Here is a 288358-nt window from a genome sequence, read left to right as displayed (position 1 = left end):
TTTTTTATAAACTGTTACTGTTATTGTTAGAAATATGACTTAAAATTCGTTAGTTTCTTTAGTGTTTAGGAGTGTGTGTGTGTGTGTGTGTGTTTGTGAGAGACGCACACGTCGAGGAATGTTCTTTTAGTTTTTAAGTTTTCTTTTCACAATGGAAAATAAGTGTGTTTGTTTTGTAACAAGATTCATTATAATAAATAATATAAACAGTATTTTAACATGGTAGCAGAGGTCCGTGGTTTGTTCGTTAACAGTAAAGAAAAGAAATTTAGTTGTGAAAGGAAGATAACCTAAGTTTGAAGCATGGCAAGTGAAAAAAAGGACGATTTCATGTTACAAATATTTTATGGAACTGGAAATTCAGGCTAAATTTATTTTTAGAAATGAAAGACTGTAACGAGGTTATTCTACATGATGAAAGACCGGCTGAAATAAGAGTCGAAGATTGGAATAAAAAAGGAAATTAAAGCAAAAAGTTACATCGTAAACAGTATTTCAAACACTCAGTTAGAATTAATAATATCAGAAACGACTGCGAAAAATATGATTGCAAAGCTTGACGAAATTTATCTAGTTAAAAACAGTGCAGTAAAGCTATTGTGTAAAAGAAGATTGTTAGAATTAAAAATGAAAGAAGGTGAAAATCCAAGTGACTTCTTTAACGAATTTGAAACGCATATAAATAGGCTCAAAAATACTGGTGAGACTGTGAATGAAGAGGATAAATTGAATTATCTGTTATTAACGTTAACTTCTCACGTATTGTTGATATTATTGATGCACTGCCAACGAAGGAGAAAACAGTTGAGTATGTAAAATCTAAATTACTGTTAGAGTATCAAAAGAGAAACGGTAAAAGTTACTACTTTGAGTACAGCAGAAATTACACTCGCACGTTTAGTTCAAATTTAACTAAAAATCCTAGAGGTCATAGGTTTCGACACGTACAACGCAATCAGAACAAGTATCTCAATTCAAAGGATAATCAGCATAGCAGTGCAACGACTACTGAAGCGGTACGTTACAAGTGTAATAAGTCAGGGCACATCCAACGTTACTGCCCAGAAAACTTTAATAATTATTACAAAAGGCAACCTTTTCAAACATATACAAAATAGACACGATACAAAAGTGGCTGGAAATTCGAGTCTAGATGACAGTAGAAATTACAATTCATTCAAGGTTGAAGTAATGAAAAGTAGCAAAATAGAAGAAGTAGAAATATTAAATGGCTACTAGATAGTGGTTGCTCAGATCACATAATAAACACAGATGAGTACTTTTATGAATCCAAAAATCTACAAAACCCGGTTGATATTAAAGTTGGTGATGGTTTTAAACTAATATCTGGAAAGATTGGTAATGTAATGATTAACATTAAATCGTTGCTATGTTCATTTTAAAAATTATAAATAATTTATCTAATTGGATCTATTCTACATTGTCAAATGGGAATTTGTAGAAGAATTTGTATGATGCATAAAAATCATTTTTTTAGGCATAGAACTTCCACGAGTCGGTCAGGTGGACAGTATTAAAACCAGGTATGTAGACAGTACATGCAGCAACAGTAAAAAATGTCTCCCCGCCGCTGACAGTGTTTACAATATATAGTAAATTACTATTGCACGCAGTACGTTGGTTTAACTTGTTTTTATTATTAAATTTCATTATCATCTAAGTCTGGTGTATTTTGATTTTTTACAGAATCAATCATCATCGAATGAAATTTCTGAAATTTCTTTTAAGAACTGATTAAATAAATCATCCTTTCCTTGCTTGGAAGGTTTATAAAACACGTAATGGCTTAAGTACCCAATGAAATTATCTTTTTTGCTGAAAATAGAAAATATAATATTTATTATTTTGTATTATATGTTAGAAAAACATATTAAAAAACGTGTGGAACTGCAAATACTAACCGACAATATTCAGGCAAAAAGTGTTTACTATGCTTCCACGTAGTTTCTGTTTTATTCGTACGAGCGCCTGTTTCTGGATCTTTAAAATGTAAACTATTTACGGTTTACGGTGAGATGTTTATACCCTTAGTTTTTAAAAGCCATTGCATTATATAAAGATATTTGAAAAGCAAAGAACGTGGTTTTCTAAAAACAAACTCAGTTACAGATATTGTTTTAAAATTACCATATATGCTAACATATAATTATGAGCAATGTCGTGATACATTATATAACTAACATTAAATAAAAATACTGCGCAGCAATTGTGGAAGGGTAGAGTAGATAGAGACTGATGAATCAACATTTTGTTGTAGAAATAATGGCACAGAGGCCATTTGAAAATTAATCACAGCGTCAATTTTCAAGATCTCATTACTGATGCTTACATGAATTAAATTGAAGACACCACTTTTTTCTAACATATAATACTATCAATATTTTATATTTCCAATAAGAGTAACTTCATCGGATACCTGAGCCATTATGTATTTAGTAAATGTATATATAATAGAAAGATGGTGATTTATTCAATGAGATATTTGCAGAAATAGCAGAAATTTCATTCAACAAATGTTATTGTTAACAAATTAGCATTTTACTAGCTGGCATTTTGAACACAGGTAACGACAGTCACTTGTTTCCACCTGTGAACCTATCAGAATATATTTAAAATACTTAGTTACTTTGTAAAAATACCGAATTTCCGCAGATAATGAAATGCATATACTAATGAAATAATATACTGAATTAGACGAATCGAATTACGTATAACTCATCCCGATCGTTGAACGGGTCGTTTGCTAGGAATATACCAAAAAACGTTCTTGACAAGTCTATAAAATACTTCAGTTCACTTTCATTATTAGATGCGTTGACTTTAATTCTATAAATTATAATGATAAGTTCAAGATTTTACAGAAAGAGTTTATTTGTAATATTAAAGATTTCCTATATAAGGACAAGAAGTATACTTTTACCAATATCTATCCATCTATCTTAACATTCTTCCCACTTGGCCCACTTACTTTAACGAGTCTGAGTAAATCATCAGTACTATCTCTATTTTTATTAATAAAATGAAAATTAACAAAATTCAGATTATTCAAGTTACTTCTATCACTCATCAAATTTTTTATGAAATTCTATGCTAATTCATGCTCTTTAAAATATTTATAATCTACTGGGACTTCATTAACTTTATGTTTTAATAAATCAATAATCAAAGTATCTATAATTAATATTAAAATCAAATAACAGTGTCAAAATAGTATTAATATTATCTTTTATTAATACTATCAATATCTGGTATTTAAATTTTATTAAATATTTCAAATCTGTTATCACCTTGTTTAAATAATTTATTACTAGTTTTGATAATATATTTTGGGATGGATTTTTTTAGAATGATAGCAATTCAGTTGTGAATTTTTATGAGGAACAAAGGGTTATTATTATACAATTAACATGTATATAATTCATTAACTTGCCCATTTAGGGGTAACATGTTATGCATAAATAGAGATTTACATACTTGTATAAATACCCACACTAAAATCATGTAAATATCTAAATCATTTTTAAATCTATGATTTGGAAAATTTTAGGGACTTGGAACTTAATTCATCCGTTATCTTACAGTTTTATCGCCAACACGTGGCCAACACGTATGCGAAGAAGGCGAAATCATGAGCCAGATGCGGGCATAACCCAGACCTAACCCAGACCTAACCGGTGTTATCCTCTAAAATACTGTCCGAATCCAGGTTTAATGGACTGTTTCTGTGTGTTACCACAGTACTACGTGATTCAAACACGAAAAAAACCCAGGATCTGGCCAACAAGTATGCGAAGAAGGCGAAAGTATAAGCCAGATGCGCGCATATCCCAGACCTAACCCAGACCTAACCGGTGTTATCCTCTAAAATATTGATCGAAACCAGGTTTAATTGACTGCTTCAGTGTGTTACCACATTACTACGTGATTCAAACACGAAAAAAACCCAGGATCTGGCCAACAAGTATGCGAAGAAGGCAAAAGCATGAGCCAGATGCGGGCATAACCCAGACCTAATCCAGACCTAACCGGTGTTATCCTCTAAAATATTGATCGAAACCAGATTTAATTGACTGCTTCAGTGTGTTACCACATTACTACGTGATTCAAACACGAAAAAAACCCAGGATCTGTCCAACAAGTTTGCGAAAAAGGCGAGAGTATAAGCCAGATGCGCGCATATCCCAGACCTAACCCAGACCTAACCGGTGTTATCCTCTAAAATATTGATCGAAACCAGGTTTAATTGACTGCTTCAGTGTGTTACCACATTACTACGTGATCCAAACCCGAAAAAAACCCAGGATCTGGCCAACAAGTATGCGAAGAAGGCAAAAGCATGAGCCAGATGCGGGCATAACCCAGACCTAATCCAGACCTAACCGGTGTTATCCTCTAAAATATTGATCGAAACCAGGTTTAATTGACTGCTTCAGTGTGTTACCACATTACTACGTGATTCAAACACGAAAAAAGCCCAGGATCTGGCCAACAAGTATGCGAAGAAGGCAAAATCATGAGCCAGATGCGGGCATATCCCGGACCTAACCCAGACCTAACCGGTGTTATCCTCTGAAATATTGATCGAAACCAGGTTTAATTGACTGCTTCAGTGTGTTACCACATTACTACGTGTTTCAAACACGGAAAAAACCCAGGATCTGGCCAACAAGTTTGCGAAAAAGGCGAAAGTATAAGCCAGATGCGCGCATTTCCCAGACCTAACCCAGACCTAACCGGTGTTATCCTCTAAAATATTGATCGAAACCAGGTTTAATTGACCGCTTCAGTGTGTTACCACATTACTACGTGTTTCAAACACGGAAAAAACCCAGGATCTGGCCAACAAGTTTGCGAAAAAGGCGAAAGTATAAGCCAGATGCGCGCATTTCCCAGACCTAACCAAGACCTAACCGGTGCTATCCTCTAAAATATTGATCGAAACCAGATTTAATTGACTGCTTCAGTGTGTTACCACATTACTACGTGATTCAAACACGAAAAAAGCCCAGGATCTGGCCAACAAGTATGCGAAGAAGGCAAAATCATGAGCCAGATGCGGGCATAACCCAGACCTAACCCAGACCTAACCGGTGTTATCCTCTAAAATACTGTCCGAATCCAGGTTTAATGGACTGTTTCTGTGTGTTACCACAGTACTACGTGATTCAAACACGAAAAAAACCCAGGATCTGGCCAACAAGTATGCGAGGAAGGCGAAAATATAAGCCAGATGCGCGCATATCCCAGACCTAACCCAGACCTAACCGGTGTTATCCTCTAAAATACTGTCCGAATCCAGGTTTAATGGACTGTTTCTGTGTGATACCACATTACTACGTGATTCAAACCCGAAAAACACCCAGGATCTAGCCAACAAGTTTGCGAAAAAGGCAAAATCATGAGCCAGATGCGGGCATAACCCAGACCTAACCCAGACCTAACCGGTGTTATCCTCTAAAATACTGTCCGAATCCAGGTTTAATGGACTGTTTCTGTGTGATACCACATTACTACGTGATTCAAACCCGAAAAACACCCAGGATCTAGCCAACAAGTTTGCGAAAAAGGCGAAAGTATAAGGCAGATGCGCGCATATCCCAGACCTAACCCAGACCTAACCGGTGTTATCCTCTAAAATATTGATCGAAACCAGGTTTAATTGACTGCTTCAGTGTGTTACCACATTACTACGTGATTCAAACACGAAAAAAGCCCAGGATCTGGCCAACAAGTATGCGAAGAAGGCAAAATCATGAGCCAGATGCGGGCATATCCCGGACCTAACCCAGACCTAACCGGTGTTATCCTCTGAAATATTGATCGAAACCAGGTTTAATTGACTGCTTCAGTGTGTTACCACATTACTACGTGTTTCAAACACGGAAAATACCCAGGATCTGGCCAACAAGTTTGCGAAAAAGGCGAAAGTATAAGCCATATGCGCGCAAATCCCAGACCTAACCCAGACCTAACCGATGTTATCCTCTGAAATATTGACCGAAACCAGGTTTAATTGACTGCTTCAGTGTGTTACCACATTACTACGTGATTCAAACACGAAAAAAACCCAGGATCTGGCCAACAAGTTTGCGAACAAGGCGAAAGCATAAGCCATATGCGCGCATTTCCCAGACCTAACCCAGACCTAACCGGTGTTATCCTCTGAAATATTGATCGAAACCAGGTTTAATTGACTGCTTCAGTGTGTTACCACATTACTACGTGATTCAAACACGAAAAAAACCCAGGATCTGGCCAACAAGTTTGCGAAAAAGGCGAAAGTATAAGCCATATGCGCGCAAATCCCAGACCTAACCCAGACCTAACTGGATTTATCCTCTAAAATATTGATCGAAACCAGGTTTTATTGACTGCTTCAGTTTGTTACCACATTACTACGTGATTCAAACACGAAAAAACCCCAGGATCTGGCCAACAAGTATGCGAAGAAGGCAAAATCATGAGCCAGATGCGGCCATAACCCAGACCTAACCCAGACCTAACCGGTGTTATCCTCTAAAATATTGATCGAAACCAGGTTTAATTGACTGCTTCAGTGTGTTACCACATTACTACGTGATTCAAACACGAAAAAAACCCAGGATCTGGGCAACAAGTATGCGAAGAAGGCAAAATCATGAGCCAGATGCGGGCACAACCCAGACCTAACCCAGGCCTAACCGGTGTTATCCTCTAAAATATTGATCGAAACCAGGTTTAATTGACAGCTTCAGTGTGTTACCACATTATTACGTGATTCAAACACGAAAAAAACCCAGGATCTGGCCAACAAGTATGCGAAGAAGGCAAAATCATGAGCCAGATGCGGGCATATCCCGGACCTAACCCAGACCTAACCGGTGTTATCCTCTAAAATATTGATCGAAACCAGGTTTAATTGACTGCTTCAGTGTGTTACCACATTCCTACGTGATTCAAACACGGAAAATACCCAGGATCTGGCCAACAAGTTTGCGAAAAAGGCGAAAGTATAAGCCATATGCGCGCAAATCCCAGACCTAACCCAGACCTAACCGGATTTATCCTCTAAAATATTGATCGAAACCAGGTTTTATTGACTGCTTCAGTGTGTTACCACATTACTACGTGATTCAAACACGAAAAAAACCCAGGATCTGGCCAACAAGTTTGCGAAAAAGGCGATAGTATAAGCCAGATGCGCGCATATCCCAGACCTAACCCAGACCTAACCGGTGTTATCCTCTAAAATACTGTCCGAATCCAGGTTTAATTGACTGCTTCAGTGTGGTACCACATTACTACGTGATTCAAACACGAAAAAAACCCAGGATCTGGCCAACAAGTATGCGAAGAAGGCAAAATCATGAGCCAGATGCGGGCACAACCCAGACCTAACCCAGGCCTAACCGGTGTTATCCTCTAAAATATTGATCGAAACCAGGTTTAATTGACTGCTTCAGTGTGTTACCACATTACTACGTGATTCAAACACGAAAAAAACCCAGGATCTGGGCAACAAGTATGCGAAGAAGGCAAAATCATGAGCCAGATGCGGGCACAACCCAGACCTAACCCAGGCCTAACCGGTGTTATCCTCTGAAATATTGATCGAACCAGGTTTAATTGACTGCTTCAGTGTGGTACCACATTACTGCGTTATTCAAACCCGAAAAAAGCCCAGCACCTAGCCAACAAGTTTGCGAAAAAGGCGAAAGTATAAGCCAGATGCGCGCATATCCCAGACCTAACCCAGACCTAACCGGTGTTATCCTCTGAGATATTGATCGAAACCAGGTTTAATTGACTGCTTCAGTGTGTTTCCACATTACTACGTGATTCAAACACGGAAAAAACCCAGGATCTGGCCAACAAGTATGCGAAGAAGGCAAAATCATGAGCCAGATGCGGGCATAACCCAGACCTAACCCAGACCTAACCGGTGTTATCCTCTAAAATATTGATCGAAACCAGGTTTAATTGACTGCTTCAGTGTGTTACCACATTACTACGTGATTCAAACACGAAAAAAACCCAGGATCTGGCCAACAAGTTTGCGAAAAAGGCGATAGTATAAGCCAGATGCGCGCATATCCCAGACCTAACCCAGACCTAACCGGTGTTATCCTCTAAAATACTGTCCGAATCCAGGTTTAATTGACTGCTTCAGTGTGGTACCACATTACTACGTGATTCAAACACGAAAAAAACCCAGGATCTGGCCAACAAGTATGCGAAGAAGGCGAAAGTATAAGCCAGATGCGCGCATATCCCTGACCTAACCCAGACCTAACCGGTGTTATCCTCTAAAATACTGTCCGAATCCAGGTTTAATGGACTGTTTCTGTGTGATACCAGATTACTACGTGATTCAAACACGAAAAAAACCCAGGATCTGGCCAACAAGTATGCGAAGAAGGCAAAATCATGAGCCAGATGCGGGCATAAGCCAGACCTAACCCAGACCTAACCGGTGTTATCCTATAAAATATTGATCGAAACCAGGTTTAATTGACTGCTTCAGTGTGTTACCACATTACTACGTGATTCAAACACGAAAAAACCCCAGGATCTGGCCAACAAGTATGCGAAGAAGGCAAAATCATGAGCCAGATGCGGGCATAACCCAGACCTAACCCAGACCTAACCGGTGTTATCCTCTAAAATATTGATCGAAACCAGGTTTAATTGACTGCTTCAGTGTGTTACCACATTACTACGTGTTTCAAACACGGAAAATACCCAGGATCTGGCCAACAAGTTTGCGAAAAAGGCGAAGGTATAAGCCATATGCGCGCAAATCCCAGACCTAACCCAGACCTAACCGGATTTATCCTCTAAAATATAGATCGAAACCAGGTTTTATTGACTGCTTCAGTTTGTTACCACATTACTACGTGATTCAAACACGAAAAAACCCCAGGATCTGGCCAACAAGTATGCGAAGAAGGCAAAATCATGAGCCAGATGCGGGCATAACCCAGACCTAACCCAGACCTAACCGGTGTTATCCTCTAAAATATTGATCGAAACCAGGTTTTATTGACTGCTTCAGTTTGTTACCACATTACTACGTGATTCAAACACGAAAAAAGCCCAGGATCTGGCCAACAAGTATGCGAAGAAGGCAAAATCATGAGCCAGATGCGGGCATATCCCGGACCTAACGCAGACCTAACCGGTGTTATCCTCTGAAATATTGATCGAAACCAGGTTTAATTGACTGCTTCAGTGTGTTACCACATTACTACGTGTTTCAAACACGGAAAATACCCAGGATCTGGCCAACAAGTTTGCGAAAGAGGCGAAAGTATAAGCCATATGCGCGCAAATCCCAGACCTAACCCAGACCTAACCGGTGTTATCCTCTGAAATATTGATCGAAACCAGGTTTAATTGACTGCTTCAGTGTGTTACCACATTACTACGTGATTCAAACACGAAAAAAACCCAGGATCTGGCCAACAAGTTTGCGAACAAGGCGACAGCATAAGCCATATGCGCGCATTTCCCAGACCTAACCCAGACCTAACCGGTGTTATCCTCTGAAATATTGATCGAAACCAGGTTTAATTGACTGCTTCAGTGTGTTACCACATTACTACGTGTTTCAAACACGGAAAATACCCAGGATCTGGCCAACAAGTTTGCGAAAAAGGCGAAAGTATAAGCCATATGCGCGCAAATCCCAGACCTAACCCAGACCTAACCGGATTTATCCTCTAAAATATTGATCGAAACCAGGTTTAATTGACTGCTTCAGTGTGTTACCACATTACTACGTGTTTCAAACACGGAAAATACCCAGGATCTGGCCAACAAGTTTGCGAAAAAGGCGAAAGTATAAGCCATATGCGCGCAAATCCCAGACCTAACCCAGACCTAACCGGATTTATCCTCTAAAATATTGATCGAAACCAGGTTTTATTGACTGCTTCAGTTTGTTACCACATTACTACGTGATTCAAACACGAAAAAACCCCAGGATCTGGCCAACAAGTATGCGAAGAAGGCAAAATCATGAGCCAGATGCGGGCATAACCCGGACCTAACCCTGACCTAACCGGTGTTATCCTCTGAAATATTGATCGAAACCAGGTTTAATTGACTGCTTCAGTGTGTTACCACATTACTACGTGTTTCAAACACGGAAAATACCCAGGATCTGGCCAACAAGTATGCGAAGAAGGCAAAATCATGAGCCAGATGCGGGCATAACCCAGACCTAACCCAGACCTAACCGGTGTTATCCTCTAAAATATTGATCGAAACCAGGTTTTATTGACTGCTTCAGTTTGTTACCACATTACTACGTGATTCAAACACGAAAAAAGCCCAGGATCTGGCCAACAAGTATGCGAAGAAGGCAAAATCATGAGCCAGATGCGGGCATATCCCGGACCTAACCCAGACCTAACCGGTGTTATCCTCTGAAATATTGATCGAAACCAGGTTTAATTGACTGCTTCAGTGTGTTACCACATTACTACGTGTTTCAAACACGGAAAATACCCAGGATCTGGCCAACAAGTTTGCGAAAAAGGCGAAAGTATAAGCCATATGCGCGCAAATCCCAGACCTAACCCAGACCTAACCGGTGTTATCCTCTGAAATATTGATCGCAACCAGGTTTAATTGACTGCTTCAGTGTGTTACCACAGTACTACGTGATTCAAACACGAAAAAAACCCAGGATCTGGCCAACAAGTTTGCGAACAAGGCGACAGCATAAGCCATATGCGCGCATTTCCCAGACCTAACCCAGACCTAACCGGTGTTATCCTCTGAAATATTGATCGAAACCTGGTTTAATTGACTGCTTCAGTGTGTTACCACATTACTACGTGTTTCAAACACGGAAAATACCCAGGATCTGGCCAACAAGTTTGCGAAGAAGGCGAAAGTATAAGCCATATGCGCGCAAATCCCAGACCTAACCCAGACCTAACCGGATTTATCCTCTAAAATATTGATCGAAACCAGGTTTTATTGACTGCTTCAGTTTGTTACCACATTACTACGTGATTCAAACACGAAAAAACCCCAGGATCTGGCCAACAAGTATGCGAAGAAGGCAAAATCATGAGCCAGATGCGCGCATATCCCAGATCTAACCCAGACCTAACCGGTGTTATCCTCTAAAATACTGTCCGAATCCAGGTTTTATGGACTGTTTCTGTGTGTTACCACAGTACTACGTGATTCAAACACGAAAAAAACCCAGGATCTGGCCAACAAGTATGCGAAGAAGGCGAAAGTATAAGCCAGATGCGCGCATATCCCAGACCTAACCCAGACCTAACCGGTGTTATCCTCTAAAATACTGTCCGAATCCAGGTTTTATGGACTGTTTCTGTGTGATACCACATTACTACGTGATTCAAACCCGAAATACACCCAGGATCTAGCCAACAAGTTTGCGAAAAAGGCGAAAGTATAAGGCAGATGCGCGCATATCCCAGACCTAACCCAGACCTAACCGGTGTTATCCTCTAAAATATTGATCGAAACCAGGTTTAATTGACTGCTTCAGTGTGTTACCACATTACTACGTGATTCAAACTCGAAAAAAATCCAGGATCTGGCCAACAAGTTTGCGAAAAAGGCGAAAGTATAAGCCATATGCGCGCAAATCCCAGACCTAACCCAGACCTAACCGGATTTATCCTCTAAAATATTGATCGAAACCAGGTTTTATTGACTGCTTCAGTTTGTTACCACATTACTACGTGATTCAAACACGAAAAAACCCCAGGATCTGGCCAACAAGTATGCGAAGAAGGCAAAATCATGAGCCAGATGCGGGCATAACCCAGACCTAACCCAGATCTAACCGGTGTTATCCTCTAAAATATTGATCGAAACCAGGTTTTATTGACTGCTTCAGTTTGTTACCACATTACAACGTGATTCAAACACGAAAAAAGCCCAGGATCTGGCTAACAAGTATGCGAAGAAGGCAAAATCATGAGCCAGATGCGGGCATATCCCGGACCTAACCCAGACCTAACCGGTGTTATCCTCTGAAATATTGATCGAAACCAGGTTTAATTGACTGCTTCAGTGTGTTACCACATTACTACGTGTTTCAAACACGGAAAAAACCCAGGATCTGGCCAACAAGTTTGCGAAAAAGGCGAAAGTATAAGCCAGATGCGCGCATTTCCCAGACCTAACCCAGACCTAACCGGTGTTATCCTCTAAAATATTGATCGAAACCAGGTTTTATTGACTGCTTCAGTTTGTTACCACATTACTACGTGATTCAAACACGAAAAAAGCCCAGGATCTGGCTAACAAGTATGCGAAGAAGGCAAAATCATGAGCCAAATGCGGGCATATCCCGGACCTAACCCAGACCTAACCGGTGTTATCCTCTGAAATATTGATCGAACCAGGTTTAATTGACTGCTTCAGTGTGGTACCACATTACTGCGTTATTCAAACCCGAAAAAAACCCAGCACCTAGCCAACAAGTTTGCGAAAAAGGCGAAAGTATAAGCCAGATGCGCGCATATCCCAGACCTAACCCAGACCTAACCGGTGTTATCCTCTGAGATATTGATCGAAACCAGGTTTAATTGACTGCTTCAGTGTGTTTCCACATTACTACGTGATTCAAACACGGAAAAAACCCAGGATCTGGCCAACAAGTATGCGAAGAAGGCAAAATCATGAGCCAGATGCGGGCATAACCCAGACCTAACCCAGACCTAACCGGTGTTATCCTCTAAAATATTGATTGAAACCAGGTTTAATTGACTGCTTCAGTGTGTTACCACATTACTACGTGATTCAAACACGAAAAAAACCCAGGATCTGGCCAACAAGTTTGCGAAAAAGGCGATAGTATAAGCCAGATGCGCGCATATCCCAGACCTAACCCAGACCTAACCGGTGTTATCCTCTAAAATACTGTCCGAATCCAGGTTTAATTGACTGCTTCAGTGTGGTACCACATTACTACGTGATTCAAACACGAAAAAAACCCAGGATCTGGCCAACAAGTTTGCGAAAAAGGCGAAAGTATAAGGCAGATGCGCGCATATCCCAGACCTAACCCAGACCTAACCGGTGTTATCCTCTAAAATACTGTCCGAATCCAGGTTTTATGGACTGTTTCTGTGTGTTACCAGAGTACTACGTGATTCAAACACGAAAAAAACCCAGGATCTGGCCAACAAGTATGCGAAGAAGGCGAAAGTATAAGCCAGATGCGCGCATATCCCAGACCTAACCCAGACCTAACCGGTGTTATCCTATAAAATATTGATCGAAACCAGGTTTAATTGACTGCTTCAGTGTGTTACCACATTACTACGTGATTCAAACACGAAAAAACCCCAGGATCTGGCCAACAAGTATGCGAAGAAGGCAAAATCATGAGCCAGATGCGGGCATAACCCAGACCTAACCCAGACCTAACCGGTGTTATCCTCTAAAATATTGATCGAAACCAGGTTTAATTGACTGCTTCAGTGTGTTACCACATTACTACGTGTTTCAAACACGGAAAATACCCAGGATCTGGCCAACAAGTTTGCGAAAAAGGCGAAAGTATAAGGCAGATGCGCGCATATCCCAGACCTAACCCAGACCTAACCGGTGTTATCCTCTAAAATACTGTCCGAATCCAGGTTTAATTGACTGCTTCAGTGTGGTACCACATTACTACGTGATTCAAACACGAAAAAAACCCAGGATCTGGCCAACAAGTTTGCGAAAAAGGCGAAAGTATAAGGCAGATGCGCGCATATCCCAGACCTAACCCAGACCTAACCGGTGTTATCCTCTAAAATACTGTCCGAATCCAGGTTTTATGGACTGTTTCTGTGTGATACCAGATTACTACGTGATTCAAACACGAAAAAAACCCAGGATCTGGCCAACAAGTATGCGAAGAAGGCAAAATCATGAGCCAGATGCGGGCATAAGCCAGACCTAACCCAGACCTAACCGGTGTTATCCTATAAAATATTGATCGAAACCAGGTTTAATTGACTGCTTCAGTTTGTTACCACATTACTACGTGATTCAAACACGAAAAAAGCCCAGGATCTGGCCAACAAGTATGCGAAGAAGGCAAAATCATGAGCCAGATGCGGGCATATCCCGGACCTAACCCAGACCAAACCGGTGTTATCCTCTGAAATATTGATCGAAACCAGGTTTAATTGACTGCTTCAGTGTGTTACCATATTACTACGTGTTTCAAACACGGAAAATACCCAGGATCTGGCCAACAAGTTTGCGAAAAAGGCGAAAGTATAAGCCATATGCGCGCAAATCCCAGACCTAACCCAGACCTAACCGGTGTTATCCTCTGAAATATTGATCGAAACCAGGTTTAATTGACTGCTTCAGTGTGTTACCACATTACTACGTGATTCAAACACGAAAAAAACCCAGGATCTGGCCAACAAGTTTGCGAACAAGGCGACAGCATAAGCCATATGCGCGCATTTCCCAGACCTAACCCAGACCTAACCGGTGTTATCCTCTGAAATATTGATCGAAACCAGGTTTAATTGACTGCTTCAGTGTGTTACCACATTACTACGTGTTTCAAACACGGAAAATACCCAGGATCTGGCCAACAAGTTTGCGAAAAAGGCGAAAGTATAAGCCATATGCGCGCAAATCCCAGACCTAACCCAGACCTAACCGGATTTATCCTCTAAAATATTGATCGAAACCAGGTTTAATTGACTGCTTCAGTGTGTTACCACATTACTACGTGTTTCAAACACGGAAAATACCCAGGATCTGGCCAACAAGTTTGCGAAAAAGGCGAAAGTATAAGCCATATGCGCGCAAATCCCAGACCTAACCCAGACCTAACCGGATTTATCCTCTAAAATATTGATCGAAACCAGGTTTTATTGACTGCTTCAGTTTGTTACCACATTACTACGTGATTCAAACACGAAAAAACCCCAGGATCTGGCCAACAACTATGCGAAGAAGGCAAAATCATGAGCCAGATGCGGGCATAACCCGGACCTAACCCTGACCTAACCGGTGTTATCCTCTGAAATATTGATCGAAACCAGGTTTAATTGACTGCTTCAGTGTGTTACCACATTACTACGTGTTTCAAACACGGAAAATACCCAGGATCTGGCCAACAAGTATGCGAAGAAGGCAAAATCATGAGCCAGATGCGGGCATAACCCAGACCTAACCCAGACCTAACCGGTGTTATCCTCTAAAATATTGATCGAAACCAGGTTTTATTGACTGCTTCAGTTTGTTACCACATTACTACGTGATTCAAACACGAAAAAAGCCCAGGATCTGGCCAACAAGTATGCGAAGAAGGCAAAATCATGAGCCAGATGCGGGCATATCCCGGACCTAACCCAGACCTAACCGGTGTTATCCTCTGAAATATTGATCGAAACCAGGTTTAATTGACTGCTTCAGTGTGTTACCACATTACTACGTGTTTCAAACACGGAAAATACCCAGGATCTGGCCAACAAGTTTGCGAAAAAGGCGAAAGTATAAGCCATATGCGCGCAAATCCCAGACCTAACCCAGACCTAACCGGTGTTATCCTCTGAAATATTGATCGAAACCAGGTTTAATTGACTGCTTCAGTGTGTTACCACAGTACTACGTGATTCAAACACGAAAAAAACCCAGGATCTGGCCAACAAGTTTGCGAACAAGGCGACAGCATAAGCCATATGCGCGCATTTCCCAGACCTAACCCAGACCTAACCGGTGTTATCCTCTGAAATATTGATCGAAACCAGGTTTAATTGACTGCTTCAGTGTGTTACCACATTACTACGTGTTTCAAACACGGAAAATACCCAGGATCTGGCCAACAAGTTTGCGAAGAAGGCGAAAGTATAAGCCATATGCGCGCAAATCCCAGACCTAACCCAGACCTAACCGGATTTATCCTCTAAAATATTGATCGAAACCAGGTTTTATTGACTGCTTCAGTTTGTTACCACATTACTACGTGATTCAAACACGAAAAAACCCCAGGATCTGGCCAACAAGTATGCGAAGAAGGCAAAATCATGAGCCAGATGCGGGCATAACCCAGACCTAACCCAGACCTAACCGGTGTTATCCTCTAAAATATTGATCGAAACCAGGTTTAATTGACTGCTTCAGTGTGTTACCACATTACTACGTGATACAAACACGAAAAAAACCCAGGATCTGGGCAACAAGTTTGCGAAGAAGGCAAAATCATGAGCCAGAAGCGGGCATAACCCAGACCTAACCCAGACCTAACCGGTGTTATCCTCTAAAATATTGATCGAAACCAGGTTTAATTGACTGCTTCAGTGTGTTACCACATTACTACGAGTTTCAAACACGGAAAATACCCAGGATCTGGCCAACAAGTTTGCGAAAAAGGCGAAAGTATCGGCCATATGCGCGCAAATCCGAGACCTAACCCAGACCTAACCGGATTTATCCTCTAAAATATTGATCGAAACCAGGTTTTATTGACTGCTTCAGTTTGTTACCACATTACTACGTGATTCAAACACGAAAAAACCCCAGGATCTGGCCAACAAGTATGCGAAGAAGGCAAAATCATGAGCCAGATGCGGGCATAACCCAGACCTAACCCAGACCTAACCGGTGTTATCCTCTAAAATATTGATCGAAACCAGGTTTTATTGACTGCTTCAGTTTGTTACCACATTACTACGTGATTCAAACACGAAAAACACCCAGGATCTGGCCAACAAGTTTGCGAAAAAGGCGAAAGTATAAGGCAGATGCGCGCATATCCCAGACCTAACCCAGACCTAACCGGTGTTATCCTCTAAAATACTGTCCGAATCCAGGTTTAATTGACTGCTTCAGTGTGTTACCACATTACTACGTGATTCAAACACGAAAAAAACCCAGGATCTAGACAACAAGTTTGCGAAATAGGCGATAGTATAAGCCAGATGCGCGCATATCCCAGACCTGACCCAGACCTAACCGGTGTTATCCTCTAAAATACTGTCCGAATCGAGGTTTTATGGACTGTTTCTGTGTGTTACCACAGTACTACGTGATTCAAACACGAAAAAAACCCAGGATCTGACCAACAAGTATGCGAAGAAGGCGAAAGTATAAGCCAGATGCGCGCATATCTCAGACCTGACCCAGACCTAACCGGTGTTATCCTCTAAAATATTGACCGAATCCAGGTTTAATTGACTGTTACTGTGTGGTACCACATTGCTACGTGATCTAAACCCGAAAAAAACCCAGGATCTTGCCAACAAGTTTGCGAAAAAGGCGAAAGTATAAGGCAGATGCGCGCATATCCCAGACCTAACCCAGACCTAACCTGATTTATCCTCTAAAATATTGATCGAAACCAGGTTTAATTGACTGCTTCAGTGTGTTACCACATTACTACGTGATTCAAACACGAAAAAACCCCAGGATCTGGCCAACAAGTTTGCGAAAAAGGCGAAAGTATAAGCCATATGCGCGCAAATCCCAGACCTAACCCAGACCTAACCGGATTTATCCTCTAAAATATTGATCGAAACCAGGTTTAATTGACTGCTTCAGTGTGTTACCACATTACTACGAGTTTCAAACACGGAAAATACCCAGGATCTGGCCAACAAGTTTGCGAAAAAGGCGAAAGTATCGGCCATATGCGCGCAAATCCGAGACCTAACCCAGACCTAACCGGATTTATCCTCTAAAATATTGATCGAAACCAGGTTTAATTGACTGCTTCAGTGTGTTACCACATTACTACGTGATTCAAACACGAAAAAACCCCAGGATCTGGCCAACAAGTATGCGAAGAAGGCAAAATCATGAGCCAGATGCGGGCATAACCCAGACCTAACCCAGACCTAACCGGTGTTATCCTCTAAAATATTGATCGAAACCAGGTTTTATTGACTGCTTCAGTGTGTTACCACATTACTACGTGATTCAAACACGAAAAAAACCCAGGATCTGGCCAACAAGTTTGCGTAAAAGGCGAAAGTATAAGCCAGATGCGCGCATTTCCCAGACCTAACCCAGACCTAACCGGCGTTATCCTCTAAAATATTGATCGAAACCGGGTTTAATTGACAGCTTCAGTCTGGTACCACATTACTACGTGATTCAAACACGAAAAAAACCCAGGATCTGGCCAACAAGTTTGCGAAAAAGGCGAAAGTATAAGCCAGATGCGCGCATTTCCCAGACCTAACCCAGACCTAACCGGTGTTATCCTCTAAAATATTGATCGAAACCAGGTTTTATTGACTGCTTCAGTTTGTTACCACATTACTACGTGATTCAAACACGAAAAAAGCCCAGGATCTGGCTAACAAGTATGCGAAGAAGGCAAAATCATGAGCCAGATGCGGGCATATCCCGGACCTAACCCAGACCTAACCGGTGTTATCCTCTGAAATATTGATCGAAACCAGGTTTAATTGACTGCTTCAGTGTGGTACCACATTACTGCGTTATTCAAACCAGAAAAAAACCCAGCACCTAGCCAACAAGTTTGCGAAAAAGGCGAAAGTATAAGCCAGATGCGCGCATATCCCAGACCTAACCCAGACCTAACCGGTGTTATCCTCTGAGATATTGATCGAAACCAGGTTTAATTGACTGCTTCAGTGTGTTTCCACATTACTACGTGATTCAAACACGGAAAAAACCCAGGATCTGGCCAACAAGTATGCGAAGAAGGCAAAATCATGAGCCAGATGCGGGCATAACCCAGACCTAACCCAGACCTAACCGGCGTTATCCTCTAAAATATTGATCGAAACCAGGTTTAATTGACAGCTTCAGTCTGGTACCACATTACTACGTGATTCAAACACGAAAAAAACCCAGGATCTGGCCAACAAGTTTGCGAAAAAGGCGAAAGTATAAGCCATATGCGCGCAAATCCCAGACCTAACCCAGACCTAACCGGATTTATCCTCTAAAATATTGATCGAAACCAGGTTTCATTGACTGCTTCAGTTTGTTACCACATTACTACGTGATTCAAACACGAAAAAACCCCAGGATCTGGCCAACAAGTATGCGAAGAAGGCAAAATCATGAGCCAGATGCGGGCATAACCCAGACCTAACCCAGACCTAACCGGTGTTATCCTCTAAAATATTCATCGAAACCAGGTTTTATTGACTGCTTCAGTGTGTTACCATATTACTACGTGATTCAAACACGAAAAAAACCCATTATCGGGCCAACAAGTTTGCGAAAAAGGCGAAAGTATAAGCCAGATGCGCGCATTTCCCAGACGTAACCCAGACCTAACCGGTGTTATCCTCTGAAATATTGATCGAAACCAGGTTTAATTGACTGCTTCAGTGTGTTACCACATTACTACGTGATTCAAACACGAAAAAAACCCAGGATCTGGCCAACAAGTATGCGAAGAAGGCGAAATCATGAGCCAGATGCGGGCATAACCCAGACCTAACTCAGACCTAACCGGTGTTATCCTCTAAAATATTGATCGAAACCAGGTTTAATTGACTGCTTCAGTGTGTTACCACATTACTACGTGATTCAAACACGGAAAAAACCCAGGATCTGGCCAACAAGTTTGCGAAAAAGGCGAAAGTATAAGCCAGATGCGCGCATTTCCCAGACCTAACCCAGACCTAACCGGTGTTATCCTCTAAAATATTGATCGAAACCAGGTTTTATTGACTGCTTCAGTTTGTTACCACATTACTACGTGATTCAAACACGAAAAAAGCCCAGGATCTGGCTAACAAGTATGCGAAGAAGGCAAAATCATGAGCCAGATGCGGGCATATCCCGGACCTAACCCAGACCTAACCGGTGTTATCCTCTGAAATATTGATCGAAACCAGGTTTAATTGACTGCTTCAGTGTGGTACCACATTACTGCGTTATTCAAACCCGAAAAAAACCCAGCACCTAGCCAACAAGTTTGCGAAAAAGGCGAAAGTATAAGCCAGATGCGCGCATATCCCAGACCTAACCCAGACCTAACCGGTGTTATCCTCTGAGATATTGATCGAAACCAGGTTTAATTGACTGCTTGAGTGTGTTTCCACATTACTACGTGATTCAAACACGGAAAAAACCCAGGATCTGGCCAACAAGTATGCGAAGAAGGCAAAATCATGAGCCAGATGCGGGCATAACCCAGACCTAACCCAGACCTAACCGGCGTTATCCTCTAAAATATTGATCGAAACCAGGTTTAATTGACAGCTTCAGTCTGGTACCACATTACTACGTGATTCAAACACGAAAAAAACCCAGGATCTGGCCAACAAGTTTGCGAAAAAGGCGAAAGTATAAGCCATATGCGCGCAAATCCCAGACCTAACCCAGACCTAACCGGATTTATCCTCTAAAATATTGATCGAAAGCAGGTTTCATTGACTGCTTCAGTTTGTTACCACATTACTACGTGATTCAAACACGAAAAAACCCCAGGATCTGGCCAACAAGTATGCGAAGAAGGCAAAATCATGAGCCAGATGCGGGCATAACCCAGACCTAACCCAGACCTAACCGGTGTTATCCTCTAAAATATTGATCGAAACCAGGTTTTATTGACTGCTTCAGTGTGTTACCACATTACTACGTGATTCAAACTCGAAAAAAACCCATTATCTGGCCAACAAGTTTGCGAAAAAGGCGAAAGTATAAGCCAGATGCGCGCATTTCCCAGACGTAACCCAGACCTAACCAGTGTTATCCTCTGAAATATTGATCGAAACCAGGTTTAATTGACTGCTTCAGTGTGTTACCACATTACTACGTGATTCAAACACGAAAAAAACCCAGGATCTGGCCAACAAGTATGCGAAGAAGGCAAAATCATGAGCCAGATGCGGGCATAACCCAGACCTAACCCAGACCTAACCGGTGTTATCCTCTAAAATATTGATCGAAACCAGGTTTAATTGACTGCTTCAGTGTGTTACCACATTACTACGTGATTCAAACACGGAAAAAACCCAGGATCTGGCCAACAAGTTTGCGAAAAAGGCGAAAGTATAAGCCAGATGCGCGCATTTCCCAGACCTAACCCAGACCTAACCGGTGTTATCCTCTAAAATATTGATCGAAACCAGGTTTTATTGACTGCTTCAGTTTGTTACCACATTACTACGTGATTCAAACACGAAAAAAGCCCAGGATCTGGCTAACAAGTATGCGAAGAAGGCAAAATCATGAGCCAGATGCGGGCATATCCCGGACCTAACCCAGACCTAACCGGTGTTATCCTCTGAAATATTGATCGAAACCAGGTTTAATTGACTGCTTCAGTGTGGTACCACATTACTGCGTTATTCAAACCCGAAAAAAACCCAGCACCTAGCCAACAAGTTTGCGAAAAAGGCGAAAGTATAAGCCAGATGCGCGCATATCCCAGACCTAACCCAGACCTAATCGGTGTTATCCTCTGAGATATTGATCGAAACCAGGTTTAATTGACTGCTTCAGTGTGTTTCCACATTACTACGTGATTCAAACACGGAAAAAACCCAGGATCTGGCCAACAAGTATGCGAAGAAGGCAAAATCATGAGTCAGATGCGGGCATAACCCAGACCTAACCCAGACCTAAACGGTGTTATCCTCTAAAATATTGATCGAAACCAGGTTTAATTGACTGCTTCAGTGTGTTACCACATTACTACGTGATTCAAACACGAAAAAAACCCAGGATCTGGCCAACAAGTTTGCGAAAAAGCCGATAGTATAAGCCAGATGCGCGCATATCCCAGACGTAACCCAGACCTAACCGGTGTTATCCTCTAAAATACTGTCCGAATCCAGGTTTAATTGACTGCTTCAGTGTGTTACCACAGTACTACGTGATTCAAACACGAAAATAACCCAGGATCTGGCCAACAAGTATGCGAAGAAGGCGAAAGTATAAGCCAGATGCGCGCATATCCCAGACCTAACCCAGACCTAACCGGTGTTATCCTCTAAAATACTGTCCGAATCCAGGTTTTATGGACTGTTTCTGTGTGTTACCACAGTACTACGTGATTCAAACACGAAAAAAACCCAGGATCTGGGCAACAAGTTTGCGCAGAAGGCAAAATCATGAGCCAGAAGCGGGCATAAACCAGACCTAACCCAGACCTAACCGGTGTTATCCTCTAAAATATTGATCGAAACCAGGTTTAATTGACTGCTCCAGTGTGTTACCACATTACTACGAGTTTCAAACACGGAAAATACCCAGGATCTGGCCAACAAGTTTGCGAAAAAGGCGAAAGTATAGGCCATATGCGCGCAAATCCCAGACCTAACCCAGACCTAACCGGATTTATCCTCTAAAATATTGATCGAAACCAGGTTTTATTGACTGCTTCAGTTTGTTACCACATTACTACGTGATTCAAACACGAAAAAACCCCAGGATCTGGCCAACAAGTATGCGAAGAAGGCAAAATCATGAGCCAGATGCGGGCATAACCCAGACCTAACCCAGACCTAACCGGTGTTATCCTCTAAAATATTGATCGAAACCAGGTTTTATTGACTGCTTCAGTGTGTTACCACATTACTACGTGATTCAAACACGAAAAAAACCCAGGATCTGGCCAACAAGTTTGCGAAAAAGCCGATAGTATAAGCCAGATGCGCGCATATCCCAGACCTAACCCAGACCTAACCGGTGTTATCCTCTAAAATACTGTCCGAATCCAGGTTTAATTGACTGCTTCAGTGTGGTACCACATTACTACGTGATTCAAACACGAAAAAAACCCAGGATCTGGCCAACAAGTTTGCGAAAAAGGCGAAAGTATAAGGCAGATGCGCGCATATCCCAGACCTAACCCAGACCTAACCGGTGTTATCCTCTAAAATACTGTCCGAATCCAGGTTTAATTGACTGCTTCAGTGTGTTACCACATTACTACGTGATTCAAACACGAAAAAAACCCAGGATCTAGCCAACAAGTTTGCGAAATAGGCGATAGTATAAGCCAGATGCGCGCATATCCCAGACCTGACCCAGACCTAACCGGTGTTATCCTCTAAAATACTGTCCGAATCCAGGTTTTATGGACTGTTTCTGTGTGTTACCACAGTACTACGTGATTCAAACACGAAAAAAACCCAGGATCTGACCAACAAGTATGCGAAGAAGGCGAAAGTATAAGCCAGATGCGCGCATATCTCAGACCTGACCCAGACCTAACCGGTGTTATCCTCTAAAATATTGACCGAATCCAGGTTTAATTGACTGTTACTGTGTGGTACCACATTGCTACGTGATCCAAACCCGAAAAAAACCCAGGATCTTGCCAAGTTTGCGAAAAAGGCGAAAGTATAAGGCAGATGCGCGCATATCCCGGACCTAACCCAGACCTAACCGGTGTTATCCTCTAAAATATTGATCGAAACCAGGTTTAATTGACTGCTTCAGTGTGTTACCACATTACTACGTGTTTCAAACACGGAAAATACCCAGGATCTGGCCAACAAGTTTGCGAAAAAGGCGAAAGTATAAGCCATATGCGCGCAAATCCCAGACCTAACCCAGACCTAACCGGATTTATCCTCTAAAATATTGATCGAAACCAGGTTTAATTGACTGCTTCAGTGTGTTACCACATTACTACGTGATTCAAACACGAAAAAACCCCAGGATCTGGCCAACAAGTATGCGAAGAAGGCAAAATCATGAGCCAGATGCGGGCATAACCCAGACCTAACCCAGACCTAACCGGTGTTATCCTCTAAAATATTGATCGAAACCAGGTTTTATTGACTGCTTCAGTGTGTTACCACATTACTACGTGATTCAAACACGAAAAAAACCCAGGATCTGGCCAACAAGTTTGCGTAAAAGGCGAAAGTATAAGCCAGATGCGCGCATTTCCCAGACCTAACCCAGACCTAACCGGCGTTATCCTCTAAAATATTGATCGAAACCAGGTTTAATTGACAGCTTCAGTCTGGTACCACATTACTACGTGATTCAAACACGAAAAAACCCCAGGATCTGGCCAACAAGTATGCGAAGAAGGCAAAATCATGAGCCAGATGCGGGCATAACCCAGACCTAACCCAGACCTAAACGGTGTTATCCTCTAAAATATTGATCGAAACCAGGTTTTATTGACTGCTTCAGTTTGTTACCACATTACTACGTGATTCAAACACGAAAAAAGCCCAGGATCTGGCCAACAAGTATGCGAAGAAGGCAAAATCATGAGCCAGATGCGGGCATATCCCGGACCTAACCCAGACCTAACCGGTGTTATCCTCTGAAATATTGATCGAAACCAGGTTTAATTGACTGCTTCAGTGTGTTACCACATTACTACGTGTTTCAAACACGGAAAAAACCCAGGATCTGGCCAACAAGTTTGCGAAAAAGGCGAAAGTATAAGCCATATGCGCGCAAATCCCAGACCTAACCCAGACCTAACCGGATTTATCCTCTAAAATATTGATCGAAACCAGGTTTTATTGACTGCTTCAGTTTGTTACCACATTACTACGTGATTCAAACACGAAAAAACCCCAGGATCTGGCCAACAAGTATGCGAAGAAGGCAAAATCATGAGCCAGATGCGGGCATAACCCAGACCTAACCCAGACCTAACCGGTGTTATCCTCTAAAATATTGATCGAAACCAGGTTTAATTGACTGCTTCAGTGTGTTACCACATTACTACGTGATTCAAACACGAAAAAACCCCAGGATCTGGCCAACAAGTATGCGAAGAAGGCAAAATCATGAGCCAGATGCGGGCATAACCCAGACCTAACCCAGACCTAACCGGTGTTATCCTCTAAAATATTGATCGAAACCAGGTTTTATTGACTGCTTCAGTTTGTTACCACATTACTACGTGATTCAAACACGAAAAAACCCCAGGATCTGGCCAACAACTATGCGAAGAAGGCAAAATCATGAGCCAGATGCGGGCATAACCCGGACCTAACCCTGACCTAACCGGTGTTATCCTCTGAAATATTGATCGAAACCAGGTTTAATTGACTGCTTCAGTGTGTTACCACATTACTACGTGTTTCAAACACGGAAAATACCCAGGATCTGGCCAACAAGTATGCGAAGAAGGCAAAATCATGAGCCAGATGCGGGCATAACCCAGACCTAACCCAGACCTAACCGGTGTTATCCTCTAAAATATTGATCGAAACCAGGTTTTATTGACTGCTTCAGTTTGTTACCACATTACTACGTGATTCAAACACGAAAAAAGCCCAGGATCTGGCCAACAAGTATGCGAAGAAGGCAAAATCATGAGCCAGATGCGGGCATATCCCGGATCTAACCCAGACCTAACCGGTGTTATCCTCTGAAATATTGATCGAAACCAGGTTTAATTGACTGCTTCAGTGTGTTACCACATTACTACGTGTTTCAAACACGGAAAATACCCAGGATCTGGCCAACAAGTTTGCGAAAAAGGCGAAAGTATAAGCCATATGCGCGCAAATCCCAGACCTAACCCAGACCTAACCGGTGTTATCCTCTGAAATATTGATCGAAACCAGGTTTAATTGACTGCTTCAGTGTGTTACCACAGTACTACGTGATTCAAACACGAAAAAAACCCAGGATCTGGCCAACAAGTTTGCGAACAAGGCGACAGCATAAGCCATATGCGCGCATTTCCCAGACCTAACCCAGACCTAACCGGTGTTATCCTCTGAAATATTGATCGAAACCAGGTTTAATTGACTGCTTCAGTGTGTTACCACATTACTACGTGTTTCAAACACGGAAAATACCCAGGATCTGGCCAACAAGTTTGCGAAGAAGGCGAAAGTATAAGCCATATGCGCGCAAATCCCAGACCTAACCCAGACCTAACCGGATTTATCCTCTAAAATATTGATCGAAACCAGGTTTTATTGACTGCTTCAGTTTGTTACCACATTACTACGTGATTCAAACACGAAAAAACCCCAGGATCTGGCCAACAAGTATGCGAAGAAGGCAAAATCATGAGCCAGATGCGGGCATAACCCAGACCTAACCCAGACCTAACCGGTGTTATCCTCTGAGATATTGATCGAAACCAGGTTTAATTGACTGCTTCAGTGTGTTACCACATTACTACGTGATACAAACACGAAAAAAACCCAGGATCTGGGCAACAAGTTTGCGAAGAAGGCAAAATCATGAGCCAGAAGCGGGCATAACCCAGACCTAACCCAGACCTAACCGGTGTTATCCTCTAAAATATTGATCGAAACCAGGTTTAATTGACTGCTTCAGTGTGTTACCACATTACTACGAGTTTCAAACACGGAAAATACCCAGGATCTGGCCAACAAGTTTGCGAAAAAGGCGAAAGTATCGGCCATATGCGCGCAAATCCGAGACCTAACCCAGACCTAACCGGATTTATCCTCTAAAATATTGATCGAAACCAGGTTTTATTGACTGCTTCAGTTTGTTACCACATTACTACGTGATTCAAACACGAAAAAACCCCAGGATCTGGCCAACAAGTATGCGAAGAAGGCAAAATCATGAGCCAGATGCGGGCATAACCCAGACCTAACCCAGACCTAACCGGTGTTATCCTCTAAAATATTGATCGAAACCAGGTTTTATTGACTGCTTCAGTTTGTTACCACATTACTACGTGATTCAAACACGAAAAACACCCAGGATCTGGCCAACAAGTTTGCGAAAAAGGCGAAAGCATAAGGCAGATGCGCGCATATCCCAGACCTAACCCAGACCTAACCGGTGTTATCCTCTAAAATACTGTCCGAATCCAGGTTTAATTGACTGCTTCAGTGTGTTACCACATTACTACGTGATTCAAACACGAAAAAAACCCAGGATCTAGACAACAAGTTTGCGAAATAGGCGATAGTATAAGCCAGATGCGCGCATATCCCAGACCTGACCCAGACCTAACCGGTGTTATCCTCTAAAATACTGTCCGAATCGAGGTTTTATGGACTGTTTCTGTGTGTTACCACAGTACTACGTGATTCAAACACGAAAAAAACCCAGGATCTGACCAACAAGTATGCGAAGAAGGCGAAAGTATAAGCCAGATGCGCGCATATCTCAGACCTGACCCAGACCTAACCGGTGTTATCCTCTAAAATATTGACCGAATCCAGGTTTAATTGACTGTTACTGTGTGGTACCACATTGCTACGTGATCTAAACCCGAAAAAAACCCAGGATCTTGCCAACAAGTTTGCGAAAAAGGCGAAAGTATAAGGCAGATGCGCGCATATCCCAGACCTAACCCAGACCTAACCGGATTTATCCTCTAAAATATTGATCGAAACCAGGTTTAATTGACTGCTTCAGTGTGTTACCACATTACTACGTGATTCAAACACGAAAAAACCCCAGGATCTGGCCAACAAGTTTGCGAAAAAGGCGAAAGTATAAGCCATATGCGCGCAAATCCCAGACCTAACCCAGACCTAACCGGATTTATCCTCTAAAATATTGATCGAAACCAGGTTTAATTGACTGCTTCAGTGTGTTACCACATTACTACGAGTTTCAAACACGGAAAATACCCAGGATCTGGCCAACAAGTTTGCGAAAAAGGCGAAAGTATCGGCCATATGCGCGCAAATCCGAGACCTAACCCAGACCTAACCGGATTTATCCTCTAAAATATTGATCGAAACCAGGTTTAATTGACTGCTTCAGTGTGTTACCACATTACTACGTGATTCAAACACGAAAAAACCCCAGGATCTGGCCAACAAGTATGCGAAGAAGGCAAAATCATGAGCCAGATGCGGGCATAACCCAGACCTAACCCAGACCTAACCGGTGTTATCCTCTAAAATATTGATCGAAACCAGGTTTTATTGACTGCTTCAGTGTGTTACCACATTACTACGTGATTCAAACACGAAAAAAACCCAGGATCTGGCCAACAAGTTTGCGTAAAAGGCGAAAGTATAAGCCAGATGCGCGCATTTCCCAGACCTAACCCAGACCTAACCGGCGTTATCCTCTAAAATATTGATCGAAACCGGGTTTAATTGACAGCTTCAGTCTGGTACCACATTACTACGTGATTCAAACACGAAAAAAACCCAGGATCTGGCCAACAAGTTTGCGAAAAAGGCGAAAGTATAAGCCAGATGCGCGCATTTCCCAGACCTAACCCAGACCTAACCGGTGTTATCCTCTAAAATATTGATCGAAACCAGGTTTTATTGACTGCTTCAGTTTGTTACCACATTACTACGTGATTCAAACACGAAAAAAGCCCAGGATCTGGCTAACAAGTATGCGAAGAAGGCAAAATCATGAGCCAGATGCGGGCATATCCCGGACCTAACCCAGACCTAACCGGTGTTATCCTCTGAAATATTGATCGAAACCAGGTTTAATTGACTGCTTCAGTGTGGTACCACATTACTGCGTTATTCAATCCCGAAAAAAACCCAGCACCTAGCCAACAAGTTTGCGAAAAAGGCGAAAGTATAAGCCAGATGCGCGCATATCCCAGACCTAACCCAGACCTAACCGGTGTTATCCTCTGAGATATTGATCGAAACCAGGTTTAATTGACTGCTTCAGTGTGTTTCCACATTACTACGTGATTCAAACACGGAAAAAACCCAGGATCTGGCCAACAAGTATGCGAAGAAGGCAAAATCATGAGCCAGATGCGGGCATAACCCAGACCTAACCCAGACCTAACCGGCGTTATCCTCTAAAATATTGATCGAAACCAGGTTTAATTGACAGCTTCAGTCTGGTACCACATTACTACGTGATTCAAACACGAAAAAAACCCAGGATCTGGCCAACAAGTTTGCGAAAAAGGCGAAAGTATAAGCCATATGCGCGCAAATCCCAGACCTAACCCAGACCTAACCGGATTTATCCTCTAAAATATTGATCGAAACCAGGTTTCATTGACTGCTTCAGTTTGTTACCACATTACTACGTGATTCAAACACGAAAAAACCCCAGGATCTGGCCAACAAGTATGCGAAGAAGGCAAAATCATGAGCCAGATGCGGGCATAACCCAGACCTAACCCAGACCTAACCGGTGTTATCCTCTAAAATATTCATCGAAACCAGGTTTTATTGACTGCTTCAGTGTGTTACCATATTACTACGTGATTCAAACACGAAAAAAACCCATTATCGGGCCAACAAGTTTGCGAAAAAGGCGAAAGTATAAGCCAGATGCGCGCATTTCCCAGACGTAACGCAGACCTAACCGGTGTTATCCTCTGAAATATTGATCGAAACCAGGTTTAATTGACTGCTTCAGTGTGTTACCACATTACTACGTGATTCAAACACGAAAAAAACCCAGGATCTGGCCAACAAGTATGCGAAGAAGGCGAAATCATGAGCCAGATGCGGGCATAACCCAGACCTAACTCAGACCTAACCGGTGTTATCCTCTAAAATATTGATCGAAACCAGGTTTAATTGACTGCTTCAGTGTGTTACCACATTACTACGTGATTCAAACACGGAAAAAACCCAGGATCTGGCCAACAAGTTTGCGAAAAAGGCGAAAGTATAAGCCAGATGCGCGCATTTCCCAGACCTAACCCAGACCTAACCGGTGTTATCCTCTAAAATATTGATCGAAACCAGGTTTTATTGACTGCTTCAGTTTGTTACCACATTACTACGTGATTCAAACACGAAAAAAGCCCAGGATCTGGCTAACAAGTATGCGAAGAAGGCAAAATCATGAGCCAGATGCGGGCATATCCCGGACCTAACCCAGACCTAACCGGTGTTATCCTCTGAAATATTGATCGAAACCAGGTTTAATTGACTGCTTCAGTGTGGTACCACATTACTGCGTTATTCAAACCCGAAAAAAACCCAGCACCTAGCCAACAAGTTTGCGAAAAAGGCGAAAGTATAAGCCAGATGCGCGCATATCCCAGACCTAACCCAGACCTAACCGGTGTTATCCTCTGAGATATTGATCGAAACCAGGTTTAATTGACTGCTTGAGTGTGTTTCCACATTACTACGTGATTCAAACACGGAAAAAACCCAGGATCTGGCCAACAAGTATGCGAAGAAGGCAAAATCATGAGCCAGATGCGGGCATAACCCAGACCTAACCCAGACCTAACCGGCGTTATCCTCTAAAATATTGATCGAAACCAGGTTTAATTGACAGCTTCAGTCTGGTACCACATTACTACGTGATTCAAACACGAAAAAAACCCAGGATCTGGCCAACAAGTTTGCGAAAAAGGCGAAAGTATAAGCCATATGCGCGCAAATCCCAGACCTAACCCAGACCTAACCGGATTTATCCTCTAAAATATTGATCGAAACCAGGTTTCATTGACTGCTTCAGTTTGTTACCACATTACTACGTGATTCAAACACGAAAAAACCCCAGGATCTGGCCAACAAGTATGCGAAGAAGGCAAAATCATGAGCCAGATGCGGGCATAACCCAGACCTAACCCAGACCTAACCGGTGTTATCCTCTAAAATATTGATCGAAACCAGGTTTTATTGACTGCTTCAGTGTGTTACCACATTACTACGTGATTCAAACACGAAAAAAACCCATTATCTGGCCAACAAGTTTGCGAAAAAGGCGAAAGTATAAGCCAGATGCGCGCATTTCCCAGACGTAACCCAGACCTAACCAGTGTTATCCTCTGAAATATTGATCGAAACCAGGTTTAATTGACTGCTTCAGTGTGTTACCACATTACTACGTGATTCAAACACGAAAAAAACCCAGGATCTGGCCAACAAGTATGCGAAGAAGGCAAAATCATGAGCCAGATGCGGGCATAACCCAGACCTAACCCAGACCTAACCGGTGTTATCCTCTAAAATATTGATCGAAACCAGGTTTAATTGACTGCTTCAGTGTGTTACCACATTACTACGTGATTCAAACACGGAAAAAACCCAGGATCTGGCCAACAAGTTTGCGAAAAAGGCGAAAGTATAAGCCAGATGCGCGCATTTCCCAGACCTAACCCAGACCTAACCGGTGTTATCCTCTAAAATATTGATCGAAACCAGGTTTTATTGACTGCTTCAGTTTGTTACCACATTACTACGTGATTCAAACACGAAAAAAGCCCAGGATCTGGCTAACAAGTATGCGAAGAAGGCAAAATCATGAGCCAGATGCGGGCATATCCCGGACCTAACCCAGACCTAACCGGTGTTATCCTCTGAAATATTGATCGAAACCAGGTTTAATTGACTGCTTCAGTGTGGTACCACATTACTGCGTTATTCAAACCCGAAAAAAACCCAGCACCTAGCCAACAAGTTTGCGAAAAAGGCGAAAGTATAAGCCAGATGCGCGCATATCCCAGACCTAACCCAGACATAACCGGTGTTATCCTCTGAGATATTGATCGAAACCAGGTTTAATTGACTGCTTCAGTGTGTTTCCACATTACTACGTGATTCAAACACGGAAAAAACCCAGGATCTGGCCAACAAGTATGCGAAGAAGGCAAAATCATGAGTCAGATGCGGGCATAACCCAGACCTAACCCAGACCTAACCGGTGTTATCCTCTAAAATATTGATCGAAACCAGGTTTAATTGACTGCTTCAGTGTGTTACCACATTACTACGTGATTCAAACACGAAAAAAACCCAGGATCTGGCCAACAAGTTTGCGAAAAAGCCGATAGTATAAGCCAGATGCGCGCATATCCCAGACGTAACCCAGACCTAACCGGTGTTATCCTCTAAAATACTGTCCGAATCCAGGTTTAATTGACTGCTTCAGTGTGTTACCACAGTACTACGTGATTCAAACACGAAAATAACCCAGGATCTGGCCAACAAGTATGCGAAGAAGGCGAAAGTATAAGCCAGATGCGCGCATATCCCAGACCTAACCCAGACCTAACCGGTGTTATCCTCTAAAATACTGTCCGAATCCAGGTTTTATGGACTGTTTCTGTGTGTTACCACAGTACTACGTGATTCAAACACGAAAAAAACCCAGGATCTGGGCAACAAGTTTGCGCAGAAGGCAAAATCATGAGCCAGAAGCGGGCATAAACCAGACCTAACCCAGACCTAACCGGTGTTATCCTCTAAAATATTGATCGAAACCAGGTTTAATTGACTGCTTCAGTGTGTTACCACATTACTACGAGTTTCAAACACGGAAAATACCCAGGATCTGGCCAACAAGTTTGCGAAAAAGGCGAAAGTATAGGCCATATGCGCGCAAATCCCAGACCTAACCCAGACCTAACCGGATTTATCCTCTAAAATATTGATCGAAACCAGGTTTTATTGACTGCTTCAGTTTGTTACCACATTACTACGTGATTCAAACACGAAAAAACCCCAGGATCTGGCCAACAAGTATGCGAAGAAGGCAAAATCATGAGCCAGATGCGGGCATAACCCAGACCTAACCCAGACCTAACCGGTGTTATCCTCTAAAATATTGATCGAAACCAGGTTTTATTGACTGCTTCAGTGTGTTACCACATTACTACGTGATTCAAACACGAAAAAAACCCAGGATCTGGCCAACAAGTTTGCGAAAAAGCCGATAGTATAAGCCAGATGCGCGCATATCCCAGACCTAACCCAGACCTAACCGGTGTTATCCTCTAAAATACTGTCCGAATCCAGGTTTAATTGACTGCTTCAGTGTGGTACCACATTACTACGTGATTCAAACACGAAAAAAACCCAGGATCTGGCCAACAAGTTTGCGAAAAAGGCGAAAGTATAAGGCAGATGCGCGCATATCCCAGACCTAACCCAGACCTAACCGGTGTTATCCTCTAAAATACTGTCCGAATCCAGGTTTAATTGACTGCTTCAGTGTGTTACCACATTACTACGTGATTCAAACACGAAAAAAACCCAGGATCTAGCCAACAAGTTTGCGAAATAGGCGATAGTATAAGCCAGATGCGCGCATATCCCAGACCTGACCCAGACCTAACCGGTGTTATCCTCTAAAATACTGTCCGAATCCAGGTTTTATGGACTGTTTCTGTGTGTTACCACAGTACTACGTGATTCAAACACGAAAAAAACCCAGGATCTAGCCAACAAGTTTGCGAAATAGGCGATAGTATAAGCCAGATGCGCGCATATCTCAGACCTGACCCAGACCTAACCGGTGTTATCCTCTAAAATATTGACCGAATCCAGGTTTAATTGACTGTTACTGTGTGGTACCACATTGCTACGTGATCCAAACCCGAAAAAAACCCAGGATCTTGCCAAGTTTGCGAAAAAGGCGAAAGTATAAGGCAGATGCGCGCATATCCCGGACCTAACCCAGACCTAACCGGTGTTATCCTCTAAAATATTGATCGAAACCAGGTTTAATTGACTGCTTCAGTGTGTTACCACATTACTACGTGTTTCAAACACGGAAAATACCCAGGATCTGGCCAACAAGTTTGCGAAAAAGGCGAAAGTATAAGCCATATGCGCGCAAATCCCAGACCTAACCCAGACCTAACCGGATTTATCCTCTAAAATATTGATCGAAACCAGGTTTAATTGACTGCTTCAGTGTGCTACCACATTACTACGTGATTCAAACACGAAAAAACCCCAGGATCTGGCCAACAAGTATGCGAAGAAGGCAAAATCATGAGCCAGATGCGGGCATAACCCAGACCTAACCCAGACCTAACCGGTGTTATCCTCTAAAATATTGATCGAAACCAGGTTTTATTGACTGCTTCAGTGTGTTACCACATTACTACGTGATTCAAACACGAAAAAAACCCAGGATCTGGCCAACAAGTTTGCGTAAAAGGCGAAAGTATAAGCCAGATGCGCGCATTTCCCAGACCTAACCCAGACCTAACCGGCGTTATCCTCTAAAATATTGATCGAAACCAGGTTTAATTGACAGCTTCAGTCTGGTACCACATTACTACGTGATTCAAACACGAAAAAACCCCAGGATCTGGCCAACAAGTATGCGAAGAAGGCAAAATCATGAGCCAGATGCGGGCATAACCCAGACCTAACCCAGACCTAACCGGTGTTATCCTCTAAAATATTGATCGAAACCAGGTTTTATTGACTGCTTCAGTTTGTTACCACATTACTACGTGATTCAAACACGAAAAAAGCCCAGGATCTGGCCAACAAGTATGCGAAGAAGGCAAAATCATGAGCCAGATGCGGGCATATCCCGGACCTAACCCAGACCTAACCGGTGTTATCCTCTGAAATATTGATCGAAACCAGGTTTAATTGACTGCTTCAGTGTGTTACCACATTACTACGTGTTTCAAACACGGAAAAAACCCAGGATCTGGCCAACAAGTTTGCGAAAAAGGCGAAAGTATAAGCCATATGCGCGCAAATCCCAGACCTAACCCAGACCTAACCGGATTTATCCTCTAAAATATTGATCGAAACCAGGTTTTATTGACTGCTTCAGTTTGTTACCACATTACTACGTGATTCAAACACGAAAAAACCCCAGGATCTGGCCAACAAGTATGCGAAGAAGGCAAAATCATGAGCCAGATGCGGGCATAACCCAGACCTAACCCAGACCTAACCGGTGTTATCCTCTAAAATATTGATCGAAACCAGGTTTAATTGACTGCTTCAGTGTGTTACCACGTTACTACGTGTTTCAAACACGGAAAATACCCAGGATCTGGCCAACAAGTTTGCGAAAAAGGCGAAAGTATAAGTCATATGCGCGCAAATCCCAGACCTAACCCAGACCTAACCGGATTTATCCTCTAAAATATTGATCGAAACCAGGTTTAATTGACTGCTTCAGTGTGTTACCACATTACTACGTGATTCAAACACGAAAAAACCCCAGGATCTGGCCAACAAGTATGCGAAGAAGGCAAAATCATGAGCCAGATGCGGGCATAACCCAGACCTAACCCAGTCCTAACCGGCGTTATCCTCTAAAATATTGATCGAAACCAGGTTTAATTGACAGCTTCAGTCTGGTACCACATTACTACGTGATTCAAACACGAAAAAACCCCAGGATCTGGCCAACAAGTATGCGAAGAAGGCAAAATCATGAGCCAGATGCGGGCATAACCCAGACCTAACCCAGACCTAACCGGCGTTATCCTCTAAAATATTGATCGAAACCAGGTTTAATTGACAGCTTCAGTCTGGTACCACATTACTACGTGTTTCAAACACGGAAAATACCCAGGATCTGGCCAACAAGTTTGCGAAAAAGGCGAAAGTATAAGCCATATGCGCGCAAATCCCAGACCTAACCCAGACCTAACCGGATTTATCCTCTAAAATATTGATCGAAACCAGGTTTAATTGACTGCTTCAGTGCGTTACCACATTACTACGTGATTCAAACACGAAAAAAACCCAGGATCTGGCCAACAAGTTTGCGTAAAAGGCGAAAGTATAAGCCAGATGCGCGCATTTCCCAGACCTAACCCAGACCTAACTGGCGTTATCCTCTAAAATATTGATCGAAACCAGGTTTAATTGACAGCTTCAGTCTGGTACCACATTACTACGTGGTTCAAACACGAAAAAAACCCAGGATCTGGCCAACAAGTTTGCGAAAAAGGCGAAAGTATAAGCCATGTGCGCGCAAATCCCAGACCTAACCCAGACCTAACCGGATTTATCCTCTAAAATATTGATCGAAACCTGGTTTCATTGACTGCTTCAGTTTGTTACCACATTACTACGTGATTCAAACACGAAAAAACCCCAGGATCTGGCCAACAAGTATGCGAAGAAGGCAAAATCATGAGCCAGATGCGGGCATAACCCAGACCTAACCCAGACCTAACCGGTGTTATCCTCTAAAATATTGATCGAAACCAGGTTTTATTGACTGCTTCAGTGTGTTACCACATTACTACGTGATTCAAACACGAAAAAAACCCATTATCTGGCCAACAAGTTTGCGAAAAAGGCGAAAGTATAAGCCAGATGCGCGCATTTCCCAGACGTAACCCAGACCTAACCGGTGTTATCCTCTGAAATATTGATCGAAACCAGGTTTAATTGACTGCTTCAGTGTGTTACCACATTACTACGTGATTCAAACACGAAAAAAACCCAGGATCTGGCCAACAAGTATGCGAAGAAGGCAAAATCATGAGCCAGATGCGGGCATAACCCAGACCTAACCCAGACCTAACCGGTGTTATCCTCTAAAATATTGATCGAAACCAGGTTTTATTGACTGCTTCAGTTTGTTACCACATTACTACGTGATTCAAACACGAAAAAAGCCCAGGATCTGGCCAACAAGTATGCGAAGAAGGCAAAATCATGAGCCAGATGCGGGCATATCCCGGACCTAACCCAGACCTAACCGGTGTTATCCTCTGAAATATTGATCGAAACCAGGTTTAATTGACTGCTTCAGTGTGTTACCACATTACTACGTGTTTCAAACACGGAAAAAACCCAGGATCTGGCCAACAAGTTTGCGAAAAAGGCGAAAGTATAAGCCATATGCGCGCAAATCCCAGACCTAACCCAGACCTAACCGGATATATCCTCTAAAATATTGATCGAAACCAGGTTTCATTGACTGCTTCAGTTTGTTACCACATTACTACGTGATTCAAACACGAAAAAAACGCAGGATCTGGCCAACAAGTTTGCGAAAAAGGCGAAAGTATAAGCCATATGCGCGCAAATCCCAGACCTAACCCAGACCTAACCGGATTTATCCTCTAAAATATTGATCGAAACCAGGTTTTATTGACTGCTTCAGTTTGTTACCACATTACTACGTGATTCAAACACGAAAAAACCCCAGGATCTGGCCAACAAGTATGCGAAGAAGGCAAAATCATGAGCCAGATGCGGGCATAACCCAGACCTAACCCAGACCTAACCGGTGTTATCCTCTAAAATATTGATCGAAACCAGGTTTTATTGACTGCTTCAGTTTGTTACCACATTACTACGTGATTCAAACACGAAAAAAGCCCAGGATCTGGCCAACAAGTATGCGAAGAAGGCAAAATCATGAGCCAGATGCGGGCATATCCCGGACCTAACCCAGACCTAACCGGTGTTATCCTCTGAAATATTGATCGAAACCAGGTTTAATTGACTGCTTCAGTGTGTTACCACATTACTACGTGTTTCAAACACGGAAAAAACCCAGGATCTGGCCAACAAGTTTGCGAAAAAGGCGAAAGTATACGCCAGATGCGCGCATTTCCCAGACCTAACCCAGACCTAACCGGTGTTATCCTCTAAAATACTGTCCGAATCCAGGTTTTATGGACTGTTTCTGTGTGTTACCACAGTACTACGTGATTCAAACACGAAAAAAACCCAGGATCTGACCAACAAGTATGCGAAGAAGGCGAAAGTATAAGCCAGATGCGCGCATATCTCAGACCTGACCCAGACCTAACCGGTGTTATCCTCTAAAATATTGACCGAATCCAGGTTTAATTGACTGTTACTGTGTGGTACCACATTGCTACGTGATCCAAACCCGAAAAAAACCCAGGATCTTGCCAACAAGTTTGCGAAAAAGGCGAAAGTATAAGGCAGATGCGCGCATATCCCGGACCTAACCCAGACCTAACCGGTGTTATCCTCTAAAATATTGATCGAAACCAGGTTTAATTGACTGCTTCAGTGTGTTACCACGTTACTACGTGTTTCAAACACGGAAAATACCCAGGATCTGGCCAACAAGTTTGCGAAAAAGGCGAAAGTATAAGTCATATGCGCGCAAATCCCAGACCTAACCCAGACCTAACCGGATTTATCCTCTAAAATATTGATCGAAACCAGGTTTAATTGACTGCTTCAGTGTGTTACCACATTACTACGTGATTCAAACACGAAAAAACCCCAGGATCTGGCCAACAAGTATGCGAAGAAGGCAAAATCATGAGCCAGATGCGGGCATAACCCAGACCTAACCCAGTCCTAACCGGCGTTATCCTCTAAAATATTGATCGAAACCAGGTTTAATTGACAGCTTCAGTCTGGTACCACATTACTACGTGATTCAAACACGAAAAAACCCCAGGATCTGGCCAACAAGTATGCGAAGAAGGCAAAATCATGAGCCAGATGCGGGCATAACCCAGACCTAACCCAGACCTAACCGGCGTTATCCTCTAAAATATTGATCGAAACCAGGTTTAATTGACAGCTTCAGTCTGGTACCACATTACTACGTGTTTCAAACACGGAAAATACCCAGGATCTGGCCAACAAGTTTGCGAAAAAGGCGAAAGTATAAGCCATATGCGCGCAAATCCCAGACCTAACCCAGACCTAACCGGATTTATCCTCTAAAATATTGATCGAAACCAGGTTTAATTGACTGCTTCAGTGCGTTACCACATTACTACGTGATTCAAACACGAAAAAAACCCAGGATCTGGCCAACAAGTTTGCGTAAAAGGCGAAAGTATAAGCCAGATGCGCGCATTTCCCAGACCTAACCCAGACCTAACTGGCGTTATCCTCTAAAATATTGATCGAAACCAGGTTTAATTGACAGCTTCAGTCTGGTACCACATTACTACGTGATTCAAACACGAAAAAAACCCAGGATCTGGCCAACAAGTTTGCGAAAAAGGCGAAAGTATAAGCCATGTGCGCGCAAATCCCAGACCTAACCCAGACCTAACCGGATTTATCCTCTAAAATATTGATCGAAACCTGGTTTCATTGACTGCTTCAGTTTGTTACCACATTACTACGTGATTCAAACACGAAAAAACCCCAGGATCTGGCCAACAAGTATGCGAAGAAGGCAAAATCATGAGCCAGATGCGGGCATAACCCAGACCTAACCCAGACCTAACCGGTGTTATCCTCTAAAATATTGATCGAAACCAGGTTTTATTGACTGCTTCAGTGTGTTACCACATTACTACGTGATTCAAACACGAAAAAAACCCATTATCTGGCCAACAAGTTTGCGAAAAAGGCGAAAGTATAAGCCAGATGCGCGCATTTCCCAGACGTAACCCAGACCTAACCGGTGTTATCCTCTGAAATATTGATCGAAACCAGGTTTAATTGACTGCTTCAGTGTGTTACCACATTACTACGTGATTCAAACACGAAAAAAACACAGGATCTGGCCAACAAGTATGCGAAGAAGGCAAAATCATGAGCCAGATGCGGGCATAACCCAGACCTAACCCAGACCTAACCGGTGTTATCCTCTAAAATATTGATCGAAACCAGGTTTTATTGACTGCTTCAGTTTGTTACCACATTACTACGTGATTCAAACACGAAAAAAGCCCAGGATCTGGCCAACAAGTATGCGAAGAAGGCAAAATCATGAGCCAGATGCGGGCATATCCCGGACCTAACCCAGACCTAACCGGTGTTATCCTCTGAAATATTGATCGAAACCAGGTTTAATTGACTGCTTCAGTGTGTTACCACATTACTACGTGTTTCAAACACGGAAAAAACCCAGGATCTGGCCAACAAGTTTGCGAAAAAGGCGAAAGTATAAGCCATATGCGCGCAAATCCCAGACCTAACCCAGACCTAACCGGATATATCCTCTAAAATATTGATCGAAACCAGGTTTCATTGACTGCTTCAGTTTGTTACCACATTACTACGTGATTCAAACACGAAAAAAACGCAGGATCTGGCCAACAAGTATGCGAAGAAGGCAAAATCATGAGCCAGATGCGGGCATATCCCGGACCTAACCCAGACCTAACCGGTGTTATTCTCTGAAATATTGATCGAAACCAGGTTTAACTGACTGCTTCAGTGTGTTACCACATTACTACGTGTTTCAAACACGGAAAAAACCCAGGATCTGGCCAACAAGATTGCGAAAAAGGCGAAAGTATAAGTCATATGCGCGCAAATCCCAGACCTAACCCAGACCTAACCGGATTTATCCTCTAAAATATTGATCGAAACCAGGTTTAATTGACTGCTTCAGTGTGTTACCACATTACTACGTGATTCAAACACGAAAAAACCCCAGGATCTGGCCAACAAGTATGCGAAGAAGGCAAAATCATGAGCCAGATGCGGGCATAACCCAGACCTAACCCAGTCCTAACCGGCGTTATCCTCTAAAATATTGATCGAAACCAGGTTTAATTGACAGCTTCAGTCTGGTACCACATTACTACGTGATTCAAACACGAAAAAACCCCAGGATCTGGCCAACAAGTATGCGAAGAAGGCAAAATCATGAGCCAGATGCGGGCATAACCCAGACCTAACCCAGACCTAACCGGCGTTATCCTCTAAAATATTGATCGAAACCAGGTTTAATTGACAGCTTCAGTCTGGTACCACATTACTACGTGTTTCAAACACGGAAAATACCCAGGATCTGGCCAACAAGTTTGCGAAAAAGGCGAAAGTATAAGCCATATGCGCGCAAATCCCAGACCTAACCCAGACCTAACCGGATTTATCCTCTAAAATATTGATCGAAACCAGGTTTAATTGACTGCTTCAGTGCGTTACCACATTACTACGTGATTCAAACACGAAAAAAACCCAGGATCTGGCCAACAATTTTGCGTAAAAGGCGAAAGTATAAGCCAGATGCGCGCATTTCCCAGACCTAACCCAGACCTAACTGGCGTTATCCTCTAAAATATTGATCGAAACCAGGTTTAATTGACAGCTTCAGTCTGGTACCACATTACTACGTGATTCAAACACGAAAAAAACGCAGGATCTGGCCAACAAGTATGCGAAGAAGGCAAAATCATGAGCCAGATGCGGGCATATCCCGGACCTAACCCAGACCTAACCGGTGTTATTCTCTGAAATATTGATCGAAACCAGGTTTAACTGACTGCTTCAGTGTGTTACCACATTACTACGTGTTTCAAACACGGAAAAAACCCAGGATCTGGCCAACAAGTTTGCGAAAAAGGCGAAAGTATAAGCCATATGCGCGCAAATCCCAGACCTAACCCAGACCTAACCGGATATATCCTCTAAAATATTGATCGAAACCAGGTTTCATTGACTGCTTCAGTTTGTTACCACATTACTACGTGATTCAAACACGAAAAAAACGCAGGATCTGGCCAACAAGTATGCGAAGAAGGCAAAATCATGAGCCAGATGCGGGCATATCCCGGACCTAACCCAGACCTAACCGGTGTTATTCTCTGAAATATTGATCGAAACCAGGTTTAACTGACTGCTTCAGTGTGTTACCACATTACTACGTGTTTCAAACACGGAAAAAACCCAGGATCTGGCCAACAAGATTGCGAAAAAGGCGAAAGTATAAGCCAGATGCGCGCATTTCCCAGACCTAACCCAGACCTAACCGGTGTTATCCTCTAAAATACTGTCCGAATCCAGGTTTAATTGACTGCTTCAGTGTGTTACCACATTACTACGTGATTCAAACACGAAAGAAACCCAGGATCTAGCCAACAAGTTTGCGAAATAGGCGATAGTATAAGCCAGATGCTCGCATATCCCAGACCTGACCCAGACCTAACCGGTGTTATCCTCTAAAATACTGTCCGAATCCAGGTTTTATGGACTGTTTCTGTGTGTTACCACAGTACTACGTGATTCAAACACGAAAAAAACCCAGGATCTGACCAACAAGTATGCGAAGAAGGCGAAAGTATAAGCCAGATGCGCGCATATCTCAGACCTGACCCAGCCCTAACCGGTGTTATCCTCTAAAATATTGACCGAATCCAGGTTTAATTGACTGTTATTGTGTGGTGCCACATTGCTACGTGATCCAAACCCGAAAAAAACCCAGGATCTTGCCAACAAGTTTGCGAAAAAGGCGAAAGTATAAGGCAGATGCGCGCATATCCCAGACCTAACCCAGACCTAACCGGTGTTATCCTCTAAAATATTGATCGAAACCAGGTTTAATTGACTGCTTCAGTGTGTTACCACATTACTACGTGTTTCAAACACGGAAAATACCCAGGATCTGGCCAACAAGTTTGCGAAAAAGGCGATAGTATAAGCCAGATGCGCGCATATCCCAGACCTAACCCAGACCTAACCGGTGTTATCCTCTGAGATATTGATCGAAACCAGGTTTAATTGACTGCTTCAGTGTGTTTCCACATTACTACGTGATTCAAACACGGAAAAAACCCAGGATCTGGCCAACAAGTATGCGAAGAAGGCAAAATCATGAGCCAGATGCGGGCATAACCCAGACCTAACCCAGACCTAACCGGTGTTATCCTCTAAAATATTGATCGAAACCAGGTTTAATTGACTGCTTCAGTGTGTTACCACATTACTACGTGATTCAAACACGAAAAAAACCCAGGATCTGGCCAACAAGTTTGCGAAAAAGGCGATAGTATAAGCCAGATGCGCGCATATCCCAGACCTAACCCAGACCTAACCGGTGTTATCCTCTAAAATACTGTCCGAATCCAGGTTTAATTGACTGCTTCAGTGTGGTACCACATTACTACGTGATTCAAACACGAAAAAAACCCAGGATCTGGCCAACAAGTTTGCGAAAAAGGCGAAAGTATAAGGCAGATGCGCGCATATCCCAGACCTAACCCAGACCTAACCGGTGTTATCCTCTAAAATACTGTCCGAATCCAGGTTTTATGGACTGTTTCTGTGTGTTACCACAGTACTACGTGATTCAAACACGAAAAAAACCCAGGATCTGGCCAACAAGTATGCGAAGAAGGCGAAAGTATAAGCCAGATGCGCGCATATCCCAGACCTAACCCAGACCTAACCAGTGTTATCCTCTAAAATACTGTCCGAATCCAGGTTTTATGGACTGTTTCTGTGTGTTACCACAGTACTACGTGATTCAAACACGAAAAAAACCCAGGATCTGGCCAACAAGTATGCGAAGAAGGCGAAAGTATAAGCCAGATGCGCGCATATCCCAGACCTAACCCAGACCTAACCGGTGTTATCCTCTAAAATACTGTCCGAATCCAGGTTTAATGGACTGTTTCTGTGTGATACCAGATTACTACGTGATTCAAACACGAAAAAAACCCAGGATCTGGCCAACAAGTATGCGAAGAAGGCAAAATCATGAGCCAGATGCGGGCATAAGCCAGACCTAACCCAGACCTAACCGGTGTTATCCTATAAAATATTGATCGAAACCAGGTTTAATTGACTGCTTCAGTGTGTTACCACATTACTACGTGATTCAAACACGAAAAAACCCCAGGATCTGGCCAACAAGTATGCGAAGAAGGCAAAATCATGAGCCAGATGCGGGCATAACCCAGACCTAACCCAGACCTAACCGGTGTTATCCTCTAAAATATTGATCGAAACCAGGTTTAATTGACTGCTTCAGTGTGTTACCACATTACTACGTGTTTCAAACACGGAAAATACCCAGGATCTGGCCAACAAGTTTGCGAAAAAGGCGAAGGTATAAGCCATATGCGCGCAAATCCCAGACCTAACCCAGACCTAACCGGATTTATCCTCTAAAATATTGATCGAAACCAGGTTTTATTGACTGCTTCAGTTTGTTACCACATTACTACGTGATTCAAACACGAAAAAACCCCAGGATCTGGCCAACAAGTATGCGAAGAAGGCAAAATCATGAGCCAGATGCGGGCATAACCCAGACCTAACCCAGACCTAACCGGTGTTATCCTCTGAAATATTGATCGAAACCAGGTTTAATTGACTGCTTCAGTGTGTTACCACATTACTACGTGTTTCAAACACGGAAAATACCCAGGATCTGGCCAACAAGTTTGCGAAAAAGGCGAAAGTATAAGCCATATGCGCGCAAATCCCAGACCTAACCCAGACCTAACCGGTGTTATCCTCTGAAATATTGACCGAAACCAGGTTTAATTGACTGCTTCAGTGTGTTACCACATTACTACGTGATTCAAACACGAAAAAAACCCAGGATCTGGCCAACAAGTTTGCGAACAAGGCGACAGCATAAGCCATATGCGCGCATTTCCCAGACCTAACCCAGACCTAACCGGTGTTATCCTCTGAAATATTGATCGAAACCAGGTTTAATTGACTGCTTCAGTGTGTTACCACATTACTACGTGTTTCAAACACGGAAAATAACCAGGATCTGGCCAACAAGTTTGCGAAAAAGGCGAAAGTATAAGCCATATGCGCGCAAATCCCAGACCTAACCCAGACCTAACCGGATTTATCCTCTAAAATATTGATCGAAACCAGGTTTAATTGACTGCTTCAGTGTGTTACCACATTACTACGTGTTTCAAACACGGAAAATACCCAGGATCTGGCCAACAAGTTTGCGAAAAAGGCGAAAGTATAAGCCATATGCGCGCAAATCCCAGACCTAACCCAGACCTAACCGGATTTATCCTCTAAAATATTGATCGAAACCAGGTTTTATTGACTGCTTCAGTTTGTTACCACATTACTACGTGATTCAAACACGAAAAAACCCCAGGATCTGGCCAACAAGTATGCGAAGAAGGCAAAATCATGAGCCAGATGCGGGCATATACCGGACCTAACCCAGACCTAACCGGTGTTATCCTCTGAAATATTGATCGAAACCAGGTTTAATTGACTGCTTCAGTGTGTTACCACATTACTACGTGTTTCAAACACGGAAAATACCCAGGATCTGGCCAACAAGTTTGCGAAAAAGGCGAAAGTATAAGCCATATGCGCGCAAATCCCAGACCTAACCCAGACCTAACCGGATTTATCCTCTAAAATATTGATCGAAACCAGGTTTAATTGACTGCTTCAGTGTGTTACCACATTACTACGTGATTCAAACACGAAAAAACCCCAGGATCTGGCCAACAAGTATGCGAAGAAGGCAAAATCATGAGCCAGATGCGGGCATATCCCGGACCTAACCCAGACCTAACCGGTGTTATCCTCTGAAATATTGATCGAAACCAGGTTTAATTGACTGCTTCAGTGTGGTACCACATTACTGCGTTATTCAAACCCGAAAAAAACCCAGCACCTAGCCAACAAGTTTGCGAAAAAGGCGAAAGTATAAGCCAGATGCGCGCATATCCCAGACCTAACCCAGACCTAACCGGTGTTATCCTCTGAGATATTGATCGAAACCAGGTTTAATTGACTGCTTCAGTGTGTTTCCACATTACTACGTGATTCAAACACGGAAAAAACCCAGGATCTGGCCAACAAGTATGCGAAGAAGGCAAAATCATGAGCCAGATGCGGGCATAACCCAGACCTAACCCAGACCTAACCGGTGTTATCCTCTAAAATATTGATCGAAACCAGGTTTAATTGACAGCTTCAGTCTGGTACCACATTACTACGTGATTCAAACACGAAAAAAACCCAGGATCTGGCCAACAAGATTGCGAAAAAGGCGAAAGTATAAGCCATATGCGCGCAAATCCCAGACCTAACCCAGACCTAACCGGATTTATCCTCTAAAATATTGATCGAAACCAGGTTTCATTGACTGCTTCAGTTTGTTACCACATTACTACGTGATTCAAACACGAAAAAACCCCAGGATCTGGCCAACAACTATGCGAAGAAGGCGAAAGTATAAGCCAGATGCGCGCATATCCCAGACCTAACCCAGACCTAACCGGTGTTATCCTCTAAAATACTGTCCGAATCCAGGTTTTATGGACTGTTTCTGTGTGTTACCACAGTACTACGTGATTCAAACACGAAAAAAACCCAGGATCTGGGCAACAAGTTTGCGAAGAAGGCAAAATCATGAGCCAGAAGCGGGCGTAACCCAGACCTAACCCAGACCTAACCGGTGTTATCCTCTAAAATATTGATCGAAACCAGGTTTAATTGACTGCTTCAGTGTGTTACCACATTACTACGAGTTTCAAACACGGAAAATACCCAGGATCTGGCCAACAAGTTTGCGAAAAAGGCGAAAGTATAGGCCATATGCGCGCAAATCCCAGACCTAACCCAGACCTAACCGGATTTATCCTCTAAAATATTGATCGAAACCAGGTTTTATTGACTGCTTCAGTTTGTTACCACATTACTACGTGATTCAAACACGAAAAAACCCCAGGATCTGGCCAACAAGTATGCGAAGAAGGCAAAATCATGAGCCAGATGCGGGCATAACCCAGACCTAACCCAGACCTAACCGGTGTTATCCTCTAAAATATTGATCGAAACCAGGTTTTATTGACTGCTTCAGTTTGTTACCACATTACTACGTGATTCAAACACGAAAAACACCCAGGATCTGGCCAACAAGTTTGCGAAAAAGGCGAAAGTATAAGGCAGATGCGCGCATATCCCAGACCTAACCCAGACCTAACCGGTGTTATCCTCTAAAATACTGTCCGAATCCAGGTTTAATTGACTGCTTCAGTGTGTTACCACATTACTACGTGATTCAAACACGAAAAAAACCCAGGATCTAGCCAACAAGTTTGCGAAATAGGCGATAGTATAAGCCAGATGCGCGCATATCCCAGACCTGACCCAGACCTAACCGGTGTTATCCTCTAAAATACTGTCCGAATCCAGGTTTTATGGACTGTTTCTGTGTGTTACCACAGTACTACGTGATTCAAACACGAAAAAAACCCAGGATCTGACCAACAAGTATGCGAAGAAGGCGAAAGTATAAGCCAGATGCGCGCATATCTCAGACCTGACCCAGACCTAACCGGTGTTATCCTCTAAAATATTGACCGAATCCAGGTTTAATTGACTGTTACTGTGTGGTACCACATTGCTACGTGATCCAAACCCGAAAAAAACCCAGGATCTTGCCAACAAGTTTGCGAAAAATGCGAAAGTATAAGGCAGATGCGCGCATATCCCGGACCTAACCCAGACCTAACCGGTGTTATCCTCTAAAATATTGATCGAAACCAGGTTTAATTGACTGCTTCAGTGTGTTACCACATTACTACGTGTTTCAAACACGGAAAATACCCAGGATCTGGCCAACAAGTTTGCGAAAAAGGCGAAAGTATAAGCCATATGCGCGCAAATCCCAGACCTAACCCAGACCTAACCGGATTTATCCTCTAAAATATTGATCGAAACCAGGTTTAATTGACTGCTTCAGTGTGTTACCACATTACTACGTGATTCAAACACGAAAAAACCCCAGGATCTGGCCAACAAGTATGCGAAGAAGGCAAAATCATGAGCCAGATGCGGGCATAACCCAGACCTAACCCAGACCTAACCGGTGTTATCCTCTAAAATATTGATCGAAACCAGGTTTTATTGACTGCTTCAGTGTGTTACCACATTACTACGTGATTCAAACACGAAAAAAACCCAGGATCTGGCCAACAAGTTTGCGTAAACGGCGAAAGTATAAGCCAGATGCGCGCATTTCCCAGACCTAACCCAGACCTAACCGGTGTTATCCTCTAAAATATTGATCGAAACCAGGTTTAATTGACAGCTTCAGTCTGGTACCACATTACTACGTGATTCAAACACGAAAAAACCCCAGGATCTGGCCAACAAGTATGCGAAGAAGGCAAAATCATGAGCCAGATGCGGGCATAACCCAGACCTAACCCAGACCTAACCGGTGTTATCCTCTAAAATATTGATCGAAACCAGGTTTTATTGACTGCTTCAGTGTGTTACCACATTACTACGTGATTCAAACACGAAAAAAACCCATTATCTGGCCAACAAGTTTGCGAAAAAGGCGAAAGTATAAGCCAGATGCGCGCATTTCCCAGACGTAACCCAGACCTAACCGGTGTTATCCTCTGAAATATTGATCGAAACCAGGTTTAATTGACTGCTTCCGTGTGTTACCACATTACTACGTGATTCAAACACGAAAAAAACCCAGGATCTGGCCAACAAGTATGCGAAGAAGGCAAAATCATGAGCCAGATGCGGGCATATCCCGGACCTAACCCAGACCTAACCGGTGTTATCCTCAAAAATATTGATCGAAACCAGGTTTTATTGACTGCTTCAGTTTGTTACCACATTACTACGTGATTCAAACACGAAAAAAGCCCAGGATCTGGCCAACAAGTATGCGAAGAAGGCAAAATCATGAGCCAGATGCGGGCATATCCCGGACCTAACCCAGACCTAACCGGTGTTATCCTCTGAAATATTGATCGAAACCAGGTTTAATTGACTGCTTCAGTGTGTTACCACATTACTACGTGTTTCAAACACGGAAAAAACCCAGGATCTGGCCAACAAGTTTGCGAAAAAGGCGAAAGTATAAGCCATATGCGCGCAAATCCCAGACCTAACCCAGACCTAACCGGATTTATCCTCTAAAATATTGATCGAAACCAGGTTTTATTGACTGCTTCAGTTTGTTACCACATTTTTACGTGATTCAAACACGAAAAAACCCCAGGATCTGGCCAACAAGTATGCGAAGAAGGCAAAATCATGAGCCAGATGCGGGCATAACCCAGACCTAACGCAGACCTAACCGGTGTTATCCTCTAAAATATTGATCGAAACCAGGTTTTATTGACTGCTTCAGTTTGTTACCACATTACTACGTGATTCAAACACGAAAAAAGCCCAGGATCTGGCCAACAAGTATGCGAAGAAGGCAAAATCATGAGCCAGATGCGGGCATATCCCGGACCTAACCCAGACCTAACCGGTGTTATCCTCTGAAATATTGATCGAAACCAGGTTTAATTGACTGCTTCAGTGTGTTACCACATTACTACGTGTTTCAAACACGGAAAAAACCCAGGATCTGGCCAACAAGTATGCGAAGAAGGCAAAATCATGAGCCAGATGCGGGCATATCCCAGACCTGACCCAGACCTAACCGGTGTTATCCTCTAAAATACTGTCCGAATCCAGGTTTTATGGACTGTTTCTGTGTGTTACCACAGTACTACGTGATTCAAACACGAAAAAAACCCAGGATCTGACCAACAAGTATGCGAAGAAGGCGAAAGTATAAGCCAGATGCGCGCATATCTCAGACCTGACCCAGACCTAACCGGTGTTATCCTCTAAAATATTGACCGAATCCAGGTTTAATTGACTGTTACTGTGTGGTACCACATTGCTACGTGATCCAAACCCGAAAAAAACCCAGGATCTTGCCAACAAGTTTGCGAAAAATGCGAAAGTATAAGGCAGATGCGCGCATATCCCGGACCTAACCCAGACCTAACCGGTGTTATCCTCTAAAATATTGATCGAAACCAGGTTTAATTGACTGCTTCAGTGTGTTACCACATTACTACGTGTTTCAAACACGGAAAATACCCAGGATCTGGCCAACAAGTTTGCGAAAAAGGCGAAAGTATAAGCCATATGCGCGCAAATCCCAGACCTAACCCAGACCTAACCGGATTTATCCTCTAAAATATTGATCGAAACCAGGTTTAATTGACTGCTTCAGTGTGTTACCACATTACTACGTGATTTAAACACGAAAAAACCCCAGGATCTGGCCAACAAGTATGCGAAGAAGGCAAAATCATGAGCCAGATGCGGGCATAACCCAGACCTAACCCAGACCTAACCGGCGTTATCCTCTAAAATATTGATCGAAACCAGGTTTAATTGACAGCTTCAGTCTGGTACCACATTACTACGTGATTCAAACACGAAAAAACCCCAGGATCTGGCCAACAAGTATGCGAAGAAGGCAAAATCATGAGCCAGATGCGGGCATAACCCAGACCTAACCCAGACCTAACCGGCGTTATCCTCTAAAATATTGATCGAAACCAGGTTTAATTGACAGCTTCAGTCTGGTACCACATTACTACGTGTTTCAAACACGGAAAATACCCAGGATCTGGCCTACAAGTTTGCGAAAAAGGCGAAAGTATAAGCCATATGCGCGCAAATCCCAGACCTAACCCAGACCTAACCGGATTTATCCTCTAAAATATTGATCGAAACCAGGTTTAATTGACTGCTTCAGTGTGTTACCACATTACTACGTGATTCAAACACGAAAAAAACCCAGGATCTGGCCAACAAGTTTGCGTAAAAGGCGAAAGTATAAGCCAGATGCGCGCATTTCCCAGACCTAACCCAGACCTAACCGGCGTTATCCTCTAAAATATTGATCGAAACCAGGTTTAATTGACAGCTTCAGTCTGGTACCACATTACTACGTGATTCAAACACGAAAAAAACCCAGGATCTGGCCAACAAGTTTGCGAAAAAGGCGAAAGTATAAGCCATGTGCGCGCAAATCCCAGACCTAACCCAGACCTAACCGGATTTATCCTCTAAAATATTGATCGAAACCTGGTTTCATTCACTGCTTCAGTTTGTTACCACATTACTACGTGATTCAAACACGAAAAAACCCCAGGATCTGGCCAACAAGTATGCGAAGAAGGCAAAATCATGAGCCAGATGCGGGCATAACCCAGACCTAACCCAGACCTATCCGGTGTTATCCTCTAAAATATTGATCGAAACCAGGTTTTATTGACTGCTTCAGTGTGTTACCACATTACTACGTGATTCGAACACGAAAAAAACCCATTATCTGGCCAACAAGTTTGCGAAAAAGGCGAGAGTATAAGCCAGATGCGCGCATTTCCCAGACGTAACCCAGACCTAACCGGTGTTATCCTCTGAAATATTGATCGAAACCAGGTTTAATTGACTGCTTCAGTGTGTTACCACATTACTACGTGATTCAAACACGAAAAAAACCCAGGATCTGGCCAACAAGTTTGCGAAAAAGGCGAAAGTATAAGCCAGATGCGGGCATAACCCAGACCTAACCCAGACCTAACCGGTGTTATCCTCTAAAATATTGATCGAAACCTGGTTTCATTCACTGCTTCAGTTTGTTACCACATTACTACGTGATTCAAACACGAAAAAACCCCAGGATCTGGCCAACAAGTATGCGAAGAAGGCAAAATCATGAGCCAGATGCGGGCATAACCCAGACCTAACCCAGACCTAACCGGCGTTATCCTCTAAAATATTGATCGAAACCAGGTTTAATTGACAGCTTCAGTCTGGTACCACATTACTACGTGATTCAAACACGAAAAAACCCCAGGATCTGGCCAACAAGTATGCGAAGAAGGCAAAATCATGAGCCAGATGCGGGCATAACCCAGACCTAACCCAGACCTAACCGGCGTTATCCTCTAAAATATTGATCGAAACCAGGTTTAATTGACAGCTTCAGTCTGGTACCACATTACTACGTGTTTCAAACACGGAAAATACCCAGGATCTGGCCTACAAGTTTGCGAAAAAGGCGAAAGTATAAGCCATATGCGCGCAAATCCCAGACCTAACCCAGACCTAACCGGATTTATCCTCTAAAATATTGATCGAAACCAGGTTTAATTGACTGCTTCAGTGTGTTACCACATTACTACGTGATTCAAACACGAAAAAAACCCAGGATCTGGCCAACAAGTTTGCGTAAAAGGCGAAAGTATAAGCCAGATGCGCGCATTTCCCAGACCTAACCCAGACCTAACCGGCGTTATCCTCTAAAATATTGATCGAAACCAGGTTTAATTGACAGCTTCAGTCTGGTACCACATTACTACGTGATTCAAACACGAAAAAAACCCAGGATCTGGCCAACAAGTTTGCGAAAAAGGCGAAAGTATAAGCCATGTGCGCGCAAATCCCAGACCTAACCCAGACCTAACCGGATTTATCCTCTAAAATATTGATCGAAACCTGGTTTCATTCACTGCTTCAGTTTGTTACCACATTACTACGTGATTCAAACACGAAAAAACCCCAGGATCTGGCCAACAAGTATGCGAAGAAGGCAAAATCATGAGCCAGATGCGGGCATAACCCAGACCTAACCCAGACCTATCCGGTGTTATCCTCTAAAATATTGATCGAAACCAGGTTTTATTGACTGCTTCAGTGTGTTACCACATTACTACGTGATTCGAACACGAAAAAAACCCATTATCTGGCCAACAAGTTTGCGAAAAAGGCGAGAGTATAAGCCAGATGCGCGCATTTCCCAGACGTAACCCAGACCTAACCGGTGTTATCCTCTGAAATATTGATCGAAACCAGGTTTAATTGACTGCTTCAGTGTGTTACCACATTACTACGTGATTCAAACACGAAAAAAACCCAGGATCTGGCCAACAAGTATGCGAAGAAGGCAAAATCATGAGCCAGATGCGGGCATAACCCAGACCTAACCCAGACCTAACCGGTGTTATCCTCTAAAATATTGATCGAAACCTGGTTTTATTGACTGCTTAAGTTTGTTACCACATTACTATGTGATTCAAACAAGAAAAAAGCCCAGGATCTGGCCAACAAGTATGCGAAGAAGGCAAAATCATGAGCCAGATGCGGGCATATCCCGGACCTAACCCAGACCTAACCGGTGTTATCCTCTGAAATATTGATCGAAACCAGGTTTAATTGACTGCTTCAGTGTGTTACCACATTACTACGTGTTTCAAACCCGGAAAAAACCCAGGATCTGGCCAACAAGTTTGCGAAAAAGGCGAAAGTATAAGCCATATGCGCGCAAATCCCAGACCTAACCCAGACCTAACCGGATATATCCTCTAAAATATTGATCGAAACCAGGTTTCATTGACTGCTTCAGTTTGTTACCACATTACTACGTGATTCAAACACGAAAAAAACGCAGGATCTGGCCAACAAGTTTGCGAAAAAGGCGAAAGTATAAGCCAAATGCGCGCAAATCCCAGACCTAACCCAGACCTAACCGGATTTATCCTCTAAAATATTGATCGAAACCAGGTTTTATTGACTGCTTCAGTTTGTTACCACATTACTACGTGATTCAAAAACGAAAAAACCCCAGGATCTGGCCAACAAGTATGCGAAGAAGGCAAAATCATGAGCCAGATGCGGGCATAACCCAGACCTAACCCAGACCTAACCGGTGTTATCCTCTAAAATATTGATCGAAACCAGGTTTTATTGACTGCTTCAGTTTGTTACCACATTACTACGTGATTCAAACACGAAAAAAGCCCAGGATCTGGCCAACAAGTATGCGAAGAAGGCAAAATCATGAGCCAGATGCGGGCATATCCCGGACCTAACCCAGACCTAACGGGTGTTATCCTCTGAAATATTGATCGAAACCAGGTTTAATTGACTGCTTCAGTGTGTTACCACATTACTACGTGTTTCAAACACGGAAAAAACCCAGGATCTGGCCAACAAGTTTGCGAAAAAGGCGAAAGTATAAGCCAGATGCGCGCATTTCCCAGACCTAACCCAGACCTAACCGGCGTTATCCTCTAAAATATTGATCGAAACCAGGTTTAATTGACTGCTTCAGTGTGGTACCACATTACTGCGTTATTCAAACCCGAAAAAAACCCAGCATCTAGCCAACAAGTTTGCGAAAAAGGCGAAAGTATAAGCCAGATGCGCGCATATCCCAGACCTAACCCAGACCTAACCGGTGTTATCCTCTGAAATATTGATCGAAACCAGGTTTAATTGACTGCTTCAGTGTGTTTCCACATTACTACGTGATTCAAACACGGAAAAAACCCAGGATCTGGCCAACAAGTATGCGAAGAAGGCAAAATCATGAGCCAGATGCGGGCATAACCCAGACCTAACCCAGACCTAACCGGTGTTATCCTCTAAAATATTGATCGAAACCAGGTTTAATTGACTGCTTCAGTGTGTTACCACATTACTACGTGATTCAAACACGAAAAAAACCCAGGATCTGGCCAACAAGTTTGCGAAAAAGGCGAAAGTATAAGGCAGATGCGCGCATATCCCAGACCTAACCCAGACCTAACCGGTGTTATCCTCTAAAATACTGTCCGAATCCAGGTTTAATTGACTGCTTCAGTGTGTTACCACATTACTACGTGATTCAAACACGAAAAAAACCCAGGATCTAGCCAACAAGTTTGCGAAATAGGCGATAGTATAAGCCAGATGCGCGCATATCCCAGACCTGACCCAGACCTAACCGGTGTTATCCTCTAAAATACTGTCCGAATCCAGGTTTTATGGACTGTTTCTGTGTGTTACCACAGTACTACGTGATTCAAACACGAAAAAAACCCAGGATCTGACCAACAAGTATGCGAAGAAGGCGAAAGTATAAGCCAGATGCGCGCATATCTCAGACCTGACCCAGACCTAACCGGTGTTATCCTCTAAAATATTGACCGAATCCAGGTTTAATTGACTGTTACTGTGTGGTACCACATTGCTACGTGATCCAAACCCGAAAAAAACCCAGGATCTTGCCAACAAGTTTGCGAAAAAGGCGAAAGTATAAGGCAGATGCGCGCATATCCCAGACCTAACCCAGACCTAACCGGTGTTATCCTCTAAAATATTGATCGAAACCAGGTTTAATTGACTGCTTCAGTGTGTTACCACATTACTACGTGTTTCAAACACGGAAAATACCCAGGATCTGGCCAACAAGTTTGCGAAAAAGGCGAAAGTATAAGCCATATGCGCGCGAATCCCAGACCTAACCCAGACCTAACCGGATTTATCCTCTAAAATATTGATCGAAACCAGGTTTAATTGACTGCTTCAGTGTGTTACCACATTACTACGTGATTCAAACACGAAAAAACCCCAGGATCTGGCCAACAAGTATGCGAAGAAGGCAAAATCATGAGCCAGATGCGGGCATAACCCAGACCTAACCCAGACCTAACAGGTGTTATCCTCTAAAATATTGATCGAAACCAGGTTTAATTGACAGCTTCAGTCTGGTACCACATTACTACGTGATTCAAACACGAAAAAAACCCAGGATCTGGCCAACAAGTTTGCGAAAAAGGCGAAAGTATAAGCCAGATGCGCGCATTTCCCAGACCTAACCCAGACCTAACCGGCGTTATCCTCTAAAATATTGATCGAAACCAGGTTTAATTGACAGCTTCAGTCTGGTACCACATTACTACGTGATTCAAACACGAAAAAAACCCAGGATCTGGCCAACAAGTTTGCGAAAAAGGCGAAAGTATAAGCCATATGCGCGCAAATCCCAGACCTAACCCAGACCTAACCGGATTTATCCTCTAAAATATTGATCGAAACCAGGTTTCATTGACTGCTTCAGTTTGTTACCACATTACTACGTGATTCAAACACGAAAAAACCCCAGGATCTGGCCAACAAGTATGCGAAGAAGGCAAAATCATGAGCCAGATGCGGGCATAACCCAGACCTAACCCAGACCTAACCGGTGTTATCCTCTAAAATATTGATCGAAACCAGGTTTTATTGACTGCTTCAGTGTGTTACCACATTACTACGTGATTCAAACACGAAAAAAACCCATTATCTGGCCAACAAGTTTGCGAAAAAGGCGAAAGTATAAGCCAGATGCGCGCATTTCCCAGACGTAACCCAGACCTAACCGGTGTTATCCTCTGAAATATTGATCGAAACCAGGTTTAATTGACTGCTTCAGTGTGTTACCACATTACTACGTGATTCAAACACGAAAAAAACCCAGGATCTGGCCAACAAGTATGCGAAGAAGGCAAAATCATGAGCCAGATGCGGGCATAACCTAGACCTAACCCAGACCTAACCGGTGTTATCCTCTAAAATATTGATCGAAACCAGGTTTTATTGACTGCTTCAGTTTGTTACCACATTACTACGTGATTCAAACACGAAAAAAGCCCAGGATCTGACCAACAAGTATGCGAAGAAGGCAAAATCATGAGCCAGATGCGGGCATATCCCGGACCTAACCCAGACCTAACCGGTGTTATCCTCTGAAATATTGATCGAAACCAGGTTTAATTGACTGCTTCAGTGTGTTACCACATTACTACGTGTTTCAAACACGGAAAAAACCCAGGATCTGGCCAACAAGTTTGCGAAAAAGGCGAAAGTATAAGCCATATGCGCGCAAATCCCAGACCTAACCCAGACCTAACCGGATTTATCCTCTAAAATATCGATCGAAACCAGGTTTTATTGACTGCTTCAGTGTGTTACCACATTACTACGTGATTCAAACACGGAAAGAACCCAGGATCTGGCCAACAAGTTTGCGAAAAAGGCGAAAGTATAAGCCAGATGCGCGCATTTCCCAGACCTAACCCAGACCTAACCGGCGTTATCCTCTAAAATATTGATCGAAACCAGGTTTAATTGACAGCTTCAGTCTGGTACCACATTACTACGTGATTCAAACACGAAAAATCCCCAGGATCTGGCCAACAAGTATGCGAAGAAGGCAAAATCATGAGCCAGATGCGGGCATAACCCAGACCTAACCCAGACCTAACCGGTGTTATCCTCTAAAATATTGATCGAAACCAGGTTTTATTGACTGCTTCAGTGTGTTACCACATTACTACGTGATTCAAACACGAAAAAAACCCATTATCTGGCCAACAAGTTTGCGAAAAAGGCGAAAGTATAAGCCAGATGCGCGCATTTCCCAGACGTAACCCAGACCTAACCGGTGTTATCCTCTGAAATATTGATCGAAAACAGGTTTAATTGACTGCTTCAGTGTGTTACCACATTACTACGTGATTCAAACACGAAAAAAACCCAGGATCTGGCCAACAAGTATGCGAAGAAGGCAAAATCATGAGCCAGATGCGGGCATAACCCAGACCTAACCCAGACCTAACCGGTGTTATCCTCTAAAATATTGATCGAAACCAGGTTTTATTGACTGCTTCAGTTTGTTACCACATTACTACGTGATTCAAACACGAAAAAAGCCCAGGATCTGGCCAACAAGTATGCGAAGAAGGCAAAATCATGAGCCAGATGCGGGCATATCCCGGACCTAACCCAGACCTAACCGGTGTTATCCTCTGAAATATTGATCGAAACCAGGTTTAATTGACTGCTTCAGTGTGTTACCACATTACTACGTGTTTCAAACACGGAAAAAACCCAGGATCTGGCCAACAAGTTTGCGAAAAAGGCGAAAGTATAAGCCATATGCGCGCAAATCCCAGACCTAACCCAGACCTAACCGGATTTATCCTCTAAAATATTGATCGAAACCAGGTTTTATTGACTGCTTCAGTGTGTTACCACATTACTACGTGATTCAAACACGGAAAAAACCCAGGATCTGGCCAACAAGTTTGCGAAAAAGGCGAAAGTATAAGCCAGATGCGCGCATTTCCCAGACCTAACCCAGACCTAACCGGTGTTATCCTCTAAAATATTGATCGAAACCAGGTTTTATTGACTGCTTCAGTTTGTTACCACATTACTACGTGATTCAAACACGAAAAAAGCCCACGATCTGGCTAACAAGTATGCGAAGAAGGCAAAATCATGAGCCAGATGCGGGCATATCCCGGACCTAACCCAGACCTAACCGGTGTTATCCTCTAAAATATTGATCGAAACCAGGTTTAATTGACTGCTTCAGTGTGTTACCACATTACTACGTGTTTCAAACACGGAAAATACCCAGGATCTGGCCAACAAGTTTGCGAAAAAGGCGAAAGTATAAGCCATATGCGCGCAAATCCCAGACCTAACCCAGACCTAACCGGATTTATCCTCTAAAATATTGATCGAAACCAGGTTTAATTGACTGCTTCAGTGTGTTACCACATTACTACGTGATTCAAACACGAAAAAACCCCAGGATCTGGCCAACAAGTATGCGAAGAAGGCAAAATCATGAGCCAGATGCGGGCATAACCCAGACCTAACCCAGACCTAACCGGTGTTATCCTCTAAAATATTGATCGAAACCAGGTTTTATTGACTGCTTCAGTGTGTTACCACATTACTACGTGATTCAAACACGAAAAAAACCCATTATCTGGCCAACAAGTTTGCGAAAAAGGCGAAAGTATAAGCCAGATGCGCGCATTTCCCAGACGTAACCCAGACCTAACCGGTGTTATCCTCTGAAATATTGATCGAAACCAGGTTTAATTGACTGCTTCAGTGTGTTACCACATTACTACGTGATTCAAACACGAAAAAACCCCAGGATCTGGCCAACAAGTATGCGAAGAAGGCAAAATCATGAGCCAGATGCGGGCATATCCCGGACCTAACCGAGACCTAACCGGTGTTATCCTCTAAAATATTGATCGAAACCAGGTTTAATTGACTGCTTCAGTGTGTTACCACATTACTACGTGTTTCAAACACGGAAAAAACCCAGGATCTGGCCAACAAGTTTGCGAAAAAGGCGAAAGTATAAGCCATATGCGCGCAAATCCCAGACCTAACCCAGACCTAACCGGATTTATCCTCTAAAATATTGATCGAAACCAGGTTTAATTGACTGCTTCAGTGTGTTACCACATTACTACGTGATTCAAACACGAAAAAACCCCAGGATCTGGCCAACAAGTATGCGAAGAAGGCAAAATCATGAGCCAGATGCGGGCATAACCCAGACCTAACCCAGACCTAACCGGTGTTATCCTCTAAAATATTGATCGAAACCAGGTTTTATTGACTGCTTCAGTGTGTTACCACATTACTACGTGATTCAAACACGAAAAAAACCCATTATCTGGCCAACAAGTTTGCGAAAAAGGCGAAAGTATAAGCCAGATGCGCGCATTTCCCAGACGTAACCCAGACCTAACCGGTGTTATCCTCTGAAATATTGATCGAAACCAGGTTTAATTGACTGCTTCAGTGTGTTACCACATTACTACGTGATTCAAACACGAAAAAAACCCAGGATCTGGCCAACAAGTATGCGAAGAAGGCAAAATCATGAGCCAGATGCGGGCATAACCCAGACCTAACCCAGACCTAACCGGTGTTATCCTCTAAAATATTGATCGAAACCAGGTTTTATTGACTGCTTCAGTTTGTTACCACATTACTACGTGATTCAAACACGAAAAAAGCCCAGGATCTGGCCAACAAGTATGCGAAGAAGGCAAAATCATGAGCCAGATGCGGGCATATCCCGGACCTAACCCAGACCTAACCGGTGTTATCCTCTGAAATATTGATCGAAACCAGGTTTAATTGACTGCTTCAGTGTGTTACCACATTACTACGTGTTTCAAACACGGAAAAAACCCAGGATCTGGCCAACAAGTTTGCGAAAAAGGCGAAAGTATAAGCCATATGCGCGCAAATCCCAGACCTAACCCAGACCTAACCGGATTTATCCTCTAAAATATTGATCGAAACCAGGTTTTATTGACTGCTTCAGTGTGTTACCACATTACTACGTGATTCAAACACGGAAAAAACCCAGGATCTGGCCAACAAGTTTGCGAAAAAGGCGAAAGTATAAGCCAGATGCGCGCATTTCCCAGACCTAACCCAGACCTAACCGGCGTTATCCTCTAAAATATTGATCGAAACCAGGTTTAATTGACAGCTTCAGTCTGGTACCACATTACTACGTGATTCAAACACGAAAAAACCCCAGGATCTGGCCAACAAGTATGCGAAGAAGGCAAAATCATGAGCCAGATGCGGGCATAACCCAGACCTAACCCAGACCTAACCGGTGTTATCCTCTAAAATATTGATCGAAACCAGGTTTTATTGACTGCTTCAGTGTGTTACCACATTACTACGTGATTCAAACACGAAAAAAACCCATTATCTGGCCAACAAGTTTGCGAAAAAGGCGAAAGTATAAGCCAGATGCGCGCATTTCCCAGACGTAACCCAGACCTAACCGGTGTTATCCTCTAAAATATTGATCGAAACCAGGTTTAATTGACTGCTTCAGTGTGTTACCACATTACTACGTGATTCAAACACGAAAAAAACCCAGGATCTGGCCAACAAGTATGCGAAGAAGGCAAAATCATGAGCCAGATGCGGGCATAACCCAGACCTAACCCAGACCTAACCGGTGTTATCCTCTAAAATATTGATCGAAACCAGGTTTTATTGACTGCTTCAGTTTGTTACCACATTACTACGTGTTTCAAACACGGAAAATACCCAGGATCTGGCCAACAAGTTTGCGAAAAAGGCGAAAGTATAAGCCATATGCGCCCAAATCCCAGACCTAACCCGGACCTAACCGGATTTATCCTCTAAAATATTGATCGAAACCAGGTTTAATTGACTGCTTCAGTGTGTTACCACATTACTACGTAATTCAAACACGAAAAAACCCCAGGATCTGGCCAACAAGTATGCGAAGAAGGCAAAATCATGAGCCAGATGCGGGCATAACCCAGACCTAACCCAGACCTAACCGGTGTTATCCTCTAAAATATTGATCGAAACCAGGTTTTATTGACTGCTTCAGTGTGTTACCACATTACTACGTGATTCAAACACGAAAAAAACCCAGGATCTGGCCAACAAGTTTGCGTAAAAGGCGAAAGTATAAGCCAGATGCGCGCATTTCCCAGACCTAACCCAGACCTAACCGGCGTTATCCTCTAAAATATTGATCGAAACCAGGTTTAATTGACAGCTTCAGTCTGGTACCACATTACTACGTGATTCAAACACGAAAAAACCCCAGGATCTGGCCAACAAGTATGCGAAGAAGGCAAAATCATGAGCCAGATGCGGGCATAACCCAGACCTAACCCAGACCTAACCGGTGTTATCCTCTAAAATATTGATCGAAACCAGGTTTTATTGACTGCTTCAGTGTGTTACCACATTACTACGTGATTCAAACACGAAAAAAACCCATTATCTGGCCAACAAGTTTGCGAAAAAGGCGAAAGTATAAGCCAGATGCGCGCATTTCCCAGACGTAACCCAGACCTAACCGGTGTTATCCTCTGAAATATTGATCGAAACCAGGTTTAATTGACTGCTTCAGTGTGTTACCACATTACTACGTGATTCAAACACGAAAAAAACCCAGGATCTGGCCAACAAGTATGCGAAGAAGGCAAAATCATGAGCCAGATGCGGGCATAACCCAGACCTAACCCAGACCTAACCGGTGTTATCCTCTAAAATATTGATCGAAACCAGGTTTTATTGACTGCTTCAGTTTGTTACCACATTACTACGTGATTCAAACACGAAAAAAGCCCAGGATCTGGCCAACAAGTATGCTAAGAAGGCAAAATTATGAGCCAGATGCGGGCATATCCCGGACCTAACCCAGACCTAACCGGTGTTATCCTCTGAAATATTGATCGAAACCAGGTTTAATTGACTGCTTCAGTGTGTTACCACATTACTACGTGTTTCAAACACGGAAAAAACCCAGGATCTGGCCAACAAGTTTGCGAAAAAGGCGAAAGTATAAGCCATATGCGCGCAAATCCCAGACCTAACCCAGACCTAACCGGATTTATCCTCTAAAATATTGATCGAAACCAGGTTTTATTGACTGCTTCAGTGTGTTACCACATTACTACGTGATTCAAACACGGAAAAAACCCAGGATCTGGCCAACAAGTTTGCGAAAAAGGCGAAAGTATAAGCCAGATGCGCGCATTTCCCAGACCTAACCCAGACCTAACCGGTGTTATCCTCTAAAATATTGATCGAAACCAGGTTTTATTGACTGCTTCAGTTTGTTACCACATTACTACGTGATTCAAACACGAAAAAAGCCCAGGATCTGGCTAACAAGTATGCGAAGAAGGCAAAATCATGAGCCAGATGCGGGCATATCCCGGACCTAACCCAGACCTAACCGGTGTTATCCTCTAAAATATTGATCGAAACCAGGTTTAATTGACTGCTTCAGTGTGTTACCACATTACTACGTGTTTCAAACACGGAAAATACCCAGGATCTGGCCAACAAGTTTGCGAAAAAGGCGAAAGTATAAGCCATATGCGCGCAAATCCCAGACCTAACCCAGACCTAACCGGATTTATCCTCTAAAATATTGATCGAAACCAGGTTTTATTGACTGCTTCAGTGTGTTACCACATTACTACGTGATTCAAACACGAAAAAACCCCAGGATCTGGCCAACAAGTATGCGAAGAAGGCAAAATCATGAGCCAGATGCGGGCATAACCCAGACCTAACCCAGACCTAACCGGTGTTATCCTCTAAAATATTGATCGAAACCAGGTTTTATTGACTGCTTCAGTGTGTTACCACATTACTACGTGATTCAAACACGAAAAAAACCCAGGATCTGGCCAACAAGTTTGCGTAAAAGGCGAAAGTATAAGCCAGATGCGCGCATTTCCCAGACCTAACCCAGACCTAACCGGCGTTATCCTCTAAAATATTGATCGAAACCAGGTTTAATTGACAGCTTCAGTCTGGTACCACATTACTACGTGATTCAAACACGAAAAAACCCCAGGATCTGGCCAACAAGTATGCGAAGAAGGCAAAATCATGAGCCAGATGCGGGCATAACCCAGACCTAACCCAGACCTAACCGGTGTTATCCTCTAAAATATTGATCGAAACCAGGTTTTATTGACTGCTTCAGTGTGTTACCACATTACTACGTGATTCAAACACGAAAAAAACCCATTATCTGGCCAACAAGTTTGCGAAAAAGGCGAAAGTATAAGCCAGATGCGCGCATTTCCCAGACGTAACCCAGACCTAACCGGTGTTATCCACTGAAATATTGATCGAAACCAGGTTTAATTGACTGCTTCAGTGTGTTACCACATTACTACGTGTTTCAAACACGGAAAAAACCCAGGATCTGGCCAACATGTTTGCGAAAAAGGCGAAAGTATAAGCCAGATGCGCGCATTTCCCAGACCTAACCCAGACCTAACCGGATTTATCCTCTAAAATATTGATCGAAACCAGGTTTTATTGACTGCTTCAGTTTGTTACCACATTACTACGTGACTCAAACAAGAAAAAACACCAGGATCTGGCCAACAAGTATGCGAAGAAGGCAAAATCATGAGCCAGATGCGGGCATAACCCAGACCTAACCCAGACCTAACCGGTGTTATCCTCTAAAATATTGATCGAAACCAGGTTTTATTGACTGCTTCAGTTTGTTACCACATTACTACGTGATTCAAACACGAAAAAAGCCCAGGATCTGGCCAACAAGTATGCGAAGAAGGCAAAATCATGAGCCAGATGCGGGCATATCCCGGACCTAACCCAGACCTAACCGGTGTTATCCTCTGAAATATTGATCGAAACCAGGTTTAATTGACTGCTTCAGTGTGTTACCACATTACTACGTGTTTCAAACACGGAAAGAACCCAGGATCTGGCCAACAAGTTTGCGAAAAAGGCGAAAGTATAAGCCAGATGCGCGCATTTCCCAGACCTAACCCAGACCTAACCGGTGTTATCCTCTAAAATACTGTCCGTATCCAGGTTTTATGGACTGTTTCTGTGTGTTACCACAGTACTACGTGATTCAAACACGAAAAAAACCCAGGATCTGACCAACAAGAATGTGAAGAAGGCGAAAGTATAAGCCAGATGCGCGCATATCTCAGACCTGACCCAGACCTAACCGGTGTTATCCTCTAAAATATTGACCGAATCCAGGTTTAATTGACTGTTACTGTGTGGTACCACATTGCTACGTGATCCAAACCCGAAAAAAACCCAGGATCTTGCCAACAAGTTTGCGAAAAAGGCGAAAGTATAAGGCAGATGCGCGCATATCCCGGACCTAACCCAGACCTAACCGGTGTTATCCTCTAAAATATTGATCGAAACCAGGTTTAATTGACTGCTTCAGTGTGTTACCACATTACTACGTGTTTCAAACACGGAAAATACCCAGGATCTGGCCAACAAGTTTGCGAAAAAGGCGAAAGTATAAGCCATATGCGCGCAAATCCCAGACCTAACCCAGACCTAACCGGATTTATCCTCTAAAATATTGATCGAAACCAGGTTTAATTGACTGCTTCAGTGTGTTACCACATTACTACGTGATTCAAACACGAAAAAACCCCAGGATCTGGCCAACAAGTATGCGAAGAAGGCAAAATCATGAGCCAGATGCGGGCATAACCCAGACCTAACCCAGACCTAACCGGCGTTATCCTCTAAAATATTGATCGAAACCAGGTTTAATTGACAGCTTCAGTCTGGTACCACATTACTACGTGATTCAAACACGAAAAAACCCCAGGATCTGGCCAACAAGTATGCGAAGAAGGCAAAATCATGAGCCAGATGCGGGCATAACCCAGACCTAACCCAGACCTAACCGGCGTTATCCTCTAAAATATTGATCGAAACCAGGTTTAATTGACAGCTTCAGTCTGGTACCACATTACTACGTGTTTCAAACACGGAAAATACCCAGGATCTGGCCAACAAGTTTGCGAAAAAGGCGAAAGTATAAGCCATATGCGCGCAAATCCCAGACCTAACCCAGACCTAACCGGATTTATCCTCTAAAATATTGATCGAAACCAGGTTTAATTGACTGCTTCAGTGTGTTACCACATTACTACGTGATTCAAACACGAAAAAAACCCAGGATCTGGCCAACAAGTTTGCGTAAAAGGCGAAAGTATAAGCCAGATGCGCGCATTTCCCAGACCTAACCCAGACCTAACCGGCGTTATCCTCTAAAATATTGATCGAAACCAGGTTTAATTGACAGCTTCAGTCTGGTACAACATTACTACGTGATTCAAACACGAAAAAAACCCAGGATCTGGCCAACAAGTTTGCGAAAAAGGCGAAAGTATAAGCCATGTGCGCGCAAATCCCAGACCTAACCCAGACCTAACCGGATTTATCCTCTAAAATATTGATCGAAACCTGGTTTCATTGACTGCTTCAGTTTGTTACCACATTACTACGTGATTCAAACACGAAAAAACCCCAGGATCTGGCCAACAAGTATGCGAAGAAGGCAAAATCATGAGCCAGATGCGGGCATAACCCAGACCTAACCCAGACCTAACCGGTGTTATCCTCTAAAATATTGATCGAAACCAGGTTTTATTGACTGCTTCAGTGTGTTACCACATTACTACGTGATTCAAACACGAAAAAAACCCATTATCTGGCCAACAAGTTTGCGAAAAAGGCGAAAGTATAAGCCAGATGCGCGCATTTCCCAGACGTAATCCAGACCTAACCGGTGTTATCCTCTGAAATATTGATCGAAACCAGGTTTAATTGACTGCTTCAGTGTGTTACCACATTACTACGTGATTCAAACACGAAAAAAACCCAGGATCTGGCCAACAAGTATGCGAAGAAGGCAAAATCATGAGCCAGATGCGGGCATAACCCAGACCTAACCCAGACCTAACCGGTGTTATCCTCTAAAATATTGATCGAAACCAGGTTTTATTGACTGCTTAAGTTTGTTACCACATTACTATGTGATTCAAACAAGAAAAAAGCCCAGGATCTGGCCAACAAGTATGCGAAGAAGGCAAAATCATGAGCCAGATGCGGGCATATCCCGGACCTAACCCAGACCTAACCGGTGTTATCCTCTGAAATATTGATCGAAACCAGGTTTAATTGACTGCTTCAGTGTGTTACCACATTACTACGTGTTTCAAACACGGAAAAAACCCAGGATCTGGCCAACAAGTTTGCGAAAAAGGCGAAAGTATAAGCCATATGCGCGCAAATCCCAGACCTAACCCAGACCTAACCGGATATATCCTCTAAAATATTGATCGAAACCAGGTTTCATTGACTGCTTCAGTTTGTTACCATATTACTACGTGATTCAAACACGAAAAAAACGCAGGATCTGGCCAACAAGTTTGCGAAAAAGGCGAAAGTATAAGCCAAATGCGCGCAAATCCCAGACCTAACCCAGACCTAACCGGATTTATCCTCTAAAATATTGATCGAAACCAGGTTTTATTGACTGCTTCAGTTTGTTACCACATTACTACGTGATTCAAACACGAAAAAACCCCAGGATCTGGCCAACAAGTATGCGAAGAAGGCAAAATCATGAGCCAGATGCGGGCATAACCCAGACCTAACCCAGACCTAACCGGTGTTATCCTCTAAAATATTGATCGAAACCAGGTTTTATTGACTGCTTCAGTTTGTTACCACATTACTACGTGATTCAAACACGAAAAAAGCCCAGGATCTGGCCAACAAGTATGCGAAGAAGGCAAAATCATGAGCCAGATGCGGGCATATTCCGGACCTAACCCAGACCTAACCGGTGTTATCCTCTGAAATATTGATCGAAACCAGGTTTAATTGACTGCTTCAGTGTGTTACCACATTACTACGTGTTTCAAACACGGAAAAAACCCAGGATCTGGCCAACAAGTTTGCGAAAAAGGCGAAAGTATAAGCCAGATGCGCGCATTTCCCAGACCTAACCCAGACCTAACCGGCGTTATCCTCTAAAATATTGATCGAAACCAGGTTTAATTGACTGCTTCAGTGTGGTACCACATTACTGCGTTATTCAAACCCGAAAAAAACCCAGCATCTAGCCAACAAGTTTGCGAAAAAGGCGAAAGTATAAGCCAGATGCGCGCATATCCCAGACCTAACCCAGACCTAACCGGTGTTATCCTCTGAAATATTGATCGAAACCAGGTTTAATTGACTGCTTCAGTGTGTTTCCACATTACTACGTGATTCAAACACGGAAAAAACCCAGGATCTGGCCAACAAGTATGCGAAGAAGGCAAAATCATGAGCCAGATGCGGGCATAACCCAGACCTAACCCAGACCTAACCGGTGTTATCCTCTAAAATATTGATCGAAACCAGGTTTAATTGACTGCTTCAGTGTGTTACCACATTACTACGTGATTCAAACACGAAAAAAACTCAGGATCTGGCCAACAAGTTTGCGAAAAAGGCGAAAGTATAAGGCAGATGCGCGCATATCCCAGACCTAACCCAGACCTAACCGGTGTTATCCTCTAAAATACTGTCCGAATCCAGGTTTAATTGACTGCTTCAGTGTGTTACCACATTACTACGTGATTCAAACCCGAAAAAAACCCAGGATCTAGCCAACAAGTTTGCGAAATAGGCGATAGTATAAGCCAGATGCGCGCATATCCCAGACCTGACCCAGACCTAACCGGTGTTATCCTCTAAAATACTGTCCGAATCCAGGTTTTATGGACTGTTTCTGTGTGTTACCACAGTACTACGTGATTCAAACACGAAAAAAACCCAGGATCTGACCAACAAGTATGCGAAGAAGGCGAAAGTATAAGCCAGATGCGCGCATATCTCAGACCTGACCCAGACCTAACCGGTGTTATCCTCTAAAATATTGACCGAATCCAGGTTTAATTGACTGTTACTGTGTGGTACCACATTGCTACGTGATCCAAACCCGAAAAAAACCCAGGATCTTGCCAACAAGTTTGCGAAAAAGGCGAAAGTATAAGCCATATGCGCGCAAATCCCAGACCTAACCCAGACCTAACCGGATTTATCCTCTAAAATATTGATCGAGACCAGGTTTCATTGACTGCTTCAGTTTGTTACCACATTACTACATGATTCAAACACGAAAAAACCCCAGGATCTGGCCAACAAGTATGCGAAGAAGGCAAAATCATGAGCCAGATGCGGGCATAACCCAGACCTAACCCAGACCTAACCGGTGTTATCCTCTAAAATATTGATCGAAACCAGGTTTTATTGACTGCTTCAGTGTGTTACCACATTACTACGTGATTCAAACACGAAAAAAACCCATTATCTGGCCAACAAGTTTGCGAAAAAGGCGAAAGTATAAGCCAGATGCGCGCATTTCCCAGACGTAACCCAGACCTAACCGGTGTTATCCTCTGAAATATTGATCGAAACCAGGTTAAATTGACTGCTTCAGTGTGTTACCACATTACTACGTGATTCAAACACGCAAAAAACCCAGGATCTGGCCAACAAGTATGCGAAGAAGGCAAAATCATGAGCCAGATGCGGGCATAACCCAGACCTAACCCAGACCTAACCGGTGTTATCCTCTAAAATATTGATCGAAACCAGGTTTAATTGACTGCTTCAGTGTGTTACCACATTACTACGTGATTCAAACACGGAAAAAACCCAGGATCTGGCCAACAAGTTTGCGAAAAAGGCGAAAGTATAAGCCAGATGCGCGCATTTCCCAGACCTAACCCAGACCTAACCGGTGTTATCCTCTAAAATATTGATCGAAACCAGGTTTTATTGACTGCTTCAGTTTGTTACCACATTACTACGTGATTCAAACACGAAAAAAGCCCAGGATCTGGCTAACAAGTATGCGAAGAAGGCAAAATCATGAGCCAGATGCGGGCATATCCCGGACCTAACCCAGACCTAACCGGTGTTATCCTCTGAAATATTGATCGAAACCAGGTTTAATTGACTGCTTCAGTGTGGTACCACATTACTGCGTTATTCAAACCCGAAAAAAACCCAGCACCTAGCCAACAAGTTTGCGAAAAAGGCGAAAGTATAAGCCAGATGCGCGCATATCCCAGACCTAACCCAGACCTAACCGGTGTTATCCTCTGAGATATTGATCGAAACCAGGTTTAATTGACTGCTTCAGTGTGTTTCCACATTACTACGTGATTCAAACACGGAAAAAACCCAGGATCTGGCCAACAAGTATGCGAAGAAGGCAAAATCATGAGCCAGATGCGGGCATAACCCAGACCTAACCCAGACCTAACCGGCGTTATCCTCTAAAATATTGATCGAAACCAGGTTTAATTGACAGCTTCAGTCTGGTACCACATTACTACGTGATTCAAACACGAAAAAAACCCAGGATCTGGCCAACAAGTTTGCGAAAAAGGCGAAAGTATAAGCCATATGCGCGCAAATCCCAGACCTAACCCAGACCTAACCGGATTTATCCTCTAAAATATTGATCGAAACCAGGTTTCATTGACTGCTTCAGTTTGTTACCACATTACTACGTGATTCAAACACGAAAAAACCCCAGGATCTGGCCAACAAGTATGCGAAGAAGGCAAAATCATGAGCCAGATGCGGGCATAACCCAGACCTAACCCAGACCTAACCGGTGTTATCCTCTAAAATATTGATCGAAACCAGGTTTAATTGACTGCTTCAGTGTGTTACCACATTACTACGTGATTCAAACACGGAAAAAACCCAGGATCTGGCCAACAAGTTTGCGAAAAAGGCGAAAGTATTAGCCAGATGCGCGCATTTCCCAGACCTAACCCAGACCTAACCGGTGTTATCCTCTAAAATATTGATCGAAACCAGGTTTTATTGACTGCTTCAGTTTGTTACCACATTACTACGTGATTCAAACACGAAAAAAGCCCAGGATCTGGCTAACAAGTATGCGAAGAAGGCAAAATCATGAGCCAGATGCGGGCATATCCCGGAACTAACCCAGACCTAACCGGTGTTATCCTCTGAAATATTGATCGAAACCAGGTTTAATTGACTGCTTCAGTGTGGTACCACATTACTGCGTTATTCAAACCCGAAAAAAACCCAGGATCTGGCCAACAAGTATGCGAAGAAGGCAAAATCATGAGCCAGATGCGGGCATAACCCAGACCTAACCCAGACCTAACCGGTGTTATCCTCTAAAATATTGATCGAAACCAGGTTTTATTGACTGCTTCAGTTTGTTACCACATTACTACGTGATTCAAACACGAAAAAAGCCCAGGATCTGGCCAACAAGTATGCGAAGAAGGCAAAATCATGAGCCAGATGCGGGCATATCCCGGACCTAACCCAGACCTAACCGGTGTTATCCTCTGAAATATTGATCGAAACCAGGTTTAATTGACTGCTTCAGTGTGTTACCACATTACTACGTGTTTCAAACACGGAAAAAACCCAGGATCTGGCCAACAAGTTTGCGAAAAAGGCGAAAGTATAAGCCAGATGCGCGCATTTCCCAGACCTAACCCAGACCTAACCGGCGTTATCCTCTAAAATATTGATCGAAACCAGGTTTAATTGGCTGCTTCAGTGTGGTACCACATTACTGCGTTATTCAAACCCGAAAAAAGCCCAGGATCTGGCTAACAAGTATGCGAAGAAGGCAAAATCATGAGCCGGATGCGCGCATATCCCAGACCTAACCCAGACCTAACCGGTGTTATCCTCTGAAATATTGATCGAAACCAGGTTTAATTGACTGCTTCAGTGTGTTTCCACATTACTACGTGATTCAAACACGGAAAAAACCCAGGATCTGGCCAACAAGTATGCGAAGAAGGCAAAATCATGAGCCAGATGCGGGCATAACCCAGACCTAACCCAGACCTAACCGGTGTTATCCTCTAAAATATTGATCGAAACCAGGTTTAATTGACTGCTTCAGTGTGTTACCACATTACTACGTGATTCAAACACGAAAAAAACTCAGGATCTGGCCAACAAGTTTGCGAAAAAGGCGAAAGTATAAGGCAGATGCGCGCATATCCCAGACCTAACCCAGACCTAACCGGTGTTATCCTCTAAAATACTGTCCGAATCCAGATTTAATTGACTGCTTCAGTGTGTTACCACATTACTACGTGATTCAAACACGAAAAAAACCCAGGATCTAGCCAACAAGTTTGCGAAATAGGCGATAGTATAAGCCAGATGCGCGCATATCCCAGACCTGACCCAGACCTAACCGGTGTTATCCTCTAAAATACTGTCCGAATCCAGGTTTTATGGACTGTTTCTGTGTGTTACCACAGTACTACGTGATTCAAACACGAAAAAAACCCAGGATCTGACCAACAAGTATGCGAAGAAGGCGAAAGTATAAGCCAGATGCGCGCATATCTCAGACCTGACCCAGACCTAACCGGTGTTATCCTCTAAAATATTGACCGAATCCAGGTTTAATTGACTGTTACTGTGTGGTACCACATTGCTACGTGATCCAAACCCGAAAAAAACCCAGGATCTTGCCAACAAGTTTGCGAAAAAGGCGAAAGTATAAGGCAGATGCGCGCATATCCCAGACCTAACCCAGACCTAACCGGTGTTATCCTCTAAAATATTGATCGAAACCAGGTTTAATTGACTGCTTCAGTGTGTTACCACATTACTACGTGATTCAAACACGAAAAAACCCCAGGATCTGGCCAACAAGTATGCGAAGAAGGCAAAATCATGAGCCAGATGCGGGCATAACCCAGACCTAACCCAGACCTAACCGGTGTTATCCTCTAAAATATTGATCGAAACCAGGTTTTATTGACTGCTTCAGTGTGTTACCACATTACTACGTGATTCAAACACGAAAAAAACCCAGGATCTGGCCAACAAGTTTGCGTAAAAGGCGAAAGTATAAGCCAGATGCGCGCATTTCCCAGACCTAACCCAGACCTAACCGGCGTTATCCTCTAAAATATTGATCGAAACCAGGTTTAATTGACAGCTTCAGTCTGGTACCACATTACTACGTGATTCAAACACGAAAAAAACCCAGGATCTGGCCAACAAGTTTGCGAAAAAGGCGAAAGTATAAGCCAGATGCGCGCATTTCCCAGACCTAACCCAGACCTAACCGGCGTTATCCTCTAAAATATTGATCGAAACCAGGTTTAATTGACAGCTTCAGTCTGGTACCACATTACTACGTGATTCAAACACGAAAAAAACCCAGGATCTGGCCAACAAGTTTGCGAAAAAGGCGAAAGTATAAGCCATATGCGCGCAAATCCCAGACCTAACCCAGACCTAACCGGATTTATCCTCTAAAATATTGATCGAAACCAGGTTTCATTGACTGCTTCAGTTTGTTACCACATTACTACGTGATTCAAACACGAAAAAACCCCAGGATCTGGCCAACAAGTATGCGAAGAAGGCAAAATCATGAGCCAGATGCGGGCATAACCCAGACCTAACCCAGACCTAACCGGTGTTATCCTCTAAAATATTGATCGAAACCAGGTTTTATTGACTGCTTCAGTGTGTTACCACATTACTACGTGATTCAAACACGAAAAAAACCCAGGATCTGGCCAACAAGTTTGCGTAAAAGGCGAAAGTATAAGCCAGATGCGCGCATTTCCCAGACCTATCCCAGACCTAACCGGCGTTATCCTCTAAAATATTGATCGAAACCAGGTTTAATTGACAGCTTCAGTCTGGCACCACATTACTACGTGATTCAAACACGAAAAAAACCCAGGATCTGGCCAACAAGTTTGCGAAAAAGGCGAAAGTATAAGCCATATGCGCGCAAATCCCAGACCTAACCCAGACCTAACCGGATTTATCCTCTAAAATATTGATCGATACCAGGTTTCATTGACTGCTTCAGTTTGTTACCACATTACTACATGATTCAAACACGAAAAAACCCCAGGATCTGGCCAACAAGTATGCGAAGAAGGCAAAATCATGAGCCAGATGCGGGCATAACCCAGACCTAACCCAGACCTAACCGGTGTTATCCTCTAAAATATTGATCGAAACCAGGTTTTATTGACTGCTTCAGTGTGTTACCACATTACTACGTGATTCAAACACGAAAAAAACCCATTATCTGGCCAACAAGTTTGCGAAAAAGGCGAAAGTATAAGCCAGATGCGCGCATTTCCCAGACCTAACCCAGACCTAACCGGTGTTATCCTCTGAAATATTGATCGAAACCAGGTTTAATTGACTGCTTCAGTCTGGTACCACATTACTACGTGATTCAAACACGAAAAAAACCCAGCACCTAGCCAACAAGTTTGCGAAAAAGGCGAAAGTATAAGCCAGATGCGCGCATATCCCAGACCTCACCCAGACCTAACCGGATTTATCCTCTAAAATATTGATCGAAACCAGGTTTCATTGACTGCTTCAGTTTGTTACCACATTACTACGTGATTCAAACACGAAAAAACCCCAGGATCTGGCCAACAAGTATGCGAAGAAGGCAAAATCATGAGCCAGATGCGGGCATAACCCAGACCTAACCCAGACCTAACCGGTGTTATCCTCTAAAATATTGATCGAAACCAGGTTTAATTGACTGCTTCAGTGTGTTACCACATTACTACGTGATTCAAACACGGAAAAAACCCAGGATCTGGCCAACAAGTTTGCGAAAAAGGCGAAAGTATTAGCCAGATGCGCGCATTTCCCAGACCTAACCCACACCTAACCGGTGTTATCCTCTAAAATATTGATCGAAACCAGGTTTTATTGACTGCTTCAGTTTGTTACCACATTACTACGTGATTCAAACACGAAAAAAGCCCAGGATCTGGCTAACAAGTATGCGAAGAAGGCAAAATCATGAGCCAGATGCGGGCATATCCCGGACCTAACCCAGACCTAACCGGTGTTATCCTCTGAAATATTGATCGAAACCAGGTTTAATTGACTGCTTCAGTGTGGTACCACATTACTGCGTTATTCAAACCCGAAAAAAACCCAGCACCTAGCCAACAAGTTTGCGAAAAAGGCGAAAGTATAAGCCAGATGCGCGCATATCCCAGACCTAACCCAGACCTAACCGGTGTTATCCTCTGAGATATTGATCGAAACCAGGTTTAATTGACTGCTTCAGTATGTTTCCACATTACTACGTGATTCAAACACGGAAAAAACCCAGGATCTGGCCAACAAGTATGCGAAGAAGGCAAAATCATGAGCCAGATGCGGGCATAACCCAGACCTAACCCAGACCTAACCGGTGTTATCCTCTAAAATATTGATCGAAACCAGGTTTAATTGACTGCTTCAGTGTGTTACCACATTACTACGTGATTCAAACACGAAAAAAACCCAGGATCTGGCCAACAAGTTTGCGAAAAAGGCGATAGTATAAGCCAGATGCGCGCATATCCCAGACCTAACCCAGACCTAACCGGTGTTATCCTCTAAAATACTGTGCGAATCCAGGTTTAATTGACTGCTTCAGTGTGGTACCACATTACTACGTGATTCAAACACGAAAAAAACCCAGGATCTGGCCAACAAGTTTGCGAAAAAGGCGAAAGTATAAGGCAGATGCGCGCATATCCCAGACCTAACCCAGACCTAACCGGTGTTATCCTCTAAAATACTGTCCGAATCCAGGTTTTATGGACTGTTTCTGTGTGTTACCACAGTACTACGTGATTCAAACACGAAAAAAACCCAGGATCTGGCCAACAAGTATGCGAAGAAGGCGAAAGTATAAGCCAGATGCGCGCATATCCCAGACCTAACCCAGACCTAACCGGTGTTATCCTCTAAAATATTGATCGAAACCAGGTTTCATTGACTGCTTCAGTTTGTTACCACATTACTACGTGATTCAAACACGAAAAAACCCCAGGATCTGGCCAACAAGTATGCGAAGAAGGCAAAATCATGAGTCAGATGCGGGCATAACCCAGACCTAACCCAGACCTAACCGGTGTTATCCTCTAAAATATTGATCGAAACCAGGTTTTATTGACTGCTTCAGTGTGTTACCACATTACTACGTGATTCAAACACGAAAAAAACCCATTATCTGGCCAACAAGTTTGCGAAAAAGGCGAAAGTATAAGCCAGATGCGCGCATTTCCCAGACGTAACCCAGACCTAACCGGTGTTATCCTCTGAAATATTGATCGAAACCAGGTTTAATTGACTGCTTCAGTGTGTTACCACATTACTACGTGATTCAAACACGAAAAAAACCCAGGATCTGGCCAACAAGTATGCGAAGAAGGCAAAATCATGAGCCAGATGCGGGCATAACCCAGACCTAACCCAGACCTAACCGGTGTTATCCTCTAAAATATTGATCGAAACCAGGTTTTATTGACTGCTTCAGTTTGTTACCACATTACTACGTGATTCAAACACGAAAAAAGCCCAGGATCTGGCCAACAAGTATGCGAAGAAGGCAAAATCATGAGCCAGATGCGGGCATATCCCGGACCTAACCCAGACCTAACCGGTGTTATCCTCTGAAATATTGATCGAAACCAGGTTTAATTGACTGCTTCAGTGTGTTACCACATTACTACGTGTTTCAAACACGGAAAAAACCCAGGATCTGGCCAACAAGTTTGCGAAAAAGGCGAAAGTATAAGCCATATGCGCGCAAATCCCAGACCTAACCCAGACCTAACCGGATATATCCTCTAAAATATTGATCGAAACCAGGTTTCATTGACTGCTTCAGTTTGTTACCACATTACTACGTGATTCAAACACGAAAAAAACGCAGGATCTGGCCAACAAGTTTGCGAAAAAGGCGAAAGTATAAGCCATATGCGCGCAAATCCCAGACCTAACCCAGACCTAACCGGATTCATCCTCTAAAATATTGATCGAAACCAGGTTTTATTGACTGCTTCAGTTTGTTACCACATTACTACGTGATTCAAACACGAAAAAACCCCAGGATCTGGCCAACAAGTATGCGAAGAAGGCAAAATCATGAGCCAGATGCGGGCATAACCCAGACCTAACCCAGACCTAACCGGTGTTATCCTCTAAAATATTGATCGAAACCAGGTTTTATTGACTGCTTCAGTTTGTTACCACATTACTACGTGATTCAAACACGAAAAAAGCCCAGGATCTGGCCAACAAGTATGCGAAGAAGGCAAAATAATGAGCCAGATGCGGGCATATCCCGGACCTAACCCAGACCTAACCGGTGTTATCCTCTGAAATATTGATCGAAACCAGGTTTAATTGACTGCTTCAGTGTGTTACCACATTACTACGTGTTTCAAACACGGAAAAAACCCAGGATCTGGCCAACAAGTTTGCGAAAAAGGCGAAAGTATAAGCCAGATGCGCGCATTTCCCAGACCTAACCCAGACCTCACCGGTGTTATCCTCTAAAATATTGATCGAAACCAGGTTTTATTGACTGCTTCAGTTTGTTACCACATTACTACGTGATTCAAACACGAAAAAACCCCAGGATCTGGCCAACAAGTATGCGAAGAAGGCAAAATCATGAGCCAGATGCGGGCATAACCCAGACCTAACCCAGACCTAACTGGTGTTATCCTCTAAAATATTGATCGAAACCAGGTTTAATTGACTGCTTCAGTGTGTTACCACATTACTACGTGATTCAAACACGAAAAAAACCCAGGATCTGGCCAACAAGTTTGCGAAAAAGGCGAAAGTATAAGCCAGATGCGCGCATTTCCCAGACCTAACCCAGACCTAACCGGCGTTATCCTCTAAAATATTGATCGAAACCAGGTTTAATTGACTGCTTCAGTGTGGTACCACATTACTGCGTTATTCAAACCCGAAAAAAACCCAGCATCTAGCCAACAAGTTTGCGAAAAAGGCGAAAGTATAAGCCAGATGCGCGCATATCCCAGACCTAACCCAGACCTAACCGGTGTTATCCTCTGAAATATTGATCGAAACCAGGTTTAATTGACTGCTTCAGTGTGTTACCACATTACTACGTGATTCAAACACGAAAAAAACCCAGGATCTGGCCAACAAGTTTGCGAAAAAGGCGAAAGTATAAGGCAGATGCGCGCATATCCCAGACCTAACCCAGACCTAACCGGTGTTATCCTCTAAAATACTGTCCGAATCCAGGTTTAATTGACTGCTTCAGTGTGTTACCACATTACTACGTGATTCAAACACGAAAAAAACCCAGGATCTAGCCAACAAGTTTGCGAAATAGGCGATAGTATAAGCCAGATGCGCGCATATCCCAGACCTGACCCAGACCTAACCGGTGTTATCCTCTAAAATACTGTCCGAATCCAGGTTTTATGGACTGTTTCTGTGTGTTACCACAGTACTACGTGATTCAAACACGAAAAAAACCCAGGATCTGACCAACAAGTATGCGAAGAAGGCGAAAGTATAAGCCAGATGCGCGCATATCTCAGACCTGACCCAGACCTAACCGGTGTTATCCTCTAAAATATTGACCGAATCCAGGTTTAATTGACTGTTACTGTGTGGTACCACATTGCTACGTGATCCAAACCCGAAAAAAACCCAGGATCTTGCCAACAAGTTTGCGAAAAAGGCGAAAGTATAAGGCAGATGCGCGCATATCCCAGACCTAACCCAGACCTAACCGGTGTTATCCTCTAAAATATTGATCGAAACCAGGTTTAATTGACTGCTTCAGTGTGTTACCACATTACTACGTGTTTCAAACACGGAAAATACCCAGGATCTGGCCAACAAGTTTGCGAAAAAGGCGAAAGTATAAGCCATATGCGCGCAAATCCCAGACCTAACCCAAACCTAACCGGATTTATCCTCTAAAATATTGATCGAAACCAGGTTTAATTGACTGCTTCAGTCTGTTACCACATTACTACGTGATTCAAACACGAAAAAACCCCAGGATCTGGCCAACAAGTATGCGAAGAAGGCAAAATCATGAGCCAGATGCGGGCATAACCCAGACCTAACCCAGACCTAACCGGTGTTATCCTCTAAAATATTGATCGAAACCAGGTTTTATTGACTGCTTCAGTGTGTTACCACATTACTACGTGATTCAAACACGAAAAAAACCCAGGATCTGGCCAACAAGTTTGCGAAGAAGGCAAAATCATGAGCCAGATGCGGGCATAACCCAGACCTAACCCATACCTAACCGGTGTTATCCTCTAAAATATTGATCGAAACCAGGTTTAATTGACTGCTTCAGTGTGTTACCACATTACTGCGAGTTTCAAACACGGAAAGTACCCAGGATCTGGCCAACAAGTTTGCGAAAAAGGCGAAAGTATAGGCCATATGCGCGCAAATCCCAGACCTAACCCAGACCTAACCGGATTTATCCTGTAAAATATTGATCGAAACCAGGTTTTATTGACTGCTTCAGTTTGTTACCACATTACTACGTGATTCAAACACGAAAAAACCCCAGGATCTGGCCAACAAGTATGCGAAGAAGGCAAAATCATGAGCCAGATGCGGGCATAACCCAGACCTAACCCAGACCTAACCGGTGTTATCCTCTAAAATATTGATCGATACCAGGTTTTATTGACTGCTTCAGTTTGTTACCACATTACTACGTGATTCAAACACGAAAAACACCCAGGATCTGGCCAACAAGTTTGCGAAAAAGGCGAAAGTATAAGGCAGATGCGCGCATATCCCAGACCTAACCCAGACCTAACCGGTGTTATCCTCTAAAATACTGTCCGAATCCAGGTTTTATGGACTGTTTCTGTGTGTTACCACAGTACTACGTGATTCAAACACGAAAAAAACCCAGGATCTGACCAACAAGTATGCGAAGAAGGCGAAAGTATAAGCCAGATGCGCGCATATCTCAGACCTGACGCAGACCTAACCGGTGTTATCCTCTAAAATATTGACCGAATCCAGGTTTAATTGACTGTTACTGTGTGGTACCACATTGCTACGTTATCCAAACCCGAAAAAAACCCAGGATTTTGCCAACAAGTTTGCGAAAAAGGCGAAAGTATAAGGCAGATGCGCGCATATCCCAGACCTAACCCAGACCTAACCGGTGTTATCCTCTAAAATATTGATCGAAACCAGGTTTAATTGACTGCTTCAGTGTGTTACCACATTACTACGTGTTTCAAACACGGAAAATACCCAGGATCTGGCCAACAAGTTTGCGAAAAAGGCGAAAGTATAAGCCATATGCGCGCAAATCCCAGACCTAACCCAGACCTAACCGGATTTATCCTCTAAAATATTGATCGAAACCAGGTTTAATTGACTGCTTCAGTGTGGTACCACATTACTACGTGATTCAAACACGAAAAAAACCCAGGATCTGGCCAACAAGTTTGCGTAAAAGGCGAAAGTATAAGCCAGATGCGCGCATTTCCCAGACCTAACCCAGACCTAACCGGCGTTATCCTCTAAAATATTGATCGAAACCAGGTTTTATTGACTGCTTCAGTGTGTTACCACATTACCACGTGATTCAAACACGAAAAAAACCCAGGATCTGGCCAACAAGTATGCGAAGAAGGCAAAATCATGAGCCAGATGCGGGCATAACCCAGACCTAACCCAGACCTAACCGGATTTATCCTCTAAAATATTGATCGAAACCAGGTTTCATTGACTGCTTCAGTTTGTTACCACATTACTACGTGATTCAAACACGAAAAAACCCCAGGATCTGGCCAACAAGTATGCGAAGAAGGCAAAATCATGAGCCAGATGCGGGCATAACCCAGACCTAACCCAGACCTAACCGGTGTTATCCTCTAAAATATTGATCGAAACCAGGTTTTATTGACTGCTTCAGTTTGTTACCACATTACTACGTGATTCAAACACGAAAAAAGCCCAGGATCTGGCCAACAAGTATGCGAAGAAGGCAAAATCATGAGCCAGATGCGGGCATATCCCGGACCTAACCCAGACCTAACCGGTGTTATCCTCTGAAATATTGATCGAAACCATGTTTAATTGACTGCTTCAGTGTGTTACCACATTACTACGTGTTTCAAACACGGAAAATACCCAGGATCTGGCCAACAAGTTTGCGAAAAAGGCGAAAGTATAAGCCATATGCGCGCAAATCCCAGACCTAACCCAGACCTAACCGGTGTTATCCTCTGAAATATTGATCGAAACCAGGTTTAATTGACTGCTTCAGTGTGTTACCACATTACTACGTGATTCAAACACGAAAAAAACCCTTGGATCTGGCCAGCAAGTTTGCGAAAAAGGCGAAAGTATAAGCGATATGCGCGCAAATCCCAGACCTAACCCAGACCTAACCGGATTTATCCTCTAAAATATTGATCGAAACCAGGTTTTATTGACTGCTTCAGTTTGTTACCACATTACTACGTGATTCAAACACGAAAAAACCCCAGGATCTGGCCAACAAGTATGCGAAGAAGGCAAAATCATGAGCCAGATGCGGGCACAACCCAGACCTAACCCAGACCTAACCGGTGTTATCCTCTAAAATATTGATCGAAACCAGGTTTAATTGACTGCTTCAGTGTGTTACCACATTACTACGTGATACAAACACGAAAAAAACCCAGGATCTGGGCAACAAGTTTGCGAAGAAGGCAAAATCATGAGCCAGATGCGGGCATAACCCAGACCTAACCCATACCTAACCGGTGTTATCCTCTAAAATATTGATCGAAACCAGGTTTAATTGACTGCTTCAGTGTGTTACCACATTACTGCGAGTTTCAAACACGGAAAGTACCCAGGATCTGGCCAACAAGTTTGCGAAAAAGGCGAAAGTATAGGCCATATGCGCGCAAATCCCAGACCTAACCCAGACCTAACCGGATTTATCCTGTAAAATATTGATCGAAACCAGGTTTTATTGACTGCTTCAGTTTGTTACCACATTACTACGTGATTCAAACACGAAAAAACCCCAGGATCTGGCCAACAAGTATGCGAAGAAGGCAAAATCATGAGCCAGATGCGGGCATAACCCAGACCTAACCCAGACCTAACCGGTGTTATCCTCTAAAATATTGATCGATACCAGGTTTTATTGACTGCTTCAGTTTGTTACCACATTACTACGTGATTCAAACACGAAAAACACCCAGGATCTGGCCAACAAGTTTGCGAAAAAGGCGAAAGTATAAGGCAGATGCGCGCATATCCCAGACCTAACCCAGACCTAACCGGTGTTATCCTCTAAAATACTGTCCGAATCCAGGTTTAATTGACTGCTTCAGTGTGTTACCACATTACTACATAATTCAAACATGAAAAAAACCCAGGATCTAGCCAACAAGTTTGCGAAATAGGCGATAGTATAAGCCAGATGCGCGCATATCCCAGACCTGACCCAGACCTAACCGGTGTTATCCTCTAAAATACTGTCCGAATCCAGGTTTTATGGACTGTTTCTGTGTGTTACCACAGTACTACGTGATTCAAACACGAAAAAAACCCAGGATCTGACCAACAAGTATGCGAAGAAGGCGAAAGTATAAGCCAGATGCGCGCATATCTCAGACCTGACGCAGACCTAACCGGTGTTATCCTCTAAAATATTGACCGAATCCAGGTTTAATTGACTGTTACTGTGTGGTACCACATTGCTACGTGATCCAAACCCGAAAAAAACCCAGGATTTTGCCAACAAGTTTGCGAAAAAGGCGAAAGTATAAGGCAGATGCGCGCACATCCCAGACCTAACCCAGACCTAACCGGTGTTATCCTCTAAAATATTGATCGAAACCAGGTTTAATTGACTGCTTCAGTGTGTTACCACATTACTACGTGTTTCAAACACGGAAAATACCCAGGATCTGGCCAACAAGTTTGCGAAAAAGGCGAAAGTATAAGCCATATGCGCGCAAATCCCAGACCTAACCCAGACCTAACCGGATTTATCCTCTAAAATATTGATCGAAACCAGGTTTAATTGACTGCTTCAGTGTGGTACCACATTACTACGTGATTCAAACACGAAAAAACCCCAGGATCTGGCCAACAAGTATGCGAAGAAGGCAAAATCATGAGCCAGATGCGAGCATAACCCAGACCTAACCCAGACCTAACCGGTGTTATCCTCTAAAATATTGATCGAAACCAGGTTTTATTGACTGCTTCAGTGTGTTACCACATTACTACGTGATTCAAACACGAAAAAAACCCAGGATCTGGCCAACAAGTTTGCGTAAAAGGCGAAAGTATAAGCCAGATGCGCGCATTTCCCAGACCTAACCCAGACCTAACCGGCGTTATCCTCTAAAATATTGATCGAAACCAGGTTTTATTGACTGCTTCAGTGTGTTACCACATTACTACGTGATTCAAACACGAAAAAAACCCAGGATCTGGCCAACAAGTATGCGAAGAAGGCAAAATCATGAGCCAGATGCGGGCATAACCCAGACCTAACCCAGACCTAACCGGATTTATCCTCTAAAATATTGATCGAAACCAGGTTTCATTGACTGCTTCAGTTTGTTACCACATTACTACGTGATTCAAACACGAAAAAACCCCAGGATCTGGCCAACAAGTATGCGAAGAAGGCAAAATCATGAGCCAGATGCGGGCATAACCCAGACCTAACCCAGACCTAACCGGTGTTATCCTCTAAAATATTGATCGAAACCAGGTTTTATTGACTGCTTCAGGGTGTTACCACATTACTACGTGATTCAAACACGAAAAAAACCCATTATCTGGCCAACAAGTTTGCGAAAAAGGCGAAAGTATAAGCCAGATGCGCGCATTTCCCAGACGTAACCCAGACCTAACCGGTGTTATCCTCTAAAATATTGATCGAAACCAGGTTTAATTGACTGCTTCAGTGTGTTACCACATTACTACGTGATTCAAACACGAAAAAACCCCAGGATCTGGCCAACAAGTATGCGAAGAAGGCAAAATCATGAGCCAGATGCGGGCATAACCCAGACCTAACCCAGACCTAGCCGGTGTTATCCTCTAAAATATTGATCGAAACCAGGTTTTATTGACTGCTTCAGTTTGTTACCACATTACTACGTGATTCAAACACGAAAAAAGCCCAGGATCTGGCCAACAAGTATGCGAAGAAGGCAAAATCATGAGCCAGATGCGGGCATATCCCGGACCTAACCCAGACCTAACCGGTGTTATCCTCTGAAATATTGATTGAAACCAGGTTTAATTGACTGCTTCAGTGTGTTACCACATTACTACGTGTTTCAAACACGGAAAATACCCAGGATCTGGCCAACAAGTTTGCGAAAAAGGCGAAAGTATAAGCCATATGCGCGCAAATCCCAGACCTAACCCAGACCTAACCGGTGTTATCCTCTGAAATATTGATCGAAACCAGGTTTAATTGACTGCTTCAGTGTGTTACCACATTACTACGTGATTCAAACACGAAAAAAACCCAGGATCTGGCCAACAAGTTTGCGAACAAGGCGACAGCATAAGCCATATGCGCGCATTTCCCAGACCTAACCCAGACCTAACCGGTGTTATCCTCTGAAATATTGATCGAAACCAGGTTTAATTGACTGCTTCAGTGTGTTACCACATTACTACGTGATTCAAACACGAAAAAAACCCAGGATCTGGCCAACAAGTTTGCGAAAAAGGCGAAAGTATAAGCCATATGCGCGCAAATCCCAGACCTAACCCAGACCTAACCGGATTTATCCTCTAAAATATTGATCGAAACCAGGTTTAATTGACTGCTTCAGTGTGTTACCACATTACTACGTGATACAAACACGAAAAAAACCCAGGATCTGGGCAACAAGTTTGCGAAGAAGGCAAAATCATGAGCCAGATGCGGGCATAACCCAGACCTAACCCAGACCTAACCGGTGTTATCCTCTAAAATATTGATCGAAACCAGGTTTAACTGACTGCTTCAGTGTGTTACCACATTACTACGTGATACAAACACGAAAAAAACCCAGGATCTGGGCAACAAGTTTGCGAAGAAGGCAAAATCATGAGCCAGATGCGGGCATAACCCAGACCTAACCCAGACCTAACCGGTGTTATCCTCTAAAATATTGATCGAAACCAGGTTTAATTGACTGCTTCAGTGTGTTACCACATTACTGCGAGTTTCAAACACGAAAAGTACCCAGGATCTGGCCAACAAGTTTGCGAAAAAGGCGAAAGTATAAGCCAGATGCGCGCATTTCCCAGACGTAACCCAGACCTAACCGGTGTTATACTAAACAATATTGATCGAAACCAGGTTTAATTGACTACTTCAGTGTGTTACCACATTACTACGTGATTCAAACACGAAAAAAACCCAGGATCTGGGCAACATGTATGCGAAGAAGGCAAAATCATGAGCCAGATGCGGGCATAAGCCAGACCTAACCCAGACCTAACCGGTGTTATCCTATAAAATATTGATCGAAACCAGGTTTAATTGACTGCTTCAGTGTGTTACCACATTACTACGTGATTCAAACACGAAAAAACCCCAGGATCTGGCCAACAAGTATGCGAAGAAGGCAAAATCATGAGCCAGATGCGGGCATAACCCAGACCTAACCCAGACCTAACCGGTGTTATCCTCTAAAATATTGATCGAAACCAGGTTTAATTGACTGCTTCAGTGTGCTACCACATTACTACGTGTTTCAAACACGGAAAATACCCAGGATCTGGCCAACAAGTTTGCGAAAAAGGCGAAGGTATAAGCCATATGCGCGCAAATCCCAGACCTAACCCAGACCTAACCGGATTTATCCTCTAAAATATTGATCGAAACCAGGTTTTATTGACTGCTTCAGTGTGTTACCACATTACTACGTGATTCAAACACGAAAAAACCCCAGGATCTGGCCAACAAGTATGCGAAGAAGGCAAAATCATGAGCCAGATGCGGGCATAACCCAGACCTAACCCAGACCTAACCGGTGTTATCCTCTAAAATATTGATCGAAACCAGGTTTTATTGACTGCTTCAGTGTGTTACCACATTACTACGTGATTCAAACACGAAAAAAGCCCAGGATCTGGCCAACAAGTATGCGAAGAAGGCAAAATCATGAGCCAGATGCGGGCATATCCCGGACCTAACCCAGACCTAACCGGTGTTATCCTCTGAAATATTGATCGAAACCATGTTTAATTGACTGCTTCAGTGTGTTACCACATTACTACGTGTTTCAAACACGGAAAATACCCAGGATCTGGCCAACAAGTTTGCGAAAAAGGCGAAAGTATAAGCCATATGCGCGCAAATCCCAGACCTAACCCAGACCTAACCGGTGTTATCCTCTGAAATATTGATCGAAACCAGGTTTAATTGACTGCTTCAGTGTGTTACCACATTACTACGTGATTCAAACACGAAAAAAACCCAGGATCTGGTCAACAAGTTTGCGAACAAGGCGACAGCATAAGCCATATGCGCGCATTTCCCAGACCTAACCCAGACCTAACCGGTGTTATCCTCTGAAATATTGATCGAAACCAGGTTTAATTGACTGCTTCAGTGTGTTACCACATTACTACGTGATTCAAACACGAAAAAAACCCAGGATCTGGCCAACAAGTTTGCGAAAAAGGCGAAAGTATAAGCCATATGCGCGCAAATCCCAGACCTAACCCAGACCTAACCGGATTTATCCTCTAAAATATTGATCGAAACCAGGTTTTATTGACTGCTTCAGTTTGTTACCACATTACTACGTGATTCAAACACGAAAAAACCCCAGGATCTGGCCAACAAGTATGCGAAGAAGGCAAAATCATGAGCCAGATGCGGGCATAACCCAGACCTAACCCAGACCTAACCGGTGTTATCCTCTAAAATATTGATCGAAACCAGGTTTAATTGACTGCTTCAGTGTGTTACCACATTACTACGTGATACAAACACGAAAAAAACCCAGGATCTGGGCAACAAGTTTGCGAAGAAGGCAAAATCATGAGCCAGATGCGGGCATAACCCAGACCTAACCCAGACCTAACCGGTGTTATCCTCTAAAATATTGATCGAAACCAGGTTTAATTGACTGCTTCAGTGTGTTACCACATTACTGCGAGTTTCAAACACGGAAAGTACCCAGGATCTGGCCAACAAGTTTGCGAAAAAGGCGAAAGTATAGGCCATATGCGCGCAAATCCCAGACCTAACCCAGACCTAACCGGATTTATCCTGTAAAATATTGATCGAAACCAGGTTTTATTGACTGCTTCAGTTTGTTACCACATTACTACGTGATTCAAACACGAAAAAACCCCAGGATCTGGCCAACAAGTATGCGAAGAAGGCAAAATCATGAGCCAGATGCGGGCATAACCCAGACCTAACCCAGACCTAACCGGTGTTATCCTCTAAAATATTGATCGATACCAGGTTTTATTGACTGCTTCAGTTTGTTACCACATTACTACGTGATTCAAACACGAAAAACACCCAGGATCTGGCCAACAAGTTTGCGAAAAAGGCGAAAGTATAAGGCAGATGCGCGCATATCCCAGACCTAACCCAGACCTAACCGGTGTTATCCTCTAAAATACTGTCCGAATCCAGGTTTAATTGACTGCTTCAGTGTGTTACCACATTACTACATAATTCAAACACGAAAAGAACCCAGGATCTAGCCAACAAGTTTGCGAAATAGGCGATAGTATAAGCCAGATGCGCGCATATCCCAGACCTGACCCAGACCTAACCGGTGTTATCCTCTAAAATACTGTCCGAATCCAGGTTTTATGGACTGTTTCTGTGTGTTACCACAGTACTACGTGATTCAAACACGAAAAAAACCCAGGATCTGACCAACAAGTATGCGAAGAAGGCGAAAGTATAAGCCAGATGCGCGCATATCTCAGACCTGACCCAGACCTAACCGGTGTTATCCTCTAAAATATTGACCGAATCCAGGTTTAATTGACTGTTACTGTGTGGTACCACATTGCTACGTGATCCAAACCCGAAAAAAACCCAGGATCTTGCCAACAAGTTTGCGAAAAAGGCGAAAGTATAAGGCAGATGCGCGCATATCCCAGACCTAACCCAGACCTAACCGGTGTTATCCTCTAAAATATTGATCGAAACCAGGTTTAATTGACTGCTTCAGTGTGTTACCACATTACTACGTGTTTCAAACGCGGAAAATACCCAGGATCTGGCCAACAAGTTTGCGAAAAAGGCGAAAGTATAAGCCATATGCGCGCAAATCCCAGACCTAACCCAGACCTAACCGTATTTATCCTCTAAAATATTGATCGAAACCAGGTTTAATTGACTGCTTCAGTGTGGTACCACATTACTACGTGATTCAAACACGAAAAAACCCCAGGATCTGGCCAACAAGTATGCGAAGAAGGCAAAATCATGAGCCAGATGCGGGCATAACCCAGACCTAACCCAGACCTAACCGGTGTTATCCTCTAAAATATTGATCGAAACCAGGTTTTATTGACTGCTTCAGTGTGTTACCACATTACTACGTGATTCAAACACGAAAAAAACCCAGGATCTGGCCAACAAGTTTGCGTAAAAGGCGAAAGTATAAGCCAGATGCGCGCATTTCCCAGACCTAACCCAGACCTAACCGGCGTTATCCTCTAAAATATTGATCGAAACCAGGTTTTATTGACTGCTTCAGTGTGTTACCACATTACTACGTGATTCAAACACGAAAAAAACCCATTATCTGGCCAACAAGTTTGCGAAAAAGGCGAAAGTATAAGCCAGAGGCGCGCATTTCCCAGACGTAACCCAGACCTAACCGGTGTTATCCTCTAAAATATTGATCGAAACCAGGTTTAATTGACTCCTTCAGTGTGTTACCACATTACTACGTGATTCAAACACGAAAAAAACCCAGGATCTGGCCAACAAGTATGCGAAGAAGGCAAAATCATGAGCCAGATGCGGGCATAACCCAGACCTAACCCAGACCTAACCGGTGTTATCCTCTAAAATATTGATCGGAACCAGGTTTTATTGACTGCTTCAGTTTGTTACCACATTACTACGTGATTCAAACACGAAAAAAGCCCAGGATCTGGCCAACAAGTATGCGAAGAAGGCAAAATCATGAGCCAGATGCGGGCATATCCCGGACCTAACCCAGACCTAACCGGTGTTATCCTCTGAAATATTGATCGAAACCAGGTTTAATTGACTGCTTCAGTGTGTTACCACATTGCTACGTGTTTCAAACACGGAAAAAACCCAGGATCTGGCCAACAAGTTTGCAAAAAAGGCGAAAGTATAAGCCATATGCGCGCAAATCCCAGACCTAACCCAGACCTAACCGGATATATCCTCTAAAATATTGAACGAAACCAGGTTTCATTGACTGCTTCAGTTTGTTACCACATTACTACGTGATTCAAACACGAAAAAAACGCAGGATCTGGCCAACAAGTTTGCGAAAAAGGCGAAAGTATAAGCCATATGCGCGCAAATCCCAGACCTAACCCAGACCTAACCGGATTTATCCTCTAAAATATTGATCGAAACCAGGTTTTATTGACTGCTTCAGTTTGTTACCACATTACTACGTGATTCAAACACGAAAAAACTCCAGGATCTGACCAACAAGTATGCGAAGAAGGCAAAATCATGAGCCAGATGCGGGCATAACCCAGACCTAACCCAGACCTAACCGGTGTTATCCTCTAAAATATTGATCGAAACCAGGTTTTATTGACTGCTTCAGTTTGTTACCACATTACTACGTGATTCAAACACGAAAAAAGCCCAGGATCTGGCCAACAAGTATGCGAAGAAGGCAAAATCATGAGCCAGATGCGGGCATATCCCGGATCTAACCTAGACCTAACCGGTGTTATCCTCTAAAATATTGATCGAAACCAGGTTTAATTGACTGCTTCAGTGTGTTACCACATTACTACGTGTTTCAAACACGGAAAATACCCAGGATCTGGCCAACAAGTTTGCGAAACAGGCGAAAGTATAAGCCAGATGCGCGCATTTCCCAGACCTAACCCAGACCTAACCGGTGTTATCCTCTAAAATATTGATCGAAACCAGGTTTTATTGACTGCTTCAGTTGGTTACCACATTACTACGTGATTCAAACACGAAAAAAGACCAGGATCTGGCAAACAAGTATGCGAAGAAGGCAAAATCATGAGCCAGATGCGGGCATATCCCGGACCTAACCTAGACCTAACCGGTGTTATCCTCTGAAATATTGATCGAAACCAGGTTTAATTGACTGCTTCAGTGTGTTACCACATTACTACGTGTTTCAAACACGGAAGAAACCCAGGATCTGGCCAACAAGTTTGCGAAAAAGGCGAAAGTATAAGCCAGATGCGCGCATTTCCCAGACCTAACCCAGACCTAACCGGTGTTATCCGCTAAAATATTGATCGAAACCAGGTTTTATTGACTGCTTCAGTTTGTTACCACATTACTACGTGATTCAAACACGAAAAAACCCCAGGATCTGGCCAACAAGTATGCGAGGAAGGCAAAATCATGAGGCAGATGCGGGCATAACCCAGACCTAACCCAGACCTAACTGGTGTTATCCTCTAAAATATTGATCGAAACCAGGTTTAATTGACTGCTTCAGTGTGTTACCACATTACTACGTGATTCAAACACGAAAAAAACCCAGGATCTGGCCAACAAGTTTGCGAAAAAGGCGAAAGTATAAGCCAGATGCGCGCATTTCCCAGACCTAACCCAGACCTAACCGGTGTTATCCTCTGAAATATTGATCGAAACCAGGTTTAATTGACTGCTTCAGTGTGTTTCCACATTACTACGTGATTCAAACACGGAAAAAACCCAGGATCTGGCCAACAAGTATGCGAAGCAGGCAAAATCATGAGCCAGATGCGGGCATAACCCAGACCTAACCCAGACCTAACCGGTGTTATCCTCTAAAATATTGATCGAAACCAGGTTTAATTGATTGCTTCAGTGTGTTACCACATTACTACGTGATTCAAACACGAAAAAAACCCAGGATCTGGCCAACAAGTTTGCGAAAAAGGCGAAAGTATAAGGCAGATGCGCGCATATCCCAGACCTAACCCAGACCTAACCGGTGTTATCCTCTAAAATACTGTCCGAATCCAGGTTTAATTGACTGCTTCAGTGTGTTACCACATTACTACGTGATTCAAGCACGAAAAAAACCCAGGATCTAGCCAACAAGTTTGCGAAATAGGCGATAGTATAAGCCAGATGTGCGCATATCCCAGACCTGACCCAGACCTAACCGGTGTTATCCTCTAAAATATTGATCGAAACCAGGTTTTATTGACTGCTTCAGTTTGTTACCACATTACTACGTGATTCAAACACGAAAAAAGCCCAGGATCTGGCCAACAAGTATGCGAAGAAGGCAAAATCATGAGCCAGATGCGGGCATATCCCGGACCTAACCCAGACCTAACCGGTGTTATCCTCTGAAATATTGATCGAAACCAGGTTTAATTGACTGCTTCAGTGTGTTACCACATTACTACGTGTCTCAAACACGGAAAAAACCCAGGATCTGGCCAACAAGTTTGCGAAAAAGGCGAAAGTATAAGCCATATGCGCGCAAATCCCAGACCTAACCCAGACCTAACCGGATATATCCTCTAAAATATTGATCGAAACCAGGTTTCATTGACTGCTTCAGTTTGTTACCACATTACTACGTGATTCAAACACGAAAAAAACGCAGGATCTGGCCAACAAGTTTGCGAAAAAGGCGAAAGTATAAGCCATATGCGCGCAAATCCCAGACCTAACCCAGACCTAACCGGATTTATCCTCTAAAATATTGATCGAAACCAGGTTTTATTGACTGCTTCAGTTTGTTACCACATTACTACGTGATTCAAACACGAAAAAAGCCCAGGATCTGGCCAACAAGTATGCGAAGAAGGCAAAATCATGAGCCAGATGCGGGCATATCCCGGACCTAACCCAGACCTAACCGGTGTTATCCTCTGAAATATTGATCGAAACCAGGTTTAATTGACTGCTTCAGTGTGTTACCACATTACTACGTGTTTCAAACACGGAAAAAACCCAGGATCTGGCCAACAAGTTTGCGAAAAAGGCGAAAGTATAAGCCAGATGCCCGCATTTCCCAGACCTAACCCAGACCTAACCGGTGTTATCCTCTAAAATATTGATCGAAACCAGGTTTTATTGACTGCTTCAGTTTGTTACCACATTACTACGTGATTCAAACACGAAAAAACCCCAGGATCTGGCCAACAAGTATGCGAAGTAGGCAAAATCATGAGCCAGATGCCGGCATATCCCGGACCTATCCCAGACCTAACCGGTGTTATCCTCTAAAATATTGATCGAAACCAGGTTTAATTGACTGCTTCAGTGTGATACCACATTACTACGTGATTCAAACACGGAAAAAACCCAGGATCTGGCCAACAAGTATGCGAAGAAGGCAAAATCATGAGGCAGATGCGGGCATAACCCAGACCTTACCCAGACCTAACCGGTGTTATCCTCTAAAATATTGATCGAAACCAGGTTTAATTGACTGCTTCAGTGTGTTACCACATTACTACGTGATTCAAACACGAAAAAACCCAGGATCTGGCCAACAAGTTTGCGAAAAAGGCAAAATCATGAGCCAGATGCGGGCATAACCCAGACCTAACCCAGACCTAACCGGTGTTAGCCTCTAAAATATTGATCGAAGCCAGGTTTAATTGACTGCTTCAGTGTGTTACCACATTACTACGTGTTTCAAACACGGAAAATACCCAGGATCTGGCCAACAAGTTTGCGAAAAAGGCGAAAGTATAAGCCATATGCGCGCAAATCCCAGACCTAACCCAGACCTAACCGGATTTATCCTCTAAAATATTGATCGAAACCAGGTTTTATTGACTGCTTCAGTTTGTTACCACATTACTACGTGATTCAAACACGAAAAAAGCCCAGGATCTGGCCAACAAGTATGCGAAGAAGGCAAAATCATGAGCCAGATGCGGGCATATCCCGGACCTAACCCAGACCTAACCGGTGTTATCCTCTGAAATATTGATCGAAACCAGGTTTAATTGACTGCTTCAGTGTGTTACCACATTACTACGTGTTTCAAACACGGAAAATACCCAGGATCTGGCCAACAAGTTTGCGAAAAAGGCGAATGTTTAAGCCATATGCGCGCAAATCCCAGACCTAACCCAGACCTAACCGGTGTTATCCTCTGAAATATTGATCGAAACCAGGTTTAATTGACTGCTTCAGTGTGTTACCACATTACTACGTGATTCAAACACGAAAAAAACCCAGGATCTGGCCAACAAGTTTGCGAACAAGGCGAAAGCATAAGCCATATGCGCGCATTTCCCAGACCTAACCCAGACCTAACCGGTGTTATCCTCTGAAATATTGATCGAAACCAGGTTTAATTGACTGCTTCAGTGTGTTACCACATTACTACGTGATTCAAACACGAAAAAAACCCAGGATCTGGCCAACAAGTTTGCGAAAAAGGCGAAAGTATAAGCCATATGCGCGCAAATCCCAGACCTAACCCAGACCTAACCGGATTTATCCTCTAAGATATTGATCGAAACCAGGTTTTATTGACTGCTTCAGTTTGTTACCACATTACTACGTGATTCAAACACGAAAAAACCCCAGGATCCGGCCAACAAGTATGCGAAGAAGGCAAAATCATGAGCCAGATGCGCGCATATCCCGGACCTAACCCAGACCTAACCGGTGTTATCCTCTAAAATATTGATCGAAACCAGGTTTTATTGACTGCTTCAGTTTGTTACCACATTACTACGTGATTCAAACACGAAAAAACCCCAGGATCTGGCCAACAAGTATGCGAAGAAGGCAAAATGATGAGCCAGATGCGGGCATAACCCAGACCTAACCCAGACCTAACCGGTGTTATCCTCTAAAATATTGATCGAAGCCAGGTTTAATTGACTGCTTCAGTGTGATACCACATTACTACGTGATTCAAACACGGAAAAAACCCAGGATCTGGCCAACAAGTATGCGAAGAAGGCAAAATCATGAGGCAGATGCGGGCATAACCCAGACCTAACCCAGACCTAACCGGTGTTATCCTCTAAAGTATTGATCGAAACCAGGTTTAATTGACTGCTTCAGTGTGTTACCACATTACTACGTGATTCAAACACGAAAAAAACCCAGGATCTGGCCAACAAGTTTGCGTAAAAGGCGAAAGTATAAGCCAGATGCGCGCATTTCCCAGACCTAACCCAGACCTAACCGGCGTTATCCCCTAAAATATTGATCGAAACCAGGTTTAATTGACAGCCTCAGTCTGGTACCACATTACTGCGTTATTCAAACCCGAAAAAAACCGAGGATCTAGCCAACAAGTTTGCGAAAAAGGCGAAAGTATAAGCCAGATGCGCGCATATCCCAGACCTAACCCAGACCCAACCGGTGTTATCCTCTGAAATATTGATCGAAACCAGGTTTAATTGACTGCTTCAGTGTGTTACCACATTACTACGTGATTCAAACACGAAAAAAACCCAGGATCTGGCCAACAAGTTTGCGAACAAGGCGAAAGCATAAGCCAGATGCGCGCATTCCCCAGACCTAACCCAGACCTAACCGGCGTTATCCTCTGAAATATTGATCGAAACCAGGTTTAATTGACTGCTTCAGTGTGGTACCACATTACTGCGTTATTCAAACCCGAAAAAAACCCAGGATCTAGCCAACAAGTTTGCGAAAAAGGCGAAAGTATAAGCCAGATGCGCGAATTTCCCAGACCTAACCCAGACCTAACCGGCGTTATCCTCTAAAATATTGATCGAAACCAGGTTTCATTGACTGCTTCAGTTTGTTACCACATTACTACGTGATTCAAACACGAAAAAAACGCAGGATCTGGCCAACAAGTTTGCGAAAAAGGCGAAAGTATAAGCCATATGCGCGCAAATCCCAGACCTAACCCAGACCTAACCGGATTTATCCTCTAAAATATTGATCGAAACCAGGTTTCATTGACTGCTTCAGTTTGTTACCACATTACTACGTGATTCAAACACGAAAAAACCCCAGGATCTGGCCAACAAGTATGCGAAGAAGGCAAAATCATGAGCCAGATGCGGGCATAACCCAGACCTAACCCAGACCTAACCGGTGTTATCCTCTAAAATATTGATCGAAACCAGGTTTTATTGACTGCTTCAGTGTGTTACCACATTACTACGTGATTCAAACACGAAAAAAACACATTATCTGGCCAACAAGTTTGCGAAAAAGGCGAAAGTATAAGCCAGATGCGCGCATTTCCCAGACGTCACCCAGACCTAACCGGTGTTATCCTCTGAAATATTGATCGAAACCAGGTTTAATTGACTGCTTCAGTGTGTTACCACATTACTACGTGATTCAAACACGAAAAAAAACCAGGATCTGGCCAACAAGTATGCGATGAAGGCAAAATCATGAGCCAGATGCGGGCATAACCCAGACCTAACCCAGACCTAACCGGTGTTATCCTCTAAAATATTGATCGAAACCAGGTTTTATTGACTGCTTCAGTTTGTTACCACATTACTACGTGATTCAAACACGAAAAAAGCCCAGGATCTGGCCAACAAGTTTGCGAAAAAGGCGAAAGTATAAGCCATATGCGCGCAAATCCCAGACCTAACCCAGACCTAACCGGATATATCCTCTAAAATATTGATCGAAACCAGGTTTCATTGACTGCTTCAGTTTGTTACCACATTACTACGTGATTCAAACACGAAAAAAACGCAGGATCTGGCCAACAAGTTTGCGAAAAAGGCGAAAGTATAAGCCATATGCGCGCAAATCCCAGACCTAACCCAGACCTAACCGGATTTATCCTCTAAAATATTGATCGAAACCAGGTTTTATTGACTGCCTCAGTTTGTTACCACATTACTACGTGATTCAAACACGAAAAAACCCCAGGATCTGGCCAACAAGTATGCGAAGAAGGCAAAATCATGAGCCAGATGCGGGCATAACCCAGACCTAACCCAGACCTAACCGGTGTTATCCTCTAAAATATTGATCGAAACCAGGTTTTATTGACTGCTTCAGTTCGTTACCACATTACTACGTGATTCAAACACGAAAAAAGCCCAGGATCTGGCCAACAAGTATGCGAAGAAGGCAAAATCATGAGCCAGATGCGGGCATATCCCGGACCTAACCCAGACCTAACCGGTGTTATCCTCTGAAATATTGATCGAAACCAGGTTTAATTGACTGCTTCAGTGTGTTACCACATTACTACGTGTTTCAAACACGGAAAAAACCCAGGATCTGGCCAACAAGTTTGCGAAAAACGCGAAAGTATAAGCCAGATGCGCGCATTTCCCAGACCTAACCCAGACCTAACCGGTGTTATCCTCTAAAATATTGATCGAAACCAGGTTTTATTGACTGCTTCAGTTTGTTACCACATTACTACGTGATTCAAACACGAAAAAACCCCAGGATCTGGCCAACAAGTATGCGAAGAAGGCAAAATCATGAGCCAGATGCCGGCATATCCCGGACCTTTCCCAGACCTAACCGGTGTTATCCTCTAAAATATTGATCGAAGCCAGGTTTAATTGACTGCTTCAGTGTGATACCACATTACTACGTGATTCAAACACGGAAAAAACCCAGGATCTGGCCAACAAGTATGCGAAGAAGGCAAAATCATGAGGCAGATGCGGGCATAACCCAGACCTAACCCAGACCCAACCGGTGTTATCCTCTGAAATATTGATCGAAACCAGGTTTAATTGACTGCTTCAGTGTGTTACCACATTACTACGTGATTCAAACACGAAAAAAACCCAGGATCTGGCCAACAAGTTTGCGAACAAGGCGAAAGCATAAACCAGATGCGCGCATTCCCCAGACCTAACCCAGACCTAACCGGCGTTATCCTCTGAAATATTGATCGAAACCAGGTTTAATTGACTGCTTCAGTGTGGTACCACATTACTGCGTTATTCAAACCCGAAAAAAACCCAGGATCTAGCCAACAAGTTTGCGAAAAAGGCGAAAGTATAAGCCAGATGCGCGAATTTCCCAGACCTAACCCAGACCTAACCGGCGTTATCCTCTAAAATATTGATCGAAACCAGGTTTCATTGACTGCTTCAGTTTGTTACCACATTACTACGTGATTCAAACACGAAAAAAACGCAGGATCTGGCCAACAAGTTTGCGAAAAAGGCGAAAGTATAAGCCATATGCGCGCAAATCCCAGACCTAACCCAGACCTAACCGGATTTATCCTCTAAAATATTGATCGAAACCAGGTTTCATTGACTGCTTCAGTTTGTTACCACATTACTACGTGATTCAAACACGAAAAAACCCCAGGATCTGGCCAACAAGTATGCGAAGAAGGCAAAATCATGAGCCAGATGCGGGCATAACCCAGACCTAACCCAGACCTAACCGGTGTTATCCTCTAAAATATTGATCGAAACCAGGTTTTATTGACTGCTTCAGTGTGTTACCACATTACTACGTGATTCAAACACGAAAAAAACACATTATCTGGCCAACAAGTTTGCGAAAAAGGCGAAAGTATAAGCCAGATGCGCGCATTTCCCAGACGTCACCCAGACCTAACCGGTGTTATCCTCTGAAATATTGATCGAAACCAGGTTTAATTGACTGCTTCAGTGTGTTACCACATTACTACGTGATTCAAACACGAAAAAAAACCAGGATCTGGCCAACAAGTATGCGATGAAGGCAAAATCATGAGCCAGATGCGGGCATAACCCAGACCTAACCCAGACCTAACCGGTGTTATCCTCTAAAATATTGATCGAAACCAGGTTTTATTGACTGCTTCAGTTTGTTACCACATTACTACGTGATTCAAACACGAAAAAAGCCCAGGATCTGGCCAACAAGTTTGCGAAAAAGGCGAAAGTATAAGCCATATGCGCGCAAATCCCAGACCTAACCCAGACCTAACCGGATATATCCTCTAAAATATTGATCGAAACCAGGTTTCATTGACTGCTTCAGTTTGTTACCACATTACTACGTGATTCAAACACGAAAAAAACGCAGGATCTGGCCAACAAGTTTGCGAAAAAGGCGAAAGTATAAGCCATATGCGCGCAAATCCCAGACCTAACCCAGACCTAACCGGATTTATCCTCTAAAATATTGATCGAAACCAGGTTTTATTGACTGCCTCAGTTTGTTACCACATTACTACGTGATTCAAACACGAAAAAACCCCAGGATCTGGCCAACAAGTATGCGAAGAAGGCAAAATCATGAGCCAGATGCGGGCATAACCCAGACCTAACCCAGACCTAACCGGTGTTATCCTCTAAAATATTGATCGAAACCAGGTTTTATTGACTGCTTCAGTTCGTTACCACATTACTACGTGATTCAAACACGAAAAAAGCCCAGGATCTGGCCAACAAGTATGCGAAGAAGGCAAAATCATGAGCCAGATGCGGGCATATCCCGGACCTAACCCAGACCTAACCGGTGTTATCCTCTGAAATATTGATCGAAACCAGGTTTAATTGACTGCTTCAGTGTGTTACCACATTACTACGTGTTTCAAACACGGAAAAAACCCAGGATCTGGCCAACAAGTTTGCGAAAAAGGCGAAAGTATAAGCCAGATGCGCGCATTTCCCAGACCTAACCCAGACCTAACCGGTGTTATCCTCTAAAATATTGATCGAAACCAGGTTTTATTGACTGCTTCAGTTTGTTACCACATTACTACGTGATTCAAACACGAAAAAACCCCAGGATCTGGCCAACAAGTATGCGAAGAAGGCAAAATCATGAGCCAGATGCCGGCATATCCCGGGCCTTTCCCAGACCTAACCGGTGTTATCCTCTAAAATATTGATCGAAGCCAGGTTTAATTGACTGCATCAGTGTGATACCACATTACTACGTGATTCAAACACGGAAAAAACCCAGGATCTGGCCAACAAGTATGCGAAGAAGGCAAAATCATGAGGCAGATGCGGGCATAACCCAGACCTAACCCAGACCTAACCGGTGTTATCCTCTAAAATATTGATCGAAACCAGGTTTAATTGGCTGCTTCAGTGTGTTACCACATTACTACGTGATTCAAACACGAAAAAAACCCAGGATCTGGCCAACAAGTTTGCGTAAAAGGCGAAAGTATAAGCCAGATGCGCGCATTTCCCAGACCTATCCCAGACCTAACCGGCGTTATCCCCTAAAATATTGATCGAAACCAGGTTTAATTGACAGCTTCAGTCTGGTACCACATTACTGCGTTATTCAAACCCGAAAAAAACCGAGGATCTAGCCAACAAGTTTGCGAAAAAGGCGAAAGTATAAGCCAGATGCGCGCATTCCCCAGACCTAACCCAGACCTAACCGGCGTTATCCTCTGAAATATTGATCGAAACCAGGTTTAATTGACTGCTTCAGTGTGGTACCACATTACTGCGTTATTCAAACCCGAAAAAAACCCAGGATCTAGCCAACAAGTTTGCGAAAAAGGCGAAAGTATAAGCCAGATGCGCGAATTTCCCAGACCTAACCCAGACCTAACCGGCGTTATCCTCTAAAATATTGATCGAAACCAGGTTTCATTGACTGCTTCAGTTTGTTACCACATTACTACGTGATTCAAACACGAAAAAAACGCAGGATCTGGCCAACAAGTTTGCGAAAAAGGCGAAAGTATAAGCCATATGCGCGCAAATCCCAGACCTAACCCAGACCTAACCGGATTTATCCTCTAAAATATTGATCGAAACCAGGTTTCATTGACTGCTTCAGTTTGTTACCACATTACTACGTGATTCAAACACGAAAAAACCCCAGGATCTGGCCAACAAGTATGCGAAGAAGGCAAAATCATGAGCCAGATGCGGGCATAACCCAGACCTAACCCAGACCTAACCGGTGTTATCCTCTAAAATATTGATCGAAACCAGGTTTTATTGACTGCTTCAGTGTGTTACCACATTACTACGTGATTCAAACACGAAAAAAACACATTATCTGGCCAACAAGTTTGCGAAAAAGGCGAAAGTATAAGCCAGATGCGCGCATTTCCCAGACGTCACCCAGACCTAACCGGTGTTATCCTCTGAAATATTGATCGAAACCAGGTTTAATTGACTGCTTCAGTGTGTTACCACATTACTACGTGATTCAAACACGAAAAAAAACCAGGATCTGGCCAACAAGTATGCGATGAAGGCAAAATCATGAGCCAGATGCGGGCATAACCCAGACCTAACCCAGACCTAACCGGTGTTATCATCTAAAATATTGATCGAAACCAGGTTTTATTGACTGCTTCAGTTTGTTACCACATTACTACGTGATTCAAACACGAAAAAAGCCCAGGATCTGGCCAACAAGTTTGCGAAAAAGGCGAAAGTATAAACCATATGCGCGCAAATCCCAGACCTAACCCAGACCTAAACGGATATATCCTCTAAAATATTGATCGAAACCAGGTTTCATTGACTGCTTCAGTTTGTTACCACATTACTACGTGATTCAAACACGAAAAAAACGCAGGATCTGGCCAACAAGTTTGCGAAAAAGGCGAAAGTATAAGCCATATGCGCGCAAATCCCAGACCTAACCCAGACCTAACCGGATTTATCCTCTAAAATATTGATCGAAACTAGGTTTTATTGACTGCTTCAGTTTGTTACCACATTACTACGTGATTCAAACACGAAAAAACCCCAGGATCTGGCCAACAAGTATGCGAAGAAGGCAAAATCATGAGCCAGATGCGGGCATAACCCAGACCTAACCCAGACCTAACCGGTGTTATCCTCTAAAATATTGATCGAAACCAGGTTTTATTGACTGCTTCAGTTCGTTACCACATTACTACGTGATTCAAACACGAAAAAAGCCCAGGATCTGGCCAACAAGTATGCGAAGAAGGCAAAATCATGAGCCAGATGCGGGCATATCCCGGACCTAACCCAGACCTAACCGGTGTTATCCTCTGAAATATTGATCGAAACCAGGTTTAATTGACTGCTTCAGTGTGTTACCACATTACTACGTGTTTCAAACACGGAAAAAACCCAGGATCTGGCCAACAAGTTTGCGAAAAAGGCGAAAGTATAAGCCAGATGCGCGCATTTCCCAGACCTAACCCAGACCTAACCGGTGTTATCCTCTAAAATATTGATCGAAACCAGGTTTTATTGACTGCTTCAGTTTGTTACCACATTACTACGTGATTCAAACACGAAAAAACCCAGGATCTGGCCAACAAGTATGCGAAGAAGGCAAAATCATGAGCCAGATGCCGGCATATCCCGGACCTATCCCAGACCTAACCGGTGTTATCCTCTAAAATATTGATCGAAACCAGGTTTAATTGACTGCTTCAGTGTGATACCACATTACTACGTGATTCAAACACGGAAAAAACCCAGGATCTGGCCAACAAGTTTGCGAAAAAGGCGAATGTTTAAGCCATATGCTCGCAAATCCCAGACCTAACCCAGACCTAACCGGTGTTATCCTCTGAAATATTGATCGAAACCAGGTTTACTTGACTGCTTCAGTGTGTTACCACATTACTACGTGATTCAAACACGAAAAAAACCCAGGATCTGGCCAACAAGTTTGCGAAAAAGGCGAAAGTATAAGCCATATGCGCGCAAATCCCAGACCTAACCCAGACCTAACCGGATTTATCCTCTAAAATATTGATCGAAACCAGGTTTTATTGACTGCTTCAGTTTGTTACCACATTACTACGTGATTCAAACACGAAAAAACCCCAGGATCCGGCCAACAAGTATGCGAAGAAGGCAAAATCATGAGCCAGATGCGCGCATATCCCGGACCTAACCCAGACCTAACCGGTGTTATCCTCTAAAATATTGATCGATACCAGGTTTTATTGACTGCTTCAGTTTGTTACCACATTACTACGTGATTCAAACACGAAAAAACCCCAGGATCTGGCCAACAAGTATGCGAAGAAGGCAAAATGATGAGCCAGATGCGAGCATAACCCAGACCTAACCCAGACCTAACCGATGTTATCCTCTAAAATATTGATCGAAACCAGGTTTTATTGACTGCTTCAGTTTGTTACCACATTACTACGTGATTCAAACACGAAAAAACCCCAGGATCTGGCCAACAAGTATGCGAAGAAGGCAAAATCATGAGCCAGATGCGGGCATATCCCGGACCTAACCCAGACCTAACCGGTGTTATCCTCTAAAATATTGATCGAAACCAGGTTTTATTGACTGCTTCAGTTTGTTACCACATTACTACGTGATTCAAACACGAAAAAACCCCAGGATCTGGCCAACAAGTATGCGAAGAAGGCAAAATGATGAGCCAGATGCGGGCATAACCCAGACCTAACCCAGACCTAACCGATGTTATCCTCTAAAATATTGATCGAAACCAGGTTTTATTGACTGCTTCAGTTTGTTACCACATTACTACGTGATTGAAACACGAAAAAAGCCCAGGATCTGGCCAACAAGTATGCGAAGAAGGCAAAATCATGAGCCAGATGCGGGCATATCCGGGACCTAACCCAGACCTAACCGGTGTTATCCTCTGAAATATTAATCGAAACCAGGTTTAATTGACTGCTTCAGTGTGTTACCGCATTACTACGTGTTTCAAACAAGGAAAATACCCAGGATCTGGCCAACAAGTTTGCGAAAAAGGCGAAAGTATAAGCCATATGCGCGCAAATCCCAGACCTAACCCAGACCTAACAGGTGTTATCCTCTAAAATATTGATCGAAACCAGGTTTAATTGACTGCTTCAGTGTGTTACCACATTACTACGTGATTCAAACACGAAAAAAGCCCAGGATCTGGCCAACAAGTATGCGAAGAAGGCAAAATCATGAGCCAGATGCGGGCATAACCCAGACCTAACCCAGACCTAACCGGTGTTATCCTCTAAAATATTGATCGAAACCAGGTTTAATTGACTGCTTCAGTGTGGTACCACATTACTGCGTTATTCAAACCCGAAAGAAACCCAGGATCTAGCCAACTAGTTTGCGAAAAAGGCGAAAGTATATGCCAGATGCGCGCATATCCCAGACCTAACCCAGACCTAACCGGTGTTATCCTCCAAAATATTGATCGAAACCAGGTTTAATTGACAGCTTCAGTGTGTTACCACATTACTACGTGATTCAAACACGAAAAAACCCCAGGATCTGGCCAACAAGTATGCGAAGAAGGCAAAATCATGAGCCAGATGCGGGCATATCCCGGACCTATCCCAGACCTAACCGGTGTTATCCTCTAAAATATTGATCGAAACCAGGTTTAATTGACTGCTTCAGTGTATTACCACATTACTACGTGATTCAAACACGAAAAAAGCCCAGGATCTGGCCAACAAGTATGCGAAGAAGGCAAAATCATGAGCCAGATGCGGGCATAACCCAGACCTAACCCAGACCTAACCGGTGTTATCCTCTGAAATATTGATCGAAACCAGGTTTAATTGACTGCTTCAGTGTGTTACCACATTACTACGTGATCAAACACGGAAAAAACCCAGGATCTGGCCAACAAGTATGCGAAGAAGGCAATATCATGAGCCAGATGCAGGCAAAACCCAGACCTAACCCTGACCTAACCGGTGTTATCCTCTAAAATATTGATCGAAACCAGGTTTAATTGACAGCTTCAGTGTGTTACCACATTACTACGTGATTCAAACACGAAAAAACCCAGGATCTGGCCAACAAGTATGCGAAGAAGGCAAAATCATGAGCCAGATGCGGGCATATCCCGGACCTAACCCAGACCTAACCGGTGTTATCCTCTAAAATATTGATCGAAACCAGGTTTAATTGACTGCTTCAGTGTGTTACCACATTCCTACGTGATTCAAACACGAAAAAAACCCAGGATCTGGCCAACAAGTATGCGAAAAAGGTGAAAGTATAAGCCAGATGCGCGCATATCCCAGACCTAACCCAGACCTAACCGGTGTTATCCTCTGAAATATTCATCGAAACCAGGTTTAATTGACTGCTTCAGTGTGGTACCACATTCCTACGTGATTCAAACACGAAAAAAACCCAGGATCTGGCCAACAAGTATGCGAAGAAGACAAAAGAATAAGCCAGATGCGCGCATTTCCCAGACCTAACCCAGACCTAACCGGTGTTATCCTCTAAAATATTGATCGAAACCAGGTTTAATTGACTGCTTCAGTGTGTTACCACATTACTACGTGATTCAAACACGAAAAAAACCCAAGATCTGGCCAACAAGTATGCGAAGAAGGCAAAATCATGAGCCAGATTCGGGCATAACCCAGACCTAACCCAGATCTAACCGGTGTTATCCTCTAAAATATTGATCGAAACCAGGTTTAATTGACTGCTTCAGTGTGTTACCACATTCCTACGTGATTCAAACACGAAAAAAACCAAGGATCTGGCCAACAAGTATGCGAGGAAGGCGAAAGAATAAGCCTGATGCGCGCATTTCCCAGACCTAACCCAGACCTAACCGGTGTTATCCTCTGAAATATTGATCGAAACCAGGTTTAATTGACAGCTTCAGTGTGTTACCACATTACTACGTGATTCAAACACGAAAAAAACCCAGGATCTGGCCAACAAGTATGCGAAGAAGGCAAAATCATGAGCCAGATGCGAGCATATCCTAGACCTAACCGGTGTTATCCTCTAAAATATTGATCGAAACCAGGTTTAATTGACTGCTTCAGTGTGTTACCACATTACTACGTGTTTCAAACACGGAAAATACCCAGGATCTGGCCAACAAGTTTGTGAAAAAGGCGAAAGTATAAGCCATATGCGCGCAAATCCCAGACCTAACCCAGACCTAACCGGATTTATCCTCTAAAATATTGATCGAAACCAGGTTTTATTGACTGCTTCAGTTTGTTACCACATTACTACGTGATTCAAACACGAAAAAAGCCCAGGATCTGGCCAACAAGTATGCGAAGAAGGCAAAATCATGAGCCAGATGCGGGCATATCCCGGACCTAACCCAGACCTAACCGGTGTTATCCTCTGAAATATTGATCGAAACCAGGTTTAATTGACTGCTTCAGTGTGTTACCGCTTTACTACGTGTTTCAAACACGGAAAATACCCAGGATCTGGCCAACAAGTTTGCGAAAAGGGCGAAAGTATAAGCCATATGCGCGCAAATCCCAGACCTAACCCAGACCTAACCGGTGTTATCCTCTAAAATATTGATCGAAACCAGGTTTAATTAACAGCTTCAGTGTGTTACCACATTACTACGTGATTCAAACACGAAAAAAGCCCAGGATCTGGCCAACAAGTATGCGAAGAAGGCAAAATCATGAGCCAGATGCGGGCATATCCCGGACCTAACCCAGACCTAACCGGTGTTATCCTCTAAAATATTGATCGAAACCAGGTTTAATTGACTGCTTCAGTGTGTTACCACATTACTACGTGATTCAAACACGGAAAATACCCAGGATCTGGCCAACAAGTTTGCGAAAAAGGCGAAAGTATAAGCCAGATGCGCGCATATCCCAGACCTAACACAGACCTAACCAGTGTTATCCTCTAAAATATTGATCGAAACCAGGTTTTATTGACTGCTTCAGTGTGTTACCACATTACTACGTGATCAAACACGGAAAAAACCCAGGATCTGGCCAACAAGTTTGCGAAAAAGGCAAAATCATGAGCCAGATGCGGGCATATCCCAGACCTAACCGGTGTTATCCTCTAAAATATTGATCGAAACCAGGTTTAATTGACAGCTTCAGTGTGTTACCACATTACTACGTGATTCAAACACGAAAAAAACCCAGGATCTGGCCAACAAGTATGCGAAGAAGGCAAAATCATGAGCCAGATGCGGGCATATCCCGGACCTAACCCAGACCTAACCGGTGTTATCCTCTAAAATATTGATCGAAACCAGGTTTTATTGACTGCTTCAGTTTGTTACCACATTACTACGTGATTCAAACACGAAAAAACCCAGGATCTCGCCAACAAGTATGCGAAGAAGGCAAAATCATGACCCAGATGCGGGCATAACCCAGACCTAACCCAGACCTAACCGGTGTTATCCTCTAAAATATTGATCGAAACCAGGTTTAATTGACTGCTTCAGTGTGTTACCACATTCCTACGTGATTCAAACACGAAAAAAACCAAGGATCTGGCCAACAAGTATGCGAGGAAGGCGAAAGAATAAGCCTGATGCGCGCATTTCCCAGACCTAACCCAGACCTAACCGGTGTTATCCTCTGAAATATTGATCGAAACCAGGTTTAATTGACTGCTTCAGTGTGTTACCGCTTTACTACGTGTTTCAAACACGGAAAATACCCAGGATCTGGCCAACAAGTTTGCGAAAAAGGCGAAAGTATAAGCCAGTTGCGCGCATATCCCAGACCTAACACAGACCTAACCAGTGTTATCCTCTAAAATATTGATCGAAACCAGGTTTTATTGACTGCTTCAGTGTGTTACCACATTACTACGTGATCAAACACGGAAAAAACCCAGGATCTGGCCAACAAATTTGCGAAAAAGGCAAAATCATGAGCCAGATGCGGGCATATCCCAGACCTAACCGGTGTTATCCTCTAAAATATTGATCGAAACCAGGTTTAATTGACAGCTTCAGTGTGTTACCACATTACTACGTGATTCAAACACGAAAAAAACCCAGGATCTGGCCAACAAGTATGCGAAGAAGGCAAAATCATGAGCCAGATGCGGGCATATCCCGGACCTAACCCAGACCTAACCGGTGTTATCCTCTAAAATATTGATCGAAACCAGGTTTTATTGACTGCTTCAGTTTGTTACCACATTACTACGTGATTCAAACACGAAAAAACCCAGGATCTCGCCAACAAGTATGCGAAGAAGGCAAAATCATGAGCCAGATGCGGGCATAACCCAGACCTAACCCAGACCTAACCGGTGTTATCCTCTAAAATATTGATCGAAACCAGGTTTAATAGACTGCTTCAGTGTGGTACCACATTACTGCGTTATTCAAACCCGAAAGAAACCCAGGATCTAGCCAACTAGTTTGCGAAAAAGGCGAAAGTATATGCCAGATGCGCGCATATCCCAGACCTAACCCAGACCTAACCGGTGTTATCCTCTAAAATATTGATCGAAACCAGGTTTTATTGACTGCTTCAGTGTACTACCACATTACTACGTGATTCAAACACGAAAAAAGCCCAGGATCTGGCCAACAAGTATGCGAAGAAGGCAAAATCATGAGCCAGATGCGGGCATAACCCAGACCTAACCCAGACCTAACCGGTGTTATCCTCCAAAATATTGATCGAAACCAGGTTTAATTGACAGCTTCAGTGTGTTACCACATTACTACGTGATTCAAACACGAAAAAACCCCAGGATCTGGCCAACAAGTATGCGAAGAAGGCAAAATCATGAGCCAGATGCGGGCATATCCCGGACCTAACCCAGACCTAACCGGTGTTATCCTCTAAAATATTGATCGAAACCAGGTTTTATTGACTGCTTCAGTTTGTTACCACATTTCTACGTGATTGAAACACGAAAAAAGCCCAGGATCTGGCCAACAAGTATGCGAAGAAGGCAAAATCATGAGCCAGATGCGGGCATAACCCAGACATAACCCAGACCTAACCGGTGTTATCCTCCAAAATATTGATCGAAACCAGGTTTAATTGACAGCTTCAGTGTGTTACCACATTACTACGTGATTCAAACACGAAAAAACCCCAGGATCTGGCCAACAAGTATGCGAAGAAGGCAAAATCATGAGCCAGATGCGGGCATATCCCGGACCTAACCCAGACCTAACCGGTGTTATCCTCTAAAATATTGATCGAAACCAGGTTTTATTGACTGCTTCAGTTTGTTACCACATTTCTACGTGATTGAAACACGAAAAAAGCCCAGGATCTGGCCAACAAGTATGCGAAGAAGGCAAAATCATGAGCCAGATGCGGGCATAACCCAGACATAACCCAGACCTAACCGGTGTTATCCTCTAAAATATTGATCGAAACCAGGTTTTATTGACTGCTTCAGTGTACTACCACATTACTACGTGATTCAAACACGGAAAAAACCCAGGATCTCGCCAACAAGTATGCGAAGAAGGCAAAATCATGAGCCGGATGCGGGCATAACCCAGACCTAACCCAGACCTAAACGGTGTTATCCTCTAAAATATTGATCGAAACCAGGTTTAATTGACAGCTTCAGTGTGTTACCACATTACTACGTGATTCAAACGCGAAAAAAACCCAGGATCTGGCCAACAAGTATGCGAAGAAGGCAAAATCATGAGCCAGATGCGGGCATAACCCAGACATAACCCAGACCTAACCGGTGTTATCCTCTAAAATATTGATCGAAACCAGGTTTAATTGACAGCTATAGTGTGTTACCACATTACTACGTGATTCAAACACGAAAAAAACCCAGGATCTGGCCAACAAGTATGCGAAGAAGGCAAAATCATGAGCCAGATGCGGGCATATCCCGGACCTAACCCAGTCCTAACCGGTGTTATCCTCTAAAATATTGATCGAAACCAGGTTTTATTGACTGCTTCAGTTTGTTACCACATTACTACGTGATTCAAACACGAAAAAACCCCAGGATCTGGCCAACAAGTATGCGAAGAAGGCAAAATCATGAGCCAGATGCGGGCATAACCCAGACCTAACCCAGACCTAACCGGTGTTATCCTCTAAAATATTGATCGAAACCAGGTTTAATTGACTGCTTCAGTGTGGTACCACATTACTGCGTTATTCAAACCCGAAAGAAACCCACGATCTAGCCAACTAGTTTGCGAAAAAGGCGAAAGTATATGCCAGATGCGCGCATATCCCAGACCTAACCCAGACCTAACCGGTGTTATCCTCTAAAATATTGATCGAAACCAGGTTTTATTGACTGCTTCAGTGTACTACCACATTACTACGTGATTCAAACACGAAAAAAGCCCAGGATCTGGCCAACAAGTATGCGAAGAAGGCAAAATCATGAGCCAGATGCGGGCATAACCCAGACCTAACCCAGACCTAACCGGTGTTATCCTCCTAAATATTGATCGAAACCAGGTTTAATTGACAGCTTCAGTGTGTTACCACATTACTACGTGATTCAAACACGAAAAAACCCCAGGATCTGGCCAACAAGTATGCGAAGAAGGCAAAATCATGAGCCAGATGCGGGTATATCCCGGACCTAACCCAGACCTAACCGGTGTTATCCTCTAAAATATTGATCGAAACCAGGTTTAATTGACTGCTTCAGTGTATTACCACATTACTACGTGATTCAAACACGAAAAAAGCCCAGGATCTGGCCAACAAGTATGCGAAGAAGGCAAAATCATGAGCCAGATGCGGGCATAACCCAGACCTAACCCAGACCTAACCGGTGTTATCCTCTGAAATATTGATCGAAACCAGGTTTAATTGACTGCTTCAGTGTGTTACCACATTACTACGTGATCAAACACGGAAAAAACCCAGGATCTGGCCAACAAGTATGCGAAGAAGGCAATATCATGAGCCAGATGCAGGCAAAACCCAGACCTAACCCTGACCTAACCGGTGTTATCCTCTAAAATATTGATCGAAACCAGGTTTAATTGACAGCTTCAGTGTGTTACCACATTACTACGTGATTCAAACACGAAAAAACCCAGGATCTGGCCAACAAGTATGCGAAGAAGGCAAAATCATGAGCCAGATGCGGGCATATCCCGGACCTAACCCAGACCTAACCGGTGTTATCCTCTAAAATATTGATCGAAACCAGGTTTAATTGACTGCTTCAGTGTGTTACCACATTCCTACGTGATTCAAACACGAAAAAAACCCAGGATCTGGCCAACAAGTATGCGAAAAAGGTGAAAGTATAAGCCAGATGCGCGCATATCCCAGACCTAACCCAGACCTAACCGGTGTTATCCTCTGAAATATTGATCGAAACCAGGTTTAATTGACTGCTTCAGTGTGGTACCACATTCCTACGTGATTCAAACACGAAAAAAACCCAGGATCTGGCCAACAAGTATGGGAAGAAGACGAAAGAATAAGCCAGATGCGCGCATTTCCCAGACCTAACCCAGACCTAACCGGTGTTATCCTCTAAAATATTGATCGAAACCAGGTTTAATTGACTGCTTCAGTGTGTTACCACATTACTACGTGATTCAAACACGAAAAAAACCCAAGATCTGGCCAACAAGTATGCGAAGAAGGCAAAATCATGAGCCAGATTCGGGCATAACCCAGACCTAACCCAGATCTAGCCGGTGTTATCCTCTAAAATATTGATCGAAACCAGGTTTAATTGACTGCTTCAGTGTGTTACCACATTCCTACGTGATTCAAACACGAAAAAAACCAAGGATCTGGCCAACAAGTATGCGAGGAAGGCGAAAGAATAAGCCTGATGCGCGCATTTCCCAGACCTAACCCAGACCTAACCGGTGTTATCCTCTGAAATATTGATCGAAACCAGGTTTAATTGACTGCTTCAGTGTGTTACCACATTACTACGTGATTCAAACACGAAAAAAACCCAGGATCTGGCCAACAAGTTTGCGAACAAGGCGAAAGCATAAGCCATATGCGCGCATTTCCCAGACCTAACCCAGACCTAACCGGTGTTATCCTCTGAAATATTGATCGAAACCAGGTTTAATTGACAGCTTCAGTGTGTTACCACATTACTACGTGATTCAAACACGAAAAAAACCCAGGATCTGGCCAACAAGTATGCGAAGAAGGCAAAATCATGAGCCAGATGCGAGCATATCCTAGACCTAACCGGTGTTATCCTCTAAAATATTGATCGAAACCAGGTTTAATTGACTGCTTCAGTGTGTTACCACATTACTACGTGTTTCAAACACGGAAAATACCCAGGATCTGGCCAACAAGTTTGTGAAAAAGGCGAAAGTATAAGCCATATGCGCGCAAATCCCAGACCTAACCCAGACCTAACCGGATTTATCCTCTAAAATATTGATCGAAACCAGGTTTTATTGACTGCTTCAGTTTGTTACCACATTACTACGTGATTCAAACACGAAAAAAGCCCAGGATCTGGCCAACAAGTATGCGAAGAAGGCAAAATCATGAGCCAGATGCGGGCATATCCCGGACCTAACCCAGACCTAACCGGTGTTATCCTCTGAAATATTGATCGAAACCAGGTTTAATTGACTGCTTCAGTGTGTTACCGCTTTACTACGTGTTTCAAACACGGAAAATACCCAGGATCTGGCCAACAAGTTTGCGAAAAGGGCGAAAGTATAAGCCATATGCGCGCAAATCCCAGACCTAACCCAGACCTAACCGGTGTTATCCTCTAAAATATTGATCGAAACCAGGTTTAATTGACAGCTTCAGTGTGTTACCACATTACTACGTGATTCAAACACGAAAAAAAACCAGGATCTGGCCAACAAGTATGCGAAGAAGGCAAAATCATGAGCCAAATGCGGGCATATCCCGGACCTAACCCAGACCTAACCGGTGTTATCCTCTAAAATATTGATCGAAACCAGGTTTAATTGACTGCTTCAGTGTGTTACCACATTACTACGTGATTCAAACACGGAAAATACCCAGGATCTGGCCAACAAGTTTGCGAAAAAGGCGAAAGTATAAGCCAGATGCGCGCATATCCCAGACCTAACACAGACCTAACCAGTGTTATCCTCTAAAATATTGATCGAAACCAGGTTTTATTGACTGCTTCAGTGTGTTACCACATTACTACGTGATCAAACACGGAAAAAACCCAGGATCTGGCCAACAAGTTTGCGAAAAAGGCAAAATCATGAGCCAGATGCGGGCATATCCCAGACCTAACCGGTGTTATCCTCTAAAATATTGATCGAAACCAGGTTTAATTGACAGCTTCAGTGTGTTACCACATTACTACGTGATTCAAACACGAAAAAAACCCAGGATCTGGCCAACAAGTATGCGAAGAAGGCAAAATCATGAGCCAGATGCGGGCATATCCCGGACCTAACCCAGACCTAACCGGTGTTATCCTCTAAAATATTGATCGAAACCAGGTTTTATTGACTGCTTCAGTTTGTTACCACATTACTACGTGATTCAAACACGAAAAAACCCAGGATCTCGCCAACAAGTATGCGAAGAAGGCAAAATCATGAGCCAGATGCGGGCATAACCCAGACCTAACCCAGACCTAACCGGTGTTATCCTCTAAAATATTGATCGAAACCAGGTTTAATTGACTGCTTCAGTGTGTTACCACATTCCTACGTGATTCAAACACGAAAAAAACCAAGGATCTGGCCAACAAGTATGCGAGGAAGGCGAAAGAATAAGCCTGATGCGCGCATTTCCCAGACCTAACCCAGACCTAACCGGTGTTATCCTCTGAAATATTGATCGAAACCAGGTTTAATTGACTGCTTCAGTGTGTTACCACATTACTACGTGATTCAAACACGAAAAAAACCCAGGATCTGGCCAACAAGTTTGCGAACAAGGCGAAAGCATAAGCCATATGCGCGCAAATCCCAGACCTAACCCAGACCTAACCGGTGTTATCCTCTAAAATATTGATCGAAACCAGGTTTAATTGACTGCTTCAGTGTGTTACCACATTACTACGTGTTTCAAACACGGAAAATACCCAGGATCTGGCCAACAAGTTTGTGAAAAAGGCGAAAGTATAAGCCATATGCGCGCAAATCCCAGACCTAACCCAGACCTAACCGGATTTATCCTCTAAAATATTGATCGAAACCAGGTTTTATTGACTGCTTCAGTTTGTTACCACATTACTACGTGATTCAAACACGCAAAAAGCCCAGGATCTGGCCAACAAGTATGCGAAGAAGGCAAAATCATGAGCCAGATGCGGGCATATCCCGGACCTAACCCAGACCTAACCGGTGTTATCCTCTGAAATATTGATCGAAACCAGGTTTAATTGACTGCTTCAGTGTGTTACCGCTTTACTACGTGTTTCAAACACGGAAAATACCCAGGATCTGGCCAACAAGTTTGCGAAAAGGGCGAAAGTATAAGCCATATGCGCGCAAATCCCAAACCTAACCCAGACCTAACCGGTGTTATCCTCTAAAATATTGATCGAAACCAGGTTTAATTGACAGCTTCAGTGTGTTACCACATTACTACGTGATTCAAACACGAAAAAAAACCAGGATCTGGCCAACAAGTATGCGAAGAAGGCAAAATCATGAGCCAAATGCGGGCATATCCCGGACCTAACCCAGACCTAACCGGTGTTATCCTCTAAAATATTGATCGAAACCAGGTTTTATTGACTGCCTCAGTGTGTTACCACATTACTACGTGATCAAACACGGAAAAAACCCAGGATCTGGCCAACAAGTTTGCGAAAAAGGCAAAATCATGAGCCAGATGCGGGCATATCCCAGACCTAACCGGTGTTATCCTCTAAAATATTGATCGAAACCAGGTTTAATTGACAGCTTCAGTGTGTTACCACATTACTACGTGATTCAAACACGAAAAAAACCCAGGATCTGGCCAACAAGTATGCGAAGAAGGCAAAATCATGATCCAGATGCGGGCATATCCCGGACCTAACCCAGACCTAACCGGTGTTATCCTCTAAAATATTGATCGAAACCAGGTTTTATTGACTGCTTCAGTTTGTTACCACATTACTACGTGATTCAAACACGAAAAAACCCAGGATCTCGCCAACAAGTATGCGAAGAAGGCAAAATCATGAGCCAGATGCGGGCATAACCCAGACCTAACCCAGACCTAACCGGTGTTATCCTCTAAAATATTGATCGAAACCAGGTTTAATTGACTGCTTCAGTGTGTTACCACATTACTACGTGTTTCAAACACGGAAAATACCCAGGATCTGGCCAACAAGTTTGTGAAAAAGGCGAAAGTATAAGCCATATGCGCGCAAATCCCAGACCTAACCCAGACCTAACCGGATTTATCCTCTAAAATATTGATCGAAACCAGGTTTTATTGACTGCTTCAGTTTGTTACCACATTACTACGTGATTCAAACACGCAAAAAGCCCAGGATCTGGCCAACAAGTATGCGAAGAAGGCAAAATCATGAGCCAGATGCGGGCATATCCCGGACCTAACCCAGACCTAACCGGTGTTATCCTCTGAAATATTGATCGAAACCAGGTTTAATTGACTGCTTCAGTGTGTTACCGCTTTACTACGTGTTTCAAACACGGAAAATACCCAGGATCTGGCCAACAAGTTTGCGAAAAGGGCGAAAGTATAAGCCATATGCGCGCAAATCCCAGACCTAACCCAGACCTAACCGGTGTTATCCTCTAAAATATTGATCGAAACCAGGTTTAATTGACAGCTTCAGTGTGTTACCACATTACTACGTGATTCAAACACGAAAAAAAACCAGGATCTGGCCAACAAGTATGCGAAGAAGGCAAAATCATGAGCCAAATGCGGGCATATCCCGGACCTAACCCAGACCTAACCGGTGTTATCCTCTAAAATATTGATCGAAACCAGGTTTAATTGACTGCTTCAGTGTGTTACCACATTACTACGTGATTCAAACACGGAAAATACCCAGGATCTGGCCAACAAGTTTGCGAAAAAGGCGAAAGTATAAGCCAGATGCGCGCATATCCCAGACCTAACACAGACCTAACCAGTGTTATCCTCTAAAATATTGATCGAAACCAGGTTTTATTGACTGCTTCAGTGTGTTACCACATTACTACGTGATCAAACACGGAAAAAACCCAGGATCTGGCCAACAAATTTGCGAAAAAGGCAAAATCATGAGCCAGATGCGGGCATATCCCAGACCTAACCGGTGTTATCCTCTAAAATATTGATCGAAACCAGGTTTAATTGACAGCTTCAGTGTGTTACCACATTACTACGTGATTCAAACACGAAAAAAACCCAGGATCTGGCCAACAAGTATGCGAAGAAGGCAAAATCATGAGCCAGATGCGGGCATATCCCGGACCTAACCCAGACCTAACCGGTGTTATCCTCTAAAATATTGATCGAAACCAGGTTTTATTGACTGCTTCAGTTTGTTACCACATTACTACGTGATTCAAACACGAAAAAACCCAGGATCTCGCCAACAAGTATGCGAAGAAGGCAAAATCATGAGCCAGATGCGGGCATAACCCAGACCTAACCCAGACCTAACCGGTGTTATCCTCTAAAATAATGATCGAAACCAGGTTTAATAGACTGCTTCAGTGTGGTACCACATTACTGCGTTATTCAAACCCGAAAGAAACCCAGGATCTAGCCAACTAGTTTGCGAAAAAGGCGAAAGTATATGCCAGATGCGCGCATATCCCAGACCTAACCCAGACCTAACCGGTGTTATCCTCTAAAATATTGATCGAAACCAGGTTTTATTGACTGCTTCAGTGTACTACCACATTACTACGTGATTCAAACACGAAAAAAGCCCAGGATCTGGCCAACAAGTATGCGAAGAAGGCAAAATCATGAGCCAGATGCGGGCATAACCCAGACCTAACCCAGACCTAACCGGTGTTATCCTCCAAAATATTGATCGAAACCAGGTTTAATTGACAGCTTCAGTGTGTTACCACATTACTACGTGATTCAAACACGAAAAAACCCCAGGATCTGGCCAACAAGTATGCGAAGAAGGCAAAATCATGAGCCAGATGCGGGCATATCCCGGACCTAACCCAGACCTAACCGGTGTTATCCTCTAAAATATTGATCGAAACCAGGTTTTATTGACTGCTTCAGTTTGTTACCACATTTCTACGTGATTGAAACACGAAAAAAGCCCAGGATCTGGCCAACAAGTATGCGAAGAAGGCAAAATCATGAGCCAGATGCGGGCATAACCCAGACATAACCCAGACCTAACCGGTGTTATCCTCCAAAATATTGATCGAAACCAGGTTTAATTGACAGCTTCAGTGTGTTACCACATTACTACGTGATTCAAACACGAAAAAACCCCAGGATCTGGCCAACAAGTATGCGAAGAAGGCAAAATCATGAGCCAGATGCGGGCATATCCCGGACCTAACCCAGACCTAACCGGTGTTATCCTCTAAAATATTGATCGAAACCAGGTTTTATTGACTGCTTCAGTTTGTTACCACATTTCTACGTGATTGAAACACGAAAAAAGCCCAGGATCTGGCCAACAAGTATGCGAAGAAGGCAAAATCATGAGCCAGATGCGGGCATAACCCAGACATAACCCAGACCTAACCGGTGTTATCCTCTAAAATATTGATCGAAACCAGGTTTTATTGACTGCTTCAGTGTACTACCACATTACTACGTGATTCAAACACGGAAAAAACCCAGGATCTCGCCAACAAGTATGCGAAGAAGGCAAAATCATGAGCCGGATGCGGGCATAACCCAGACCTAACCCAGACCTAAACGGTGTTATCCTCTAAAATATTGATCGAAACCAGGTTTAATTGACAGCTTCAGTGTGTTACCACATTACTACGTGATTCAAACACGAAAAAAACCCAGGATCTGGCCAACAAGTATGCGAAGAAGGCAAAATCATGAGCCAGATGCGGGCATAACCCAGACATAACCCAGACCTAACCGGTGTTATCCTCTAAAATATTGATCGAAACCAGGTTTAATTGACAGCTATAGTGTGTTACCACATTACTACGTGATTCAAACACGAAAAAAACCCAGGATCTGGCCAACAAGTATGCGAAGAAGGCAAAATCATGAGCCAGATGCGGGCATATCCCGGACCTAACCCAGTCCTAACCGGTGTTATCCTCTAAAATATTGATCGAAACCAGGTTTTATTGACTGCTTCAGTTTGTTACCACATTACTACGTGATTCAAACACGAAAAAACCCCAGGATCTGGCCAACAAGTATGCGAAGAAGGCAAAATCATGAGCCAGATGCGGGCATAACCCAGACCTAACCCAGACCTAACCGGTGTTATCCTCTAAAATATTGATCGAAACCAGGTTTAATTGACTGCTTCAGTGTGGTACCACATTACTGCGTTATTCAAACCCGAAAGAAACCCAGGATCTAGCCAACTAGTTTGCGAAAAAGGCGAAAGTATATGCCAGATGCGCGCATATCCCAGACCTAACCCAGACCTAACCGGTGTTATCCTCTAAAATATTGATCGAAACCAGGTTTTATTGACTGCTTCAGTGTACTACCACATTACTACGTGATTCAAACACGAAAAAAGCCCAGGATCTGGCCAACAAGTATGCGAAGAAGGCAAAATCATGAGCCAGATGCGGGCATAACCCAGACCTAACCCAGACCTAACCGGTGTTATCCTCCTAAATATTGATCGAAACCAGGTTTAATTGACAGCTTCAGTGTGTTACCACATTACTACGTGATTCAAACACGAAAAAACCCCAGGATCTGGCCAACAAGTATGCGAAGAAGGCAAAATCATGAGCCAGATGCGGGTATATCCCGGACCTAACCCAGACCTAACCGGTGTTATCCTCTAAAATATTGATCGAAACCAGGTTTTATTGACTGCTTCAGTTTGTTACCACATTACTACGTGATTCAAACACGAAAAAACCCCAGGATCTGGCCAACAAGTATGCGAAGAAGGCAAAATCATGAGCCAGATGCGGGCATATCCCAGACCTAACCGGTGGTATCCTCTAAAATATTGATCGAAACCAGGTTTAATTGACAGCTTCAGTGTGTTACCACATTACTACGTGATTCAAACACGAAGAAAACCCAGGATCTGGCCAACAAGTTTGCGAAAAAGGCGAAAGTATAAGCCATATGCGCGCAAATCCCAGACCTAACCCAGACCTAACCGGCGTTATCCTCTGAAATATTGATCGAAACCAGGTTTAATTGACTGCTTCAGTGTGTTACCACATTACTACGTGATTCAAACACGAAAAAACCCCAGGATCTGGCCAACAAGTATGCGAAGAAGGCAAAATCATGAGCCAGATGCGGGCATAACCCAGACCTAACCCAGACCTAACCGGTGTTGTCCTCTAAAATATTGATCGAAACCAGGTTTAATTGACTGCTTCAGTGTGTTACCACATTACTACGTGATTCAAACACGAAAAAAACCCAGGATCTGGGCAACAAGTATGCGAAGAAGGCAAAATCATGAGCCAGATGCGGGCATATCCCAGACCTAACTGGTGGTATCCTCTAAAATATTGATCGAAACCAGGTTTAATTGACAGCTTCAGTGTGTTACCACATTACTACGTGATTCAAACACGAAGAAAACCCAGGATCTGGCCAACAAGTTTGCGAAAAAGGCGAAAGTATAAGCCATATGCGCGCAAATCCCAGACCTAACCCAGACCTAACCGGTGTTATCCTCTGAAATATTGATCGAAACCAGGTTTAATTGACTGCTTCAGTGTGTTACCACATTACTACGTGATTCAAACACGAAAAAACCCCAGGATCTGGCCAACAAGTATGCGAAGAAGGCAAAATCATGAGCCAGATGCGGGCATAACCCAGACCTAACCCAGACCTAACCGGTGTTATCCTCTAAAATATTGATCGAAACCAGGTTTAATTGACTGCTTCAGTGTGTTACCACATTACTACGTGATTCAAACACGAAAAAAACCCAGGATCTGGGCAACAAGTATGCGAAGAAGGCAAAATCATGAGCCAGATGCGGGCATAACCCAGACCTAACCCAGACCTAACCGGTGTTATCCTCTAAAATATTGATCGAAACCAGGTTTAATTGACTGCTTCAGTGTGTTACCACATTACTACGTGTTTCAAACACGGAAAATACCCAGGATCTGGCCAACAAGTTTGCGAAAAAGGCGAAAGTATAAGCCATATGCGCGCCAATCCCAGACCTAACCCAGACCTAACCGGATTTATCCTCTAAAATATTGATCGAAACCAGGTTTTATTGACTGCTTCAGTTTGTTACCACATTACTACGTGATTCAAACACGAAAAAACCCCAGGATCTGGCCAACAAGTATGCGAAGAAGGCAAAATCATGAGCCAGATGCGGGCATAACCCAGACCCAACCCAGACCTAACCGTTGTTATCCTCTAAGATATTGATCGAAACCAGGTTCCATTGACTGCTTCAGTTTGTTACCACATTACTACGTGATTCAAACACGAAAAAAGCCCAGGATCTGGCCAACAAGTATGCGAAGAAGGCAAAATCATGAGCCAGATGCGGGCATATCCCGGACCTAACCCAGACCTAACCGGTGTTATCCTCTAAAATATTGATCGAAACCAGGTTTAGTTGACTGCTTCAGTGTGTTACCACATTACTACGTGATTCAAACACGGAAAATTCCCAGGATCTGGCCAACAAGTTTGCGAAAAAGGCGAAAGTATAAGCCGGATGCGCACATATCCCAGACCTAACACAGACCTAACCGGTGTTATCCTCTAAAATATTGATCGAAACCAGGTTTTATTGACTGCTTCAGTGTGTTGCCACATTACTACGTGATCAAACACGGAAAAAACCCAGGATCTGGCCAACAAGTTTGCGAAAAAGGTGAAAGTATAAGCCAGATGCGCGCATATCCCAGACCTAACCCAGACCTAACCGGTGTTATCCTCTAAAATATTGATCGAAACCAGGTTTAATTGACAGCTTCAGTGTGTTACCACATTACTACGTGATTCAAACACGAAAAAAACCCAGGATCTGGCCATCAAGTATGCGAAGAAGGCGAAATCATGAGCCAGATGCGGGCATATCCCAGACCTAACCGGTGGTATCCTCTAAAATATTGATCGAAACCAGGTTTAATTGACAGCTTCAGTGTGTTACCACATTACTACGTGATTCAAACACGAAAAAAACCCAGGATCTGGCCAACAAGTATGCGAAGAAGGCAAAATCATGAGCCAGATGCGGGGATATCCCGGACCTAACCCAGACCTAACCGGTGTTATCCTATAAAATATTGATCGAAACCAGGTTTTATTGACTGCTTCAGTGTGTTACCACATTACTACGTGATCAAACACGGAAAAAACCCAGGATCTCGCCAACAAGTATGCGAAGAAGGCAAAATCATGAGCCAGATGCGGGCATAACCCAGACCTAACCCAGACCTAACCGGTGTTATCCTCTAAAATATTGATCGAAACCAGGTTTAATTGACAGCTTCAGTGTGTTACCACATTACTACGTGATTCAAAAACGAAAAAAACCCAGGATCTGGCCAACAAGTATGCGAAGAAGGCAAAATCATGAGCCAGATGCGGGCATAACCCAGACCTAACCCAGACCTAACCGGTGTTATCCTCTAAAATATTGATCGAACCCAGGTTTAATTGACAGCTTCAGTGTGCTACCACATTACTACGTGATTCAAACACGAAAAAAACCCAGGATCTGGCCAACAAGTATGCGAAGAAGGCAAAATCATGAGCCAGATGCGGGCATATCCCGGACCTAACCCAGACCTAACCGGTGTTATCCTCTAAAATATTGATCGAAACCAGGTTTAATTGACAGCTTCAGTGTGTTACCACATTACTACGTGATTCAAACACGAAAAAAACCCAGGATCTGGCCAACAAGTATGCGAAGAAGGCAAAATCATGAGCCAGATGCGGGCATATCCCGGACCTAACCCAGACCTAACCGGTGTTATCCTCTAAAATATTGATCGAAACCAGGTTTTATTGACTGCTTCAGTTTGTTACCACATTACTACGTGATTCAAACACGAAAAAACCCCAGGATCTGGCCAACAAGTATGCGAAGAAGGCAAAATCATGAGCCAGATGCGGGCATAACCCAGACCTAACCCAGACCTAACCGGTGTTATCCTCTAAAATATTGATCGAAACCAGGTTTTATTGACTGCTTCAGTTTGTTACCACATTTCTACGTGATTGAAACACGAAAAAAGCCCAGGATCTGGCCAACAAGTATGCGAAGAAGGCAAAATCATGAGCCAGATGCGGGCATATCCCGGACCTAACCCAGACCTAACCGGTGTTATCCTCTGAAATATTGATCGAAACCAGGTTTAATTGACTGCTTCAGTGTGTTACCGCATTACTACGTGTTTCAAACACGGAAAATACCCAGGATCTGGCCAACAAGTTTGCGAAAAAGGCGAAAGTATAAGCCAGATGCGCGCATATCCCAGACCTAACCCAGACCTAACCGGTGTTATCCCCTGAAATATTGATCGAAACCAGGTTTAATTGACTGCTTCAGTGTGTTACCACATTCCTACGTGATTCAAACACGAAAAAAACCCAGGATCTGGCCAACAAGTATGCGAAGAAGGCGAAAGAATAAGCCAGATGCGCGCATTTCCCAGACCTAACCCAGACCTAACCGGTGTTATCCTCTGAAATATTGATCGAAACCAGGTTTAATTGACTGCTTCAGTGTGTTACCACATTACTACGTGATTCAAACACGGAAAAAACCCAGGATCTGGCCAACAAGTATGCGATGAAGGCAAAATCATGAGCCAGATGCGGGCATAACCCAGACCTAACCCAGACCTAACCGGTGTTATCCTCTAAAATATTGATCGAAACCAGGTTTAATTGACTGCTTCAGTGTGTTACCACATTACTACGTGATTCAAACACGAAAAAAACCCAAGATATGGCCAACAAGTATGCGAAGAAGGCAAAATCATGAGCCAGATGCGGGCATAACCCAGACCTAACCCAGACCTAACCGGTGTTATCCTCTAAAATATTGATCGAAACCAGGTTTAATTGACTGCTTCAGTGTGTTACCACATTCCTACGTGATTCAAACACGAAAAAAACCCAGGATCTGGCCAACAAGTATGCGAGGAAGGCGAAAGAATAAGCCTAATGCGCGCATTTCCCAGACCTAACCCAGACCTAACCGGTGTTATCCTCTGAAATATTGATCGAAACCAGGTTTAATTGACTGCTTCAGTGTGTTACCACATTACTACGTGATTCAAACACGGAAAAAACCCAGGATCTGGCCAACAAGTATGCGAAGAAGGCAAAATCATGAGCCAGATGCGGGCATATCCCGGACCTAACCCAGACCTAACCGGTGTTATCCTCTGAAATATTCATCGAAACCAGGTTTAATTGACTGCTTCAGTGTGTTAATACATTACTACGTGATTCAAACACGAAAAAAACCCAGGATCTGGCCAACAAGTTTGCGAACAAGGCGAAAGCCTAAGCCAGATGCGCGCATTCCCCAGACCTAACCCAGACCTAACCGGCGTTATCCTCTAAAATATTGATCGAAACCAGGTTTAATTGACTGCTTCAGTGTGGTACCACATTACTGCGTTATTCAAACCCGAAAAAAACCCAGGATCTAGCCAACAAGTTTGCGAAAAAGGCGAAAGTATAAGCCAGATGCGCGCATTTCCCAGACCTAACCCAGACCTAGCCGGCGTTATCCTCTAAAATATTGATCGAAACCAGGTTTTATTGACTGCTTCAGTGTATTACCCCATTACTACGTGATTCAAACACGAAAAAACCCCAGGATCTGGCCAACAAGTATGCGAAGAAGGCAAAATCATGAGCCAGATGCGGGCATAACCCAGACCTAACCCAGACCTAACCGGTGTTATCCTCTAAAATATTGATCGAAACCAGGTTTTATTGACTGCTTCAGTTTGTTACCACATTACTACGTGATTCAAACACGAAAAAACCCCAGGATCTGGCCAACAAGTATGCGAAGAAGGCAAAATCATGAGCCAGATGCGGGCATATCCCGGACCTAACCCAGACCTAACCGGTGTTATCCTCTGAAATATTGATCGAAACCAGGTTTAATTGACTGCTTCAGTGTGTTACCACATTACTACGTGTTTCAAACACGGAAAATACCCAGGATCTGGCCAACAAGTTTGCGAAAAAGGCGAAAGTATAAGCCATATGCGCGCAAATCCCAGACCTAACCCAGACCTAACCGGTGTTATCCTCTGAAATATTGATCGAAACCAGGTTTAATTGACTGCTTCAGTGTGTTACCACAATACTACGTGATTCAAACACGAAAAAACCCCAGGATCTGGCCAACAAGTATGCGAAGAAGGCAAAATCATGAGCCAGATGCGGGCATAACCCAGACCTAACCCAGACCTAACCGGTGTTATCCTCTAAAATATTGATCGAAACCAGGTTTAATTGACTGCTTCAGTGTGTTACCACATTACTACGTGATTCAAACACGAAAAAAACCCAGGATCTGGGCAACAAGTATGCGAAGAAGGCAAAATCATGAGCCAGATGCGGGCATAACCCAGACCTAACCCAGACCTAACCGGTGTTATCCTCTAAAATATTGATCGAAACCAGGTTTTATTGACTGCTTCAGTTTGTTACCACATTACTACGTGATTCAAACACGAAAAAAGCCCAGGATCTGGCCAACAAGTATGCGAAGAAGGCAAAATCATGAGCCAGATGCGGGCATATCCCGGACCTAACCCAGACCTAACCGGTGTTATCCTCTAAAATATTGATCGAAACCAGGTTTAATTGACTGCTTCAGTGTGTTACCACATTACTACGTGATTCAAACACGGAAAATTCCCAGGATCTGGCCAACAAGTTTGCGAAAAAGGCGAAAGTATAAGCCAGATGCGCGCATATCCCAGACCTAACACAGACCTAACCGGTGTTATCCTCTAAAATATTGATCGAAACCAGGTTTTATTGACTGCTTCAGTGTGTTACCACATTACTACGTGATCAAACACGGAAAAAACCCAGGATCTGGCCATCAAGTATGCGAAGAAGGCAAAATCATGAGCCAGATGCGGGCATATCCCAGACCTAACCGGTGGTATCCTCTAAAATATTGATCGAAACCAGGTTTAATTGACAGCTTCAGTGTGTTACCACATTACTACGTGATTCAAACACGAAAAAAACCCAGGATCTGGCCAACAAGTATGCGAAGAAGGCAAAATCATGAGCCAGATGCGGGGATATCCCGGACCTAACCCAGACCTAACCGGTGTTATCCTCTAAAATATTGATCGAAACCAGGTTTAATTGACAGCTTCAGTGTGTTACCACATTACTACGTGATTCAAACACGGAAAAAACCCAGGATCTGGCCAACAAGTTTGCGAACAAGGCGAAAGCCTAAGCCAGATGCGCGCATTCCCCAGACCTAACCCAGACCTAACCGGCGTTATCCTCTAAAATATTGATCGAAACCAGGTTTAATTGACTGCTTCAGTGTGGTACCACATTACTGCGTTATTCAAACCCGAAAAAAACCCAGGATCTAGCCAACAAGTTTGCGAAAAAGGCGAAAGTATAAGCCAGATGCGCGCATTTCCCAGACCTAACCCAGACCTAACCGGCGTTATCCTCTAAAATATTGATCGAAACCAGGTTTTATTGACTGCTTCAGTGTATTACCCCATTACTACGTGATTCAAACACGAAAAAACCCCAGGATCTGGCCAACAAGTATGCGAAGAAGGCAAAATCATGAGCCAGATGCGGGCATAACCCTGACCTAACCCAGACCTAACCGGTGTTATCCTCTAAAATATTGATCGAAACCAGGTTTTATTGACTGCTTCAGTTTGTTACCACATTACTACGTGATTCAAACACGAAAAAACCCCAGGATCTGGCCAACAAGTATGCGAAGAAGGCAAAATCATGACCCAGATGCGAGCATATCCCGGACCTAACCCAGACCTAACCGGTGTTATCCTCTGAAATATTGATCGAAACCAGGTTTAATTGACTGCTTCAGTGTGTTACCACATTACTACGTGTTTCAAACACGGAAAATACCCAGGATCTGGCCAACAAGTTTGCGAAAAAGGCGAAAGTATAAGCCATATGCGCGCAAATCCCAGACCTAACCCAGACCTAACCGGTGTTATCCTCTGAAATATTGATCGAAACCAGGTTTAATTGACTGCTTCAGTGTGTTACCACATTACTACGTGATTCAAACACGAAAAAACCCCAGGATCTGGCCAACAAGTATGCGAAGAAGGCAAAATCATGAGCCAGATGCGGGCATAACCCAGACCTAACCGGTGTTATCCTCTAAAATATTGATCGAAACCAGGTTTAATTGACTGCTTCAGTGTGTTACCACATTACTACGTGATTCAAACACGAAAAAAACCCAGGATCTGGGCAACAAGTATGCGAAGAAGGCAAAATCATGAGCCAGATGCGGGCATAACCCAGACCTAACCCAGACCTAACCGGTGTTATCCTCTAAAATATTGATCGAAACCAGGTTTAATTGACTGCTTCAGTGTGTTACCACATTACTACGTGTTTCAAACACGGAAAATACCCAGGATCTGGCCAACAGGTTTGCGAAAAAGGCGAAAGTATAAGCCATATGCGCGCAAATCCCAGACCTAACCCAGACCTAACCGGATTTATCCTCTAAAATATTGATCGAAACCAGGTTTTATTGACTGCTTCAGTTTGTTACCACATTACTACGTGATTCAAACACGAAAAAAGCCCAGGATCTGGCCAACAAGTATGCGAAGAAGGCAAAATCATGAGCCAGATGCGGGCATAACCCAGACCTAACCCAGACCTAACCGGTGTTATCCTCTAAAATATTGATCGAAACCAGGTTTTATTGACTGCTTCAGTTTGTTACCACATTACTACGTGATTCAAACACGAAAAAAGCCCAGGATCTGGCCAACAAGTATGCGAAGAAGGCAAAATCATGAGCCAGATGCGGGCATAACCCAGACCTAACCCAGACCTAACCGGTGTTATCCTCTAAAATATTGATCGAAACCAGGTTTAATTGACAGCTTCAGTGTGTTACCACATTACTACGTGATTCAAACACGAAAAAAACCCAGGATCTGGCCATCAAGTATGCGAAGAAGGCAAAATCATGAGCCAGATGCGGGCATATCCCAGACCTAACCGGTGGTATCCCCTAAAATATTGATCGAAACCAGGTTTAATTGACAGCTTCAGTGTGTTACCACATTACTACGTGATTCAACCACGAAAAAAACCCAGGATCTGGCCAACAAGTATGCGAAGAAGGCAAAATCATGAGCCAGATGCGGGGATATCCCGGACCTAACCCAGACCTAACCGGTGTTATCCTATAAAATATTGATCGAAACCAGGTTTTATTGACTGCTTCAGTGTGTTACCACATTACTACGTGATCAAACACGGAAAAGCCCAGGATCTCGCCAACAAGTATGCGAAGAAGGCAAAATCATGAGCCAGATGCGGGCATAACCCAGACCTAACCCAGACCTAACCGGTGTTATCCTCTAAAATATTGATCGAAACCAGGTTTAATTGACAGCTTCAGTGTGATACCACATTACTACGTGATTCAAACACGAAAAAAACCCAGGATCTGGCCAACAAGTATGCGAAGAAGGCAAAATCATGAGCCAGATGCGGGCATATCCCGGACCTAACCCAGACCTAACCGGTGTTATCCTCTAAAATATTGATCGAAACCAGGTTTTATTGACTGCTTCAGTTTGTTACCACATTACTACGTGATTCAAACACGAAAAAACCCCAGGATCTGGCCAACAAGTATGCGAAGAAGGCAAAATCATGAGCCAGATGCGGGCATAACCCAGACCTAACCCAGACCTAACCGGTGTTATCCTCTAAAATATTGATCGAAACCAGGTTTAATTGACTGCTTCAGTGTGGTACCACATTACTGCGTTATTCAAACCCGAAAGAAACCCAGGATCTAGCCAACTAGTTTGCGAAAAAGGCGAAAGTATATGCCAGATGCGCGCATATCCCAGACCTAACCCAGACCTAACCGGTGTTATCCTCTAAAATATTGATCGAAACCAGGTTTTATTGACTGCTTCAGTGTACTGCCACATTACTACGTGATTCAAACACGAAAAAAGCCCAGGATCTGGCCAACAAGTATGCGAAGAAGGCAAAATCATGAGCCAGATGCGGGCATAACCCAGACCTAACCCAGACCTAACCGGTGTTATCCTCCAAAATATTGATCGAAACCAGGTTTAATTGACAGCTTCAGTGTGTTACCACATTACTACGTGATTCAAACACGGAAAATACCCAGGATCTGGCCAACAAGTTTGCGAAAAAGGCGAAAGTATAAGCCATATGCGCGCAAATCCCAGACCTAACCCAGACCTAACCGGTGTTATCCTCTAAAATATTGATCGAAACCAGGTTTTATTGACTGCTTCAGTGTACTACCACATTACTACGTGATTCAAACACGAAGAAAGCCCAGGATCTGGCCAACAAGTATGCGAAGAAGGCAAAATCATGAGCCAGATGCGGGCATAACCCAGACCTAACCCAGACCTAACCGGTGTTATCCTCTAAAATATTGATCGAAACCAGGTTTAATTGACAGCTTCAGTGTGTTACCACAGTACTACGTGATTCAAACACGAAAAAACCCCAGGATCTGGCCAACAAGTATGCGAAGAAGGCAAAATCATGAGCCAGATGCGGGCATATCCCGGACCTAACCCAGACCTAACCGGTGTTATCCTCTAAAATATTGATCGAAACCAGGTTTTATTGACTGCTTCAGTTTGTTACCACATTTCTACGTGATTGAAACACGAAAAAAGCCCAGGATCTGGCCAACAAGTATGCGAAGAAGGCAAAATCATGAGCCAGATGCGGGCATATCCCGGACCTAACCCAGACCTAACCGGTGTTATCCTCTGAAATATTGATCGAAACCAGGTTTAATTGACTGCTTCAGTGTGTTACCGCATTACTACGTGTTTCAAACACGGAAAATACCCAGGATCTGGCCAACAAGTTTGCGAAAAAGGCGAAAGTATAAGCCAGATGCGCGCATATCCCAGACCTAACCCAGACCTAACCGGTGTTATCCTCTGAAATATTGATCGAAACCAGGTTTAATTGACTGCTTCAGTGTGTTACCACATTCCTACGTGATGCAAACACGAAAAAAACCCAGGATCTGGCCAACAAGTATGCGAAGAAGGCGAAAGAATAAGCCAGATGCGCGCATTTCCCAGACCTAACCCAGACCTAACCGGTGTTATCCTCTGAAATATTGATCGAAACCAGGTTTAATTGACTGCTTCAGTGTGTTACCACATTACTACGTGATTCAAACACGGAAAAAACCCAGGATCTGGCCAACAAGTATGCGATGAAGGCAAAATCATGAGCCAGATGCGGGCATAACCCAGACCTAACCCAGACCTAACCGGTGTTATCCTCTAAAATATTGATCGAAACCAGGTTTAATTGACTGCTTCAGTGTGTTACCACATTACTACGTGATTCAAACACGAAAAAAACCCAAGATATGGCCAACAAGTATGCGAAGAAGGCAAAATCATGAGCCAGATGCGGGCATAACCCAGACCTAACCCAGACCTAACCGGTGTTATCCTCTAAAATATTGATCGAAACCAGGTTTAATTGACTGCTTCAGTGTGTTACCACATTCCTACGTGATTCAAACACGAAAAAAACCCAGGCTCTGGCCAACAAGTATGCGAGGAAGGCGAAAGAATAAGCCTGATGCGCGCATTTCCCAGACCTAACCCAGACCTAACCGGTGTTATCCTCTGAAATATTCATCGAAACCAGGTTTAATTGACTGCTTCAGTGTGTTAATACATTACTACGTGATTCAAACACGAAAAAAACCCAGGATCTGGCCAACAAGTATGCGAAGAAGGCAAAATCATGAGCCAGATGCGGGCATATCCCGGACCTAACCCAGACCTAACCGGTGTTATCCTCTGAAATATTCATCGAAACCAGGTTTAATTGACTGCTTCAGTGTGTTAATACATTACTACGTGATTCAAACACGAAAAAAACCCAGGATCTGGCCAACAAGTTTGCGAACAAGGCGAAAGCCTAAGCCAGATGCGCGCATTCCCCAGACCTAACCCAGACCTAACCGGCGTTATCCTCTAAAATATTGATCGAAACCAGGTTTAATTGACTGCTTCAGTGTGGTACCACATTACTGCGTTATTCAAACCCGAAAAAAACCCAGGATCTAGCCAACAAGTTTGCGAAAAAGGCGAAAGTATAAGCCAGATGCGCGCATTTCCCAGACCTAACCCAGACCTAGCCGGCGTTATCCTCTAAAATATTGATCGAAACCAGGTTTTATTGACTGCTTCAGTGTATTACCCCATTACTACGTGATTCAAACACGAAAAAACCCCAGGATCTGGCCAACAAGTATGCGAAGAAGGCAAAATCATGAGCCAGATGCGGGCATAACCCAGACCTAACCCAGACCTAACCGGTGTTATCCTCTAAAATATTGATCGAAACCAGGTTTTATTGACTGCTTCAGTTTGTTACCACATTACTACGTGATTCAAACACGAAAAAACCCCAGGATCTGGCCAACAAGTATGCGAAGAAGGCAAAATCATGAGCCAGATGCGGGCATATCCCGGACCTAACCCAGACCTAACCGGTGTTATCCTCTGAAATATTGATCGAAACCAGGTTTAATTGACTGCTTCAGTGTGTTACCACATTACTACGTGTTTCAAACACGGAAAATACCCAGGATCTGGCCAACAAGTTTGCGAAAAAGGCGAAAGTATAAGCCATATGCGCGCAAATCCCAGACCTAACCCAGACCTAACCGGTGTTATCCTCTGAAATATTGATCGAAACCAGGTTTAATTGACTGCTTCAGTGTGTTACCACAATACTACGTGATTCAAACACGAAAAAACCCCAGGATCTGGCCAACAAGTATGCGAAGAAGGCAAAATCATGAGCCAGATGCGGGCATAACCCAGACCTAACCCAGACCTAACCGGTGTTATCCTCTAAAATATTGATCGAAACCAGGTTTAATTGACTGCTTCAGTGTGTTACCACATTACTACGTGATTCAAACACGAAAAAAACCCAGGATCTGGGCAACAAGTATGCGAAGAAGGCAAAATCATGAGCCAGATGCGGGCATAACCCAGACCTAACCCAGACCTAACCGGTGTTATCCTCTAAAATATTGATCGAAACCAGGTTTAATTGACTGCTTCAGTGTGTTACCACATTACTACGTGTTTCAAACACGGAAAATACCCAGGATCTGGCCAACAGGTTTGCGAAAAAGGCGAAAGTATAAGCCATATGCGCGCAAATCCCAGACCTAACCCAGACCTAACCGGATTTATCCTCTAAAATATTGATCGAAACCAGGTTTTATTGACTGCTTCAGTTTGTTACCACATTACTACGTGATTCAAACACGAAAAAACCCCAGGATCTGGCCAACAAGTATGCGAAGAAGGCAAAATCATGAGCCAGATGCGGGCATAACCCAGACCTAACCCAGACCTAACCGGTGTTATCCTCTAAAATATTGATCGAAACCAGGTTTTATTGACTGCTTCAGTTTGTTACCACATTACTACGTGATTCAAACACGAAAAAAGCCCAGGATCTGGCCAACAAGTATGCGAAGAAGGCAAAATCATGAGCCAGATGCGGGCATATCCCGGACCTAACCCAGACCTAACCGGTGTTATCCTCTAAAATATTGATCGAAACCAGGTTTAATTGACTGCTTCAGTGTGTTACCACATTACTACGTGATTCAAACACGGAAAATTCCCAGGATCTGGCCAACAAGTTTGCGAAAAAGGCGAAAGTATAAGCCAGATGCGCGCATATCCCAGACCTAACACAGACCTAACCGGTGTTATCCTCTAAAATATTGATCGAAACCAGGTTTTATTGACTGCTTCAGTGTGTTACCACATTACTACGTGATCAAACACGGAAAAAACCCAGGATCTGGCCATCAAGTATGCGAAGAAGGCAAAATCATGAGCCAGATGCGGGCATATCCCAGACCTAACCGGTGGTATCCTCTAAAATATTGATCGAAACCAGGTTTAATTGACAGCTTCAGTGTGTTACCACATTACTACGTGATTCAAACACGAAAAAAACCCAGGATCTGGCCAACAAGTATGCGAAGAAGGCAAAATCATGAGCCAGATGCGGGGATATCCCGGACCTAACCCAGACCTAACCGGTGTTATCCTCTAAAATATTGATCGAAACCAGGTTTAATTGACAGCTTCAGTGTGTTACCACATTACTACGTGATTCAAACACGGAAAAAACCCAGGATCTGGCCAACAAGTTTGCGAACAAGGCGAAAGCCTAAGCCAGATGCGCGCATTCCCCAGACCTAACCCAGACCTAACCGGCGTTATCCTCTAAAATATTGATCGAAACCAGGTTTAATTGACTGCTTCAGTGTGGTACCACATTACTGCGTTATTCAAACCCGAAAAAAACCCAGGATCTAGCCAACAAGTTTGCGAAAAAGGCGAAAGTATAAGCCAGATGCGCGCATTTCCCAGACCTAACCCAGACCTAACCGGCGTTATCCTCTAAAATATTGATCGAAACCAGGTTTTATTGACTGCTTCAGTGTATTACCCCATTACTACGTGATTCAAACACGAAAAAACCCCAGGATCTGGCCAACAAGTATGCGAAGCAGGCAAAATCATGAGCCAGATGCGGGCATAACCCTGACCTAACCCAGACCTAACCGGTGTTATCCTCTAAAATATTGATCGAAACCAGGTTTTATTGACTGCTTCAGTTTGTTACCACATTACTACGTGATTCAAACACGAAAAAACCCCAGGATCTGGCCAACAAGTATGCGAAGAAGGCAAAATCATGACCCAGATGCGAGCATATCCCGGACCTAACCCAGACCTAACCGGTGTTATCCTCTGAAATATTGATCGAAACCAGGTTTAATTGACTGCTTCAGTGTGTTACCACATTACTACGTGTTTCAAACACGGAAAATACCCAGGATCTGGCCAACAAGTTTGCGAAAAAGGCGAAAGTATAAGCCATATGCGCGCAAATCCCAGACCTAACCCAGACCTAACCGGTGTTATCCTCTGAAATATTGATCGAAACCAGGTTTAATTGACTGCTTCAGTGTGTTACCACATTACTACGTGATTCAAACACGAAAAAACCCCAGGATCTGGCCAACAAGTATGCGAAGAAGGCAAAATCATGAGCCAGATGCGGGCATAACCCAGACCTAACCGGTGTTATCCTCTAAAATATTGATCGAAACCAGGTTTAATTGACTGCTTCAGTGTGTTACCACATTACTACGTGATTCAAACACGAAAAAAACCCAGGATCTGGGCAACAAGTATGCGAAGAAGGCAAAATCATGAGCCAGATGCGGGCATAACCCAGACCTAACCCAGACCTAACCGGTGTTATCCTCTAAAATATTGATCGAAACCAGGTTTAATTGACTGCTTCAGTGTGTTACCACATTACTACGTGTTTCAAACACGGAAAATACCCAGGATCTGGCCAACAGGTTTGCGAAAAAGGCGAAAGTATAAGCCATATGCGCGCAAATCCCAGACCTAACCCAGACCTAACCGGATTTATCCTCTAAAATATTGATCGAAACCAGGTTTTATTGACTGCTTCAGTTTGTTACCACATTACTACGTGATTCAAACACGAAAAAACCCCAGGATCTGGCCAACAAGTATGCGAAGAAGGCAAAATCATGAGCCAGATGCGGGCATAACCCAGACCTAACCCAGACCTAACCGGTGTTATCCTCTAAAATATTGATCGAAACCAGGTTTTATTGACTGCTTCAGTTTGTTACCACATTACTACGTGATTCAAACACGAAAAAAGCCCAGGATCTGGCCAACAAGTATGCGAAGAAGGCAAAATCATGAGCCAGATGCGGGCATAACCCAGACCTAACCCAGACCTAACCGGTGTTATCCTCTAAAATATTGATCGAAACCAGGTTTAATTGACAGCTTCAGTGTGTTACCACATTACTACGTGATTCAAACACGAAAAAAACCCAGGATCTGGCCATCAAGTATGCGAAGAAGGCAAAATCATGAGCCAGATGCGGGCATATCCCAGACCTAACCGGTGGTATCCCCTAAAATATTGATCGAAACCAGGTTTAATTGACAGCTTCAGTGTGTTACCACATTACTACGTGATTCAACCACGAAAAAAACCCAGGATCTGGCCAACAAGTATGCGAAGAAGGCAAAATCATGAGCCAGATGCGGGGATATCCCGGACCTAACCCAGACCTAACCGGTGTTATCCTATAAAATATTGATCGAAACCAGGTTTTATTGACTGCTTCAGTGTGTTACCACATTACTACGTGATCAAACACGGAAAAGCCCAGGATCTCGCCAACAAGTATGCGAAGAAGGCAAAATCATGAGCCAGATGCGGGCATAACCCAGACCTAACCCAGACCTAACCGGTGTTATCCTCTAAAATATTGATCGAAACCAGGTTTAATTGACAGCTTCAGTGTGATACCACATTACTACGTGATTCAAACACGAAAAAAACCCAGGATCTGGCCAACAAGTATGCGAAGAAGGCAAAATCATGAGCCAGATGCGGGCATATCCCGGACCTAACCCAGACCTAACCGGTGTTATCCTCTAAAATATTGATCGAAACCAGGTTTTATTGACTGCTTCAGTTTGTTACCACATTACTACGTGATTCAAACACGAAAAAACCCCAGGATCTGGCCAACAAGTATGCGAAGAAGGCAAAATCATGAGCCAGATGCGGGCATAACCCAGACCTAACCCAGACCTAACCGGTGTTATCCTCTAAAATATTGATCGAAACCAGGTTTAATTGACTGCTTCAGTGTGGTACCACATTACTGCGTTATTCAAACCCGAAAGAAACCCAGGATCTAGCCAACTAGTTTGCGAAAAAGGCGAAAGTATATGCCAGATGCGCGCATATCCCAGACCTAACCCAGACCTAACCGGTGTTATCCTCTAAAATATTGATCGAAACCAGGTTTTATTGACTGCTTCAGTGTACTGCCACATTACTACGTGATTCAAACACGAAAAAAGCCCAGGATCTGGCCAACAAGTATGCGAAGAAGGCAAAATCATGAGCCAGATGCGGGCATAACCCAGACCTAACCCAGACCTAACCGGTGTTATCCTCCAAAATATTGATCGAAACCAGGTTTAATTGACAGCTTCAGTGTGTTACCACATTACTACGTGATTCAAACACGGAAAATACCCAGGATCTGGCCAACAAGTTTGCGAAAAAGGCGAAAGTATAAGCCATATGCGCGCAAATCCCAGACCTAACCCAGACCTAACCGGTGTTATCCTCTAAAATATTGATCGAAACCAGGTTTTATTGACTGCTTCAGTGTACTACCACATTACTACGTGATTCAAACACGAAGAAAGCCCAGGATCTGGCCAACAAGTATGCGAAGAAGGCAAAATCATGAGCCAGATGCGGGCATAACCCAGACCTAACCCAGACCTAACCGGTGTTATCCTCTAAAATATTGATCGAAACCAGGTTTAATTGACAGCTTCAGTGTGTTACCACAGTACTACGTGATTCAAACACGAAAAAACCCCAGGATCTGGCCAACAAGTATGCGAAGAAGGCAAAATCATGAGCCAGATGCGGGCATATCCCGGACCTAACCCAGACCTAACCGGTGTTATCCTCTAAAATATTGATCGAAACCAGGTTTTATTGACTGCTTCAGTTTGTTACCACATTTCTACGTGATTGAAACACGAAAAAAGCCCAGGATCTGGCCAACAAGTATGCGAAGAAGGCAAAATCATGAGCCAGATGCGGGCATATCCCGGACCTAACCCAGACCTAACCGGTGTTATCCTCTGAAATATTGATCGAAACCAGGTTTAATTGACTGCTTCAGTGTGTTACCGCATTACTACGTGTTTCAAACACGGAAAATACCCAGGATCTGGCCAACAAGTTTGCGAAAAAGGCGAAAGTATAAGCCAGATGCGCGCATATCCCAGACCTAACCCAGACCTAACCGGTGTTATCCTCTGAAATATTGATCGAAACCAGGTTTAATTGACTGCTTCAGTGTGTTACCACATTCCTACGTGATGCAAACACGAAAAAAACCCAGGATCTGGCCAACAAGTATGCGAAGAAGGCGAAAGAATAAGCCAGATGCGCGCATTTCCCAGACCTAACCCAGACCTAACCGGTGTTATCCTCTGAAATATTGATCGAAACCAGGTTTAATTGACTGCTTCAGTGTGTTACCACATTACTACGTGATTCAAACACGGAAAAAACCCAGGATCTGGCCAACAAGTATGCGATGAAGGCAAAATCATGAGCCAGATGCGGGCATAACCCAGACCTAACCCAGACCTAACCGGTGTTATCCTCTAAAATATTGATCGAAACCAGGTTTAATTGACTGCTTCAGTGTGTTACCACATTACTACGTGATTCAAACACGAAAAAAACCCAAGATATGGCCAACAAGTATGCGAAGAAGGCAAAATCATGAGCCAGATGCGGGCATAACCCAGACCTAACCCAGACCTAACCGGTGTTATCCTCTAAAATATTGATCGAAACCAGGTTTAATTGACTGCTTCAGTGTGTTACCACATTCCTACGTGATTCAAACACGAAAAAAACCCAGGCTCTGGCCAACAAGTATGCGAGGAAGGCGAAAGAATAAGCCTGATGCGCGCATTTCCCAGACCTAACCCAGACCTAACCGGTGTTATCCTCTGAAATATTCATCGAAACCAGGTTTAATTGACTGCTTCAGTGTGTTAATACATTACTACGTGATTCAAACACGAAAAAAACCCAGGATCTGGCCAACAAGTTTGCGAACAAGGCGAAAGCCTAAGCCAGATGCGCGCATTCCCCAGACCTAACCCAGACCTAACCGGCGTTATCCTCTAAAATATTGATCGAAACCAGGTTTAATTGACTGCTTCAGTGTGGTACCACATTACTGCGTTATTCAAACCCGAAAAAAACCCAGGATCTAGCCAACAAGTTTGCGAAAAAGGCGAAAGTATAAGCCAGATGCGCGCATTTCCCAGACCTAACCCAGACCTAACCGGCGTCATCCTCTAAAATATTGATCGAAACCAGGTTTTATTGACTGCTTCAGTGTATTACCCCATTACTACGTGATTCAAACACGAAAAAACCCCAGGATCTGGCCAACAAGTATGCGAAGAAGGCAAAATCATGAGCCAGATGCGGGCATAACCCAGACCTAACCCAGACCTAACCGGTGTTATCCTCTAAAATATTGATCGAAACCAGGTTTTATTGACTGCTTCAGTTTGTTACCACATTACTACGTGATTCAAACACGAAAAAACCCCAGGATCTGGCCAACAAGTATGCGAAGAAGGCAAAATCATGAGCCAGATGCGGGCATATCCCGGACCTAACCCAGACCTAACCGGTGTTATCCTCTGAAATATTGATCGAAACCAGGTTTAATTGACTGCTTCAGTGTGTTACCACATTACTACGTGTTTCAAACACGGAAAATACCCAGGATCTGGCCAACAAGTTTGCGAAAAAGGCGAAAGTATAAGCCATATGCGCGCAAATCCCAGACCTAACCCAGACCTAACCGGTGTTATCCTCTGAAATATTGATCGAAACCAGGTTTAATTGACTGCTTCAGTGTGTTACCACATTACTACGTGATTCAAACACGAAAAAACCCCAGGATCTGGCCAACAAGTATGCGAAGAAGGCAAAATCATGAGCCAGATGCGGGCATAACCCAGACCTAACCCAGACCTAACCGGTGTTATCCTCTAAAATATTGATCGAATCCAGGTTTAATTGACTGCTTCAGTGTGTTACCACATTACTACGTGATTCAAACACGAAAAAAACCCAGGATCTGGGCAACAAGTATGCGAAGAAGGCAAAATCATGAGCCAGATGCGGGCATAACCCAGACCTAACCCAGACCTAACCGGTGTTATCCTCTAAAATATTGATCGAAACCAGGTTTAATTGACTGCTTCAGTGTGTTACCACATTACTACGTGTTTCAAACACGGAAAATACCCAGGATCTGGCCAACAAGTTTGCGAAAAAGGCGAAAGTATAAGCCATATGCGCGCAAATCCCAGACCTAACCCAGACCTAACCGGTGTTATCCTCTAATATATTGATCGAAACCAGGTTTAATTGACTGCTTCAGTGTGTTGCCACATTACTACGTGATTCAAACACGAAAAAAACCCAGGATCTGGGCAACAAGTATGCGAAGAAGGCAAAATCATGAGCCAGATGCGGGCATAACCCAGACCTAACCCAGACCTAACCGGTGTTATCCTCTAAAATATTGATCGAAACCAGGTTTAATTGACAGCTTCAGTGTGTTACCACATTACTACGTGATTCATACACGAAAAAAACCCAGGATCTGGCCAACAAGTATGCGAAGAAGGCAAAATCATGAGCCAGATGCGGGCATATCCCGGACCTAACCCAGACCTAACCGGTGTTATCCTCTAAAATATTGATCGAAACCAGGTTTAATTGACTGCTTCAGTGTGTTACCACATTACTACGAGATTCAAACACGGAAAGTACCCAGGATCTGGCCAACAAGTTTGCGAAAAAGGCGAAAGTATAAGCCAGATGCGCGCAAATCCCAGACCTAAACCAGACCTAACCGGTGTTATCCTCTAAAATATTGATCGAAACCAGGTTTAATTGACTGCTTCAGTGTGTTACCACATTACTACGTGATTCAAACACGGAAAAAACCCAGGATCTGGCCAACAAGTATGCGATGAAGGCAAAATCATGCGCCAGATGCGGGCATAACCCAGACCTAACCCAGACCTAACCGGCGTTATCCTCTAAAATATTGATCGAAACCAGGTTTAATTGACTGCTTCAGTGTGTTACCACATTACTACGTGTTTCAAACACGAAAAAAACCCAAGATCTGGCCAACAAGTATGCGAAGAAGGCAAAATCATGAGCCAGATGCGGGCATATCCCAGACCTAACCGGTGGTATCCTCTAAAATATTGATCGAAACCAGGTTTAATTGACAGCTTCAGTGTGTTACCACATTACTACGTGATTCAAACACGAAAAAAACCCAGGATCTGGCCAACAAGTATGCGAAGAAGGCAAAATCATGAGCCAGATGCGGGGATATCCCGGACCTAACCCAGACCTAACCGGTGTTATCCTATAAAATATTGATCGAAACCAGGTTTTATTGACTGCTTCAGTGTGTTACCACATTACTACGTGATCAAACACGGAAAAAACCCAGGATCTCGCCAACAAGTATGCGAAGAAGGCAAAATCATGAGCCAGATGCGGGCATAACCCAGACCTAACCCAGACCTAACCGGTGTTATCCTCTAAAATATTGATCGAAACCAGGTTTTATTGACTGCTTCAGTTTGTTACCACATTACTACGTGATTCAAACACGAAAAAAGCCCAGGATCTGGCCAACAAGTATGCGAAGAAGGCAAAATCATGAGCCAGATGCGGGCATATCCCGGACCTAACCCAGACCTAACCGGTGTTATCCTCTAAAATATTGATCGAAACCAGGTTTAATTGACTGCTTCAGTGTGTTACCACATTACTACGTGATTCAAACTCGGAAAATTCCCAGGATCTGGCCAACAAGTTTGCGAAAAAGGCGAAAGTATAAGCCAGATGCGCGCATATCCCAGACCTAACACAGACCTAACCGGTGTTATCCTCTAAAATATTGATCGAAACCATGTTTTATTGACTGCTTCAGTGTGTTACCACGTTACTACGTGATCAAACACGGAAAAAACCCAGGATCTGGCCAACAAGTTTGCGAAAAAGGTGAAAGTATAAGCCAGATGCGCGCATATCCCAGACCTAACCCAGACCTAACCGGTGTTATCCTGTAAAATATTGATCGAAACCAGGTTTAATTGACAGCTTCAGTGTGTTACCACATTACTACGTGATTCAAACACGAAAAAAACCCAGGATCTGGCCATCAAGTATGCGAAGAAGGCAAAATCATGAGCCAGATGCGGGCATATCCCAGACCTAACCGGTGGTATCCTCTAAAATATTGATCGAAACCAGGTTTAATTGACAGCTTCAGTGTGTTACCACATTACTACGTGATTCAAACACGAAAAAAACCCAGGATCTGGCCAACAAGTATGCGAAGAAGGCAAAATCATGAGCCAGATGCGGGGATATCCCGGACCTAACCCAGACCTAACCGGTGTTATCCTATAAAATATTGATCGAAACCAGGTTTTATTGACTGCTTCAGTGTGTTACCACATTACTACGTGATCAAACACGGAAAAAACCCAGGATCTCGCCAACAAGTATGCGAAGAAGGCAAAATCATGAGCCAGATGCGGGCATAACCCAGACCTAACCCAGACCTAACCGGTGTTATCCTCTAAAATATTGATCGAAACCAGGTTTTATTGACTGCTTCAGTGTGTTACCACATTACTACGTGATCAAACACGGAAAAAACCCAGGATCTCGCCAACAAGTATGCGAAGAAGGCAAAATCATGAGCCAGATGCGGGCATAACCCAGACCTAACCCAGACCTAACCGGTGTTATCCTCTAAAATATTGATCGAAACCAGGTTTAATTGACAGCTTCAGTGTGTTACCACATTACTACGTGATTCAAACACGAAAAAAACCCAGGATCTGGCCAACAAGTATGCGAAGAAGGCAAAATCATGAGCCAGATGCGGGCATAACCCAGACCTAACCCAGACCTAACCGGTGTTATCCTCTAAAATATTGATCGAAACCAGGTTTAATTGACAGCTTCAGTGTGCTACCACATTACTACGTGATTCAAACACGAAAAAAACCCAGGATCTGGCCAACAAGTATGCGAAGAAGGCAAAATCATGAGCCAGATGCGGGCATATCCCGGACCTAACCCAGACCTAACCGGTGTTATCCTCTAAAATATTGATCGAAACCAGGTTTTATTGACTGCTTCAGTTTGTTACCACATTACTACGTGATTCAAACACGAAAAAACCCCAGGATCTGGCCAACAAGTATGCGAAGAAGGCAAAATCATGAGCCAGATGCGGGCATAACCCAGACCTAACCCAGACCTAACCGGTGTTATCCTCTAAAATATTGATCGAAACCAGGTTTTATTGACTGCTTCAGTTTGTTACCACATTACTACGTGATTCAAACACGAAAAAAGCCCAGGATCTGGCTAACAAGTATGCGAAGAAGGCAAAATCATGAGCCAGATGCGGGCATATCCCGGACCTTACCCAGATCTAACCGGTGTTATCCTCTGAAATATTGATCGAAACCAGGTTTAATTGACTGCTTCAGTGTGTTACCACATTACTACGTGTTTCAAACACGGAAAATACCCAGGATCTGGCAAACAAGTTTGCGAAAAGGGCGAAAGTATAAGCCATATGCGCGCAAATCCCAGACCAAACCCAGACCTAACCGGTGTTATCCTCTGAAATATTGATCGAAACCAGGTTTAATTGACTGCTTCAGTGTGTTACCACATTACTACGTGATTCAAACACGAAATACCCAGGATCTGGCCAACAAGTTTGCGAGCAAGGCGAAAGCATAAGCCATATGCGCGCATTTCCCAGACCTAACCCAGACCTAACCGGTGTTATCCTCTGAAATATTGATCGAAAGCAGGTTTAATTGACTGCTTCAGTGTGGTACCACATTACTGCGTTATTCAAACCCGAAAGAAACCCAGGATCTAGCCAACTAGTTTGCGAAAAAGGCGAAAGTATATGCCAGATTCGCGCATATCCCAGACCTAACCCAGACCTAACCGGTGTTATCCTCTAAAATATTGATCGAAACCAGGTTTTATTGACTGCTTCAGTGTATTACCACATTACTACGTGATTCAAACACGAAAAAACCCCAGGATCTGGCCAACAAGTTTGCGAAGAAGGCAAAATCATGAGCCAGATGCGGGCATAACCCAGACCTAACCCAGACCTAACCGGTGTTATCCTCTAAAATATTGATCGAAACCAGGTTTAATTGACTGCTTCAGTGTGTTACCACATTCCTACGTGATTCAAACACGACAAAAACCCAGGATCTGGCCAACAAGTATGCGAGGAAGGCGAAAGAATAAGCCTGATGCGCGCATTTCCCAGACCTAACCCAGACCTAACCGGTGTTATCCTCTGAAATATTGATCGAAACCGGGTTTAATTGACTGCTTCAGTGTGTTACCATATCACTACGTGATTCAAACACGGAAAAAACCCAGGATCTGGCCAACAAGTATGCGAAGAGGGCGAAAGAATAAGCCAGATGCGCGCATTACCCAGACCTAACCCAGACCTAACCGGTGTTATCCTCTGAAATATTGATCGAAACCAGGTTTAATTGACTGCTTCAGTGTGTTAATACATTACTACGTGATTCAAACACGAAAAAAACCCAGGATCTGGCCAACAAGTTTGCGAACAAGGCGAAAGCCTAAGCCAGATGCGCGCATTCCCCAGACCTAACCCAGACCTAACCGGCGTTATCCTCTAAAATATTGATCGAAACCAGGTTTAATTGACTGCTTCAGTGTGGTACCACATTACTGCGTTATTCAAACCCGAAAAAAACCCAGGATCTAGCCAACAAGTTTGCGAAAAAGGCGAAAGTATAAGCCAGATGCGCGCATTTCCCAGACCTAACCCAGACCTAACCGGCGTTATCCTCTAAAATATTCATCGAAACCAGGTTTTATTGACTGCTTCAGTGTATTACCCCATTACTACGTGATTCAAACACGAAAAAACCCCAGGATCTGGCCAACAAGTATGCGAAGAAGGCAAAATCATGAGCCAGATGCGGGCATAACCCAGACCTAACCCAGACCTAACCGGTGTTATCCTCTAAAATATTGATCGAAACCAGGTTTTATTGACTGCTTCAGTTTGTTACCACATTACTACGTGATTCAAACACGAAAAAACCCCAGGATCTGGCCAACAAGTATGCGAAGAAGGCAAAATCATGAGCCAGATGCGGGCATATCCCGGACCTAACCCAGACCTAACCGGTGTTATCCTCTGAAATATTGATCGAAACCAGGTTTAATTGACTGCCTCAGTGTGTTACCACATTCCTACGTGATTCAAACACGAAAAAAACCCAGGATCTGGCCAACAAGTATGCGAAGAAGGCGAAAGTATAAGCCAGATGCGCGCATTTCCCAGACCTAAGCCAGACCTAACCGGTGTTATCCTCTGAAATCTTGATCGAAACCAGGTTTAATTGACTGCTGCAGTGTGTTACCACATTACTACGTGATTCAAACACGGAAAAAACCCAGGATCTGGCCAACAAGTATGCGATGAAGGCAAAATCATGAGCCAGATGCGGGCATAACCCAGACCTAACCCAGACCTAACCGGTGTTATCCTCCAAAATATTGATCGAAACCAGGTTTAATTGACAGCTTCAGTGTGTTACCACATTACTACGTGATTCAAACACGAAAAAAACCCAGGATCTGGCCAACAAGTATGCGAAGAAGGCAAAATCATGAGCCAGATGCGGGCATAACCCAGACCTAACCCAGACCTAACCGGTGTTATCCTCTAAAATATTGATCGAAACCAGGTTTAATTGACAGCTTCAGTGTGTTACCACATTACTACGTGATTCAAACACGAAAAAAACCCAGGATCTGGCCAACAAGTATGCGAAGAAGGCAAAATGATGAGCCAGATGTGGGCATATCCCGGACCTAACCCAGACCTAACCGGTGTTATCCTCTAAAATATTGATCGAAACCAGGTTTAATTAACTGCTTCAGTGTGTTACCACATTCCTACGTGATTCAAACACGAAAAAAACCCAGGATCTGGCCAACAAGTATGTGAAGAAGGCGAAAGTATAAGCCAGATGCGCGCATTTCCCAGACCTAAGCCAGACCTAACCGGTGTTATCCTCTGAAATCTTGATCGAAACCAGGTTTAATTGACTGCTGCAGTGTGTTACCACATTACTACGTGATTCAAACACGGAAAAAACCCAGGATCTGGCCAACAAGTATGCGATGAAGGCAAAATCATGAGCCAGATGCGGGCATAACCCAGACCTAACCCAGACCTAACCGGTGTTATCCTCCAAAATATTGATCGAAACCAGGTTTAATTGACAGCTTCAGTGTGTTACCACATTACTACGTGATTCAAACACGAAAAAAACCCAGGATCTGGCCAACAAGTATGCGAAGAAGGCAAAATCATGAGCCAGATGCGGGCATAACCCAGACCTAACCCAGACCTAACCGGTGTTATCCTCTAAAATATTGATCGAAACCAGGTTTAATTGACAGCTTCAGTGTGTTACCACATTACTACGTGATTCAAACACGAAAAAAACCCAGGATCTGGCCAACAAGTTTGCGAAAAAGGCGAAAGTATAAGCCATATGCGCGCAAATCCCAGACCTAACCCAGACCTAACCGGATTTATCCTCTAAAATATTGATCGAAACCAGGTTTTATTGACTGCTTCAGTGTGTTACCGCATTACTACGTGTTTCAAACACGGAAAATACCCAGGATCTGGCCAACAAGTTTGCGAAAAAGGCGAAAGTATAAGCCATATGCGCGCAAATCCCAGACCTAACCCAGACCTAACCGGTGTTATCCTCTAAAATATTGATCGAAACCAGGTTTAATTGACTGCTTCAGTGTGTTACCACATTACTACGTGATTCAAACACGAAAAAAGCCCAGGATCTGGCCAACAAGTATGCGAAGAAGGCAAAATCATGAGCCAGATGCGGGCATAACCCAGACCTAACCCAGACCTAACCGGTGTTATCCTCTAAAATATTGATCGAAAGCAGGTTTAATTGACTGCTTCAGTGTGGTACCACATTACTGCGTTATTCAAACCCGAAAGAAACCCAGGATCTAGCCAACTAGTTTGCGAAAAAGGCGAAAGTATATGCCAGATTCGCGCATATCCCAGACCTAACCCTGACCTAACCGGTGTTATCCTCTAAAATATTGATCGAAACCAGGTTTAATTGACTGCTGCAGTGTGTTACCACATTACTACGTGATTCAAACACGGAAAAAACCCAGGATCTGGCCAACAAGTATGCGATGAAGGCAAAATCATGAGCCAGATGCGGGCATAACCCAGACCTAACCCAGACCTAACCGGTGTTATCCTCCAAAATATTGATCGAAACCAGGTTTAATTGACAGCTTCAGTGTGTTACCACATTACTACGTGATTCAAACACGAAAAAAACCCAGGATCTGGCCAACAAGTATGCGAAGAAGGCAAAATCATGAGCCAGATGCGGGCATAACCCAGACCTAACCCAGACCTAACCGGTGTTATCCTCTAAAATATTGATCGAAACCAGGTTTAATTGACAGCTTCAGTGTGTTACCACATTACTACGTGATTCATACACGAAAAAAACCCAGGATCTGGCCAACAAGTATGCGAAGAAGGCAAAATCATGAGCCAGATGCGGGCATATCCCGGACCTAACCCAGACCTAACCGGTGTTATCCTCGAAAATATTGATCGAAACCAGGTTTAATTGACTGCTTCAGTATGTTACCACATTACTACGAGATTCAAACACGGAAAGTACCCAGGATCTGGCCAACAAGTTTGCGAAAAAGGCGAAAGTATAAGCCAGATGCGCGCAAATCCCAGACCTAAACCAGACCTAACCGGTGTTATCCTCTAAAATATTGATCGAAACCAGGTTTAATTGACTGCTTCAGTGTGTTACCACATTACTACGTGATTCAAACACGGAAAAAACCCAGGATCTGGCCAACAAGTATGCGATGAAGGCAAAATCATGCGCCAGATGCGGGCATAACCCAGACCTAACCCAGACCTAACCGGCGTTATCCTCTAAAATATTGATCGAAACCAGGTTTAATTGACTGCTTCAGTGTGGTACCACATTACTACGTGTTTCAAACACGAAAAAAACCCAAGATCTGGCCAACAAGTATGCGAAGAAGGCAAAATCATGAGCCAGATGCGGGCATAACCCAGACCTAACCCAGACCTAACCGGTGTTATCCTCTAAAATATTGATCGAAACCAGGTTTAATTGACAGCTTCAGTGTGTTACCACATTACTACCTGATTCAAACACGAAAAAAACCCAGGATCTGGCCAACAAGTATGCGAAGAAGGCAAAATCATGAGCCAGATGCGGGCATAACCCAGACCTAACCCAGACCTAACCGGTGTTATCCTCTAAAATATTGATCGAAACCAGGTTTAATTGACTGCTTCAGTGTGTTACCACATTCCTACGTGATTCAAACACGAAAAAAACCCAGGATCTGGCCAACAAGTATGCGAGGAAGGCAAAAGAATAAGCCTGATGCGCGCATTTCCCAGACCTAACCCAGACCTAACCGGTTTTATCCTCTGAAATATTGATCGAAACCAGGTTTAATTGACTGCTTCAGTGTGTTACCATATCACTACGTGATTCAAAGACGGATAAAACCCAGGATCTGGCCAACAAGTATGCGAAGAAGGCAAAATCATGAGCCAGATGCGGGCATAACCCAGACCTAACCCAGACCTAACCGGTGTTGTCCTCTAAAATATTGATCGTAACCAGGTTTAATTGTCTGCTTCAGTGTGTTACCACATTCCTACGTGATTCAAACACGAAAAAAACCCAGGATCTGGCCAACAATTATGCGAAAAAGGCGAAAGTATAAGCCAGATGCGCGCATATCCCAGACCTAACCCAGACCTAACCGGTGTTATCCTCTGAAATATTGATCGAAACCAGGTTTAATTGACTGCCTCAGTGTGGTACCACATTACTACGTGATTCAAACACGAAAAAAACCCAGGATCTGGCGAACAAGTATGCGAAGAAGGCGAAAGAATAAGCCAGATGCGCGCATTTCCCAGACCTAACCCAGACCTAACCGGTGTTATCCTCTGAAATATTGATCGAAACCAGGTTTAATTGACTGCTTCAGTGTATTACCACATTACTACGTGATTCAAACACGGAAAATACCCAGGATCTGGCCAACAAGTATGCGAAAAAGGCGAAAGTATAAGCCAGGTGCGCGCAAATCCCAGACCTAACCCAGACCTAACCGGTGTTATCCTCTAAAATATTGATCGAAACCAGGTTTTATTGACTGCTTCAGTGTGCTACCACATTACTACGTGATCAAACACGGAAAAAACACAGGATCTGGCCAACAAGTAACCGAAGAAGGCAAAATCATGAGCCAGATGCGGGCAAAACCCAGACCTAACCCAGACCTAACCGGTGTTATCCTCTGAAATATTGATCCAAACCAGGTTTAATTGACTGCTTCAGTGTGTTACCACATTACTACGTGATTCAAACACGGAAAATACCCAGGATCTGGCCAACAAGTATGCGAAGAAGGCTAAATCATGAGCCAGATGCGGGCATAACCCAGACCTTTTTTTTTTTTTTTTTTAACGTGGTGAAATCCTCATGGACACCCCGGCTCCCTGGGGGGGAGGCCGGGGTAGTGCCGGACTCTTACCGGCTAAAACACCACGGTGACCGCCTGCGCCCTTTATCTGGGGAGAGTCACGGGAACCAAACTAGCGATACTACCGTGACTCTCCCCGTTGGCGCAACACCCTACTACGGGCCCTTCCCGGGGGAGGAGAAGCGATCCTCCTCCCCCAATGGGGGGCAAACTAAACTGATTGCCCCCCGGCGACGCCGCGCGGTCACACGCGACGTCGCCCCCACTCGCGCCGTTGCTACTAGCCGCGACCGGGCCCCCACCCGATCGCGACCACGGCTGCGGGGCCGGCTAACACTGCCGCCCCCGCTAGACGGGGCCCCTACCACGGGCCCCCGGTCCGGTGATAGGCTGGGTGCGAGGGGGAATGAGGGGATAAAGTCCCTCACCTCGCACCACAAACACCATCACCGACCCCTTCGCGCTCCCCCTGCCACGGGGAGCAGTGGAGGGTCTTACGGTCGGCGTCGCCGCCTGCCCCCCACCTCCTCTTACGCCCTTTCGGCGTCCTCCTTCGCGGCCATGACCTCTTCACAAAACAAGGCCATGGCCGCCCACGCCTCCTTACTGCCGACCATCGCACGAATGACGGCCGGCAGCGAGAGGTCCGCTCCAATCGCTCTAATAAGGACACCGCGCTGCGCTGCCCACGCCGGGCAAAACTGCAGCGTGTGCTGCGCGGTGTCCTCCCTTCCCCTGCAATGATGGCACGCAGCCGTCGCCTCCCGCCCTATCCGATGCAGGTACCGACCGAAGCAACCGTGTCCGGTCAGTACCTGTGTCAGGCGGTAGGTGGGCGTACCCCAGCTACGGCCCACCCAGGCATAAAACTCTGGGCGGACCGCCGCGGCGACGCGATCATCCCGCTGGTCTGGCTTGGATAACCAGACCAGCCACCGACTATAGACGCGTCGCCGCGCCTGGCTTCGGGCCCTGGCGGCCTCCTCGCCGTGCGGGTCCACACCCCGCAGGCGAAGGTCGCAGAGGTTTTGATAGACCTCTGCGTCCATTTTCGCCAGCAGGTGAAACGGTGCGGAACCCGCCAGTAAGGTGGCGGCTGTGTAGGAGATCGTGCGATAACCCCGCACGACTCTGATGGCGACCAACCTCTGTAACCGACGGAGTACAAATGCACCCCGCCGATTGGCCATCAGACCGCCGGCCCATATAGGCGCGCCATAAAGCGCCATGGACCGGACGACTCCCAAATACAGCCGCCGTGCCGCCATGTTGGGTCCCCCGAGATTGGGCATTATGCGACCTAACGCGGCCGCTGCCCTTTCAATACGGGGACCCAACCCTTCCAAATGATGCCCGAACCGCCAGTAGCTGTCGAGGGTGAGGCCCAGGTACTTCATCCGGCGCCCCACCCCGACTTGGGCTCCACCCACCCGTAGAGACGCCTGGCGCGGCACCCCTCGACCACTGACGTTACACAGCCAGATGGCCTCGGTCTTTTGGGGTGCCACGCGCAACCCCAGACGCTCTACCTCGGCGACGACTCGTGCCGTCCCTTCCTCCGCGAGGGCCACGGCCCTCCACCACGTATCCCCGCCGGCTATCACCAGGGTGTCGTCGGCATAACAAACCAACGACACGCCGACGGGGAGGTCAGCCCGCAGCACCGCGTCATACGCCAAGTTCCACAGGAGCGGCCCGAGGACCGACCCCTGTGGAACGCCGCGGTGCACCGCTCTCTGCTCCATCCCGTTCCGACACGGATATTGGACTACCCTGCCCCGCAGATAGTCCCCGATCAGTCGACACAGATAGGAGGGCACCCGGTGGTACTGGAGTGCCCGACCTATCGCCCCCCAGGAGACGGTGTTATAGGCGTTGGCTATGTGCAACGAGACTGCCAACGCCACACCCCCCCGGGAGATTGCCGATTCCGCCAGGGTCCGCACGGTCGCTATGGCGTCGACAGAGGAGCGGCCCCGGCGAAAGCCGAACTGTCGGTCGGCCAGATCAGGGCCGACGCGGGACAGATGCCCCTCGAGACGGGATACAATGACCCGCTCGAGGAGTTTCCCAGCCTCGTCCAACAGACAAATGGGTCGGAACGCGGATGGAGAATCCGCGGGCTTCCCTGGGCATAACCCAGACCTAACCCAGACATAACCGGTGTTATCCTCTGAAATATTGATCGAAACCAGGTTTAATTGACTGCCTCAGTGTGTTACCACATTCCTACGTGATTCAAACACGAAAAAAACCCAGGATCTGGCCAACAAGTATGCGAAGAAGGCGAAAGTATAAGCCAGATGCGCGCATTTCCCAGACCTAAGCCAGACCTAACCGGTGTTATCCTCTGAAATCTTGATCGAAACCAGGTTTAATTGACTGCTGCAGTGTGTTACCACATTACTACGTGATTCAAACACGGAAAAAACCCAGGATCTGGCCAACAAGTATGCGATGAAGGCAAAATCATGAGCCAGATGCGGGCATAACCCAGACCTAACCCAGACCTAACCGGTGTTATCCTCCAAAATATTGATCGAAACCAGGTTTAATTGACAGCTTCAGTGTGTTACCACATTACTACGTGATTCAAACACGAAAAAAACCCAGGATCTGGCCAACAAGTATGCGAAGAAGGCAAAATCATGAGCCAGATGCGGGCATAACCCAGACCTAACCCAGACCTAACCGGTGTTATCCTCTAAAATATTGATCGAAACCAGGTTTAATTGACAGCTTCAGTGTGTTACCACATTACTACGTGATTCAAACACGAAAAAAACCCAGGATCTGGCCAACAAGTATGTGAAGAAGGCGAAAGTATAAGCCAGATGCGCGCATTTCCCAGACCTAAGCCAGACCTAACCGGTGTTATCCTCTGAAATATTGATCGAAACCAGGTTTAATTGACTGCTTCAGTTTGTTACCACATTACTACGTGATTGAAACACGGAAAATACCCAGGATCTGGCCAACAAGTTTGCGAAAAAGGCGAAAGTATAAGCCAGATGCGCGCAAATCCCAGACCTAACCCAGACCTAACCGGTGTTATCCTCTAAAATATTGATCGAAACCAGGTTTTATTGACTGCTTCAGTGTGTTACCACATTACTACGTGATCAAACACGAAAAAAACCCAGGATCTGGCCAACAAGTATGCGAAGAAGGCAAAATGATGAGCCAGATGTGGGCATATCCCGGACCTAACCCAGACCTAACCGGTGTTATCCTCTAAAATATTGATCGAAACCAGGTTTAATTAACTGCTTCAGTGTGTTACCACATTCCTTCGTGATTCAAACACGAAAAAAACCCAGGATCTGGCCAACAAGTATGTGAAGAAGGCGAAAGTATAAGCCAGATGCGCGCATTTCCCAGACCTAAGCCAGACCTAACCGGTGTTATCCTCTGAAATCTTGATCGAAACCAGGTTTAATTGACTGCTGCAGTGTGTTACCACATTACTACGTGATTCAAACACGGAAAAAACCCAGGATCTGGCCAACAAGTATGCGAAGAAGGCGAAAGAATAAGCCAGATGCGCGCATTACCCAGACCTAACCCAGACCTAACCGGTGTTATCCTCTGAAATATTGATCGAAACCAGGTTTAATTGACTGCTTCAGTGTATTACCACATTACTACGTGATTCAAACACGGAAAATACCCAGGATCTGGCCAACAAGAATGCGAAAAAGGCGAAAGTACAAGCCATATGCGCGCAAATCCCAGACCTAACCCAGACCTAACCGGATTTATCCTCTAAAATATTGATCGAAACCAGGTTTTATTAACTGCTTCAGTGTATTACCACATTACTACGTGATTCAAACACGAAAAAACCTCAGGATCTGGCCAACAACTATGCGAAGAAGGCAAAATCATGAGCCAGATGCGGGCATAACCCAGACCTAACCCAGACCTAACCGGTGTTATCCTCTAATATATTGATCGAAACCAGGTTTAATTGACTGCTTCAGTGTGTTACCACATTCCTACGTGATTCAAACACGAAAAAAACCCAGGATCTGGCCAACAAGTATGCGAAGAAGGCGAAAGAATAAGACAGATGCGCGCATTTCCCAGGCCTAACCCAGACCTAACCGGTGTTATCCTCTGAAGTATTGATCGAAACCAGGTTTAATTGACTGCTTCAGTGTGTTACCACATAACTACGTGATTCAAACACGGAAAAAACCCAGGATCTGGCCAACAAGTATGCGATGAAGGCAAAATCATGAGCCAGATGCGGGCATAACCCAGACCTAACCCAGACCTAACCGGTGTTATCCTCTAAAATATTGATCGAAACCAGGTTTAATTGACTGCTTCAGTGTGTTACCACATTACTACGTGATTCAAACACGGAAAAAACCCAGGATCTGGCCAACAAGTATGCGATGAAGGCAAAATCATGAGCCAGATGCGGGCATAACCCAGACCTAACCCAGACCTAACCGGTGTTATCCTCCAAAATATTGATCGAAACCAGGTTTAATTGACAGCTTCAGTGTGTTACCACATTACTACGTGATTCAAACACGAAAAAAACCCAGGATCTGGCCAACAAGTATGCGAAGAAGGCAAAATCATGAGCCAGATGCGGGCATAACCCAGACCTAACCCAGACCTAACCGGTGTTATCCTCTAAAATATTGATCGAAACCAGGTTTAATTGACAGCTTCAGTGTGTTACCACATTACTACGTGATTCAAACACGAAAAAAACCCAGGATCTGGCCATCAAGTATGCGAAGAAGGCAAAATCATGAGCCAGATGCGGGCATATCCCAGACCTAACCGGTGGTATCCTCTAAAATATTGATCGAAACCAGGTTTAATTGACAGCTTCAGTGTGTTACCACATTACTACGTGATTCAAACACGAAAAAAACCCAGGATCTGGCCAACAAGTATGCGAAGAAGGCAAAATCATGAGCCAGATGCGGACATAACCCAGACCTAACCCAGACCTAACCGGTGTTATCCTCTAAAATATTGATCGAAACCAGGTTTAATTGACAGCTTCAGTGTGTTACCACATTACTACGTGATTCAAACACGAAAAAAACCCAGGATCTGGCCAACAAGTATGCGAAGAAGGCAAAATCATGAGCCAGATGCGGGCATATCCCAGACCTAACCGGTGGTATCCTCTAAAATATTGATCGAAACCAGGTTTAATTGACAGCTTCAGTGTGTTACCACATTACTACGTGATTCAAACACGAAAAAAACCCAGGATCTGGCCAACAAGTATGCGAAGAAGGCAAAATCATGAGCCAGATGCGGGGATATCCCGGACCTAACCCAGACCTAACCGGTGTTATCCTATAAAATATTGATCGAAACCAGGTTTTATTGACTGCTTCAGTGTGTTACCACATTACTACGTGATCAAACACGGAAAAAACCCAGGATCTCGCCAACAAGTATGCGAAGAAGGCAAAATCATGAGCCAGATGCGGGCATAACCCAGACCTAACCCAGACCTAACCGGTGTTATCCTCTAAAATATTGATCGAAACCAGGTTTAATTGACAGCTTCAGTGTGTTACCACATTACTACGTGATTCAAACACGAAAAAAACCCAGGATCTGGCCAACAAGTATGCGAAGAAGGCAAAATCATGAGCCAGATGCGGGCATAACCCAGACCTAACCCAGACCTAACCGGTGTTATCCTCTAAAATATTGATCGAAACCAGGTTTAATTGACAGCTTCAGTGTGCTACCACATTACTACGTGATTCAAACACGAAAAAAACCCAGGATCTGGCCAACAAGTATGCGAAGAAGGCAAAATCATGAGCCAGATGCGGGCATATCCCGGACCTAACCCAGACCTAACCGGTGTTATCCTCTAAAATATTGATCGAAACCAGGTTTTATTGACTGCTTCAGTTTGTTACCACATTACTACGTGATTCAAACACGAAAAAACCCCAGGAACTGGCCAACAAGTATGCGAAGAAGGCAAAATCATGAGCCAGATGCGGGCATAACCCAGACCTAACCCAGACCTAACCGGTGTTATCCTCTAAAATATTGATCGAAACCAGGTTTTATTGACTGCTTCAGTTTGTTACCACATTACTACGTGATTCAAACACGAAAAAAGCCCAGGATCTGGCTAACAAGTATGCGAAGAAGGCAAAATCATGAGCCAGATGCGGGCATATCCCGGACCTAACCCAGATCTAACCGGTGTTATCCTCTGAAATATTGATCGAAACCAGGTTTAATTGACTGCTTCAGTGTGTTACCACATTACTACGTGTTTCAAACACGGAAAATACCCAGGATCTGGCCAACAAGTTTGCGAAAAGGGCGAAAGTATAAGCCATATGCGCGCAAATCCCAGACCAAACCCAGACCTAACCCGTGTTATCCTCTGAAATATTGATCGAAACCAGGTTTAATTGACTGCTTCAGTGTGTTACCACATTACTACGTGATTCAAACACGAAATACCCAGGATCTGGCCAACAAGTTTGCGAGCAAGGCGAAAGCATAAGCCATATGCGCGCATTTCCCAGACCTAACCCAGACCTAACCGGTGTTATCCTCTGGAATATTGATCGAAAGCAGGTTTAATTGACTGCTTCAGTGTGGTACCACATTGCTGCGTTATTCAAACCCGAAAGAAACCCAGGATCTAGCCAACTAGTTTGCGAAAAAGGCGAAAGTATATGCCAGATTCGCGCATATCCCAGACCTAACCCAGACCTAACCGGTGTTATCCTCTAAAATATTGATCGAAACCAGGTTTTATTGACTGCTTCAGTTTGTTACCACATTACTACGTGATTCAAACACGAAAAAACCCCAGGAACTGGCCAACAAGTATGCGAAGAAGGCAAAATCATGAGCCAGATGCGGGCATAACCCAGACCTAACCCAGACCTAACCGGTGTTATCCTCTAAAATATTGATCGAAACCAGGTTTAATTGACTGCTTCAGTGTGTTACCACATTCCTACGTGATTCAAACACGACAAAAACCCAGGATCTGGCCAACAAGTATGCGAGGAAGGCGAAAGAATAAGCCTGATGCGCGCATTTCCCAGACCTAACCCAGACCTAACCGGTGTTATCCTCTGAAATATTGATCGAAACCGGGTTTAATTGACTGCTTCAGTGTGTTACCATATCACTACGTGATTCAAACACGGAAAAAACCCAGGATCTGGCCAACAAGTATGCGAAGAAGGCGAAAGAATAAGCCAGATGCGCGCATTACCCAGACCTAACCCAGACCTAACCGGTGTTATCCTCTGAAATATTGATCGAAACCAGGTTTAATTGACTGCTTCAGTGTATTACCACATTACTACGTGATTCAAACACGGAAAATACCCAGGATCTGGCCAACAAGAATGCGAAAAAGGCGAAAGTACAAGCCATATGCGCGCAAATCCCAGACCTAACCCAGACCTAACCGGATTTATCCTCTAAAATATTGATCGAAACCAGGTTTTATTAACTGCTTCAGTGTATTACCACATTACTACGTGATTCAAACACGAAAAAACCTCAGGATCTGGCCAACAACTATGCGAAGAAGGCAAAATCATGAGCCAGATGCGGGCATAACCCAGACCTAACCCAGACCTAACCGGTGTTATCCTCTAATATATTGATCGAAACCAGGTTTAATTGACTGCTTCAGTGTGTTGCCACATTACTACGTGATTCAAACACGAAAAAAACCCAGGATCTTGGCAACAAGTATGCGAAGAAGGCAAAATCATGAGCCAGATGCGGGCATAACCCAGACCTAACCCAGACCTAACCGGTGTTATCCTCTAAAATATTGATCGAAACCAGGTTTAATTGACTGCTTCAGTGTGTTACCACATTACTACGTGTTTCAAACACGGAAAATACCCAGGATCTGGCCAACAAGTTTGCGAAAAAGGCGAAAGTATAAGCCACATGCGCGCAAATCCCAGACCAAACCCAGACCTAACCGGATTTATCCTCTAAAATATTGATCGAAACCAGGTTTTATTGACTGCTTCAGTTTGTTACCACATTACTACGTGATTCAAACACGAAAAATCCCCAGGATCTGGCCAACAAGTATGCGAAGAAGGCAAAATCATGAGCCAGATGCGGGCATAACCCAGACCTAACCCAGACCTAACCGGTGTTATCCTCTAAAATATTGATCGAAACCAGGTTTTATTGACTGCTTCAGTGTGTTACCACATTACTACGTGTTTCAAACACGGAAAATACCCAGGATCTGGCCAACAAGTTTGCGAAAAAGGCGAAAGTATGAGCCACATGCGCGCAAATCCCAGACCTAACCCAGACCTAACCGGATTTATCCTCTAAAATATTGATCGAAACCAGGGTTTATTGACTGCTTCAGTTTGTTACCACATTACTACGTGATTCAAACACGAAAAATCCCCAGGATCTGGCCAACAAGTATGCGAAGAAGGCAAAATCATGAGCCAGATGCGGGCATAACCCAGACCTAACCCAGACCTAACCGGTGTTATCCTCTAAAATATTGATCGAAACCAGGTTTTATTGACTGCTTCAGTTTGTTACCACATTACTACGTGATTCAAACACGAAAAAAGCCAAGGATCTGGCCAACAAGTATGCGAAGAAGGCAAAATCATGAGCCAGATGCGGGCATATCCCGGACCTAACCCAGACCTAACCGGTGTTATCCTCTGAAATATTGATCGAAACCAGGTTTAATTGACTGCTTCAGTGTGTTACCACATTATTACGTGTTTCAAACGCGGAAAATACCCAGGATCCGGCCAACAAGTTTGCGAAAAAGGCAAAATCATGAGCCAGATGCGGGCATAACCCAGACCTAACCCAGACCTAACCGGTGTTATCCTCTAAAATATTGATCGAAACCAGGTTTTATTGACTGCTTCAGTTTGTTACCACATTACTACGTGATTCAAGCACGAAAAAAGCCTAGGATATGGCCAACAAGTATGCGAAGCAGGCAAAATCATGAGCCAGATGCGGGCATATCCCGGACCTAACCCAGACCTAACCGGTGTTATCCTCTGAAATATTGATCGAAACCAGGTTTAATTGACTGCATCAGTGTGTTACCACATTACTACGTGTTTCAAACACGGAAAATACCCAGGATCTGGCCAACAAGTTTGCGAAAAAGGCGAAAGTATAAGCCATATGCGCGCAAATCCCACACCTAACCCAGACCTAACCGGATTTATCCTCTAAAATATTGATCGAAACCAGGTTTTATTGACTGCTTCAGTGTGTTACCGCATTACTACGTGTTTCAAACACGGAAAATACCCAGGATCTGGCCAACAAGTTTGCGAAAAAGGCGAAAGTATAAGCCATATGCGCGCAAATCCCAGACCTAACCCAGACCTAACCGGTGTTATCCTCTAAAATATTGATCGAAACCAGGTTTAATTGACTGCTTCAGTGTGTTACCACATTACTACGTGATTCAAACACGAAAAAAGCCCAGGATCTGGCCAACAAGTATGCGAAGAAGGCAAAATCATGAGCCAGATGCGGGCATAACCCAGACCTAACCCAGACCTAACCGGTGTTATCCTCTAAAATATTGATCGAAAGCAGGTTTAATTGACTGCTTCAGTGTGGTACCACATTACTGCGTTATTCAAACCCGAAAGAAACCCAGGATCTAGCCAACTAGTTTGCGAAAAAGGCGAAAGTATATGCCAGATTCGCGCATATCCCAGACCTAACCCTGACCTAACCGGTGTTATCCTCTAAAATATTGATCGAAACCAGGTTTTATTGACTGCTTCAGTGTATTACCACATTACTACGTGATTCAAACACGAAAAAAGCCCAGGATCTGGCCAACTAGTATGCGAAGAAGGCAAAATCATGAGCCAGATGCGGGCATAACCCAGACCTAACCCAGACCTAACCGGTGTTATCCTCTAAAATATTGATCGAAACCAGGTTTAATTGACAGCTTCAGTGTGTTACCACATTACTACGTGATTCATACACGAAAAAAACCCAGGATCTGGCCAACAAGTATGCGAAGAAGGCAAAATCATGAGCCAGATGCGGGCATATCCCGGACCTAACCCAGACCTAACCGGTGTTATCCTCTAAAATATTGATCGAAACCAGGTTTAATTGACTGCTTCAGTGTGTTACCACATTACTACGAGATTCAAACACGGAAAGTACCCAGGATCTGGCCAACAAGTTTGCGAAAAAGGCGAAAGTATAAGCCAGATGCGCGCAAATCCCAGACCTAAACCAGACCTAACCGGTGTTATCCTCTAAAATATTGATCGAAACCAGGTTTAATTGACTGCTTCAGTGTGTTACCACATTACTACGTGATTCAAACACGGAAAAAACCCAGGATCTGGCCAACAAGTATGCGATGAAGGCAAAATCATGCGCCAGATGCGGGCATAACCCAGACCTAACCCAGACCTAACCGGCGTTATCCTCTAAAATATTGATCGAAACCAGGTTTAATTGACTGCTTCAGTGTGTTACCACATTACTACGTGTTTCAAACACGAAAAAAACCCAAGATCTGGCCAACAAGTATGCGAAGAAGGCAAAATCATGAGCCAGATGCGGGCATAACCCAGACCTAACCCAGACCTAACCGGTGTTATCCTCTAAAATATTGATCGAAACCAGGTTTAATTGACAGCTTCAGTGTGTTACCACATTACTACCTGATTCAAACACGAAAAAAACCCAGGATCTGGCCAACAAGTATGCGAAGAAGGCAAAATCATGAGCCAGATGCGGGCATAACCCAGACCTAACCCAGACCTAACCGGTGTTATCCTCTAAAATATTGATCGAAACCAGGTTTAATTCACTGCTTCAGTGTGTTACCACATTCCTACGTGATTCAAACACGAAAAAAACCCAGGATCTGGCCAACAAGTATGCGAGGAAGGCGAAAGAATAAGCCTGATGCGCGCATTTCCCAGACCTAACCCAGACCTAACCGGTGTTATCCTCTGAAATATTGATCGAAACCAGGTTTAATTGACTGCTTCAGTGTGTTACCATATCTCTACGTGATTCAAAGACGGATAAAACCCAGGATCTGGCCAACAAGTATGCGAAGAAGGCAAAATCATGAGCCAGATGCGGGCATAACCCAGACCTAACCCAGACCTAACCGGTGTTGTCCTCTAAAATATTGATCGTAACCAGGTTTAATTGACTGCTTCAGTGTGTTACCACATTCCTACGTGATTCAAACACGAAAAAAACCCAGGATCTGGCCAACAAGTATGCGAAAAAGGCGAAAGTATAAGCCAGATGCGCGCATATCCCAGACCTAACCCAGACCTAACCGGTGTTATCCTCTGAAATATTGATCGAAACCAGGTTTAATTGACTGCCTCAGTGTGGTACCACATTACTACGTGATTCAAACACGAAAAAAACCCAGGATCTGGCCAACAAGTATGCGAAGAAGGCGAAAGAATAAGCCAGATGCGCGCATTTCCCAGACCTAACCCAGACCTAACCGGTGTTATCCTCTGAAATATTGATCGAAACCAGGTTTAATTGACTGCTTCAGTGTATTACCACATTACTACGTGATTCAAACACGGAAAATACCCAGGATCTGGCCAACAAGTATGCGAAAAAGGCGAAAGTATAAGCCAGGTGCGCGCAAATCCCAGACCTAACCCAGACCTAACCGGTGTTATCCTCTAAAATATTGATCGAAACCAGGTTTTATTGACTGCTTCAGTGTGCTACCACATTACTACGTGATCAAACACGGAAAAAACACAGGATCTGGCCAACAAGTAACCGAAGAAGGCAAAATCATGAGCCAGATGCGGGCAAAACCCAGACCTAACCCAGACCTAACCGGTGTTATCCTCTGAAATATTGATCCAAACCAGGTTTAATTGACTGCTTCAGTGTGTTACCACATTACTACGTGATTCAAACACGGAAAATACCCAGGATCTGGCCAACAAGTATGCGAAGAAGGCTAAATCATGAGCCAGATGCGGGCATAACCCAGACCTTTTTTTTTTTTTTTTTTAACGTGGTGAAATCCTCATGGACACCCCGGCTCCCTGGGGGGGAGGCCGGGGTAGTGCCGGACTCTTACCGGCTAAAACACCACGGTGACCGCCTGCGCCCTTTATCTGGGGAGAGTCACGGGAACCAAACTAGCGATACTACCGTGACTCTCCCCGTTGGCGCAACACCCTACTACGGGCCCTTCCCGGGGGAGGAGAAGCGATCCTCCTCCCCCAATGGGGGGCAAACTAAACTGATTGCCCCCCGGCGACGCCGCGCGGTCACACGCGACGTCGCCCCCACTCGCGCCGTTGCTACTAGCCGCGACCGGGCCCCCACCCGATCGCGACCACGGCTGCGGGGCCGGCTAACACTGCCGCCCCCGCTAGACGGGGCCCCTACCACGGGCCCCCGGTCCGGTGATAGGCTGGGTGCGAGGGGGAATGAGGGGATAAAGTCCCTCACCTCGCACCACAAACACCATCACCGACCCCTTCGCGCTCCCCCTGCCACGGGGAGCAGTGGAGGGTCTTACGGTCGGCGTCGCCGCCTGCCCCCCACCTCCTCTTGCGCCCTTTCGGCGTCCTCCTTCGCGGCCATGACCTCTTCACAAAACAAGGCCATGGCCGCCCACGCCTCCTTACTGCCGACCATCGCACGAATGACGGCCGGCAGCGAGAGGTCCGCTCCAATCGCTCTAATAAGGACACCGCGCTGCGCTGCCCACGCCGGGCAAAACTGCAGCGTGTGCTGCGCGGTGTCCTCCCTTCCCCTGCAATGATGGCACGCAGCCGTCGCCTCCCGCCCTATCCGATGCAGGTACCGACCGAAGCAACCGTGTCCGGTCAGTACCTGTGTCAGGCGGTAGGTGGGCGTACCCCAGCTACGGCCCACCCAGGCATAAAACTCTGGGCGGACCGCCGCGGCGACGCGATCATCCCGCTGGTCTGGCTTGGATAACCAGACCAGCCACCGACTATAGACGCGTCGCCGCGCCTGGCTTCGGGCCCTGGCGGCCTCCTCGCCGTGCGGGTCCACACCCCGCTGGCGAAGGTCGCAGAGGTTTTGATAGACCTCTGCGTCCATTTTCGCCAGCAGGTGAAACGGTGCGGAACCCGCCAGTAAGGTGGCGGCTGTGTAGGAGATCGTGCGATAACCCCGCACGACTCTGATGGCGACCAACCTCTGTAACCGACGGAGTACAAATGCACCCCGCCGATTGGCCATCAGACCGCCGGCCCATATAGGCGCGCCATAAAGCGCCATGGACCGGACGACTCCCAAATACAGCCGCCGTGCCGCCATGTTGGGTCCCCCGAGATTGGGCATTATGCGACCTAACGCGGCCGCTGCCCTTTCAATACGGGGACCCAACCCTTCCAAATGATGCCCGAACCGCCAGTAGCTGTCGAGGGTGAGGCCCAGGTACTTCATCCGGCGCCCCACCCCGACTTGGGCTCCACCCACCCGTAGAGACGCCTGGCGCGGCACCCCTCGACCACTGACGTTACACAGCCAGATGGCCTCGGTCTTTTGGGGTGCCACGCGCAACCCCAGACGCTCTACCTCGGCGACGACTCGTGCCGTCCCTTCCTCCGCGAGGGCCACGGCCCTCCACCACGTATCCCCGCCGGCTATCACCAGGGTGTCGTCGGCATAACAAACCAACGACACGCCGACGGGGAGGTCAGCCCGCAGCACCGCGTCATACGCCAAGTTCCACAGGAGCGGCCCGAGGACCGACCCCTGTGGAACGCCGCGGTGCACCGCTCTCTGCTCCATCCCGTTCCGACACGGATATTGGACTACCCTGCCCCGCAGATAGTCCCCGATCAGTCGACACAGATAGGAGGGCACCCGGTGGTACTGGAGTGCCCGACCTATCGCCCCCCAGGAGACGGTGTTATAGGCGTTGGCTATGTGCAACGAGACTGCCAACGCCACACCCCCCCGGGAGATTGCCGATTCCGCCAGGGTCCGCACGGTCGCTATGGCGTCGACAGAGGAGCGGCCCCGGCGAAAGCCGAACTGTCGGTCGGCCAGATCAGGGCCGACGCGGGACAGATGCCCCTCGAGACGGGATACAATGACCCGCTCGAGGAGTTTCCCAGCCTCGTCCAACAGACAAATGGGTCGGAACGCGGATGGAGAATCCGCGGGCTTCCCTGGGCATAACCCAGACCTAACCCAGACATAACCGGTGTTATCCTCTGAAATATTGATCGAAACCAGGTTTAATTGACTGCCTCAGTGTGTTACCACATTCCTACGTGATTCAAACACGAAAAAAACCCAGGATCTGGCCAACAAGTATGCGAAGAAGGCGAAAGTATAAGCCAGATGCGCGCATTTCCCAGACCTAAGCCAGACCTAACCGGTGTTATCCTCTGAAATCTTGATCGAAACCAGGTTTAATTGACTGCTGCAGTGTGTTACCACATTACTACGTGATTCAAACACGGAAAAAACCCAGGATCTGGCCAACAAGTATGCGATGAAGGCAAAATCATGAGCCAGATGCGGGCATAACCCAGACCTAACCCAGACCTAACCGGTGTTATCCTCCAAAATATTGATCGAAACCAGGTTTAATTGACAGCTTCAGTGTGTTACCACATTACTACGTGATTCAAACACGAAAAAAACCCAGGATCTGGCCAACAAGTATGCGAAGAAGGCAAAATCATGAGCCAGATGCGGGCATAACCCAGACCTAACCCAGTCCTAACCGGTGTTATCCTCTAAAATATTGATCGAAACCAGGTTTAATTGACAGCTTCAGTGTGTTACCACATTACTACGTGATTCAAACACGAAAAAAACCCAGGATCTGGCCAACAAGTATGCGAAGAATGCAAAATCATGAGCCAGATGCGGGCATATCCCGGACCTAACCCAGACCTAACCGGTGTTATCCTCTAAAATATTGATCGAAACCAGGTTTAATTGACTGCTTCAGTGTGTTACCACATTCCTACGTGATTCAAACACGAAAAAAACCCAGGATCTGGCCAACAAGTATGCGAAGAAGGCGAAAGAATAAGACAGATGCGCGCATTTCCCAGGCCTAACCCAGACCTAACCGGTGTTATCCTCTGAAGTATTGATCGAAACCAGGTTTAATTGACTGTTCCAGTGTGTTACCACATAACTACGTGATTCAAACACGGAAAAAACCCAGGATCTGGCCAACAAGTTTGCGATGAAGGCAAAATCATGAGCCAGATGCGGGCATAACCCAGACCTAACCCAGACCTAACCGGTGTTATCCTCTAAAATATTGATCGAAACCAGGTTTAATTGACTGCTTCAGTGTGTTACCACATTACTACGTGATTCAAACACGGAAAAAACCCAGGATCTGGCCAACAAGTATGCGATGAAGGCAAAATCATGAGCCAGATGCGGGCATAACCCAGACCTAACCCAGACCTAACCGGTGTTATCCTCCAAAATATTGATCGAAACCAGGTTTAATTGACAGCTTCAGTGTGTTACCACATTACTACGTGATTCAAACACGAAAAAAACCCAGGATCTGGCCAACAAGTATGCGAAGAAGGCAAAATCATGAGCCAGATGCGGGCATAACCCAGACCTAACCCAGACCTAACCGGTGTTATCCTCTAAAATATTGATCGAAACCAGGTTTAATTGACAGCTTCTGTGTGTTACCACATTACTACGTGATTCAAACACGAAAAAAACCCAGGATCTGGCCATCAAGTATGCGAAGAAGGCAAAATCATGAGCCAGATGCGGGCATATCCCAGACCTAACCGGTGGTATCCTCTAAAATATTGATCGAAACCAGGTTTAATTGACAGCTTCAGTGTGTTACCACATTACTACGTGATTCAAACACGAAAAAAACCCAGGATCTGGCCAACAAGTATGCGAAGAAGGCAAAATCATGAGCCAGATGCGGGCATAACCCAGACCTAACCCAGACCTAACCGGTGTTATCCTCTAAAATATTGATCGAAACCAGGTTTAATTGACAGCTTCAGTGGGTTACCACATTACTACGTGATTCAAACACGAAAAAAACCCAGGATCTGGCCAACAAGTATGCGAAGAAGGCAAAATCATGAGCCAGATGCGGGCATATCCCAGACCTAACCGGTGGTATCCTCTAAAATATTGATCGAAACCAGGTTTAATTGACTGCTTCAGTGTGTTACCACATTACTACGTGATCAAACACGGAAAAAACCCAGGATCTCGCCAACAAGTATGCGAAGAAGGCAAAATCATGAGCCAGATGCGGGCATAACCCAGACCTAACCCAGACCTAACCGGTGTTATCCTCTAAAATATTGATCGAAACCAGGTTTAATTGACAGCTTCAGTGTGTTACCACATTACTACGTGATTCAAACACGAAAAAAACCCAGGATCTGGCCAACAAGTATGCGAAGAAGGCAAAATCATGAGCCAGATGCGGGCATAACCCAGACCTAACCCAGACCTAACCGGTGTTATCCTCTAAAATATTGATCGAAACCAGGTTTTATTGACTGCTTCAGTTTGTTACCACATTACTACGCGATTCAAACACGAAAAAAGCCCAGGATCTGGCTAACAAGTATGCGAAGAAGGCAAAATCATGAGCCAGATGCGGGCATATTCCAGACCTAACCGGTGGTATCCTCTAAAATATTGATCGAAACCAGGTTTAATTGACAGCTTCAGTGTGTTACCACATTACTACGTGATTCAAACACGAAAAAAACCCAGGATCTGGCCAACAAGTATGCGAAGAAGGCAAAATCATGAGCCAGATGCGGGGATATCCCGGACCTAACCCAGACCTAACCGGTGTTATCCTATAAAATATTGATCGAAACCAGGTTTTATTGACTGCTTCAGTGTGTTACCACATTACTACGTGATCAAACACGGAAAAAACCCAGGATCTCGCCAACAAGTATGCGAAGAAGGCAAAATCATGAGCCAGATGCGGGCATAACCCAGACCTAACCCAGACCTAACCGGTGTTATCCTCTAAAATATTGATCGAAACCAGGTTTAATTGACAGCTTCAGTGTGTTACCACATTACTACGTGATTCAAACACGAAAAAAACCCAGGATCTGGCCAACAAGTATGCGAAGAAGGCAAAATCATGAGCCAGATGCGGGCATAACCCAGACCTAACCCAGACCTAACCGGTGTTATCCTCTAAAATATTGATCGAAACCAGGTTTAATTGACAGCTTCAGTGTGCTACCACATTACTACGTGATTCAAACACGAAAAAAACCCAGGATCTGGCCAACAAGTATGCGAAGAAGGCAAAATCATGAGCCAGATGCGGGCATATCCCGGACCTAACCCAGACCTAACCGGTGTTATCCTCTAAAATATTGATCGAAACCAGGTTTTATTGACTGCTTCAGTTTGTTACCACATTACTACGTGATTCAAACACGAAAAAACCCCAGGATCTGGCCAACAAGTATGCGAAGAAGGCAAAATCATGAGCCAGATGCGGGCATAACCCAGACCTAACCCAGACCTAACCGGTGTTATCCTCTAAAATATTGATCGAAACCAGGTTTTATTGACTGCTTCAGTTTGTTACCACATTACTACGTGATTCAAACACGAAAAAAGCCCAGGATCTGGCTAACAAGTATGCGAAGAAGGCAAAATCATGAGCCAGATGCGGGCATATCCCGGACCTAACCCAGATCTAACCGGTGTTATCCTCTGAAATATTGATCGAAACCAGGTTTAATTGACTGCTTCAGTGTGTTACCACATTACTACGTGTTTCAAACACGGAAAATACCCAGGATCTGGCCAACAAGTTTGCGAAAAGGGCGAAAGTATAAGCCATATGCGCGCAAATCCCAGACCAAACCCAGACCTAACCGGTGTTATCCTCTGAAATATTGATCGAAACCAGGTTTAATTGACTGCTTCAGTGTGTTACCACATTACTACGTGATTCAAACACGAAATACCCAGGATCTGGCCAACAAGTTTGCGAGCAAGGCGAAAGCATAAGCCATATGCGCGCATTTCCCAGACCTAACCCAGACCTAACCGGTGTTATCCTCTGAAATATTGATCGAAAGCAGGTTTAATTGACTGCTTCAGTGTGGTACCACATTGCTGCGTTATTCAAACCCGAAAGAAACCCAGGATCTAGCCAACTAGTTTGCGAAAAAGGCGAAAGTATATGCCAGATTCGCGCATATCCCAGACCTAACCCAGACCTAACCGGTGTTATCCTCTAAAATATTGATCGAAACCAGGTTTTATTGACTGCTTCAGTGTATTACCACATTACTACGTGATTCAAACACGAAAAAACCCCAGGATCTGGCCAACAAGTTTGCGAAGAAGGCAAAATCATGAGCCAGATGCGGGCATAACCCAGACCTAACCCAGACCTAACCGGTGTTATCCTCTAAAATATTGATCGAAACCAGGTTTAATTGACTGCTTCAGTGTGTTACCACATTCCTACGTGATTCAAACACGACAAAAACCCAGGATCTGGCCAACAAGTATGCGAGGAAGGCGAAAGAATAAGCCTGATGCGCGCATTTCCCAGACCTAACCCAGACCTAACCGGTGTTATCCTCTGAAATATTGATCGAAACCGGGTTTAATTGACTGCTTCAGTGTGTTACCATATCACTACGTGATTCAAACACGGAAAAAACCCAGGATCTGGCCAACAAGTATGCGAAGAAGGCGAAAGAATAAGCCAGATGCGCGCATTACCCAGACCTAACCCAGACCTAACCGGATTTATCCTCTAAAATATTGATCGAAACCAGGTTTTATTGACTGCTTCAGATTGTTACCACATTACTACGTGATTCAAACACGAAAAAAGCCCAGGATATGGCCAACAAGTATGCGAAGCAGGCAAAATCATGAGCCAGATGCGGGCATATCCCGGACCTAACCCAGACCTAACCGGTGTTATCCTCTGAAATATTGATCGAAACCAGGTTTAATTGACTGCATCAGTGTGTTACCACATTACTACGTGTTTCAAACACGGAAAATACCCAGGATCTGGCCAACAAGTTTGCGAAAAAGGCGAAAGTATAAGCCATAAGCGCGCAAATCCCAGACCTAACCCAGACCTAACCGGATTTATCCTCTAAAATATTGATCGAAACCAGGTTTTATTGACTGCTTCAGTGTGTTACCGCATTACTACGTGTTTCAAACACGGAAAATACCCAGGATCTGGCCAACAAGTTTGCGAAAAAGGCGAAAGTATAAGCCATATGCGCGCAAATCCCAGACCTAACCCAGACCTAACCGGTGTTATCCTCTAAAATATTGATCGAAACCAGGTTTAATTGACTGCTTCAGTGTGTTACCACATTACTACGTGATTCAAACACGAAAAAAGCCCAGGATTTGGCCAACAAGTATGCGAAGAAGGCAAAATCATGAGCCAGATGCGGGCATAACCCAGACCTAACCCAGACCTAACAGGTGTTATCCTCTAAAATATTGATCGAAAGCAGGTTTAATTGACTGCTTCAGTGTGGTACCACATTACTGCGTTATTCAAACCCGAAAGAAACCCAGGATCTAGCCAACTAGTTTGCGAAAAAGGCGAAAGTATATGCCAGATTCGCGCATATCCCAGACCTAACCCTGACCTAACCGGTGTTATCCTCTAAAATATTGATCGAAACCAGGTTTTATTGACTGCTTCAGTGTATTACCACATTACTACGTGATTCAAACAGGAAAAAAGCCCAGGATCTGGCCAACTAGTATGCGAAGAAGGCAAAATCATGAGCCAGATGCGGGCATAACCCAGACCTAACCCAGACCTAACCGGTGTTATCCTCTAAAATATTGATCGAAACCAGGTTTAATTGACAGCTTCAGTGTGTTACCACATTACTACGTGATTCATACACGAAAAAAACCCAGGATCTGGCCAACAAGTATGCGAAGAAGGCAAAATCATGAGCCAGATGCGGGCATATCCCGGACCTAACCCAGACCTAACCGGTGTTATCCTCTAAAATATTGATCGAAACCAGGTTTAATTGACTGCTTCAGTGTGTTACCACATTACTACGAGATTCAAACACGGAAAGTATCCAGGATCTGGCCAACAAGTTTGCGAAAAAGGCGAAAGTATAAGCCAGATGCGCGCAAATCCCAGACCTAAACCAGACCTAACCGGTGTTATCCTCTAAAATATTGATCGAAACCAGGTTTAATTGACTGCTTCAGTGTGTTACCACATTACTACGTGATTCAAACACGGAAAAAACCCAGGATCTGGCCAACAAGTATGCGATGAAGGCAAAATCATGCGCCAGATGCGGGCATAACCCAGACCTAACCCAGACCTAACCGGCGTTATCCTCTAAAATATTGATCGAAACCAGGTTTAATTGACTGCTTCAGTGTGTTACCACATTACTACGTGTTTCAAACACGAAAAAAACCCAAGATCTGGCCAACAAGTATGCGAAGTAGGCAAAATCATGAGCCAGATGCGGGCATAACCCAGACCTAACCCAGACCTAACCGGTGTTATCCTCTAAAATATTGATCGAAACCAGGTTTAATTGACAGCTTCAGTGTGTTACCACATTACTACCTGATTCAAACACGAAAAAAACCCAGGATCTGGCCAACAAGTATGCGAAGAAGGCAAAATCATGAGCCAGATGCGGGCATAACCCAGACCTAACCCAGACCTAACCGGTGTTATCCTCTAAAATATTGATCGAAACCAGGTTTAATTGACTGCTTCAGTGTGTTACCACATTCCTACGTGATTCAAACACGAAAAAAACCCAGGATCTGGCCAACAAGTATGCGAGGAAGGCGAAAGAATAAGCCTGATGCGCGCATTTCCCAGACCTAACCCAGACCTAACCGGTGTTATCCTCTGAAATATTGATCGAAACCAGGTTTAATTGACTGCTTCAGTGTGTTACCATATCACTACGTGATTCAAAGACGGATAAAACCCAGGATCTGGCCAACAAGTATGCGAAGAAGGCAAAATCATGAGCCAGATGCGGGCATAACCCAGACCTAACCCAGACCTAACCGGTGTTGTCCTCTAAAATATTGATCGTAACCAGGTTTAATTGACTGCTTCAGTGTGTTACCACATTCCTACGTGATTCAAACACGAAAAAAACCCAGGATCTGGCCAACAAGTATGCGAAAAAGGCGAAAGTATAAGCCAGATGCGCGCATATCCCAGACCTAACCCAGACCTAACCGGTGTTATCCTCTGAAATATTGATCGAAACCAGGTTTAATTGACTGCCTCAGTGTGGTACCACATTACTACGTGATTCAAACACGAAAAAAACCCAGGATCTGGCCAACAAGTATGCGAAGAAGGCGAAAGAATAAGCCAGATGCGCGCATTTCCCAGACCTAACCCAGACCTAACCGGTGTTATCCTCTGAAATATTGATCGAAACCAGGTTTAATTGACTGCTTCAGTGTATTACCACATTACTACGTGATTCAAACACGGAAAATACCCAGGATCTGGCCAACAAGTATGCGAAAAAGGCGAAAGTATAAGCCAGGTGCGCGCAAATCCCAGACCTAACCCAGACCTAACCGGTGTTATCCTCTAAAATATTGATCGAAACCAGGTTTTATTGACTGCTTCAGTGTGCTACCACATTACTACGTGATCAAACACGGAAAAAACACAGGATCTGGCCAACAAGTAACCGAAGAAGGCAAAATCATGAGCCAGATGCGGGCAAAACCCAGACCTAACCCAGACCTAACCGGTGTTATCCTCTGAAATATTGATCCAAACCAGGTTTAATTGACTGGTTCAGTGTGTTACCACATAACTACGTGATTCAAACACGGAAAAAACCCAGGATCTGGCCAACAAGTATGCGATGAAGGCAAAATCATGAGCCAGATGCGGGCATAACCCAGACCTAACCCAGACCTAACCGGTGTTATCCTCTAAAATATTGATCGAAACCAGGTTTAATTGACTGCTTCAGTGTGTTACCACATTACTACGTGATTCAAACACGGAAAAAACCCAGGATCTGGCCAACAAGTATGCGATGAAGGCAAAATCATGAGCCAGATGCGGGCATAACCCAGACCTAACCCAGACCTAACCGGTGTTATCCTCCAAAATATTGATCGAAACCAGGTTTAATTGACAGCTTCATTGTGTTACCACATTACTACGTGATTCAAACACGAAAAAAACCCAGGATCTGGCCAACAAGTATGCGAAGAAGGCAAAATCATGAGCCAGATGCGGGCATAACCCAGACCTAACCCAGACCTAACCGGTGTTATCCTCTAAAATATTGATCGAAACCAGGTTTAATTGACAGCTTCAGTGTGTTACCACATAACTACGTGATTCAAACACGGAAAAAACCCAGGATCTGGCCAACAAGTATGCGAAGAAGGCAAAATCATGAGCCAGATGCGGGCATAACCCAGACCTAACCCAGACCTAACCGGTGTTATTCTCTAAAGTATTGATCGTAACCATGTTTAATTGACTGCTTCAGTGTGTTACCACATTCCTACGTGATTCAAACACGAAAAAAACCCAGGATCTGGCCAACAAGTATGCGAAAAAGGCGAAAGTATAAGCCAGATGCGCGCATATCCCAGACCTAACCCAGACCTAACCGGCGTTATCCTCTGAAATATTGATCGAAACCAGGTTTAATTGACTGCCTCAGTGTGGTACCACATTACCACGTGATTCAAACACAAAAAAAACCCAGGATCTGGCCAACAAGTATGCGAAGAAGGCGAAAGAATAAGCCAGATGCGCGCATTTCCCAGACCTAACCCAGACCTAACCGGTGTTATCCTCTGAAATATTGATCGAAACCAGGTTTAATTGACTGCTTCAGTGTATTACCACATTACTACGTGATTCAAACACGGAAAATACCCAGGATCTGGCCAACTAGTATGCGAAAAAGGCGAAAGTATAAGCCAGGTGCGCGCAAATCCCAGACCTAACCCAGACCTAAACGGTGTTATCCTCTAAAATATTGATCGAAACCAGGTTTTATTGACTTCTTCAGTGTGCTACCACATTACTACGTGATCAAACACGGAAAAAACACAGGATCTGGCCAACAAGTATGCGAAGAAGACAAAATCATGAGCCAGATGCGGGCAAAACCCAGACCTAACCCAGACCTAACCGGTGTTATCCTCTGAAATATTGATCGAAACCAGGTTTAATTGACTGCTTCAGTGTATTACCACATTACTACGTGATTCAAACACGGAAAATACCCAGGATCTGTCCAACTAGTATGCGAAAAAGGCGAAAGTATAAGCCAGGTGCGCGCAAATCCCAGACCTAACCCAGACCTAAACGGTGTTATCCTCTAAAATATTGATCGAAACCAGGTTTTATTGACTGCTTCAGTGTGCTACCACATTACTACGTGATCAAACACGGAAAAAACACAGGATCTGGCCAACAAGTATGCGAAGAAGACAAAATCATGAGCCAGATGCGGGCAAAACCCAGACCTAACCCAGACCTAACCGGTGTTATCCTCTGAAATATTGATCGAAACCAGGGGTAATTGACTGCTGCAGTGTGTTACCACATTACTACGTGATTCAAACACGGAAAATACCCAGGATCTGGCCAACAAGTATGCGAAGAAGGCAAAATCATGAGCCAGATGCGGGCATATCCCGGCCCTAACCCAGACCTAACCGGTGTTATCCTCTAAAATATTGATCGAAACCAGGTTTAATTGACTGCTTCAGTGTGTTACCACATTCCTACGTGATTCAAACACGAAAAAAACCCAGGATCTGGCCAACAAGTATGCGAAGAAGGTGAAAGTATAAGATGCGGGCATAACCCAGACCTAACCCAGACCTAACCGGTGTTATCCTCTAAAATATTGATCGAAACCAGGTTTAATTGACAGCTTCAGTGTGTTACCACATTACTACGTGTTTCAAACACTAGAAAATACCCAGGATCTGGCCAACAAGATTGCGAAAAAGGCGAAAGTATAAGCCATATGCGCGCAAATCCCAGACCTAACCCAGACCTAACCGGATTTATCCTCTAAAATATTGATCGAAACCAGGTTTTATTGACTGCTTCAGTTTGTTACCACATTACTACGTGACTCAAACACGAAAAAACCCCAGGATCTGGCCAACAAGTATGCGAAGAAGGCAAAATCATGAGCCAGATGCGGGCATAACCCAGACCTAACCCAGACCTAACCGGTGTTATCCTCTAAAATATTGATCGAAACCAGGTTTTATTGACTGCTTCAGTTTGTTACCACATTACTACGTGATTCAAACACGAAAAAAGCCCAGGATCTGGCCAACAAGTATGCGAAGAAGGCAAAATCATGAGCCAGATGCGGGCATATCCCGGACCTAACCCAGACCTAACCGGTGTTATCCTCTGAAATATTGATCGAAACCAGGTTTAATTGACTGCTTCAGTGTGTTACCACATTACTACGTGTTTCAAACACGGAAAATACCCAGGATCTGGCCAACAAATTTGCGAAAAAGGCAAAATAATGAGCCTGATGCGGGCATAACCCAGACCTAACCCAGACCTAACCGGTGTTATCCTCTAAAATATTGATCGAAACCAGGTTTTATTGACTGCTTCAGTTTGTTACCACATTACTACGTGATTCAAACACGAAAAAAGCCCAGGATCTGGCCAACAAGTATGCGAAGCAGGCAAAATCATGAGCCAGATGCGGGCATTTCCCGGACCTAACCCAGACCTAACCGGTGTTATCCTCTGAAATATTGATCGAAACCAGGTTTAATTGACTGCATCAGTGTGTTACCACATTACTACGTGTTTCAAACATGGAAAATACCCAGGATCTGGCCAACAAGTTTGCGAAAAAGGCGAAAGTATAAGCCATATGCGCGCAAATCCCAGACCTAACCCAGACCTAACCGGTGTTATCCTCTAAAATATTGATCGAAAGCAGGTTTAATTGACTGCTTCAGTGTGGTACCACATTACTGCGTTATTCAAACCCGAAAGAAACCCAGGATCTAGCCAACTAGTTTGCGAAAAAGGCGAAAGTATATGCCAGATTCGCGCATATCCCAGACCTAGCCCTGACCTAACCGGTGTTATCCTCTAAAATATTGATCGAAACCAGGTTTTATTGACTGCTTCAGTGTATTACCACATTACTATGTGATTCAAACACGAAAAAAGCCCAGGATCTGGCCAACAAGTATGCGAAGAAGGCAAAATCATGAGCCAGATGCGGGCATAACCCAGACCTAACCCAGACCTAACCGGTGTTATCCTCTAAAATATTGATCGAAACCAGGTTTAATTGACAGCTTCAGTGTGTTACCACATTACTACGTGATTCAAACACGAAAAAAACCCAGGATCTGGCCAACAAGTATGCGAAGAAGGCAAAATCATTAGCCAGATGCGGGCATATCCCGGACCTAACCCAGACCTAACCGGTGTTATCCTCTAAAATATTGATCGAAACCAGGTTTAATTGACTGCTTCAGTGTGTTACCACATTACTACGAGATTCAAACACGGAAAATACCCAGGATCTGGCCAACAAGTTTGCGAAAAAGGCGAAAGTATAAGCCAGATGCGGGCATAACCCAGACCTAACCCCGACCTAACCGGTGTTATCCTCTAAAATATTGATCGAAACCAGGTTTAATTGACTGCTTCAGTGTGTTACCACATTACTACGTGATTCAAACACGGAAAAAACCCGGGATCTGGCCAACAAGTATGCGAAGAAGGCAAAATCATGAGCCAGATGCGGCCATAACCCAGACCTAACCCAGACCTAACCGGTGTAATCCTCTAAAATATTGATCGAAACCAGGATTAATTGACAGCTTCAGTGTGTTACCACATTACTACCTGATTCAAACACGAAAAAAACCCGGGATCTGGCCAACAAGTATGCGAAGAAGGCAAAATCATGAGCCAGATGCGGGCATAACCCAGACCTAACCCAGACCTAACCGGTGTTATCCTCTAAAATATTGATCGAAACCAGGTTTAATTGACTGCTTCAGTGTGTTACCACATTCCTACGTGATTCAAACACGAAAAAAACCCAGGATCTGGCCAACAAGTATGCGAGGAAGGCGAAAGAATAAGCCTGATGCGCGCATTTCCCAGACCTAACCCAGACCTAACCGGTGTTATCCTCTGAAATATTGATCGAAACCAGGTTTAATTGAATGCTTCAGTGTGTTACCATATCACTACGTGATTCAAAGACGGAAAAAACCCAGGATCTGGCCAACAAGTATGCGAAGAAGGCAAAATCATGAGCCAGATGCGGGCATAACCCAGACCTAACCCAGACCTAACCGGTGTTATCCTCTGAAATATTGATCGAAACCAGGTTTAATTGACTGCTTCAGTGTATTACCACATTACTACGTGATTCAAACACGGAAAATACCCAGGATCTGGCCAACAAGTATGCGAAAAAGGCGAAAGTATAAGCCAGGTGCGCGCAAATCCCAGACCTAACCCAGACCTAACCGGTGTTATCCTCTAAAATATTGATCGAAACCAGGTTTTATTGACTGCTTCAGTGTGCTACCACATTACTACGTGATTCAAACACGGAAAATACCCAGGATCTGGCCAACAAGTATGCGAAAAAGGCGAAAGTATAAGCCAGGTGCGCGCAAATCCCAGACCTAACCCAGACCTAACCGGTGTTATCCTCTAAAATATTGATCGAAACCAGGTTTTATTGACTGCTTCAGTGTGCTACCACATTACTACGTGATCAAACACGGAAAAAACACAGGATCTGGCCAACAAGTAAGCGAAGAAGGCAAAATCATGAGCCAGATGCGGGCAAAACCTAGACCTAACCCAGACGTAACCGGTGTTATCCTCTGAAATATTGATCCAAACCAGGTTTAATTGACTGCTTCAGTTTGTTACCACATTACTACGTGATTCAAACACGGAAAATACCCAGGATCTGGCCAACAAGTATGCGAAGAAGGCTAAATCATGAGCCAGATGCGGGCATAACCCAGACCTAACCCGGACCTAACCGGTGTTATCCTCTGAAATGTTGATCGAAACCAGGTTTAATTGACTGCCTCGGTGTGTTACCACATTCTTACGTGATTCAAACACGAAAAAAACCCAGGATCTGGCCAACAAGTTTGCGAAAAAGGCGAAAGTATAAGCCAGATGCGCGCAAATCCCAGACCTAACCCAGACCTAACCGGTGTTATCCTCTAAAATATTGATCGAAACCAGGTTTTATTGACTGCTTCAGTGTGTTACCACATTACTACGTGATCAAACACGAAAAAAACCCAGGATCTGGCCAGCAAGTATGCGAAGAAGGCAAAATGATGAGCCAGATGTGGGCATATCCCGGACCTAACCCAGACCTAACCGGTGTTATCCTCTAAAATATTGATCGAAACCAGGTTTAATTAACAGCTTCAGTGTGTTACCACATTCCTACGTGATTCAAACACGAAAAAAACCCAGGATCTGGCCAACAAGTATGTGAAGAAGGCGAAAGTATAAGCCAGATGCGCGCATTTCCCAGACCTAAGCCAGACCTAACCGGTGTTATCCTCTGAAATATTGATCGAAACCAGGTTTAATTGACTGCTGCAGTGTGTTACCACATTACTACGTGATTCAAACACGGAAAAAACCCAGGATCTGGCCAACAAGTATGCGATGAAGGCAAAATCATGAGCCAGATGCGGGCATAACCCAGACCTAACCCAGACCTAACCGGTGTTATCCTCCAAAATATTGATCGAAACCAGGTTTAATTGACAGCATCAGTGTGTTACCACATTACTACGTGATTCAAACACGAAAAAAACCCAGGATCTGGCCAACAAGTATGCGAAGAAGGCAAAATCATGAGCCAGATGCGGGCATAACCCAGACATAACCCAGACCTAACCGGTGTTATCCTCTAAAATATTGATCGAAACCAGGTTTAATTGACAGCTTCAGTGTGTTACCACATTACTACGTGATTCAAACACGACAAAAACCCAGGATCTGGCCAACAAGTATGCGAAGAATGCAAAATCATGAGCCAGATGCGGGCATATCCCGGACCTAACCCAGACCTAACCGGTGTTATCCTCTAAAATATTGATCGAAACCAGGTTTAATTGACTGCTTCAGTGTGTTACCACATTCCTACGTGATTCAAACACGAAAAAAACCCAGGATCTGGCCAACAAGTATGCGAAGAAGGCGAAAGAATAAGACAGATGCGCGCATTTCCCAGGCCTAACCCAGACCTAACCGGTGTTATCCTCTAAAATATTGATCGAAACCAGGTTTAATTGACTGCTTCAGTGTGTTACCACATTACTACGTGATTCAAACACGAAAAAAACCCAAGATCTGGCCAACAAGTATGCGAAAAAGGCAAAATCATGAGCCAGATGCGGGCATAACCCAGACCTATCCCAGACCTAACCGGTGTTATCCTCTAAAATATTGATGGAAACCAGTTTTAATTGACTGCTTCAGTGTGTTACCACATTCCTACGTGATTCAAACACGAAAAAAACCCAGGATCTGGCCATCAAGTATGCGAAGAAGGCAAAATCATGAGCCAGATGCGGGCATAACCCAGACCTAACCCAGACCTAACCGGTGTTATTCTCCAAAGTATTGATCGTAACCAGGTTTAATTGACTGCTTCAGTGTGTTACCACATTCCTACGTGATTCAAACACGAAAAAAACCCAGGATCTGGCCAACAAGTATGCGAAAAAGGCGAAAGTATAAGCCAGATGCGCGCATATCCCAGACCTAACCCAGACCTAACCGGCGTTATCCTCTGAAATATTGATCGAAACCAGGTTTAATTGACTGCCTCAGTGTGGTACCACATTACTACGTGATGCAAACACGAAAAAAACCCAGGATCTGGCCAACAAGTATGCGAAGAGGGCGAAAGAATAAGCCAGATGCGCGCATTTCCCAGACCTAACCCAGACTTAACCGGTGTTATCCTCTGAAATATTGATCGAAACCAGGTTTAATTGACTGCTTCAGTGTATTACCACATTACTACGTGATTCAAACACGGAAAATACCCAGGATCTGGCCAACAAGTATGCGAAAAAGGCGAAAGTATAAGCCAGGTGCGCGCAAATCCCAGACCTAACCCAGACCTAAACGGTGTTATCCTCTAAAATATTGATCGAAACCAGGTTTTATTGACTGCTTCAGTGTGCTACCACATTACTACGTGATCAAACACGGAAAAAACACAGGATCTGGCCAACAAGTATGCGAAGAAGACAAAATCATGAGCCAGATGCGGGCAAAACCCAGACCTAACCCAGACCTAACCGGTGTTATCCTCTGAAATATTGATGGAAACCAGGGGTAATTGACTGCTTCAGTGTGTTACCACATTACTACGTGATTCAAACACGGAAAATACCCAGGATCTGGCCAACAAGTATGCGAAGAAGGCAAAATCATGAGCCAGATGCGGGCATATCCCGGCCCTAACCCAGACCTAACCGGTGTTATCCTCTAAAATATTGATCGAAACCAGGTTTAATTGACTGCTTCAGTGTGTTACCACATTCCTACGTGATTCAAACACGAAAAAAACCCAGGATCTGGCCAACAAGTATCCGAAGAAGGTGAAAGTATAAGATGCGGGCATAACCCAGACCTAACCCAGACCTAAACGGTGTTATCCTCTAAAATATTGATCGAAACCAGGTTTAATTGACAGCTTCAGTGTGTTACCACATTACTACGTGTTTCAAACACGGAAAATACCCAGGATCTGGCCAACAAGTTTGCGAAAAAGGCGAAAGTATAAGCCATATGCGCGCAAATCCCAGACCTAACCCAGACCTAACCGGATTTATCCTCTAAAATATTGATCGAAACCAGGTTTTATTGACTGCTTCAGTTTGTTACCACATTACTACGTGATTCAAACACGAAAAAACCCCAGGATCTGGCCAACAAGTATGCGGAGAAGGCAAAATCATGAGCCAGATGCGGGCATATCCCGGACCTAACCCAGACCTAACCGGTGTTATCCTCTGAAATATTGATCGAAACCAGGTTTTATTGACTGCTTCAGTTTGTTACCACATTACTACGTGATTCAAACACGAAAAAAGCCCAGGATCTGGCCAACAAGTATGCGAAGAAGGCAAAATCATGAGCCAGATGCGGGCATATTCCGGACCTAACCCAGACCTAACCGGTGTTATCCTCTGAAATATTGATCGAAACCAGGTTTAATTGACTGCTTCAGTGTGTCACCGCATTACTATGTGATTCAAACACGGAAAATACCCAGGATCTGGCCAACAAGTTTGCGAAAAAGGCGAAAGTATAAGCCATATGCGCGCAAATCCCAGACCTAACCCTGACCTAACCGGTGTTATCCTCTAAAATATTGATCGAAACCAGGTTTAATTGACTGCTTCAGTGTGTTACCACATTACTACGTGATTCAAACACGAAAAAAGCCCAGGATCTGGCCACCAAGTATGCGAAGAAGGCAAAATCATGAGCCAGATGCGGGCATAACTCAGACCTAACCCAGACCTAACCGGTGTTATCCTCTAAAATATTGATCGAAAGCAGGTTTAATTGACTGCTTCAGTGTGGTACCACATTACTACGTGATTCAAACACGAAAAAAACCCAGGATCTGGCCAACAAGTATGCGAAGAAGGCAAAATCATGAGCCAGATGCGGGCATATCCCGGACCTAACCCAGACCTAACCGGTGTTATCCTCTAAAATATTGATCGAAACCAGGTTTAATTGACTGCTTCAGTGTGTTACCACATTACTACGAGATTCAAACACGGAAAATACCCAGGATCTGGCCAACAAGGTTGCGAAAAAGGCGAAAGTATAAGCCAGATACGCGCAAATCCCAGACCTAACCCAGACCTAACCGGTGTTATCCTCTAAAATATTGATCGAAACCAGGTTTAATTGACTGCTTCAGTGTGTTACCACATTACTACGTGATTCAAACACGGAAAAAACCCAGGATCTGGCCAACAAGTATGCGATGAAGGCAAAATCATGCGCCAGATGCGGGCATAACCCAGACCTAACCCAGACCTAACCGGCGTTATCCTCTAAAATATTGATCGAAACCAGGTTTAATTGACTGCTCCAGTGTGTTACCACATTACTACGTGATTCAAACACGAAAAAAACCCAAGATCTGGCCAACAAGTATGCGAAGAAGGCAAAATTATGAGCCAGATGCGGGCATAACCCAGACCTAACCCAGACCTAACCGGTGTTATCCTCTAAAATATTGATCGAAACCAGGTTTAATTGACAGCTTCAGTGTGTTACCACATTACTACCTGATTCAAACACGAAAAAAACCCGGGATCTGGCCAACATGTATGCGAAGATGGCAAAATCATGAGCCAGATGCGGGCATAACCCAGACCTAACCCAGACCTAACCGGTGTTATCCTCTAAAATATTGATCGAAACCAGGTTTAATTGACTGCTTCAGTGTGTTACCACATTCCTACGTGATTCAAACACGAAAAAAACCCAGGATCTGGCCAACAAGTATGCGAGGAAGGCGAAAGAATAAGCCTGATGCCCGCATTTCCCAGACCTAACCCAGACCTAACCGGTGTTATCCTCTGAAATATTGATCGAAACCAGGTTTAATTGACTGCTTCAGTGTGTTACCATATCACTACGTGATTCAAAGACGGAAAAAACCCAGGATCTGGCCAACAAGTATGCGAAGAAGGCAAAATCATGAGCCAGATGCGGGCATAACCCAGACCTAACCCAGACCTAACCGGTGTTATCCTCTAAAATATTGATCGAAACCAGGATTAATTGACAGCTTCAGTGTGTTACCACATTACTACGTGATTCAAACACGAAAAAAACCCAGGATCTGGCCAACAAGTATGCGAAGAAGGCAAAATCATGAGCCAGATGCGGGCATATCCCGGACCTAACCCAGACCTAACCGGTGTTATCCTCTAAAATATTGATCGAAACCAGGTTTAATTGACTGCTTCAGTGTGTTACCACATTACTACGAGATTCAAACACGGAAAAAACCCAGGATCTGGCCAACAAGGTTGCGAAAAAGGCGAAAGTATAAGCCAGATACGCGCAAATCCCAGACCTAACCCAGACCTAACCGGTGTTATCCTCTAAAATATTAATCGAAACCAGGTTTAATTGACTGCTTCAGTGTGTTACCACATTACTACGAGATTCAAACACGGAAAATACCCAGGATCTGGCCAACAAGTTTGCGAAAAAGGCGAAAGTATAAGCCAGATGCGGGCATAACCCAGACCTAACCCCGACCTAACCGGTGTTATCCTCTAAAATATTGATCGAAACCAGGTTTAATTGACTGCTTCAGTGTGTTACCACATTACTACGTGATTCAAACACGGAAAAAACCCGGGATCTGGCCAACAAGTATGCGAAGAAGGCAAAATCATGAGCCAGATGCGGCCATAACCCAGACCTAACCCAGACCCAACCGGTGTTATCCTCTAAAATATTGATCGAAACCGGGATTAATTGACAGCTTCAGTGTGTTACCACATTACTACCTGATTCAAACACGAAAAAAACCCGGGATCTGGCCAACAAGTATGCGAAGAAGGCAAAATCATGAGCCAGATGCGGGCATAACCCAGACCTAACCCAGACCTAACCGGTGTTATCCTCTAAAATATTGATCGAAACCAGGTTTAATTGACTGCTTCAGTGTGTTACCACATTCCTACGTGATTCAAACACGAAAAAAACCCAGGATCTGGCCAACAAGTATGCGAGGAAGGCGAAAGAATAAGCCTGATGCGCGCATTTCCCAGACCTAACCCAGACCTAACCGGTGTTATCCTCTGAAATATTGGTCGAAACCAGGTTTAATTGACTGCTTCAGTGTGTTACCATATCACTACGTGATTCAAAGACGGAAAAAACCCAGGATCTGGCCAACAAGTATGCGAAGAAGGCAAAATCATGAGCCAGATGCGGGCATAACCCAGACCTAACCCAGACCTAACCGGTGTTATCCTCTAAAATATTGATCGTAACCAGGTTTAATTGACTGCTTCAGTGTGTTACCACATTCCTACGTGATTCAAACACGAAAAAAACCCAGGATCTGGCCAACAAGTATGCGAAAAAGGCGAAAGTATTAGCCAGATCCGCGCATATCCCAGACCTAACCCAGACCTAACCGGTGTTATCCTCTGAAATATTGATCGAAACCAGGTTTAATTGACTGCCTCAGTGTGGTACCACATTACTACGTGATACAAACACGAAAAAAACCCAGGATCTGGCCAACAAGTATGCGAAGAAGGCGAAAGAATAAGCCAGATGCGCGCATTTCCCAGACCTAACCCAGACCTAACCGGTGTTATCCTCTGAAATATTGATCGAAACCAGGTTTAATTGACTGCTTCAGTGTATTACCACATTACTACGTGATTCAAACACGGAAAATACCCAGGATCTGGCCAACAAGTATGCGAAAAAGGCGAAAGTATAAGCCAGGTGCGCGCAAATCCCAGACCTAACCCAGACCTAACCGGTGTTATCCTCTAAAATATTGATCGAAACCAGGTTTTATTGACTGCTTCAGTGTGCTACCACATTACTACGTGATCAAACACGGAAAAAACACAGGATCTGGCCAACAAGTAAGCGAAGAAGGCAAAATCATGAGCCAGATGCGGGCAAAACCTAGACCTAACCCAGACCTAACCGGTGTTATCCTCTGAAATATTGATTCAAACCAGGTTTAATTGACTGCTTCAGTTTGTTACCACATTACTACGTGATTCAAACACGGAAAATACCCAGGATCTGGCCAACAAGTATGCGAAGAAGGCTAAATCATGAGCCAGATGCGGGCATAACCCAGACCTAACCCGGACCTAACCGGTGTTATCCTCTGAAATGTTGATCGAAACCAGGTTTAATTGACTGCCTCAGTGTGTTACCACATTCTTACGTGATTCAAACACGAAAAAAACCCAGGATCTGGCCAACAAGTTTGCGAAAAAGGCGAAAGTATAAGCCAGATGCGCGCAAATCCCAGACCTAACCCAGACCTAACCGGTGTTATCCTCTAAAATATTGATCGAAACCACGTTTTATTGACTGCTTCAGTGTGTTACCACATTACTACGTGATCAAACACGAAAAAAACCCAGGATCTGGCCAACAAGTATGCGAAGAAGGCAAAATGATGAGCCAGATGCGCGCATTTCCCAGACCTAAGCCAGACCTAACCGGTGTTATCCTCTGAAATATTGATCGAAACCAGGTTTAATTGACTGCTGCAGTGTGTTACCACATTACTACGTGATTCAAACACGGAAAAAACCCAGGATCTGGCCAACAAGTATGCGATGAAGGCAAAATCATGAGCCAGATGCGGGCATAACCCAGACCTAACCCAGACCTAATCGGTGTTATCCTCCAAAATATTGATCGAAACCAGGTTTAATTGACAGCATCAGTGTGTTACCACATTACTACGTGATTCAAACACGAAAAAAACCCAGGATCTGGCCAACAAGTATGCGAAGAAGGCAAAATCATGAGCCAGATGCGGGCATAACCCAGACCTAACCCAGACCTAACCGGTGTTATCCTCTAAAATATTGATCGAAACCAGGTTTAATTGACAGCTTCAGTGTGTTACCACATTACTACGTGATTCAAACACGACAAAAACCCAGGAACTGGCCAACAAGTATGCGAAGAATGCAAAATCATGAGCCAGATGCGGGCATATCCCGGACCTAACCCAGACCTAACCGGTGTTATCCTCTAAAATATTGATCGAAACCAGGTTTAATTGACTGCTTCAGTGTGTTACCACATTCCTACGTGATTCAAACACGAAAAAAACCCAGGATCTGGCCAACAAGTATGCGAAAAAGGTGAAAGTATAAGCCAGATGCGCGCATATCCCAGACCTAACCCAGACCTAACCGGTGTTATCCTCTGAAATATTGATCGAAACCAGGTTTAATTGACTGTTTCAGTGTGTTACCACATTCCTACGTGATTCAAACACGAAAAAAACCCAGGATCTGGCCAACAAGTATGCGAAGAAGGCGAAAGAATAAGACAGATGCGCGCATTTCCCAGGCCTAACCCAGACCTAACCGGTGTTATCCTCTAAAATATTGATCGAAACCAGGTTTAATTGACTGCTTCAGTGTGTTACCACATTACTACGTGATTCAAACACGGAAAAAACCCAAGATCTGGCCAACAAGTATGCGAAGAAGGCAAAATCATGAGCCAGATGCGGGCATAACCCAGACCTATCCCAGACCTAACCGGTGTTATCCTCTAAAATATTGATCGAAACCAGGTTTAATTGACTGCTTCAGTGTGTTACCACATTCCTACGTGATTCAAACACGAAAAAAACCCAGGATCTGGCCATCAAGTATGCGAAGAAGGCAAAATCATGAGCCAGATGCGGGCATAACCCAGACCTAACCCAGACCTAACCGGTGTTATTCTCCAAAGTATTGATCGTAACCAGGTTTAATTGACTGCTTCAGTGTGTTACCACATTCCTACGTGATTCAAACACGAAAAAAACCCAGGATCTGGCCAACAAGTATGCGAAAAAGGCGAAAGTATAAGCCAGATGCGCGCATATCCCAGACCTAACCCAGACCTAACCGGCGTTATCCTCTGAAATATTGATCGAAACCAGGTTTAATTGACTGCCTCAGTGTGGTACCACATTACTACGTGATTCAAACACGAAAAAAACCCAGGATCTGGCCAACAAGTATGCGAAGAGGGCGAAAGAATAAGCCAGATGCGCGCATTTCCCAGACCTAACCCAGACTTAACCGGTGTTATCCTCTGAAATATTGATCGAAACCAGGTTTAATTGACTGCTTCAGTGTATTACCACATTACTGCGTGATTCAAACACGGAAAATACCCAGGATCTGGCCAACAAGTATGCGAAAAAGGCGAAAGTATAAGCCAGGTGCGCGCAAATCCCAGACCTAACCCAGACCTAAACGGTGTTATCCTCTAAAATATTGATCGAAACCAGGTTTTATTGACTGCTTCAGTGTGCTACCACATTACTACGTGATCAAACACGGAAAAAACACAGGATCTGGCCAACAAGTATGCGAAGAAGACAAAATCATGAGCCAGATGCGGGCAAAACCCAGACCTAACCCAGACCTAACCGGTGTTATCCTCTGAAATATTGATCGAAACCAGGGGTAATTGACTGCTTCAGTGTGTTACCACATTACTACGTGATTCAAACACGGAAAATACCCAGGATCTGGCCAACAAGTATGCGAAGAAGGCAAAATCATGAGCCAGATGCGGGCATATCCCGGCCCTAACCCAGACCTAACCGGTGTTATCCTCTAAAATATTGATCGAAACCAGGTTTAATTGACTGCTTCAGTGTGTTACCACATTCCTACGTGATTCAAACACGAAAAAAACCCAGGATCTGGCCAACAAGTATCCGAAGAAGGTGAAAGTATAAGATGCGGGCATAACCCAGACCTAACCCAGACCTAACCGGTGTTATCCTCTAAAATATTGATCGAAACCAGGTTTAATTGACAGCTTCAGTGTGTTACCACATTACTACGTGTTTCAAACACGGAAAATACCCAGGATCTGGCCAACAAGTTTGCGAAAAAGGCGAAAGTATAAGCCATATGCGCGCAAATCCCAGACCTAACCCAGACCTAACCGGATTTATCCTCTAAAATATTGATCGAAACCAGGTTTTATTGACTGCTTCAGTTTGTTACCACATTACTACGTGATTCAAACACGAAAAAACCCCAGGATCTGGCCAACAAGAATGCGAAGAAGGCAAAATCATGAGCCAGATGCGGGCATAACCCAGACCTAACCCAGACCTAACCGGTGTTATCCTCTAAAATATTGATCGAAACCAGGTTTTATTGACTGCTTCAGTTTGTTACCACATTACTACGTGATTCAAACACGAAAAAAGCCCAGGATCTGGCCAACAAGTATGCGGAGAAGGCAAAATCATGAGCCAGATGCGGGCATATCCCGGACCTAACCCAGACCTAACCGGTGTTATCCTCTGAAATATTGATCGAAACCAGGTTTTATTGACTGCTTCAGTTTGTTACCACATTACTACGTGATTCAAACACGAAAAAAGCCCAGGATCTGGCCAACAAGTATGCGAAGAAGGCAAAATCATGAGCCAGATGCGGGCATATTCCGGACCTAACCCAGACCTAACCGGTGTTATCCTCTGAAATATTGATCGAAACCAGGTTTAATTGACTGCTTCAGTGTGTCACCGCATTACTATGTGATTCAAACACGGAAAATACCCAGGATCTGGCCAACAAGTTTGCGAAAAAGGCGAAAGTATAAGCCATATGCGCGCAAATCCCAGACCTAACCCTGACCTAACCGGTGTTATCCTCTAAAATATTGATCGAAACCAGGTTTAATTGACTGCTTCAGTGTGTTACCACATTACTACGTGATTCAAACACGAAAAAAGCCCAGGATCTGGCCAACAAGTATGCGAAGAAGGCAAAATCATGAGCCAGATGCGGGCATAACTCAGACCTAACCCAGACCTAACCGGTGTTATCCTCTAAAATATTGATCGAAAGCAGGTTTAATTGACTGCTTCAGTGTGGTACCACATTACTGCGTTATTCAAACCCGAAAGAAACCCAGGATCTAGCCAACTAGTTTGCGAAAAAGGCGAAAGTATATGCCAGATTCGCGCATATCCCAGACCTAACCCTGACCTAAACGGTGTTATCCTCTAAAATATTGATCGAAACCAGGTTTTATTGACTGCTTCAGTGTGCTACCACATTACTACGTGATCAAACACGGAAAAAACACAGGATCTGGCCAACAAGTATGCGAAGAAGACAAAATCATGAGCCAGATGCGGGCAAAACCCAGACCTAACCCAGACCTAACCGGTGTTATCCTCTGAAATATTGATCGAAACCAGGGGTAATTGACTGCTTCAGTGTGTTACCACATTACTACGTGATTCAAACCCGAAAAAAACCCAGGATCTGGCCAACAAGTATGCGAAAAAGGCGAAAGTATAAGCCAGATGCGCGCATATCCCAGACCTAACCCAGACCTAACCGGCGTTATCCTCTGAAATATTGATCGAAACCAGGTTTAATTGACTGCCTCAGTGTGGTACCACATTACTACGTGATTCAAACACGAAAAAAACCCAGGATCTGGCCAACAAGTATGCGAAGAGGGCGAAAGAATAAGCCAGATGCGCGCATTTCCCAGACCTAACCCAGACCTAACCGGTGTTATCCTCTGAAATATTGATCGAAACCAGGTTTAATTGACTGCTTCAGTGTATTACCACATTACTACGTGATTCAAACACGGAAAATACCCAGGATCTGGCCAACAAGTATGCGAAAAAGGCGAAAGTATAAGCCAGGTGCGCGCAAATCCCAGACCTAACCCAGCCCTAAACGGTGTTATCCTCTAAAATATTGATCGAAACCAGGTTTTATTGACTGCTTCAGTGTGCTACCACATTACTACGTGATCAAACACGGAAAAAACACAGGATCTGGCCAACAAGTATGCGAAGAAGACAAAATCATGAGCCAGATGCGGGCAAAACCCAGACCTAACCCAGACCTAACCGGTGTTATCCTCTGAAATATTGATCGAAACCAGGGGTAATTGACTGCTTCAGTGTGTTACCACATTACTACGTGATTCAAACACGGAAAATACCCAGGATCTGGCCAACAAGTATGCGAAGAAGGCAAAATCATGAGCCAGATGCGGGCATATCCCGGCCCTAACCCTGACCTAACCGGTGTTATCCTCTAAAATATTGATCGAAACCAGGTTTAATTGACTGCTTCAGTGTGTTACCACATTCCTACGTGATTCAAACACGAAAAAAACCCAGGATCTGGCCAACAAGTATGCGAAGAAGGTGAAAGTATAAGATGCGGGCATAACCCAGACCTAACCCCGACCTAACCGGTGTTATCCTCTAAAATATTGATCGAAACCAGGTTTAATTGACAGCTTCAGTGTGTTACCACATTACTACGTGTTTCAAACACGGAAAATACCCAGGATCTGGCCAACAAGTTTGCGAAAAAGGCGAAAGTATAAGCCATATGCGCGCAAATCCCAGACCTAACCCAGACCTAACCGGATTTATCCTCTAAAATATTGATCGAAACCAGGTTTTATTGACTGCTTCAGTTTGTTACCACATTACTACGTGATTCAAACACGAAAAAACCCCAGGATCTGGCCAACAAGTATGCGAAGAAGGCAAAATCATGAGCCAGATGCGGGCATAACCCAGACCTAACCCAGACCTAACCGGTGTTATCCTCTAAAATATTGATCGAAACCAGGTTTTATTGACTGCTTCAGTTTGTTACCACATTACTACGTGATTCAAACACGAAAAAAGCCCAGGATCTGGCCAACAAGTATGCGGAGAAGGCAAAATCATGAGCCAGATGCGGGCATATCCCGGACCTAACCCAGACCTAACCGGTGTTATCCTCTGAAATAATGATCGAAACCAGGTTTTATTGACTGCTTCAGTTTGTTACCACATTACTACGTGATTCAAACACGAAAGAAACCCAGGATCTAGCCAACTAGTTTGCGAAAAAGGCGAAAGTATATGCCAGATTCGCGCATATCCCAGACCTAACCCTGACCTAACCGGTGTTATCCTCTAAAATATTGATCGAAACCAGGTTTTATTGACTGCTTCAGTGTATTACCACATTACTACGTGATTCAAACACGGAAAATACCCAGGATCTGGCCAACAAGTTTGCGAAAAAGGCGAAAGTATAAGCCATATACGCGCAAATCCCAGACCTAACCCTGACCTAACCGGTGTTATCCTCTAAAATATTGATCGAAACCAGGTTTAATTGACTGCTTCAGTGTGTTACCACATTACTACGTGATTCAAACACGAAAAAAGCCCAGGATCTGGCCAACAAGTATGCGAAGAAGGCAAAATCATGAGCCAGATGCGGGCATAACTCAGACCTAACCCAGACCTAACCGGTGTTATCCTCTAAAATATTGATCGAAAGCAGGTTTAATTGACTGCTTCAGTGTGGTACCACATTACTGCGTTATTCAAACCCGAAAGAAACCCAGGATCTAGCCAACTAGTTTGCGAAAAAGGCGAAAGTATATGCCAGATTCGCGCATATCCCAGACCTAACCCTGACCTAACCGGTGTTATCCTCTAAAATATTGATCGAAACCAGGTTTTATTGACTGCTTCAGTGTATTACCACATTACTACGTGATTCAAACACGAAAAAAGCCCAGGATCTGGCCAACAAGTATGCGAAGAAGGCAAAATCATGAGCCAGATGCGGGCATAACCCAGACCTAACCCAGACCTAACCGGTGTTATCCTCCAAAATATTGATCGAAACCAGGTTTAATTGACAGCTTCAGTGTGTTACCACATTACTACGTGATTCAAACACGAAAAAAACCCAGGATCTGGCCAACAAGTATGCGAAGAAGGCAAAATCATGAGCCAGATGCGGGCATATCCCGGACCTAACCCAGACCTAACCGGTGTTATCCTCTAAAATATTGATCGAAACCAGGTTTAATTGACTGCTTCAGTGTGTTACCACATTACTACGAGATTCAAACACGGAAAATACCCAGGATCTGGCCAACAAGGTTGCGAAAAAGGCGAAAGTATAAGCCAGATGCGCGCAAATCCCAGACCTAACCCAGACCTAACCGGTGTTATCCTCTAAAATATTGATCGAAACCAGGTTTAATTGACTGCTTCAGTGTGTTACCACATTACTACGTGATTCAAACACGGAAAAAACCCAGGATCTGGCCAACAAGTATGCGATGAAGGCAAAATCATGCGCCAGATGCGGGCATAACCCAGACCTAACCCAGACCTAACCGGCGTTATCCTCTAAAATATTGATCGAAACCAGGTTTAATTGACTGCTTCAGTGTGTTGCCACATTACTACGTGATTCAAACACGAAAAAAACCCAAGATCTGGCCAACAAGTATGCGAAGAAGGCAAAATTATGAGCCAGATGCGGGCATAACCCAGACCTAACCCAGACCTAACCGGTGTTATCCTCTAAAATATAGATCGAAACCAGGTTTAATTGACAGCTTCAGTGTGTTACCACATTACTACCTGATTCAAACACGAAAAAAACCCGGGATCTGGCCAACAAGTATGCGAAGAAGGCAAAATCATGAGCCAGATGCGGGCATAACCCAGACCTAACCCAGACCTAACCGGTGTTATCCTGTAAAATATTGATCGAAACCAGGTTTAATTGACTGCTTCAGTGTGTTACCACATTCCTACGTGATTCAAACACGAAAAAAACCCAGGATCTGGCCAACGAGTATGCGAGGAAGGCGAAAGAATAAGCCTGATGCGCGCATTTCCCAGACCTAACCCAGACCTAACCGGTGTTATCCTCTGAAATATTGATCGAAACCAGGTTTAATTGACTGCTTCAGTGTGCTACCACATTACTACGTGATCAAACACGGAAAAAACACAGGATCTGGCCAACAAGTAAGCGAAGAAGGCAAAATCATGAGTCAGATGCGGGCAAAACCCAGACCTAACCCAGACCTAACCGGTGTTATCCTCTGAAATATTGATCCAAACCAGGTTTAATTGACTGCTTCAGTGTGTTACCACATTACTACGTGATTCAAACACGGAAAATACCCAGGATCTGGCCAACAAGTATGCGAAGAAGGCTAAATCATGAGCCAGATGCGGGCATAACCCAGACCTAACCCAGACCTAACCGGTGTTATCCTCTGAAATATTGATCGAAACCAGGTTTAATTGACTGCCTCAGTGTGTTACCACATTCCTACGTGATTCAAACACGAAAAAAACCCAGGATCTGGCCAACAAGTATGCGAAGAAGGCGAAAGTATAAGATGCGCGCATTTCCCAGACCTAACCCAGACCTAACCGGTGTTATCCTCTGAAATATTGATCGAAACCAGGTTTAATTGACTGCTTCAGTGTGTTACCACATTACTACGTGATTGAAACACGGAAAATACCCAGGATCTGGCCAACAAGTTTGCGAAAAAGGCGAAAGTATAAGGCAGATGCGCGCAAATCCCAGACCTAACCGAGACCTAACCGGTGTTATCCTCTAAAATATTGATCGAAACCAGGTTTTATTGACTGCTTCAGTGTGTTACCACATTACTACGTGATCAAACACGAAAAAAACCCAGGATCTGGCCAACAAGTATGCGAAGCAGGCAAAATGATGAGCCAGATGTGGGCATATCCCGGACCTAACCCAGACCTAACCGGTGTTATCCTCTAAAATATTGATCGAAACCAGGTTTAATTAACTGCTTCAGTGTGTTACCACATTCCTACGTGATTCAAACACGAAAAAAACCCAGGATCTGGCCAACAAGTATGTGAAGAAGGCGAAAGTATAAGCCAGATGCGCGCATTTCCCAGACCTATGCCAGACCTAACCGGTGTTATCCTCTGAAATATTGATCGAAACCAGGTTTAATTGACTGCTGCAGTGTGTTACCACATTACTACGTGATTCAAACACGGAAAAAACCCAGGATCTGGCCAACAAGTATGCGATGAAGGCAAAATCATGAGCCAGATGCGGGCATAACCCAGACCTAACCCAAACCTAACCGGTGTTGTCCTCCAAAATATTGATCGAAACCAGGTTTAATTGACAGCTTCAGTGTGTTACCACATTACTACGTGATTCAAACACGAAAAAAACCCAGGATCTGGCCAACAAGTATGCGAAGAAGGCAAAATCATGAGCCAGATGCGGGCATAACCCAGACCTAACCCAGACCTAACCGGTGTTATCCTGTAAAATATTGATCGAAACCAGGTTTAATTGACAGCTTCAGTGTGTTACCACATTACTACGTGATTCAAACACGAAAAAAACCCAGGATCTGGCCAACAAGTATGCGAAGAAGGCAAAATCATGAGCCAGATGCGGGCATAACCCAGACCTAACCCAGACCTAACCGGTGTTATCCTGTAAAATATTTATCGAAACCAGGTTTAATTGACTGCTTCAGTGTGTTACCACATTCCTACGTGATTCAAACACGAAATAAACCCAGGATCTGGCCAACAAGTATGCGAAAAAGGTGAAAGTATAAGCCAGATGCGCGCATATCCCAGACCTAACCCAGACCTAACCGGTGTTATCCTCTGAAATATTGATCGAAACCAGGTTTAATTGACTGTTTCAGTGTGTTACCACATTCCTACGTGATTCAAACACGAAAAAAACCCAGGATCTGGCCAACAAGTATGCGAAGAAGGCGAAAGAATAAGACAGATGCGCGCACTTCCCAGGCCTAACCCAGACCTAACCGGTGTTATCCTCTGAAGTATTGATCGAAACCAGGTTTAATTGACTGCTTCAGTGTGTTACCACATTACTACGTGATTCAAACACGGAAAAAACCCAGGATCTGGCCAACAAGTATGCGATGAAGGCAAAATCATGAGCCAGATGCGGGCATAACCCAGACCTAACCCAGACCTAACCGGTGTTATCCTCTAAAATATTGATCGAAACCAGGTTTAATTGACTGCTTCAGTGTGTTACCACATTACTACGTGATTCAAACACGAAAAAAACCCAAGATCTGGCCAACAAGTATGCGAAGAAGGCAAAATCATGAGCCAGATGCGGGCATAACCCAGACCTTACCCAGACCTAACCGGTGTTATCCTCTAAAATATTGATCGAAACCAGGTTTAATTGACTGCTTCAGTGTGTTACCACATTCCTACGTGATTCAAACACGAAAAAAACCCAGGATCTGGCCAACAAGTATGCGAAGAAGGCAAAATCATGAGCCAGATGCGGGCATAACCCAGACCTAACCCAGACCTAACCGGTGTTATTCTCTAAAGTATTGATCGTAACCAGGTTTAATTGACTGCTTCAGTGTGTTACCACATTCCTACGTGATTCAAACACGAAAAAAACCCAGGATCTGGCCAAGAAGTATGCGAAAAAGGCGAAAGTATAAGCCAGATGCGCGCATATCCCAGACCTAACCCAGACCTAACCGGCGTTATCCTCTGAAATATTGATCGAAACCAGGTTTAATTGACAGCCTCAGTGTGGTACCACATTACTACGTGATTCAAACACGAAAAAAACCCAGGATCTGGCCAACAAGTATGCGAAGAAGGCGAAAGAATAAGCCAGATGCGCGCATTTCCCAGACCTAACCCAGACCTAACCGGTGTTATCCTCTGAAATATTGATCGAAACCAGGTTTAATTGACTGCTTCAGTGTATTACCACATTACTACGTGATTCAAACACGGAAAATACCCAGGATCTGGCCAGCAAGTATGCGAAAAAGGCGAAAGTATAAGCCAGGTGCGCGCAAATCCCAGACCTAACCCAGACCTAAACGGTGTTATCCTCTAAAATATTGATCGAAACCAGGTTTTATTGACTGCTTCAGTGTGCTACCACATTACTACGTGATCAAACACGGAAAAAACACAGGATCAGGCCAACAAGTATGCGAAGAAGACAAAATCATGAGCCAGATGCGGGCAAAACCCAGACCTAACCCAGACCTAACCGGTGTTATCCTCTGAAATATTGATCGAAACCAGGGGTAATTGACTGCTTCAGTGTGTTACCACATTACTACGTGATTCAAACACGGAAAATACCCAGGATCTGGCCAACAAGTATGCGAAGAAGGCTAAATCATGAGCCAGATGCGGGCATAACCCAGACCTAACCCAGACCTAACCGGTGTTATCCTCTGAAATATTGATCGAAACCAGGTTTAATTGACAGCTTCAGTGTGTTACCACATTACTACGTGATTCAAACACGAAAAAAACCCAGGATCTGGCCAACAAGTATGCGAAGAAGGCAAAATCATGAGCCAGATGCGGGCATATCCCGGACCTAACCCAGACCTAACCGGTGTTATCCTCTAAAATATTGATCGAAACCAGGTTTAATTGACTGCTTCAGTGTGTTACCACATTCCTACGTGATTCAAACACGAAAAAAACCCAGGATCTGGCCAACAAGTATGCGAAAAAGGTGGAAGTATAAGCCAGATGCGCGCATATCCCTGACCTAACCCAGACCTAACCGATGTTATCCTCTGAAATATTGATCGAAACCAGGTTTAATTGACTGCTTCAGTGTGTTACCACATTCCTACGTGATTCAAACACGAAAAAAACCCAGGATCTGGCCAACAAGTATGCGAAGAAGGCGCAAGAATAAGCCAGATGCGCGCATTTGCCAGACCTAACCCAGACCTAACCGGTGTTATCCTCTGAAATATTGATCGAAACCAGGTTTAATTGACTGCTTCAGTGTGTTACCACATTACGACGTGATTCAAACACGTAAAAAACCCAGGATCTGGCCAACAAGTATGCGATGAAGGCAAAATCATGAGCCAGATGCGGGCATAACCCAGACCTAACCCAGACCTAACCGGTGTTATCCTCTAAAATATTGATCGAAACCAGGTTTAATTGACTGCTTCAGTGTGTTACCACATTACTACGTGATTCAAACACGAAAAAAACCCAAGATCTGGCCAACAAGTATGCGAAGAAGGCAAAATCATGAGCCAGATGCGGGCATAACCGAGACCTAACCCAGACCTAACCGGTGTTATCCTCTAAAATATTGATCGAAACCAGGTTTAATTGTCTGCTTCAGTGTGTTACCACATTCCTACGTGATTCAAACACGAAAAAAACCCAGGATCTGGCCAACAAGTATGCGAAGAAGGCAAAATCATGAGCCAGATGCGGGCATAACCCAGACCTAACCCAGACCTAACCGGTGTTATCCTCTAAAATATTGATCGTAACCAGGTTTAATTAACTGCTTCAGTGTGTTCCCACATTCCTACGTGATTCAAACACGAAAAAAACCCAGGATCTGGCCAACAAGTATGTGAAAAAGGCGAAAGTATAAGCCAGATGCGCGCATATCCCAGACCTAACCCAGACCTAACCGGTGTTATCCTCGGAAATATTGATCGAAACCAGGTTTAATTGACTGCCTCAGTGTGGTACCACATTACTACGTGATTCAAACACGAAAAAAACCCAGGATCTGGCCAACAAGTATGCGAAAAAGGTGAAAGTATAAGCCAGGTGCGCGCAAATCCCAGACCTAACCCAGACCTAACCGGTGTTATCCTCTAAAATATTGATCGAAACCAGGTTTAATTGACTGCTTCAGTGTGTTACCACATTCCTACGTGATTCAAACACGAAAAAAACCCAGGATCTGGCCAACAAGTATGCGAGGAAGGCGAAAGAATAAGCCTGATGCGCGCATTTCCCAGACCTAACCCAGACCTAACCGGTGTTATCCTCTGAAATATTGATCGAAACCAGGTTTAATTGACTGCTTCAGTGTGTTACCATATCACTACGTGATTCAAACACGGAAAAAACCCAGGATCTGGCCAACAAGTATGCGAAGAAGGCAAAATCATGAGCCAGATGCGGGCATAACCCAGACCTAACCCAGACCTAACCGGTGTTATCCTCTAAAATATTGATCGTAACCAGGTTTAATTGACTGCTTCAGTGTGTTACCACATTCCTACGTGATTCAAACACGAAAAAAACCCAGGATCTGGCCAACAAGTATGCGAAAAAGGCGAAAGTATAAGCCAGATGCGCGCATATCCCAGACCTAACCCAGACCTAACCGGTGTTATCCTCTGAAATATTGATCGAAACCAGGTTTAATTGACTGCCTCAGTGTGGTACCACATTACTACGTGATTCAAACACGAAAAAAACCCAGGATCTGGCCAACAAGTATGCGAAGAAGGCGAAAGTATAAGCCAGGTGCGCGCAAATCCCAGACCTAACCCAGACCTAACCGGTGTTATCCTCTAAAATATTGATCGAAACCAGGTTTTATTGGCTGCTTCAGTGTGCTACCACATTACTACGTGGTCAAACACGGAAAAAACACAGGTTCTGGCCAACAAGTATGCGAAGAAGACAAAATCATGAGCCAGATGCGGGCAAAACCCAGACCTAACCCAGACCTAACCGGTGTTATCCTCTGAAATATTGATCCAAACCAGGTTTAATTGACTGCTTCAGTGTGTTACCACATTACTACGTGATTCAAACACGGAAAATACCCAGGATCTGGCCAACAAGTATGCGAAGAAGGCTAAATCATGAGCCAGATGCGGGCATAACCCAGACCTAACCCAGACCTAACCGGTGTTATCCTCTGAAATATTGATCGAAACCAGGTTTAATTGACTGCTTCAGTGTGTTACCACATTCCTACGTGATTCAAACACGAAAAAAACCCAGGATCTGGCCAACAAGTATGCGAAAAAGGCGAAACTATAAGCCAGATGCGCGCATATCCCAGACCTAACCCAGACCTAACCGGTGTTATCCTCTGAAATATTGATCGAAACCAGGTTTAATTGACTGCTTCAGTGTGTTACCACATTACTACGTGATTCAAACACGAAAAAAACCCAGGATCTGGCCAACAAGTATGCGAAAAAGGTGGAAGTATAAGCCAGATGCGCGCATATCCCTGACCTAACCCAGACCTAACCGATGTTATCCTCTGAAATATTGATCGAAACCAGGTTTAATTGACTGCTTCAGTGTGTTACCACATTCCTACGTGATTCAAACACGAAAAAAACCCAGGATCTGGCCAACAAGTATGCGAAGAAGGCGCAAGAATAAGCCAGATGCGCGCATTTGCCAGACCTAACCCAGACCTAACCGGTGTTATCCTCTGAAATATTGATCGAAACCAGGTTTAATTGACTGCTTCAGTGTGTTACCACATTACGACGTGATTCAAACACGTAAAAAACCCAGGATCTGGCCAACAAGTATGCGATGAAGGCAAAATCATGAGCCAGATGCGGGCATAACCCAGACCTAACCCAGACCTAACCGGTGTTATCCTCTAAAATATTGATCGAAACCAGGTTTAATTGACTGCTTCAGTGTGTTACCACATTACTACGTGATTCAAACACGAAAAAAACCCAAGATCTGGCCAACAAGTATGCGAAGAAGGCAAAATCATGAGCCAGATGCGGGCATAACCGAGACCTAACCCAGACCTAACCGGTGTTATCCTCTAAAATATTGATCGAAACCAGGTTTAATTGTCTGCTTCAGTGTGTTACCACATTCCTACGTGATTCAAACACGAAAAAAACCCAGGATCTGGCCAACAAGTATGCGAAGAAGGCAAAATCATGAGCCAGATGCGGGCATAACCCAGACCTAACCCAGACCTAACCGGTGTTATCCTCTAAAATATTGATCGTAACCAGGTTTAATTAACTGCTTCAGTGTGTTCCCACATTCCTACGTGATTCAAACACGAAAAAAACCCAGGATCTGGCCAACAAGTATGTGAAAAAGGCGAAAGTATAAGCCAGATGCGCGCATATCCCAGACCTAACCCAGACCTAACCGGTGTTATCCTCGGAAATATTGATCGAAACCAGGTTTAATTGACTGCCTCAGTGTGGTACCACATTACTACGTGATTCAAACACGAAAAAAACCCAGGATCTGGCCAACAAGTATGCGAAAAAGGTGAAAGTATAAGCCAGGTGCGCGCAAATCCCAGACCTAACCCAGACCTAACCGGTGTTATCCTCTAAAATATTGATCGAAACCAGGTTTAATTGACTGCTTCAGTGTGTTACCACATTCCTACGTGATTCAAACACGAAAAAAACCCAGGATCTGGCCAACAAGTATGCGAGGAAGGCGAAAGAATAAGCCTGATGCGCGCATTTCCCAGACCTAACCCAGACCTAACCGGTGTTATCCTCTGAAATATTGATCGAAACCAGGTTTAATTGACTGCTTCAGTGTGTTACCATATCACTACGTGATTCAAACACGGAAAAAACCCAGGATCTGGCCAACAAGTATGCGAAGAAGGCAAAATCATGAGCCAGATGCGGGCATAACCCAGACCTAACCCAGACCTAACCGGTGTTATCCTCTAAAATATTGATCGTAACCAGGTTTAATTGACTGCTTCAGTGTGTTACCACATTCCTACGTGATTCAAACACGAAAAAAACCCAGGATCTGGCCAACAAGTATGCGAAAAAGGCGAAAGTATAAGCCAGATGCGCGCATATCCCAGACCTAACCCAGACCTAACCGGTGTTATCCTCTGAAATATTGATCGAAACCAGGTTTAATTGACTGCCTCAGTGTGGTACCACATTACTACGTGATTCAAACACGAAAAAAACCCAGGATCTGGCCAACAAGTATGCGAAGAAGGCGAAAGTATAAGCCAGGTGCGCGCAAATCCCAGACCTAACCCAGACCTAACCGGTGTTATCCTCTAAAATATTGATCGAAACCAGGTTTTATTGGCTGCTTCAGTGTGCTACCACATTACTACGTGGTCAAACACGGAAAAAACACAGGTTCTGGCCAACAAGTATGCGAAGAAGACAAAATCATGAGCCAGATGCGGGCAAAACCCAGACCTAACCCAGACCTAACCGGTGTTATCCTCTGAAATATTGATCCAAACCAGGTTTAATTGACTGCTTCAGTGTGTTACCACATTACTACGTGATTCAAACACGGAAAATACCCAGGATCTGGCCAACAAGTATGCGAAGAAGGCTAAATCATGAGCCAAATGCGGGCAAAACCCAGACCTAACCCAGACCTAACCGGTGTTATCCTCTGAAATATTGATCCAAACCAGGTTTAATTGACTGCTTCAGTGTGTTACCACATTACTACGTGATTCAAACACGGAAAATACCCAGGATCTGGCCAACAAGTATGCGAAGAAGGCTAAATCATGAGCCAGATGCGGGCATAACCCAGACCTAACCCAGACCTAACCGGTGTTATCCTCTGAAATATTGATCGAAACCAGGTTTAATTGACTGCTTCAGTGTGTTACCACATTCCTACGTGATTCAAACACGAAAAAAACCCAGGATCTGGCCAACAAGTATGCGAAAAAGGCGAAACTATAAGCCAGATGCGCGCATATCCCAGACCTAACCCAGACCTAACCGGTGTTATCCTCTGAAATATTGATCGAAACCAGGTTTAATTGACTGCCTCAGTGTGGTACCACATTACTACGTGATTCAAACACGAAAAAAACCCAGGATCTGGCCAACAAGTATGCGAAGAAGGCGAAAGTATAAGCCAGGTGCGCGCAAATCCCAGACCTAACCCAGACCTAACCGGTGTTATCCTCTAAAATATTGATCGAAACCAGGTTTTATTGACTGCTTCAGTGTGCTACCACATTACTACGTGGTCAAACACGGAAAAAACACAGGATCTGGCCAACAAGTATGCGAAGAAGACAAAATCATGAGCCAGATGCGGGCAAAACCCTGACCTAACCCAGACCTAACCGGTGTTATCCTCTGAAATATTGATCCAAACCAGGTTTAATTGACTGCTTCAGTGTGTTACCACATTACTACGTGATTCAAACACGGAAAATACCCAGGATCTGGCCAACAAGTATGCGAAGAAGGCTAAATAATGAGCCAGATGCGGGCAAAACCCAGACCTAACCCAGACCTAACCGGTGTTATCCTCTGAAATATTGATCCAAACCAGGTTTAATTGACTGCTTCAGTGTGTTACCACATTACTACGTGATTCAAACACGGAAAATACCCAGGATCTGGCCAACAAGTATGCGAAGAAGGCTAAATCATGAGCCAGATGCGGGCATAACCCAGACCTAACCCAGACCTAACCGGTGTTATCCTCTAAAATATTGAACGAAACCAGGTTTAATTGACTGCTTCAGTGTGTTACCACATTCCTACGTGATTCAAACACGAAAAAAACCCAGGATCTGGCCAACAAGTATGCGAAAAAGGTGAAAGTATAAGCCAGGTGCGCGCAAATCCCAGACCTAACCCAGACCTAACCGGTGTTATCCTCTAAAATATTGATCGAAACAAGGTTTAATTGACTGCTTCAGTGTGTTACCACATTCCTACGTGATTCAAACACGAAAAAAACCCAGGATCTGGCCAACAAGTATGCGAGGAAGGCGAAAGAATAAGCCTGATGCGCGCATTTCCCAGACCTAACCCAGACCTAACCGGTGTTATCCTCTGAAATATTGATCGAAACCAGGTTTAATTGACTGCTTCAGTGTGTTACCATATCACTACGTGATTCAAACACGGAAAAAACCCAGGATCTGGCCAACAAGTATGCGAAGAAGGCAAAATCATGAGCCAGATGCGGGCATAACCCAGACCTAACCCAGACCTAACCGGTGTTATCCTCTAAAATATTGATCGTAACCAGGTTTAATTGACTGCTTCAGTGTGTTACCACATTCCTACGTGATTCAAACACGAAAAAAACCCAGGATCTGGCCAACAAGTATGCGAAAAAGGCGAAAGTATAAGCCAGATGCGCGCATATCCCAGACCTAACCCAGACCTAACCGGTGTTATCCTCTGAAATATTGATCGAAACCAGGTTTAATTGACTGCCTCAGTGTGGTACCACATTACTACGTGATTCAAACACGAAAAAAACCCAGGATCTGGCCAACAAGTATGCGAAGAAGGCGAAAGTATAAGCCAGGTGCGCGCAAATCCCAGACCTAACCCAGACCTAACCGGTGTTATCCTCTAAAATATTGATCGAAACCAGGTTTTATTGGCTGCTTCAGTGTGCTACCACATTACTACGTGGTCAAACACGGAAAAAACACAGGTTCTGGCCAACAAGTATGCGAAGAAGACAAAATCATGAGCCAGATGCGGGCAAAACCCAGACCTAACCCAGACCTAACCGGTGTTATCCTCTGAAATATTGATCCAAACCAGGTTTAATTGACTGCTTCAGTGTGTTACCACATTACTACGTGATTCAAACACGGAAAATACCCAGGATCTGGCCAACAAGTATGCGAAGAAGGCTAAATCATGAGCCAAATGCGGGCAAAACCCAGACCTAACCCAGACCTAACCGGTGTTATCCTCTGAAATATTGATCCAAACCAGGTTTAATTGACTGCTTCAGTGTGTTACCACATTACTACGTGATTCAAACACGGAAAATACCCAGGATCTGGCCAACAAGTATGCGAAGAAGGCTAAATCATAAGCCAGATGCGGGCATAACCCAGACCTAACCCAGACCTAACCGGTGTTATCCTCTGAAATATTGATCGAAACCAGGTTTAATTGACTGCTTCAGTGTGTTACCACATTCCTACGTGATTCAAACACGAAAAAAACCCAGGATCTGGCCAACAAGTATGCGAAAAAGGCGAAACTATAAGCCAGATGCGCGCATATCCCAGACCTAACCCAGACCTAACCGGTGTTATCCTCTGAAATATTGATCGAAACCAGGTTTAATTGACTGCCTCAGTGTGGTACCACATTACTACGTGATTCAAACACGAAAAAAACCCAGGATCTGGCCAACAAGTATGCGAAGAAGGCGAAAGTATAAGCCAGGTGCGCGCAAATCCCAGACCTAACCCAGACCTAACCGGTGTTATCCTCTAAAATATTGATCGAAACCAGGTTTTATTGACTGCTTCAGTGTGCTACCACATTACTACGTGGTCAAACACGGAAAAAACACAGGATCTGGCCAACAAGTATGCGAAGAAGACAAAATCATGAGCCAGATGCGGGCAAAACCCTGACCTAACCCAGACCTAACCGGTGTTATCCTCTGAAATATTGATCCAAACCAGGTTTAATTGACTGCTTCAGTGTGTTACCACATTACTACGTGATTCAAACACGGAAAATACCCAGGATCTGGCCAACAAGTATGCGAAGAAGGCTAAATAATGAGCCAGATGCGGGCAAAACCCAGACCTAACCCAGACCTAACCGGTGTTATCCTCTGAAATATTGATCCAAACCAGGTTTAATTGACTGCTTCAGTGTGTTACCACATTACTACGTGATTCAAACACGGAAAATACCCAGGATCTGGCCAACAAGTATGCGAAGAAGGCTAAATCATGAGCCAGATGCGGGCATAACCCAGACCTAACCCAGACCTAACCGGTGTTATCCTCTAAAATATTGAACGAAACCAGGTTTAATTGACTGCTTCAGTGTGCTACCACATTACTACGTGATCAAACACGGAAAAAACCCAGGATCTGGCCAAGAAGTATGCGAAGAAGGCAAAATCATGAGCCAGATGCGGGCATATCTCGGACCTAACCCAGACCTAACCGGTGTTATCCTCTAAAATATTGATCGAAACCAGGTTTAATTGACTGCTTCAGTGTGTTACCACATTCCTACGTGATTCAAACACGAAAAAAACCCAGGATCTGGCCAACAAGTATGCGAAGAAGGCGAAAGTATAAGATGCGCGCATTTCCCAGACCTAACCCAGACCTAACCGGTGTTATCCTCTAAAATATTGATCGAAACCAGGTTTAATTGACAGCTTCAGTGTGTTACCACATTACTACGTGATTCAAACACGGAAAAAACCCAGGATCTGGCCAACAAGTATGCGAAGAAGGCAAAATCATGAGCCAGATGCGGGCATATCTCGGACCTAACCCAGACCTAACCGGTGTTATCCTCTAAAATATTGATCGAAACCAGGTTTAATTGACTGCTTCAGTGTGTTACCACATTCCTACGTGATTCAAACACGAAAAAAACCCAGGATCTGGCCAACAAGTATGCGAAGAAGGCAAAATCATGAGCCAGATGCGGGCATATCCCGGACCTAACCCAGATCTAACCGGTGTTATCCTCTGAAATATTGATCGAAACCAGGTTTAATTGACTGCTTCAGTGTGTTACCACATTACTACGTGTTTCAAACACGGAAAATACCCAGGATCTGGCCAACAAGTTTGCGAAAAGGGCGAAAGTATAAGCCATATGCGCGCAAATCCCAGACCAAACCCAGACCTAACCGGTGTTATCCTCTGAAATATTGATCGAAACCAGGTTTAATTGACTGCTTCAGTGTGTTACCACATTACTACGTGATTCAAACACGAAATACCCAGGATCTGGCCAACAAGTTTGCGAGCAAGGCGAAAGCATAAGCCATATGCGCGCATTTCCCAGACCTAACCCAGACCTAACCGGTGTTATCCTCTGAAATATTGATCGAAACCAGGTTTAATTGACTGCTTCAGTGTATTACCACATTACTACGTGATTCAAACACGGAAAATACCCAGGATCTGGCCAACAAGTATGCGAAAAAGGCGAAAGTATAAGCCAGGTGCGCGCAAATCCCAGACCTAACCCAGACCTAAACGGTGTTATCCTCTAAAATATTGATCGAAACCAGGTTTTATTGACTGCTTCAGTGTGCTACCACATTACTACGTGATCAAACACGGAAAAAACACAGGATCTGGCCAACAAGTATGCGAAGAAGACAAAATCATGAGCCAGATGCGGGCAAAACCCAGACCTAACCCAGACCTAACCGGTGTTATCCTCTGAAATATTGATCGAAACCAGGGGTAATTGACTGCTTCAGTGTGTTACCACATTACTACGTGATTCAAACACGGAAAATACCCAGGATCTGGCCAACAAGTATGCGAAGAAGGCTAAATCATGTGCCAGATGCGGGCATAACCCAGACCTAACCCAGACCTAACCGGTGTTATCCTCTGAAATATTGATCGAAACCAGGTTTAATTGACAGCTTCAGTGTGTTACCACATTACTACGTGATTCAAACACGAAAAAAACCCAGGATCTGGCCAACAAGTATGCGAAGAAGGCAAAATCATGAGCCAGATGCGGGCATATCCCGGACCTAACCCAGACCTAACCGGTGTTATCCTCTAAAATATTGATCGAAACCAGGTTTAATTGACTGCTTCAGTGTGTTACCACATTCCTACGTGATTCAAACACGAAAAAAACCCAGGATCTGGCCAACAAGTATGCGAAAAAGGTGGAAGTATAAGCCAGATGCGCGCATATCCCTGACCTAACCCAGACCTAACCGATGTTATCCTCTGAAATATTGATCGAAACCAGGTTTAATTGACTGCTTCAGTGTGTTACCACATTCCTACGTGATTCAAACACGAAAAAAACCCAGGATCTGGCCAACAAGTATGCGAAGAAGGCGCAAGAATAAGCCAGATGCGCGCATTTGCCAGACCTAACCCAGACCTAACCGGTGTTATCCTCTGAAATATTGATCGAAACCAGGTTTAATTGACTGCTTCAGTGTGTTACCACATTACGACGTGATTCAAACACGTAAAAAACCCAGGATCTGGCCAACAAGTATGCGATGAAGGCAAAATCATGAGCCAGATGCGGGCATAACCCAGACCTAACCCAGACCTAACCGGTGTTATCCTCTAAAATATTGATCGAAACCAGGTTTAATTGACTGCTTCAGTGTGTTACCACATTACTACGTGATTCAAACACGAAAAAAACCCAAGATCTGGCCAACAAGTATGCGAAGAAGGCAAAATCATGAGCCAGATGCGGGCATAACCGAGACCTAACCCAGACCTAACCGGTGTTATCCTCTAAAATATTGATCGAAACCAGGTTTAATTGTCTGCTTCAGTGTGTTACCACATTCCTACGTGATTCAAACACGAAAAAAACCCAGGATCTGGCCAACAAGTATGCGAAGAAGGCAAAATCATGAGCCAGATGCGGGCATAACCCAGACCTAACCCAGACCTAACCGGTGTTATCCTCTAAAATATTGATCGTAACCAGGTTTAATTAACTGCTTCAGTGTGTTACCACATTCCTACGTGATTCAAACACGAAAAAAACCCAGGATCTGGCCAACAAGTATGTGAAAAAGGCGAAAGTATAAGCCAGATGCGCGCATATCCCAGACCTAACCCAGACCTAACCGGTGTTATCCTCGGAAATATTGATCGAAACCAGGTTTAATTGACTGCCTCAGTGTGGTACCACATTACTACGTGATTCAAACACGAAAAAAACCCAGGATCTGGCCAACAAGTATGCGAAAAAGGTGAAAGTATAAGCCAGGTGCGCGCAAATCCCAGACCTAACCCAGACCTAACCGGTGTTATCCTCTAAAATATTGATCGAAACCAGGTTTAATTGACTGCTTCGGTGTGTTACCACATTCCTACGTGATTCAAACACGAAAAAAACCCAGGATCTGGCCAACAAGTATGCGAGGAAGGCGAAAGAATAAGCCTGATGCGCGCATTTCCCAGACCTAACCCAGACCTAACCGGTGTTATCCTCTGAAATATTGATCGAAACCAGGTTTAATTGACTGCTTCAGTGTGTTACCATATCACTACGTGATTCAAACACGGAAAAAACCCAGGATCTGGCCAACAAGTATGCGAAGAAGGCAAAATCATGAGCCAGATGCGGGCATAACCCAGACCTAACCCAGACCTAACCGGTGTTATCCTCTAAAATATTGATCGTAACCAGGTTTAATTGACTGCTTCAGTGTGTTACCACATTCCTACGTGATTCAAACACGAAAAAAACCCAGGATCTGGCCAACAAGTATGCGAAAAAGGCGAAAGTATAAGCCAGATGCGCGCATATCCCAGACCTAACCCAGACCTAACCGGTGTTATCCTCTGGAATATTGATCGAAACCAGGTTTAATTGACTGCCTCAGTGTGGTACCACATTACTACGTGATTCAAACACGAAAAAAACCCAGGATCTGGCCAACAAGTATGCGAAGAAGGCGAAAGTATAAGCCAGGTGCGCGCAAATCCCAGACCTAACCCAGACCTAACCGGTGTTATCCTCTAAAATATTGATCGAAACCAGGTTTTATTGGCTGCTTCAGTGTGCTACCACATTACTACGTGGTCAAACACGGAAAAAACACAGGTTCTGGCCAACAAGTATGCGAAGAAGACAAAATCATGAGCCAGATGCGGGCAAAACCCAGACCTAACCCAGACCTAACCGGTGTTATCCTCTGAAATATTGATCCAAACCAGGTTTAATTGACTGCTTCAGTGTGTTACCACATTACTACGTGATTCAAACACGGAAAATACCCAGGATCTGGCCAACAAGTATGCGAAGAAGGCTAAATCATGAGCCAAATGCGGGCAAAACCCAGACCTAACCCAGACCTAACCGGTGTTATCCTCTGAAATATTGATCCAAACCAGGTTTAATTGACTGCTTCAGTGTGTTACCACATTACTACGTGATTCAAACACGGAAAATACCCAGGATCTGGCCAACAAGTATGCGAAGAAGGCTAAATCATGAGCCAGATGCGGGCATAACCCAGACCTAACCCAGACCTAACCGGTGTTATCCTCTGAAATATTGATCGAAACCAGGTTTAATTGACTGCTTCAGTGTGTTACCACATTCCTACGTGATTCAAACACGAAAAAAACCCAGGATCTGGCCAACAAGTATGCGAAAAAGGCGAAACTATAAGCCAGATGCGCGCATATCCCAGACCTAACCCAGACCTAACCGGTGTTATCCTCTGAAATATTGATCGAAACCAGGTTTAATTCACTGCCTCAGTGTGGTACCACATTACTACGTGATTCAAACACGAAAAAAACCCAGGATCTGGCCAACAAGTATGCGAAGAAGGCGAAAGTATAAGCCAGGTGCGCGCAAATCCCAGACCTAACCCAGACCTAACCGGTGTTATCCTCTAAAATATTGATCGAAACCAGGTTTTATTGACTGCTTCAGTGTGCTACCACATTACTACGTGGTCAAACACGGAAAAAACACAGGATCTGGCCAACAAGTATGCGAAGAAGACAAAATCATGAGCCAGATGCGGGCAAAACCCTGACCTAACCCAGACCTAACCGGTGTTATCCTCTGAAATATTGATCGAAACCAGGTTTAATTGACAGCTTCAGTGTGTTACCACATTACTACGTGATTCAAACACGGAAAAAACCCAGGATCTGGCCAACAAGTATGCGAAGAAGGCGAAAGTATAAGATGCGCGCATTTCCCAGACCTAACCCAGACCTAACCGGTGTTATCCTCTAAAATATTGATCGAAACCAGGTTTAATTGACAGCTTCAGTGTGTTACCACATTACTACGTGATTCAAACACGGAAAAAACCCAGGATCTGGCCAACAAGTATGCGAAGAAGACAAAATCATGAGCCAGATGCGGGCAAAACCCTGACCTAACCCAGACCTAACCGGTGTTATCCTCTGAAATATTGATCCAAACCAGGTTTAATTGACTGCTTCAGTGTGTTACCACATTACTACGTGATTCAAACACGGAAAATACCCAGGATCTGGCCAACAAGTATGCGAAGAAGGCTAAATCATGAGCCAGATGCGGGCATAACCCAGACCTAACCCAGACCTAACCGGTGTTATCCTCTAAAATATTGAACGAAACCAGGTTTAATTGACTGCTTCAGTGTGCTACCACATTACTACGTGATCAAACACGGAAAAAACCCAGGATCTGGCCAAGAAGTATGCGAAGAAGGCAAAATCATGAGCCAGATGCGGGCATATCTCGGACCTAACCCAGACCTAACCGGTGTTATCCTCTAAAATATTGATCGAAACCAGGTTTAATTGACTGCTTCAGTGTGTTACCACATTCCTACGTGATTCAAACACGAAAAAAACCCAGGATCTGGCCAACAAGTATGCGAAGAAGGCGAAAGTATAAGATGCGCGCATTTCCCAGACCTAACCCAGACCTAACCGGTGTTATCCTCTAAAATATTGATCGAAACCAGGTTTAATTGACAGCTTCAGTGTGTTACCACATTACTACGTGATTCAAACACGGAAAAAACCCAGGATCTGGCCAACAAGTATGCGAAGAAGGCAAAATCATGAGCCAGATGCGGGCATATCTCGGACCTAACCCAGACCTAACCGGTGTTATCCTCTAAAATATTGATCGAAACCAGGTTTAATTGACTGCTTCAGTGTGTTACCACATTCCTACGTGATTCAAACACGAAAAAAACCCAGGATCTGGCCAACAAGTATGCGAAGAAGGCGAAAGTATAAGATGCGCGCATTTCCCAGACCTAACCCAGACCTAACCGGTGTTATCCTCTGAAATATTGATCGAAACCAGGTTTAATTGACTGCTTCAGTGTGTTGCCACATTACTACGTGATTGAAACACGGAAAATACCCAGGATCTGGCCAACAAGTATGTGAAGAAGGCGAAAGTATAAGCCAGATGCGCGCATTTCCCAGACCTAAGCCAGACCTAACCGGTGTTATCCTCTGATATATTGATCGAAGCCAGGTTTAATTGACTGCTTCAGTGTGTTACCACATTACTACGTGATTCAAACACGGAAAAAACCCAGGATCTGGCCAACAAGTATGCGATGAAGTCAAAATCATGAGCCAGATGCGGGCATAACCCAGACCTAACCCAGACCTAACCGGTGTTATCCTCCAAAATATTGATCGAAACCAGGTTTAATTGACAGCTTCAGTGTGTTACCACATTACTACGTGATTCAAACACGAAAAAAACCCAGGATCTGGCCAACAAGTATGCGAAGAAGGCAAAATCATGAGCCAGATGCGGGCATAACCCAGACCTAACCCAGACCTAACCGGTGTTATCCTCTAAAATATTGATCGAAACCAGGTTTAATTGACAGCTTCAGTGTGTTACCACACTACTACGTGATTCAAACACGAAAAAAACCCAGGATCTGGCCAACAAGTATGCGAAGAATGCAAAATCATGAGCCAGATGCGGGCATATCCCGGACCTAACCCAGACCAAACCGGTGTTATCCTCTAAAATATTGATCGAAACCAGGTTTAATTGACTGCTTCAGTGTGTTACCACATTCCTACGTGATTCATACACGAAAAAAACCCAGGATCTGGCCAACAAGTATGCGAAGAAGGCGAAAGAATAAGACAGATGCGCGCATTTCCAAGACCTAACCCAGACCTAACCGGTGTTATCCTCTGAAATATTGATCGAAACCAGGTTTAATTGACTGCTTCAGTGTGTTACCACATTACTACGTGATTGAAACACGGAAAATACCCAGGATCTGGCCAACAAGTTTGCGAAAAGGGCGAAAGTATAAGCCAGATGCGCGCAAATCCCAGACCTAACCCAGACCTAACCGGTGTTATCCCCTAAAATATTGATCGAAACCAGGTTTTATTGACTGCTTCAGTGTGTTACCACATTACCACGTGATCAAACACGAAAAAAACCCAGGATCTGGCCAACAAGTATGCGAAGAAGACAAAATCATGAGCCAGATGCGGGCAAAACCCAGACCTAACCCAGACCTAACCGGTGTTATCCTCTGAAATATTGATCGAAACCAGGGGTAATTGACTGCTTCAGTGTGTTACCACATTACTACGTGATTCAAACACGGAAAATACCCAGGATCTGGCCATCAAGTATGCGAAGAAGGCTAAATCATGAGCCAGATGCGGGCATAACCCAGACCTAACCCAGACCTAACCGGTGTTATACTCTGAAATATTGATCGAAACCAGGTTTAATTGACTGCTTCAGTGTGCTACCACATTACTACGTTATCAAACACGGAAAAAACCCAGGATCTGGCCAACAAGTATGCGAAGAAGGCAAAATCATGAGCCAGATGAGGGCATAACCCAGACCTAACCCAGACCTAACCGGTGTTATCCTCTAAAATATTGATCGAAACCAGGTTTAATTGACAGCTTCAGTGTGTTACCACATTACTACGTGATTCAAACACGAAAAATACCCAGGATCTGGCCAACAAGTATGCGAAGAAGGCTAAATCATGAGCCAGATGCGGGCATAACCCAGACCTAACCCAGACCTAACCGGTGTTATACTCTGAAATATTGATCGAAACCAGGTTTAATTGACTGCTTCAGTGTGCTACCACATTCCTACGTGATTCAAACACGAAAAAAACCCAGGATCTGGCCAACAAGTATGCGAAGAAGGCAAAATCATGAGCCAGATGCGGGCATAACCCAGACCTAACCCAGACCTAACCGGTGTTATCCTCTAAAATATTGATCGTAACCAGGTTTAATTAACTGCTTCAGTGTGTTACCACATTCCTACGTGATTCAAACACGAAAAAAACCCAGGATCTGGCCAACAAGTATGCGAAAAAGGCGAAAGTATAAGCCAGATGCGCGCATATCCCAGACCTAACCCAGACCTAACCGGTGTTATCCTCGGAAATATTGATCGAAACCAGGTTTAATTGACTGCCTCAGTGTGGTACCACATTACTACGTGATTCAAACACGAAAAAAACCCAGGATCTGGCCAACAAGTATGCGAAGAAGGCAAAATCATGAGCCAGATGCGGGCATATCCCGGACCTAACCCAGACCTAACCGGTGTTATCCTCTGAAATATTGATCGAAACCAGGTTTAATTGACTGCTTCAGTGTATTACCACATTACTACGTGATTCAAACACGGAAAATACCTAGGATCTGGCCAACAAGTATGCGAAAATGGCGAAAGTATAAGCCAGGTGCGCGCAAATCCCAGAACTAACCCAGACCTAACCGGTGTTATCCTCTAAAATATTGATCGAAACCAGGTTTAATTGACTGCTTCAGTGTGTTACCACATTCCTACGTGATTCAAACACGAAAAAAACCCAGGATCTGGCCAACAAGTATGCGAGGAAGGCGAAAGAATAAGCCTGATGCGCGCATTTCCCAGACCTAACCCAGACCTAACCGGTGTTATCCTCTGAAATATTGATCGAAACCAGGTTTAATTGACTGCTTCAGTGTGTTACCATATCACTACGTGATTCAAACACGGAAAAAACCCAGGATCTAGCCAACAAGTATGCGAAGAAGGCAAAATCATGAGCCAGATGCGGGCAAAACCCACCCGTAACCCAGACCTAACCGGTGTTATCCTCTGAAATATTGATCCAAACCAGGTTTAATTGACTGCTTCAGTGTGTTACCACATTACTACGTGATTCAAACACGGAAAATACCCAGGATCTGGCCAACAAGTATGCGAAGAAGGCTAAATCATGAGCCAGATGCGGGCATAACCCAGACCTAACCCAGACCTAACCGGTGTTATCCTCTGAAATATTGATCGAAACCAGGTTTAATTGACTGCCTCAGTGTGTTACCACATTCCTACGTGATTCAAACACGAAAAAAACCCAGGATCTGGCCAACAAGTATGCGAAGAAGGCGAAAGTATAAGATGCGCGCATTTCCCAGACCTAACCCAGACCTCACCGGTGTTATCCTCTGAAATATTGATCGAAACCAGGTTTAATTGACTGCTTCAGTGTGTTACCACATTACTACGTGATTGAAACACGGAAAATACCCAGGATCTGGCCAACAAGTTTGCGAAAAAGGCGAAAGTATAAGGCAGATGCGCGCAAATCCCAGACCTAACCCAGACCTAACCGGTGTTATCCTCTAAAATATTGATCGAAACCAGGTTTTATTGACTGCTTCAGTGTGTTACCACATTACAACGTGATCAAACACGAAAAAAACCCAGGATCTGGCCAACAAGTATGCGAAGAAGGCAAAATGATGAGCCAGATGTGGGCATATCCCGGACCTAACCCAGACCTAACCGGTGTTATCCTCTAAAATATTGATCGAAACCAGGTTTAATTAACTGCTTCAGTGTGTTACCACATTCCTACGTGATTCAAACACGAAAAAAACCCAGGATCTGGCCAACAAGTATGTGAAGAAGGCGAAAGTATAAGCCAGATGCGCGCATTTCCCAGACCTATGCCAGACCTAACCGGTGTTATCCTCTGAAATATTGATCGAAACCAGGTTTAATTGACTGCTGCAGTGTGTTACCACATTACTACGTGATTCAAACACGGAAAAAACCCAGGATCTGGCCAACAAGTATGCGATGAAGGCAAAATCATGAGCCAGATGCGGGCATAACCCAGACTTAACCCAGACCTAACCGGTGTTATCCTCCAAAATATTGATCGAAACCAGGTTTAATTGACAGCTTCAGTGTGTTACCACATTACTACGTGATTCAAACACGAAAAAAACCCAGGATCTGGCCAACAAGTATGCGAAGAAGGCAAAATCATGAGCCAGATGCGGGCATAACCCAGACCTAACCCAGACCTAACCGGTGTTATCCTGTAAAATATTGATCGAAACCAGGTTTAATTGACAGCTTCAGTGTGTTACCACATTACTACGTGATTCAAACACGAAAAAAACCCAGGATCTGGCCAACAAGTATGCGAAGAAGGCAAAATCATGAGCCAGATGCGGCCATAACCCAGACCTAACCCAGACCTAACCGGTGTTATCCTCTAAAATATTGATCGAAACCAGGTTTAATTGACAGCTTCAGTGTGTTACCACATTACTACGTGATTCAAACACGAAAAAAACCCAGGATCTGGCCAACATGTTTGCGAAGAATGCAAAATCATGAGCCAGATGCGGGCATATCCCGGACCTAACCCAGACCTAACCGGTGTTATCCTCTAAAATATTGATCGAAACCAGGTTTAATTGACTGCTTCAGTGTGTTACCACATTCCTACGTGATTCAAACACGAAAAAAACCCAGGATCTGGCCAACAAGTATGCGAAAAAGGTGAAAGTATAAGCCAGATGCGCGCATATCCCAGACCTAACCCAGACCTAACCGGTGTTATCCTCTGAAATATTGATCGAAACCAGGTTTAATTGACTGCTTCAGTGTGTTACCACATTACTACGTGATTCAAACACGAAAAAAACCCAGGATCTGGCCAACAAGTATGCGAAGAAGGCAAAATCATGAGCCAGATGCGGGCATATCCCGGACCTAACCCAGATCTAACCGGTGTTATCCTCTGAAATATTGATCGAAACCAGGTTTAATTGACTGCTTCAGTGTGTTACCACATTACTACGTGTTTCAAACACGGAAAATACCCAGGATCTGGCCAACAAGTTTGCGAAAAGGGCGAAAGTATAAGCCATATGCGCGCAAATCCCAGACCAAACCCAGACCTAACCGGTGTTATCCTCTGAAATATTGATCGAAACCAGGTTTAATTGACTGCTTCAGTGTGTTACCACATTACTACGTGATTCAAACACGAAATACCCAGGATCTGGCCAACAAGTTTGCGAGCAAGGCGAAAGCATAAGCCATATGCGCGCATTTCCCAGACCTAACCCAGACCTAACCGGTGTTATCCTCTGAAATATTGATCGAAACCAGGTTTAATTGACTGCTTCAGTGTATTACCACATTACTACGTGATTCAAACACGGAAAATACCCAGGATCTGGCCAACAAGTATGCGAAAAAGGCGAAAGTATAAGCCAGGTGCGCGCAAATCCCAGACCTAACCCAGACCTAAACGGTGTTATCCTCTAAAATATTGATCGAAACCAGGTTTTATTGACTGCTTCAGTGTGCTACCACATTACTACGTGATCAAACACGGAAAAAACACAGGATCTGGCCAACAAGTATGCGAAGAAGACAAAATCATGAGCCAGATGCGGGCAAAACCCAGACCTAACCCAGACCTAACCGGTGTTATCCTCTGAAATATTGATCGAAACCAGGGGTAATTGACTGCTTCAGTGTGTTACCACATTACTACGTGATTCAAACACGGAAAATACCCAGGATCTGGCCAACAAGTATGCGAAGAAGGCTAAATCATGAGCCAGATGCGGGCATAACCCAGACCTAACCCAGACCTAACCGGTGTTATCCTCTGAAATATTGATCGAAACCAGGTTTAATTGACAGCTTCAGTGTGTTACCACATTACTACGTGATTCAAACACGAAAAAAACCCAGGATCTGGCCAACAAGTATGCGAAGAAGGCAAAATCATGAGCCAGATGCGGGCATATCCCGGACCTAACCCAGACCTAACCGGTGTTATCCTCTAAAATATTGATCGAAACCAGGTTTAATTGACTGCTTCAGTGTGTTACCACATTCCTACGTGATTCAAACACGAAAAAAACCCAGGATCTGGCCAACAAGTATGCGAAAAAGGTGGAAGTATAAGCCAGATGCGCGCATATCCCTGACCTAACCCAGACCTAACCGATGTTATCCTCTGAAATATTGATCGAAACCAGGTTTAATTGACTGCTTCAGTGTGTTACCACATTCCTACGTGATTCAAACACGAAAAAAACCCAGGATCTGGCCAACAAGTATGCGAAGAAGGCGCAAGAATAAGCCAGATGCGCGCATTTGCCAGACCTAACCCAGACCTAACCGGTGTTATCCTCTGAAATATTGATCGAAACCAGGTTTAATTGACTGCTTCAGTGTGTTACCACATTACGACGTGATTCAAACACGTAAAAAACCCAGGATCTGGCCAACAAGTATGCGATGAAGGCAAAATCATGAGCCAGATGCGGGCATAACCCAGACCTAACCCAGACCTAACCGGTGTTATCCTCTAAAATATTGATCGAAACCAGGTTTAATTGACTGCTTCAGTGTGTTACCACATTACTACGTGATTCAAACACGAAAAAAACCCAAGATCTGGCCAACAAGTATGCGAAGAAGGCAAAATCATGAGCCAGATGCGGGCATAACCGAGACCTAACCCAGACCTAACCGGTGTTATCCTCTAAAATATTGATCGAAACCAGGTTTAATTGTCTGCTTCAGTGTGTTACCACATTCCTACGTGATTCAAACACGAAAAAAACCCAGGATCTGGCCAACAAGTATGCGAAGAAGGCAAAATCATGAGCCAGATGCGGGCATAACCCAGACCTAACCCAGACCTAACCGGTGTTATCCTCTAAAATATTGATCGTAACCAGGTTTAATTAACTGCTTCAGTGTGTTACCACATTCCTACGTGATTCAAACACGAAAAAAACCCAGGATCTGGCCAACAAGTATGTGAAAAAGGCGAAAGTATAAGCCAGATGCGCGCATATCCCAGACCTAACCCAGACCTAACCGGTGTTATCCTCGGAAATATTGATCGAAACCAGGTTTAATTGACTGCCTCAGTGTGGTACCACATTACTACGTGATTCAAACACGAAAAAAACCCAGGATCTGGCCAACAAGTATGCGAAAAAGGTGAAAGTATAAGCCAGGTGCGCGCAAATCCCAGACCTAACCCAGACCTAACCGGTGTTATCCTCTAAAATATTGATCGAAACCAGGTTTAATTGACTGCTTCGGTGTGTTACCACATTCCTACGTGATTCAAACACGAAAAAAACCCAGGATCTGGCCAACAAGTATGCGAGGAAGGCGAAAGAATAAGCCTGATGCGCGCATTTCCCAGACCTAACCCAGACCTAACCGGTGTTATCCTCTGAAATATTGATCGAAACCAGGTTTAATTGACTGCTTCAGTGTGTTACCATATCACTACGTGATTCAAACACGGAAAAAACCCAGGATCTGGCCAACAAGTATGCGAAGAAGGCAAAATCATGAGCCAGATGCGGGCATAACCCAGACCTAACCCAGACCTAACCGGTGTTATCCTCTAAAATATTGATCGTAACCAGGTTTAATTGACTGCTTCAGTGTGTTACCACATTCCTACGTGATTCAAACACGAAAAAAACCCAGGATCTGGCCAACAAGTATGCGAAAAAGGCGAAAGTATAAGCCAGATGCGCGCATATCCCAGACCTAACCCAGACCTAACCGGTGTTATCCTCTGGAATATTGATCGAAACCAGGTTTAATTGACTGCCTCAGTGTGGTACCACATTACTACGTGATTCAAACACGAAAAAAACCCAGGATCTGGCCAACAAGTATGCGAAGAAGGCGAAAGTATAAGCCAGGTGCGCGCAAATCCCAGACCTAACCCAGACCTAACCGGTGTTATCCTCTAAAATATTGATCGAAACCAGGTTTTATTGGCTGCTTCAGTGTGCTACCACATTACTACGTGGTCAAACACGGAAAAAACACAGGTTCTGGCCAACAAGTATGCGAAGAAGACAAAATCATGAGCCAGATGCGGGCAAAACCCAGACCTAACCCAGACCTAACCGGTGTTATCCTCTGAAATATTGATCCAAACCAGGTTTAATTGACTGCTTCAGTGTGTTACCACATTACTACGTGATTCAAACACGGAAAATACCCAGGATCTGGCCAACAAGTATGCGAAGAAGGCTAAATCATGAGCCAAATGCGGGCAAAACCCAGACCTAACCCAGACCTAACCGGTGTTATCCTCTGAAATATTGATCCAAACCAGGTTTAATTGACTGCTTCAGTGTGTTACCACATTACTACGTGATTCAAACACGGAAAATACCCAGGATCTGGCCAACAAGTATGCGAAGAAGGCTAAATCATGAGCCAGATGCGGGCATAACCCAGACCTAACCCAGACCTAACCGGTGTTATCCTCTGAAATATTGATCGAAACCAGGTTTAATTGACTGCTTCAGTGTGTTACCACATTCCTACGTGATTCAAACACGAAAAAAACCCAGGATCTGGCCAACAAGTATGCGAAAAAGGCGAAACTATAAGCCAGATGCGCGCATATCCCAGACCTAACCCAGACCTAACCGGTGTTATCCTCTGAAATATTGATCGAAACCAGGTTTAATTCACTGCCTCAGTGTGGTACCACATTACTACGTGATTCAAACACGAAAAAAACCCAGGATCTGGCCAACAAGTATGCGAAGAAGGCGAAAGTATAAGCCAGGTGCGCGCAAATCCCAGACCTAACCCAGACCTAACCGGTGTTATCCTCTAAAATATTGATCGAAACCAGGTTTTATTGACTGCTTCAGTGTGCTACCACATTACTACGTGGTCAAACACGGAAAAAACACAGGATCTGGCCAACAAGTATGCGAAGAAGACAAAATCATGAGCCAGATGCGGGCAAAACCCTGACCTAACCCAGACCTAACCGGTGTTATCCTCTGAAATATTGATCCAAACCAGGTTTAATTGACTGCTTCAGTGTGTTACCACATTACTACGTGATTCAAACACGGAAAATACCCAGGATCTGGCCAACAAGTATGCGAAGAAGGCTAAATCATGAGCCAGATGCGGGCATAACCCAGACCTAACCCAGACCTAACCGGTGTTATCCTCTAAAATATTGAACGAAACCAGGTTTAATTGACTGCTTCAGTGTGCTACCACATTACTACGTGATCAAACACGGAAAAAACCCAGGATCTGGCCAAGAAGTATGCGAAGAAGGCAAAATCATGAGCCAGATGCGGGCATATCTCGGACCTAACCCAGACCTAACCGGTGTTATCCTCTAAAATATTGATCGAAACCAGGTTTAATTGACTGCTTCAGTGTGTTACCACATTCCTACGTGATTCAAACACGAAAAAAACCCAGGATCTGGCCAACAAGTATGCGAAGAAGGCGAAAGTATAAGATGCGCGCATTTCCCAGACCTAACCCAGACCTAACCGGTGTTATCCTCTAAAATATTGATCGAAACCAGGTTTAATTGACAGCTTCAGTGTGTTACCACATTACTACGTGATTCAAACACGGAAAAAACCCAGGATCTGGCCAACAAGTATGCGAAGAAGGCAAAATCATGAGCCAGATGCGGGCATATCTCGGACCTAACCCAGACCTAACCGGTGTTATCCTCTAAAATATTGATCGAAACCAGGTTTAATTGACTGCTTCAGTGTGTTACCACATTCCTACGTGATTCAAACACGAAAAAAACCCAGGATCTGGCCAACAAGTATGCGAAGAAGGCGAAAGTATAAGATGCGCGCATTTCCCAGACCTAACCCAGACCTAACCGGTGTTATCCTCTGAAATATTGATCGAAACCAGGTTTAATTGACTGCTTCAGTGTGTTGCCACATTACTACGTGATTGAAACACGGAAAATACCCAGGATCTGGCCAACAAGTATGTGAAGAAGGCGAAAGTATAAGCCAGATGCGCGCATTTCCCAGACCTAAGCCAGACCTAACCGGTGTTATCCTCTGATATATTGATCGAAGCCAGGTTTAATTGACTGCTTCAGTGTGTTACCACATTACTACGTGATTCAAACACGGAAAAAACCCAGGATCTGGCCAACAAGTATGCGATGAAGTCAAAATCATGAGCCAGATGCGGGCATAACCCAGACCTAACCCAGACCTAACCGGTGTTATCCTCCAAAATATTGATCGAAACCAGGTTTAATTGACAGCTTCAGTGTGTTACCACATTACTACGTGATTCAAACACGAAAAAAACCCAGGATCTGGCCAACAAGTATGCGAAGAAGGCAAAATCATGAGCCAGATGCGGGCATAACCCAGACCTAACCCAGACCTAACCGGTGTTATCCTCTAAAATATTGATCGAAACCAGGTTTAATTGACAGCTTCAGTGTGTTACCACATTACTACGTGATTCAAACACGAAAAAAACCCAGGATCTGGCCAACATGTATGCGAAGAATGCAAAATCATGAGCCAGATGCGGGCATATCCCGGACCTAACCCAGACCTAACCGGTGTTATCCTCTAAAATATTGATCGAAACCAGGTTTAATTGACTGCTTCAGTGTGTTACCACATTCCTACGTGATTCAAACACGAAAAAAACCCAGGATCTGGCCAACAAGTATGCGAAAAAGGTGAAAGTATAAGCCAGATGCGCGCATATCCCAGACCTAACCCAGACCTAACCGGTGTTATCCTCTGAAATATTGATCGAAACCAGGTTTAATTGACTGCTTCAGTGTGTTACCACATTACTACGTGATTCAAACACGAAAAAAACCCAGGATCTGGCCAACAAGTATGCGAAGAAGGCAAAATCATGAGCCAGATGCGGGCATATCCCGGACCTAACCCAGATCTAACCGGTGTTATCCTCTGAAATATTGATCGAAACCAGGTTTAATTGACTGCTTCAGTGTGTTACCACATTACTACGTGTTTCAAACACGGAAAATACCCAGGATCTGGCCAACAAGTTTGCGAAAAGGGCGAAAGTATAAGCCATATGCGCGCAAATCCCAGACCAAACCCAGACCTAACCGGTGTTATCCTCTGAAATATTGATCGAAACCAGGTTTAATTGACTGCTTCAGTGTGTTACCACATTACTACGTGATTCAAACACGAAATACCCAGGATCTGGCCAACAAGTTTGCGAGCAAGGCGAAAGCATAAGCCATATGCGCGCATTTCCCAGACCTAACCCAGACCTAACCGGTGTTATCCTCTGAAATATTGATCGAAACCAGGTTTAATTGACTGCTTCAGTGTATTACCACATTACTACGTGATTCAAACACGGAAAATACCCAGGATCTGGCCAACAAGTATGCGAAAAAGGCGAAAGTATAAGCCAGGTGCGCGCAAATCCCAGACCTAACCCAGACCTAAACGGTGTTATCCTCTAAAATATTGATCGAAACCAGGTTTTATTGACTGCTTCAGTGTGCTACCACATTACTACGTGATCAAACACGGAAAAAACACAGGATCTGGCCAACAAGTATGCGAAGAAGACAAAATCATGAGCCAGATGCGGGCAAAACCCAGACCTAACCCAGACCTAACCGGTGTTATCCTCTGAAATATTGATCGAAACCAGGGGTAATTGACTGCTTCAGTGTGTTACCACATTACTACGTGATTCAAACACGGAAAATACCCAGGATCTGGCCAACAAGTATGCGAAGAAGGCTAAATCATGAGCCAGATGCGGGCATAACCCAGACCTAACCCAGACCTAACCGGTGTTATCCTCTGAAATATTGATCGAAACCAGGTTTAATTGACAGCTTCAGTGTGTTACCACATTACTACGTGATTCAAACACGAAAAAAACCCAGGATCTGGCCAACAAGTATGCGAAGAAGGCAAAATCATGAGCCAGATGCGGGCATATCCCGGACCTAACCCAGACCTAACCGGTGTTATCCTCTAAAATATTGATCGAAACCAGGTTTAATTGACTGCTTCAGTGTGTTACCACATTCCTACGTGATTCAAACACGAAAAAAACCCAGGATCTGGCCAACAAGTATGCGAAAAAGGTGGAAGTATAAGCCAGATGCGCGCATATCCCTGACCTAACCCAGACCTAACCGATGTTATCCTCTGAAATATTGATCGAAACCAGGTTTAATTGACTGCTTCAGTGTGTTACCACATTCCTACGTGATTCAAACACGAAAAAAACCCAGGATCTGGCCAACAAGTATGCGAAGAAGGCGCAAGAATAAGCCAGATGCGCGCATTTGCCAGACCTAACCCAGACCTAACCGGTGTTATCCTCTGAAATATTGATCGAAACCAGGTTTAATTGACTGCTTCAGTGTGTTACCACATTACGACGTGATTCAAACACGTAAAAAACCCAGGATCTGGCCAACAAGTATGCGATGAAGGCAAAATCATGAGCCAGATGCGGGCATAACCCAGACCTAACCCAGACCTAACCGGTGTTATCCTCTAAAATATTGATCGAAACCAGGTTTAATTGACTGCTTCAGTGTGTTACCACATTACTACGTGATTCAAACACGAAAAAAACCCAAGATCTGGCCAACAAGTATGCGAAGAAGGCAAAATCATGAGCCAGATGCGGGCATAACCGAGACCTAACCCAGACCTAACCGGTGTTATCCTCTAAAATATTGATCGAAACCAGGTTTAATTGTCTGCTTCAGTGTGTTACCACATTCCTACGTGATTCAAACACGAAAAAAACCCAGGATCTGGCCAACAAGTATGCGAAGAAGGCAAAATCATGAGCCAGATGCGGGCATAACCCAGACCTAACCCAGACCTAACCGGTGTTATCCTCTAAAATATTGATCGTAACCAGGTTTAATTAACTGCTTCAGTGTGTTACCACATTCCTACGTGATTCAAACACGAAAAAAACCCAGGATCTGGCCAACAAGTATGTGAAAAAGGCGAAAGTATAAGCCAGATGCGCGCATATCCCAGACCTAACCCAGACCTAACCGGTGTTATCCTCGGAAATATTGATCGAAACCAGGTTTAATTGACTGCCTCAGTGTGGTACCACATTACTACGTGATTCAAACACGAAAAAAACCCAGGATCTGGCCAACAAGTATGCGAAAAAGGTGAAAGTATAAGCCAGGTGCGCGCAAATCCCAGACCTAACCCAGACCTAACCGGTGTTATCCTCTAAAATATTGATCGAAACCAGGTTTAATTGACTGCTTCGGTGTGTTACCACATTCCTACGTGATTCAAACACGAAAAAAACCCAGGATCTGGCCAACAAGTATGCGAGGAAGGCGAAAGAATAAGCCTGATGCGCGCATTTCCCAGACCTAACCCAGACCTAACCGGTGTTATCCTCTGAAATATTGATCGAAACCAGGTTTAATTGACTGCTTCAGTGTGTTACCATATCACTACGTGATTCAAACACGGAAAAAACCCAGGATCTGGCCAACAAGTATGCGAAGAAGGCAAAATCATGAGCCAGATGCGGGCATAACCCAGACCTAACCCAGACCTAACCGGTGTTATCCTCTAAAATATTGATCGTAACCAGGTTTAATTGACTGCTTCAGTGTGTTACCACATTCCTACGTGATTCAAACACGAAAAAAACCCAGGATCTGGCCAACAAGTATGCGAAAAAGGCGAAAGTATAAGCCAGATGCGCGCATATCCCAGACCTAACCCAGACCTAACCGGTGTTATCCTCTGGAATATTGATCGAAACCAGGTTTAATTGACTGCCTCAGTGTGGTACCACATTACTACGTGATTCAAACACGAAAAAAACCCAGGATCTGGCCAACAAGTATGCGAAGAAGGCGAAAGTATAAGCCAGGTGCGCGCAAATCCCAGACCTAACCCAGACCTAACCGGTGTTATCCTCTAAAATATTGATCGAAACCAGGTTTTATTGGCTGCTTCAGTGTGCTACCACATTACTACGTGGTCAAACACGGAAAAAACACAGGTTCTGGCCAACAAGTATGCGAAGAAGACAAAATCATGAGCCAGATGCGGGCAAAACCCAGACCTAACCCAGACCTAACCGGTGTTATCCTCTGAAATATTGATCCAAACCAGGTTTAATTGACTGCTTCAGTGTGTTACCACATTACTACGTGATTCAAACACGGAAAATACCCAGGATCTGGCCAACAAGTATGCGAAGAAGGCTAAATCATGAGCCAAATGCGGGCAAAACCCAGACCTAACCCAGACCTAACCGGTGTTATCCTCTGAAATATTGATCCAAACCAGGTTTAATTGACTGCTTCAGTGTGTTACCACATTACTACGTGATTCAAACACGGAAAATACCCAGGATCTGGCCAACAAGTATGCGAAGAAGGCTAAATCATGAGCCAGATGCGGGCATAACCCAGACCTAACCCAGACCTAACCGGTGTTATCCTCTGAAATATTGATCGAAACCAGGTTTAATTGACTGCTTCAGTGTGTTACCACATTCCTACGTGATTCAAACACGAAAAAAACCCAGGATCTGGCCAACAAGTATGCGAAAAAGGCGAAACTATAAGCCAGATGCGCGCATATCCCAGACCTAACCCAGACCTAACCGGTGTTATCCTCTGAAATATTGATCGAAACCAGGTTTAATTCACTGCCTCAGTGTGGTACCACATTACTACGTGATTCAAACACGAAAAAAACCCAGGATCTGGCCAACAAGTATGCGAAGAAGGCGAAAGTATAAGCCAGGTGCGCGCAAATCCCAGACCTAACCCAGACCTAACCGGTGTTATCCTCTAAAATATTGATCGAAACCAGGTTTTATTGACTGCTTCAGTGTGCTACCACATTACTACGTGGTCAAACACGGAAAAAACACAGGATCTGGCCAACAAGTATGCGAAGAAGACAAAATCATGAGCCAGATGCGGGCAAAACCCTGACCTAACCCAGACCTAACCGGTGTTATCCTCTGAAATATTGATCCAAACCAGGTTTAATTGACTGCTTCAGTGTGTTACCACATTACTACGTGATTCAAACACGGAAAATACCCAGGATCTGGCCAACAAGTATGCGAAGAAGGCTAAATCATGAGCCAGATGCGGGCATAACCCAGACCTAACCCAGACCTAACCGGTGTTATCCTCTAAAATATTGAACGAAACCAGGTTTAATTGACTGCTTCAGTGTGCTACCACATTACTACGTGATCAAACACGGAAAAAACCCAGGATCTGGCCAAGAAGTATGCGAAGAAGGCAAAATCATGAGCCAGATGCGGGCATATCTCGGACCTAACCCAGACCTAACCGGTGTTATCCTCTAAAATATTGATCGAAACCAGGTTTAATTGACTGCTTCAGTGTGTTACCACATTCCTACGTGATTCAAACACGAAAAAAACCCAGGATCTGGCCAACAAGTATGCGAAGAAGGCGAAAGTATAAGATGCGCGCATTTCCCAGACCTAACCCAGACCTAACCGGTGTTATCCTCTAAAATATTGATCGAAACCAGGTTTAATTGACAGCTTCAGTGTGTTACCACATTACTACGTGATTCAAACACGGAAAAAACCCAGGATCTGGCCAACAAGTATGCGAAGAAGGCAAAATCATGAGCCAGATGCGGGCATATCTCGGACCTAACCCAGACCTAACCGGTGTTATCCTCTAAAATATTGATCGAAACCAGGTTTAATTGACTGCTTCAGTGTGTTACCACATTCCTACGTGATTCAAACACGAAAAAAACCCAGGATCTGGCCAACAAGTATGCGAAGAAGGCGAAAGTATAAGATGCGCGCATTTCCCAGACCTAACCCAGACCTAACCGGTGTTATCCTCTGAAATATTGATCGAAACCAGGTTTAATTGACTGCTTCAGTGTGTTGCCACATTACTACGTGATTGAAACACGGAAAATACCCAGGATCTGGCCAACAAGTATGTGAAGAAGGCGAAAGTATAAGCCAGATGCGCGCATTTCCCAGACCTAAGCCAGACCTAACCGGTGTTATCCTCTGATATATTGATCGAAGCCAGGTTTAATTGACTGCTTCAGTGTGTTACCACATTACTACGTGATTCAAACACGGAAAAAACCCAGGATCTGGCCAACAAGTATGCGATGAAGTCAAAATCATGAGCCAGATGCGGGCATAACCCAGACCTAACCCAGACCTAACCGGTGTTATCCTCCAAAATATTGATCGAAACCAGGTTTAATTGACAGCTTCAGTGTGTTACCACATTACTACGTGATTCAAACACGAAAAAAACCCAGGATCTGGCCAACAAGTATGCGAAGAAGGCAAAATCATGAGCCAGATGCGGGCATAACCCAGACCTAACCCAGACCTAACCGGTGTTATCCTCTAAAATATTGATCGAAACCAGGTTTAATTGACAGCTTCAGTGTGTTACCACACTACTACGTGATTCAAACACGAAAAAAACCCAGGATCTGGCCAACAAGTATGCGAAGAATGCAAAATCATGAGCCAGATGCGGGCATATCCCGGACCTAACCCAGACCAAACCGGTGTTATCCTCTAAAATATTGATCGAAACCAGGTTTAATTGACTGCTTCAGTGTGTTACCACATTCCTACGTGATTCATACACGAAAAAAACCCAGGATCTGGCCAACAAGTATGCGAAGAAGGCGAAAGAATAAGACAGATGCGCGCATTTCCAAGACCTAACCCAGACCTAACCGGTGTTATCCTCTGAAATATTGATCGAAACCAGGTTTAATTGACTGCTTCAGTGTGTTACCACATTACTACGTGATTGAAACACGGAAAATACCCAGGATCTGGCCAACAAGTTTGCGAAAAGGGCGAAAGTATAAGCCAGATGCGCGCAAATCCCAGACCTAACCCAGACCTAACCGGTGTTATCCCCTAAAATATTGATCGAAACCAGGTTTTATTGACTGCTTCAGTGTGTTACCACATTACCACGTGATCAAACACGAAAAAAACCCAGGATCTGGCCAACAAGTATGCGAAGAAGACAAAATCATGAGCCAGATGCGGGCAAAACCCAGACCTAACCCAGACCTAACCGGTGTTATCCTCTGAAATATTGATCGAAACCAGGGGTAATTGACTGCTTCAGTGTGTTACCACATTACTACGTGATTCAAACACGGAAAATACCCAGGATCTGGCCATCAAGTATGCGAAGAAGGCTAAATCATGAGCCAGATGCGGGCATAACCCAGACCTAACCCAGACCTAACCGGTGTTATACTCTGAAATATTGATCGAAACCAGGTTTAATTGACTGCTTCAGTGTGCTACCACATTACTACGTTATCAAACACGGAAAAAACCCAGGATCTGGCCAACAAGTATGCGAAGAAGGCAAAATCATGAGCCAGATGAGGGCATAACCCAGACCTAACCCAGACCTAACCGGTGTTATCCTCTAAAATATTGATCGAAACCAGGTTTAATTGACAGCTTCAGTGTGTTACCACATTACTACGTGATTCAAACACGAAAAAAACCCAGGATCTGGCCAACAAGTATGCGAAGAAGGCAAAATCATGAGCCAGATGCGGGCATATCCCGGACCTAACCCAGACCTAACCGGTGTTATCCTCTGAAATATTGATCGAAACCAGGTTTAATTGACTGCTTCAGTGTATTACCACATTACTACGTGATTCAAACACGGAAAATACCTAGGATCTGGCCAACAAGTATGCGAAAATGGCGAAAGTATAAGCCAGGTGCGCGCAAATCCCAGACCTAACCCAGACCTAACCGGTGTTATCCTCTAAAATATTGATCGAAACCAGGTTTAATTGACTGCTTCAGTGTGTTACCACATTCCTACGTGATTCAAACACGAAAAAAACCCAGGCTCTGGCCAACAAGTATGCGAGGAAGGCGAAAGAATAAGCCTGATGCGCGCATTTCCCAGACCTAACCCAGACCTAACCGGTGTTATCCTCTGAAATATTGATCGAAACCAGGTTTAATTGACTGCTTCAGTGTGTTACCATATCACTACGTGATTCAAACACGGAAAAAACCCAGGATCTAGCCAACAAGTATGCGAAGAAGGCAAAATCATGAGCCAGATGCGGGCAAAACCCACCCGTAACCCAGACCTAACCGGTGTTATCCTCTGAAATATTGATCCAAACCAGGTTTAATTGACTGCTTCAGTGTGTTACCACATTACTACGTGATTCAAACACGGAAAATACCCAGGATCTGGCCAACAAGTATGCGAAGAAGGCTAAATCATGAGCCAGATGCGGGCATAACCCAGACCTAACCCAGACCTAACCGGTGTTATCCTCTGAAATATTGATCGAAACCAGGTTTAATTGACTGCCTCAGTGTGTTACCACATTCCTACGTGATTCAAACACGAAAAAAACCCAGGATCTGGCCAACAAGTATGCGAAGAAGGCGAAAGTATAAGATGCGCGCATTTCCCAGACCTAACCCAGACCTCACCGGTGTTATCCTCTGAAATATTGATCGAAACCAGGTTTAATTGACTGCTTCAGTGTGTTACCACATTACTACGTGATTGAAACACGGAAAATACCCAGGATCTGGCCAACAAGTTTGCGAAAAAGGCGAAAGTATAAGGCAGATGCGCGCAAATCCCAGACCTAACCCAGACCTAACCGGTGTTATCCTCTAAAATATTGATCGAAACCAGGTTTTATTGACTGCTTCAGTGTGTTACCACATTACAACGTGATCAAACACGAAAAAAACCCAGGATCTGGCCAACAAGTATGCGAAGAAGGCAAAATGATGAGCCAGATGTGGGCATATCCCGGACCTAACCCAGACCTAACCGGTGTTATCCTCTAAAATATTGATCGAAACCAGGTTTAATTAACTGCTTCAGTGTGTTACCACATTCCTACGTGATTCAAACACGAAAAAAACCCAGGATCTGGCCAACAAGTATGTGAAGAAGGCGAAAGTATAAGCCAGATGCGCGCATTTCCCAGACCTATGCCAGACCTAACCGGTGTTATCCTCTGAAATATTGATCGAAACCAGGTTTAATTGACTGCTGCAGTGTGTTACCACATTACTACGTGATTCAAACACGGAAAAAACCCAGGATCTGGCCAACAAGTATGCGATGAAGGCAAAATCATGAGCCAGATGCGGGCATAACCCAGACTTAACCCAGACCTAACCGGTGTTATCCTCCAAAATATTGATCGAAACCAGGTTTAATTGACAGCTTCAGTGTGTTACCACATTACTACGTGATTCAAACACGAAAAAAACCCAGGATCTGGCCAACAAGTATGCGAAGAAGGCAAAATCATGAGCCAGATGCGGGCATAACCCAGACCTAACCCAGACCTAACCGGTGTTATCCTGTAAAATATTGATCGAAACCAGGTTTAATTGACAGCTTCAGTGTGTTACCACATTACTACGTGATTCAAACACGAAAAAAACCCAGGATCTGGCCAACAAGTATGCGAAGAAGGCAAAATCATGAGCCAGATGCGGCCATAACCCAGACCTAACCCAGACCTAACCGGTGTTATCCTCTAAAATATTGATCGAAACCAGGTTTAATTGACAGCTTCAGTGTGTTACCACATTACTACGTGATTCAAACACGAAAAAAACCCAGGATCTGGCCAACATGTATGCGAAGAATGCAAAATCATGAGCCAGATGCGGGCATATCCCGGACCTAACCCAGACCTAACCGGTGTTATCCTCTAAAATATTGATCGAAACCAGGTTTAATTGACTGCTTCAGTGTGTTACCACATTCCTACGTGATTCAAACACGAAAAAAACCCAGGATCTGGCCAACAAGTATGCGAAAAAGGTGAAAGTATAAGCCAGATGCGCGCATATCCCAGACCTAACCCAGACCTAACCGGTGTTATCCTCTGAAATATTGATCGAAACCAGGTTTAATTGACTGCTTCAGTGTGTTACCACATTACTACGTGATTCAAACACGAAAAAAACCCAAGATCTGGCCAACAAGTATGCGAAGAAGGCAAAATCATGAGCCAGATGCGGGCATAACCCAGACCTAACCCAGACCTAACCGGTGTTATCCTCTAAAATATTGATCGAAACCAGGTTTAATTGACAGCTTCAGTGTGTTACCACATTACTACGTGATTCAAACACGAAAAAAACCCAGGATCTGGCCAACAAGTATGCGAAGAAGGCAAAATCATGAGCCAGATGCGGGCATATCTCGGACCTAACCCAGACCTAGCCGGTGTTATCCTCTAAAATATTGATCGAAACCAGGTTTAATTGACTGCTTCAGTGTGTTACCACATTCCTACGTGATTCAAACACGAAAAAAACCCAGGATCTGGCCAACAAGTATGCGAAGAAGGCGAAAGTACAAGATGCGCGCATTTCCCAGACCTAACCCAGACCTAACCGGTGTTATCCTCTGAAATATTGATCGAAACCAGGTTTAATTGACTGCTTCAGTGTGTTACCACATTACTACGTGATTGAAACACGGAAAATACCCAGGATCTGGCCAACAAGTTTGCGAAAAAGGCGAAAGTATAAGCCAGACGCGCGCAAATCCCAGACCTAAACCAGACCTAACCGGTGTTATCCTCTAAAATATTGATCGGAACCAGGTTTTATTGACTGCTTCAGTGTGTTACCACATTACTACGTGATCAAACACGACAAAAACCCAGGATCTGGCCAACAAGTATGCGAAGAAGGCGAAAGAATAAGCCAGATGCGCGCATTTCCCAGACCTAACCCAGACCTAACCGGTGTTATCCTCTGAAATATTGATCGAAACCAGGTTTAATTGACTGCTTCAGTGTATTACCACATTACTACGTGATTCAAACACGGAAAATACCCAGGATCTGGCCAACAAGTATGCGAAAAAGGCGAAAGTATAAGCCAGGTGCGCGCAAATCCCAGACCTAACCCAGACCTAACCGGTGTTATCCTCTAAAATATAGATCGAAACCAGGTTTTATTGACTGCTTCAGTGTGCTACCACATTACTACGTGATCACACACGGAAAAAACACAGGATCTGGCCAACAAGTAAGCGAAGAAGGCAAAATCATGAGCCAGATGCGGGCAAAACCCAGACCTAACCCAGACCTAACCAGTGTTATCCTCTGAAATATTGATCCAAACGAGGTTTAATTGACTGCTTCAGTGTGTTACCACATTACTACGTGATTCAAACACGGAAAATACCCAGGATCTGGCCAACAAGTATGCGAAGAAGGCTAAATCATGAGCCAGATGCGGGCATAACCCAGACCTAACCCAGACCTAACCGGTGTTATCCTCTGAAATATTGATCGAAACCAGGTTTAATTGACTGCCTCAGTGTGTTACCACATTCCTACGTGATTCAAACACGGAAAAAACCCAGGATCTGGCCAACAAGTATGCGATGAAGTCAAAATCATGAGCCAGATGCGGGCATAACCCAGACCTAACCCAGACCTAACCGGTGTTATCCTCCAAAATATTGATCGAAACCAGGTTTAATTGACTGCTTCAGTGTGTTGCCACATTACTACGTGATTGAAACACGGAAAATACCCAGGATCTGGCCAACAAGTATGTGAAGAAGGCGAAAGTATAAGCCAGATGCGCGCATTTCCCAGACCTAAGCCAGACCTAACCGGTGTTATCCTCTGATATATTGATCGAAGCCAGGTTTAATTGACTGCTTCAGTGTGTTACCACATTACTACGTGATTCAAACACGGAAAAAACCCAGGATCTGGCCAACAAGTATGCGATGAAGTCAAAATCATGAGCCAGATGCGGGCATAACCCAGACCTAACCCAGACCTAACCGGTGTTATCCTCCAAAATATTGATCGAAACCAGGTTTAATTGACAGCTTCAGTGTGTTACCACATTACTACGTGATTCAAACACGAAAAAAACCCAGGATCTGGCCAACAAGTATGCGAAGAAGGCAAAATCATGAGCCAGATGCGGGCATAACCCAGACCTAACCCAGACCTAACCGGTGTTATCCTCTAAAATATTGATCGAAACCAGGTTTAATTGACAGCTTCAGTGTGTTACCACACTACTACGTGATTCAAACACGAAAAAAACCCAGGATCTGGCCAACAAGTATGCGAAGAATGCAAAATCATGAGCCAGATGCGGGCATATCCCGGACCTAACCCAGACCAAACCGGTGTTATCCTCTAAAATATTGATCGAAACCAGGTTTAATTGACTGCTTCAGTGTGTTACCACATTCCTACGTGATTCATACACGAAAAAAACCCAGGATCTGGCCAACAAGTATGCGAAGAAGGCGAAAGAATAAGACAGATGCGCGCATTTCCAAGACCTAACCCAGACCTAACCGGTGTTATCCTCTGAAATATTGATCGAAACCAGGTTTAATTGACTGCTTCAGTGTGTTACCACATTACTACGTGATTGAAACACGGAAAATACCCAGGATCTGGCCAACAAGTTTGCGAAAAGGGCGAAAGTATAAGCCAGATGCGCGCAAATCCCAGACCTAACCCAGACCTAACCGGTGTTATCCCCTAAAATATTGATCGAAACCAGGTTTTATTGACTGCTTCAGTGTGTTACCACATTACCACGTGATCAAACACGAAAAAAACCCAGGATCTGGCCAACAAGTATGCGAAGAAGACAAAATCATGAGCCAGATGCGGGCAAAACCCAGACCTAACCCAGACCTAACCGGTGTTATCCTCTGAAATATTGATCGAAACCAGGGGTAATTGACTGCTTCAGTGTGTTACCACATTACTACGTGATTCAAACACGGAAAATACCCAGGATCTGGCCAACAAGTATGCGAAGAAGGCTAAATCATGAGCCAGATGCGGGCATAACCCAGACCTAACCCAGACCTAACCGGTGTTATACTCTGAAATATTGATCGAAACCAGGTTTAATTGACTGCTTCAGTGTGCTACCACATTACTACGTTATCAAACACGGAAAAAACCCAGGATCTGGCCAACAAGTATGCGAAGAAGGCAAAATCATGAGCCAGATGAGGGCATAACCCAGACCTAACCCAGACCTAACCGGTGTTATCCTCTAAAATATTGATCGAAACCAGGTTTAATTGACAGCTTCAGTGTGTTACCACATTACTACGTGATTCAAACACGAAAAATACCCAGGATCTGGCCAACAAGTATGCGAAGAAGGCTAAATCATGAGCCAGATGCGGGCATAACCCAGACCTAACCCAGACCTAACCGGTGTTATACTCTGAAATATTGATCGAAACCAGGTTTAATTGACTGCTTCAGTGTGCTACCACATTCCTACGTGATTCAAACACGAAAAAAACCCAGGATCTGGCCAACAAGTATGCGAAGAAGGCAAAATCATGAGCCAGATGCGAGCATAACCCAGACCTAACCCAGACCTAACCGGTGTTATCCTCTAAAATATTGATCGTAACCAGGTTTAATTAACTGCTTCAGTGTGTTACCACATTCCTACGTGATTCAAACACGAAAAAAACCCAGGATCTGGCCAACAAGTATGCGAAAAAGGCGAAAGTATAAGCCAGATGCGCGCATATCCCAGACCTAACCCAGACCTAACCGGTGTTATCCTCGGAAATATTGATCGAAACCAGGTTTAATTGACTGCCTCAGTGTGGTACCACATTACTACGTGATTCAAACACGAAAAAAACCCAGGATCTGGCCAACAAGTATGCGAAGAAGGCAAAATCATGAGCCAGATGCGGGCATATCCCGGACCTAACCCAGACCTAACCGGTGTTATCCTCTGAAATATTGATCGAAACCAGGTTTAATTGACTGCTTCAGTGTATTACCACATTACTACGTGATTCAAACACGGAAAATACCTAGGATCTGGCCAACAAGTATGCGAAAATGGCGAAAGTATAAGCCAGGTGCGCGCAAATCCCAGACCTAACCCAGACCTAACCGGTGTTATCCTCTAAAATATTGATCGAAACCAGGTTTAATTGACTGCTTCAGTGTGTTACCACATTCCTACGTGATTCAAACACGAAAAAAACCCAGGATCTGGCCAACAAGTATGCGAGGAAGGCGAAAGAATAAGCCTGATGCGCGCATTTCCCAGACCTAACCCAGACCTAACCGGTGTTATCCTCTGAAATATTGATCGAAACCAGGTTTAATTGACTGCTTCAGTGTGTTACCATATCACTACGTGATTCAAACACGGAAAAAACCCAGGATCTAGCCAACAAGTATGCGAAGAAGGCAAAATCATGAGCCAGATGCGGGCAAAACCCACCCGTAACCCAGACCTAACCGGTGTTATCCTCTGAAATATTGATCCAAACCAGGTTTAATTGACTGCTTCAGTGTGTTACCACATTACTACGTGATTCAAACACGGAAAATACCCAGGATCTGGCCAACAAGTATGCGAAGAAGGCTAAATCATGAGCCAGATGCGGGCATAACCCAAACCTAACCCAGACCTAACCGGTGTTATCCTCTGAAATATTGATCGAAACCAGGTTTAATTGACTGCCTCAGTGTGTTACCACATTCCTACGTGATTCAAACACGAAAAAAACCCAGGATCTGGCCAACAAGTATGCGAAGAAGGCGAAAGTATAAGATGCGCGCATTTCCCAGACCTAACCCAGACCTAACCGGTGTTATCCTCTGAAATATTGATCGAAACCAGGTTTAATTGACTGCTTCAGTGTGTTACCACATTACTACGTGATTGAAACACGGAAAATACCCAGGATCTGGCCAACAAGTTTGCGAAAAAGGCGAAAGTATAAGGCAGATGCGCGCAAATCCCAGACCTAACCCAGACCTAACCGGTGTTATCCTCTAAAATATTGATCGAAACCAGGTTTTATTGACTGCTTCAGTGTGTTACCACATTACAACGTGATCAAACACGAAAAAAACCCAGGATCTGGCCAACAAGTATGCGAAGAAGGCAAAATGATGAGCCAGATGTGGGCATATCCCGGACCTAACCCAGACCTAACCGGTGTTATCCTCTAAAATATTGATCGAAACCAGGTTTAATTAACTGCTTCAGTGTGTTACCACATTCCTACGTGATTCAAACACGAAAAAAACCCAGGATCTGGCCAACAAGTATGTGAAGAAGGCGAAAGTATAAGCCAGATGCGCGCATTTCCCAGACCTATGCCAGACCTAACCGGTGTTATCCTCTGAAATATTGATCGAAACCAGGTTTAATTGACTGCTGCAGTGTGTTACCACATTACTACGTGATTCAAACACGGAAAAAACCCAGGATCTGGCCAACAAGTATGCGATGAAGGCAAAATCATGAGCCAGATGCGGGCATAACCCAGACTTAACCCAGACCTAACCGGTGTTATCCTCCAAAATATTGATCGAAACCAGGTTTAATTGACAGCTTCAGTGTGTTACCACATTACTACGTGATTCAAACACGAAAAAAACCCAGGATCTGGCCTACAAGTATGCGAAGAAGGCAAAATCATGAGCCAGATGCGGGCATAACCCAGATCTAACCCAGACCTAACCGGTGTTATCCTGTAAAATATTGATCGAAACCAGGTTTAATTGACAGCTTCAGTGTGTTACCACATTACTACGTGATTCAAACACGAAAAAAACCCAGGATCTGGCCAACAAGTATGCGAAGAAGGCAAAATCATGAGCCAGATGCGGCCATAACCCAGACCTAACCCAGACCTAACCGGTGTTATCCTCTAAAATATTGATCGAAACCAGGTTTAATTGACAGCTTCAGTGTGTTACCACATTACTACGTGATTCAAACACGAAAAAAACCCAGGATCTGGCCAACATGTATGCGAAGAATGCAAAATCATGAGCCAGATGCGGGCATATCCCGGACCTAACCCAGACCTAACCGGTGTTATCCTCTAAAATATTGATCGAAACCAGGTTTAATTGACTGCTTCAGTGTGTTACCACATTCCTACGTGATTCAAACACGAAAAAAACCCAGGATCTGGCCAACAAGTATGCGAAAAAGGTGAAAGTATAAGCCAGATGCGCGCATATCCCAGACCTAACCCAGACCTAACCGGTGTTATCCTCTGAAATATTGATCGAAACCAGGTTTAATTGACTGTTTCAGTGTGTTACCACATTCCTACGTGATTCAAACACGAAAAAAACCCAGGATCTGGCCAACAAGTATGCGAAGAAGGCGAAAGAATAAGACAGATGCGCGCATTTCCCAGGCCTAACCCAGACCTAACCGGTGTTATCCTCTGAAGTATTGATCGAAACCAGGTTTAATTGACTGCTTCAGTGTGTTACCACATTACTACGTGATTCAAACACGGAAAAAACCCAGGATCTGGCCAACAAGTATGCGATGAAGGCAAAATCATGAGCCAGATGCGGGCATAACCCAGACCTAACCCAGACCTAACCGGTGTTATCCTCTAAAATATTGATCGAAACCAGGTTTAATTGACTGCTTCAGTGTGTTACCACATTACTACGTGATTCAAACACGAAAAAAACCCAAGATCTGGCCAACAAGTATGCGAAGAAGGCAAAATCATGAGCCAGATGCGGGCATAACCCAGACCTAACCCAGACCTAACCGGTGTTATCCTCTAAAATATTGATCGAAACCAGGTTTAATTGACAGCTTCAGTGTGTTACCACATTACTACGTGATTCAAACACGAAAAAAACCCAGGATCTGGCCAACAAGTATGCGAAGAAGGCAAAATCATGAGCCAGATGCGGGCATATCTCGGACCTAACCCAGACCTAACCGGTGTTATCCTCTAAAATATTGATCGAAACCAGGTTTAATTGACTGCTTCAGTGTGTTACCACATTCCTACGTGATTCAAACACGAAAAAAACCCAGGATCTGGCCAACAAGTATGCGAAGAAGGCGAAAGTACAAGATGCGCGCATTTCCCAGACCTAACCCAGACCTAACCGGTGTTATCCTCTGAAATATTGATCGAAACCAGGTTTAATTGACTGCTTCAGTGTGTTACCACATTACTACGTGATTGAAACACGGAAGATACCCAGGATCTGGCCAACAAGTTTGCGAAAAAGGCGAAAGTATAAGCCAGACGCGCGCAAATCCCAGACCTAAACCAGACCTAACCGGTGTTATCCTCTAAAATATTGATCGGAACCAGGTTTTATTGACTGCTTCAGTGTGTTACCACATTACTACGTGATCAAACACGACAAAAACCCAGGATCTGGCCAACAAGTATGCGAAGAAGGCGAAAGAATAAGCCAGATGCGCGCATTTCCCAGACCTAACCCAGACCTAACCGGTGTTATCCTCTGAAATATTGATCGAAACCAGGTTTAATTGACTGCTTCAGTGTATTACCACATTACTACGTGATTCAAACACGGAAAATACCCAGGATCTGGCCAACAAGTATGCGAAAAAGGCGAAAGTATAAGCCAGGTGCGCGCAAATCCCAGACCTAACCCAGACCTAACCGGTGTTATCCTCTAAAATATAGATCGAAACCAGGTTTTATTGACTGCTTCAGTGTGCTACCACATTACTACGTGATCACACACGGAAAAAACACAGGATCTGGCCAACAAGTAAGCGAAGAAGGCAAAATCATGAGCCAGATGCGGGCAAAACCCAGACCTAACCCAGACCTAACCAGTGTTATCCTCTGAAATATTGATCCAAACGAGGTTTAATTGACTGCTTCAGTGTGTTACCACATTACTACGTGATTCAAACACGGAAAATACCCAGGATCTGGCCAACAAGTATGCGAAGAAGGCTAAATCATGAGCCAGATGCGGGCATAACCCAGACCTAACCCAGACCTAACCGGTGTTATCCTCTGAAATATTGATCGAAACCAGGTTTAATTGACTGCCTCAGTGTGTTACCACATTCCTACGTGATTCAAACACGAAAAAAACCCAGGATCTGGCCAACAAGTATGCGAAGAAGGCGAAAGTATAAGATGCGCGCATTTCCCAGACCTAACCCAGACCTAACCGGTGTTATCCTCTGAAATATTGATCGAAACCAGGTTTAATTGACTGCTTCAGTGTGTTACCACATTACTACGTGATTGAAACACGGAAAATACCCAGGATCTGGCCAACAAGTTTGCGAAAAAGGCGAAAGTATACGGCAGATTCGCGCAAATCCCAGACCTAACCCAGACCTAACCGGTGTTATCCTCTAAAATATTGATCGAAACCAGGTTTTATTGACTGCTTCAGTGTGTTACCACATTACAACGTGATCAAACACGAAAAAAACCCAGGATCTGGCCAACAAGTATGCGAAGAAGGCAAAATGATGAGCCAGATGTGGGCATATCCCGGACCTAACCCAGACCTAACCGGTGTTATCCTCTATAATATTGATCGAAACCAGGTTTAATTAACTGCTTCAGTGTGTTACCACATTCCTACGTGATTCAAACACGAAAAAAACCCAGGATCTGGCCAACAAGTATGCGAAGAATGCAAAATCATGAGCCAGATGCGGGCATATCCCGGACCTAACCCAGACCTAACCGGTGTTATCCTCTAAAATATTGATCGAAACCAGGTTTAATTGACTGCTTCAGTGTGTTACCACATTACTACGTGATTGAAACACGGAAAATACCCAGGATCTGGCCAACAAGTATGCGAAGAAGGCTAAATCATGAGCCAGATGCGGGCATAACCCAGACCTAACCCAGACCTAACCGGTGTTATCCTCTGAAATATTGATCGAAACCAGGTTTAATTGACTGCCTCAGTGTGTTACCACATTCCTACGTGATTCAAACACGAAAAAAACCCAGGATCTGGCCAACAAGTATGCGAAGAAGGCGAAAGTATAAGATGCGCGCATTTCCCAGACCTAACCCAGACCTAACCGGTGTTATCCTCTGAAATATTGATCGAAACCACGTTTAATTGACTGCTTCAGTGTGTTACCACATTACTACGTGATTGAAACACGGAAAATACCCAGGATCTGGCCAACAAGTTTGCGAAAAAGGCGAAAGTATAAGGCAGATGCGCGCAAATCCCAGACCTAACCCAGACCTAACCGGTGTTATCCTCTAAAATATTGATCGAAACCAGGTTTTATTGACTGCTTCAGTGTGTTACCACATTACAACGTGATCAAACACGAAAAAAACCCAGGATCTGGCCAACAAGTATGCGAAGAAGGCAAAATGATGAGCCAGATGTGGGCATATCCCGGACCTAACCCAGACCTAACCGGTGTTATCCTCTAAAATATTGATCGAAACCAGGTTTAATTAACTGCTTCAGTGTGTTACCACATTCCTACGTGATTCAAACACGAAAAAAACCCAGGATCTGGCCAACAAGTATGTGAAGAAGGCGAAAGTATAAGCCAGATGCGCGCATTTCCCAGACCTATGCCAGACCTAACCGGTGTTATCCTCTGAAATATTGATCGAAACCAGGTTTAATTGACTGCTGCAGTGTGTTACCACATTACTACGTGATTCAAACACGGAAAAAACCCAGGATCTGGCCAACAAGTATGCGATGAAGGCAAAATCATGAGCCAGATGCGGGCATAACCCAGACCTAACCCAGACCTAACCGGTGTTATCCTCCAAAATATTGATCGAAACCAGGTTTAATTGACAGCTTCAGTGTGTTACCACATTACTACGTGATTCAAACACGAAAAAAACCCAGGATCTGGCCAACAAGTATGCGAAGAAGGCAAAATCATGAGCCAGATGCGGGCATAACCCAGACCTAACCCAGACCTAACCGGTGTTATCCTGTAAAATATTGATCGAAACCAGGTTTAATTGACAGCTTCAGTGTGTTACCACATTACTACGTGATTCAAACACGAAAAAAACCCAGGATCTGGCCAACAAGTATGCGAAGAAGGCAAAATCATGAGCCAGATGCGGCCATAACCCAGACCTAACCCAGACCTAACCGGTGTTATCCTCTGAAATATTGATCGAAACCACGTTTAATTGACTGCTTCAGTGTGTTACCACATTACTACGTGATTGAAACACGGAAAATACCCAGGATCTGGCCAACAAGTTTGCGAAAAAGGCGAAAGTATAAGGCAGATGCGCGCAAATCCCAGACCTAACCCAGACCTAACCGGTGTTATCCTCTAAAATATTGATCGAAACCAGGTTTTATTGACTGCTTCAGTGTGTTACCACATTACAACGTGATCAAACACGAAAAAAACCCAGGATCTGGCCAACAAGTATGCGAAGAAGGCAAAGTGATGAGCCAGATGTGGGCATATCCCGGACCTAACCCAGACCTAACCGGTGTTATCCTCTAAAATATTGATCGAAACCAGGTTTAATTAACTGCTTCAGTGTGTTACCACATTCCTACGTGATTCAAACACGAAAAAAACCCAGGATCTGGCCAACAAGTATGTGAAGAAGGCGAAAGTATAAGCCAGATGCGCGCATTTCCCAGACCTATGCCAGACCTAACCGGTGTTATCCTCTGAAATATTGATCGAAACCAGGTTTAATTGACTGCTGCAGTGTGTTACCACATTACTACGTGATTCAAACACGGAAAAAACCCAGGATCTGGCCAACAAGTATGCGATGAAGGCAAAATCATGAGCCAGATGCGGGCATAACCCAGACCTAACCCAGACCTAACCGGTGTTATCCTCCAAAATATTGATCGAAACCAGGTTTAATTGACAGCTTCAGTGTGTTACCACATTACTACGTGATTCAAACACGAAAAAAACCCAGGATCTGGCCAACAAGTATGCGAAGAAGGCAAAATCATGAGCCAGATGCGGGCATAACCCAGACCTAACCCAGACCTAACCGGTGTTATCCTGTAAAATATTGATCGAAACCAGGTTTAATTGACAGCTTCAGTGTGTTACCACATTACTACGTGATTCAAACACGAAAAAAACCCAGGATCTGGCCAACAAGTATGCGAAGAAGGCAAAATCATGAGCCAGATGCGGCCATAACCCAGACCTAACCCAGACCTAACCGGTGTTATCCTCTAAAATATTGATCGAAACCAGGTTTAATTGACAGCTTCAGTGTGTTACCACATTACTACGTGATTCAACCACGAAAAAAACCCAGGATCTGGCCAACAAGTATGCGAAGAATGCAAAATCATGAGCCAGATGCGGGCATATCCCGGACCTAACCCAGACCTAACCGGTGTTATCCTCTAAAATATTGATCGAAACCAGGTTTAATTGACTGCTTCAGTGTGTTACCACATTCCTACGTGATTCAAACACGAAAAAAACCCAGGATCTGGCCAACAAGTATGCGAAAAAGGTGAAAGTATAAGCCAGATGCGCGCATATCCCAGACCTAACCCAGACCTAACCGGTGTTATCCTCTGAAATATTGATCGAAACCAGGTTTAATTGTCTGTTTCAGTGTGTTACCACATTCCTACGTGATTCAAACACGAAAAAAACCCAGGATCTGGCCAACAAGTATGCGAAGAAGGCGAAAGAATAAGACAGATGCGCGCATTTCCCAGGCCTAACCCAGACCTAACCGGTGTTATCCTCTGAAGTATTGATCGAAACCAGGTTTAATTGACTGCTTCAGTGTGTTACCACATTACTACGTGATTCAAACACGGAAAAAACCCAGGATCTGGCCAACAAGTATGCGATGAAGGCAAAATCATGAGCCAGATGCGGGCATAACCCAGACCTAACCCAGACCTAACCGGTGTTATCCTCTAAAATTTTGATCGAAACCAGGTTTAATTGACTGCTTCAGTGTGTTACCACATTACTACGTGATTCAAACACGAAAAAAACCCAAGATCTGGCCAACAAGTATGCGAAGAAGGCAAAATCATGAGCCAGATGCGGGCAAAACCCAGACCTAACCCAGACCTAACCAGTGTTATCCTCTGAAATATTGATCCAAACGAGGTTTAATTGACTGCTTCAGTGTGTTACCACATTACTACGTGATTCAAACACGGAAAATACCCAGGATCTGGCCAACAAGTATGCGAAGAAGGCTAAATCATGAGCCAGATGCGGGCATAACCCAGACCTAACCCAGACCTAACCAGTGTTATCCTCTGAAATATTGATCCAAACGAGGTTTAATTGACTGCTTCAGTGTGTTACCACATTACTACGTGATTCAAACACGGAAAATACCCAGGATCTGGCCAACAAGTATGCGAAGAAGGCTAAATCATGAGCCAGATGCGGGCATAACCCAGACCTAACCCAGACCTAACCGGTGTTATCCTCTGAAATATTGATCGAAACCAGGTTTAATTGACTGCCTCAGTGTGTTACCACATTCCTACGTGATTCAAACACGAAAAAAACCCAGGATCTGGCCAACAAGTATGCGAAGAAGGCGAAAGTATAAGATGCGCGCATTTCCCAGACCTAACCCAGACCTAACCGGTGTTATCCTCTGAAATATTGATCGAAACCAGGTTTAATTGACTGCTTCAGTGTGTTACCACATTACTACGTGATTGAAACACGGAAAATACCCAGGATCTGGCCAACAAGTTTGCGAAAAAGGCGAAAGTATAAGGCAGATTCGCGCAAATCCCAGACCTAACCCAGACCTAACCGGTGTTATCCTCTAAAATATTGATCGAAACCAGGTTTTATTGACTGCTTCAGTGTGTTACTACATTACAACGTGATCAAACACGAAAAAAACCCAGGATCTGGCCAACAAGTATGCGAAGAAGGAAAAATGATGAGCCAGATGTGGGCATATCCCGGACCTAACCCAGACCTAACCGGTGTTATCCTCTATAATATTGATCGAAACCAGGTTTAATTAACTGCTTCAGTGTGTTACCACATTCCTACGTGATTCAAACACGAAAAAAACCCAGGATCTGGCCAACAAGTATGCGAAGAATGCAAAATCATGAGCCAGATGCGGGCATATCCCGGTCCTAACCCAGACCTAACCGGTGTTATCCTCTAAAATATTGATCGAAACCAGGTTTAATTGACTGCTTCAGTGTGTTACCACATTCCTACGTGATTCAAACACGAAAAAAACCCAGGATCTGGCCAACAAGTATGCGAAAAAGGTGAAAGTATAAGCTAGATGCGCGCATATCCCAGACCTAACCCAGACCTAACCGGTGTTATCCTCTGAAATATTGATCGAAACCAGGTTTAATTGACTGTTTCAGTGTGTTACCACATTCCTACGTGATTCAAACACGAAAAAAACCCAGGATCTGGCCAACAAGTATGCGAAGAAGGCGAAAGAATAAGACAGATGCGCGCATTTCCCAGGCCTAACCCAGACCTAACCGGTGTTATCCTCTGAAGTATTGATCGAAACCAGGTTTAATTGACTGCTTCAGTGTGATACCACATTACTACGTGATTCAAACACGGAAAAAACCCAGGATCTGGCCAACAAGTATGCGATGAAGGCAAAATCATGAGCCAGATGCGGGCATAACCCAGACCTAACCCAGACCTAACCGGTGTTATCCTCTAAAATATTGATCGAAACCAGGTTTAATTGACTGCTTCAGTGTGTTACCACATTACTACGTGATTGAAACACGGAAAATACCCAGGATCTGGCCAACAAGTATGCGAAGAAGGCTAAATCATGAGCCAGATGCGGGCATAACCCAGACCTAACCCAGACCTAACCGGTGTTATCCTCTGAAATATTGATCGAAACCAGGTTTAATTGACTGCCTCAGTGTGTTACCACATTCCTACGTGATTCAAACACGAAAAAAACCCAGGATCTGGCCAACAAGTATGCGAAGAAGGCGAAAGTATAAGATGCGCGCATTTCCCAGACCTAACCCAGACCTAACCGGTGTTATCCTCTGAAATATTGATCGAAACCACGTTTAATTGACTGCTTCAGTGTGTTACCACATTACTACGTGATTGAAACACGGAAAATACCCAGGATCTGGCCAACAAGTTTGCGAAAAAGGCGAAAGTATAAGGCAGATGCGCGCAAATCCCAGACCTAACCCAGACCTAACCGGTGTTATCCTCTAAAATATTGATCGAAACCAGGTTTTATTGACTGCTTCAGTGTGTTACCACATTACAACGTGATCAAACACGAAAAAAACCCAGGATCTGGCCAACAAGTATGCGAAGAAGGCAAAATGATGAGCCAGATGTGGGCATATCCCGGACCTAACCCAGACCTAACCGGTGTTATCCTCTAAAATATTGATCGAAACCAGGTTTAATTAACTGCTTCAGTGTGTTACCACATTCCTACGTGATTCAAACACGAAAAAAACCCAGGATCTGGCCAACAAGTATGTGAAGAAGGCGAAAGTATAAGCCAGATGCGCGCATTTCCCAGACCTATGCCAGACCTAACCGGTGTTATCCTCTGAAATATTGATCGAAACCAGGTTTAATTGACTGCTGCAGTGTGTTACCACATTACTACGTGATTCAAACACGGAAAAAACCCAGGATCTGGCCAACAAGTATGCGATGAAGGCAAAATCATGAGCCAGATGCGGGCATAACCCAGACCTAACCCAGACCTAACCGGTGTTATCCTCCAAAATATTGATCGAAACCAGGTTTAATTGACAGCTTCAGTGTGTTACCACATTACTACGTGATTCAAACACGAAAAAAACCCAGGATCTGGCCAACAAGTATGTGAAGAAGGCGAAAGTATAAGCCAGATGCGCGCATTTCCCAGACCTATGCCAGACCTAACCGGTGTTATCCTCTGAAATATTGATCGAAACCAGGTTTAATTGACTGCTGCAGTGTGTTACCACATTACTACGTGATTCAAACACGGAAAAAACCCAGGATCTGGCCAACAAGTATGCGATGAAGGCAAAATCATGAGCCAGATGCGGGCATAACCCAGACCTAACCCAGACCTAACCGGTGTTATCCTCCAAAATATTGATCGAAACCAGGTTTAATTGACAGCTTCAGTGTGTTACCACATTACTACGTGATTCAAACACGAAAAAAACCCAGGATCTGGCCAACAAGTATGCGAAGAAGGCAAAATCATGAGCCAGATGCGGGCATAACCCAGACCTAACCCAGACCTAACCGGTGTTATCCTGTAAAATATTGATCGAAACCAGGTTTAATTGACAGCTTCAGTGTGTTACCACATTACTACGTGATTCAAACACGAAAAAAACCCAGGATCTGGCCAACAAGTATGCGAAGAAGGCAAAATCATGAGCCAGATGCGGCCGTAACCCAGACCTAACCCAGACCTAACCGGTGTTATCCTCTGAAATATTGATCGAAACCACGTTTAATTGACTGCTTCAGTGTGTTACCACATTACTACGTGATTGAAACACGGAAAATACCCAGGATCTGGCCAACAAGTTTGCGAAAAAGGCGAAAGTATAAGGCAGATGCGCGCAAATCCCAGACCTAACCCAGACCTAACCGGTGTTATCCTCTAAAATATTGATCGAAACCAGGTTTTATTGACTGCTTCAGTGTGTTACCACATTACAACGTGATCAAACACGAAAAAAACCCAGGATCTGGCCAACAAGTATGCGAAGAAGGCAAAATGATGAGCCAGATGTGGGCATATCCCGGACCTAACCCAGACCTAACCGGTGTTATCCTCTAAAATATTGATCGAAACCAGGTTTAATTAACTGCTTCAGTGTGTTACCACATTCCTACGTGATTCAAACACGAAAAAAACCCAGGATCTGGCCAACAAGTATGTGAAGAAGGCGAAAGTATAAGCCAGATGCGCGCATTTCCCAGACCTATGCCAGACCTAACCGGTGTTATCCTCTGAAATATTGATCGAAACCAGGTTTAATTGACTGCTGCAGTGTGTTACCACATTACTACGTGATTCAAACACGGAAAAAACCCAGGATCTGGCCAACAAGTATGCGATGAAGGCAAAATCATGAGCCAGATGCGGGCATAACCCAGACCTAACCCAGACCTAACCGGTGTTATCCTCCAAAATATTGATCGAAACCAGGTTTAATTGACAGCTTCAGTGTGTTACCACATTACTACGTGATTCAAACACGGAAAATACCCAGGATCTGGCCAACAAGTATGCGAAGAAGGCTAAATCATGAGCCAGATGCGCGCATTTCCCAAACCTAACCCAGACCTAACCGGTGTTATCCTCTGAAATATTGATCGAAACCAGGTTTAATTGACTGCTTCAGTGTGTTACCACATTCCTACGTGATTCAAACACGAAAAAAACCCAGGATCTGGCCAACAAGTATGCGAGGAAGGCGAAAGAATAAGCCTGATGCGCGCATTTCCCAGACCTAACCCAGACCTAACCGGTGTTATCCTCTGAAATATTGATCGAAACCAGGTTTAATTGACTGCTTCAGTGTGTTACCATATCACTACGTGATTCAAACACGAAAAAAACCCAGGATCTGGCCAACAAGTATGCGAAGAAGGCAAAATCATGAGCCAGATGCGGGCATAACCCAGACCTAACCCAGACCAAACCGGTGTTATCCTGTAAAATATTGATCGAAACCAGGTTTAATTGACAGCTTCAGTGTGTTACCACATTACTACGTGATTCAAACACGAAAAAAACCCAGGATCTGGCCAACAAGTATGCGAAGAAGGCAAAATCATGAGCCAGATGCGGCCATAACCCAGACCTAACCCAGACCTAACCGGTGTTATCCTCTAAAATATTGATCGAAACCAGGTTTAATTGACAGCTTCAGTGTGTTACCACATTACTACGTGATTCAACCACGAAAAAAACCCAGGATCTGGCCAACAAGTATGCGAAGAATGCAAAATCATGAGCCAGATGCGGGCATATCCCGGACCTAACCCAGACCTAACCGGTGTTATCCTCTAAAATATTGATCGAAACCAGGTTTAATTGACTGCTTCAGTGTGTTACCACATTCCTACGTGATTCAAACACGAAAAAAACCCAGGATCTGGCCAACAAGTATGCGAAAAAGGTGAAAGTATAAGCCAGATGCGCGCATATCCCAGACCTAACCCAGACCTAACCGGTGTTATCCTCTGAAATATTGATCGAAACCAGGTTTAATTGTCTGTTTCAGTGTGTTACCACATTCCTACGTGATTCAAACACGAAAAAAACCCAGGATCTGGCCAACAAGTATGCGAAGAAGGCGAAAGAATAAGACAGATGCGCGCATTTCCCAGGCCTAACCCAGACCTAACCGGTGTTATCCTCTGAAGTATTGATCGAAACCAGGTTTAATTGACTGCTTCAGTGTGTTACCACATTACTACGTGATTCAAACACGGAAAAAACCCAGGATCTGGCCAACAAGTATGCGATGAAGGCAAAATCATGAGCCAGATGCGGGCATAACCCAGACCTAACCCAGACCTAACCGGTGTTATCCTCTAAAATATTGATCGTAACCGTGTTTAATTGACTGCTTCAGTGTGTTACCACATTCCTACGTGATTCAAACACGAAAAAAACCCAGGATCTGGCCAACAAGTATGCGAAAAAGGCGAAAGTATAAGCCAGATGCGCGCATATCCCAGACCTAACCCAGACCTAACCGGTGTTATCCTCTGAAATATTGATCGAAACCAGGTTTAATTGACTGCCTCAGTGTGGTGCCACATTACTACGTGATTCAAACACGAAAAAAACCCAGGATCTGGCCAACAAGTATGCGAAGAAGGCGAAAGTATAAGCCAGGTGCGCGCAAATCCCAGACCTAACCCAGACCTAACCGGTGTTATCCTCTAAAATATTGATCGAAACCAGGTTTTATTGACTGCTTCAGTGTGTTACCACATTACTACGTGATTCAAACACGAAAAAAACCCAGGATCTGGCCAACAAGTATGCGAAGAAGGCAAAATCATGAGCCAGATGTGGGCATATCCCGGACCTAACCCAGACCTAACCGGTGTTATCCTCTAAAATATTGATCGAAACCAGGTTTAATTAACTGCTTCAGTGTGTTACCACATTCCTACGTGATTCAAACACGAAAAAAACCCAGGATCTGGCCAACAAGTATGTGAAGAAGGCGAAAGTATAAGCCAGATGCGCGCATTTCCCAGACCTATGCCAGACCTAACCGGTGTTATCCTCTGAAATATTGATCGAAACCAGGTTTAATTGACTGCTTCAGTGTGTTACCACATTCCTACGTGATTCAAACACGAAAAAAACCCAGGATCTGGCCAACAAGTATGCGAGGAAGGCGAAAGAATAAGCCTGATGCGCGCATTTCCCAGACCTAACCCAGACCTAACCGGTGTTATCCTCTGAAATATTGATCGAAACCAGGTTTAATTGACTGCTTCAGTGTGTTACCATATCACTACGTGATTCAAACACGAAAAAAACCCAGGATCTGGCCAACAAGTATGCGAAGAAGGCTAAATCATGAGCCAGATGCGCGCATTTCCCAAACCTAACCCAGACCTAACCGGTGTTATCCTCTGAAATATTGATCGAAACCAGGTTTAATTGACTGCTTCAGTGTGTTACCACATTCCTACGTGATTCAAACACGAAAAAAACCCAGGATCTGGCCAACAAGTATGCGAGGAAGGCAAAATCATGAGCCAGATGCGGCCATAACCCAGACCTAACCCAGACCTAACCGGTGTTATCCTCTAAAATATTGATCGAAACCAGGTTTAATTGACAGCTTCAGTGTGTTACCACATTACTACGTGATTCAAACACGGAAAATACCCAGGATCTGACCAACAAGTATGCGAAGAAGGCTAAATCATGAGCCAGATGCGCGCATTTCCCAAACCTAACCCAGACCTAACCGGTGTTATCCTCTGAAATATTGATCGAAACCAGGTTTAATTGACTGCTTCAGTGTGTTACCACATTCCTACGTGATTCAAACACGAAAAAAACCCAGGATCTGGCCAACAAGTATGCGAGGAAGGCGAAAGAATAAGCCTGATGCGCGCATTTCCCAGACCTAACCCAGACCTAACCGGTGTTATCCTCTGAAATATTGATCGAAACCAGGTTTAATTGACTGCTTCAGTGTGTTACCATATCACTACGTGATTCAAACACGAAAAAAACCCAGGATCTGGCCAACAAGTATGCGAAGAAGGCAAAATCATGAGCCAGATGCGGGCATAACCCAGACCTAACCCAGACCTAACCGGTGTTATCCTCTAAAATATTGATCGAAACCAGGTTTAATTGACAGCTTCAGTGTGTTACCACATTACTACGTGATTCAAACACGAAAAAAACCCAGGATCTGGCCAACAAGTATGCGAAGAAGGCAAAATCATGAGCCAGATGCGGCCATAACCCAGACCTAACCCAGACCTAACCGGTGTTATCCTCTAAAATATTGATCGAAACCAGGTTTAATTGACAGCTTCAGTGTGTTACCACATTACTACGTGATTCAACCACGAAAAAAACCCAGGATCTGGCCAACAAGTATGCGAAGAATGCAAAATCATGAGCCAGATGCGGGCATATCCCGGACCTAACCCAGACCTAACCGGTGTTATCCTCTAAAATATTGATCGAAACCAGGTTTAATTGACTGCTTCAGTGTGTTACCACATTCCTACGTGATTCAAACACGAAAAAAACCCAGGATCTGGCCAACAAGTATGCGAAAAAGGTGAAAGTATAAGCCAGATGCGCGCATATCCCAGACCTAACCCAGACCTAACCGGTGTTATCCTCTGAAATATTGATCGAAACCAGGTTTAATTGTCTGTTTCAGTGTGTTACCACATTCCTACGTGATTCAAACACGAAAAAAACCCAGGATCTGGCCAACAAGTATGCGAAGAAGGCGAAAGAATAAGACAGATGCGCGCATTTCCCAGGCCTAACCCAGACCTAACCGGTGTTATCCTCTGAAGTATTGATCGAAACCAGGTTTAATTGACTGCTTCAGTGTGTTACCACATTACTACGTGATTCAAACACGGAAAAAACCCAGGATCTGGCCAACAAGTATGCGATGAAGGCAAAATCATGAGCCAGATGCGGGCATAACCCAGACCTAACCCAGACCTAACCGGTGTTATCCTCTAAAATTTTGATCGAAACCAGGTTTAATTGACTGCTTCAGTGTGTTACCACATTACTACGTGATTCAAACACGAAAAAAACCCAAGATCTGGCCAACAAGTATGCGAAGAAGGCAAAATCATGAGCCAGATGCGGGCATAACCCAGACCTAACCCAGACCTAACCGGTGTTATCCTCTAAAATATTGATCGTAACCGTGTTTAATTGACTGCTTCAGTGTGTTACCACATTCCTACGTGATTCAAACACGAAAAAAACCCAGGATCTGGCCAACAAGTATGCGAAAAAGGCGAAAGTATAAGCCAGATGCGCGCATATCCCAGACCTAACCCAGACCTAACCGGTGTTATCCTCTGAAATATTGATCGAAACCAGGTTTAATTGACTGCCTCAGTGTGGTGCCACATTACTACGTGATTCAAACACGAAAAAAACCCAGGATCTGGCCAACAAGTATGCGAAGAAGGCGAAAGTATAAGCCAGGTGCGCGCAAATCCCAGACCTAACCCAGACCTAACCGGTGTTATCCTCTGAAATATTGATCGAAACCAGGTTTAATTGACTGCTTCAGTGTGTTACCACATTACTACGTGATTGAAACACGGAAAATACCCAGGATCTGGCCAACAAGTTTGCGAAAAAGGCGAAAGTATAAGCCAGACGCGCGCAAATCCCAGACCTAAACCAGACCTAACCGGTGTTATCCTCTAAAATATTGATCGAAACCAGGTTTTATTGACTGCTTCAGTGTGTTACCACATTACTACGTGATCAAACACGACAAAAACCCAGGATCTGGCCAACAAGTATGCGAAGAAGGCAAAATCATGAGCCAGATGTGGGCATATCCCGGACCTAACTCAGACCTAACCGGTGTTATCCTCTAAAATATTGATCGAAACCAGGTTTAATTAACTGCTTCAGTGTGTTACCACATTCCTACGTGATTCAAACACGAAAAAAACCCAGGATCTGGCCAACAAGTATGTGAAGAAGGCGAAAGTATAAGCCAGATGCGCGCATTTCCCAGACCTAAGCCAGACCTAACCGGTGTTATCCTCTGAAATATTGATCGAAACCAGGTTTAATTGACTGCTTCAGTGTGTTACCACATTACTACGTGATTCAAACACGGAAAAAACCCAGGATCTGGCCAACAAGTATGCGAAAAAGGTGAAAGTATAAGCCAGATGCGCGCATATCCCAGACCTAACCCAGACCTAACCGGTGTTATCCTCTGAAATATTGATCGAAACCAGGTTTAATTGACTGCTTCAGTGTATTACCACATTACTACGTGATTCAAACACGGAAAATACCTACGATCTGGCCAACAAGTATGCGAAAAAGGCGAAAGTATAAGCCAGGTGCGCGCAAATCCCAGACCTAACCCAGACCTAACCGGTGTTATCCTCTAAAATATTGATCGAAACCAGGTTTAATTGACTGCTTCAGTGTGTTACCACATTCCTACGTGATTCAAACACGAAAAAAACCCAGGATCTGGCCAACAAGTATGCGAAGAAGGCAAAATCATGAGCCAGATGCGGGCATAACCCAGACCTAACCCAGACCTAACCGGTGTTATCCTCTAAAATATTGATCGAAACCAGGTTTAATTGTCTGCTTCAGTGTGTTACCACATTCCTACGTGATTCAAACACGAAAAAAACCCAGGATCTGGCCAACAAGTATGCGAAGAAGGCAAAATCATGAGCCAGATGCGGGCATAACCCAGACCTAACCCAGACCTAACCGGTGTTATCCTCTAAAATATTGATCGTAACCAGGTTTAATTAACTGCTTCAGTGTGTTACCACATTCCTACGTGATTCAAACACGAAAAAAACCCAGGATCTGGCCAACAAGTATGCGAAAAAGGCGAAAGTATAAGCCAGATGCGCGCATATCCCAGACCTAACCCAGACCTAACCGGTGTTATCCTCGGAAATATTGATCGAAACCAGGTTTAATTGACTGCCTCAGTGTGGTACCACATTACTACGTGATTCAAACACGAAAAAAACCCAGGATCTGGCCAACAAGTATGCGAAGAAGGCAAAATCATGAGCCAGATGCGGGCATATCCCGGACCTAACCCAGACCTAACCGGTGTTATCCTCTGAAATATTGATCGAAACCAGGTTTAATTGACTGCTTCAGTGTATTACCACATTACTACGTGATTCAAACACGGAAAATACCTAGGATCTGGCCAACAAGTAAGCGAAAAAGGCGAAAGTATAAGCCAGGTGCGCGCAAATCCCAGACCTAACCCAGAACTAACCGGTGTTATCCTCTAAAATATTGATCGAAACCAGGTTTAATTGACTGCTTCAGTGTGTTACCACATTCCTACGTGATTCAAACCCGAAAAAAACCCAGGATCTGGCCAACAAGTATGCGAGGAAGGCGAAAGAATAAGCCTGATGCGCGCATTTCCCAAACCTAACCCAGACCTAACCGGTGTTATCCTCTGAAATATTGATCGAAACCAGGTTTAATTGACTGCTTCAGTGTGTTACCATATCACTACGTGATTCAAACACGGAAAAAACCCAGGATCTGGCCAACAAGTATGCGAAGAAGGCAAAATCATGAGCCAGATGCGGGCATAACCCAGACCTAACCCAGACCTAACCGGTGTTATCCTCTAAAATATTGATCGTAACCAGGTTTAATTGACTGCTTCAGTGTGTTACCACATTCCTACGTGATTCAAACACGAAAAAAACCCAGGATCTGGCCAACAAGTATGCGAAAAAGGCGAAAGTATAAGCCAGATGCGCGCATATCCCAGACCTAACCCAGACCTAACCGGTGTTATCCTCTGAAATATTGATCGAAACCAGGTTTAATTGACTGCCCCAGTGTGGTACCACATTACTACGTGATTCAAACACGGAAACAACCCAGGATCTGGCCAACAAGTATGCGAAGAAGGCGAAAGTATAAGCCAGGTGCGCGCAAATCCCAGACCTAACCCAGACCTAACCGGTGTTATCCTCTAAAATATTGATCGAAACCAGGTTTTATTGACTGCTTCAGTGTGCTACCACATTACTACGGGGTCAAACACGGAAAAAACACAGGATCTGGCCAACAAGTATGCGAAGAAGACAAAATCATGAGCCAGATACGGGCAAAACCCAGACCTAACCCAGACCTAACCGGTGTTATCCTTTGAAATATTGATCCAAACCAGGTTTAATTGACTGCTTCAGTGTGTTACCACATTACTACGTGATTCAAACACGGAAAATACCCAGGATCTGGCCAACAAGTATGCGAAGAAGGCTAAATCATGAGCCAGATGCGCGCATTTCCCAAACCTAACCCAGACCTAACCGGTGTTATCCTCTGAAATATTGATCGAAACCAGGTTTAATTGACTGCTTCAGTGTGTTACCACATTCCTACGTGATTCAAACACGAAAAAAACCCAGGATCTGGCCAACAAGTATGCGAGGAAGGCGAAAGAATAAGCCTGATGCGCGCATTTCCCAGACCTAACCCAGACCTAACCGGTGTTATCCTCTGAAATATTGATCGAAACCAGGTTTAATTGACTGCTTCAGTGTGTTACCATATCACTACGTGATTCAAACACGGAAAAAACCCAGGATCTAGCCAACAAGTATGCGAAGAAGGCAAAATCATGAGCCCGATGCGGGCATAACCCAGACCTAACCCAGACCTAACCGGTGTTATCCTCTAAAATATTGATCGTAACCAGGTTTAATTGACTGCTTCAGTGTGTTACCACATTCCTACGTGATTCAAACACGAAAAAAACCCAGGATCTGGCCAACAAGTATGCGAAAAAGGCGAAAGTATAAGCCAGATGCGCGCATATCCCAGACCTAACCCAGACCTAACCGGTGTTATCCTCTGAAATATTGATCGAAACCAGGTTTAATTGACTGCCTCAGTGTGGTGCCACATTACTACGTGATTCAAACACGAAAAAAACCCAGGATCTGGCCAACAAGTATGCGAAGAAGGCAAAATCATGAGCCAGATGCGGGCATAACCCAGACCTAACCCAGACCTAACCGGTGTTATCCTCTAAAATATTGATCGAAACCAGGTTTAATTGACAGCTTCAGTGTGTTACCACATTACTACGTGATTCAAACACGAAAAAAACCCAGGATCTGGCCAACAAGTATGCGAAGAAGGCAAAATCATGAGCCAGATGCGGGCATATCTCGGACCTAACCCAGACCTAACCGGTGTTATCCTCTGAAATATTGATCGAAACCAGGTTTAATTGACTGCTTCAGTGTATTACCACATTACTACGTGATTCAAACACGGAAAATACCCAGGATCTGACCAACAAGTATGCGAAAAAGGCGAAAGTATAAGCCAGGTGCGCGCAAATCCCAGACCTAACCCAGACCTAACCGGTGTTATCCTCTAAAATATTGATCGAAACCAGGTTTTATTGACTGCTTCAGTGTGCTACCACATTACTACGTGATCAAACACGGAAAAAACACAGGATCTGGCCAACAAGTAAGCGAAGAAGGCAAAATCATAAGCCAGATGCGCGCATTTCCCAGACCTATGCCAGACCTAACCGGTGTTATCCTCTGAAATATTGATCGAAACCAGGTTTAATTGACTGCTTCAGTGTATTACCACATTACTACGTGATTCAAACACGGAAAATACCTACGATCTGGCCAACAAGTATGCGAAAAAGGCGAAAGTATAAGCCAGGTGCGCGCAAATCCCAGACCTAACCCAGACCTAACCGGTGTTATCCTCTAAAATATTGATCGAAACCAGGTTTAATTGACTGCTTCAGTGTGTTACCACATTCCTACGTGATTCAAACACGAAAAAAACCCAGGATCTGGCCAACAAGTATGCGAAGAAGGCAAAATCATGAGCCAGATGCGGGCATAACCCAGACCTAACCCAGACCTAACCGGTGTTATCCTCTAAAATATTGATCGAAACCAGGTTTAATTGTCTGCTTCAGTGTGTTACCACATTCCTACGTGATTCAAACACGAAAAAAACCCAGGATCTGGCCAACAAGTATGCGAAGAAGGCAAAATCATGAGCCAGATGCGGGCATAACCCAGACCTAACCCAGACCTAACCGGTGTTATCCTCTAAAATATTGATCGTAACCAGGTTTAATTAACTGCTTCAGTGTGTTACCACATTCCTACGTGATTCAAACACGAAAAAAACCCAGGATCTGGCCAACAAGTATGCGAAAAAGGCGAAAGTATAAGCCAGATGCGCGCATATCCCAGACCTAACCCAGACCTAACCGGTGTTATCCTCGGAAATATTGATCGAAACCAGGTTTAATTGACTGCCTCAGTGTGGTACCACATTACTACGTGATTCAAACACGAAAAAAACCCAGGATCTGGCCAACAAGTATGCGAAGAAGGCAAAATCATGAGCCAGATGCGGGCATATCCCGGACCTAACCCAGACCTAACCGGTGTTATCCTCTGAAATATTGATCGAAACCAGGTTTAATTGACTGCTTCAGTGTATTACCACATTACTACGTGATTCAAACACGGAAAATACCTAGGATCTGGCCAACAAGTAAGCGAAAAAGGCGAAAGTATAAGCCAGGTGCGCGAATCCCAGACCTAACCCAGACCTAACCGGTGTTATCCTCTTCAATATTGATCGAAACCAGGTTTAATTGACTGCTTCAGTGTGTTACCACATTCCTACGTGATTCAAACACGAAAAAAACCCAGGATATGGCCAACAAGTATGCGAGGAAGGCGAAAGAATAAGCCTGATGCGCGCATTTCCCAAACCTAACCCAGACCTAACCGGTGTTATCCTCTGAAATATTGATCGAAACCAGGTTTAATTGACTGCTTCAGTGTGTTACCATATCACTACGTGATTCAAACACGGAAAAAACCCAGGATCTGGCCAACAAGTATGCGAAGAAGGCAAAATCATGAGCCAGATGCGGGCATAACCCAGACCTAACCCAGACCTAACCGGTGTTATCCTCTAAAATATTGATCGTAACCAGGTTTAATTGACTGCTTCAGTGTGTTACCACATTCCTACGTGATTCAAACACGAAAAAAACCCAGGATCTGGCCAACAAGTATGCGAAAAAGGCGAAAGTATAAGCCAGATGCGCGCATATCCCAGACCTAACCGGTGTTATCCTCTGAAATATTGATCGAAACCAGGTTTAATTGACTGCCTCAGTGTGGTACCACATTACTACGTGATTCAAACACGAAAAAAACCCAGGATCTGGCCAACAAGTATGCGAAGAAGGCGAAAGTATAAGCCAGGTGCGCGTAAATCCCAGACCTAACCCAGACCTAACCGGTGTTATCCTCTAAAATATTGATCGAAACCAGGTTTTATTGACTGCTTCAGTGTGCTACCACATTACTACGGGGTCAAACACGGAAAAAACACAGGATCTGGCCAACAAGTATGCGAAGAAGACAAAATCATGAGCCAGATACGGGCAAAACCCAGACCTAACCCAGACCTAACCGGTGTTATCCTTTGAAATATTGATCCAAACCAGGTTTAATTGACTGCTTCAGTGTGTTACCACATTACTACGTGATTCAAACACGGAAAATACCCAGGATCTGGCCAACAAGTATGCGAAGAAGGCTAAATCATGAGCCAGATGCGCGCATTTCCCAAACCTAACCCAGACCTAACCGGTGTTATCCTCTGAAATATTGATCGAAACCAGGTTTAATTGACTGCTTCAGTGTGTTACCACATTCCTACGTGATTCAAACACGAAAAAAACCCAGGATCTGGCCAACAAGTATGCGAGGAAGGCGAAAGAATAAGCCTGATGCGCGCATTTCCCAGACCTAACCCAGACCTAACCGGTGTTATCCTCTGAAATATTGATCGAAACCAGGTTTAATTGACTGCTTCAGTGTGTTACCATATCACTACGTGATTCAAACACGGAAAAAACCCAGGATCTAGCCAACAAGTATGCGAAGAAGGCAAAATCATGAGCCCGATGCGGGCATAACCCAGACCTAACCCAGACCTAACCGGTGTTATCCTCTAAAATATTGATCGTAACCAGGTTTAATTGACTGCTTCAGTGTGTTACCACATTCCTACGTGATTCAAACACGAAAAAAACCCAGGATCTGGCCAACAAGTATGCGAAAAAGGCGAAAGTATAAGCCAGATGCGCGCATATCCCAGACCTAACCCAGACCTAACCGGTGTTATCCTCTGAAATATTGATCGAAACCAGGTTTAATTGACTGCCTCAGTGTGGTGCCACATTACTACGTGATTCAAACACGAAAAAAACCCAGGATCTGGCCAACAAGTATGCGAAGAAGGCAAAATCATGAGCCAGATGCGGGCATAACCCAGACCTAACCCAGACCTAACCGGTGTTATCCTCTAAAATATTGATCGAAACCAGGTTTAATTGACAGCTTCAGTGTGTTACCACATTACTACGTGATTCAAACACGAAAAAAACCCAGGATCTGGCCAACAAGTATGCGAAGAAGGCAAAATCATGAGCCAGATGCGGGCATATCTCGGACCTAACCCAGACCTAACCGGTGTTATCCTCTAAAATATTGATCGAAACCAGGTTTAATTGACAGCTTCAGTGTGCTACCACATTACTACGTGATTCAAACACGAAAAAAACCCAGGATCTGGCCAACAAGTATGCGAAGAAGGCAAAATCATGAGCCAGATGCGGGCATATCTCGGACCTAACCCAGACCTAACCGGTGTTATCCTCTAAAATATTGATCGAAACCAGGTTTAATTGACTGCTTCAGTGTGTTACCACATTCCTACGTGATTCAAACACGAAAAAAACCCAGGATCTGGCCAACAAGTATGCGAAGAAGGCGAAAGTACAAGATGCGCGCATTTCCCAGACCTAACCCAGACCTAACCGGTGTTATCCTCTGAAATATTGATCGAAACCAGGTTTAATTGACTGCTTCAGTGTATTACCACATTACTACGTGATTCAAACACGGAAAATACCCAGGATCTGACCAACAAGTATGCGAAAAAGGCGAAAGTATAAGCCAGGTGCGCGCAAATCCCAGACCTAACCCAGACCTAACCGGTGTTATCCTCTAAAATATTGATCGAAACCAGGTTTTATTGACTGCTTCAGTGTGCTACCACATTACTACGTGATCAAACACGGAAAAAACACAGGATCTGGCCAACAAGTAAGCGAAGAAGGCAAAATCATGAGCCAGATGCGGGCAAAACCCAGACATAACCCAGACCTAACCGGTGTTATCCTCTGAAATATTGATCCAAACCAGGTTTAATTGACTGCTTCAGTGTGTTACCACATTACTACGTGATTCAAACACGGAAAATACCCAGGATCTGGCCAACAAGTATGCGAAGAAGGCTAAATCATGAGCCAGATGCGGGCATAACCCAGACCTAACCCAGACCTAACCGGTGTTATCCTCTGAAATATTGATCGAAACCAGGTTTAATTGACTGCCTCGGTGTGTTACCACATTCCTACGTGATTCAAACACGAAAAAAACCCAGGATCTGGCCAACAAGTATGCGAAGAAGGCGAAAGTATAAGATGCGCGCATTTCCCAGACCTAACCCAGACCTAACCGGTGTTATCCTCTGAAATATTGATCGAAACCAGGTTTAATTGACTGCTTCAGTGTGTTACCACATTACTACGTGATTGAAACACGGAAAATACCCAGGATCTGGCCAACAAGTTTGCGAAAAAGGCGAAAGTATAAGGCAGATGCGCGCAAATCCCAGACCTAACCCAGACCTAACCGGTGTTATCCTCTAAAATATTGATCGAAACCAGGTTTTATTGACTGCTTCAGTGTGTTACCACATTACAACGTGATCAAACACGAAAAATCCCCAGGATCTGGCCAACAAGTATGCGAAGAAGGCGAAAGTATAAGATGCGCGCATTTCCCAGACCTAACCCAGACCTAACCGGTGTTATCCTCTGAAATATTGATCGAAACCAGGTTTAATTGACTGCTTCAGTGTGTTACCACATTACTACGTGATTGAAACACGGAAAATACCCAGGATCTGGCCAACAAGTTTGCGAAAAAGGCGAAAGTATAAGGCAGATGCGCGCAAATCCCAGACCTAACCCAGACCTAACCGGTGTTATCCTCTAAAATATTGATCGAAACCAGGTTTTATTGACTGCTTCAGTGTGTTACCACATTACAACGTGATCAAACACGAAAAAAACCCAGGATCTGGCCAACAAGTATGCGAAGAAGGCAAAATGATGAGCCAGATGTGGGCATATCCCGGACCTAACCCAGACCTAACCGGTGTTATCCTCTAAAATATTGATCGAAACCAGGTTTAATTAACTGCTTCAGTGTGTTACCACATTCCTACGTGATTCAAACACGAAAAAAACCCAGGATCTGGCCAACAAGTATGTGAAGAAGGCGAAAGTATAAGCCAGATGCGCGCATTTCCCAGACCTATGCCAGACCTAACCGGTGTTATCCTCTGAAATATTGATCGAAACCAGGTTTAATTGACTGCAGCAGTGTGTTACCACATTACTACGTGATTCAAACACGAAAAAAACCCAGGATCTGGCCAACAAGTATGCGAAGAAGGCAAAATCATGAGCCAGATGCGGGCATATCTCGGACTTAACCCAGACCTAACCGGTGTTATCCTCTAAAATATTGATCGAAACCAGGTTTAATTGACAGCTTCAGTGTGTTACCACATTACTACGTGATTCAAACACGAAAAAAACCCAGGAGCTGGCCAACAAGTATGCGAAGAAGGCAAAATCATGAGCCAGATGCGGGCATATCTCGGACCTAACCCAGACCTAACCGGTGTTATCCTCTAAAATATTGATCGAAACCAGGTTTAATTGACTGCTTCAGTGTGTTACCACATTCCTACGTGATTCAAACACGAAAAAAACCCAGGATCTGGCCAACAAGCATGCGAAGAAGGCGAAAGTACAAGATGCGCGCATTTCCGAGACCTAACCCAGACCTAACCGGTGTTATCCTCTGAAATATTGATCGAAACCAGGTTTAATTGACTGCTTCAGTGTGTTACCACATTACTACGTGATTGAAACACGGAAAATACCCAGGATCTGGCCAACAAGTTTGCGAAAAAGGCGAAAGTATAAGCCAGACGCGCGCATATCCCAGACCTAAACCAGACCTAACCGGTGTTATCCTCTAAAATATTGATCGGAACCAGGTTTTATTGACAGCTTCAGTGTGTTACCACATTACTACGTGATCAAACACGACAAAAACCCAGGATCTGGCCAACAAGTATGCGAAGAAGGCGAAAGAATAAGCCAGATGCGCGCATTTCCCAGACCTAACCCAGACCTAACCGGTGTTATCCTCTGAAATATTGATCGAAACCAGGTTTAATTGACTGCTTCAGTGTATTACCACATTACTACGTGATTCAAACACGGAAAATACCCAGGATCTGACCAACAAGTATGCGAAAAAGGCGAAAGTATAAGCCAGGTGCGCGCAAATCCCAGACCTAACCCAGACCTAACCGGTGTTATCCTCTAAAATATTGATCCAAACCAGGTTTAATTGACTGCTTCAGTGTGTTACCACATTACTACGTGATTCAAACACGGAAAATACCCAGGATCTGGCCAACAAGTATGCGAAGAAGGCTAAATCATGAGCCAGATGCGGGCATAACCCAGACCTAACCCAGACCTAACCGGTGTTATCCTCTGAAATATTGATCGAAACCAGGTTTAATTGACTGCCTCAGTGTGTTACCACATTCCTACGTGATTCAAACACGAAAAAAACCCAGGATCTGGCCAACAAGTATGCGAAGAAGGCGAAAGTATAAGATGCGCGCATTTCCCAGACCTAACCCAGACCTAACCGGTGTTATCCTCTGAAATATTGATCGAAACCAGGTTTAATTGACTGCTTCAGTGTGTTACCACATTACTACGTGATTGAAACACGGAAAATACCCAGGATCTGGCCAACAAGTTTGCGAAAAAGGCGAAAGTATAAGGCAGATGCGCGCAAATCCCAGACCTAACCCAGACCTAACCGGTGTTATCCTCTAAAATATTGATCGAAACCAGGTTTTATTGACTGCTTCAGTGTGTTACCACATTACAACGTGATCAAACACGAAAAAAACCCAGGATCTGGCCAACAAGTATGCGAAGAAGGCAAAATGATGAGCCAGATGTGGGCATATCCCGGACCTAGCCCAGACCTAACCGGTGTTATCCTCTAAAATATTGATCGAAACCAGGTTTAATTAACTGCTTCAGTGTGTTACCACATTCCTACGTGATTCAAACACGAAAAAAACCCAGGATCTGGCCAACAAGTATGTGAAGAAGGCGAAAGTATAAGCCAGATGCGCGCATTTCCCAGACCTATGCCAGACCTAACCGGTGTTATCCTCTGAAATATTGATCGAAACCAGGTTTAATTGACTGCTGCAGTGTGTTACCACATTACTACGTGATTCAAACACGAAAAAAACCCAGGATCTGGCCAACAAGTATGCGAAGAAGGCAAAATCATGAGCCAGATGCGGGCATATCTCGGACCTAACCCAGACCTAACCGGTGTTATCCTCTAAAATATTGATCGAAACCAGGTTTAATTGACAGCTTCAGTGTGTTACCACATTACTACGTGATTCAAACACGAAAAAAACCCAGGATCTGGCCAACAAGTATGCGAAGAAGGCAAAATCATGAGCCAGATGCGGGCATATCTCGGACCTAACCCAGACCTAACCGGTGTTATCCTCTAAAATATTGATCGAAACCAGGTTTAATTGACTGCTTCAGTGTGTTACCACATTCCTACGTGATTCAAACACGAAAAAAACCCAGGATCTGGCCAACAAGTATGCGAAGAAGGCGAAAGTACAAGATGCGCGCATTTCCCAGACCTAACCCAGACCTAACCGGTGTTATCCTCTGAAATATTGATCGAAACCAGGTTTAATTGACTGCTTCAGTGTGTTACCACATTACTACGTGATTGAAACACGAAAAATACCCAGGATCTGGCCAACAAGTTTGCGAAAAAGGCGAAAGTATAAGCCAGACGCGCGCAAATCCCAGACCTAAACCAGACCTAACCGGTGTTATCCTCTAAAATATTGATCGGAACCAGGTTTTATTGACAGCTTCAGTGTGTTACCACATTACTACGTGATCAAACACGACAAAAACCCAGGATCTGGCCAACAAGTATGCGAAGAAGGCGAAAGAATAAGCCAGATGCGCGCATTTCCCAGACCTAACCCAGACCTAACCGGTGTTATCCTCTGAAATATTGATCGAAACCAGGTTTAATTGACTGCTTCAGTGTATTACCACATTACTACGTGATTCAAACACGGAAAATACCCAGGATCTGACCAACAAGTATGCGAAAAAGGCGAAAGTATAAGGCAGATGCGCGCAAATCCCAGACCTAACCCAGACCTAACCGGTGTTATCCTCTAAAATATTGATCGAAACCAGGTTTTATTGACTGCTTCAGTGTGTTACCACATTACAACGTGATCAAACACGAAAAAAACACAGGATCTGTCCAACAAGTATGCGAAGAAGGCAAAATGATGAGCCAGATGTGGGCATATCCCGGACCTAACCCAGACCTAACCGGTGTTATCCTCTAAAATATTGATCGAAACCAGGTTTAATTAACTGCTTCAGTGTGTTACCACATTCCTACGTGATTCAAACACGAAAAAAACCCAGGATCTGGCCAACAAGTATGTGAAGAAGGCGAAAGTATAAGCCAGATGCGCGCATTTCCCAGACCTATGCCAGACCTAACCGGTGTTATCCTCTGAAATATTGATCGAAACCAGGTTTAATTGACTGCTGCAGTGTGTTACCACATTACTACGTGATTCAAACACGAAAAAAACCCAGGATCTGGCCAACAAGTATGCGAAGAATGCAAAATCATGAGCCAGATGCGGCCATAACCCAGACCTAACCCAGACCTAACCGGTGTTATCCTCTAAAATATTGATCGAAACCAGGTTTAATTGACAGCTTCAGTGTGTTACCACATTACTACGTGATTCAAACACGAAAAAAACCCAGGATCTGGCCAACAAGTATGCGAAGAATGCAAAATCATGAGCCAGATGCGGCCATAACCCAGACCTAACCCAGACCTAACCGGTGTTATCCTCTAAAATATTGATCGAAACCAGGTTTAATTGACAGCTTCAGTGTTTTACCACATTACTACGTGATTCAAACACGAAAAAAACCCAGGATCTGGCCAACAAGTATGCGAAGAATGCAAAATCATGAGCCAGATGCGGGCATATCCCGGACCTAACCCAGACCTAACCGGTGTTATCCTCTAAAATATTGATCGAAACCAGGTTTAATTGACTGCTTCAGTGTGTTACCACATTCCTACGTGATTCAAACACGAAAAAAACCCAGGATCTGGCCAACAAGTATGCGAAAAAGGTGAAAGTATAAGCCAGATGCGCGCATATCCCAGACCTAACCCAGACCTAACCGGTGTTATCCTCTGAAATATTGATCGAAACCAGGTTTAATTGACTGTTTCAGTGTGTTACCACATTCCTACGTGATTCAAACACGAAAAAAACCCAGGATCTGGCCAACAAGTATGCGAAGAAGGCGAAAGAATAAGACAGATGCGCGCATTTCCCAGGCCTAACCCAGACCTAACCGGTGTTATCCTCTGAAGTATTGATCGAAACCAGGTTTAATTGACTGCTTCAGTGTGTTACCACATTACTACGTGATTCAAACACGGAAAAAACCCAGGATCTGGCCAACAAGTATGCGATGAAGGCAAAATCATGAGCCAGATGCGGGCATAACCCAGACCTAACCCAGACCTAACCGGTGTTATCCTCTAAAATATTGATCGAAACCAGGTTTAATTGACAGCTTCAGTGTGTTACCACATTACTACGTGATTCAAACACGAAAAAAACCCAGGATCTGGCCAACAAGTATGCGAAGAAGGCAAAATCATGAGCCAGATGCGGGCATATCTCGGACCTAACCCAGACCTAACCGGTGTTATCCTCTAAAATATTGATCGAAACCAGGTTTAATTGACAGCTTCAGTGTGCTACCACATTACTATGTGATTCAAACACGAAAAAAACCCAGGATCTGGCCAACAAGTATGCGAAGAAGGCAAAATCATGAGCCAGATGCGGGCATATCTCGGACCTAACCCAGACCTAACCGGTGTTATCCTCTAAAATATTGATCGAAACCAGGTTTAATTGACTGCTTCAGTGTGTTACCACATTCCTACGTGATTCAAACACGAAAAAAACCCAGGATCTGGCCAACAAGTATGCGAAGAAGGCGAAAGTACAAGATGCGCGCATTTCCCAGACCTAACCCAGACCTAACCGGTGTTATCCTCTGAAATATTGATCGAAACCAGGTTTAATTGACTGCTTCAGTGTGTTACCACATTACTACGTGATTGAAACACGGAAAATACCCAGGATCTGGCCAACAAGTTTGCGAAAAAGGCGAAAGTATAAGCCAGACGCGCGCAAATCCCAGACCTAAACCAGACCTAACCGGTGTTATCCTCTAAAATATTGATCGGAACCAGGTTTTATTGACAGCTTCAGTGTGTTACCACATTACTACGTGATCAAACACGACAAAAACCCAGGATCTGGCCAACAAGTATGCGAAGAAGGCGAAAGAATAAGCCAGATGCGCGCATTTCCCAGACCTAACCCAGACCTAACCGGTGTTATCCTCTGAAATATTGATCGAAACCAGGTTTAATTGACTGCTTCAGTGTATTACCACATTACTACGTGATTCAAACACGGAAAATACCCAGGATCTGACCAACAAGTATGCGAAAAAGGCGAAAGTATAAGCCAGGTGCGCGCAAATCCCAGACCTAACCCAGACCTAACCGGTGTTATCCTCTAAAATATTGATCGAAACCAGGTTTTATTGACTGCTTCAGTGTGCTACCACATTACTACGTGATCAAACACGGAAAAAACACAGGATCTGGCCAACAAGTAAGCGAAGAAGGCAAAATCATGAGCCAGATGCGGGCAAAACCCAGACGTAACCCAGACCTAACCGGTGTTATCCTCTGAAATATTGATCCAAACCAGGTTTAATTGACTGCTTCAGTGTGTTACCACATTACTACGTGATTCAAACACGGAAAATACCCAGGATCTGGCCAACAAGTATGCGAAGAAGGCTAAATCATGAGCCAGATGCGGGCATAACCCAGACCTAACCCAGACCTAACCGGTGTTATCCTCTGAAATATTGATCGAAACCAGGTTTAATTGACTGCCTCGGTGTGTTACCACATTCCTACGTGATTCAAACACGAAAAAAACCCAGGATCTGGCCAACAAGTATGCGAAGAAGGCGAAAGTATAAGATGCGCGCATTTCCCAGACCTAACCCAGACCTAACCGGTGTTATCCTCTGAAATATTGATCGAAACCAGGTTTAATTGACTGCTTCAGTGTGTTACCACATTACTACGTGATTGAAACACGGAAAATACCCAGGATCTGGCCAACAAGTTTGCGAAAAAGGCGAAAGTATAAGGCAGATGCGCGCAAATCCCAGACCTAACCCAGACCTAACCGGTGTTATCCTCTAAAATATTGATCGAAACCAGGTTTTATTGACTGCTTCAGTGTGTTACCACATTACAACGTGATCAAACACGAAAAAAACCCAGGATCTGGCCAACAAGTATGCGAAGAAGGCAAAATGATGAGCCAGATGTGGGCATATCCCGGACCTAACCCAGACCTAACCGGTGTTATCCTCTAAAATATTGATCGAAACCAGGTTTAATTAACTGCTTCAGTGTGTTACCACATTCCTACGTGATTCAAACACGAAAAAAACCCAGGATCTGGCCAACAAGTATGTGAAGAAGGCGAAAGTATAAGCCAGATGCGCGCATTTCCCAGACCTATGCCAGACCTAACCGGTGTTATCCTCTGAAATATTGATCGAAACCAGGTTTAATTGACTGCTGCAGTGTGTTACCACATTACTACGTGATTCAAACACGAAAAAAACCCAGGATCTGGCCAACAAGTATGCGAAGAAGGCAAAATCATGAGCCAGATGCGGGCATATCTCGGACTTAACCCAGACCTAACCGGTGTTATCCTCTAAAATATTGATCGAAACCAGGTTTAATTGACAGCTTCAGTGTGTTACCACATTACTACGTGATTCAAACACGAAAAAAACCCAGGATCTGGCCAACAAGTATGCGAAGAAGGCAAAATCATGAGCCAGATGCGGGCATATCTCGGACCTAACCCAGACCTAACCGGTGTTATCCTCTAAAATATTGATCGAAACCAGGTTTAATTGACTGCTTCAGTGTGTTACCACATTCCTACGTGATTCAAACACGAAAAAAACCCAGGATCTGGCCAACAAGTATGCGAAGAAGGCGAAAGTACAAGATGCGCGCATTTCCGAGACCTAACCCAGACCTAACCGGTGTTATCCTCTGAAATATTGATCGAAACCAGGTTTAATTGACTGCTTCAGTGTGTTACCACATTACTACGTGATTGAAACACGGAAAATACCCAGGATCTGGCCAACAAGTTTGCGAAAAAGGCGAAAGTATAAGCCAGACGCGCGCAAATCCCAGACCTAAACCAGACCTAACCGGTGTTATCCTCTAAAATATTGATCGGAACCAGGTTTTATTGACAGCTTCAGTGTGTTACCACATTACTACGTGATCAAACACGACAAAAACCCAGGATCTGGCCAACAAGTATGCGAAGAAGGCGAAAGAATAAGCCAGATGCGCGCATTTCCCAGACCTAACCCAGACCTAACCGGTGTTATCCTCTGAAATATTGATCGAAACCAGGTTTAATTGACTGCTTCAGTGTATTACCACATTACTACGTGATTCAAACACGGAAAATACCCAGGATCTGACCAACAAGTATGCGAAAAAGGCGAAAGTATAAGCCAGGTGCGCGCAAATCCCAGACCTAACCCAGACCTAACCGGTGTTATCCTCTAAAATATTGATCCAAACCAGGTTTAATTGACTGCTTCAGTGTGTTACCACATTACTACGTGATTCAAACACGGAAAATACCCAGGATCTGGCCAACAAGTATGCGAAGAAGGCTAAATCATGAGCCAGATGCGGGCATAACCCAGACCTAACCCAGACCTAACCGGTGTTATCCTCTGAAATATTGATCGAAACCAGGTTTAATTGACTGCCTCAGTGTGTTACCACATTCCTACGTGATTCAAACACGAAAAAAACCCAGGATCTGGCCAACAAGTATGCGAAGAAGGCAAAAGTATAAGATGCGCGCATTTCCCAGACCTAACCCAGACCTAACCGGTGTTATCCTCTGAAATATTGATCGAAACCACGTTTAATTGACTGCTTCAGTGTGTTACCACATTACTACGTGATTGAAACACGGAAAATACCCAGGATCTGGCCAACAAGTTTGCGAAAAAGGCGAAAATATAAGGCAGATGCGCGCAAATCCCAGACCTAACCCAGACCTAACCGGTGTTATCCTCTAAAATATTGATCGAAACCAGGTTTTATTGACTGCTTCAGTGTGTTACCACATTACAACGTGATCAAACACGAAAAAAACCCAGGATCTGGCCAACAAGTATGCGAAGAAGGCAAAATGATGAGCCAGATGTGGGCATATCCCGGACCTAACCCAGACCTAACCGGTGTTATCCTCTAAAATATTGATCGAAACCAGGTTTAATTAACTGCTTCAGTGTGTTACCACATTCCTACGTGATTCAAACACGAAAAAAACCCAGGATCTGGCCAACAAGTATGTGAAGAAGGCGAAAGTATAAGCCAGATGCGCGCATTTCCCAGACCTATGCCAGACCTAACCGGTGTTATCCTCTGAAATATTGATCGAAACCAGGTTTAATTGACTGCTGCAGTGTGTTACCACATTACTACGTGATTCAAACACGAAAAAAACCCAGGATCAGGCCAACAAGTATGCGAAGAAGGCAAAATCATGAGCCAGATGCGGGCATATCTCGGACCTAACCCAGACCTAACCGGTGTTATCCTCTAAAATATTGATCGAAACCAGGTTTAATTGACAGCTTCAGTGTGTTACCACATTACTACGTGATTCAAACACGAAAAAAACCCAGGATCTGGCCAACAAGTATGCGAAGAAGGCAAAATCATGAGCCAGATGCGGGCATATCTCGGACCTAACCCAGACCTAACCGGTGTTATCCTCTAAAATATTGATCGAAACCAGGTTTAATTGACTGCTTCAGTGTGTTACCACATTCCTACGTGATTCAAACACGAAAAAAACCCAGGATCTGGCCAACAAGTATGCGAAGAATGCGAAAGTACAAGATGCGCGCATTTCCCAGACCTAACCCAGACCTAACCGGTGTTATCCTCTGAAATATTGATCGAAACCAGGTTTAATTGACTGCTTCAGTGTGTTACCACATTACTACGTGATTGAAACACGGAAAATACCCAGGATCTGGCCAACAAGTTTGCGAAAAAGGCGAAAGTATAAGCCAGACGCGCGCAAATCCCAGACCTAAACCAGACCTAACCGGTGTTATCCTCTAAAATATTGATCGGAACCAGGTTTTATTGACAGCTTCAGTGTGTTACCACATTACTACGTGATCAAACACGACAAAAACCCAGGATCTGGCCAACAAGTATGCGAAGAAGGCGAAAGAATAAGCCAGATGCGCGCATTTCCCAGACCTAACCCAGACCTAACCGGTGTTATCCTCTGAAATATTGATCGAAACCAGGTTTAATTGACTGCTTCAGTGTATTACCACATTACTACGTGATTCAAACACGGAAAATACCCAGGATCTGACCAACAAGTATGCGAAAAAGGCGAAAGTATAAGCCAGGTGCGCGCAAATCCCAGACCTAACCCAGACCTAACCGGTGTTATCCTCTAAAATATTGATCCAAACCAGGTTTAATTGACTGCTTCAGTGTGTTACCACATTACTACGTGATTCAAACACGGAAAATACCCAGGATCTGGCCAACAAGTATGCGAAGAAGGCTAAATCATGAGCCAGATGCGGGCATAACACAGACCAAACCCAGACCTAACCGGTGTTATCCTCTGAAATATTGATCGAAACCAGGTTTAATTGACTGCCTCAGTGTGTTACCACATTCCTACGTGATTCAAACACGAAAAAAACCCAGGATCTGGCCAACAAGTATGCGAAGAAGGCGAAAGTATAAGATGCGCGCATTTCCCAGACCTAACCCAGACCTAACCGGTGTTATCCTCTGAAATATTGATCGAAACCAGGTTTAATTGACTGCTTCAGTGTGTTACCACATTACTACGTGATTGAAACACGGAAAATACCCAGGATCTGGCCAACAAGTTTGCGAAAAAGGCGAAAGTATAAGGCAGATGCGCGCAAATCCCAGACCTAACCCAGACCTAACCGGTGTTATCCTCTAAAATATTGATCGAAACCAGGTTTTATTGACTGCTTCAGTGTGTTACCACATTACAACGTGATCAAACACGAAAAAAACACAGGATCTGTCCAACAAGTATGCGAAGAAGGCAAAATGATGAGCCAGATGTGGGCATATCCCGGACCTAACCCAGACCTAACCGGTGTTATCCTCTAAAATATTGATCGAAACCAGGTTTAATTAACTGCTTCAGTGTGTTACCACATTCCTACGTGATTCAAACACGAAAAAAACCCAGGATCTGGCCAACAAGTATGTGAAGAAGGCGAAAGTATAAGCCAGATGCGCGCATTTCCCAGACCTATGCCAGACCTAACCGGTGTTATCCTCTGAAATATTGATCGAAACCAGGTTTAATTGACTGCTGCAGTGTGTTACCACATTACTACGTGATTCAAACACGGAAAAAACCCAGGATCTGGCCAACAAGTATGCGATGAAGGCAAAATCATGAGCCAGATGCGGGCATAACCCAGACCTAACCCAGACCTAACCGGTGTTATCCTCCAAAATATTGATCGAAACCAGGTTTAATTGACAGCTTCAGTGTGTTACCACATTACTACGTGATTCAAACACGAAAAAAACCCAGGATCTGGCCAACAAGTATGCGAAGAATGCAAAATCATGAGCCAGATGCGGCCATAACCCAGACCTAACCCAGACCTAACCGGTGTTATCCTCTAAAATATTGATCGAAACCAGGTTTAATTGACAGCTTCAGTGTTTTACCACATTACTACGTGATTCAAACACGAAAAAAACCCAGGATCTGGCCAACAAGTATGCGAAGAATGCAAAATCATGAGCCAGATGCGGGCATATCCCGGACCTAACCCAGACCTAACCGGTGTTATCCTCTAAAATATTGATCGAAACCAGGTTTAATTGACTGCTTCAGTGTGTTACCACATTCCTACGTGATTCAAACACGAAAAAAACCCAGGATCTGGCCAACAAGTATGCGAAAAAGGTGAAAGTATAAGCCAGATGCGCGCATATCCCAGACCTAACCCAGACCTAACCGGTGTTATCCTCTGAAATATTGATCGAAACCAGGTTTAATTGACTGTTTCAGTGTGTTACCACATTCCTACGTGATTCAAACACGAAAAAAACCCAGGATCTGGCCAACAAGTATGCGAAGAAGGCGAAAGAATAAGACAGATGCGCGCATTTCCCAGGCCTAACCCAGACCTAACCGGTGTTATCCTCTGAAGTATTGATCGAAACCAGGTTTAATTGACTGCTTCAGTGTGTTACCACATTACTACGTGATTCAAACACGGAAAAAACCCAGGATCTGGCCAACAAGTATGCGATGAAGGCAAAATCATGAGCCAGATGCGGGCATAACCCAGACCTAATCCAGACCTAACCGGTGTTATCCCCTAAAATATTGATCGAAACCAGGTTTAATTGACTGCTTCAGTGTGTTACCACATTACTACGTGATTCAAACACGAAAAAAACCCAAGATCTGGCCAACAAGTATGCGAAGAAGGCAAAATCATGAGCCAGATGCGGGCATAACCCAGACCTAACCCAGACCTAACCGGTGTTATCCTCTAAAATATTGATCGAAACCAGGTTTAATTGACAGCTTCAGTGTGTTACCACATTACTACGTGATTCAAACACGAAAAAAACCCAGGATCTGGCCAACAAGTATGCGAAGAAGGCAAAATCATGAGCCAGATGCGGGCATATCTCGGACCTAACCCAGACCTAACCGGTGTTATCCTCTAAAATATTGATCGAAACCAGGTTTAACTGACTGCTTCAGTGTGTTACCACATTCCTACGTGATTCAAACACGAAAAAAACCCAGGATCTGGCCAACAAGTATGCGAAGAAGGCGAAAGTACAAGATGCGCGCATTTCCCAGACCTAACCCAGACCTAACCGGTGTTATCCTCTGAAATATTGATCGAAACCAGGTTTAATTGACTGCTTCAGTGTGTTACCACATTACTACGTGATTGAAACACGGAAAATACCCAGGATCTGGCCAACAAGTTTGCGAAAAAGGCGAAAGTATAAGCCAGAAGCGCAAATCCCAGACCTAAACCAGACCTAACCGGTGTTATCCTCTAAAATATTGATCCGAACCAGGTTTTATTGACTGCTTCAGTGTGTTACCACATTACTACGTGATCAAACACGACAAAAACCCAGGATCTGGCCAACAAGTATGCGAAGAAGGCGAAAGAATAAGCCAGGTGCGCGCAAATCCCAGACCTAACCCAGACCTAACCGGTGTTATCCTCTGAAATATTGATCGAAACCAGGTTTAATTGACTGCTTCAGTGTATTACCACATTACTACGTGATTCAAACACGGAAAATACCCAGGATCTGGCCAACAAGTATGCGAAAAAGGCGAAAGTATAAGCCAGGTGCGCGCAGATCCCAGACCTAACCCAGACCTAACCGGTGTTATCCTCTAAAATATTGATCGAAACCAGGTTTTATTGACTGCTTCAGTGTGCTACCACATTACTACGTGATCAAACACGGAAAAAACACAGGATCTGGCCAACAAGTAAGCGAAGAATGCAAAATCATGAGCCAGATGCGGGCAAAACCCAGACCTAACCCAGACCTAACCGGTGTTATCCTCTGAAATATTGATCCAAACCAGGTTTAATTGACTGCTTCAGTGTGTTACCACATTACTACGTGATTCAAACACGGAAAATACCCAAGATCTGGCCAACAAGTATGCGAAGAAGGCAAAATCATGAGCCAGATGCGGGCATAACCCAGACCTAACCCAGACCTAACCGGTGTTATCCTCTGAAATATTGATCGAAACCAGGTTTAATTAACTGCTTCAGTGTGTTACCACATTCCTACGTGATTCAAACACGAAAAAAACCCAGGATCTGGCCAACAAGTATGTGAAGAAGGCGAAAGTATAAGCCAGATGCGCGCATTTCCCAGACCTATGCCAGACCTAACCGGTGTTATCCTCTGAAATATTGATCGAAACCAGGTTTAATTGACTGCTGCAGTGTGTTACCACATTACTACGTGATTCAAACACGGAAAAAACCCAGGATCTGGCCAACAAGTATGCGATGAAGGCAAAATTATGAGCCAGATGCGGGCATAACCCAGACCTAACCCAGACCTAACCGGTGTTATCCTCCAAAATATTGATCGAAACCAGGTTTAATTGACAGCTTCAGTGTGTTACCACATTACTACGTGATTCAAACACGAAAAAAACCCAGGATCTGGCCAACAAGTATGCGAAGAAGGCAAAATCATGAGCCAGATGCGGGCATAACCCAGACCTAACCCAGACCTAACCGGTGTTATCCTGTAAAATATTGATCGAAACAAGGTTTAATTGACAGCTTCAGTGTGTTACCACATTACTGCGTGATTCAAACACGAAAAAAACCCAGGATCTGGCCAACAAGTATGCGAAGAAGGCAAAATCATGAGCCAGATGCGGGCATAACCCAGACCTAACCCAGACCTAACCGGTGTTATCCTCTAAAATATTGATCGAAACCAGGTTTAATTGACAGCTTCAGTGTGTTACCACATTACTACGTGATTCAAACACGAAAAAAACCCAGGATCTGGCCAACAAGTATGCGAAGAATGCAAAATCATGAGCCAGATGCGGGCATATCCCGGACCTAACCCAGACCTAACCGGTGTTATCCTCTAAAATATTGATCGAAACCAGGTTTAATTGACTGCTTCAGTGTGTTACCACATTACTACGTGATTCAAACACGGAAAAAACCCAGGATCTGGCCAACAAGTATGTGAAGAAGGCGAAAGTATAAGCCAGATGCGCGCATTTCCCAGACCTATGCCAGACCTAACCGGTGTTATCCTCTGAAATATTGATCGAAACCAGGTTTAATTGACTGCTGCAGTGTGTTACCACATTACTACGTGATTCAAACACGGAAAAAACCCAGGATCTGGCCAACAAGTATGCGATGAAGGCAAAATCATGAGCCAGATGCGGGCATAACCCAGACCTAACCCAGACCTAACCGGTGTTATCCTCCAAAATATTGATCGAAACCAGGTTTAATTGACAGCTTCAGTGTGTTACCACATTACTACGTGATTCAAACACGAAAAAAACCCAGGATCTGGCCAACAAGTATGCGAAGAAGGCAAAATCATGAGCCAGATGCGGGCATAACCCAGACCTAACCCAGACCTAACCGGTGTTATCCTGTAAAATATTGATCGAAACCAGGTTTAATTGACAGCTTCAGTGTGTTACCACATTACTACGTGATTCAAACACGAAAAAAACCCAGGATCTGGCCAACAAGTATGCGAAGAATGCAAAATCATGAGCCAGATGCGGGCATATCCCGGACCTAACCCAGACCTAACCTGTGTTATCCTCTAAAATATTGATCGAAACCAGGTTTAATTGATTGCTTCAGTGTGTTACCACATTCCTACGTGATTCAAACACGAAAAAAACCCAGGATCTGGCCAACAAGTATGCGAAAAAGGTGAAAGTATAAGCCAGATGCGCGCATATCCCAGACCTAACCCAGACCTAACCGGTGTTATCCTCTGAAATATTGATCGAAACCAGGTTTAATTGACTGTTTCAGTGTGTTACCACATTCCTACGTGATTCAAACACGAAAAAAACCCAGGATCTGGCCAACAAGTATGCGAAGAAGGCGAAAGAATAAGACAGATGCGCGCATTTCCCAGGCCTAACCCAGACCTAACCGGTGTTATCCTGTGAAATATTGATCGAAACCAGGTTTAATTGACTGCCTCAGTGTGTTACCACATTCCTACGTGATTCAAACACGAAAAAAACCCAGGATCTGGCCAACAAGTATGCGAAGAAGGCGAAAGTATAAGATGCGCGCATTTCCCAGACCTAACCCAGACCTAACCGGTGTTATCCTCTGAAATATTGATCGAAACCAGGTTTAATTGACTGCTTCAGTGTGTTACCACATTACTACGTGATCAAACACGACAAAAACCCAGGATCTGGCCAACAAGTATGCGAAGAAGGCGAAAGAATAAGCCAGATGCGCGCATTTCCCAGACCTAACCCAGACCTAACCGGTGTTATCCTCTGAAATATTGATCGAAACCAGGTTTAATTGACTGCTTCAGTGTATTACCACATTACTACGTGATTCAAACACGGAAAATACCCAGGATCTGGCCAACAAGTATGCGAAAAAGGCGAAAGTATAAGCCAGGTGCGCGCAAATCCCAGACCTAACCCAGACCTAACCGGTGTTATCCTCTAAAATATTGATCGAAACCAGGTTTTATTGACTGCTTCAGTGTGCTACCACATTACTACGTGATCAAACACGGAAAAAACACAGGATCTGGCCAACAAGTAAGCGAAGAAGGCAAAATCATGAGCCAGATGCGGGCAAAACCCAGACCTAACCCAGACCTAACCGGTGTTATCCTCTGAAATATTGATCCAAACCAGGTTTAATTGACTGCTTCAGTGTGTTACCACATTACTACGTGATTCAAACACGGAAAATACCCAGGATCTGGCCAACAAGTATGCGAAGAAGGCTAAATCATGAGCCAGATGCGGGCATAACCCAGACCTAACCCAGACCTAACCGGTGTTATCCTCTGAAATATTGATCGAAACCAGGTTTAATTGACTGCCTCAGTGTGTTACCACATTCCTACGTGATTCAAACACGAAAAAAACCCAGGATCTGGCCAACAAGTATGCGAAGAAGGCGAAAGTATAAGATGCGCGCATTTCCCAGACCTAACCCAGACCTAACCGGTGTTATCCTCTGAAATATTGATCGAAACCAGGTTTAATTGACTGCTTCAGTGTGTTACCACATTACTACGTGATTGAAACACGGAAAATACCCAGGATCTGGCCAACAAGTTTGCGAAAAAGGCGAAAGTATAAGGCAGATGCGCGCAAATCCCAGACCTAACCCAGACCTAACCGGTGTTATCCTCTAAAATATTGATCGAAACCAGGTTTTATTGACTGCTTCAGTGTGTTACCACATTACAACGTGATCAAACACGAAAAAAACCCAGGATCTGGCCAACAAGTATGCGAAGAAGGCAAAATGATGAGCCAGATGTGGGCATATCCCGGACCTAACCCAGACCTAACCGGTGTTATCCTCTAAAATATTGATCGAAACCAGGTTTAATTAACTGCTTCAGTGTGTTACCACATTCCTACGTGATTCAAACACGAAAAAAACCCAGGATCTGGCCAACAAGTATGTGAAGAAGGCGAAAGTATAAGCCAGATGCGCGCATTTCCCAGACCTATGCCAGACCTAACCGGTGTTATCCTCTGAAATATTGATCGAAACCAGGTTTAATTGACTGCTGCAGTGTGTTACCACATTACTACGTGATTCAAACACGGAAAAAACCCAGGATCTGGCCAACAAGTATGCGATGAAGGCAAAATCATGAGCCAGATGCGGGCATAACCCAGACCTAACCCAGACCTAACCGGTGTTATCCTCCAAAATATTGATCGAAACCAGGTTTAATTGACAGCTTCAGTGTGTTACCACATTACTACGTGATTCAAACACGAAAAAAACCCAGGATCTGGCCAACAAGTATGCGAAGAAGGCAAAATCATGAGCCAGATGCGGGCATAACCCAGACCTAACCCAGACCTAACCGGTGTTATCCTGTAAAATATTGATCGAAACCAGGTTTAATTGACAGCTTCAGTGTGTTACCACATTACTACGTGATTCAAACACGAAAAAAACCCAGGATCTGGCCAACAAGTATGCGAAGAAGGCAAAATCATGAGCCAGATGCGGGCATAACCCAGACCTAACCCAGACCTAACCGGTGTTATCCTCTAAAATATTGATCGAAACCAGGTTTAATTGACAGCTTCAGTGTGTTACCACATTACTACGTGATTCAAACACGAAAAAAACCCAGGATCTGGCCAACAAGTATGCGAAGAATGCAAAATCATGAGCCAGATGCGGGCATATCCCGGACCTAACCCAGACCTAACCGGTGTTATCCTCTAAAATATTGATCGAAACCAGGTTTAATTGACTGCTTCAGTGTGTTACCACATTCCTACGTGATTCAAACACGAAAAAAACCCAGGATCTGGCCAACAAGTATGCGAAAAAGGTGAAAGTATAAGCCAGATGCGCGCATATCCCAGACCTAACCCAGACCAAACCGGTGTTATCCTCTGAAATATTGATCGAAACCAGGTTTAATTGACTGTTTCAGTGTGTTACCACATTCCTACGTGATTCAAACACGAAAAAAACCCAGGATCTGGCCAACAAGTATGCGAAGAAGGCGAAAGAATAAGACAGATGCGCGCATTTCCCAGGCCTAACCCAGACCTAACCGGTGTTATCCTCTGAAATATTGATCGAAACCAGGTTTAATTGACTGCCTCAGTGTGTTACCACATTCCTACGTGATTCAAACACGAAAAAAACCCAGGATCTGGCCAACAAGTATGCGAAGAAGGCGAAAGTATAAGATGCGCGCATTTCCCAGACCTAACCCAGACCTAACCGGTGTTATCCTCTGAAATATTGATCGAAACCAGGTTTAATTGACTGCTTCAGTGTGTTACCACATTACTACGTGATTGAAACACGGAAAATACCCAGGATCTGGCCAACAAGTTTGCGAAAAAGGCGAAAGTATAAGGCAGATGCGCGCAAATCCCAGACCTAACCCAGACCTAACCGGTGTTATCCTCTAAAATATTGATCGAAACCAGGTTTTATTGACTGCTTCAGTGTGTTACCACATTACAACGTGATCAAACACGAAAAAAACCCAGGATCTGGCCAACAAGTATGCGAAGAAGGCAAAATGATGAGCCAGATGTGGGCATATCCCGGACCTAACCCAGACCTAACCGGTGTTATCCTCTAAAATATTGATCGAAACCAGGTTTAATTAACTGCTTCAGTGTGTTACCACATTCCTACGTGATTCAAACACGAAAAAAACCCAGGATCTGGCCAACAAGTATGTGAAGAAGGCGAAAGTATAAGCCAGATGCGCGCATTTCCCAGACCTATGCCAGACCTAACCGGTGTTATCCTCTGAAATATTGATCGAAACCAGGTTTAATTGACTGCTGCAGTGTGTTACCACATTACTACGTGATTCAAACACGGAAAAAACCCAGGATCTGGCCAACAAGTATGCGATGAAGGCAAAATCATGAGCCAGATGCGGGCATAACCCAGACCTAACCCAGACCTAACCGGTGTTATCCTCCAAAATATTGATCGAAACCAGGTTTAATTGACAGCTTCAGTGTGTTACCACATTACTACGTGATTCAAACACGAAAAAAACCCAGGATCTGGCCAACAAGTATGCGAAGAAGGCAAAATCATGAGCCAGATGCGGGCATAACCCAGACCTAACCCAGACCTAACCGGTGTTATCCTGTAAAATATTGATCGAAACCAGGTTTAATTGACAGCTTCAGTGTGTTACCACATTACTACGTGATTCAAACACGAAAAAAACCCAGGATCTGGCCAACAAGTATGCGAAGAAGGCAAAATCATGAGCCAGATGCGGGCATAACCCAGACCTAACCCAGACCTAACCGGTGTTATCCTCTAAAATATTGATCGAAACCAGGTTTAATTGACAGCTTCAGTGTGTTACCACATTACTACGTGATTCAAACACGAAAAAAACCCAGGATCTGGCCAACAAGTATGCGAAGAATGCGAAATCATGAGCCAGATGCGGGCATATCCCGGACCTAACCCAGACCTAACCGGTGTTATCCTCTAAAATATTGATCGAAACCAGGTTTAATTGACTGCTTCAGTGTGTTACCACATTCCTACGTGATTCAAACACGAAAAAAGCCCAGGATCTGGCCAACAAGTATGCGAAAAAGGTGAAAGTATAAGCCAGATGCGCGCATATCCCAGACCTAACCCAGACCTAACCGGTGTTATCCTCTGAAATATTGATCGAAACCAGGTTTAATTGACTGTTTCAGTGTGTTACCACATTCCTACGTGATTCAAACACGAAAAAAACCCAGGATCTGGCCAACAAGTATGCGAAGAAGGCGAAAGAATAAGACAGATGCGCGCATTTCCCAGGCCTAACCCAGACCTAACCGGTGTTATCCTCTGAAATATTGATCGAAACCAGGTTTAATTGACTGCCTCAGTGTGTTACCACATTCCTACGTGATTCAAACACGAAAAAAACCCAGGATCTGGCCAACAAGTATGCGAAGAAGGCGAAAGTATAAGATGCGCGCATTTCCCAGACCTAACCCAGACCTAACCGGTGTTATCCTCTGAAATATTGATCGAAACCAGGTTTAATTGACTGCTTCAGTGTGTTACCACATTACTACGTGATTGAAACACGGAAAATACCCAGGATCTGGCCAACAAGTTTGCGAAAAAGGCGAAAGTATAAGGCAGATGCGCGCAAATCCCAGACCTAACCCAGACCTAACCGGTGTTATCCTCTAAAATATTGATCGAAACCAGGTTTTATTGACTGCTTCAGTGTGTTACCACATTACAACGTGATCAAACACGAAAAAAACCCAGGATCTGGCCAACAAGTATGCGAAGAAGGCAAAATGATGAGCCAGATGTGGGCATATCCCGGACCTAACCCAGACCTAACCGGTGTTATCCTCTAAAATATTGATCGAAACCAGGTTTAATTAACTGCTTCAGTGTGTTACCACATTCCTACGTGATTCAAACACGAAAAAAACCCAGGATCTGGCCAACAAGTATGTGAAGAAGGCGAAAGTATAAGCCAGATGCGCGCATTTCCCAGACCTATGCCAGACCTAACCGGTGTTATCCTCTGAAATATTGATCGAAACCAGGTTTAATTGACTGCTGCAGTGTGTTACCACATTACTACGTGATTCAAACACGGAAAAAACCCAGGATCTGGCCAACAAGTATGCGATGAAGGCAAAATCATGAGCCAGATGCGGGCATAACCCAGACCTAACCCAGACCTAACCGGTGTTATCCTCCACAATATTGATCGAAACCAGGTTTAATTGACAGCTTCAGTGTGTTACCACATTACTACGTGATTCAAACACGAAAAAAACCCAGGATCTGGCCAACAAGTATGCGAAGAAGGCAAAATCATGAGCCAGATGCGGGCATAGCCCAGACCTAACCCAGACCTAACCGGTGTTATCCTGTAAAATATTGATCGAAACCAGGTTTAATTGACAGCTTCAGTGTGTTACCACATTACTACGTGACTCAAACACGAAAAAAACCCAGGATCTGGCCAACAAGTATGCGAAGAAGGCAAAATCATGAGCCAGATGCGGGCATAACCCAGACCTAACCCAGACCTAACCGGTGTTATCCTCTAAAATATTGATCGAAACCAGGTTTAATTGACAGCTTCAGTGTGTTACCACATTACTACGTGATTCAAACACGAAAAAAACCCAGGATCTGGCCAACAAGTATGCGAAGAATGCAAAATCATGAGCCAGATGCGGGCATATCCCGGACCTAACCCAGACCTAACCGGTGTTATCCTCTAAAATATTGATCGAAACCAGGTTTAATTGACTGCTTCAGTGTGTTACCACATTCCTACGTGATTCAAACACGAAAAAAACCCAGGATCTGGCCAACAAGTATGCGAAAAAGGTGAAAGTATAAGCCAGATGCGCGCATATCCCAGACCTAACCCAGACCTAACCGGTGTTATCCTCTGAAATATTGATCGAAACCAGGTTTAATTGACTGTTTCAGTGTGTTACCACATTCCTACGTGATTCAAACACGAAAAAAACCCAGGATCTGGCCAACAAGTTTGCGAAAAAGGCGAAAGTATAAGGCAGATGCGCGCAAATCCCAGACCTAACCCAGACCTAACCGGTGTTATCCTCTAAAATATTGATCGAAACCAGGTTTTATTGACTGCTTCAGTGTGTTACCACATTACAACGTGATCAAACACGAAAAAACCCCAGGATCTGGCCAACAAGTATGCGAAGAAGGCAAAATGATGAGCCAGATGTGGGCATATCCCGGACCTAACCCAGACCTAACCGGTGTTATCCTCTATAATATTGATCGAAACCAGGTTTAATTAACTGCTTCAGTGTGTTACCACATTCCTACGTGATTCAAACACGAAAAAAACCCAGGATCTGGCCAACAAGTATGCGAAGAATGCAAAATCATGAGCCAGATGCGGGCATATCCCGGACCTAACCCAGACCTAACCGGTGTTATCCTCTAAAATATTGATCGAAACCAGGTTTAATTGACTGCTTCAGTGTGTTACCACATTCCTACGTGATTCAAACACGAAAAAAACCCAGGATCTGGCCAACAAGTATGCGAAAAAGGTGAAAGTATAAGCTAGATGCGCGCATATCCCAGACCTAACCCAGACCTAACCGGTGTTATCCTCTGAAATATTGATCGAAACCAGGTTTAATTGACTGTTTCAGTGTGTTACCACATTCCTACGTGATTCAAACACGAAAAAAACCCAGGATCTGGCCAACAAGTATGCGAAGAAGGCGAAAGAATAAGACAGATGCGCGCATTTCCCAGGCCTAACCCAGACCTAACCGGTGTTATCCTCTGAAGTATTGATCGAAACCAGGTTTAATTGACTGCTTCAGTGTGTTACCACATTACTACGTGATTCAAACACGGAAAAAACCCAGGATCTGGCCAACAAGTATGCGATGAAGGCAAAATCATGAGCCAGATGCGGGCATAACCCAGACCTAACCCAGACCTAACCGGTGTTATCCTCTAAAATATTGATCGAAACCAGGTTTAATTGACTGCTTCAGTGTGTTACCACATTACTACGTGATTGAAACACGGAAAATACCCAGGATCTGGCCAACAAGTATGCGAAGAAGGCTAAATCATGAGCCAGATGCGGGCATAACCCAGACCTAACCCAGACCTAACCGGTGTTATCCTCTGAAATATTGATCGAAACCAGGTTTAATTGACTGCCTCAGTGTGTTACCACATTCCTACGTGATTCAAACACGAAAAAAACCCAGGATCTGGCCAACAAGTATGCGAAGAAGGCGAAAGTATAAGATGCGCGCATTTCCCAGACCTAACCCAGACCTAACCGGTGTTATCCTCTGAAATATTGATCGAAACCACGTTTAATTGACTGCTTCAGTGTGTTACCACATTACTACGTGATTGAAACACGGAAAATACCCAGGATCTGGCCAACAAGTTTGCGAAAAAGGCGAAAGTATAAGGCAGATGCGCGCAAATCCCAGACCTAACCCAGACCTAACCGGTGTTATCCTCTAAAATATTGATCGAAACCAGGTTTTATTGACTGCTTCAGTGTGTTACCACATTACAACGTGATCAAACACGAAAAAAACCCAGGATCTGGCCAACAAGTATGCGAAGAAGGCAAAATGATGAGCCAGATGTGGGCATATCCCGGACCTAACCCAGACCTAACCGGTGTTATCCTCTAAAATATTGATCGAAACCAGGTTTAATTAACTGCTTCAGTGTGTTACCACATTCCTACGTGATTCAAACACGAAAAAAACCCAGGATCTGGCCAACAAGTATGTGAAGAAGGCGAAAGTATAAGCCAGATGCGCGCATTTCCCAGACCTATGCCAGACCTAACCGGTGTTATCCTCTGAAATATTGATCGAAACCAGGTTTAATTGACTGCTGCAGTGTGTTACCACATTACTACGTGATTCAAACACGGAAAAAACCCAGGATCTGGCCAACAAGTATGCGATGAAGGCAAAATCATGAGCCAGATGCGGGCATAACCCAGACCTAACCCAGACCTAACCGGTGTTATCCTCCAAAATATTGATCGAAACCAGGTTTAATTGACAGCTTCAGTGTGTTACCACATTACTACGTGATTCAAACACGAAAGAAACCCAGGATCTGGCCAACAAGTATGCGAAAAAGGTGAAAGTATAAGCCAGATGCGCGCATATCCCAGACCTAACCCAGACCTAACCGGTGTTATCCTCTGAAATATTGATCGAAACCAGGTTTAATTGACTGCCTCAGTGTGTTACCACATTCCTACGTGATTCAAACACGAAAAAAACCCAGGATCTGGCCAACAAGTATGCGAAGAAGGCGAAAGTATAAGATGCGCGCATTTCCCAGACCTAACCCAGACCTAACCGGTGTTATCCTCTGAAATATTGATCGAAACCAGGTTTAATTGACTGCTTCAGTGTGTTACCACATTACTACGTGATTGAAACACGGAAAATACCCAGGATCTGGCCAACAAGTTTGCGAAAAAGGCGAAAGTATAAGGCAGATGCGCGCAAATCCCAGACCTAACCCAGACCTAACCGGTGTTATCCTCTAAAATATTGATCGAAACCAGGTTTTATTGACTGCTTCAGTGTGTTACCACATTACAACGTGATCAAACACGAAAAAAACCCAGGATCTGGCCAACAAGTATGCGAAGAAGGCAAAATGATGAGCCAGATGTGGGCATATCCCGGACCTAACCCAGACCTAACCGGTGTTATCCTCTAAAATATTGATCGAAACCAGGTTTAATTAACTGCTTCAGTGTGTTACCACATTCCTACGTGATTCAAACACGAAAAAAACCCAGGATCTGGCCAACAAGTATGTGAAGAAGGCGAAAGTATAAGCCAGATGCGCGCATTTCCCAGACCTATGCCAGACCTAACCGGTGTTATCCTCTGAAATATTGATCGAAACCAGGTTTAATTGACTGCTGCAGTGTGTTACCACATTACTACGTGATTCAAACACGGAAAAAACCCAGGATCTGGCCAACAAGTATGCGATGAAGGCAAAATCATGAGCCAGATGCGGGCATAACCCAGACCTAACCCAGACCTAACCGGTGTTATCCTCCAAAATATTGATCGAAACCAGGTTTAATTGACAGCTTCAGTGTGTTACCACATTACTACGTGATTCAAACACGAAAAAAACCCAGGATCGGGCCAACAAGTATGCGAAGAAGGCAAAATCATGAGCCAGATGCGGGCATAACCCAGACCTAACCCAGACCTAACCGGTGTTATCCTGTAAAATATTGATCGAAACCAGGTTTAATTGACAGCTTCAGTGTGTTAACACATTACTACGTGACTCAAACACGAAAAAAACCCAGGATCTGGCCAACAAGTATGCGAAGAAGGCAAAATCATGAGCCAGATGCGGGCATAACCCAGACCTAACCCAGACCTAACCGGTGTTATCCTCTAAAATATTGATCGAAACCAGGTTTAATTGACAGCTTCAGTGTGTTACCACATTACTACGTGATTCAAACACGAAAAAAACCCAGGATCTGGCCAACAAGTATGCGAAGAATGCAAAATCATGAGCCAGATGCGGGCATATCCCGGACCTAACCCAGACCTAACCGGTGTTATCCTCTAAAATATTGATCGAAACCAGGTTTAATTGACTGCTTCAGTGTGTTACCACATTCCTACGTGATTCAAACACGAAAAAAACCCAGGATCTGGCCAACAAGTATGCGAAAAAGGTGAAAGTATAAGCCAGATGCGCGCATATCCCAGACCTAACCCAGACCTAACCGGTGTTATCCTCTGAAATATTGATCGAAACCAGGTTTAATTGACTGTTTCAGTGTGTTACCACATTCCTACGTGATTCAAACACGAAAAAAACCCAGGATCTGGCCAACAAGTTTGCGAAAAAGGCGAAAGTATAAGGCAGATGCGCGCAAATCCCAGACCTAACCCAGACCTAACCGGTGTTATCCTCTAAAATATTGATCGAAACCAGGTTTTATTGACTGCTTCAGTGTGTTACCACATTACAACGTGATCAAACACGAAAAAACCCCAGGATCTGGCCAACAAGTATGCGAAGAAGGCAAAATGATGAGCCAGATGTGGGCATATCCCGGACCTAACCCAGACCTAACCGGTGTTATCCTCTATAATATTGATCGAAACCAGGTTTAATTAACTGCTTCAGTGTGTTACCACATTCCTACGTGATTCAAACACGAAAAAAACCCAGGATCTGGCCAACAAGTATGCGAAGAATGCAAAATCATGAGCCAGATGCGGGCATATCCCGGACCTAACCCAGACCTAACCGGTGTTATCCTCTAAAATATTGATCGAAACCAGGTTTAATTGACTGCTTCAGTGTGTTACCACATTCCTACGTGATTCAAACACGAAAAAAACCCAGGATCTGGCCAACAAGTATGCGAAAAAGGTGAAAGTATAAGCTAGATGCGCGCATATCCCAGACCTAACCCAGACCTAACCGGTGTTATCCTCTGAAATATTGATCGAAACCAGGTTTAATTGACTGTTTCAGTGTGTTACCACATTCCTACGTGATTCAAACACGAAAAAAACCCAGGATCTGGCCAACAAGTATGCGAAGAAGGCGAAAGAATAAGACAGATGCGCGCATTTCCCAGGCCTAACCCAGACCTAACCGGTGTTATCCTCTGAAGTATTGATCGAAACCAGGTTTAATTGACTGCTTCAGTGTGTTACCACATTACTACGTGATTCAAACACGGAAAAAACCCAGGATCTGGCCAACAAGTATGCGAAGAAGGCGAAAGTATAAGATGCGCGCATTTCCCAGACCTAACCCAGACCTAACCGGTGTTATCCTCTGAAATATTGATCGAAACCACGTTTAATTGACTGCTTCAGTGTGTTACCACATTACTACGTGATTGAAACACGGAAAATACCCAGGATCTGGCCAACAAGTTTGCGAAAAAGGCGAAAGTATAAGGCAGATGCGCGCAAATCCCAGACCTAACCCAGACCTAACCGGTGTTATCCTCTAAAATATTGATCGAAACCAGGTTTTATTGACTGCTTCAGTGTGTTACCACATTACAACGTGATCAAACACGAAAAAAACCCAGGATCTGGCCAACAAGTATGCGAAGAAGGCAAAATGATGAGCCAGATGTGGGCATATCCCGGACCTAACCCAGACCTAACCGGTGTTATCCTCTAAAATATTGATCGAAACCAGGTTTAATTAACTGCTTCAGTGTGTTACCACATTCCTACGTGATTCAAACACGAAAAAAACCCAGGATCTGGCCAACAAGTATGTGAAGAAGGCGAAAGTATAAGCCAGATGCGCGCATTTCCCAGACCTATGCCAGACCTAACCGGTGTTATCCTCTGAAATATTGATCGAAACCAGGTTTAATTGACTGCTGCAGTGTGTTACCACATTACTACGTGATTCAAACACGGAAAAAACCCAGGATCTGGCCAACAAGTATGCGATGAAGGCAAAATCATGAGCCAGATGCGGGCATAACCCAGACCTAACCCAGACCTAACCGGTGTTATCCTCCAAAATATTGATCGAAACCAGGTTTAATTGACAGCTTCAGTGTGTTACCACATTACTACGTGATTCAAACACGAAAAAAACCCAGGATCTGGCCAACAAGTATGCGAAGAAGGCAAAATCATGAGCCAGATGCGGGCATAACCCAGACCTAACCCAGACCTAACCGGTGTTATCCTGTAAAATATTGATCGAAACCAGGTTTAATTGACAGCTTCAGTGTGTTACCACATTACTACGTGATTCAAACACGAAAAAAACCCAGGATCTGGCCAACAAGTATGCGAAGAAGGCAAAATCATGAGCCAGATGCGGCCATAACCCAGACCTAACCCAGACCTAACCGGTGTTATCCTCTGAAATATTGATCGAAACCACGTTTAATTGACTGCTTCAGTGTGTTACCACATTACTACGTGATTGAAACACGGAAAATACCCAGGATCTGGCCAACAAGTTTGCGAAAAAGGCGAAAGTATAAGGCAGATGCGCGCAAATCCCAGACCTAACCCAGACCTAACCGGTGTTATCCTCTAAAATATTGATCGAAACCAGGTTTTATTGACTGCTTCAGTGTGTTACCACATTACAACGTGATCAAACACGAAAAAAACCCAGGATCTGGCCAACAAGTATGCGAAGAAGGCAAAATGATGAGCCAGATGTGGGCATATCCCGGACCTAACCCAGACCTAACCGGTGTTATCCTCTAAAATATTGATCGAAACCAGGTTTAATTAACTGCTTCAGTGTGTTACCACATTCCTACGTGATTCAAACACGAAAAAAACCCAGGATCTGGCCAACAAGTATGTGAAGAAGGCGAAAGTATAAGCCAGATGCGCGCATTTCCCAGACCTATGCCAGACCTAACCGGTGTTATCCTCTGAAATATTGATCGAAACCAGGTTTAATTGACTGCTGCAGTGTGTTACCACATTACTACGTGATTCAAACACGGAAAAAACCCAGGATCTGGCCAACAAGTATGCGATGAAGGCAAAATCATGAGCCAGATGCGGGCATAACCCAGACCTAACCCAGTCCTAACCGGTGTTATCCTCCAAAATATTGATCGAAACCAGGTTTAATTGACAGCTTCAGTGTGTTACCACATTACTACGTGATTCAAACACGAAAAAAACCCAGGATCTGGCCAACAAGTATGCGAAGAAGGCAAAATCATGAGCCAGATGCGGGCATAACCCAGACCTAACCCAGACCTAACCGGTGTTATCCTGTAAAATATTGATCGAAACCAGGTTTAATTGACAGCTTCAGTGTGTTACCACATTACTACGTGATTCAAACACGAAAAAAACCCAGGATCTGGCCAACAAGTATGCGAAGAAGGCAAAATCATGAGCCAGATGCGGCCATAACCCAGACCTAACCCAGACCTAACCGGTGTTATCCTCTAAAATATTGATCGAAACCAGGTTTAATTGACAGCTTCAGTGTGTTACCACATTACTACGTGATTCAACCACGAAAAAAACCCAGGATCTGGCCAACAAGTATGCGAAGAATGCAAAATCATGAGACAGATGCGGGCATATCCCGGACCTAACCCAGACCTAACCGGTGTTATCCTGTAAAATATTGATCGAAACCAGGTTTAATTGACTGCTTCAGTGTGTTACCACATTCCTACGTGATTCAAACACGAAAAAAACCCAGGATCTGGCCAACAAGTATGCGAAAAAGGTGAAAGTATAAGCCAGATGCGCGCATATCCCAGACCTAACCCAGACCTAACCGGTGTTATCCTCTGAAATATTGATCGAAACCAGGTTTAATTGTCTGTTTCAGTGTGTTACCACATTCCTACGTGATTCAAACACGAAAAAAACCCAGGATCTGGCCAACAAGTATGCGAAGAAGGCGAAAGAATAAGACAGATGCGCGCATTTCCCAGGCCTAACCCAGACCTAACCGGTGTTATCCTCTGAAGTATTGATCGAAACCAGGTTTAATTGACTGCTTCAGTGTGTTACCACATTACTACGTGATTCAAACACGGAAAAAACCCAGGATCTGGCCAACAAGTATGCGATGAGGGCAAAATCATGAGCCAGATGCGGGCATAACCCAGACCTAACCCAGACCTAACCGGTGTTATCCTCTAAAATTTTGATCGAAACCAGGTTTAATTGACTGCTTCAGTGTGTTACCACATTACTACGTGATTCAAACACGAAAAAAACCCAAGATCTGGCCAACAAGTATGCGAAGAAGGCAAAATCATGAGCCAGATGCGGGCATAACCCAGACCTAACCCAGACCTAACCGGTGTTATCCTCTAAAATATTGATCGTAACCGTGTTTAATTGACTGCTTCAGTGTGTTACCACATTCCTACGTGATTCAAACACGAAAAAAACCCAGGATCTGGCCAACAAGTATGCGAAAAAGGCGAAAGTATAAGCCAGATGCGCGCATATCCCAGACCTAACCCAGACCTAACCGGTGTTATCCTCTGAAATATTGATCGAAACCAGGTTTAATTGACTGCCTCAGTGTGGTGCCACATTACTACGTGATTCAAACACGAAAAAAACCCAGGATCTGGCCAACAAGTATGCGAAGAAGGCGAAAGTATAAGCCAGGTGCGCGCAAATCCCAGACCTAACCCAGACCTAACCGGTGTTATCCTCTAAAATATTGATCGAAACCAGGTTTTATTGACTGCTTCAGTGTGTTACCACATTACTACGTGATTCAAACACGAAAAAAACCCAGGATCTGGCCAACAAGTATGCGAAGAAGGCAAAATCATGAGCCAGATGCGGGCATATCTCGGACCTAACCCAGCCCTAACCGGTGTTATCCTCTTAAATATTGATCGAAACCAGGTTTAATTGACTGCTTCAGTGTGTTACCACATTCCTACGTGATTCAAACGCGAAAAAAACCCAGGATCTGGCCAACAAGTATGCGAAGAAGGCGAAAGTATAAGATGCGCGCATTTCCCAGACCTAACCCAGACCTAACCGGTGTTATCCTCTGAAATATTGATCGAAACCAGGTTTAATTGACTGCTTCAGTGTGTTACCACATTACAACGTGATTGAAACACGGAAAATACCCAGGATCTGGCCAACAAGTTTGCGAAAAAGGCGAAAGTATAAGCCAGACGCGCGCAAATCCCAGACCTAAACCAGACCTAACCGGTGTTATCCTCTAAAATATTGATCGAAACCAGGTTTTATTGACTGCTTCAGTGTGTTACCACATTACTACGTGATCAAACACGACAAAAACCCAGGATCTGGCCAACAAGTATGCGAAGAAGGCAAAATCATGAGCCAGATGTGGGCATATCCCGGACCTAACCCAGACCTAACCGGTGTTATCCTCTAAAATATTGATCGAAACCAGGTTTAATTAACTGCTTCAGTGTGTTACCACATTCCTACGTGATTCAAACACGAAAAAAACCCAGGATCTGGCCAACAAGTATGTGAAGAAGGCGAAAGTATAAGCCAGATGCGCGCATTTCCCAGACCTAAGCCAGACCTAACCGGTGTTATCCTCTGAAATATTGATCGAAACCAGGTTTAATTGACTGCTTCAGTGTGTTACCACATTACTACGTGATTCAAACACGGAAAAAACCCAGGATCTGGCCAACAAGTATGCGAAAAAGGTGAAAGTATAAGCCAGATGCGCGCATATCCCAGACCTAACCCAGACCTAACCGGTGTTATCCTCTGAAATATTGATCGAAACCAGGTTTAATTGACTGCTTCAGTGTATTACCACATTACTACGTGATTCAAACACGGAAAATACCTACGATCTGGCCAACAAGTATGCGAAAAAGGCGAAAGTATAAGCCAGGTGCGCGCAAATCCCAGACCTAACCCAGACCTAACCGGTGTTATCCTCTAAAATATTGATCGAAACCAGGTTTAATTGACTGCTTCAGTGTGTTACCACATTCCTACGTGATTCAAACACGAAAAAAACCCAGGATCTGGCCAACAAGTATGCGAAGAAGGCAAAATCATGAGCCAGATGCGGGCATAACCCAGACCTAACCCAGACCTAACCGGTGTTATCCTCTAAAATATTGATCGAAACCAGGTTTAATTGTCTGCTTCAGTGTGTTACCACATTCCTACGTGATTCAAACACGAAAAAAACCCAGGATCTGGCCAACAAGTATGCGAAGAAGGCAAAATCATGAGCCAGATGCGGGCATAACCCAGACCTAACCCAGACCTAACCGGTGTTATCCTCTAAAATATTGATCGTAACCAGGTTTAATTAACTGCTTCAGTGTGTTACCACATTCCTACGTGATTCAAACACGAAAAAAACCCAGGATCTGGCCAACAAGTATGCGAAAAAGGCGAAAGTATAAGCCAGATGCGCGCATATCCCAGACCTAACCCAGACCTAACCGGTGTTATCCTCGGAAATATTGATCGAAACCAGGTTTAATTGACTGCCTCAGTGTGGTACCACATTACTACGTGATTCAAACACGAAAAAAACCCAGGATCTGGCCAACAAGTATGCGAAGAAGGCAAAATCATGAGCCAGATGCGGGCATATCCCGGACCTAACCCAGACCTAACCGGTGTTATCCTCTGAAATATTGATCGAAACCAGGTTTAATTGACTGCTTCAGTGTATTACCACATTACTACGTGATTCAAACACGGAAAATACCTAGGATCTGGCCAACAAGTAAGCGAAAAAGGCGAAAGTATAAGCCAGGTGCGCGCAAATCCCAGACCTAACCCAGAACTAACCGGTGTTATCCTCTAAAATATTGATCGAAACCAGGTTTAATTGACTGCTTCAGTGTGTTACCACATTCCTACGTGATTCGAACCCGAAAAAAACCCAGGATCTTGCCAACAAGTATGCGAGGAAGGCGAAAGAATAAGCCTGATGCGCGCATTTCCCAAACCTAACCCAGACCTAACCGGTGTTATCCTCTGAAATATTGATCGAAACCAGGTTTAATTGACTGCTTCAGTGTGTTACCATATCACTACGTGATTCAAACACGGAAAAAACCCAGGATCTGGCCAACAAGTATGCGAAGAAGGCAAAATCATGAGCCAGATGCGGGCATAACCCAGACCTAACCCAGACCTAACCGGTGTTATCCTCTAAAATATTGATCGTAACCAGGTTTAATTGACTGCTTCAGTGTGTTACCACATTCCTACGTGATTCAAACACGAAAAAAACCCAGGATCTGGCCAACAAGTATGCGAAAAAGGCGAAAGTATAAGCCAGATGCGCGCATATCCCAGACCTAACCCAGACCTAACCGGTGTTATCCTCTGAAATATTGATCGAAACCAGGTTTAATTGACTGCCACAGTGTGGTACCACATTACTACGTGATTCAAACACGAAAAAAACCCAGGATCTGGCCAACAAGTATGCGAAGAAGGCGAAAGTATAAGCCAGGTGCGCGCAAATCCCAGACCTAACCCAGACCTAACCGGTGTTATCCTCTAAAATATTGATCGAAACCAGGTTTTATTGACTGCTTCAGTGTGCTACCACATTACTACGGGGTCAAACACGGAAAAAACACAGGATCTGGCCAACAAGTATGCGAAGAAGACAAAATCACGAGCCAGATACGGGCAAAACCCAGACCTAACCCAGACCTAACCGGTGTTATCCTTTGAAATATTGATCCAAACCAGGTTTAATTGACTGCTTCAGTGTGTTACCACATTACTACGTGATTCAAACACGGAAAATACCCAGGATCTGGCCAACAAGTATGCGAAGAAGGCTAAATCATGAGCCAGATGCGCGCATTTCCCAAACCTAACCCAGACCTAACCGGTGTTATCCTCTGAAATATTGATCGAAACCAGGTTTAATTGACTGCTTCAGTGTGTTACCACATTCCTACGTGATTCAAACACGAAAAAAACCCAGGATCTGGCCAACAAGTATGCGAGGAAGACGAAAGAATAAGCCTGATGCGCGCATTTCCCAGACCTAACCCAGACCTAACCGGTGTTATCCTCTGAAATATTGATCGAAACCAGGTTTAATTGACTGCTTCAGTGTGTTACCATATCACTACGTGATTCAAACACGGAAAAAACCCAGGATCTAGCCAACAAGTATGCGAAGAAGGCAAAATCATGAGCCCGATGCGGGCATAACCCAGACCTAACCCAGACCTAACCGGTGTTATCCTCTAAAATATTGATCGTAACCAGGTTTAATTGACTGCTTCAGTGTGTTACCACATTCCTACGTGATTCAAACACGAAAAAAACCCAGGATCTGGCCAACAAGTATGCGAAAAAGGCGAAAGTATAAGCCAGATGCGCGCATATCCCAGACCTAACCCAGACCTAACCGGTGTTATCCTCTGAAATATTGATCGAAACCAGGTTTAATTGACTGCCTCAGTGTGGTGCCACATTACTACGTGATTCAAACACGAAAAAAACCCAGGATCTGGCCAACAAGTATGCGAAGAAGGCAAAATCATGAGCCAGATGCGGGCATAACCCAGACCTAACCCAGACCTAACCGGTGTTATCCTCTAAAATATTGATCGAAACCAGGTTTAATTGACAGCTTCAGTGTGTTACCACATTACTACGTGATTCAAACACGAAAAAAACCCAGGATCTGGCCAACAAGTATGCGAAAAAGGCGAAAGTATAAGCCAGATGCGCGCATATCCCAGACCTAACCCAGACCTAACCGGTGTTATCCTCTGAAATATTGATCGAAACCAGGTTTAATTGACTGCCTCAGTGTGGTGCCACATTACTACGTGATTCAAACACGAAAAAAACCCAGGATCTGGCCAACAAGTATGCGAAGAAGGCGAAAGTATAAGCCAGGTGCGCGCAAATCCCAGACCTAACCCAGACCTAACCGGTGTTATCCTCTAAAATATTGATCGAAACCAGGTTTTATTGACTGCTTCAGTGTGTTACCACATTACTACGTGATTCAAACACGAAAAAAACCCAGGATCTGGCCAACAAGTATGCGAAGAAGGCAAAATCATGAGCCAGATGCGGGCATATCTCGGACCTAACCCAGCCCTAACCGGTGTTATCCTCTTAAATATTGATCGAAACCAGATTTAATTGACTGCTTCAGTGTGTTACCACATTCCTACGTGATTCAAACGCGAAAAAAACCCAGGATCTGGCCAACAAGTATGCGAAGAAGGCGAAAGTATAAGATGCGCGCATTTCCCAGACCTAACCCAGACCTAACCGGTGTTATCCTCTGAAATATTGATCGAAAGCAGGTTTAATTGACTGCTTCAGTGTGTTACCACATTACAACGTGATTGAAACACGGAAAATACCCAGGATCTGGCCAACAAGTTTGCGAAAAAGGCGAAAGTATAAGCCAGACGCGCGCAAATCCCAGACCTAAACCAGACCTAACCGGTGTTATCCTCTAAAATATTGATCGAAACCAGGTTTTATTGACTGCTTCAGTGTGTTACCACATTACTACGTGATCAAACACGACAAAAACCCAGGATCTGGCCAACAAGTATGCGAAGAAGGCAAAATCATGAGCCAGATGTGGGCATATCCCGGACCTAACCCAGACCTAACCGGTGATATCCTCTAAAATATTGATCGAAACCAGGTTTAATTAACTGCTTCAGTGTGTTACCACATTCCTACGTGATTCAAACACGAAAAAAACCCAGGATCTGGCCAACAAGTATGTGAAGAAGGCGAAAGTATAAGCCAGATGCGCGCATTTCCCAGACCTAAGCCAGACCTAACCGGTGTTATCCTCTGAAATATTGATCGAAACCAGGTTTAATTGACTGCTTCAGTGTGTTACCACATTACTACGTGATTCAAACACGGAAAAAACCCAGGATCTGGCCAACAAGTATGCGAAAAAGGTGAAAGTATAAGCCAGATGCGCGCATATCCCAGACCTAACCCAGACCTAACCGGTGTTATCCTCTGAAATATTGATCGAAACCAGGTTTAATTGACTGCTTCAGTGTATTACCACATTACTACGTGATTCAAACACGGAAAATACCTACGATCTGGCCAACAAGTATGCGAAAAAGGCGAAAGTATAAGCCAGGTGCGCGCAAATCCCAGACCTAACCCAGACCTAACCGGTGTTATCCTCTAAAATATTGATCGAAACCAGGTTTAATTGACTGCTTCAGTGTGTTACCACATTCCTACGTGATTCAAACACGAAAAAAACCCAGGATCTGGCCAACAAGTATGCGAAGAAGGCAAAATCATGAGCCAGATGCGGGCATAACCCAGACCTAACCCAGACCTAACCGGTGTTATCCTCTAAAATATTGATCGAAACCAGGTTTAATTGTCTGCTTCAGTGTGTTACCACATTCCTACGTGATTCAAACACGAAAAAAACCCAGGATCTGGCCAACAAGTATGCGAAGAAGGCAAAATCATGAGCCAGATGCGGGCATAACCCAGACCTAACCCAGACCTAACCGGTGTTATCCTCTAAAATATTGATCGTAACCAGGTTTAATTAACTGCTTCAGTGTGTTACCACATTCCTACGTGATTCAAACACGAAAAAAACCCAGGATCTGGCCAACAAGTATGCGAAAAAGGCGAAAGTATAAGCCAGATGCGCGCATATCCCAGACCTAACCCAGACCTAACCGGTGTTATCCTCGGAAATATTGATCGAAACCAGGTTTAATTGACTGCCTCAGTGTGGTACCACATTACTACGTGATTCAAACACGAAAAAAACCCAGGATCTGGCCAACAAGTATGCGAAGAAGGCAAAATCATGAGCCAGATGCGGGCATATCCCGGA

The sequence above is a fragment of the Colletes latitarsis genome, chromosome 3 (assembly GCF_051014445.1).
Source record: "Colletes latitarsis isolate SP2378_abdomen chromosome 3, iyColLati1, whole genome shotgun sequence".
In the NCBI taxonomy this organism is placed as follows: Eukaryota; Metazoa; Arthropoda; class Insecta; order Hymenoptera; family Colletidae; genus Colletes; species Colletes latitarsis.
Note: the sequence above shows the minus strand (reverse complement) of the source record.